The sequence below is a fragment of the Marmota flaviventris genome, chromosome 1, assembly GCF_047511675.1.
Source record: "Marmota flaviventris isolate mMarFla1 chromosome 1, mMarFla1.hap1, whole genome shotgun sequence".
NCBI classification, from domain to species: domain Eukaryota; kingdom Metazoa; phylum Chordata; class Mammalia; order Rodentia; family Sciuridae; genus Marmota; species Marmota flaviventris.
The window spans coordinates 147,688,366-147,931,085 of NC_092498.1; the positions used below are offsets into that span (position 1 = coordinate 147,688,366).

Here is a 242,720-nt window from a genome sequence, read left to right on the forward strand (position 1 = left end):
AGCTCAGCACAGCAGTGGTGTCCGATCCCTAGTTTAGTCTTTGCTGCCCCCTGTGTGGCCTGCAGGATATCACATTGACAGTATATATGATAGGTCTTCATACTGTCAGTCTCAAATGCTGTCTAGGTCCTTCTATTCATACATACATGGATACTGACACTGATTGGTCACTGTGAGGGTAGAACCACTGTGATCATCATTCCTTCTCATCCCTGAACTCCTCCCTGGGCAGAGTGTCTTCATCTTAGTCCATGACATCATTTGATAAATGCAACTGTGTGCTAAGATCTCACTTGTTCAGCATGTGGGGCTCTACACTGAACCAGGTATCCACCTGGGATCTGACCAGGACCAGCCAGAATCAGTAGGGAAGTTAAGAAGATAGCATTGTGTCCAAGCTTTTCACACACATTTCTTATGAGCTCTAGGTGGGATGTGCTTGACTTTGAGGGGAGCCATCTGGATCTTTTTTTTTTTTAAATTGGTTGTTCAAAACATTACAAAGGTCTTGACATATAATATTTCATACATTAGATTCAAGTTGGTTATGAACTCCCAATTTTACCCCAAATACAGATTGCAGAATCACATCGGTTACACATCCACATTTTTACATAATGCCATATTAGTAACTGTTGTATTCTGCTACCTTTCCTATCCTCTACTATCCCCCCTCCCCTCCCCTCTCATCTTCGCTCTCTACCCCATCTGTTGTAATTTAATTCTTTCTCTTGTTTTTTTTTTCCTTCCCCCTCAAATTCTCTTATATGTAATTTTGTATATCAATGAGGGTCTCCTTCCATTTCCATGCAATTTCCCTTTTCTCTCCCTTTCCTTCCCATCTCATGTCTCTGTTTAAAGTTGATCTTTTCCTCCTGCTCTTCCTCCCTGCTCTGTTCTTAGTTGTTCTCATTATATCAAAGAAGACATTTGGCATTTGTTTTTTAGGGATTGGCTAGCTTCGCTTAGCATAATCTGCTCTAATGCCATCCATTTCCCTGCAAATTCCATGATTTTGTCATTTTTTAGTGCTGCGTAATACTCCATTGTGTATAAATGCCACATTTTTTTTATCCATTCATCTATTGAAGGGCATCTGGGTTGGTTCCACAGTCTAGCTATTGTGAATTGTGCTGCTATGAACATCGTTGTGGCAGTATCCCTGTAGTATGCTCTTTTAAGGTCTTCAGGGAACAATCCGAGAAGGGCAATAGCTGGGTCAAATGGTGGTTCCATTCCCAGCTTTCCCAGGAATCTCCATACTGCTTTCCAAATTGGCCGCACCAATTTGCAGTCCCACCAGCAATGTACAAGAGTATCCTTTTCCCCACAACCTCTCCAGCACTTGTTGTTGTTTGCCTTCATAATGGCTGCTAATCTTACTGGAGTGAGATAGTATCTTAGGGTGGTTTTGATTTGCATTTCTCTGACTGCTAGAGATGGTGAGCATTTTTTCATGTACTTGTTGATTGACTATATGTCCTCCTCTGAGAAGTGTCTGTTCAGGTCTTTGGCCCATTTGTTGATTGGGTTATTTGTTATCTTATTGTTTAATTTTTTGAGTTCTTTGTATACTCTGGATATTAGGGCTCTATCTGAAGTGTGAGGAGTAAAAATTTGTTACCAGGATGTAGGCTCCCTATTTACCTCTCTTATTGTTTCTCTTGCTGAGAAAAAATCTTTTTAGTTTAAGTAAGTCCCATTTTTTGATCCTAGTTATTAACTCTGTGCTATGGGTGTCCTATTAAGGAATTTGGAGCCTGATCCCACAATATGTAGATCGTAACCAACGTTTTCTTCTATCAGGCGCAGAGTCTCTGATTTGATATCAAGCTCTTTGATCCATTTTGAGTTAACTTTTGTGCATGGCGAGAGAAAGGGATTCAGTTTCATTTTTTTGCATATGGATTTCCAGTTTTCCCAGCACCATTTGTTGAAGATGCTATCCTTCCTCCATTGCATGCTTTTAGCCCCTTTATCAAATATAAGAAAGTTGTAATTTTGTGGATTGGTCTCTGTGTCCTCTAATCTGTACCATTGGTCCACCCGCCTGTTTTGGTACCAGTACCATGCTGTTTTTGTTACTATTTCTCTGTAGTACACTTTGAAATCTGGTATCACTATACCTCCTGATTCACACTTCCTGCTTAGAATTGTTTTTCTATTCTGGGTCTTTTATTTTTGCATATGAATTTCATGATTGCTTTATCTATTTCTACAAGAAATGCCGTTGGGATTTTGATTGGCATTGCATTAAACCTATAGAGAACTTTGGGTAATATCGCCATTTTGATGATGTTAGTTCTTCCTATCCATGAACAGGGTATATTTTTCCATCATCTAAGGTCTTCTTCTATTTCTCTCTTTAGGGTTCTGTAGTTTTCATTGTATAAATCTTTCGCCTCTTTTGTTAGGTTGATTCCCAAGTATTTTATTTTTTTTGAGGATATTGTGAATGGGGTGGTTGTCCTCATTTCCATTTCAGAAGATTTGTCGCTGATATACAGGAATGCCTTTGATTAACGCGTGTTGATTTTATATCCTGCCACTTTGCTAAATTCACTTATTAGCTCTAGTAGTTTCTTTGTAGACCCTTTTTGGTCTGTTAGATATATTATCATATCATCCGCATATGGTGATAATTTAAGTTCTTCTTTTCCTATTTTTATGCCTTTAATTTCTTTGTCTGTCTAACTGCTCTGGCTAGTATTTCGAGGACTAAATTGAATAGAAGTGGTGAGAGAGGGCATCCCTGTCTTGTTCCAGATTTTAGAGGGAATGCCTTCAGTTTTTCTGCATTCAGAATGATGCTAGCCTGAGGCTTAGCATATATAGCTTTTACAATGTTGAGGTAAGTTCCTGTTATCCCTAGTTTTTCTAGTGTTTTGAACATAAAGGGATGCTGAACTTTGTCGAATGCTTTTTCTGCATCTATCGAGATGATCATGTGGTTCTTATGGTTAAATCTATTGATGATGTGAATGACATTTATTGATTTCTGTATATTGAACCAGCCTTGCATCCCGGGGATGAATCCTACTTGATCATGGTGCACAATTTTTTTGATATGCTTTTGTATTCGATTCACCAGGATTTTTTTGAGGATTTTTGCATCTAAGTTCATTAGAGATATTGGTCTGTAGTTTTCTTTCTTTGAAGTGTCTTTGTCTGGTTTTGGGATCAGGGTGATGTTGGCCTCATAGAATGAATTTGGAAGAGCTCCTTCTTTTTCTATTTCTTGAAATAACTTGAAAAGTATTGGTATTAATTCTTCTTTGAAGGTTTTGTAAAACTCTGCTGTATATCCATCCGGTCCAGGGCTTTTCTTGGTTGGTAGTCTTTTGATGGCTTCTTCAATTTCCTCCTTTGTTATTGGTCTGTTTAAATTGTGTGTATCTTCCTGACTCAATCTGGGCAAATCATATGACTTAAGAAATTTATCGATATCTTCGCTATCTTCTATTTTATTGGAATATAGGGTTTCAAAATAATTTCTAATTATCTTCTGTATTTCTGTAGTGTCCATTGTGATATTGCCTTTTTCATCCCATATGTTAGTAATTTGAGCTCTCTCTCTTCTTCTCTTCATTAGCATGGCTAAGGGTCTGTCGATCTTATTTATTTTTTCAAAGAACCAACTTTTTGTTTTATCAATTTTTTAATGGTTTTTTTTTGTTTCAATTTTTTTGATTTCCGCTCTGATTTTAATTATTTCTTGCCTTCTACTACATTTGCTGTTGTTTTGCTCTTCCTTTTCTAGGGCTTTGAGATGAAGTGTGAGCTCATTTATTTGTTGTTTTTTTTCATTTTTTGAGGAATGACCTCCAGGAAATGAATTTCCCTCTTAAAACTGCTTTCATTGTGTCCCATAGATTCCGATATGTTGTGTCTGTATTTTCATTCATCTCCAAGAATTTTTTGATTTCCTCCTTTATGTCTTTTGTAACCCATTGATCATTCAGTAACATATTGTTCATTTTCCATGAGATGTATGATTTTTCCTTCCTTCTTTTATCATTGATTTCCAGTTTCATTCCATTGTAATCAGATAAGTTGCATGGTATTATCTCCACACCTTTATATTTACTAATAGTTGTCCTATGGCATAATATATGGTCTATCTTTGAGAAGGATCCATGTGCTGCTGAGAAGAACGTGTATCCACTTGATGATGGTTGATATATTCTATATATGTCGGTTAAGTCTAGGCTATTGATTGTGTTATTGAGTTCTATAGTTTCTTTATTCAGCTTTTGTCTGGAGGATCTGTCCAACGGAGAGAGCGGTGTGTTGAAGTCACCCATAATTATTGTGTTGTGGTCTATTTGACTCTTGAACTTGAGGAGAGTTTGTTTTATGAATGTTGCAGCACCATTGTTTGGTGCATATATATTGATAATTGTTATGTCTTGTTGGTGGATGGTTCCTTTTAATAGTATGTAGTGTCCTTCTTTATCCCTTTTGATTAACTTAGGTTTGAAGTTGCTTTTATTCGATATGAGTATGGCCACTCCTGATTGCTTCGGGGGACCATGTGAGTGGTATGATTTTTCCCAACCTTTCACCTTCAGTCTGTGTATGTCTTTTCCTATCATATGAGTCCCCTGAAGGCAGCATATTGTTGGATTTGTTTTTTTAATCCAGGTTATTAGCCTATGTCTCTTAATTGGTGAATTTAAGCCAATAATGTTTAAGGTTACTATTGAAATATGGTTAGTACTACCCGACATGCTTGTTTATTTATTTATTTTAATATGGCTAGTTTTTCCTTTTTGGTTATTTTTTCCTTCTCTTTACTGAGTTACCTCCCACTGTTAGTTTGGGGTGCTGTTTTTCAATTCCTCTTCTTGTAGTGTTTTGCTCAAGATGCCATGCAGTGCTGGTTTTCTGGCTGTGAATTCTTTTAACTTTTGTTTATCATGAAATATTTTAATTTCATTGTCAAATCTGAAGCTTAATTTTGCTGGATACAGTATTCTTGGTTGGAATCCATTATTTTTTAGCGTTGGAAATACGTTGTTCCAGGATCTTCTCGCTTTCAACGTCTGTGATGAAAAATCAGCTGTTAACCTAATTGGTTTATCCCTGAATGTAATCTGCCTCCTTTCTCTCGTAGCTTTTAATATTCTCTCCTTGTTCTGTATGTTGGATATCTTCATAATTATGTGTCTTGGAGTTGGTCTATTACGGTTTTGAAAGTTTGGGGTCCTGTAGGCTTCCAGGAATTGGCAATCCATTCCATCTTTCATATCTGGGAAGTTTTCTAGGATTATTTCATTCAATAGATTGTTCATTCCTTTGGTTTGAACCTCTATGCCTTCTTCTATCCCAATGACTCTCAGGTTTGGTTTTTTTATGACATCCCATATCTCTTGGATAGATTGCTCGTGTCTTTTAAGCATCCTTTCTGTGTTGACTATATTCTTTTCAAGTTGATAAACTTTGTCTTCATTATCTGATGTTCTGGCTTCTACTTGATCTAGTCTATTTGTAATATTCTCGTTTGAGTTTTTAATTTGGTTTATGGTTTCCTGCATTTCTAGGATTACTGTTTGGTTTTTTTTTAAATCTCTATTTCCTGATAGAGCTTGTTCTTTGACATTTGAATTTGCTTATTTAATTCGTTTGCAAAATATACTTTCATTGTTTGAACTTGCTGTCTAAAGTCTTCTCTAAGATTCCGTTCCATCTGAATTAGGTATGCCTTGACTTCTTTCTCCGTCCATTTTTCTGGTGCCTCTAGGTTCTCCTTTGTATTTAAGTTGTCCTGCATTGTTTGTACTCCTTTTTTCCCTTGTTTTTTTCATGGTGCTCAAGTTACTTTCCAACTCTGTTTGACTGCTGTGTTTCTGTTTTCTCCTTTAAATTTGTTTTGGTTCCACTATCTCTCCTTTGTGTTAGGAGACAATGTTTAGAGATGTTGGATTTAATTGTGATTTAAGGTAAATTCATTGGTTTCATTAAAGGCCTTCAGATTTTGATGGCATATAGGGAACTGAGGTTTGGACTTAGGATTTTATGTTAAGGTCGGGTGATTTGATTGTATGGAGGTTAGTATATGTTAGCTTCTTTGGGGGGTTACTCAAATGCAGGCGGATATTAACAAGAAAATAGACAGGAGTACTTGGGGGTAGTTAAGGGCTTAGGCGGACTACAGACCTATTTGTAGTATTCATCTATTTGCATTTAGTAAGTTATATGTAGTCTGGTTGTTCATGCTGTTTTATTGTTGCAATCTGTCGGAACCTGGCGATGGTGACGTCAGCTCTCCAAGATGGTGGCTGCTGGCTTCCTTGGTGGACTTTCCGTTGTGGGGGATAGAACTGGACCGCTTCCTTCCCCCATCTCAAACCCCGAACTCAGCCCAGAGCTCAGTGAGGGCACAGCCGGCAGGACTCCACAGAATCCGTAGCGCCGTTTCTCTCTGCTTGCTGGTCGCTTCTCGGCGGCACCCCGCTGTCTGTAGCCGCGGGGCGGGCCACAGGGCGGGTGGCGGATCAGTCAGCCTGGATCTCCGGTCGCACAGTTGACTTGCGTTTGAGACTCAGTAACCGGTCCTCGGTGATGGAAATCCTTCCTCTAGGTTTCGGTGCACCCCAATTTTGCTGGATATTCCTAACAAGATAGCTTTTTGTCGTTCTAACTCGTTATTCACCTGGGCAGTGATGCGGTACATGGGGTGTGATGCACTCCTGGCCATCGAATTCCTTAATTATCACCTAATATAGACCTGTGACACAAATCCCCTAGAAAAGCTTGTGTCATTTGGTGAGAGTACATTTGCTATCTGTTCCCTTGATTTGCCCACATTCTCATTGGATATTCTGATGTCACCAAGTAAACAAAAGACTTGTGCACACAGGACAGAGCATGGCTTGATCTTCCTAGTGACTCCTTTTCTTTATTTACAGGAGGATTCAAGAGGACCCATAATTGGTATGTATCCTGGCCTCACTCTCTCCCTGTTGCAAAATGTAGATGATGCCAAGGGTCAGAGAGTCTTCCTTCCTTTTGAGTGCAGAGTCTCAGTGATTCCACTACCTCCTTGAGAATGAGAAGTCAGGGGTTTGTGGTCTAAATTGATTAAAAAAAAATCTATGCCCATTCTGCATATTTCCTTGAAGCACCTGTGTGAGTTGAGAAAAGTGGTTAGGTCAATGAGAGTTTTATACATGTGTCTCTGTGTGCATTCATGCAACATGATTCTGAGTGTGACTTTGTGTTCGTTTTTGCACATTTGTTTGTTTCTCTAGATATAAACATGCCAAGATGCCAATGTGCACATGTTTAAACAAGAAAAGCCATCTCCATTAGATCATGATTTTGTATATGTGTAAATAGATCAAACTGTAAACTTTCCATGTGTGCAGTTCATTCCACACCAATACCTCAATTAACATGCAAAACATATGCCATCGAAACCCAGAAAATTTTCACGAGACTCTATAAAGAAAAAGCTCCATTTCATTCCTGTCACTGCACCAGTAGCAACTTCATTTCATAGCAAACCTCACCTGTCAGTAAGTCCTGTATTTAATCAGTGCATGTGATTGTTCACAACACTTCACTCATGAAAAATTTTCACGTTCATATACATTTTTTGTGAGAGGTGTCAGAATTCATCTTCCAATCCCCATTCTAGGCACAAGTTTCTGGACAGGGCCAATCCTTAACAGTGACCCTCAGGTCCACCAATGCACTATGCTCACTTATGGTGGACATCTGAGACAGAGGAGATTCACAGGCCAGAGATTACTGTAGCTAAGGAAGGGCTTACTTTGCATGTTCTAACTGACACTGAAAGCTACCTTATTGGGTGTTTTTGTAGACACTACTTTGTAGAAACATGGTTTAACTGGATGGATTTTCATGGGGCCTGATCAGCACAATTGCAGCTCATCTAGTTACAGAGCAAAAGTTGGGCTCTAGTGAAGATCCAGCTCAGCACAGCAGTGGTGTTCGATCCCTAGTTTAGGTCTGTGCTGCCCCCCGTGTGGCCTGCAGGATATCACATTGACAGTATATATGATAGGTCTTCATACTGTCAGTCTCAAATGCTGTCTAGGTCCTTCTATTCATACATACATGGATACTGACACTGACTGGTCACTGTGAGGGTAGAACCACTGTGGTCATCATTCCTTCTCATCCCTGAACTCCTCCCTGCGCAGAGTGTCTTCATCTTAGTCCATGACATCATTTGATAAATGCAACTCTGTGCTTAGATCTCACTTGTTCAGCATTTGTGGCTGTACAATGAACCAGGTATCCACCTGGGATCTGACCAGGACCAGCCAGAATCAGTAGGGAAGTTAAGAAGATAGCATTGTGTCCAAGCTTTTCACACACACTTCTTATGAGCTCTAGGTGGGATGTGCTTGACTTTGAGGGGAGCCATCTGGATCTTAATGTTGACTTTGTTTATGTCAATTCCTCAGGCCCTCAGAGATTTCCTGGCACTTTTCACTTTTGCATGACACCACAGTCTACTTATAAATGAGGAGTTTGAGGAGTGAGAACATGCTAGCAAACTGACTCCACAGTCTACTTATAAATGAGGAGTATGAGGAGTGAGAACATGCTAGCAAACTGCTGTCCAAGGAAACCCAGGGGAAGGAAATTCTTGTCTGCTTCATCTTTGAACTCCTGGTCTTGGCCATCCAAAATAACATTTTTTTAAATTTTATTTTAATTTTAACACAAAACTTTCAAAGTGGCCAGTAGACCCATGTGCATAAAGCAGAGAACATTCCCATTCTCTTCTGGGCCGCTGCTCTGATGATGGCACAGTGAATGTTCTGTGAGTTTATATTCCTGAAACTGTTGGCATCACAGTTTGCATGTCAGCTTGGTCTGTTTCCACGAGGGATAATGTTCCAATGGAAGAAAGTAGTTAAAATTTGACTCCTTACAGCTCCACTCTCTCATTAGAAGGTTTGCAATTGTTTGCAGCATCCTGTTTGAGGCCTCTGACTCCCCAGAACTCAGAGAGGGTCTGAGAACCCAGAACAGAGATGAAGATGATCCTGACTATTAATATTAGTATCACTATATTTTTCTTTCCAATAACGAAACCCAGAAACTGAATAAATTATACAGGTGGGTGTGTTTAGCTTACAGTTCTGGAGATACAAGAGCATGGCACTGGCAAACACTTGGCTTTAGTGAATACCCTCTTAGCTGCATTGCATGATTGGTGGTGTCAGCAGGGATGCAGGTGCAGGAGAGAGACATCACATGGGGAGACACGAAGCCAGCAGGGATCAGTTGATTCATTTGCTCTTCTTATATAACAGGATCTAACAGGGGTTTGAGAAATCTATATTCTTACTTCTGACTCTCATACCATCAAATGTCCTCAACACCTCCAAGCAGACCCTTCCTCACACAGATTTCACAAATCTCATTGTGGCCATACTGAGGACCAAGCCTCAATCACACAATCCAGTGTGGGATAAAAAAACATCCAACCCTAGCAACCATCATAAGCTTAGTTGTGTAGAAGAAAGAATGAGTCAATCTTAAGTAACTCTGTTGATGGTGTCTGTGTCTCTAAAGGTTGGACATGGAACAAAGATTATGATTCAAGCTGTGACGAGGAAGAGCCTGCAGGTAGGAACAGCCCTTGGGGTATGACAAAATGGGAAAGGTTTCATGGTAAGATTTGAGTTCACCTACTCATGTGGGAAATGAGGAATGGGAATAAAATAGAAATAAACAGAAATATGTATTATTTTCATAAAAAGAAGAGTTAGTAGACCTTGTGACACCTGTTCATAAGAAGACAACTTTTGCTTTGCCAGGTAAACACAATCTTCCATGTTAAGTCCCATTCTGTCCTAAATTTGCCTCTAATAAACATCAAGTAGCTTGGCTTTCATTATTGATTATTTTTTGGCATTGTGCATGAAAGAAATAAGATCTGCACTTTAGGTTTGACCCACAATGGAAAGAATCTAGTGGGACATACTTTCTTAGAAGCACTTTGCAAACCTGTAATTGAAGCTCTCACTAGTGATAAGCAGTGAGTAAGAAGTCACAATTCCCCTCTGAATGTTCTCTTTTTAGAGCAGCACTTTCTCTTCTGTGTTTTGTCTATTTCTGGTTGAAAATAAACTCCCAAATGTGGGCAACTTAAAGAAAATTGTTTCTGTGCTCCCTGGACAGGCCACTGTGTTCTCCTGTAAAAGAATGGGGAGAAGTTCCTCCTTGAACATGTTTCTAACCTCCAGTCTTCGTCTAATTCCCAAGCCCTGGGACTAGGAGGAACATCTGAATGTGCTTGTATTTAAGAGGCCTAAGTCCAGAAAATCAGGGAGACTGTGGCTGCCTCTTGGAGGAACAGGATGACACAGAATCCCTACCAAGTACAATGGCAGAATGTGAACTGGAAAAGAGCTCTTGGGATGCTAGATCTGTTTCTCATTGCAGAGGTGAGGTGATGGAGGCCAGGAGACAGGAGTGCAGACAAGAGGAAGAATGGAGAGCTTTGACTTTGGCTCTAGAACACCAGGAGCAGGAGCAACGCAAGTTCCCACCTTGACTTTAACTCTGCCTTTCCTTTTTCTAAGGCCACATCATCACCATCAAGGCCCACAGAGAAGACATAGAAACTGATGCAGAGGAGGAGGAGGAGGAATAAAGGACCAGAAATCTGCAAGTAATTGATTTTCCATTGGTTTCTCTTAATTATTCTTTCTTATGTAAAGACTCTGTAGATTTTCCATGTTTCATCTTTCCTACATTTTATGACTTTTCTAAAGGTGCTTTCCTCATCCAGATCTTTGAGGTCCTTGGACCTTCAATGTCTGTTAAATCTCTCTGCACTAACATTCTTAGTCTTTCCCTACTTTTTTTTTTTACCACAGGCAACACCACTGAATCATGCTGAGCAATACTGCATACCCATACACTGAGTTTGAGTTGTAGGGAGCATCAGAAATACTGAGTTGTTGCCTGATACATGAGACACAAACAATCTGGTTCTGTTTTACTGACCACTGAATAGCTGGGTTCTCCTGCCTTTGCTGGCTCTGAGCATGCATGAATGTATCCTTCCTTTCCTAGGTCAAGATTACACAATTGGAATGTAGGTCCCCTAACATGAATTGTTTCCAGGGGCCTTCTCCTGATTTAATATGTGGGCTCAATGCAGCAAAGGCGATAAAGCAGTTTAGGAAGAGGAAATGTGAGTCTGGAAAGAATGGGAAGGAGAGCAGAGGTCAAATCAGTCCACATATTCTCCTTTGCTTTCTTAAGTTTCTTTGTTGCACTTTTTTGCAATCCACCAGAATCAATTAGAGCACTGAAGGTTCCATAGTTGCATGTGACCATGGCCATGCAAGGGAAGGTACAATTTGGTTAAAATCAGTGCAGGAAGCTCTCTGAGGAATGGCACTACAGAGGGTAGGGCTGGAGGAGCCAGGGTCCTTGTTCCACCCTGTGTCATCACAGATGCTGCTCTTCAGGGTCCCAGATGTATGCCACTCAGCCTTTACACCCAAATGTCCTAGAGAACCCTTCCCATTGCCTCATGTTCACTCTCTAGGGAAGCAGCCTCAGAAGGTTCTGAAGGTGAATGTCCTCCTGAGGACATTCATAGACACTCTTCCCACAGACAACACCCTCAGCTGAGGGCAGCATACCAGCCTCAGTGCTCCCTGCCCAGACCCCAGGAGAGATCAGGGCCAAGTTCATCTTGCATTTCCTGAGGACAATTGTGGTCCTGGCCACTCTCTGTGGCCAGCAACTCATCCCAAGTGACCTTTTTACCTTGTTCTGTTTTATAGACCCCATAAGACACCTGGGAGAGCAGAGATTTTGGCCCTGGGACACAGGAGAGATGATACCTGCAGTGCACAGCAGCTGAAATTAACCTGTAAGACTCTGAGCAGGAGCTTGTTTTTCGTTTCCAAAGACATAACTGTCTATATTGTATGGAATTTGCAGACTTATATGTTCTTTGTTTAATAATTTTAATATTAGTACCTCATGTTAAATTTTTATATTAAATTATATTTACTTGGTAACAGTTGCTTTTTAAATTCATTCTGTAAAATAAAACACACTTGGGAAGAGAGGTGGGAGGGAAAGTGAGGGAGAAGTGGAATTGCACGGAAGATGGAAGGAGACCCTCATCGTTATACAGAATACATGTATGACAATGTGAGGGGGGGAAAAAAGAAGTGTGTCACATTAGATTGGGTAGAGAGAACTGATGGGAGGGGAGGGGAGGGGAAGGAGGGAAAGGAAGGTCAACAGAATAAAATAGACATTAGTATTGCTGTATGTATATACATGACCAATGTGATTCTGCAACCTGTACACTCAGAAAAATGAGAAATTATACCCCATCTTATTCAAAAATATGATATGTCAAGATCATTGTACTGTCATGTTTAACTAATTAAAACAAATTTTAAAAACACACACACACTAAAAGAGGAATATGTTCTTGAGGCAGATCTTGATGAATTACAAAGATTTTACCTGGTAACTTCCATCACCATCACTCCTCTCCTCCAATACCCCTCAGTTTGCTTTTTTGGTTGTTTTTTAGATTGGTATTATAACATTCACTAAATTATTGATGTGGGTGAATGGATGCAATAAAGAAACAAATAATTAAATTACAAGCTAAGTTAAATCCCAACTAAATTTCATAAGTGTTTAAGTAATTTATCCATTCATTAGCTAAATGAATCTCAAGTCAAAACACCCAATATAAGAAAGGGCTGGGAAACAATTGGCAATATTCATTTATGAAAAATTGTGGTTTTACATTTTATATCCTTTTTTCAATTAAAAACAATATTTTTTGTAATATATCACATACATGGAAAACATACATTACAAACTTGTAACGATGGCTTTAAATACATTAACTGACATATTTCTCATTGGAAATAGGTTGCTTGCTGTATATATATAGTGCATGAAAACTACTGATATAATAAAGTCTAGATGAAATATTAATGTCTGCTCTATGGTAACATATGAGCATCACTCTAATCTAACCATGCTAAAAGTTACATAATACTGTAAAAAATGTCTTAAAAACTATACACTTTAATAAGAAATAAATTCAATAAAGAATGATAATACAGGGACTGGGGTTGTGGCTAAGTAGTAGAGTACTTACCTCACACATGTGAGGCCATGGGTTTGATCCTAAGCACCATGTTAGAGTCTGTAAACAAGTCAAAATAACACCTGGCATTTTGCCAGGGGAATGTTAGAGTTTGTAAACAAGTCTGGATGGTGCCTGGCAAAATGCCAGAGGGAGTGGTTTGAGAAGTAACAAAAGCTAACCATTAAGTGTGGAGATTCCTTATTGGTTGACTGATGTATCTAGTTTATGCTAATTAGATAAGCTGTGTGGAATGTATAAATACTGCTCCTGTCCTACAATAAACGGCTCCCACTCCTGCTGTATCAACATATACAAGTTGTTCATCACCCCCTGGTTATTTTGCTGCAGCCGGACTGCGGCAGATGGTGGCCCGTTACGGGGAGCCCCGGGACACTCGGGGGTAAGTGACAAAAAAAAGCTGCCCGTCCATAGATAGGACGGGAGCAAATCTGCTCGTCCCTAGGCAGATAGGGCGAGAGGAAAAATGGTCATCTCAAGAAAATGGAGAAGATTGATACAGTATGTTTGTGTCTTGTTTTGTCTCAGTGTATTGTATTGTCTTTGTGATGAAAATATGGAAGGGGTGAGAAGTAAATTACTAAGGGAAGAAGGCACCCCAGTGGAACCAAGAATAGTTAGGGCATGTGTTGATAAGAGCCCAGGAACTCTAGTCAGAAAGAAAAAGAAAGTTCAGAAGAAGAAGGATTATCAGGAAAAAAGTTGCAGCAAAAGGCTATTACTAAATACTTTTCGTTACCGGAGGGTGTGTGAAGCGGAGAGGCAGCTGCCGAGTGTGCAAGCCGGTCACAGGGCAGCAAGGATTTTCCAAGAGGCGGTGGCGACTGGCCCTTCCCCGCCTCCTGGCCGGGGAGCTGGCTCTTCCACTGCCCCGAGCCCAAATCTAGACCTGACCTGGAGGCACAGTCTCGCAGGCTCTTGCTCCCTGTGCCCAGTAGCAGTTTGAGTCGGGGACACTCCCCAGGGCCATCTGGGGCTGCCCAGGCATTACAGCCAGCAGAAGACACTACTGGTGTCCCTGATGTTTGGTCATTTTCAATGCCAATAACTAAGCTACAATGGTTCTCCCACACCTGGAAGCTGATGAGTAATGAGCACTATTAATGCTTATTTCAAATGCAAAAAAAAAAAAAAAAAAAAAAAACCTTGAGATAATGTACTAAATTGTTCAGAAGGTTGTTTTCTTAGTAGAATACTACAGGATTTTCTTTAGCCATCCGGAGTTCCTGCCTTCGTCCCAGTGCCAGTGAAGACGAAGGTGGAAGAATTTCCAGTGTTGCTGAGAACCGGACGAGATTTCGGCTGAGAAACGGATGAGACTTCGGATCAAGCTAGCTGCCTGCAGAACTTACCTGGACTGTGATTTAAGCTAGCTGCCTGCAGAACTTACCTGGACTGTGATTTAAGCTTAGCTGCCTGCAGAACTTACCTGGACTGTGATTTAAGCTAGCTGCCTGCAGAACTTACCTGGACTGTGAGTTAATCTATTGAGACACTGCTTTACCTGGACTGAGACAACAAACTGTAATCTATAATTGTAACTCGGTATCTTTGCTAACAGTGTCATTGCTGGTATAATTTTTCCAAGGGCTTCTTGCATGGAGCCATCAAGTGGCTTGGTATTGTGGCATTTTGTATCCTTCCCTTCTGTTTGTAGCAGGTTATTTATGGTGTTTCTGTAAAAACCACTATGGTCCTTATTTAAATTAAACAAAAGGGGGAAATGTTAGAGTCTGTAAACAAGTCAAAATAACACCTGGCATTTTGCCAGGGGAATGTTAGAGTTTGTAAACAAGTCTGGATGGTGCCTGGCAAAATGCCAGAGGGAGTGGTTTGAGAAGTAACAAAAGCTAACCATTAAGTGTGGAGATTCCTTATTGGTTGACTGATGTATCTAGTTTATGCTAATTAGATAAGCTGTGTGGAATGTATAAATACTGCTCCTGTCCTACAATAAACGGCTCCCACTCCTGCTGTATCAACATATACAAGTTGTTCATCACCCCCTGGTTATTTTGCTGCAGCCGGACTGCGGCAGAACCACACATAATAAACAAAATATGTAAAGGCATTGAGTCCATTTACAACTAAAAATATTTTTTTAAAAAAGAATGATGGTGTTGGGTTGTAGCTCAATGGTAGAGCACTCGCCTCGCATATGTGAGGCACTGGGTTTGATTCTCATCACCTCATATAAATAAATAAAGGTCCATTGATAATTTAAAATATATATATGAGAAAAAAGAATGATAATACTGAGAACCAAGGCATTCAGATTTCAAAATTCATGCTTCTTTTCAGGTGATCCAATATTTTGTCAACTAAGTTTTCAAAATTTGTTCAAAGCCAACATTACTCATATATGTTACACATCTATTATTTCATAAATTTACTTTCCTCATAAAAGACCTTTGATAAACATCCAAAATATTCAGGTTAATTATATTTGAAATGGAGCTGAAAGAAATACTGGTATCAAATAAATATATTTGAAATGGAGCTGAAAGAAATACTGGTATGGTTTTTCACTGTGACCTCAAGCATTTAAGTATTACAAGTTATTCAACCAACACAACAAAGCTAAAATCATAATGGCACAGCATGTATTGTAAATAAATCAAAACAACAGAATGTGTATCACAAAGACAGAGCAGTGGCACATTAAAGGAGAACTAGCTGAATACAAATAATTGACTACTGCAGAGCATAAAATTAAAACAATTCAAGTGAGACAAGGTGATGGAGAGGTCACCATGAAGGTGCCAACTGATGATTCTGCTGACCACTGTTGTCCAGAATGGAAATTAAAAAATCATATTTGTAAAAACTTTGATAGGTATACAATTATCTCCAGTATTAAAAAAATAAAGATTTCCAATGCATCTGCCTTCTCTGAATAGAATAAAGCTCTAAGTTTGTCTGTCAACTGGTGTTTCGATCACACATAATTTTTACCTCTGAATTTTTTGGGTTGACATTGATGACTGTAACAACCAAAATGAGTCCATGATGACATGTTTTTAAAAACTTTTTAAAAACTTACTACTCAGATATTAGAACAGTTATCAATTGTTTTACAGTATCAAATTTGTCAAATTTGCATTAAGGTCATGTGGCACACATCATGTAATTCAAAGCCACAACTCATTTGTCCCTGTGATATCTTCTTTCACACACACACACACACACACACACACACAAACACATTTCTTCATCAGCAGTCTTGTATAGTAAAAGTGTCTAGTTTTTTTTCATTTTTTAATGCAATACACTTCTATCTACAATTTCATTACATGCATACAGCAAAAAGGAAATTATGGGTTTTACATCCTTCATGATAATTTTATATACAGGGAGGTTTAAAACAGTACTTCAACAGTTTGCCTAGTAATGTGACACAGAATGATTGTATCTTGTTCTCAAAATTTTAATAAGGAGGTATAAAATACAGGTTCAATAATTTTAAATCAAGTATCCATCTTTTAAAAAATAGTGTTGCAGCATTGTTCTTTGCATTACTTTTAAAACTTTTTAAGTTTTTCTCTCATGGCACAATCTTCTAATACTTCATATATGAGAGGAAATTTTTTTAAAAATTGCAACTTCTGCCCTTGGAAGGGCTCTGTAGTGACTGAATGGTATATGAATTTTTTATTGATTTTATATATTTACATATACAACAGTGGAATGTATTCCAACTCTTATTACACATATAGAGCACAATTTTTCATATCTTTGTATATTAAGTATATTCACACTAATTCATGCCTTAACACAATTACTTTCTGGGGTTTTTTTGCATTACAATTCTTATCCCACATATATACCACAATTTTTTCATATCTCAGGTTGCATATAAAGTATGTTGACCCCCAATTCAAGTCTTCATACATGTACTTTGAATAATGATGCCCATCACATTCCACCATCCTTTCTAATCCCCTGCCCCTCCCTTTACCTCCCACTCCTCTTTCCTATCTAGAATTCATCTAATCATCCCATGCTCCCCCTCCCTACCCCACTATGAGTCAGCCTCCTTGTATCAGAGAAAACATTTGGCATTTTTTTTGTGGATTGGCTAATTTCACTTAGCATTATCTTCTCCAATGCCATTCATTTACCTGCAAATGCCATGATTTTATTCTCTCTTATTGCTGAATAAAATTCTATTGTGTATATGTGCCACATTTTAAAATCCATTCATCCACTGAAGGGCATCTAGGTTGGCTCCACTGTTTAGCTATTGTGAATTGTGCTGCTATAAACATTGATGTGGCTGTGTCCCTGTTGTATGCTGTTTTTAATTCCTTTGGGTATAGTCCAAGGAGAAGGGATACCTGAGTCAAATGGTGGTTCCATTCCCAGATTTCCAAAGAATCTCCATACTGCTTTCCATATTGGCTGCACCAATTTGCAGTCCAACCAGGAATGTATGAGTGTAGATTTTTCTCCACATCCTTGCCAACATTTTTGTTGTTTGTCTTCATAATAGCTGTCATTCTGACTGGAGTGACATAATAACTTAGAGTAGATTTTTAGAGAGAGGGAGAGAGAGAGAGAGAGAATGAATTTATATATATATATATATATATATATATATATATATATATATATATATATATATTTTTTTTTTTTTTTTTTTTTAGTTTTCAGTGGACACAACATCTTTGTTTGTGGTGCTGAGGATCGAACCCAGGCCGCACGCATGCCAGGCGAGCGTGCTACCGCTTGAGCCACATCCCCAGCCCAAACTTAAAGTAGTTTTGATTTGCATTTCTCTAATTGCTATAGATGATGAGCATTTTTAAAATATATTTGTTGATTGATTGTGTATCCTCGTCTGAGAAGTGTTTTTTCAAGTCCTTGGCCCATGTGTTGATTGGGTTATTTGAGTTTTTTTTGTTTTATTTTGTTTTTTATGCTTAGCTTTTTGAGTTCTTTATATATCCTAGAGATTAGTGCTCCATCTGATGTGTGAGGGGTAAAAATTTGCTCCCAGGATGTAAGCTCTCTGTTCACCTCACAGGTTGTTTCTTTTGCTTCAAGAAACTTTTTGGTTTGATTCTATCCTATATATTGATTCTTGCTTTTAATTTTTGTGCTATAGGAGTCTTATTAAGGAAGTTGGGCCTAATCCCACATGATGAAGATTAGGGCCTACTTTTTTATTCTATTAGGCACAGAGTTTCAGGTTTCATTCCTAGGTTCTTGAACCATTTTGAGTTTAGTCTTGTGCAGGTAAAAGATAAGGGTTTAATTTCATATTGTTGCATATGGGTTTCCAGTTTTCCTAGTACCATTTTTTGAAGATGCTCTCTTTTCTCCAGTGCATGTTTTTAGGACCTTTTTTAAATATAAGATAATTGTAATTTGGGGGGTTACTCTCTGTGTCCTCTATTCTCAAAACTGATTTGGTGTGAATAGCATGCTGTTTTTGATACTATTGCTCTGTAGTATAGTTTAAGGTCTGGTATAGTGATGCCACCTGCTTCACTTATCCTGCTAAGGATTGCTTTAGCTATTCTGAGTCTCTTATTTTTCCATATGAATTTCATGATTGCTTTTTCTATTTCTATGAGGAATGCCATTGGAATTTTGATGAGAAATGCATTAAACATGTATAGTGCTTTTGGTAGTATAGTCATTTTGATAATATTAATTCTGCCTAACCAAGAACAAGGTAGATCTTTCCATCTTCTAAGGTCTTCTTTGATTTCTCTCTTTAGGCTTCTGTAGTTTTTATTATACAGATCTTTCACCTCTTTTGTTAAGTTGATTCCCAATTATCTTATTTTTTAGGTTATTGTGAATGGGGTAGTTTTCCTCATTTCCTTCTCAGAGGATTTGTCACTGATATACAGAAATGCCTTTGATTTATGGGTTTTGATTTTATATACTGCTACTTTGATGAATTCAATTACTAGTTCTAGAAATTTTCTGGTGGAGTTTTGGGGGTCTTCTAGGTATAGAATCATATTGTCAGCAAATAGTGCTAATTTAAGTTCTTCTTTTCCTATGTGTATTCCTTTAATTTCTTTCATCTGTCTAATTGCTCTGGCCAATGTTTCAAGAACTATGTTGAATAGAAGTGGTGAGAGAGGGCATTCCTGTCTTGTTCCAGATTTTAGAGGGAATGCGTTCAATTTTTGTCTGTTTAGAATGATGTTGGCCTGAGGATTAGCATAGATAGCCTTTAAAACGTTGAGATATGCTCCTGTTATCCTTAGTTTTTCTAGTGTTTTGAACTTAACTGGATGTTGTATTTTGTCAAATGTTTTTTCTGTGTCTATTGTGGTGACCATATGATTTTTACCTTTAAGTCTATTGATGTGGTGAGTTATATTTTTTGATTTCTGTATGTTGAACCAAACTTGCATCCCTGGGATGAATCCCACTTGATCATGGTGCACAAATTTTTTGATATGTTTTTGTATTAGATTTGCCAGAATTTTATTGAGAAATTTGCATCTATGTTCATTAGACATATTGGTCTAAAGTTTTCTTTTTTGATGTGTCTTTGCCTGGTTTGGAGATCAGGGTGATATTGGCGTCATAAAATGAGTTTGGAATGACTGCCTATTTTACTATATCCTGAAATAAATTGAAGAGTGTTGGTATTAGTTCTTCTTTAAAGGACTTGTAGAACTCACCTGTGTAAACATCCGGTCCTGGGCTTTTCGTGGTTGGTAAGCCTCTGATGGCATCTTTTATTTTCTCACTTGATATTGGTCTGTTTAAATTGTTTATATCTTCCTGACTCATTCTGGGCAGATCATATGACTTAAGAAATCTGTCAATGCCTTCAATGCCTTCGATTTTATTGGAGTTTAAGATTTCAAAATAATTTCTAATGATCCTCTGTATTTCTGTAGTGTCAGTTGTGATATTACCTTTTTCATCACGTATGCTGGTAATTTGAGCTCTCTCTTCTCTTCATTAGCGTGGCTAAGGGTCTATCAATTTTATTTATTTTTTCAAAGAACCAACTGTTTGTTTTGTCAATTTTTTAATTGTTCCTTTTATTTTGATTTCATTGATTCCAGCTCTAATTTTAATTATTTCTTGTCTTCTTCTGCTTTTGCTACTGATTTGTTCTTCTTTTCCTAGGGCTTTGAGATGTAGGGTGAGGTCATATATTTTTTGACTTTTTTTAAAGAAATAAAGTCCATGCAATGAATTTTCCTTTTAGTATTGCTTTCATAGTGTCCCAGAGATTTTGATATGTTGTGTCTATGTTCTCATTTACTTCTAAGAATTTTTTAATCTCCTTGATGTCTTCTGGAACCCATTATTCATTAAGTAGCATATTGTTTAGGCTCCAAGTGATGGAGAAAATTTTGTTTTTTATTTTGTTGTTGATTTCCAATTTCATTCCATTATGATCCAATAAAATGCATGGTAGTATCTCTAACTTTTTGTATTTGCTAAGAGTTGCTTTGTGGCACATTATATGGTCTATTTTAGAGAAGGATCCATGTGCTGCTGAGAGGAAAGTGTATGCACTTGGTGCAGGTTGAAATATTCTATATATGTCAGATAAGTCTAAGTTATTGATTGTGTTATTGAGTTCTATAGTTTCTTTATTCAGCTTATGTTTGGAAGATCTATCCAGTGATGAGAGAGGTCTGTTAAAGTCAACCAAGATTATTGTGTTGTGGTCTATTTGACTCTTGAACTTGAAAAGAGTTTGTTTGATGATCATAGCTGCACCAAGGTTTGGGGCATATATATTTATGATTGCTATGGTTTATTGGTGTAGGGTTCCTTGAGCAGTATGTAATGTCAATCTTTATCCGTTTTGATTAGCTTTGACTTGAAGTCTACTTTATTTGATATGAGTATAGAAACCCCTGCTTCCTTACACAGTCCATGTGAGTGGTATGATTTTTCCAAACCTATTACTTTCAGTTTGTATATGTCTTGTATATGTCTTTTCATATCAGATGAGTTACCTTCAGGCAGCATATTGTTGGGTCTTTTATGTTGTTGTTGTTGTTGAGTATAAGCCATTAACATTTAGGGTTACTATTGAGACATGGTTTGTATTTCCAGCCATATTTGTTTATTTTTGTTATTTAACTTGACTTGGTTTTCCTCTTTAATTAGTTTTTTCCTTTACTGCATACCTCCCTCTGTTGATTTTCATTGCTGTTTTTCATTTCCTGTTCATGAAATATTTTGCCAAGGATGTTTTGTAGCACCAGTTGTCTAGTTATAAATACTTTTAACTTTTGTTTAGCATGGAAGGTTTCTATTTCATTTTCAAATCTGAAGCTTAATTTTGCTGGATACAAGATTCTTGATTGGCACCAATTATCTTACAGAGCTTGATATATGTTGTTCCAGGATCTTCTAGCTTTCAGGGTCTGGGTTGAAAAATCTGCCATTATCCCAATTGGTTTTCCCCTATATGTAATCTTATTCCTTTTTCTCGTGGCTTTTACAATTCTCTCCTTATTCTGTATGCTGGGCATTTTCATTATACTGTGCCTTGATGTGGATCTGTTGTGATGTTGTACATTTGGCATCCTGTAGGTTTCTTGAATTTGGATTTCCAATTTATTCCTCATGTTTGGAAAGATTTCTGGTATTATTTCATTGAATAGATTGTATATTCCTGTGATTTGGTCCTCTATGCCTTCTTCTATCCCAATAACTCTTAAATTTTAGCTCTTAAATAACTCTGAAATTTTAAAAAATCATTTTTTGGACTTTTGTTCTTTGCATTACTTTTAAAACATCTTCTTAAGTTTTTCTCTCATGGCATAATCTTCGTATACTTCAGATATGAGAGGAAATGTATTTTTAAAAATGCACCTTCTGCCCTTGGAGGGCACTGTAGTGACTGAACAGTACATGAAATTTGAATACTTTTCAAATCACTTCACCAATGACTTGCCTGACCAAGTTCATGAATGTTGCATCAGCACACAGTTCATTCAGAGAGAGTGTGACTTTGCTATGAGAAGAAAAGTTTCCTAGAAGTCTTTCACTGTTACTCCCTCTGTCACTGTGTAGTCAAGGGCCATATGTCTCCCATGGAAGCCTTCTTACCAGTCTCTTGGGGTAGACATTGAAAGATGATCAGTGCTTGGAATGATTTGGTCCCTAATACCTTACTATTATTCAGTACAGGTTCTAGAACCACTTTCATCCACACAGGGGTGGAGTTGGTGGACAAAAAGCTGAGCTGGAAGACAATGTTTTATTTGTATTTTGTTTGTCTAGATGGTAAGACAAATGAACAAACAAGTCCCTCATCTTGCTGCACTGAGCACAGGCAAGCAAAGGCAATGATCACTTAAGTGAAAAGCAGGCAGGCTGGTCAGGTCATTATTGGGCAAAGAGTTCAGAGATAGAAGTTCATAGGTTAGTTGACAGTGTCAGCTCCACCTTCGGTCACAATCCTTTGGAAAGGATGGACACACATATTGTGCCTTCAAACTTTAGTAGACACTGTACCTCATACACCATTCAGTTCAATAGGGTACTCCAGGACTGAAGTGGCTGATGCCAATGTGTAAGGTATTTGTAGGGTGTGTAGATCAACCCAGCCTCTGGCCCTGGAGGGACAATCACAGCAGTAGTGTGAGGAATTCCTTTTGGCATGACAGAGGTCTGTATTTGTCTGATCAAAGGCATTATGGTAGGGTCAGCTAGAGAAGAGTACTCAGGGTCACTGGTATGTGCAGCCCCAGTTATGATCCTTGGAGCAGCCAGGGCTGTTGCCACAAGAGAAAAGGCAAGGGCTGGTGATTTAATGTTGGCATCTCTGCAGGTGTCATTCAGAATCAGAAGCTCATAACTGCTGTCTTTAGTTTTACTTTGCTCTATTCTGAGCATCTCCTACAGTGATTAGTACATCTGAATCTTCATGTATATGCCCCCGATTCAGATTGTTCTATTTGCTCCTCCTTCGCTTTATCTCTTTCTGAGCCTTTGCCTCAGGCCATTGTTTTACATCCATTTTCTGTCTCAAGCTCTTTAGCTGTAAATCCTCTGGGGCCAAAGTTCCTACCAAGAAAATTAAAGTCTAGATATTTAAATTTTTTGAATTTTTTTTACACAAATAGAGCACAGCTTTTCATTTCTCTGGTTGCACATGATGCAGAGTCACTCCATTTGTTAAATCATACCATACAAAGGGTAGTAATGTCTTTCTCATTCCACCATCTCACCCCCACACACCCTCCCCTCAACCTGCTCTCCTCTGCTCAATCCAAAATTTCTCATTCTTTCCTTGACTCTCCCCCAGAATATTATGGACCTGATCCACTTATCAGAGAATATATTTGGAACTTATTTTGTTCCATGATAGTCTCCAACTCTGTCCATTTACCTGCCAATTTTATAATTTCATTCTTCTTTAAGGCTCAGTAATATTCCACTCTGCATATGTACCAGTTTGTTTATACATTCAACTGTTGAAGGGCAACTAGGTTGTTTCCATGGATTACCTACTGTGAATTCAGCTGCTATGATCACTGATGTCACTGCATTACTATGGTGTGCTGGTTTTAAGTCTTTTGCATATACACTTAGGAGTGGGAAAGCTGGGTCAAATGGTGGTTCCCTCAAAGTTTTCTAAGGAATCTCCAATCTGCTTTCCAAAGTGGTCACACCATTTTTTTAGTCACAAAAATTTGAATATTCTTTTACAGACACATTTAGTTTCTCTCATAACTGAATAATAGTTCCCACATGGAGGCTTGTACATGAACTACAGTGAAAGTTGAGGAATGTGCATATAGTACACTATAAGGAGATATAGTGACATATGCCACAGTGGTTCTGGTGGCTCAGCTGTATGGACAACCTTATCCCCTAGATGTATGCTAATAGAGGAATTGGTGATAGGAGACAAAATCTGCTGTTTAGGGCAAGCCCCACAGAAGAATCCTAATGTAGACCATGGGAGTTTGGGAACAGTCATGTCACCTTCTGTAGAGAATTACACACCTTTTGAATTACAGCTCATGCTGCAAAGCCTGTTGCTGGTAGGTACAAAACAACACCAGTCATCACTTGAACATGAGGCCATAACTGTGTGATTTGCCAGTCAGAAGGTCAAGGAGGCTCAGCATAGTGGATAATTTGCATCTGGGAAGGAGCAAGAGCAAGACTTCATCCCAATACTCTGCATGGGCACATGGTAAAGGCCCCATATCTCCAAGTTTCCAGTACCAGACACTCTCCCAGGAGTCCCATGTATGTCCCATGGGTGGAGATGAAGCTTTGGGTACAAGGTGAGTGTGACACTACTGCTACCTGAGGGCTCCAGTTCAACAATGTCTAATAATAATAGAGTGAACCCTGATTATGCAATGTCTCCTAACCACATTAAAATTAAAAAGACATGCATAATTATTTTAATAATGTTATATAACCCACTATATCAAAGAAGTATCATTTCCACAAAGATTGGATGAACAATATTTGTGATATAATTTACATTCTTTTTCTCATGTAGTTTCTTTGAAATATGTTACATGTTAATTTGGACAGTAAAATTTCCTCAGAAACGTCTGATTTGTTTTCTATTTTCTCATTTACATTTGTTAAGGTAGATTTACTTAACCAAATAACCAAAGCATGATTGGTAATTTTCTAACCACTGAGTTGTTAACAGAAATAACATTTACCCTTTGATATTTACAACCACATAATATAAATATGATTCATGATTTTTAGAATAAATTCAACTTTGAAGGAAAATGATGTTTGTTTTCAAAACTATCTTATGAAAGTCCATAATTTAAGTAATATACTAACACAACATTTCTAAATTTATATAGTATTTCTAAATCTATATAGTATAATTGCTTAAGTTTTTATTTCTTCTTTTTAGATATACATGATAGTAGAGTGGTTTGGGATATATATATATATATATATATATATATATATATATATACACACACACATATATGGAATATATTTTACCATTCTTATGGTTATACGTGATGCACAGTTACACTAGTTGTATATTCATATATAAAGATAGAAGTTATATAAATAATCTAATTTGGGGGTATAAAAAAGCAGTCTTTTCACTGTTCACTGTTACAAGCTCCTGCTGTGGTTATGTTTGTGTTCATAGAAATGCAATGTTGATTTTAAGTGACTTTTTTGATCATCATGCTTTTAGAGTAAAAAAAATAAACTCTTGTGTTTGCAATGTCAAAAACAGCATGAAGGTATTTTGGTGCCAGGTCAAATTCAACAAAGAGTGACCTGAGAAGGAAATGATCCTGATGATGAGGTGGATCTTAATTCAATTGGTGTATCTCAGGTGGCTTCCTTCCCTAGACATACATATGTTTTCCCAAGCAGCTCATGAACACAATGCCCATGCTTTCATGAAGAGAGATTATTCATGTGGTCATGAGAACATATCTCCACTCACAGAGGTGACCTGCCTATAGCCAGGAGGCAACAGCAGAATCCAACCCTGAGTTCTAATATGAGGTTATTTCCTATGGGAAGCAGCAGGTTCCTCAGAGCAGATTGATGACACTAGACCTTACATCATGGCAGACTGACATTAGTTCTCAGTGAAACATGCATTTACCCTTGAGGGAGCTTGTTTTCCTTGCCTGCAGTGCTTCTGCCAAAACTGTTATCCATGGACTTAGTGAACACCTTAACCACCATCGTGGTATTCAACATGGGGCTTCTGAGCACAATGCTTATGTCACAGCCAATAAAGGGCAGTGATCAAGCCACATTCCTGCCATTACTACTCTTACATTTCCCCAACATCCTAAAACACCAGGTCTGACAAAAAGGTTGACTGGCTTTTGAGGAGTCAAAGATGAATTTTGGTGACTGGTTTCACCCATATCCAATACATGATGATGTTTGTGGCATAGGCAGGATTCCTGGAGCTGGAATGAGGGCCTGGGACTTGGAGTTACTTCACACACTAGTGACTCACTAGCACAATGTTTGCTTCCCATTTCAGTAATTCAACCCTATATTGGTCTAGTGCAGAGGACTTAGTTCCAAATGGAGGACACAAGAATGACTGCTGTAACCTGTGTCCAAGCCTCCCTTTTTCTACTCATGACAAAGAATCACTAGACCGAGTTGGGGCTATTGGGACATGATTGGTTTGATAATCAGGGGAATTAGGTTGCTACTGCTGACTCAAAATAAGGAGGCAATGCATGGAAAGAAGCATGTCTCTATTCCTTCCTTAGACTGCAGTTAAGGACAGAAAACCAACACAATCCACTTCAGCAGGGCTATTGGTGCACCTATGTTGTCTGCAGTAATGGTTTGGGCCATTCCATCTGGCACTACTAGCTAGAGATCCACACTAGCCAAAGCACTTTTTGGTGGTCAAGGGACTTAGAAATGGGGAGTGAAGAAAGTATGAATGGTGAACACAGGAATTAGAATTCTATGGGAAAATATTTATTTTAATGTGAATGTATTTGAATATAATTTCCTTCCTCTGTCTGCTCCTAGTGTCATCTAACATAAGTGTGTTAAAAATAGGTAACTTTAGCCGAGCATGGTGACACATGCCTGTAATTCCAGCTGCTCAGGAGACTGAGGCAAGAGAATCATGAGATCAAAGCCAGCATGAACAAAAGCAAGGCATAAGCTATTCAGTGAGACCCCATTTTTAAATAAAATACAAGATAGTGCTGGGGACGTGGCTCAGTGCTCTAGGGATCCTGAGTTCAATCCCTGGTACCAAAAAGAAAAAAAAAAAGTTAACTTTATATTTCAATATTTAACTTACAGGATATCTAAATGGAGGGAAATGAACATACTTGAGGTCAAAAAGTATATTTTATTGTCTTATTGGAAAAAGATGAGCATTTTTTTGTTTTGGCGGTTTGTTGGATAATTTTATCTTAGTGGATGTGGTCTGGATATCATATGGATATAGGAATGAGTTTCTGGTTATCACAGGTGGGATATGGTGCCTTTTTGAGTTACAAATTTCAAAGCATCAGTTTATTTCTCAAAATTGATTATATGTATATTTCTGGTAGAAGGAGGAATGCTTTCTGTTATACTAGCCATGGAGGATAAAAGTGAAGCCCTGCAATCCTGTGACTTATGCCTGCATATGTGTATCTGTTGAGCCACTACATAGAGAGGAGAGCTCAGGTTGTTCACATGTCCTTGGATTCACCTCCAGCATGGTTCTTGATACTTCAATTCTTTCATAATCCACAGTAACTAGAACATCTGACTCCATGTTCATTTTACCTAATGTAAGGAATGAGTAGTACTAGATGGGGCATCTGTATATTTACCACAGAATTTAGCAGCATAGAGCAGCTTTCTGAGTATAGAATGGCCTTCCTGGTCCATGATTAGTTAGATATGTTGCTGATGTGATGAAAACCCAACAAGAACAATTTAGAGGAGGAATTTTCCCCCCTCGTGCTTTCAGAAGTGTCAGTCCATATAGGGCCATCTCCATTGCTCTGGCCCAAAGTGAGGTAGAATATCATGGCCAGATGACATGGAAAAGAAAAGCAACTTGAGTCATGACCATCAGAAAGCAGAGAGACCTCAGCTCACCAAGAACACAATATAAACCCCAATGTCCCATCCCCAGTGACAACCTCATTCAGCCATAGGCCACCTGCATATAGTTACCACCTATATCATTGGATTAACCATGGATTAATTTACACCTCACAACCTCTTCATTTTTCCTCTCAAGATTCTTGCATTGTCTCACACAGGAGCTTTTGTGGGACATCTATATCCAAACCATAAGAGTCCCTGAATGCCCATGTGGGAGATCTCTCTTCATTGATTTCTGTCCTCAAATGCACAGCACAGCTGGGAGACCTCTCTCATTCATCTATAGATTTTTGAGGTAAGTGTGTGTTTGGTCACCATGCAAATTATGAATCCTCTGGGCATAATACTAATAGGAAGACACTCGAATCAACTGTGGGGACCAAAGAAGATTCTGAGGAGTTGGAGGTTCAGCATTCAAACTTCTTCAGTCTTCTTTGGGCAAAGTACCACCCTTGACTTCCCTGAACAATGGTTATAATCACTTACCAGTTGGTGACACTTTTGCCACTCTTCCAATTCTTCTGAGCTGTTTTTTTTTTTTTTTTTTAATCTGGGTCTAGTTTAGATGGTCTGTTGCCCTTCCATGTTCCTGTCCATGGGCAGGGTAGCTCCCTACTGAGAGACCACTGATGACAAGTGACTCAGCATAAGGACACCATGGACCCTCACATTCCTCATAGTTCTCTCAGTAGCTCCCAGATGGACTTTAGTTTCCTCTTTGGCATTTCATTTAATGTTCCTCTTGTTGTTGACATGCTTTTATGCATTTCACATGTTATACATTGTTTACTTATTCAACGTATTCATTACTTTTTCATTTACTTATTCATTGTTTACTTATACGTTTATGGATTTACTACCAATTTTAGCCTCAAACATTGTTTTTGACACATCTCGTTCTGCAATGTACCATTAATAGCCATGTTTATTTTAATCATCCATGTTTTATGTGGCATGTCTAAAAGCACCAGAATTCAGCCCTGATGGACAAAACAACTTTAAGTCCCTTATTGTCTGTGAAATTCATCAGTGTCATAGTTTCTAGGGCTGAGATCTTAAAAATAATTTGTCAGGATTCCTCAAGCAGAGATGATCCTGCCTCTGAACCAAGGTGTATTCCAGGTTCAGGGCTATGAATTGAGGCTGGTGAGAGTCAGTGTCACTTTGAGAGTCTCCTCAAGGAGACAGTCCATACTCCATGCAGGGAGAAGTGAACAAGTGCCCCCTTTGCTCATGCAAGAACACATAGAAAATTATTCCTGAAGTAAGAATTTGGCTGGAGGTGGGAGGAAATTCCAGATAAGACACTGCAGGCATGTTTGGAAGACCCTAGGATAGAGAAGCCTTCCCAGGGATGACTTCTGGACAGTGGTAAATAGTTCCCTGAGATTAGCAGGAGGCCCATGCAGTCATGCTGGGAGAAGAAAATAGACCCTAGGAGCCCCATCTTCTCACACTGTTCTTCCATGCTTACACATACAATCAGCCTCCTTCAGTGCATTTCCCAGGTGAGGTCCTCTCTGTGCCTTGGCTCTTGCCTGTGTCCTGGGGATGACCCTGTGTTAGTCTGACCCTCAGAATGTGGTCACTGCAGCCCCAGATACAGTTTATACTCTCCTGATGCCCATTCAGGGACTGAAGTTGGACTCCTCCTTTTCACGCCCAGGGCTGACCTCACTCTTGAAATCTGCCTATGCAACCGCAGCTTCTCTCTTGGCTTCCTCTGAATGCCCTTCCACTGACACTTGCTGGTTAAGGATTAACAGACTAGCAGCCCCCCTCCAGAGGACCCCAGATCTTCTGTCACTGGAGAGCCTGTTGTCAGGATGCCCAGCCTCACTCTGTGCCAGTTGTGCCAAAACGTACCCTGTCCTATGTCTCAGATTACTGGCATACACAATGCACGGGAAGTCATGGCAGGTCAAGTTCCTGTTACCAGGGGCTTTCTTTCTGTTAGAAGAAACTCAAGCCTATCTCCCCACATGCAAGAGTTTAGAGAAATTTTGTCAAACCTTGTGCAGATGCTGGCTTCTTAGGTACTTTGAAACCAAAACTCATGTGTTCCATCTAATGTCATCCCAGATAATGACAGACTTCTGCCAATGTGCTGATGTCTACATGTGTTTTACCTTTCCTTAAGTTCCTTACTTATTCACTACCATCTCCCATCGTGATTGGTTTATTTTTCTCCATCATACCACTTTGGTTACCTTTCATATCCTTTTATCTACATTTTACATTTATTTTCATAGTGGTTTCTACATGCTTTACACCAACTACTTTACATCAATACCAACATAGTTTGCAAGGATGCTGCCTGAGTTCTACTACCATGTTCCCTCTCTTCCTACCTTCACCTATTCTTGCATATGATGCTGTTGTCACAAGTGTGATGTGCATACTGACATTCTTGTGCTCATTTCCATTCTTGATTCAAATCATGAACGTTTTTCTCCTGTCTTTTAATTCATATGGTAAAATGGTAATTATTTCAGATGTTTGTTAGAATGATGGAAAGCTAACACAACAAGAATGCAGAACCACAGTCTAATCCCTGCATGCCCCCTCCTGTAGCTGCCCCTGCAGCCTTCCACTGGATGCCAGGCCTCCTCCCTGCAGAAGAGTTTCAACTCTTTCTGGTCCTCAGTTCCCGGTTGGTCTCTGCTGCCCCCTATTGAACTCTCTCTGTCAGGGAGCATTCTAAGCAGTTGGATGGAGAGTTTGAAGTTAAAGAATTGAAATTGCCCTAAACACCACCATTGGGTATCAGGCTGACTCCATGCCAAGTATAAAATGCCTGGTTCTCTTAGGTCTCTGCCTTGTACTGGTCAAGTGCCCGGACACAGACTTACACAAACATGCTCTGTGTCTTAAGATGAGAAACCCTTCCTCTCTGTAACCCCACTAACTCATCAATACAAGAAACTAGAAGATCCTTGCCAGGATGGTAAGTCAGGTACCTGAGGGAGAGCTATGAAAGGGTCTACCCATATCGCCAAAGATCACCACAGGTGCCAGGGTTCTTAGGTTCTCAGAGGCCGCTCCAAGGGACTTGGATCTAGAGAGCTAGACCTGAGAATTGTGAGACTCAGAACCATTGTTATGCCCCCAGACAAATACTCAGTCATCCTCTGCCTCAGAATCCCCAATTCTCCACTCTTCAGTGGGACAATCACATGACATGAGAAGAACCATTGGGGATAAAATGGAGCAGGAAGCTGAAGACACCTGGGCCTAGGAAAGATGCATGTCCTATAGCCACAGGCAGAGTCTCTGAGGCCTGTGAGTAGAAATCAGGCAGCAGGAGGCTAGAGCAAGTCCTTCGGACAGGGGAGGAACTAGAATGGCATACCTATCCCTTTTTCCCAGGAGAGACAAGCCAGGCTTCACTGAGAAAAGGGCCAGCTAGACCAAGACTCCTCTGTCACTGCCAAAATTCAGCTCTCAGTGTATGTATGTCAGTCTGGAGCAGGGGAAGGCATGGGCATCTAGAGATGCACCTGCAACAGCTGGGGAGATCCCCTGCCAGTCCCCTGAGAATTTCCCAGGATCAAGCCAGACCTGGATTTCTGAATTTCTCAGTGTGGCCACCATGTGAGGATGTGGTCTATGGTGAGACATTTGCTGCAGGTGCAGGAGCTAGAGGTGGGGAGGGGACTTTTGGCTGGGTGATGGTATAGCTGGGGATGCTATGTTTAGGGACAGTCCCTTTTTTTTCTCCTGCCATGTTGGATCTCTAAGCAATGACAATTTGATATTTGCAAATCAGGACTATTTTCCTTGAATAAATTACTGCCTGTGCTCAGTGTTGAAATACTGAAATTCAGCAGTGGAGGTGTTTCTTTTCATGATGGGAGTTGCTAGTTGAAGAAGGATGCTCTGTGTTCACTGCTGGGAGTTTACAGTATGTTACTGAGGAAGGATGTTCTGCCTCATTGCAGGGATTTCAGCTAGGAGCTCAGTAAGAGAGTCTAGGAAGAATTACCTCCCCTCCTGGCCCTATCATTGTATAATATGCAACTAGACCATAATAGGAAAAAAATCATGATCTTTATTGTTGAGATCTAGAAATTGGAAAACATCATGACTTGAATATCATTATCCAGCCTTCCCTCTGCAGAACACCTGCCCATCTGGAAACACCCGTGAATCACTAACATAAGCCCCCTGAGATCAGCTTCCTAAGAGGTAGGGCTTTGGATACAGAATTCCCACTTTCTTCTCACTGAGCCACTTTTTAAATAAAATCACTTTCTTTTCCTCAACTACTTAGCTGTCAACTTGACTGGACAGTTGTGGGACAAACAGCTGGATCTTAACTCTGTTAACAATATAGAACTCTGAAATAATCTTGCCCCTGAAATCACATTTGTACAGGCAACTCAGAGCATCTCTCTTTCATTATTCCTGCATCTTCTAACATTGCCAAATCAGAAAACCTGGAATTGCTCACGCCCCAAAGAAGACAACTTCAAATCTGGCATTTGTGACTATTCTTCTTAAGCTAGCCTCCTACTTTCAAAAGAATACCATTTTCTCAGCCAGGTGCAGTGGCACTTGCCTGTAATCCCAGCAGTTACAGAGGCTGAGGCAGGAGGATCACAAGTTCAAAGCCAGCCTCAGCAATGGCAAAAAGCTTAGCAACTCAGTGATACCCTGTCTCTAACTAAAATACAAAGTAGAGCTGGGAATGTGGCTCACTGGTTCAATCCCTGGTACAAAAGAAAAGAATACCATTTATCATTTTCACTACATTAACCATAGCCATTGCTTAATAGAAGAATCTAAGATGCCAGGGGATACACACAGAGCTCAATCTCAGTGCACACAATATGCAGGCACAAGCACAGCCATAAAATTAGTATTTACTAGAGTCTTGACTTGACACACTCCTTCAGTACTGTCATCCTTCTCATGGGACTCAGTATCATATCTTTAGACAGGATCTCATCATTATACAGTCTTTATGCATTGCATCTATTAGACCTTTTATAGAAAGTTAAAAATACAGCTACACAAGCAAGAATAAATTTATATTAGAGAAAACGATGTTAGTGGTGGTGGGGGAGCCCCACCCAACCAACTTGGGTGTTACAATTCTGGGTCACAGACTTCTGAAAATACACTATTTCTAAATCATAATTAAATCAGTGACTTTTTCTTTTTGATATTAAATATTCAGGGACTGAACAGGGCAAGGGCTCGACCACTGAGCTACATTCCTGCCCTTTTTATTTTTAGGCAGGCTTCACCAAGTTGCCTCAACTGCCCTCAAATTTCTTATCCTCCTGCCTTAGCCTGTGTAGCTGGGATTATAGGTGCACACCATAACAACAGCTAAATCTAACTTTTAAAGATAGGGTTGTCTTCTACAGAGACTACATCAGTCAGCATTACTTGCCAGGTAGTACAGCTCAGCAAGATGTACAGGTGAACGGGGCATAAGCCTTTGGCAATTTTTCCATCTGCTTTGGCTGACTAAAGCACTCTGAGAACTTTTAAGAACACTTGCACTAATGGGGAAGGGCAAATCCTTACCCCTTTTTTAAATTTTCAGTTACAGATCTACACCCAACATTTCTTCTCAGTCTTTACCCCTAAGCTCATACTTCCTTTTTTCCAGGAAGAAAAGACATTTTTAAAACAAGTTGTCACAAACACCTTCTTACGCTTATGCTGCAATTCCCAAATGGCAAAGTGCCTTTCCTCCCAACCAAAAATAGTGATCCTGCTAGACCCTTCCACATCACTCATCAACAAGGACCTCACAAATGATAAACTGTCACAGGATTCTGGCACCAGGTGTTTCTTAAGCACCTGGGAAATTCAAGAGTTCTCACACCCCAAAGAAGACAACTTCAAATCTGACATTTGTGACTATTCTTCTTAAGCTAGCCTCCTAGTTTCAATTCTTAAGATACTGATGTAGGTATAGATGTCTTTTCCTTTAAGAGATTTGTAGTTATTTAGAAAAGCACCTGGGATTTACTTTGTGCCTGTCCTAGAACTTTCTCATGGTATGCAGTTCACTGATTTTGCAGTTTGCAACTCCATCAGAGCCTCTCATACCTCCAGCCCACCCAATCCAGCTTCTTCCAGGCTCCCCCATCCCAGAGGATGATGCCATCATCCACCCATTTTCTCTCCTTTTTCTGGCACCCATAAGATCCACACCATCCACAAGTCCTGCCCATTCCTATTCACCTCTTCAAGCCAGGACACCACCATTTACATGAGTCCCATTAACAACCTCCTCATTGGGTGCCTTACCTCCATTTTTATGTGGACACTGCCCACGCTTTGTACATATTGATAAAATAGTATTAAAAAACAGATCACTTGAACTTGGGATGTGGCTAGTGGTAGAGTGCTTGCTTAGCATGCTCAAGGACCCAGGTTCAATCCCAGGGCCACCACAAAATAAAACAAACCAAACAATAAAACTCCCCCCCAAAAAAGAAAAAAACAGATCACTTGATTCATCTACATAACACCACATGATCTCAGAAAAGTCCAATTTGTCCCAGGGAACAAAGTTCTATACGAGGTGTCCCCTGCCTCGCCCTCCAATAAGGGTGCAGCCCCTGCCTGCTCCTACACCTCCTGCCCTGTATTCACCTTACTTCTCTAGAGAACACACCAGCTGTTTGAGATAGGGACACACCAGGCCCATCCTGAAAAGTGTGTCTTTGTGCCTCCATCATCCCCATCATGCTCCTCTCGCTGATCTGCACACAGCTCACTCCTGACATGTATATTTCAGCTTCTCAGAAGTTTTCCTTGACCATGCAATCTAAAGAGCCATGAGAGAGTCCCCATAACTCAGAATACTATCAGAATAGATTCATCTTGTCTGCCTGCTGTGAGAACCCAAGTTCCTCATTCAGGAGACTCACTGTCCTAGCATGCACAGCCAAGATGCAACTGAGGCACTAACTGCTTTGTGGAGAAAGTACACAAGCACTGAAGGTGGCCCATATGCCAGGGTAACATTGTCACTGGGCCATTCCCTTTGTTGCCCATTAGAGTGCAGTGTATTTCCAATGGCTCCACATGGGTATATTTTGGGTTCTTATAAACAAATGAAGTTCTATTCCTTATCATCCATCTGCAACTTGTTTCTAGTTGCTCCAAGTGTCTGGCTTTCTTTAAATGATCATTTTTTCATTTGCCAAAACTAGAAAGTCAACCATGTCAACAGGCGCCCCCTGGTTTACTGAGCTAAGTTTACTTATTTCTTTGTGAACACTCAAATTTGGGATTGGGGAACCATTGAAATGTAAGCCTCAGCACATCACTGAAATCACATCAAATGTAATTCATCATTTTTACTCTTTTTGCACCAAGTACTACAGAGCTAACAATTCTAGACAAGTACATTTTTCTTTTCTTTTTTTAAAGAGAGAGAGAGAGAATTATTTAATATTTATTTATTTTGTAGTTTTTGGTGGACACAACATCTTTATTTTATTTTTATGTGGTACTGAGGATCAAACCCAGTGCCCCGTGCATGCCAGGCAAGCATGCTAATGTTTGAGCCACATCCCCATCCCAAGACAAGTAACATTTTTCTATCTAAAAAGTGACCATACTTTATTTTTATCCAATAGTCCATCTACATGTTGAAAACTATTCTAGCCACTTCTAAGGCTGACAGAGCGGCCCTGCTGGAGCTGTCTAATGATGCCACTTTGCCCCCTACATAGGCACTTGAACACATGGATAATAGATGAAGCAGCCTCAGTCCCCAAAGGGGACCATGTTCATACTGTATATCTAAGGTTCCTAAATAAGACTTCAGAGAATTTGATTCTACTAAGGTTAAAAATTCTAAGGTTCAAATATATTTTATAAATAAAATTTCCTACCTGCTGGTAGAGGTCCACAATGCTGGTTTGGCTGCCATGTGTTTTTTTAAATGTATCTCTGGGAGTCTGATCCCAGTTGACAGCATCCACCCTGTAGGTTCTGTTGTTGTATCTGTGGTGTAATCCCAACATAAGAGGGTATTCCTGACTTAGTCATTGCATACAAAAGTATTTTTAATCCTCCAAGTAATTGTAGGATCTATCGATACTCAATTCACATACTGTACAACTCACCCATTTAAGTGGATTAGCCAATGGATTTCATTGCATCTGCAGAGGTGTACAATCAACAATCTTAGTATATTTCTACCTCCCAAGAAAGAGCATCATAACCATAAGCAAGCAGTCATTTCTACCACAGTCTCCTAACCCTAAGTCAGCTAGACATCAACTTTCTACCTCCTAAGAGTTGCCTTCTCAAGGATCATGTGAATTGAACTATACATGTAATCTTTCCTGACTTTCACTTAGCTTTATGTTTTCAAGGTTAATTTGGGTGGTAGCAAGTGTTGGTAACTGATTCCTTTCTATTACCAAGTAATGTCCTATTGTAACCAGAAGCAATGGCCCATGTCTGTAATCCCAGAGACTAGAAAGACTGAGTCAGGAGGATGGCAAGTTCCAGGCCAGCCTGAGCAACTTAGCAAGACCCTGTCACAAAAGAAAACAAAGGACTGGGACCTTAGCTCAGTGTTAGAGCACTTGCCTAGCATGGGTGAGGCCCTGCGTTTTGTCTCTAATATCAAAATCTTCTATACCTACAATGCATATGTATACACACAAATACACACATATTTTATGTTGGGTGGATATATCACATTTGTTTATATACCAGTTGATGGACCTTAGGGTTATTTATACTTTTGGTTATTATGAATAACGTTATGGACCATTCAAGTATCAAATTTGGCAGACAAAAATTTCCATTACTTGGGGTGGGGCTGTGGCTCAGTGGTAGAGTACTTGCCTAGCATGTGTGAGGCAAAGGATATAAATAGATAAAATAAAGGTCTCTCAACTAATAAAAATATTTTTTTAAAAAATTTTTAGTTTTCAATTCTTTTAGGTATATAACTAAGAGTGGAATCTCTGGGTCATATGGTGTGCTAACTTTATTCTGACATTTCCTCAAATAATATTGTTCAAAAAACTATATTATTTTGTGTTTCTATTGCAATGTAGGAAGGTTGGTTCTACATTTCCCAAATTCTTACCAAGTTGTTAATATCTGGTTTTATTTTAGCTATCCTCGTGGATGTGAATAGTACCTTATTTTGAGTCTCACTGGCAGGTGATGTTGGGCATTTTTTTATGTGCTCACTGGCCAGAATATCTGCTTTGGAGGAAGGTCTCTAGAGAAAGGTCTACTCAGATGATGTGTCCATTTTTTGAACATTGGCTGTCTTTGTGTTGGGTTCTGTTCTTTATATATTCTGGATATATCTTCTTTTAAGACATGTTATTTGCACATATTTTGTCCTTGTCTGTCAGTTGTCTTTCCACTTTTTTGACAATATACTTTGAACAAAAGTTGTTAACTTGAAGTTCAATCTACACATATTGTTCTTTATCTCTGTGCTCTTGGTGTCCTATCCAAGAAGAGTTTGCCTAATATAGTCAAAATTTACTCCTATACCTTCAAAGAAAATTCCTCTTTTAGCTCTTACATACATATAGGTCTATTTTGAGTTAGTTCTTGATTTAAATTTGGGTAAACTTTGTGCATTATGTGAGGGGTCAGGTGGATATCCAGTCACCCCAGCATATAACTGAGAAGACGTTTCCCCCTTGTTGAATTGTCTTGACATTCCTGTCAAACTAAGTAACTGCAAAGATAAAGGCCAACTTCTGGACTCAGCTCTATTACAGTGGCCTGCAGGTCAATCTTTGTGCAGGTATTACCCTGCTCAATTATTGTCACTTTTTAATAAGGTTCACAGTTGGGAAATGTGAGTTCTCCAACTTTGTTCTTTGAAGATTGCTTTGGTAAAGTAATTGGTTATTCAAATCCACAGTCTTATCAAGTTAATACTACTTGTGTAGAATAAAAATTAAGATAAAATGTTCCAATAAAAAGTAGCCAATGCATTATACATAAGTTCTGATTTTAAAAATAACCTGTCATTCACCCAAAAAATAAAAAGAGAAAAGAAATGCAGAAAAAACATGCTGTTCTGGGCAAGATGACCCAATGAATGGGCATCAGGGACTGAGGGAGAGTACAGCCTAGAGCCCCTCTACCAGGCTGTTTACCAGGTGAGAAGAGCAGCAAATAGTTTTTATGATGTATAGTTCACACTATTTCTAGTCTTAAACTGCAACCTTCAGTGATTCAAGAAATACAGGAACATCTTTTCTTTGGGCAGAAGCAGTAATCAAATTGATGATTGCATAATTTTAAAAACAAAAAATTAGACTTACTTTGTAAAAAAATTTAACCCAACTAATTCTTTGTCTACTTTCTCTTTGGTATTTCTTGCATTTTTTTTTTCAAATATCTTCATTACAAAATCATAAGTAGTTTCCATTCAGAGTACTTCATAACTCAGGTTGGCACACAGAGTAAGGCTGTTTTCATACTGAAGACCTTCAAATAAAGATTACCTATAAGGAGCATATCACTTTGTTAACTGTCATTCCCAGACAGTCTTAATGCATCAGCCCTAATATATATACATATATGTAGATAGATAGATAGATAGATATAGATATAGATATATGTAGATATATACATATGTACATGTATTATATATTTTATATTATACATATATACACATATATGTACATATCAACAAATAATATAGATACATAAAATAAGTATAATTACTATTAAAATGTTTTTCAGAGAGAAAATTATTAATCAATTTTAATTGATTTAGGCTTCCTACATTGTTTATTCAATAACTGAATACTGGGGTCCATCCCTAATATCAAAATCTTATATAAATACAATGTATATGTATACACACATATCCATACATATTTTCTTTTGGATGGACATATCCCATTTGTTTATCGGTATACCATTTGATAGACAGAAGCTTAATTGCTTTACAAGCAAAGGAAAAACCCAGGGGATTCTTGTCCCAGAGGCTGTGATTCTGCACATCAGGGGCAACAGAGGGTTTTTAAAGATGTGATTTCAGGTGTGTCCAGTCCTACTTCACTTGTTAATCTGGGATATAATCAATTTTAAATCTTCTGGTGCCATCCCCAACTCTGAATTTCTTCACTCCTGTGGTGGGTGTGTGCTCAAGGACAGATAACTGAATGGGGACAAAAAGTATTCCTGTTTCCCCCCAGGTTAGGGACAGGGAAAGGGGGATTTAAAAAAAAAAAAAAAAAACATCAATCTTAAAATAAGCCTCAGTGGCAGAGCATCATGCTGGGGTTTTTCAGGTTAATTTTTTCAGTTTAATTTATACTTAACTGAACATTAGTTGTTCATGGTGGGTGGGTGGTATTATTTAAAAGGGCATCGCTTTTATACCAGTTCAAATAGAACAACTTTCTAAAAATAATATATTAAATCTGTAGAACACTATATATTTTCCACTTTATACAAGTTTAGAGTTGTTGAAATGACTTTGATTCCTGTCCCTGGGACCAATTTGTTTTGAATTCATCTGCTTCAGAGTTCTAGAAATTGTGGAATCAACTGAAAGAACTATTTGTCTCAGAGTTGGGGAATTGACCACCTGGCCGGATAAGGAGGTGTTCAGTGGTGGAAATGTGTGAGAGACACTCCTGAGTGAAGGAGCAGTCTGAGCCAAAGTCCAGAGGGGAATAAGCAGGGTCTGTGGGAACTGGCATGCCCAGGGCTGAAAGGTGTGTGATGGATGGGGAGAGAGATGGAGCTGGAAAGAGAAGCAGGATCACATAGCGGGGAGCTCCCATAGGACCTGATGATGCCCAAAAAACGTTTATTGAAGAAACAAAACAGAGATGGTAGGAGCCAAAGGGGGAGGTTTGGACCACATGGTTCTTCTGAGCCCTTTTGTTCCCTGACAACTAGGTAAGACACTTCTTGAGGGTAGGGCTGTCCAATGCTCACTGTCCTCCCTGCCCCACTCCCCACTGGAAAATAGCTCCCTAACAACTGAAAACACAAGTAGAACCTCCTGAGGGTGTAAGGACCCTTTCCTGGGGGCTGTCCTGTGAGTTTACCACACAAAGTTGGGTACAGACAATTCTATGGTGGACCAGTCTTTCATGGAAGACAACATGCTCATGAGATGTCACAAGATGGAGTCCCTTATTCCATCAACTGCCAACCACTCTACCAGCACCAGCCCTACAATTCCTGATTGCTCAGAACCTGGTGACTTCATCTTTAAAGAACAATGGGTCTGGGGCATTCTGGGGACTCCCATTGGTGGGCAGAGTAGTGGTGAGTTCACTCTTTTCAGAGCCATAGGCCTGGTAACCAGAGTGAACCTTATGGATTCTCAAAAGGAGGACCTGGGCCTTCCTGGCCGTAAGTACACCTAGTCCTTCGAGTGTGGGGGACAAACTTTCAGGGAAGATCCTCTGCATGGATGGGGTGGTGGCTGCCTGAATGGAGTGCTATGTAGTTAAGAGACAGGCTTCTCTAGGAAACTAAGGACTCCTCAAAGGCAGAGACCATGTTCTGCCCAAGCAGAAAAGATACAATTGAGGTCCTTGCTCTTAGTGAGGCTTCTCAGTCTGAATGACTGCATGGGCCCTGGACTAGTAGCCAGAAGGCCTGACTTGAGTCTGGGCAGGTCATGGCCCCTGTACACCTAGTGCTCCTTATCTGTAAAAGGCTAATGGGGGGGCTGGGGATATGACTCAAGCGGTAGCGCGCTCGCCTGGCATGCATGCGGCCCGGGTTCGATTCTCAGCACCACATGCAAACAAAGATGTTGTGTCAGCCAAAAACTGAAAAATAAATATTTAAAAATTCTCTCTCTCTCTCTCTCTCTCTCTCTCTCTCTCTCTCTCTCTCCTCTCCTCTCCTCTCCCCCTCTCTCCCTCTCTTAAAAAAAAAGGCTAATGGGGACTCTTATGTGCCCTGCAAATATACCTTTGACTGAATCAGGAAATTATTAGGCATGTCTTTGATAAGGGTGGGAAAGAATGAGAGGATGAATGAGCCAAATCCAGGAGAGGAATGAGAAACAGTTCAGGCCCCAAGCTACAGCTGTCAGTCAACTTGCCTCTTTTCTTTTTTTTAACTGCCTCAGCGTGGATCCCATGGTACTTCGGATTTTTGGGGCTGTGCAGTCTGATAACTGGTGGCTGCGTCCTCTTAATACATTGGAGGAAGAACCTGAGGAGGAGGGAGCGTGCCCAGCAGTGAGTGGAGGTGATGAGAGCTGCCACATTCAGTTACAGTCCCCTGCTATACTGGATCAACAAACGACGCAGATATGGCATGACTGCTGCGATCAGAATAGGCCCTACCAGGGCTGTTGCCAATACTGACATTCAACTCCAAATTCCGGATCTTCCATCAGAGCCGCACCCCCATGAAGACAGGCGTCATGCCTTCAGAGGCAGCAGCCCTGAGACAGAAGCCCCTGTTTCCCTCCAACCTGCTCTGGTGGTCCCACCGCAGCCCTCACCTAATGGGATACCAGAGCGCCAGACCCCATCCCCTTTCCCGATTGTCTTTCCAGAGATACCCTCTGCCCCACCCCTCCGCACCCTGAACTTTCCTCCCATGATGTCCCACTCTGCCTCCTACCCCTTTCTTGAGGGTCCTGAAAGGCAGGTCTTCTATTCCCTTCCCACACTGGCCCAAGGGGTGAACTGACCCAATGTGAATACTTTTACTTCAGGGTCATAGACTCCTCTCACTGAAAGTGAGAGATTCAGGGGCCAGGTATTAGGAGTTAACCTCAAGCATCTGATCATGACACAGAGGTCAGAGCCCATTTAGTGTTAATTAGTAAAATTTTTGAAAAGTCAGAGTCGTTTGCATCTCATTTGCCAGTAGGAAGGCAATGTCCTTCCCCGGTGTCATGGTGGCACAAGTCTCACCAATAAAATGAGAACTGGAGGCTGGCTCTGAGGAGACACATTGAGCCAATACTTGTGGATGAGCTCAATTCCCTCCATCAAGTATTCAATGTGTTCAAGACCCTGGGCTAGGTCCCCAAAGGCACTGCTCTTCTGCAGGATGGGAAGTAAAATTGCCACAAGAGTGACAGTTGCTGGGGGCACACAGCTATGCCAGTCCACAGTGACTATCCACCGGCCAAACAAGTCATCATGAGGTCAGTGAACCACACCACACTATGCGCTGACTGGGTGATACCTATGGTGTAGCCATACTTAGCTGGTTGTTTCTCTACATTATTTCTAACAGAACAACATTGCAAAATGGCTATTATGATTTTTCTTTTACTGATGAGAAGACAGGTTCCAAGGGCTTATGCCGTTTTCTTCTTTTTTGTTGTTATTTTCGCTGAGCCTCTTCTATTTACATATGCCTGGCAATACAGTTCCTGGTCTTTCCACCCATGGTACCCCTTCCCTAATCATGTCTTCTTAAAACATCCTTGGTGAACGAATGCTTCACTGTGTATAAGTGTCATCAGCTTGGTCTACAGATTTGCTTACTGGAAGGGCTGGTGGCAACTACCTAATATCATATGGAGTAACACCTCCAAAGCGTGTATCTTAAGATATCCATGGCTGCACAAAAGTTGAGTCCCCTGTCCTTCCACTACATGAGAATATTAATAATTTTTATACTTTCTGGATAAGGTCCAAAAAGGAGACACAAAGATAATTATGAGATATTTGGGTCAGTTTAAAGATAAGAAAGCCTGATTCTGTCACACAAATTTTTCCCATTTACTTTGAAAATGAGCAAACCCACTTACCATATTTCATCTAAACTTTAAATGTACACGGCCCTGAGAGAAGTGCCTGTTTTTGCCTATTTTGTGGTCTGTGGTGCATGTGATTGTGATTCTCAGAAGTTAGTAAACATGTAGCTAATTTTTTATTCCTTTTTTCCCCCTGTGTTTGGGCTGAAGGGCTTAGATCCAGCAACTGCAAAGAAAGCCTGAGTCCTATCTATGTGACCTCTAGCAATATATTTTAAGCCATTTTCTTTCTTTTTTTTTAAAGTTAAGGGGAACCATTTCTTCCTTGTGTAAACATGATCTTATATTGCATCTCAAAATACAAAACAGGACTAAGCAGATCTTCTCTAGGAGAACAGAGGCAGAGGTTCACGTCTCCCTCACCTTGGCCCCTCTTCACCTTGCCCCCTTCAACCCTGCAGAGACCTAAAGTCCATGACCAATAGTCTTCACTTCTTCACACCCAAGTCTCTGATCCTGAAGGTAGATTCTAGAACACTGATTTGTGCCAATAATTACGTAGCCCCTGCTTTCAAAGGAGGATAGAAGCCATAAACATAAATCAAAGAATATTTTCTTTCTCTTAACAACCAAGGGAGTGGGGGGAGGCTTTGTAAGACACAGTGAGAGAAAAACAAAATGTTTAATTCAGATAAGTTAAAATGGCTGTCACTGATATGAAATGAAGCTCAAACTGAGTTATAAAAACCTTGAATTCACCCCCTAAACTGAACCAAAATTGCTTATATGTTACCAAAATAGCTCCACTAGAACAAAAGTAGATTTGCATTACTTCATATGAGAATACAAGTTAGAGGTTGGGTTCGTATAACAAAAATTACATGCTCTATAAAATCTCTGGATACACAATTGTGTTCTGGTTTGGGTATGAAAGAAACCAAATCTGGTTGGTGTTGGTAAGCAAGGCAATGAGATGCACAGCAGACAAAAAGCTGTCAATAAAAACTACTAGACAGGCCATTGACTCCATGGGAGTCAAAATTCTCCACTGTGACCAGCAGCGCCAGCACAGGGGGTTGGAGGGGTTATGTGCAGCAGTGCAAAGAAAGGAAACTGCAGTAGAATGCAAAACAGCTAGCAGCAGAGGAAGGGTGTCCACTCCTCAGCTTTGTTGCTGCAGACCCATTCCTGGGTGCCAGGTACGTTGCAGCATCTTGAAGCCAGGCACTCTATTCCTCTGCGAATTCTACAGGACCTGTTGCCTCTCTGAATAATGGAGAGGCCCTTTAATGGGGCCAGGCATATATATATAAAAGGGTCAGGAAGCAGTGATTTGGGAAACTAAAGAAAGAAGCAGTAGGAGCTGCCATGCAGAATAGCTAAAGGTTTGCAAATGAAAGTCAAACTCAGATCACTACCCAATCTTTCCCATATCACTATTGAACCTTTCTCAGAGAGCTGAGGATGTGGCAGGTGAGGCTAGAGTATAGCTCAACCAAGGACTAGATTGGGTAAGTGAGGAACCCATACAGATATAAATCCCACATTAACAATAAGTAATTGGTTTCAGGGGCTTGTAAGCTCGTCTTCTTAACTATAACAAAGGAAGTTGAGATAATGACCTGTTTCTGTGAGACATGGTAGTTTCTCAGGCAGGATGACAGGGATCACAGGCCTGAGTGCAGAATGGGTGCATGTGGCAATGACCCAGTGATTTCATTCCTAGACATATATTGGGGGAAGAAAACATATCTACAAAACCCTGCACAATAATATTCACAGCAGTATTATTCCTAATAGTCCCAATGTGGAAACAATAACCAACATGTTAGTGGATAAATAAAATGGGCTGTGTCCATACAATGGAATATTACTCAATGAAGTACTGCTACATGCTACAACATGAACAGACCAGGACGACATTACACTCTTGTACAAGAAGCATACACAAGGCCACATATTATGATTTTGTTCATAGGAAACATCCCAAACCCAGCATCACACCTAAAAGACACTGCAGTCCCGTTAGTAATCACTCTCACTGTCTTCTACTCTCAGCCCCCAGTAACGACTAATCTACCTTTCATCTCTATGGATTTGCCTATTTTGAACAGTTCTTATAAATTATATATAAGACGTGACACTTTTTGTCTCAGTACAGGAACAAAATAGTGGCTCCATAAATATTTGCTGAACCAGTGGAGAAGCAGTATAGAAAGAATTTATGGTCTAGGAAAAGGTCACACAATTTTAGAGGTATGAGAAACTTTAAATGTCATCTAGTCCAAATATCTAATTTTCTCGATAAGGAAATCTAGATCCCCCAAAATCTTGGACTGACCCAGGGTTAGTCAGACATAGAGTGATAGAAGTGAGAATTAAAACACAAAAGTTTTGATTTACAATGTAGGAGTTTTTTTCCCTATATTTAAAGTTTTTGTAGACTGACTCCCCATAATAAAAGTTCCCTTTTTCTTTTACTTCATCTAATATGATGCAGTGATCAGTACCTCCTTAGGTGTAGGGCTTGCTTACTTGCTTGTGTCTAAACATGGCTGGGTCTCTTTCTGGTGTTTTAGGATGAACTTGTTTCAAGAAAAAGACCCAAATCATTTCTCAATATGACCAGGCCCCTTTCAATCTCTAGTCTTCTGTTGCTACCATTGTTTCTCCCTTTGAGCAGCTGTTTTGTGGAGATCTCCTACTAAAATACAAGCCCTGCTTAATTTTTTTTTGTGTTTTTTTTTTAAACACGAAGTTAATTTTTTAATCAGAGGGAGAAAAGGCCATATTTTAATACAAAACCAGATGTGACAATGCATACCAAAGAACTATAATAGTCTTTAAGATGAAGAAAGCACAATGACAGAAATCATGATACAGTACACCTCTAAGAAGCCTACAACAGACTAAGAAATAAACACACACACCTCCCCAGTACCCCCCCACACACATGTATGTACAGGCTATATGAGCAATGATTTTTAAAACACATTGGAAGAACAGGATGAACATACCCACGTGTGCAAATGTACACGTTTTCCTTAGAAACATAGCATGGTTTTCTTTCATTTTACTAAGCTTACAGAAATTCAATCTAGAACTATTTCATGCCTAACACATGTAAAGGAAAGGGTATAAAGTAAAATTTTGCATTTTCCTGGGAGTTGTTGATTGCATTTGGGGGGGGGGTTAAAATCTACATACAAATAGAGGTTGTTATGATGCTTGCCATTTACTTTTAATAGATTACCAAAACACTTTATACAGCACTATTTACATTACAGTAAATATGTTACACCCACAATGGTGGCCAGGGGATCAGTGCTTTCAAACTTCTCCAGTACCTACATGTGGAGATCTAAAGAGGACAATATATCCAGAAGATAAGGAATGGTTTGCTCCCCACTGACAAAGTGCTCCCTGACCAAAGAAAAGTCCCTATAGGCAGTATCTTCTGGTCAGCCACAGTCATTGTCAAGGAGTCCAAACCCTCGAGGCTCTTCACTGGACCTTGCAGGTCTCACTACTCCTGGGCTCAGGTGCAGCACCTGGGCTTGGGGCAGGACGGCCTCGCATGGCTCTCAGGCCCTCTCTGGGGTTGGCAGCCGAGCTTCTCTCAGGAAGATGATTGACAGAGATTTCGTGGTGGACTCTTGGAAGGCAGAGCCTGAACCACCTTGGCTCTGTTGAGCAACCTTGACCTTTTGTGATCTGCTGCTAAGCCCTGCTTAATTTTGAAAGCTCACAAGCTGACATCCCCAGGAAGTATGACTCTAGAGTTCACTCATTCTCAGAGAATAGCTTCTGATATGTATTGTATTGCCTTGTTCTGATGCATTATCTAAAGACTAGAAAGATATTTCACGACTATGGACTTTAGGAACAGAACTTTAAAATGACTTTTGCTTATATATTTGTTTGGATATTGGATCCACAAACATGTGAAACTCCACAGTGTATCCAAATTATACACTCCTGTTTGATGTTTTCTCCTTGACGAAGATTGATGATCTTCTTGAGAATAAAGATTTCTGTGATCCTTTGAGGAAAAAAAAATTGACTCCAGCCTTACCACTTGAACTCCACCTCAAACACTCTATTTTATAATCATGGCACAATTACTATTTTACCCCTCCAGTTTGTGAATCCAATACAAAGATTAACCAGCTGTTGCTTTTTTAATTGAGAAGTAAACCATCTTTCACCCTCCATTCCAAATGAAGCAAAACCCACAATCTATTGTTTGTCTAATGATTTCTTTTTTTTTAATACTAAGAAATTCCATACATTTTCACCAAATATCTAAAACCATAGTTTTTACAGGAAAATCTCCTATCAACTGAACAATATCCAACAGATGAATTCTGAATTTCAACTAGATGACCTTTTTTTTACATATATATGATATGAAGGATAGCTTTGCTCAAAGGAAGTGCACATCAGGAAAAGTGGGTTGAAAAGATTCATAAAGCTAGAGGGGAACTGATTTCCTTTACTATAAGTTCAACCCCTTCATTTTAAAGAAGAGGAAAGTGAACTTAGCAAAGGAAGGACAGACAGTCTTCTCAAGAAATAGTTGTAGAACAAGAGGTTGTCCCAGCCACAGAGAAAGGAAGGAAAGGGGGGAAGAAAAGAACCTCACCCTAAAACTCACACCAGGTACAAATATTAATTCAAACTGATCATGGATTAAAATGTAAAACATAAAGCCATAAAGAAAAGGAAAGCAAAGCTCAGCAACGGAACTTGGTTTGCCAAAGTTCATCCAGTGACTTAGACTTGTCACAGAGCTTAGCAAATTCCATTTGGCCCTAATAATTCTCTACTCAGGCTCAATCAGAGTAAATGGTTGCCACTCTGTTGACTGGATATTTGTTCATGCTCTTTTGGTCTTGAAAAATCTGATTCATGCTTCTTCAATTACTCATCAGCCTTCACTAGCCAAGTGCCCTGTGCCAGCCATCCTGCAGGGTTAGAAGCTTGAAGTCATGTTTCCCACCTCAAGGGACTCAGAGTTCATGGGGGAGAGAGTGGAGTCTCACTCTAATGAGATTTAAACCCCTTCAGGGGCAACAACCAGCTTTTCCTTCCTTTTCACCAGGTGAGCACAGCCAGTGGAGCGCTGGGCACACCTGGCACATTTTGGTGATTGGCCAGTCTTGAGGTCCAGGACACTGGATGCCCTGGTCTGTTGGGAGGACTGAAGTCTACAGAGATTAAGGGGCAAACCCTCCATAAGGTGAGAGAGGAGCGCAGGCTGTCCCACGGGACTGGGGGGCGCCACCTGGCTCATCTCTTGGCCTGCACCAGGCAGTGGTTACAGGGGAACCCACCAATGGCAGAGAGAACCTAGCAGGCCGAGGAAGACCCCCAAAGCTCCACATGCGAGCCTCCTCCCTGGGCACAGCCCTTGGCTGCCCGGCGCCTAATGATGGCTGCTGTGGGGTCCTCACCCAGGCCTGTCCCTGCAGCGCCTCCAAACAGAACCTTAAGCTGCTAGATGGCGGGATGCAGGGGTCCCACCGCGTTTCTATTTCCTTCTGGGTCTCCTTTCTGTAGTTTGGAATTTTTCCTGGTGGAAAGTCGCGGGGTCACCCACGGCCTCTCCTCTGTCGCCCCCTCAGCCCCGTGTTTCTGCTTCTCAGAAAATTTAGTGCCCTTGGGGAAAACTTTAAAATTAAACTTCAAATTTCAGGAAGAAGAAAATTTCAACATGAAGAGCTCTGGACTAACAGGGCCCAAGCGCCCTTTCTCTGGAGACAGGGCCTAGGACAGTGCTCACCTCAGCAGTCAAAGCCCCCCTCTCACCCATTGCCCGGTTCCCGGGCCTTTTCCAAACCGACCTCTCAGCTCCTGAATAATCAGCCCCGCCTTCCTGGGCGGGGCGACGCTTCCTCATGAATAATGTATTTTTGTCTCTGGGCTTTCAGGAACCAGAGGCGGAGATCAGTCTCATGAATATGCAAAGCAGAGGAGAGTGGCAGATAACGCTCTCCAGCCAGGCGGGGCCCCTCACAGCCTGCTCCAGCTCTCAGTACAGAGTCCTCCAGCAGCCATTGCCCCCTCTCTCCCGTCTTTCTGAGGGCTCGCGTCGCACTCCTGGGCTGGAGGGACCCGCACCAAGCTCCGGCCGCATAGGGAAGGTGGCGTCTGGGGCTGCCTGTAGGTAACCTGTAGGGCGACAACAGAGTCCTGGGATTTCCTGAGGCGGCACTGCCCTCTGAGGTGAGGCGACAGCTGGGCAGGTGAGGTCCCCGGGGACCTTGGGTCTCCTAGGACGGGCCACTGGGCTGGGGTCCCAGAGAGACCCTAGGCCAGCGCAGTGCGGCATGGGCCAGGGCTGACTAGACTCTGAAGGGACCTGGGGTCCAAGAGAAGGATAGTTAGGGATCCAAAGGGCGAAGCTCCTCAGTCTTCCAGGGCATCTCCCACCTCTTCCCCACGAGTGGCCCTCCATGTGTAATTATGAAAATGGAACAAACTGTACATGGAGTCCCCTTACCCTGCCCCTGAGCTGAGCCCCTTCTGCAGAGGTCGCCCCTGGCTGCAGCAGGACCAGGGAAATCAAGAGGAAGGGGATTACTGTATGTTTTCTAAATTTACCTGTAAGATCACCTCTGCAATCACATAGGGCAAGATGGTATTTTTAAAAAATGGTGTCGGAATAACACAAGCATGGAGAATAATCAACTCTTATCCTTCATCCAAGCTATACACAAAAATTTGTGTATTTAGATTTATTCTACATCTATATTCAAAATCGAAAACAAATTTTTTTTCTGATATTGGATTGTTGTAGGTAAGGATTGTTTATATTGCACTATGCGATGCATTAAACCAAAACAGAAAATTGATAAATCAGGCCTGATTAAAATCATAAACATTTCATTATCAAAAGATATCTTTAAGGCTGTAAATACATCAGCTATCAACTAATACAGAATCTGTACAGAGAATATACAAAGGAACCCTACAAATCAATAAGCAAAAGACATTTCAGTGTTAAAATGAGCAAAACACTTGAGCTAGCATTTCACAAAAGACATTCTAACAATCAACATAGATCCTAAGAGGTGCTCAGAATATGACCCAAGAAATGCAGATTAAAACCACAAACAGATGCTCAGCAAAATGGTTAATCAATTTCAATGGTCAATCAGGATTGCTGAGGATATGCAGTCACTGGAACTCTCATGCATGCAATTTATTAGTTCCTTATGAAACAAACATACACCTATTCTAGGACTCAGGACTACACCACATGCTCAAGAGAGATTAGTTCCCTGCCCATGAATGACTTCTACAAGAACATTCCTGGCAGCATTATTCCTGAGAGCCAAAAGTTGGACAAAATACAAACATCCATCAACAGAAAACAAAACATTTTTGATATAATCGTACAATGGACCATGATCAGCAATAATAAAAATATAAACTACTAGTACACAGAACACCACAGCTAAGTCTCCTAAACATTATGCTGAGAGGAAAAGCTATACATAGGGCTGGGTGTGGCTCACTATTGGAGCACATGCTTTGCATAAACAAGGCCCTGGCTCCAATCCCCGCAAAATACACACACACACACACACACACACACACTCACCCACACACTCACTCACACACACACATACACAGCACACAGGAAGCAGGTGGAGCCAGTGGGGAGCCCCTATGGGCTAGGTCCTGCACCAGGACCCCACATGGCCCATCATGGTGGTAACTCCCGCTGGGACCCAGCTCCAGGAGAAGGGAAGCTAGAAGCCTGTGGCCCAAGGCCTAGGCCACAGCAGCACAGCACCCACCTGGCCTCCTGAGTAGGTGTGGCCTTGAAGAATCTGCCCCATGATAGCACAAGACAACAAGTGCCACTCAGAATAGGCTCTGGGGCAAGGAAGGATGCAGAGAATGGGGCTCTGCTACTGCCACCGCAATGCCAAAGGCACAGGCAGAAGTTCCGAGGTCACTACCTGGCTGAGCACATTCATGAAACCTAGGCCTGGACCCTGCCAGGCAGCAGGGAGGGGCCTAGAGGAAGAGGTCAGCCAAGGTGGAACAGGAGGGGAAGGTAGCAAGCAAGCAGGAGGGGGACAATGACTCAGAGGAAAAGAGTGAGGCTGAGGAAGAGAGTGAGGGCAAGAACAACCAAGAGAGTGAGGAGGGCCCTGAGAAGGAAATGGAAGATGCACAAGAAAAGGAGGCAGAGGAAGACAACCAAGGAGAGTCTGAGGAGGGAGGAGATGCCACCAAGGCAGAAAGCCAATTTCACCCAGAAATAGAATAGGAAGCAGAGAGTGCCCCAGAGGAAGTGTCCAGACCAGGAGCTTGATTTGAGCCCTAATTGCTAGAAAGATAGGTAGCTCATCTGTTTCCTGTGTCCAGTCATTGAGGCTCACCAGGGCCACCAGCTCTCCACTCTAGGTGAAGCCTTCAAAGAACTAAGAGTAAGTATTGGGCATTGAGAGAACAGGCCTAGGGGTCAGAACAGCTGGGTTTCAATTCAGATTACCTAGCAGTGACTACATGACTTGTCCCTCAAAAGCTGGACTGTTCAACTGTTGGGAGCTGTTCTTATTCACAGCTTTTCTTTTTGGTTGAACAGCTTTGAGAATCCCATGAAGGTATGGACTTTAACCTGAGAAAAATTATAGTTTATCTATATAGTATATATCTAGTATATCATTTTATATATCTAGTATATCATTTTATATATCTAGTATATAATTTCTGAAATATCAGAAGCCTCTGGTCTCTGGATCCCAGGCAAAGCAATCCTTGAAAGTTTTTAACCCCACTTTGGGCAGTGTAAAAATCATCACCATTGTTAAAACTAGTGCCTTGACTGAGAGTTCTTGATAAGGGGATCTCTGCCTACTTAAAACAGGAAACCATGATTTTATCAAGTGAATCCAAGGGGTGATTCCTCCCTAGGGTAATGGTTTTCATAATGACTTGATGTGTGCCTTGGATTGCTGCTTTTAGGTTCTAGGTGTGTGAAACTTGGTAGGAGAGTAAGAAGGCCAAGGCCAAATGGGGGTGGAAATGAAAGTTCTCAGGTTCTCTCTCTGGCCTTTTACTTATCTTGGACCTTGCTGGTACCATGAAAACAGTGTTTGGCAAGCTTTAGAATTTGGTAAACATTTGTTGAAGGAATGAATTTGCAAATGTATTTGTATTATGGATTTTTACAATAAGAGAAACTGCTGTTGTTAATCAAGAAACTGCATTTAGTGATCAGCACATTAGTAAATGTCCTTTCATGATGGCTTTTGCTCCCTAAGCAACCATAGAGTTGCTGGCATTGGGATCCGAAAAATTGTTCTAGTACTGGGAATTGCACCCAGGGGAGCTTTAACACAGACACACACCCCAATTTCTTTGATTTTTTTATTTTGAGACAGAACCTTGCAAATTTGCTGAGGCAGGCCTCTAACTTGTCATCCTCCTGCCTCAGCCGAGTTTCTAGGATTGCAGTCATGTGTCATTGCACCTAGCTGGATAACAAATATTTTGATAATGAAGATCCCTTGTATTCCTATTATTATTTTAAAGTACACATTCAGAAAGTGTATAAAAACATGAACAGTAACAATTATAAAGCAAATAGTGATATAACCTTCACCCAGGGAAGAAGTAGAATACTAGCAATGTTGACACCACCCATGTCCTTTTCCAGTTACATTCATCTCATCTGAAAGGAAAGTGACCACAACACTCAGAGCAACCAAGAGATCTTCATTGCAGCAGTGCAACAGAGGAGAAAAGAGAGAAAGAGGAAAGAGAGAGAGAGAGAGACAGAGAGAGAGAGACAGAGAAAGCAAGAGAGATAGCAAGAGAGATAGAGAAAGCAAGAGAGATAGCAAGAGAGATAGAGAAAGCAAGAGAGAGAGGGGCCTGGCAGGAGGGAGTTTTTATAGCCCAAATCTAATGAGGTCTCTGGGTCTGCAAGCTGCCTTGTTGGCACACAAGGGGGTTACGTGTTTGGCCTTGAGCAGGGGGCTGAGTGTTCAGCCTTGAGCAGGGGCTTGGACATTTGGGCTTGAAGCAAACAGGTGATAAATAGCCAGACAGAGGGTTTGAGTGACCAGGTCACCCTGCAGCTAACTTTGTTTGGTATGCCCTGCAGACAGCTCACTCAGCCTGTCCTGCACCTAACATCATCCATTCTCCTGACTTTGGGGTAGTTTCCTTGCTGATCTTTATACTTCTACCACATATGTATGCCTTCCTAAATTTATTTTAACTTGACACTATTGGTCTTATTTTTTATTATGCATTGTTTTGAGTTTTGCTTCATTTTTTAAACGTTTGTGAGATTCCTCAAATGAGTTGTGGTTCATTTTCATTGCTGTATTGAAGTCCATTTTATGAATATTCCACAGTTACTTATTCAGTCACTGATGAAGATTTTTGGAGCTTTGAACTGTTAAAGTGTAGGTATAAACATTCTTGTTTATGAGTTCTGGTGTATGGTTACTTGTATTTTTAAAATGGTTGATGAATCTAGGAGTGAAATTGCTGAGTCACAGACCATTCCTATCTTCAGTAGTATTAGATGCTACCAACTCTTTTCCAAAGTGGTTGTACCAATTTGCACCATCATGAAGAGTATGAGTTCCTGTTGCTCTATATCTTCACCACCTCTTCCTATTGTAGAGTTTTTATTTTTGTCAATCTGAAGGGTATTTATTTAATGAATGGTATCTTATTGTGGTTTTCATTTGCATTTCTCTGGTTACTATTGTTAGAGTCTATAAACAATGCTGTATCAACGTACACAAGTTGCTCATCACCCCCCAGCTATTTTGCCCAGCCAGCCGGGCTGCGGCATACTATGATTTTGAGAATCTTTTGTATTTCCTCTTTTTGTGAAGTACTCAGTCAGGTCTTTTGCATATTTTCTATTAGATCATATATCTTTTTTTTCTCATTACTTTACAGGTGTTTTCCATGCATTTGTTGTTTTAATTCTTTGTGTTTTATATGGGTTTCAAATATCTTCTAATTTGTGTTTTTACTTTAAAAAAAAAAAGCTTGTTCTTTGAATGAAGATTTTAACATGCTAAAATTTATCAATACTTTTTGTTTATGGTTTATGCTTTTTTGATCTTATTCCACTTAATTTTTGTTTAGTGGAAGTAGAGGTCCATTTTATGTTTTGCTTCATATGGATAACCAGTTGCTCTAGCAGCATTTAAGAACACCTTTGGCCAGGTGTGGTGGTGCAATGACTTTCAAGGCTGAGGCAGGATATTTGTAAGTTCAAGGTGAGCCATTTAGTTGGATCTTGTTTCAAAAAAAAAAAAAAAAAAAAGGCCTGGGAATTTAACTCAGTGGTAGAGCGCCCAAGTATTCAGTCCCCAGTATTTCCCCCAACCTAAAAAATCGCTTTATATACTGATCTGCTGTGCCATGTGTGATATATCAAGCATTTGTGAACATGTTTCTTGGCTCTTCTTTTCTGTACTGTTGTAGTATATTTCTGTGTGAACAAGATGTTTTCCGAGCTTTTAAAATCTGGTAGAGCAGATCCTTCTACTTTGTTCTTCTACCAGAGTGTCTCAGTCAGCCTTATTCTTTACATTTTGTAGAACAGAACTATAAAACATTTTTTTAGAATTGTGATTTATTTTTTAATTATTTATTTGTTTATTTATTTATTTTTGCATTACAATTCTTATAAAACTTTTTTTTCAGGACATTTTGGGCATTTTTTAATATTGTATTGAATTTATAAACCAAATAGGGTGAATTAATACCATCACAATAAGAAGTCTTTTGATCAATTTCTTTAGATTTCACTGCTTCACAATAATATATTTTTTCCTGAAAGATCCTTTACATTGTGAAGTTTATTTTTAGATATTTCATAATTTTATACTATTATAAAATGTTTTTAATTTTTTTCTAATTATGTATAGAAATTTGATTAAATTTTATATTGGTTTTTATATTAAACTATCTGCTAAATTCTCCTACACATTCTAATAATTGTAGAATTATTCTACACACATGATCATAGTATCTGTGGATATGGGCAGTTTTTGTTTCTTTTCAATCATAATACGTTTTATTTGCTTTTTCTTGCTTCACAGTTCTGGACAGGATCTTCAGACAATGTTGAATAGATGTGATAGTAGATATTTTGGCTTTATTTCTTATCTAGGGGTAATTTAAATTTTACAAATAAGTGTGATATATTTTATAGTTTTTAATAGACATGTTTCATCAGATTAAGAAGGTTCCCTTTCAGTCCTAGTTTGCTAAGTGTTTCTTAGATATTGAATATCAAATGATTTTTCTGCATTTGTTGGGGTGATCATTGGATTTTACTCTCTTACTATGTTAATGTGATGAATTATATTAATTGACTTACTTTTTATGATTGATCTTAAAATCATAATATATTCACATATTCCTGAAGCCTCTGCCTCTTTGAAATAATGGATATTAAAGCTTCTGAAAATCTCAAAGGCTCATTCAACCCTAATATCTGGCATTTTTTCCTAATAATTCCTGTGTTTTTATTATGTGCCCAGAGGCAGGATAGCAGAATGTTTAAAGAGCACATTTTCTAGAACTCAGTTGTTTGAATGCTGTTCCTGGCCATGTCATTTATCAACTGAGTGACTTTGGTAAATTTCTTAATCTCTTTGCACTCAGCTGTAAAATGTGAATGTTGCTATATATACACCTCCTAGAAGAATTATACCTGTAACATTCTTAGAACCATGATAGGCCTTTGTAAGTGCAATGTGCTAACTTCTAAAGTTTTTATGTTTATGTCACTCACTTGAATGAAGAATTTGAAAGCTAGAAATATAGTTCATAGCTTAACAATTGAAACCAGAAATAGAAGCCATTTAGCAGAAATAATGGTTTATCTTTAAGGCTTAATAATTTACACAGATCCAAGATGAAATGAGATAGGACTAATTAGCATTATTTTAGCAGCCATTCACTGAGCAGTTTCTGTGCCCTTAGTCTTGAGTACTTCTAAAACATCCTTGGTAACTAACTCACAACAATGTGACTGTACTTAATACTATAGGACTGTAACTTTAAAATGGTTTAAATGGTAAAATTTATCTTTCGCATCATACAGTCTATTCTAATTCATCCTCTCAAAATGCCTATGAGGTAAGTATTATTTCTATTTTAAGTGAGAAAATAGAGTTAGAGGAATTTAATAACTTGCCCAAATTCCCCAGTTAGTGTGCTGCAGAGATCTGAAGGCACGTCTGAACACTTCTGCAGTATGCTCCTCAGAGGGAATACCCTGACTGCTGTGAGGCACTGTTAGAATGGATAAGGTGTCTAATGGTCACAGGACTATGTGGTAGATGTAATGAACTAAAATTGAGGGCTTGTTAGAAACTGTGAAGCCATTTATTTGTATGTAGAACTTCATTCCTTGATTTACGAACGTGACTATATTAATAAGGATGTATTTCACAAGCCCTAGACATACACAGTGATTTATCTTCCTTTGGAATTTTCTATTAGAGGTCAGTTAGGAGTTTTTGAATTTTGGTAATGAAGTATATTCATTTTTATACTTCCTACTACCATAAAAGTTAATATTCCAGATGTTACAGTTGACCTCTGAATTTTAGTTCTTCTGATTGCTGATTACAAGTGCTATACATATTTGGTTTTCATTTGGTGTTGAGAGCCACAGCTGAAGGGGCCCCAGCAAACTTCCAGCTGCCAGCAAACTTCCAGCTGCCAGCTGATGATTGGCTCACAGCAGCCCCAGCAAACTTGTAGCTGCCAACTGATTGGCTCCTCTGCGGTGATGATCATTGGGCTGTTTCCCCGCCCTTTCAGACCACGGAGCTGCTCATTGGGGGACTTTTTTTGGCTCTGCTCACCAGACCCAGCCAATAGTCCTCAAGAGCAGGAGGAGTAGGGGAGGTTGAGAGGCTTGTGGGAAGCCGGTGGTGGCAGTTGGGCTCTGAGGGTTTTTCCTGAGGAGCTGTGTGGTGTGGTGTGTGTGTTCTAAAAATAAAGTTCATTTCTTATGACAAGTGGCTCCTGAATTGTGCCCAGCCAGACTGCGGCAATTTGGCATTTTAATTAGTATCTCTTTTATTTTCTTTATTAATAAAAGAAGTGTCTAAAAATGCTTCTTTTTTCCCATTGCACTTTGGATATCATTTTAACTGGTTATCATTTTCATTGTATTGCTATACTTGAGGCAATACTCAGGAATAATCACAGAAATGGATATTTATCTCCTATTCTGCCAACATTCTGACAAAGGAATTTCTTGAACAGTTAAAATTATCTTCTGTGATGGATACTTTTTTTTTTCCTTTTGATACTGGGGATTGAACTCAGGGACACTCGACCACTGAGCCACATCCCCAGCCCTATTTTGTGTCTTACTTAGAGACAGAGTCTCACTGAGTTGCTTAGCACCTCACTTATGCAGAGGCTGGCTTTGAACTTGGGATCCTCCTGCTTCAGCCTCCAGAGACACTGTGATTATAGGTATGTATCTGCAGCCAGCCCTTTGTTAGTTTTAAAGTATTATTTCTTGAAAAATATGGCTGCTTTGGCCCTATTGTATTTACTTATTGGCACTGTCAGTTAACATTTTTTTTTAACCTCAATTTAGTCAACCTACCAATTACTGTGGCCTCACATCAACTTTCTATCCCCATTCTACCAACCTGCATCTTCATCAGTGCCGTAGCTCACCACTACCCTCTGTCCTCAGCTGTCATGCCTGCTAGCTGTGCCTCCATGTTCCTCAGCCTCCAACCTCATCATTCCACATTGTTATTCATTCAGCTGACTGATCTGTACCTCCATAACTCACCTCTCACTCTGCTGTGTCCTTAGTCACCACCCAGTGGTTTACTCTCTGCATAACTCCCAAGGCCTCTCATTCCTTAGATTCTTGTATCTAAGATTCTTGAATCTTAGATTCCTTAGATTCTGGGCCCTCTGACCTGTGCCTGTGTACAGCTCGTGATCCTCCTCACTGCCACCTCTCCAAGCACTATGCTCACTCCTGTAAACCACTAGGGGAAGGAGAGGAAGTTGTTACTCTCATTCTCACATGAGTGCACAGTACAGGTTACCAGAGGCTCAATTGTGATCATGCCATCTCTCTGGCCATGAATGGAATGTGTACTTGTATTTTCATGTATTTTAAAATGTTCTCAGTTTTCATTGCTAATGTGATAAATAGCAATAAAATGCACATAAACAAAATTTCTTTGAGATCCTCAATAATTTTAGGAATATATAAAAGGTTCATGAGATCAGAAAGTTTTAGAGTCACTGTTCCATATGTACAAGAAAAAGATTTTTTTAAAAAAGATAAAAATTTGAGCCAAAGACAGGCAAGTCATTTTTAAAAAATTTCTACAGATACACAATAAACATAACTAAAAAGTGTAGTTTTCTAATAAAGACGTGAAAATAAAAAGCAAGATACTATTTTGCTTATTTATCAAATTGATAATAAAAGTATAATAAATAGCTGGTTGAAAGGCATTTTAGCAGAATAGATCAGAAGCTTATGTTTCTTTTGACTCTTTTTGGAAATATGTTCTACAGAAATTATTGAATTATTGTGTCTGAAGAGTCAATGTATTTATCATGTTTTGTTTTTTGTATAATATTAAAAATTCAGAAATTTTCTAAAATCCGGATGATATTAAGAAGAAACTTCTAGCGGAAGAAAAGTACTTCTAAAGTGTTTCCTTTCTTTCTTAGCTGTTTTGGTGGCCACCTAATGCATAATTGTGTGGAACTATGATTAATACGAACCTGACTATCATTTCTTTACGTAGCATGTATAATAAATGTCAAATGATAAACAGTCAGATACAACACATGGAGTAATTTGTGGGTTTGTTTTTTCACCAGAAACATTTATTTTAGCTTTTAAAAACAATTTTGTACCACAGCAAGACAGAAGGGGAGATTGGCCTAGATGTTCCAGAGACTAGCACATGCCCAGTGTAGAGTTCATTTGGGGCACTTTGCCCAGGACACTTTCAATAAAACATACAGTTACTCTAGGGATTTTGAGGCTGTGGTTATATCAGGATTATATATTTATTCCTTTTTTATTTTATTCAAAACATCCATTTACTTACTGCAAGTGGTCAAAGTAGGAAAGGTAGTAATGTTTGTTTTGTGTGTGTGTGTGTGTGTTGTTTTTGTTGCTTGTTTTGGGTTTGTTTTTTTTTCAAATAGATGTGCTCATCTATCTGTAAGCTCCATTTACTTACTGCAAGTGGTCAAAGTAGGAAAGGTAGTAATGTTGTGTGTGTGTGTGTGTGTGTGTGTGTGTGTGTGTTTGCTGTTGTTGTTTGTTTTGGTTTTTTTTTCAATAGATGTGCTCATCTATCTGTAAGCTCCATTTTATGCATAGCACAAAGTGGGCTTAATATTTCTCTTCAGGTCATTCAGCACTATCATTTTTTAAGAAAACAAATACCTTAGAAACAAATCACAGTCTGCCTTAACAAAGTATAATCATGCTAATGAAAATTTAATCTTTTTGAGAGCTATGGCCAAAATCCAAACTGCAGGACAATCTTTAGGAAAATTGGAATGTAAAGCATTGAGTTCAATTTAAAATAGCATCAAAGTCTTCATCATCATCTCCAATGTCATGAAAATGAATTCATCATCTCCAGGACCGAATGTATCAGGTTCATTGATTTCAGCCTGCTCCGGAAGCTCGACGTAAACACCAGACTTCTAGCTTCAACTGCATTGTATTTTAAAATTACATCAGCTTTGTTATTCTGGTTGTCTTGGATTTCCGTTTTTCTCAATTTCCCTCTGATGTGACAAACCTCTTCACACCATTGAAATTCATGCTTCTAATGGTCCATTTCCCATCATTCTGATTCCCTGAGCGCACTCTTGCCTGTCCTCCTCCTCCTTTACCTTCATTCTTGGGCATGGCAGTGAAGGTGAACTCCCAGAATGTCCGATTTCCCTCCTATTGCATGGGGGCGCGGCGGAGGGCGCTCCTCAGAGCAGCTAGATGGGCCATACAAAGAGCACCCAGGACCACGCAGGCTCCTGGAGGCCGAGTTGTAGGACCAGAGAGTTTGCAGAGCTCTTCCAAGAGTCTGGGTTCTACCGATCTCCGCCCGCGCCCAAGGTCACCAGCAGCAAATGACTTTTGCCATGTTTATTCTTTAAAAGGAAAATTTGCAAGGTATGTGGCTATGACTTCATATTTTACAGCAGTTACTGTAATCCAGCCATGGAAATTTTCTGGGTGGGGGCTGAATTTTCCTTAGTATTCAAACTGACTTACTCAGGTAGGAAAAGTGTTTTGGACTTCCTTGCTCTAAAACATCATGTGTTCACCAGTTCTTTCAAAGTGAAAGTCAAATATTAAAAAATCTAAACTAGGAATTGAAGGATTATTTTTATGAGAAGAATTTTTAATCTTACTATTTTTAAGGCTTTTCTTTGTGTACTCAGGAAACATTCTGGTCTTTAAGAAAAAATAGATTTTAGAAATGCTGTAATCTATTTTGCTACCTTGTAAGTTAGAAATGCTGATTAGCCTTGAAAATTGGAAGGAAAGGGCTGAGGTTGTGGCTCAGGGGCAGAGCACTTGCCTAAGCACTTGCTTCACTTGTATGAAGCACTGAGTTGGATTCTCAGCACCACATAACAAATAAATAAAGGAATTGTGTCCATCTATAACTAATATAAATATTTTTTTAAAAAATTGGAAGGAAAAATACCAACATGGTAACAGAGCTAACATGAGTGATTTTTTCCCCCATTTTGCCCCCAAATTTCAATATTATGTTCATTACTTCATTATTTGTAATATTATTTATTAAGCCCCCCAAACAAAGTAGCTTTAAGAAGCACTGGGCATTAAAAAGGATAAGAAGATTCCCAAATAATTATTCTATGTACAGTAATATAGTAGCTTGCTTTTGTTTTGAAGGGATTTAAATACAGGTTCTTCCTATAGTGTTTTAATTGAGCTGTTAAACATTCCAAGTTTTCTAATAAAACTAAGTTATTATATGTTTGTTACACATGTGTTGGTGAGAAGAGAACAGTTTTCTAACACATCAAGGTACATATAATACTAATAGCTAGGTATATATAATACTTACCTACTAGTCTACTCATTTAATTACATATTATGTTTTTATAGTTAAAACAATGTCCGTAAACTTCGAAGCAAGTATACAGTTTTCAAAAAGAAGCATCAAATAATAGCTGAATTCAAAGCAGAATGTGGCCTGTTGCAGTGGACAGAAGAACTTCTTAAGCAACATCATGAAAATATCCAACATCTGCTGGTCATATGGTATTATATTGGGCTGCTGTAAATAAAAATGCCAGGTGGTTTATGGGTTACAGTTTTATATTGAGGTCATTGTTTTTACTGGGAAAAAAACATAAAAATTATTAGTTTTCTCTGATTAACTACAGAGATGTCATATAAATGAATTCATTTATTTTTAATGTAGCAGTAAGCACAACAGTACTACGTTAAAAATATGTGTTCTCACTTTAGGGTTACTAATAGAAGCTGAAGTCCAAATAGGTTTTTTTGTTTTGTTAACTAGTTAATATGGGAAGAGAATGACTGTAAAATATTTATTTATCATGGCCTCCTGGGTAGGAATTTCTAAGCATGTACTTCCAAGGAGCTTTGGAAAGAAATATTCAGGAAGGGTGCTCTGTGGAAGTTTACCTGGAGGCTTATCCCTTATGTGTTTGTGGTGTAATTATCAGAAAAAAAGTTAAACCCAGAGTAGTAATGAACAAAGCTCTTCCCGTGGATGCCAGTGCCTTTGAGTTTTCTTGGTTTGACTTTTTTCGCCACTCATGGGTAATCAGTTTCATTAGGATGCTGATCACATGCTAGCAATAGCTGGTAGAGGTAAATGGAATTTCAACCAGTTGTGGTTCCTTTTAGCTGACAAGATGAACTTTTCTGTTTCATGCTGATTAATAATTGTTTTCTTCTAGAAAATGTAAAAGTGAAAATTTACTGTTTATCAAACAGGTTCTAACAGCACTAACTTTAAAATTGATAGTAGCAACTGCATTGTGACTTCAAATTATTTTCTTATTTCCATTGTGTGTTTTTGTTGCTGTTGTTGTTATTGATTTACCTATAATTATTTCTTCAAATCCAACATTTGGAGATTTTCAAGTTACTATTCTGTTATGGGTGTCCAGCTCATTTCTACTGTAACCAGAGGACATACTTTATGATTTCAGTCCTTGGAAATTTGCTTATTCTTGCATTATGGCCCAGCACATGGTCTGCATTGGTAAGTATTCTATGTGCAATTGAAAAGAATGTATATTTTACAGTGGTTGGGAATCATATTCTATATATGTAAATTTAAACAAATGTGTTAACCCTCATACTCAAATTGTCCATACCCCTTTTGATTTTTTAGTCTGCTTCTTGCATCAGTATGGAGAGAAATTTCTTAAAAATTTTAACTGTGATTATTGCTTATCTATTTTGACTTTACGTTCTTGACACAACTTTTTTGTTTTATATTTTTTTCTTAAGTTGGGTTCCTTGGAAATAGAGCCAAGAAGGGAATTCCTATACAAGTGATTTTGTGAGGTAGTGCCTCCAGAAGGAAGGAAATGGATCAGCACAAAATAGCCACTAAGGACCAGGTCTCAGTTGGAGTCAAATTCATTCTGATCCCTGGAGGAAACTGAGCAAATTGCACCACAGAGTTGATTATACTTTGAGGCAAGGAGGTTGGCCATTCATAGCCCCGTGTCAGTCAGTCATCAGCTTTGATAGGGGAAAACTTCTTAAGTGAGGAAGTTCCCAGTTGGCTGAGGGCATGCTCTGCAGAAGTGGGCACTTGTGAACCATTAGCAGTCAGCACAACAGTTTGCAGGTGAGGTATGAGTGGAGAACAACATCCACTAAGTCCACCTCTTCCACTGTGGAAATCGGCTTATTTCTCACATTAAACTCATGGCACAAAATATACCTTCTACAAGATTCTGATTGGTCAAAATTTCTAGTAGGAAGATTAGTACACAAATTGAAATTTTCTTATTATATTTGTTCCTGAGGACATAATAGATAGTCAGCATCTCCTTCCTCTATTCCATGGCTGAATGTCCCCTCCAAAACTCAGGTTGACATTTAACTGCCAGAGCAACAGTGTCGAGAAGCAGAACCTTCATGAGGTGATTAGAGAATGCATGAGGTCTCTGCTCTCATGACTGGATTCATATTGTCATTACTGGTTCACTTAGGGAATTATGCTTCCCTTCCAGACAATGTTAAGCTCTGTGGGTTTAGATGTTCTGCTCCCCAGAGTAGGTATGCTTGTGTTATAAGGCTCTCAAAACTTAGTGCTCTAGGGCTTGGGATATAGCTTAGTTGGTAGAATGTTTGCCTTCTGTGCACAAATCCCCGGGTTCAATCCCCAGCACCACACATACTTACCAAAAAACCCCACAAAACTTAGTTCTCTGACTACCATCTGATTACTTGGGCTCTTCATGCCAACAATCCAGTAAAAAATGTTATATTGGCAGAATATTATAAAGTATATAAAGTGTATAAGGTGTTACACACATTGCTATATAATGGAGACAGAAATAAATCATTTGGTACTTAGGTAATTTGTTGAGACATCTTGCTACTGTCATGCAAAATTTTAACTGTAACTGGGCAAGTCCAGCAATCATGGCCTAATAAGGGTACAGTTTTTATAGTCTCCCACCTCCCAAGGTTGAAGGACTGGGTCATCCTACCAGTAATTCATCTTGATCAGAAGCAGTCATCTAGATGAGAGGCAGTTCTAGCTGAAGGTGAGGGAAGCCTTGAACACATGCCTTTATACATTTTCTACTTCTAGAACAGAATACCACTGACTGGTAAATCAGAAATATAGAAGTTTATTTGGCTCATATTTCTGAAGGCTGGGAAGTCCAAAGGCATGGATGGGTCTTGCATCTGTTAATGCCTTTGTGATGTGTCATAACACAGCAAAAAGGCAAGCAAATACAGAAAAGACAGGAAAATCAGGTCAAACTCATCCTTTTAATCAGTAACCCACTCCCACAGGAGCTCAGGATCGGTCTCTGTTGCTGGTACATCAGACACTGACAGTGGCTACATGAACACTGGTGAGGAAAGAGAGCCCAAGACTGTTTGGCCCTGACATAGTCTCCATCCCTGCCAACATAGTGATTCTGTTCAGGAGCCCATTAGCCAAGCTTTGAGTGGTCAGTGACAGAAACTGGTTGACATCCCTGGCCAAGTCATCCTTTCCTTCTGGTTGTTCAGTGTCTTTTCTGCAGTGGGCATTCCCTGGTGGACATGTGATGAAAAGGTGATCACACTAAGTGCCTACTCCCATAGGTCCATTCACATGCCTCTTCCCTACACCTTCCTGTCCTCAGACTTCCGGTATTGCTATCTTGCTTCTTCTAAACTCCTGACCAGCAATCTAGCTATTTGATGTTCCCCAGAGCATACAGGTTAAAATGGGATTGAAGCATCTCAAGTGAGTGTGTGGAGATACCCCATCCTGGAATCTCCACCTGTTCTCTTCTCCATCAAGACCCTGATTTTGGCATAGAATAGTTTCCTAGACTTATATAGCTCAGCTTTCTCTGAAAATTTGCCTGTCTTATAGTTAAGTACTGTGTCCAGTTTTCAGTTCCCTCTGCCCTTCAACAATAAGAAATGAGGGCTTATTTAAAACCCCCTAAGGAGGTTCTCTGACTTTGCTTTAATTTACTGATTAATGGATATGAACCTGTCATTTTATTTCTTCAACCATCATAGAACTTAGCAACATTCCATTGTCCGTAGTGTTACCGTTTCCCCTCAAAAGCTAGTTCACCCATCCTTGTATCAGTTCAAATCCTCTAAAAAGCACACACCAAAATAGGATTAGATGTTTATTGAGGGGAACACTTGTAAAGAATAAAGGGAAAGGAAGAGAAAGAGACCAGGAGAGCCTTCGGATTGTGATACAGTTTCAATACCTGTGTAGGGAGAGGGAGGAGGGAGAATTGGTAGGAGGAGCCTCATGTGCTATTTGATCCATTTTTTGAATTCTTATTGTCAGTTATGTTTCTCAGTTCTAGGTTTTCCATTTGGTCCTATTTCTACTTAGATTCCAGTCGTTCGTAATCTCCAACTTTTATTTTTTTAAGTACATTAATCACAACTATTTTAAAGTACCTATCAGATAAATTATTTCACTTGAGCATCTATTCCTATTGTCTTATATTTTTTCTTCTTGATTTTCAGTCATTTGACTCTGTTACTTTGCTTACATACAAAATTTAAGGCGTTAAATGTGATTGAAATTTCAAGGCCCAGCTGTATTTGTGTTTGGTTTTTGTTTTTGTTTTTGTTTTTTCCTGTGCTGGTGATTGAGCTCAGAGCCTTGCACATGCTAAACAAGTGCTTTATCACTTGAGCTACACCTCATCCTTTTGTCTTCCTTTAAAGAGAATGCAATGTTGTTGTTTTTTTCTGGAAGATCACTTTGATCTATTTGAGGGTGGTTTTTGTTAGAGTTGACATTTTTTTTAGTTGTAGCTTACTCCTAATCTGTGGCAGAAGCTTACTTAGACAGTGGTTTTGACTTGTAGAACCTAGCTCTTACCATACTTCTAAGGAAGTAGCTCTTCTGAGACTTCAGCTGATAGCCTAGGGTATTTAGCAAGGCCTCTACACCTTGACAAGGCTTGAATCCCTACCACCATTTCCCTAGCAGTGTGAAACTGTTGATATCCTTGCTCAGCTCTTTAACAATCATCTGCTGATTTCCGTTTGGTTTCTGAGAGTCCTACTCTGCTTGTGCACAGCTTAGGATTTTGGTAATGCCTAAAGGGGAAATCACACTAGAATTTTTGGCTAATTCTTTGTATTTCCCTCTACCTTCTTTTTATTTTTCCCTTCTATCCCTCTAAGTCCCAGGCTAAAATCCCAACTCTTCCTCCTTTATCTTTCTCACCTTTTGGTTCTTCCATTCTCTTGGGACCACCTTCAGAAAGGTTTCCAAACCAACCATTCCACTGCAATTTTTCTTGTCAGATCCCAAATACCTTTCCATTGCTAACTCCAATGATCAGTTCTTAGTTCTTTTCTTACTTGATCTTTTAGCAATATTTCATATTTGACCTAGTTGTTCACTACTTCTTCCCATAAATTTTTCTCCCTTGTCTTCTAGGGTGCTGTACTCTCTAGGTTTTTCTCCTAAACTATACCTCCTGTTTCTATTCCTTTGCTAGAGACTTACTCCCTCATTTCCTTCAGGACTTTGCTCAGATATCACTTCAGGAAAACCTTCTCTAATCATCTTATGATTTAAGATTTCAACCCCATTCTTACCTCACACAATCTGTATTTATTTATTTATTATTTATTTATTTGCATGTTGCTTAGTTTTCCCACTAGAAGTAGTAGGCTCAGTGGAGGGAAGGGATCCCCCCCCCCGCCCCCGCTTTCTTTGTGCACTGCTATCTTCTGGTGCCTAGAGCTGTGCTTGGCACAGTTAAACATACAGTAAATATCGGGTGAGTGAGCAAATGCAAGAACAACTTATCACCTGAGAATTCATTCATTCATCAAGTATTTATTGAGTATGACCCTGTTTCAGGTTCTGTACTAATATGTAGTGTTATTGTAAAGACAACAATTAGAAATATCACCTCTGCACCTGAGGGTACCATAGTGAAATCTAGTATAGGTTGGTAACATGGAGAGGCAGTAATTGAATGAAGTAATATTTAAAGTCATTAAGATTGTCCTTTAAAATTCTAAACAAACTTATTATTTATAATTTTTTTGTAAAATATGAAGTCTGCATACTTCATATGGGCTCCTGCAAAATATTGACACGCATTTTGTGTTGTTTTTTTTTTTTTGTATCTTACTTACAGCAAACTACTGAGGAGAAAAAGGTTATATCTGATATATTTACACCCAAGAAGAGCTACAAAGGGTATCAGCACTGAAGAGCGAAGTCGATGAAATGAAAGGATGAACCTCGGATGACACGTCTGAAATGGTGATTACACTTTCTTTTTTGTTTCTTTATTATCTTCTACTGCTGGAAAACAGATGTTTTTGTGTTTGTTTTATTTTCAGTGAAACATTCATATTTCTTCACAGTGTGTTTTATGTTCTTTCATCTGTTCCTAATAGTCTCTTTGGGGGGGGGGGAGATACTGAGGGTTGAACCCAGGGCTGTTTTACCATTGAGTCACATCCTGAGACCTTTATAATTTTTATTTTGAGACAGGGTCTTGCTATGCTCTGAGACTGGCCTTGAATTTGTCGGCCTCCTGCCTCACCTCCTGAGTCTCTGGGATGACAGGCATGTGCCACGGTGCCCAGCTTTATTTTTGTCAATCTCTTTTGAATTTTTTTATTTTAATAAGAATGTTCAACCTATAATAGTTTATGTATATTGTGACTTTTTAGATACATATATCTAACATTTAAAGATTTTTTTAAAAAAAGTATGTTTTCCCAAGTTATACCTCTGTACCTAATGGAATTATTTCCTTTTCATGTATGTCCTTGGTATTTCTGTATATTCACGGCTGCTGTTCAGCCAGAAAGCACTGGCACATTTTCATCAGGCATTGTAATATTAAAATTTTTTCTTATTGGTAAATAGCTGCTGCCTCAAACTCTCAGAGTAACTTTGTCTACATTGGACATTCCCCTAGAACATTCTGGATTTTACCAAAATCTACCTCAAAAAAAAAAACCAAAACTACCATTTACTACAGAAGCAATCTCCAGGACTCAGGACTCTGTTTGTCCCCTATAACTGGTATCTATTCTAACTGGTCATTAGTTGTGCTATTCAGATTATTACATATTTTTAATATCACTTCATTCATATTTATGAATATTTTATGTAACTTACATAACCATATATATTTAAATAGTACAACATGATTGTAGTCTACATAGGCAACTTTGGAATGTATTTTATTCATTCAATGTTAAGGTTTCATATGGTTTAAAAAACCAAAGATTTTTTTTTCCCCATTAAAGTCAGGTACAGATTAAGTGGAAGACACTCTTCCTAATGGCTTAGTGTTCTAAGTAGTGTTGGACACCTTGTAAACCAGGCAGTTTCTAGGAACTCCCAACCTTATTTACTCAGTGATAAAATGGGGATAATAATACTTATTTAGTGGATCACTGAAAGAATGAACTGGGTCAGGGCTGGGGTTGTGGCTCAGGGGTAAAGCACTCAGCTAGCATGTGTGAGACTCTGGGTTCAATCCTCAGCACCATGTAAAAATAAATAAAATAAAGGTATTTTTTTAAAAAAAGGAATGAGCTGCATTAAATAAATTATTTAGTAAGTGCCTTACATATGAAGATCATCCTACAAATGGTGACTCTCCTGATCCTGGATCCTTCCGTCAACACTTTCAACCCATTCTTGTTAACTTCACCCTAATTTCCTAGAATTTGAGTCACTGTGACAAAGGAATTTTTTAATTTATTTATTTATTCTTAAGGGGTGCTGAGGATTAAAGCCAGGGCCTTGCACATACGAGGCAAGTGCTCTACCACTGAGCCACAACCCCAGCCCACAATAAAGGATTTTGCACACTTAAGCATTGGATGCATGCTGGCAAATTGCCAATTCTACAGCCTTTTTCTTCCACTCCTCACAGTTGTGGGATGGAATGTGATTCTATACCCTCCGCTTTCTTAGATTCCAGTAGTCACTTAACAGACTCTAGTTTCTCAGTGGTCTACCTTGAGATGGTTTTTTTCTTATTGTTACTCTGTCTTAAAGAGTTTAGTGTCAGCTTGCTTTCGGGGTGGTTTGTATACTCCCCAATAATGGGAAAACAGGTATTATACAAATTTTTTTAAAAAAAACTTATGTTTTCATAGCCCGACTCTAAGCCAGTACATGTGGTACTGATGCTACTGACCATGACCACAAAGGTTGCCCAGCAGATGAATGGTAAGATGGGAGGAGCCCTCTGGAAGGTGGAGGTATTACCTTCTCTTTTATTTGTACAAGGTGAAGTTTAAGAGTCTACTTTTTTTAATCTAACCATTAACTTTTGTTAATATTCTGTTCTAAATGTACTACTTTTTTGAAAAAAGTTGGAAAAGACAAAGGCAAGTGCAGGATTTGTGGAGAGCACCAATGAGGAATTAGATAAGTGAGTAAGCTTTGGCAGACATTTAGTTGGTCACCATCTGTTCACCAAACAGAAGAGGTGGACCTGACTCATATTCATTGGGAGTTTAGACAAGTAGTTCTTAGACATGAGCTGTCCCAGTTTTCTGGCATAGTTATACTCCCTACTCCCAAAATATTTTGCATGAATTATTAATTCATTTTTTTCTAACAGAGCACAAAAGTAGCAGCTGACAATACCTGCTTTTGTGTAGATCTTTGGGTGAGACAGTTGGCACCACAGGGCTCTCAGGATATCATGAGATAGAGATTAAGTTGTTGGCCAAGCCACATTCTCATCTGGAGGCTTGTGGTCCTCTTCTAGGCTCTTGTGGGTGGGGCAGAAGTCATTTCCTTCTGGCGGTAGCACTGAGGTCCCAATGCCTTGCTGGCTATCAGCTCCAGGTCAATCTAGGCTCTTAGAGGTTGTCCACATTTCTTTGCACACCCCCTTACCTCCCATCTTCTGACCAGCCAGGGCACATCAAGTCCTTGCTGCTAGAGGCCTGTAAGTATAGAATCTTGACTTCTTCAGGCCTTTCTATGTAATGTACCCACTAATGGAGATGTGCATCTGTATTTCCACACTTCCCCTTTTCTCTTTGAACCATTTCCCCCTCATCCTTAGAGTAGAAAACATACAACACCTTAAAATGAGTGTGTAGCCCTTGTGTATTTGATATGTGGTCCTCATAGATTCCCCACTGTCACCACCACAATTGATGTCTGTGTTCTACTAGAGAATAATTCCAGAGTGTTCTTTAGGGAAAATCCATCTTCATTTGCACAGTTTACATCATTTTCCCCAGGCATTCTCCATTTCAACACAGTATTTTGCATGCGTTTTTCTTTGAAATTAGAAAATAATGTTGCAATAATAGGAAGACAGTGTCACCATGCACTGAGTGGACATTTGGAAGCATTTTCTAGGTCCAAATACTGGCAGTGCAGCAGAGAAAACAGAACCAAATGCCAATGGTAAATCACGGAGGTTAAATCCTGATAAGAGGCAGACACATAAGGATAGCACACAATGTCAGGTGGTCAGGTGTGCTCACTCTGAAGTGAACAGTAAAGGGATAGCAACTTGGGATATCTTATGATTTTAGTGGACATGCTGAAGTTGTCACAATAGCTGTCACTCTTGCAAAGCAAGTTGCTCCCGCAGATGATTATCTGGATGAGCCGTTGCTTAAGACACAGAGACCAAAGCAGGAATCTCTAGGAACTTGGTCACATTTCCCAGCAGATGAAACTACAGTAGTCATGCAGGTTGACAACATGAATAATTTGTAGTAATGTTAACAGTTCTTATTTATGTGTACTCAAAAGCCCTTCTAAGGTGATGAAGATATCAGAAGAGAGTGATACCTTGATCATTATAGATATGTGAAAGAATTGATACTTAATTGGATTCTTTGGCTACTGGTGTGTGTATGTATGTATGTATAATGGACATATACACACATATAGGTTTTGTCATATATTAATTCAGAATCGAAATGATTCTGAAATTTTAAGATTCCAGCTCATTTATTTTTTCATCAGACAGGTGGTACTCTCAATGTATCTTCTAGGAACCAGGAGAGGAGCTTGCGGATGGATTGATGAGCTGTTTGCAAATTCAGCCTGGGGTTCAGGTACCAACTCTACATCAGTAGTTTTCCACAAGTGGAGATAGTGCCCCCAGAGACCATTCATTCATAACTGAAAACATTTTTTGTTGCCACACTGGGATGGTGGTGTGCTGGCATGTAGTCCAGCAGGTAGAGATAAGAAATGCTGCAAAACACCCCACTGTGCATGACACAACCACACCCCCCGACATCACCAAGAGTTGTGTGTCTCAAATTTCAATAGTCCTGTTGTTGAGAACCATAGACTAAATACGTAAATAAATGAAAGAGACCCTGGACTATTCTGAAGTTGGAGGCTGTGATTGAAACTGTCTTGAAAGTTACAGTGTTGAAAGGTGAACCCTGACATTATCAAAAATAGCAAAGGCCAGTTTGTCTCAAGTGGAGGTTGATTTACATCCTTCTAGGTGCCTTGAGTTGCTGGTTTAGAAACATAACCACGTGTGCCACAATCTTTTGTGGTCTACTGAGATGGAGTGGAAGATGGACAGCTTCAGGCCTTGCTTGACCATGAAATACCCCAGCTCATGAGCTGCTTAGAAAATCAGTGCACACATAGGTTAGCACATAAACTGTCCAGTTCAGATGATGTAAGCTGTACTGAGAAAAATGTGTTCTCAGGGAGGGAAAAAAAAAAACAAAGTGACATGTGAAGAGATAGAAAGGGGCTTGATGCACACAGTGGGCTTCAGTGATTCACACTGAGTCAGGGTGCAGAGCACAGTGTTGTGGCAGCATCTTTCCCCTGTTTGTTTTTATGGAGCACTGTGTGGAGCACTCATCAGCCTTAGAGGTTCATAGATTTCTGTGAATAACAACATTTCTGTGGATTGCAGGTATCACTCCTTTGATCCCAGAATTTCTAAGTCTCTGTGCTCTGGGGCTCCCTCTCCCCTGTCTCCTCAACCTTATCTGTTTGTGGGGCCTGATGCCCAGCATAGTCAGCAGGAGTGGTCCTGAGGTTGAGAGGAAAGGCCCCTTCACCTAGGATAAGGGTGGCTCTGAAAAGAGTCCTCCTCCTTTGCTGCTCTGTTTGGTAACGTGCAACCAAGACTGTAAACTGGGCTTTTGGGAAGGTGGATACTGTCTAGAGGCTTTTAAACAGGTCCTAAGTGTGTGATGTTCTCTTGCCATGAATTATTTGGAGATGAGATTGAGTAAACATCCTAATTTTTCTTCAAGTATCAAGCTAACTTTCATTGTGGTGAAGATATGAATAAACACCAGGATTTTTGTTGAAAATGATAATGGACTTGGAAATCCATTTATAGGAACTGTGATCAACATGGTGTTAACCACAGAGCAATGGTAAGACAGTTTTGTTTTTAAATCTATGACCTTCTCAGTTCACCTTGGCCAAATCACTTAATCCCAGTAACTTCATCTTAGAAGCATTTTCTGATTCTTGACAACTGATTTGATCTATATATTTTTCACACTTAGCCAGAGACACTGCATTTTGATTTAGAAATTGTGACTGGTCTTGTGGTTAACATTCTTAATCAAGCTTTTGTGTCTGTGACAAAATAAAGGTTAACTTTATTGTGGCCCTAAAATGACTTCAGGTATGAATATGAACATAGCAAACAGGCTGAGGTTATAGCTCAGTGATAGAGCACTTGCCTAGCACACATGGGGCACTGGTTTGATCCTCAGCACCACATAAAAATGAATAAATAAAATAAAGGTATTGTGTCCATCTATAGGAGACAATATAGAAAAACAGTATCTCTTATGACATGGAGATGGACAATGATGCATTACAAGGTAATATTAATATTGGATAAGCTAAAAATACCGAGTTTTCTATTGTCATCTCTACTATCCATGAACATGTGCAAAAATTCAGATCAGTCATTTGTTGGCTTGATGTTCCAAGTGTTATCCCATGGTAACTGAACCATCATCAGCAGAGTTTTGTATCCATTGTTTATGTGAAGCCACATGCTTTCTCTGGAACCACACAGGTTGCTCTTTGCATTTAAGAGGATTCTTTGAATAGACCTAGGAAACAATGTAGGAGAACTATATTTTCTTGTACTCTTCTAAACAAAGTGGTATTTGGACAGGGGGCAGAGATTAGTTTCAAATATACCAGAGGGTATGCTAAGACATAATTTGCTTTAATTATTGATTTAAGTTTGCAATTTGTGCCTGTCTTACTAAAAATGACAAAGCATTTAAAATTTTTAAACAGGTAAAATCCATGGCCAACAGTGATGAATATACTATAGGAGCTAGGCCCATAATTAAACATGAGCCAAGGCAAATGTTCTTTTTTGAAGTTAGAATTTGGTTTATGTTAATTTTCTAGAAATATGAAAGGTTAATTTGGAAGGAAAGAATGGAACATTGTTATGAAACTTTCTGAATGCTCCCTATAAATGAAATGTGTACAAATGTCATTCTTGATGCTATTAAATTTAAAATGATGTAATTCAATAAAGGTAGTCATGTTTAAGTCATTGAATTGAGTACCTTAAAAATATATTTTATGATTAAATTATTGTTTTTCTACGATAAATGGAAATATTACTGAAATTAGGGCACTATCTCATTACATTAGCCTATTAATCTTTTATAAATTGGGTGAAAGCAAGTTGGGCATGGGTATTATACAATGATAGGACTGGGAGCAGCTGTGCTGCTCATGGAAGTCCCTGAAATGAAGAACATCCTTCCTCAGTTAGTTACATGCTGTAAACTCCCCAGCAGTAAAAACAGAGCCTCCTTCCTCATCTAGTGACCCCCACCATGACCAGAAACATTTCCACTGTTGAACTTCAGAATTTTCAACACTGAGGATAAGTAGTATTAAATTTTGGATTCAAGGAAAGTAGTCCTGACTTGCAAATATCTAATTAGCAACACTTCTTTTTTTTCCTTTGATCACACTAGAAATATTTAAATTTTCAGAAAGCAGAATGCACAAAGAGAACTTAAATGCTCATGTTTCAGGCTTGACACTGAATTTTTGTCTGTCTCATGAAGAACTTTGAAAGAAGTAAGAATCTTCCGACATGATGTATTGGTAATGTGAATTTTCAAGATTTTCATGTCAAGTAGGGCTAAGCCAGGAGCACAGGTGAGTGCCCTCTACCCCCCCAAGCTGGTAACAGAAGATTGTTAAACCTGGCTAGAGCTGGGTGGCAGTTGGGGCTTCAAGAGCCAGACTGGGATCCTTCAACCACTCCTTCCTCTGCCTCCCCAGGGCTCCCTGTCATATTTAAGCAGCCCACGCTTCCTGCCTGTAACTTAGGGCCACAAAAACTCAGAGCAGACTCCACTCTAAGCCATAAAAAAACAATAAGGCACAGTTAATGGTCCAAAATATGTTATTTCTGCATTCTGTCCCCAAGGGGTCCTCCTAAGTTATTACCTAGAAAGAAACATAAAATCGCACCTAAAGCTGTGTGTTTCATAGAAACAAAGAAATTGAGCTTTTTTTTTTCCCCCTGTACCTCCCTGTAATTTAAGGCAGTGGGTCTTCCTAGCTAGAAATGAGGTTGCTACTCACAGATCAGAGAGGCTGCCCCTCAGTAGCTTGTACCAGTGTGATGTGGACATTTGTATACAGGTGGCTGCAGAATTTGTGGGGCCTGGTGCAAAATGAGCATATGAAACCTCCTGCTAAATATCTTAGGAATTTCAAGACTACAACAGATGTGAATTAACCAAAGGTAGGGAACTTCTGAATAGTTTGCTGGGTGGCTGCAGAGATGGCATGTCTGTGGGGCCAGATCTGCACACGCAGGATGCTCTGAGGAGCAGAAGGACAAGGCCCCTGAGCAGACTCCTGCCTTTGCCTGGCCTCTTCAGACAATGGAGATTGTGAGAAGATGAGGAGAAATTGTGGGGTGGCTTCTGAGGGAAAAGGTGGGGTGGCCAAGGACAGAATCCTCCTTAGTGGTTCTCCTGGTCCTGATGTGCCTGGGGTTGGGTACTGGAGGGCCCAAGAATCAGAATTATTTAATTTATTTAATTATTGGGAGGAACAAAGACTCAAATGTGCAAGAGAATGCTGGTATTGAAGAAGGGATGGACACAAGGCACGGGTTCTAGGCAGGGAATTATCCTCATTGTAATTTCATTGAATCAACTGTGTGTGTGTGTATGTGTGTGTGTGTGTGTGTGTGTGTGTGTGTGTGTTGCATACATATGAATATATATACATATATTTTATTATTTTTAATGAAGTACAATGCACCAAATTTAGATAAATTATTTTTTTTCTCCTAACCTGCTTCTCCCTTTTCTCCACCTTGGTATTTTTTAATCACTGTCCTTCTCATTTATCAAGACAGAAACAGGGAGTCTTCTTTGACACCTCTCTAATATCCTATCACTTCTACTATCAGTGTCTCTCTTGAGCCTACATAGGCACTTTCCACTGATGTTACCATTTTTCCTGGCCATGACTGACCACAGCCTCTTCAATTCCTCCCTTTTACATTATGCAGCCAGGAATTTGAGTCCTTCTTTTGCCACATGTTAGCTGGGTGACTTCTCTGAACCTCAGTTGCCTCTTCTATAAAATAAGAATAATACTATTTGTCTTAAAGGGTTGTTGTTAGAACTTGAAATGAGAGTAGAGTTTTACCATCATCCCTTGATTTTGCATCCTCAGGCTGTAGTTTAAATATCACTTTTAAAGAAAATTCTTAATGAAAGAGAATTTAATGTTACCACTTGAATTTTGTGCCAAAAATATATTTGTAACCTACATGTATATTAGGACTTCATTTTTCATGTTTCCCTTTGTTTTGTCAGATAATTTTTGCCAACATTGGAAATGTTGGCCTTGTCCAAATCATTGTGTTGAATAGTTAAACAACCCACTTGAATCAAAGTGTGAAATATGATATATCAAGAACTATGTAATGTTTTGAACAACCAACAATAAAAATTAAAAAAAAAAGAATAAACAGATTTTCAGGTATGAGAATGACCTGGCTCTACACCAGACTGTGGAGGCTGACATCAATGGCCTGATAAAGGTGCTGGACAAGCTGACCCTGGCCAGAGTTGACCTGGAGATGCAGATTGAGAACCTGACTGAAGAGCTGGCCTATCTGAAGAAGAACTACAAGGAGGTCAGAAGTTGTTTTATTTCTTCTACACCAAAATTAAAGTTTCAGATTTGCAAATCTGGAGTTAAAACATGGCCTGTTAAAGGGGCCATTTGTTTTTGGATGTGCCTGTGTGTGTCCATTGCTGCTGCTGCTGTTAATAATGGTTTCTACGAAGGTGTAACAAATTAGAGGCACTTTCTGATTTTGTCACTTTCATTATTAGGTAATGAATTAGGTAATAAGAATTTTAATTATCTTGATTTGGTGATTTTGAAAAAATATATATGGTATTTCAAAAGTTAGAAAATAAACAAGTCTACCAGTAATATAAAATGCCATCTACACCACACATGGAACTCTGATGGGCCACGGTGTATAATAGGGGCTGCTGTAGAGAATGGACACTGGCAGGAAATTCATAAAGGAGGCCACTCACACCCTGCAGGCCTGGGCACTGCCTTCAGCCCTCAGGTTGGCAGCTGTAGTGAAATCCCCCAGCAACCTGCATCCCAGGCCTCTCCTTCCTGTACAGACTGTGGACTCTCCAGAAGGAGGGCCAGCTAATCCTTCTGACCCATATAGATTCTGCAGCATATAGATAGGGTCCACAGTCACTTAAAGGGCCAGTGAAAATATCTTAAAATTTTTTAGCATGCTTAAATACATTGCCTTTTTTTGGTTCTAATTAGTTATGTATGAAAGTAGAATGCATTTTGACGCTTAATACGTAAGTTCAGAATAACTTCTCATTTCTCTGATTGTACATGATATAAAGTTACACTGGTTGTGTAATCATATATGCACATGGGGTAATAATGTGTGATTTATTCTCCTACGCTACCTACCCCCATACCCCTCTCCTACTTTCATTGCCCTATGTCTAATCCAAAGTGTCCCTATTCTTCCCTGGACACCTTCCCTTATTGTGAATTAGAATCTACATATCAGAGACAGCATTTGACCTTTGGTTCTTTGGGGTTGGCTTATTTTACTTAGCATAATATTTTCCAGCTCTATATCTATTTACCAGCAAATTCCATCATTTCATTCTTTAAGGCCTAGTAATATTCCATTATGTATATATACCACTGTTCTAGTTGTAAGTTCTTGATGCACTTTGAGTTGAGTTTCTCACAGGGTGAGAAATACGAGTTTAATTTCATTTTGCTAAATATGGATTTCCAGTTTTCCCAGCACCATTGTTGAAGAGGCTATCTTTTTCTCCAATATATGTTTTTGGTGCCTTTGTCTAGTATGAGATAACTGTATTCATGTGGGTTTGTCTCTGTGTCTTTTAGTCTATACCATTGATCTACATGTATGTATTGGTGCCAATACCATGCTGGTTTTGCTTTTATTGCTCTGTAGTATAATGTAAGGTTTATTGATTTTCATATAAACATGACTTTTTTATTATTTTGGTACCAGGGATTGAACTCAGGGGCACTCAACCACTGAGCTACATCCCCAGCCCTATTTTGTATTTTATTTAGAGACAGGGTCTCACTGATTTGTTTAGTGCCTCATCGTTGCTGAGGCTGGCTTTGAACTCACCATCCTCTTGTCTCAGCCTCTGTAGCCTCTGAGATTACAGGTGTGTGCCACGGTGCCCAGCTAAACATCAGTTCTTTAGGGATCCCTTTCCTGCCTTGCTCACTGCTGGCTCCCACAGGGCCCCAGACTGCTCTGCAGCATTCATCACATGAACCTGTCTTCTGTTCTCACACCTGTCTTCTCCACAAGGACAAGTATTCTACCTTGTATCCCTGATGAGGTGCCTGACATGGAGATGGAGTTCCCACTGTTATATGACTGGTATCTTCACACATAGTCAAAGGTTCTTCCCAACTGTAAGTAAGTGAGCAGATGACCACATACATAAATGAATACTAAAGACACCATTCCAGAGAGTCCATTAACCATGCATGCAGGGGTGCTCACTTCATCAGAGCCAATCCCTTTTGTAAGAAACAAATCTTGGTCAGATAATGCCACTCCAGGCAGCCTGACAGAGCCAGGAAGCCAGGTCCCCAGGTCAACATAACAGACCACAAGAGGTATGGAGCACATGTATGGCACTGCTGGGGGCAGGAGGACACCCCAGGGGAAGGAATGAAAATGGTATTTGATGGTCATTGGCTCAGGGTCACCTGAGTGGCTTGTCCTCTGGCCCTGGCAGCTCCCTACCCAGTCTTCCCCATTAAGACAATCTGGGCAAGACATGAGTGATCCAGTGCCCTGTGAAGACCAACACAGGCCTAGGGTCGGAGTGGTTCCTTTTTGTGTGATCTTTGTGAAATAAAATATATATGCAAAATACATACAGTATATCTGTGGGGGCTGACGAATTGCACCATTAATGTGGCTGACACCCACTTCCCAATCAGGACCTGCAGCTTCCCCAGCACCATGGAATCACACACACATTCTTCCTGACCTGCTTGCTCCACCCCTAAGATGGCCTTGGCCCTGGCTTTTGTCATTACCTTGTCCTCACACCCCAAAGAGTAGTTGGTCTCTCCTGGCTTTGAAGGTGTCAAGGATGGGAACATACAGCACATTTTGCTCTTTCCACTCAGTATTTGTGAGTCGTCATCTGGTTGTGTGTAGCCTGTTTACTCACTGTGGCTGCATTAAGTCCTGTGCATTAATCTTCCTTTCTGGATGTGTATCATGATGGGGTCTTTTTTTCCCTGTTTATTCTTTAAGGTTTCCATACCTGTTATTTTTCTATTTATCTGGTTACCCACTTGCCTTAAAAGTAACTTAAAAAAAAAACCTTAAAAATAACTTTAAAGAAAACCCATTACCTTGCCATGTTACTGGTTTGCATTCCACTGCTCACTACTAACTGTTATCTAATACCCCTGCCAAGGTTGGAAACCCAAAATCATATGAGGGACAAGGGTGATTAAATCAAATCATTACCAGCGAAATGCTCTTGATTATGAGTTAAGGCCTATCCAGGGGGCCACAATATCTGATGTAGGAGAAACAGATTCTAATACCATCTTAGAGGCAAATGCCCTGTGAGAAAAACAAGAAGACACGACTATCACAATAAGATTGATACAACAGGAGACACAGCAATATTGGATACAATGAGTTGTATCCAGACACCAGCAATTTCCTCCACCAGAAAGTTCTAGAAAACCACCAACTAAAAAGTTGTCTCTGTGGCAAGGGTGGTGAGGACAGGGCACCTATTGGGAAACACAAATCTCTTTTTTTGTGGGGGCTGGGTACCAGGAACTGAACCCAGGGGCAGTTTACCACTGAGCAACATCCCCAACCATTTTTTATACTTTATTCAGAGACAAGGTCTTGCTGAGTTGCTTAGGGCCTTGATGGTTTGCTGAGGCTGGCTTTGTACTTGCAAAGTTGCCTGCCTCAGCCTCCCCAGCCACTGGGAGTACAGGCGTGTGTACAGTGGCCTCTCCTGCCACATATAGGGCAAGAAGTCTTTGGAAGCCTGCCATCAATTGGGTGATCTTTCTTCTAGTGCCTTCACTTTCTGTAATGATGACAGATGCCTTCAGAGGCTCAAAGGTCCTGTGGGGAGAAAAGGGGGTGGCCATTAAGAGCTGCAGTCAATAATTGAACTGGTCTCTTGTTCCTCTTTTCTTTTTTCATAGGTCTCTTAAAGTTTCCTCCTGGTTCAATCATAAAAGACCTGGATGGCTACCTTTAAGGGAATTCCCAGGGTCTGCTACCAATTTTGTAATTTATAATATCTGGAGCAAATTGGAGAATAAATTTGTCTTTTGAAATAAGTTGCCCTTCCAGAGATATAGGATCTAAGTTTGTATATTTTACTAATCTTTTCTTCAATCTTTCTACAAAAGCCATGGGATTTCACCTCAACTCCTTATCAATTGATGCCAATGGCATGGAGTAGGTTTCATCCTACTGTTTTTAAGTCCTCCCTTGAGACAAATGATCACATGATCCCTGTGCCACCTTCCAGGTGATTCATCATAATTCCAATGAGGATGCTCAATTGGAATGGCAGAAGGACCCACAGGTATACAGTGTTAGTCATATATTTACATAGATCATCTCCCAAACCTTAGCAGCTTCTGTCTCCTGATGACTCTCTCTGTTTTCTAGAGTTTGACTCAAAATTCCTGTTACATCTCTCTAGATTACTTCAAAAGCCTTGGTCAGATGTGGGAATCCCTCTATATATTCATTAGGGTCATCAGTATACCTTCCTAAATCCTGTTGGAATTGTTTTATATCTTGCATAGAAAAAGGTACCTGCATTCCTACCAGTCCAGATTCTCCATTTGTCTCTTGCAATGGGTGTAACCTGGCAATGGGCTGAATAGGGACAGGATTATGATGAGGGATACCAGTATGGCAGTGAGTGGGAGCAGTACATAATGGTGAGTTCAGAGGAGAGTGGGAGAATTCTATTTTGACATATATATAAAGTATACTGTTGAAAGGAAGGAAGGTGTGGTTTGGGGGGTACTCTAAGCCGGTAATGTTTTGACTCATCATTGCTAGAAAGGCATCATCAGTGCTGTACATAGCACATAAATCTTTTTGATCCCTCAGTAAAAAAGCCTGTATGTAGGGGACTTCTGGCCATTTTCCTTCCTCTCTGCAACATGAGTCTACTAAGGAAAGACTATTGTAGTTCAGACTTCCTAAACATAGTCTGTCAATACCCCAGGAGTCCCTCAGCAGTACTGACAGGCAAGAGAGATGAATGTATGAAGGCGTCCCTCCCATATATTCCATTTTAAACCCAGAACCAGGAGGCATCCCTGTGTGGTTCCTTAAAAATTCTGTGTGTAGAATGCCTGTCCAAATTATATATGTATGTAAGTGTGTATATTTACTTGTGCATCATTTGCTGAACCCTCTGTTGCTGAAGCTGGTAATCTTATTGAAGAAAGATGTTTAATAATGCCTTTATGCCAGCCAGTTGACTTAACTTGGAGAAGTGACTCTTAATCCTTTTGCAGAGAATTTTAAGAGTAAGATGGGCATGATTTTGAAAAGTGGGTGGTGGTGGGGGGGGTGCGGGGGTTATTGTGTCACTCTGTTGAAAACATAGTCCAAAAATAACAATAGGATAAGTGACATAGAAAAGGGCAAGGATCATTGCATTCCTTGGCTTTCCCTTGGAATAATAAATGTGAGGGGACATAGGGTTCATGCAAAAGTACCACAGAGAAAGAGCAATAACTACCATTTTGGTGAGGAAAAGACATCAGCTGAGAAAAGTTTTCCTAGCTGTGAGATATCTTAAACTAGTGCCCCATGAGGTGATTTGTACGTAGGTAAAGATGGGGAACTCATTGCCCTGCAGCTTCTGGGAATAGCCTCTAAAAGAAGGTGGTGTGATGCTCATTACTGAAGAGAGTCAGGGGGACACCATAAGGCAACAGCCACAACAGTGGAGCCTCAATGCTTCTCTGATGGCCTTGCTCAAAAGAATGCCACCAAAAAAAAAAAAAAAAAAAAAAACAAGAGAGAGTGTACATCTGCATGTCAGCAGGAAAAAAAAAGTTGTCACTACAGTTATTAACAGGAATAAAAGATGAACAGTGACAACAAAAATAACATCAAGCAAACAGAGCACGGGTGTGACATATGGAAGAGGTTTTGGCAGAGAAAAGGAGTACACAGAGAATCCCAAAGCAAAATGCAAGATATTAGAGGCTAAGTTAGTCATTATCTCAAACAGAGCTGGGAGAGGAACAGGGTGAAGTTCAAATGCCTGTCCTGTAGATGGCTGTCAGTCTGAGTGGAAGCACCAGGTTAGATGTCACAGGAGAGTGAGGAGTTGAAGCTTCAAATCTCACTTCTTGTGACCCAAAGAAAGAAAATTTGAAGTCAGACATGAAAAACCATGCAAGATGACTTTTCTTTTCATAAGTAAAAGTAAAGTAAGGCTCAAATAAAGAGCACTCTCAGGAGAGTACATCAGCTCCCAGCAGAGAACGACAAAGGAAACAGTGCTGTCTCCAAATTCATTGGTGTTTTATGGTTGCCCTGAGAACTGGGTCCACCTTCACCACTCTTTCAGTTGCCCCACTCCTTCATGTCAAGAGTAGAGTTTTTGACCTTAGTTGGTCCTCTCCAGAACTGTCATGGTGGCCATCCTATTAAGGGGGTCCTTCATTTACAAATAAATGCTATGTTAGTATGAGTATTGGGGTCAATGGCCAGACAGAATTTAACTTTTTTCTCCTGCAATACTGAGACGATTTCTCTTCTGATATAGATTGAGATACCTATGGCCATAAATTCTAGCTTTTCAATGACCCCAACAGATCCTGTCAAGAGTTAGTAAGGACTCCATTAATTTTTCTTGGTGTATTTCTTAATTGGCTTCCTCTGTTCTGATTATTTGTATACCATTATCTGTTTACCCACTTGCCTTAAATGTATTTAAAGAAAATCTTAAAAACCACATAAAGAAAACCCATGACATTGCCCTGTTATTGGTTTGCGTTTCAATGCTCACTATTAACTGCGATCTAATCTCTCTCATCTCCTTAGAGAACTGACAAAAATTATCTTCTTTGGTTTGGCAGATAGAGGTCAGAGGAGGGTCCCTTTGCCTTGGAGCTAGCAGGCTACATGACAAGTGAACAAAATTCCCCTGCCTTCCATAAAGACCACACAGGAAAGCAGGTAGAGAGTGGGAGTCAGCCACAGAGACAGCTTTGACAGGATGCCCCTCCTTACACAGTAGACCAGCCAGATTTCTTTAACTTGATGAAGTTCCTCACTGATCTTCATCAGCCCCAGGGGCATATTGGACACAAGTCCCCACAGATAAGAAATTAAAGCAGAGCACTAAGGGGGCTGGAATGCAGGTCCCACCACCCTGGGTCAGAGCTCCTATCTACTGAGTGACAAAGAGCCAGGCACATGTGGGCACTTGCTTGGGCAGGCACCAAGCTGTGGCTTCACCAGACTGAGATTCTGATGGAGTTGGTGTCTGGTACAAAACTTTAATTCAACTGTTAGAGTTAAAAACAGGAAAACATATGTCCTAATCAATAAATTGTTTGCTTTATTGACAATATTATGGTACAAAATTCTGATTTTTTTGAGATTTAAAAAAATGTAATGATATTAAATATTATTACAGCATAATATTTAAAATAACACAAAATCAAACATGGCATTCAGAGTTCTCACATTTTCTACCAGGCTAAAAATTTTTATTCATATATATTATTTGTATATCTTTATGGGGTATAGCATGGCAATTCAATATAGGTGTACAGGTTTTATCATGCAACATTAACGTTACTTCCAGGGAGTCACTGTAGTGTAACCTGCCTTTAGTGTTTTGTGATGAATGACTTTGCATAGAATTCATACTGTGGCACAGTCAGAGAGACTGTCTCTGCATGCCCTTCAAGAATGGGGACACTGTAGCATTCCAAGCAGGCATTGATGTAGGACAGATGAGGCTGGACACCTGAGGAATTTGCAGGAAGTAGGTTTAAGCTGAAGCAATCCAAAGGGGTTAATGCCAAACAATCTCTGGACTCCATGTCTGGAAATTCTCTGAGATTTCTACTCAGTGGGTGGCTACACAACACAATGGTTAACATAACAGTTACTTTTTGTTCCGTATTCTTAGAAAACAGAAACTTACACATCAACAAACTTGATTTGAGACCTAAATTTTTTTTTAAGTTATAGATGGGCACAGTACCTTTATTTTCTTGCTTTATTTTTACGTGGTGCTGAGAATCAAACCCCATGCCTCATGTGCTAAGCAGGTGCTCTACCATTGAGCCACAACCCCAGCCTTGCAGGCCTTTACAAGAAAGAAACCTGGCCTTCACAACAAAGAGGAGCTCAAAACACAATGAGCACTCTAGAAATACTGCTGACTTCTTAAAAATATATCCTTGACTAGAAGAGAGGCTTATGTGTTACAGTTAAAGTGGGGGATCTTTGGGGGACCACATCATTACCCCCTTGGATGCTCATTATTTAATCCTTTAAATCAAAGAGCATCATTATCTTCTTGCTTTAAAGCTTTGTCTAATGTCTATTGTAGTTGTTGTTTCTCTCTTTTTTTTAAACAGCTGCTTCTATAATAGACCCACTAGTTTTAACGTAAAGGGGAAACAAACATGGAAGCAATAAACAAGTTAACAGCATAATCCCTTCTATATCAATTAAGCTTTTGAATCTACTAAGAATAGGAAACCATCCTCCAAATAGTGAGCTTGGACCCCAACTATAATGCCCTTTCAGGTTTGAACTGGTAAATGGGTTAGTTTTCTCATATTGTTACCTACATGTTTGATTGTTATCTGTCCTAGAATCAATGCAAAAGAAAGGACTATTTATATGACAGAAGTAATGGGTGGCAATTAATCACACTGTAAGAGCCAACTTAGAGGATAAAACAGTCCATTTTCCTATTGGTTAGTTTATCTTCCACCTTGTGTTGATCAGCCAGCCCCCAGGTAGCTGAAGCAGGGCTGATGTTTCCTCAAGATTTGGACGTGTGCAGGCTAGTCAGCTTCCAGTGTGACTGGAGCAGGGCTGGTGTCCTTCTGAAAGCTTGTCTGCTGGTTCTTTATTCCTGATGCTCAGCTGAAGGAGTGCAAATTAAGGAGGGAAAGTTGCAGAAGAATGGATGTGAGAATGAGATTCTATTTTGGGGAGGTTCCAAAACAGGCCAAAAGGAACAAAATATTACATAATGTATACCTGCGTAGGTATATATACATGTATTCTGATAGTTGGTGACACTAAAGAAGAGTAAGGGGTTGTGGACAGTGCTCCATGTGTGTGTGGCAGAGGTGGGGGATATCCCAGGAGGCTTGAAATATATAGAGTTATCTCAATGTAACTTTAAACAAATTTGAAAATATAAATATATAAAATATAATATCATGATTCTGATCCAACATCTTATGTTTTGGCTTATGATCTTCCATATATTAATATTTCATCTAAAAACGTAAATTTCAACTCCCTGCCTCACAGGAATATTGCCTTCCAAAAGTCCATTTCTAAATGAGTTAACCTTAATCTCAGAATATATTTCTGCATGGAAATAATGCTGAATGCCAACCTGGCTCCCAAAGTTTAGATAGTTCTCAACAGCTTCATTTACCTCTGGCTTATCCTTCTCACCATATTTACTTTACCAGATGCAAACCCAAAGTTGTACCTAGTTCTGTACCCTGGTCAAGTTCACCCAGGTAAGAGGGATTTGAATCCAGCTCTACCCACTCTGAAGTCTTTGCCTCTCCTCACAGGACCCTTTAGCAAGACAAACTTTTTTTTTTTTTTTTCTTTTCTTGATAATCTCTTGGAAGAAGCCAATGTCAGGCTAAATTTGGTAGATCTAGGAGGTTATTTTCCAAAGAGGCTGCTTTGCCCCAAGTCCAGGTGGGTAGAGTCCAGTCACTCTGGCTGTCCTCAACCTGCTACAATGTATCTGGGTCTCACACCACTGCCCCAGAGACCCAGTGTCCAATGACCCTGTCTCCAAGAGCCAGAGTCCCCTCAGGGAGGAGTGGAAGATGGGAGAAGGAGACAGGGTGGGAAGCTCAGGAGAAAGAATCAGAAGGTGCTCCCAGGCCTGGACTCCCAGAGCCACCAGAGATCTCTCTCTAGCTTGCCCCACAGGGTCAGGTCCAAACCTGACCAACAGCCCCCAGGCTCTGCCCCCACCCCTCACCAGTGATCTGGACCTACCTAGCCCCGCCCACTGCCTGCTGTAAGGACTGCAACCTTTATTTAAAGTACTCACTTTTTATCCTTGAATGAGTTCCCTGAGTTAGCACCGCAACTCCTCAAGGGTCCTGAAGGACCAGTGGATGGTCCTGGGGACGAAAGGCAGGAAGCATGCAGTGGACTCTGGTGAGGTGACTGTGATGGAGAATGCCCAGGTTCCCAGCTCTTGTGGTCTTGGGCACAGCAGCAGCCTTGGGGTCAATTCACTGCAATGGTACCATCATGGAATGGTGGCGTCTGGTAGCAATAGCAGCTACATGCAGCTGCTTTGGGCATAGGGCATCAGGTGTCAGAGGTCAGGAGTTGAGTATTGGTGTGGGGTGGGGGTGTCTGTGGAGGTGTCAACATCCGGCTGCGATTTGGGAGTTCCCTTGCTTCCTACTTATGGTGGCAGTGACAATGGAAGAATCCAGAAAGAGTGGTGTCAACAACAGAGGCATCCAGCCTTAAGACTTTTTGTCCTGCCATAGTGAGAAGGGTCCAGCTGCACTTGCAATGAAGTTGGCCCCGGTGCTGAGTGTCACTGTCTGGTGTCCATGTTAAAGTCTGGTGGCAGCAGGGTAGAGCTCCAGAGTCTGGCAGGGGCAGCAGCAACACTCAGTTGCATCAGGGCTCCAGGCTCGGTATAGGGGTGGGGCATCAGGCATTGGGTGAATGGCAGTGACGGTGGGGCCTGGGTGGGCAGCGTCAGAGTCCAGCTGGGGTTTGGGAGTTCAGTTGCTGCACAGTGGCAGAGGCACCAGAAGAGTCCAGAAGCAGGGGAAGCAACAACAGAGGTGCACAGTAGTGAGCATCTTCATCCTGCAGCAGGAACAGGAGTCCAGCTGCAGGGCAATGAAGGTGGCATCCGGTGGCCACATGGGGAGTCCTAAGGCTGGAGCCAAGAGTGTCAGGGCTCGCAGCGGTGGCAAGGGTGTGGGGCAGTGGGTGTCAGAGTGAGATGCTGACCAGTAGCTGGGATGGCCTCTGTGGTGGCAGCTCCAAGCCTTTGTCTTGCTCCTGGCAGAGTGGCCTGCTCAGGAAGCAACATATGGGAGGTGGCGGTACCCAGGCAGGTGCCCAGGACCTTATGCTATCCCCATAGCCAGGCCTGTACTGGCCATGAGCCTAATGGGCGGCTGCTTGCCCCACCCCCGATATGGCCTCTGCAGGGGCACTAGGCCGTCTGCCAGGTTGGGCCGTGTGACAGGACCCCACCCTCCCCAGCTGCTGAGAGCCACAGCCGAGTCGGAATGACCCTGGCATTTTATAAATAGTATTGGTTGACAGGAGAGGCATTCTATCCGCCTTGGCCGCTACTTTGGAGTTCTCCTGGGGATTCCCGGGGATTCCTGGAGAGTTCCCATTGGTTAGGGAAGTGCAGGAGGAGGGATTTCTGGAGGATATTTCCTGCTGCTGCTTCCTGGACGAGCCGCGTGGCTATCGGGAGGAGTTCACGGGAGCATGTGTGGAGCGTGCTGGTGGAGTTCAGAAATAAAGTTTGTTCCTGCTTCAGTGGCTCGTGATTTGTGCCCAGCCAGACTGCAGCTTTTGGTGGCCCGTGGGGGGAATGCCTGAAGCTTGGGGGTAAGTGAATTGCTTGCCCCTAAGGGAAGGCGACAGAATGGGTGACCATTTCAAAAAACAATGTGTTCTTGTTTTGATTTGTTTTGTTTTTGTTTCAAGCTGCCTATCCCTAGAACTTTCTCAGGCAAACTGGGAAAAATGGTTGGCTCAAGGTTTGAAGTTGTTCGCCCATGAGGAAGAGATAGAAATAGACCACAAATGCACATGTCACACATGAGAAAACGACTCCGATAGAAAGACAGTGACATTTGTGCACATGCTTACTGTTCTCTGTGTTATGCCACACCTCTGTCACTTGAAGATGCTTTTTTCTTCTAACCTTCATGTCCATGTTGAAAACCCTTTAGGCTTTCACGTGCTCTCAGCCCAAAGGTCATCACCATTACCCAACAGACAGCAAAGACAGAATATCAGCAATTTTAGATAATATAGGCAGCTCTGGGGTCCCAGCTCTGGTACCGAGGCTTAACATGCTGGCCATGGCTGCAGGCACTGCTGTCCCAGGATTGGCCACCTGTTTATATAGCAGTGGGTTACAGATCAGCCTTGGGCAGTGAGGTGAGACAGTGAAGCTGGCTCCTAGGCATGGGAAACTTTAACCCTCTCCTCTGAAGCCAGGCTCTGAGATCCCTCTGAGATCCCTCTGAGATCCTGAGTCAGTTTGGCTCTGGGTAGCCTGTGAGCATGAGGGGTGAGGAGCCAGAAATGGGGAGAGACTTGGAAGGGGAGAATGGGGGGTCCACTGAGTGCAAAGGCAGTTGAGTCAATAGACTGAGTAAGGAAGACCCATCCTCCCCCAGTGAGGGCAGGCAAGGTGTAATCAGCCAAGATCCTCAATAGAACAAAAAGGAGGAGGGGGAGGAGGAGGAGGAGGAGGAGGAGGAGGAGGGGGAGGAGGAGGAGGAGGAGGAGGAGGAGGAGGAGGGGGAGGAGGAGGAGGAGGAGGGGGAGACATTCTATTTCCTGGAGCTAGGACACACTTCTGCCTTTGGACATTACTCTCCAGGTTCTTCAGTCTTTGGACTCTGGGACCTGCACCAGTGGCCCCACAGGTTCTCAGGTCTTTGGCCTCAGACTAAGAGGGACACCATCTGCCTCTCTGGTTCTGTGGCTTCAGACTTGGACTGAGCTACACTACTGGCTTCCCTGGCTCTACAGCTCACAGAGACTTTGCCAAGTTCCCCAATATATCCCCTCTCATACATCCACAGACAGTTGGTCCTCCGTATCTGCAGGTCCTGCTACAGCAGATTCAACCAACCACAGGTCCAAATATTCTAAAAAAATAAAATAAAATTGTGTCTGTACAGAATGTATACATATTTTTCTTGTCATTGTCTCTGCATCACATCGGGTATTTGAAGTAGGCTAGATTTAGAATAAACTAGATCCCTATCTCACCAATTACAAAGCTCAACCCAAAATGGATTCAAGGCTTAAATGTAAAACCCAAAACTATAAAACTATTAGAAAAAAACATGGAGAAAGACTGTGAGATGTTAGAATAGGCAAAGATTTGAAGGGGACCCCAAAAGCAACACAGGGAACAAAAGCAAAAACAGATGAATGATAATACATCGAACTACAATGCTACATAGAAAAGGAAACAATCAACGGAGTCTAGACACAACCTATGGAATGAGAAAATATTTGCAAAGTAGACATCTGATAAGGGTTGCATCCAGAATATATAAGGAACTCTAAAAGCTCAATAGCAAAAATATAAATTACCTGATTTTAAAATGGGCCATGGACCTAAACAGACTTTTCTCAAAAGAAAGCATACAAATAATAATTATATGAAAAAAATTCTCTACATCACTAATAATCAGGGAAACACAAATCAAAACTGCCATGAGACATCACTCACCCTAGCAAGAAAGGTCATTGCCAAAATGATCAACAAAAATGCATATTGGTGGAGATGTGGAGGAACTAGAACACTTGCACAGTGTTGATGGGAATGTAAATTAGTACAGCCACTATGGAAAACAGGATAGAGGTTCCTCAGAAAACCAGAAATAGAACTACCCCATGATCCAGAAATCCCACTATTGGGTCCAAAAGAAATGAAGCCAGTAGTTCAGAGAAGCATCTGAATTCCTATGTTCCTTGCTACTCACAATAGCCAAGAAATTGCAGCAACCCAGGTGTACATTCACTGATGAATGGATAAAGAAAACATGGTACATATACACCCAGCATGCAATTCAGTCACAAAAAAGAATGGAATCCTATCATTTGCAACAAGCATGAATGGAATCAGAGGTCATTGTTTTAGTGAAGTGAGCCAGAGAGACAGGCACAGAGAGACAGCATGGCGGGGCTATTGTGGAGCACTTCCTAGATCAGGTTGTAGCAGATATGGTGGTTTTTATCTTGGTTGCTTCGTGGCCCTCATTGGATGATCTCCATCTCTGAATCAGGAACTAGGAGGAACAGGACCTGGGAATCTGTACTTACCCAAGCCTTCTGGGTAATGGTGATTATTATCACAATTGCTATGTATTCAAGTTGGAGACCTGTTGGAATAGCTAGTCACATTATCCTCACAGCTTTCCTGTGATCAGAAGAGCAGTGCACTGCCTGGCATTTGAGGACTGTCAACTATGAGACCCAGAGTCAAGGTCAGGGCCAGTGGTATCTCTGACTCACCCATAACAATGGATTCATCCCAGTTTTTACAATTAACTCAATTTTTTCCTCATTGGGCCAGGCATCAGAATCATCTGTGGGGTTCCAGAAATGCAGGTGGCTAGCTTTACCTCATGCCAGTTAAGGCAGGAGCTCTGCAGAATGAGTACTGAGAAGGGGGGTGTGGAATAAATCCAAGGCCTAAACTCATGCTAGCTAAGTTAGCTAAGTGTTTTACCACTAAGCTGCACCCTTAGCTCCAGGAATTTGTATTTTTAAAGGCTACCAGGTGATGCCAATGTAGAGCCAGGGTCGAAAATCACTGGTGGCCATTATTTCAGAAGTTCTCATCCTTATGTTTAATAATGAGGGTTCTAATCAACATATTGCTGACACATGAGGGTCTCAGTTTCCTCTTCTTAAATACAAACACCATAGACAAGAGCCAGCCCTGACCAGTGCTCTTACCCTGAGTGTCCTCCACCTGGTCACCACTATGGTGAGTCCTAGGGATGTGGTGGAGGAATCTCTCTGCCCACAGATCAGGACAGTCACTTCTCACTAATGACTTTCAATACTTCACCTGGTGAGGAGGTGCGACAGGAAGCAGGGAATGGGAGAGAGTTGTGGGTGTACTTTTCTCAGGAAGGTCAGCCAAGGCTTATTCTTTGTAGCCTATTTGGTAGCAGGCCCTTCATTTCACCCAGGTTTCTCCATTAACTGGCAGACATGTACTAATTATCCTCTGATAATTTTTCCTTGGTGATCATTTCCTCGTTCTCTATTCAACTTTGTGGAATCTCCTTTTTGTCTTAATTAGGCTACCTGGTGGTTTAGTGACTACATTAGTTTCTTAAAGAAACATCACTTCATTTTATTTATTGCTTCCATGCATTTTCACCTTCGATTTTATTATTATTCTCCATTGGGTGGCTTTTATTAGGGTTATTTGGTATTTAAATATGTTTTCTAATTAGAAGTATAAATAAATTTTTGTGTGCATCTAGTTGACCTAGTTCTGATACATGCTTGAGTTGTATTTAGTCATCTGCCATTTGTTTCCATGTATTCATAATTTTTCCAGCTTAAATGACACTTTTGCTCCCACTGTTCTCTCCCCATTCATTTTTTTCCAGACAGAAGACTAAGAGCATTTTTTTTGGGGGGGTGTTAATTCATTCAGAAATAACAATAATCATAACTGCATGACATATGGGGATGTATATGAGAATTAAAATGTAGACTGCTTTCCTGTTCAATTCCATATTAAGTTTAATCATCCATCCATTTATTCTCTCTAAACATTAATGGAGTGTCTACTGCTTGCCAAAGACTGTGAGATGAGAGACCAGATTCCCTCCAAGGCGACCCTTGCATTCTATTGGTGAAAGACTATAATAAATAGATATAGAAATATGTGGTTCCCATGAATGACTCTGTACCATGACCTGAAATACCAGTGAGCAGCAAAACCGTACCACTTTTCTCAAAGACATTAAAGAAGGCCTATTGGTAAGTATCATAAGGAGGTAAGTACTTACTGAAAGAGGCAGACCAGTTGTGATTAATGCAGGTTCGGGCAACATGTACTGAGAACGGGCTCCATCTCTGCCCTGGGCTGGATACTGGGATGGATGCTGCACTGGATACCGTGATATCTGGGAGTGTCTCATCCAACCCAATGCACTAGCATTTTATCCTCTTCCCCTCCTCTTCTTTCCATTTTCTCCTTCCTGGCTTACTCTCCACCAGATGAATCAGAATCTTAAATTAGAACATTCAATGAGAAATGTCACTATGCAGCAGACTCCCAAGGCTGGTTTCCATGACTAACTCTCAGCAGCAACTTGACTCCATGGACAGCTTTCTTATAATCACTTCTGAGCACAGGGATTTTTCTGGAAAATCAGAGAGAGGACTCTGAAATGTAGAGGAACAAAACCAATGTCTAAATTCAATAAAGCCCCAAATTAAGAGGACACCATAACTGATTATACTTTGCAACCCAATGCAATAATTCTGAAGTCAATTTCAAGAAGAGTTAGGCTTTCCTAGTTTTTAGAATATTTTCAAGATATGATAAACAGAACAATGTGTTGTCGGCGTACTACGGACAGTACAGTGCATAGTTGACATCAGAATTAGACCTGTAGAAGTTTTCTATAGGACATTGGTGGAATCTCGAAGTAGTGGGTAATATAAAGATTACTTTATAAAATAACAAATGCTAAAGAGGACAAGAAGAAAAGAAAACTCATACTGCAGGAACATAAATTAGTACAGCCATTATGGAAAACAGTAGGTTGATTCTTTAGAAAACTAAAAATAGAACCACCATATGATCCAGCAACCCAACTACTAGGTATAGAGCCAAAGGAGAGGGACTCATTATACCAAAAAAAATACCTGAACTCCCATGTCTATTGGAGGACAATTGATAATAGCTAAAACATGGAACCTACCTGGATGCCCTCTAGTGGATGAATGGATAAAGAAAATTATACACACACACACACATACACACAATGAACCATTATTCAGCCATAAAAATCCTGTCATTTTCATTAACATGGATGGAACTAGAGATGATCATGTTAAGTAAAATAAGCCAGACACTGAAAGAGAAATGCCACAAGTTCTCAGTCATTTGTGGAAACTAATGAATCAGTCTCAAAAAGAACAAAAAGGGATAGTGGTACCAGAGACTGGGAAGGAAATGAGACAGGGGATGCAGAGAAATTCAAGTAGGGGTAACAAAACCTAGAGAGGAAGAATTAGTTCTGCTTCTTCTTTAGCAGAGTAAGTAACTGTAGGTTAAAACAATCTGGTATTTTCCAAGCACAGAAAAATTAATGGTTGAAGAGATCGTGTAGTACAACTGCTTCAATCTGAGGCAGGTTCAGGCAGCCTAAGATTCAGGCAGCCTAAGAAGGTACACGGAGCAGAAGGGCGATCTGACATGCTTTTATTTGATGGGTAGGTGGGAATCTATGAAGTGGAAAGTCCCATTTAGTTTATATACAGGATTAAAACGAAGCTAGCAGCTTGCCAAGTATGATATCAAGGGCTATATAAGAAAACACGTGCACCCTTGTTCTTGACTTTAATAAGACATCTTTACCATTGCTTCCTGGACATCAGGGTGAGGGAGCCTGACTCACGCCATTTTCCCTATAGATGGAAATGCTTATTACCTTGATTATTACACATTCTGTATATTTACTGAATTACCACATGTACCAATACAGATACAAAAAAAAAAAAAAAAAAACTGTCTCAATATAACATAAATAAAATGGTTGTATAATTAAAATGAGTATCTGATGTGTGTGTGTCAAGGATTTAAATGCACAACAATGCAACTGTAAAAATGTTAGAAGAAAGGATTGGTGATTAAAAAAATAATAATAAAGCAGCAAAGCCAAAGAATGACAGAAACCCGGAAACAACCAGTGAGGCTGATACTACAGATCTATTTTTAAGGGACACAAAATACTCAAAAAGCTTGCAGATCCACTCATAGGGATCAGTGCCCCGGAGTGGATTTGGGATATCTTCTTTGAATCCAAGGAGGTCGGAGCAGCTGCATTCAGTTGTGCTGGCCATTGCAGGGATCAGGTTAAAGCTCTTCAGTGCTAAGGGCTAAGTTTCTGGGGCCCACGTGCATATCGTTTTGTAAAGTGACCTGGCAGATAAATCCGGGGATGCTTAATAGGGGACACAAGGTGGGACAGGTAAGCGGGGAGAGCCATCCCCTCTCCCATCCACTAGACTCAGCACCTCCGAGTCCTCCAGGTGCAGCTCCCATGCGGGCTTCGTGTGGAGGCGGTTCCGGAAGAGGCCAGCCCCGCAGGGTTGAAATTGAAGCTGAGCGAGCGAGCAAGGGCCGGCGGCTGCCCTGCTGCGTGGGTCATCTCCCCGGGAGGCCAGGCAGGTCCTCCCATTTCCCCCACCACCGCCGCCGGCCATTTTTCTGACCGCTGCCTGGAACAGGGCTGACCCTGAACAGGCTGGGAGCCAAGTGTGCACCTCTCCTGGAGAGGAGCTTTGCGCCCCCCAATCGACCCACATCAGAGGTGCTCAGACGCTGCAGGTTCAGGCAAGGAAACCTGGGCAGGTTTGCATAGCGCACAGGTTGGACCTCTTCTGGCCCAGGTGAGTTTCAGGGTGAGGGCCAAAGGGCCAGGGGAGAGGATGCCTGGGTGCAGGGCCAACTCGGGGTGCAGCAGCTCAAGTGTATGTGTTGGGTACATTAGGGGTACAGAGGATGTTGTGCTATGCCAATGTGTGGTAAGTGGGAAGAACCGGTACTGACTTGTCCATTGGGATTGAACCCAGAGGCACTTGACCACTGAACCACATCCCTAGTCCTTTTTTTTTTTTTTTGAGACAGGGTATTGCTCAATTGCGTAGGGCCTCACTAAATTGCTGAGACTGGCTTTGAACTTGAGATTCTCCAGCCTCAGCCTCCCGAGTCACCAGGATTACAAACTGGGCCACCAAGCCAGGTTTGATTCTTCAATTTCCAGCAGTGTTTTAGCAGGTTCTCTGTCACTTCTCTGCCAACTCTGGAGCAATCCGTCTCATTGGTGTGATTGGAAAACGTGTGTAGTTAGTTACCCCGTGCCTCATTTTTTAACCTAATTAATCGCTTTTGTTTTTTGTTTTAAATTGCCAGGAGACTTTCCAATGATATCTGTTACAATCATGTTCTTTCAGGGCTTTTCTCCTTCAGGGTCAACGCCCTCAGGACCACAATGCCTGGCAGGGGCACAATGCCTGGCAGGGCCAGGAACACCATGCCTGGCAGAGCCAGGAGGAGGGCCGATCAGCCTATCCCCCAACGTGAGGCACCTGGAGCTGCTGCAATGAGTGCTGTAAAGTTAGTTGTTTCTTTTATGCTAGAGATCCCTGCTGGAGGTGAAAAGAATTTAAAAGCCCAGGTTCTACCACTATAGTCCAGTATAGAGTTCTTTTCTGTTAAGTGAGAACTGATAGATTTCTAAGAAAAGTCAGATTTCTTGGCTGAGGGGATGCAGAGCTCTCTGCTGTTTCCCTGCCTGGTTTTTACCACATGCAAATGGATTTTTCCTTTCAACCCAGAGTGATCACAAAGGTTTCTAAATTTCTTGACTTGAGCCCAGGACACCTCTTTGGAAACGACTTGGAAACAAGCATCTTCATTAAAGTCCTCAACCACCTGAACCAGATAGAATTTGCAGTCTTGTTTAACACTTGATATCCCTGCTATGTGGATATGTTCTGTGTTCTTTTAGTGCATATCAACTTTGCACTGGTGAAGGAGAACCCTATCCCTATTGATGGAGTCCAGCTTGGTGACCTCTAGTGGGACTGGGTACTGCTTGGCATTGGCAAGACACATCTGAACCTGCCCATTCTGTGTTATTCCTCTCCTCTTCTGCTGCCCTCAAGCCTCACCATCTCCTCTCTAGTCCTAATTTCAAGTCTTTGACATTGACTCCCAGGTCATTGAGACAGAGCATTGACCTCAATGTCAATGACCTCCTAACTTTGTCTCCTCAACCAGGAGCATCAAAACCCCTGGTCTCAGCCCCTGAGGCCCTAGGCACTAGCTTGGCTTTCATCGGGGATCCTTCAGCAGTCCTTGATCCCAGGAATCCCTCCGGCAACTCCCCTGTCAGCTACTCAAGGCAGCTGGGTATTGCTCATCTAAAGCATTTGCATTCAAATGAGATTCCTCCTGTTCAGCAGGTAATCTCCCCAACAGTCCCGCCTTCACCACCCACTTCCTGCTGCAGAACTGTCTCCGTTCTGACCCCCAGTTCTTCTCTTTTCTCTCTCTCCTCCTGCTGGGCTCTCCTCAGGGCTCTACTGAGACTGCTCTTAGGCTCCATGGTGCCCTCTGCCTCCCCTAATCCGCAGATTGTTTCTGTCCTGCCTGCACGTGCCCTCCTTGATGAACTCCCTCTAGCCACCATACACACCATTGTTCTCCTCCTCCAGCACTGCCACCCCTCTAAACTGTTCTTGGCTGGCTTCTCCTCCTTGCTCCCATGACATGCCCTGGGTCCTCTTCTCTCTTCCATTTAGACTCACTCCCTTGCGATATTAGCCAGTGTCACGGCTTGAAATGTCTGGTATGTGGACAGTCCTCATATCTAGATCTCCAGCCAGAACCTCTCCTGCACTGCCCGACGATCCTCACAGATGTTCATGGACACACCACACTCCCAATTTCCCCGACCAAACATGTCATTCCCACCTCATTCAAAGGCGTTCCGTTCATCCATTTGTGCAGGCCAACATCTTTGGGTTCATCCTAGACTCTATGGCAAACCTGTCCCATAGACCACCAGGGAATACTGTCTCTCACTCCCACCCAAAGCCAGGAATGGAAGCCTATCTAGTATCCACCAGCTTCTCAGCACCTGGATCCCTCCCTCTGGTCCCAGTTGTCCGCAACCCTCCCTGGACACTGCAGTGGCCTAACTGGTCTTCCTGCCTCTGCCCTTGTCTTCCACTTGATCTATTCCTAACAAGGAACCAGGCAAACCAGGTCCTGTAGCTCTTGTGCCCAACACCCTGGAAAGGCTCCCATTTTCAAGGTGAAAGGCAAGTTCCTTCAAATGGCCTCCCTTTTTTTTTTTAAATCCCACTGTCTTCTCATCCTGTGTCTCACCTTTCCAGCCACACTGGATCCTCGTTCTTCTTGAACATTTCTACCTGTGCACCCCAGAAATTTTGCCCTCCCGCCTCTATTTATGGCCGATGGGACTTGGCTCATTCACTCACCTTCTTCAAGTCTGATCCCATGTCAGTGTCCCCTGAGGTTCCTCATTGCTCCCCATGAGTTGGAGCAGACTTCCCCTCCCACCCAGCTTCCCAGAACCCCCATTCTGTTTTGCTCTGCATTTTTTCATTTTCTTAGCTGCAAGGTGCAACAGAAGTTATTTTTTCAAAATTTACTTTTTACTGGAATGTAAGCTTTTCCAAGGGAGAGGCTTTCTTTGGGTCCCGAGCATATATCATCTGGGCAACACTACTTTTTATTTCTATCTCCTAAAATCCTGCAGGCCCCTCAGGCTGCTGCGTGGCAGCGTGGCCCCTACCCACCACGAGAGGAGGTCCAAGCAGCTGCACATGGGCAGCCAAGAGGTGCAGAAGGAGGGGTCCAGGCTCCAGGTGAGATGAGGGAAGGAGAGTGTGTGAGGGGCAGGGGAGGATTGTCAGGGGAAGGTGCACACACCAACAGAAAGCTCCAGTATTCCCATGATGCTTGGCAGGATGGGGAGCATGGGCAGCTTATAACTATCTCCCTTCCTGCAGTGAATTATTTGACTGTCGGTGTTTTATTTGCCTCACATTTGAAAAGCTAATGAAAAAGAAGCAGAGAACATTATTCATGAGCCAATTCAATATTGTTCTCAAGGTTAGATAATATATTTATAGAGATAACCCTAAGTTAGCCAGGAGTTCTGGGAACATGATTCTTTTGTCTGTTTAGGACAATACACACATAAATGTACCAAAATAAAATTTTTTTAAAAAATAAAATAAATTGCTGTGTTGAGAAGGTTGAGCAGCTCTTTAACCACTGGGTGTTTTCCTGCCTTTCAGCATCCTTGCAGGTGACAGGTTTCATCATTATACAGGTGAGCCCTCAGGCTCAGCTGTCGTCATTTGCCAAGGGTGTGGCTAATGCAATCAAACTTCAGACCCCATTCTCTGCCTCGCTTCTTATAGCCAAATAACTTGTGATAGGCTAAACCTATGAACATTAAATAAGAAACAGAAAAATGTTTTAATATACAAAATCCAGAACCAAGAAAGTGAAGTTTGAATACATCACATTAAAACACACTTGTATCCCCCATCACAGTTCTGCAGGTGTGACTAAATATCATGTATAAAGTATGTGGTGTGTAGCAAATGCCAATAATTGATAACTCCTGTTTTCTTCCACTGAAAATGAATTTGATTGCTGGATGTGTCAGGAGCTAGTTCTAAATTCTATACATAAAATATAGTGAATAGTCATTCTCCTGTAGAAATACAGACTCTTAATACTGTGTAAGAGCACCATAAACTAAGAATAATAGTTTTCAGAAGTAACATTTCAGAAGTAAAACACTTTGGTCATCCAAACTATGGACTCTTGGCCATTCAAGGAAACAGGATTTACAGATATCTTTCACAATGCACTATTCACACTTTCATTCAAATCTTGCCTATGTGGAATATTTAAATAAATCCTAGAAGGTAATGAAATAGGCTGAGGTCCTTTCCAGTTTTTCTACATAGAAATGTCAGTTCCTCCATACTAAAAGGGAATTGCCTGGATGGATGGATGGATAGATATAATTTTTTTTTTCACTTCATTCATTCATTCATTCATTCGGCACTTTCTGCTGCCCACTAGAGGGCAGCACATAGTGCCAGGCGCTGAGCTATGAAGCTCTGCCACCAGAAATCAGGGTATTTTCCAAATCTTGTGAGGGTGAACAAATCGTGTAACAGGAATAAATCAAGTGCCAATAAAAGAGATTATTGGGAAACTTTCTTAGTAAACTTCTTGCAACCTGTCCATGAAATGACGTTTGGATCTTTCAGTGGCATCATTTTAAACCTTGATTGTTTTGCTTGATAGTTGGGGTTACATTGTTCTTTTCCCTTTTTGCTGTATAAATTTGCAGCCTTTGCATGTATTCATATGTAGGAGAACCTCAACTGGAAGCTGGACTGCAGGCATTATCTGTGAGGCCTAAGAGGCGTGCTGGAGTTTTTCAAGATCTTGTGGTGAATACCAGGCAGAACTTGGAGCATGTTAGACACTCAAAAACAGGTGTGTTGGCCTATGACCATTACATTTTATGGAGCTGTTCATTTTAAGCTCTTGATTACCAATAATGTGTGTTTAAGAGATTCTGCACAGCTTCACACCATCACTCTACGTAGACATATTTCACTCGGGCTGCCACTCGCCTTTGATTCAATTTTGCAGAAATGACCATTCATTGTAGAGTTTGGGTAGACTGCTTATCTTTCCTTAAAAGCCCATAAAATAGAATGACTCAGTTCTTTGGCTGTCCTGAGCTTTAAAAAATTACAACTGTTATCCATAGTGGCTTATTTTTCCTTTTGGTAGCTGTAGAGATTTAGTTTGGGGTTTGATTTATATAATATTTTAATCTTAAAGTTAAAACTCTCTAAATTTATATTTACATCAGTTCTCACCAAATTGACAGGCACTCTGGAGATCAGGTGTGTACAAATGTTTGTTTACTCTTTATCTCCGTGATTGACCTAAGTTTGTTTCCGAATATCATAGTGTCCAGACTATTTGGGGTCAAGTCAGTCACTTTGTCCCATTTTCGACATGTGCATTATTTTTTTCAGGTTCAGAAGGTAAAGCGGTAAAACTCGTAACAAACCATTTCCGATTGACATGTCCCCAGTGGATTGCATATAAGTACAACGTTGACTTCAAACCAGATGTAGACGATACAAATCTGCGTTCACAGTTACTTTTTCAACATGAAAGCGTTTTTGGAATAAGCCATATATTTGATGGAAACTCTTTATTGTTATCTCGAAGGCTAACAAATCAGGTTAAGTAATATCTGACGTTTTCTTTTCTTTTTCTTGCATTTACACTTTGCTATCACAAAACTGTTTCTGTACAAGAGCGTGTAGAGAAGTTTTGAGGATCTCTTGCCCACAGGACTTGTAACTAACCTGCGTGTCACATTTGATCAATATGAATGATCAATAATGCTTCTGATGTTAGTGCTTAAGGGGACTTTAAATGGAATTGAAGCACAATGTGGCTGGAAAATGCTGATTAAAAATTTTTTTTCATTTACTCTCAAACTTTAGCCAAAAAAAATGTTTGGATAAGGACATATTTTCCTTTTATGCATTTTCATTATCTTCTTTGAACTTCATCATCAATAAATTTTGATATTAGTTAACCAAATAAATTATTTATAGGAGCTTAAGTTAAAAATTCTAAAGCTTGGCTTTTGTGAACCGTGTTTTCTACACACAGGCATCATAGTGGAGTGTTGGATATCTAAGGGTCATGTTGGCTTGTTATTCAATGAAACTTTTCTTTCTTGAAAGAACGTCTGCAACATTTTTGTTTTGTACTCCTTAGGAGATGGAATTTGTCAGCTATACCCTAAGCCGTAGCATTGTGAAGATCACACTCCAGCTTTCCAAGGAACTGCTGCCCAACCACCCTGACTGCGTGCGCTATTACAACGTTCTCTTCAGAAGGTGTGTTGGCAAGATTGAGTTCCCATGAGCTGCGCTCATGGTTCACTTAGGCATCAGTGCTGGTGAACAGAGCTGTGTGCTTCTCACACTTTGTGAATTGACAGCCTCCATGTATTGAAATGGTGAGAAGTCTTGGGGAAGAAGTGACACTGGGGCAAGCTCTGTGGCTCATCTCCAACACTCATTCTCCCTGCCCACACCCATTTCCGGTGTTTGGTACCTGCCAGAGTTATCACATGCATAATGGGTGTTTTTATCTGGAGCACCTGCTTGCCCCTTCTGGAGTCACTATGTTGACCAGATGTTCAGAATTACAAACTATGTGTCCCAAGTTTTAAGAAGTTTAAGTTCAGTTCTGGGAATGAAGGACATTCTCCTGAGATTCATATAATTTATCTTTTAAAAAGAGCCAGAAAAATTTAAGTTACATGAGCCTTTATATCTTCCCTGGGAGCATTGGCACATGCAGCTCTGGAGGCTGAGGCAGGAGGACTGTGAGTTCAAAGCCAGCCTCAGCACTTTAGAGAGGCCCTGTCCCTAAATAAAATATTAAAAAGGGCTGGGGATGTGGTTCGGTGGCTAAGCACCCCTGGGTTCAATCCCTGCTATCAAAAATGTATAATATATAAATTTGGTGTGTGTGTGTGTGTGTGTGTGTGTGTGTGTGTATATATATATATATATATATATATATATATATATAACCAATATATATTTTTTGTATTTATATACACATATTTTTGAGATATATATGCATGTATGAGAATATGAATATATAATCTTCATGTAATTTATTATCGGGTGCTTTGTCTTAATTGATAATAGAACCAAAACCATTGGCAGACTGTTTTCCTAATGTATCTTACGTGTGACCAAATGCTTAGTAACATTCACTCTTTTCAATAAATTCTATTGTTTCAACTTCTAGAACTCTGAGGCAGATGAATTTGAAACAAATCGGCCGCCACTATTATGACTACAGGAAGAAATGTGTTATGTTGGGCCATGGGTTTGTATAAAGTAGAAAATACAATGTTCTATAGACTTAATATATTGTTTTTAGAAAGTTGCTCTATTTGAACTGGTATGATTTTTAAAGTGATATACCCTTTAAATTGTACCACCCACCATGATCAACTAAAGTTCAATTTAGTATAAATTAAAAAGAAAAATTAACCTTAAAAAACCCAGCATGATGCTCTGCCACTGAGGCTTATTTTAAAATGAACATTTTTTTTCTCTTCTCCCTCTCTACCTCCCTAACCTGGGGTCGGGGGGACAGGTTTACTCTTGGTCCCCATGCAGTTATCTGTCTGTCCTTAAGTGTATACCCACTACAGGAGTGAAGAATTTCAGACTTGGGGATGGCACCGGAAGAGCTAAGAAATGATTATCTCCCAAAATAACAAGTGAAGTAGGACCAGGAACACCTGGAATTGCCTCTGTCAAAACCCTCTGGTCCCTATGATGGGCAGAATCGGTCTCTGGGACAGGAGCCCCCTGTGTTTCTCCTTTCCTAGCAAAGCAATTAAACTTTTGGTTTTATTAGAAAAAAGTGGGGGGGTAGGAACCTAGTATGAAAAACATAAACCTAAAAGTATTCAGTTATTGTATAAACAATACAGGAAGCCTAAATCAATTAAAAATTGAGTGATAAATGTCTGAAATTTAGTAGCAATTATATATTATATGCATCTCTATTGTTGGGATATGTGTGTATATAAATTTATTTTAAAAGTTAGAGATGATGCATTAAGCCTGTATGTAGTAATAACAATTAACAAAGAGATGTGCTACTTATAAGTCATCTTTATTTGAAGGTCCTTGGAAAGATCAACTATTGCTAAAATTAAGGGATCAAAACCAGTTGACTTGTACCTATTTTAGACCCAGAGCTCAGGCCTTGAACACTTTGCTTCCTGCGCAGAGGCTGACCATCATACTCTCATGCGGTTTCTTGTGCCTGCAGGTTGGAAGTCTTGCCTGGTTATATTACTTCCATTCTTCCATATGAAAACAGCCTTACTCTGTGTGCTGACCTGAGCCATAAACTACTCTGATTGGAAACTGCTTATGATTTAATAATGAGACTAAAGGAGAACAATGAATTTGCCAAAATCAAAGAAGAATTAGTTGGGTCAATTGTTTTTACAAGGTAAGTCTACTTTTTAAACAAATTTATATAATCATCAATTTGATTACTCTCTTCACCCCACACACAAGATGTTCCTGTACTTCTTGAATCACTGAAGGTGGACATTTAGGACTAGAAATAGCATGAAAATCATAAGAACCATCTGCTGCACTTCCCATCTGGTTACAGCCTGGGAGAGAGTCTCTAGGCTCTTGTTGTCCCTCAGTCCCTGACGCCCATTCATTGGGTCTGCTTGCCCAGAGCAGCATGTTTTTTTCTGCATTTCTTCCCTTTTATTTTTTTGGGTGAATGATAAGCTATTTTAAAAATTAGCTCTTACATATAATCCATTGGCTACATTTTATTGGAAGGAAGTTTTTATCTTAATTTTCCTTCTACACAGAAGTATTAACTTGATAAGACAGTGGAAAGCAGTCTTAAAAAGAAAGCTAGAGAACTCGAATTTCCCAACTGCAACCTTATTAAAAAGTGACAACAATTGAGACAGGGTGATACTGGCACAAATATAGACCCGCAGACCACTGTTACAGAGCTGACTCCAGAAGCCGGCCCTCACCCTTGCAGTTTCTTATTTTTACAGGGATGTCAAGTTAATTCAACAAGAGGGAAAAGCCTTCTCAGTTATATGCTGGGGTGACTGGATATCCACCTGACCCCTCACACAATGCACAAAGTTTACCCAAATTTAATTCAAGAACTAACTCAAAATAGACCATGTGTACACGTATATAAGAGCTAGGAGTAAATTTTGAGTTTGGATTAGGCAAACTCTTCTTGGATAGGACATCAAGAGCACAGAGATAAAGAACATTATAGGTAGATTGGACTTCAAGTTAACAAATTTTATTCTAAGTACATTGTCAAAAAAGTGAAAGGACAACTGACGGACAAGGAGAAAATACATGCAAGTCACATGTATTAGAAGTAGTAGTATCTAGAATATATAAAGGACACAACCCAACAAGGAAGCCCACCAATTTTTTAAAAAATGGACACATCATCGGAGTAGACCTTTCTACGGAGACCTTTCTCCAAAGCAGATATTCTGGCCAGTGAGCACATGAGAGAATGTTCAACATCATAAGCCAGTGAGACTCAAAATAAGGTACTACTTCACATCCATGATGGTGGCTAATATGAAAGCAGATATCAACAACTTGGTAAGGATCTGGGAAATGTAGAACCAACTTTCTACATTGAGGTAGAAATGTAAAATAATATAATTTCTTTGTAAAATGTCATTTGAGGAAGTGTCAGACTAAAGATGGCATACCACATGACCCAGAAACCCCACTCCTAGTTATAAACCTAAGGGAACTGAAAACTTTTATCTGCCAAAATTCATACTTGCATGTTCATAACATAATTCATAATAACCCAACTATAAACAAACAACCCTAAGGTCCCTCAACTGGTGTATGAATAAACAAAATGTTTATCCATCCAGCTGAAAATGTGTGTATTTGTGCATATACATATGTATTGTGTGTGTGTGTATGTATGTGTATAAATATATATACTACAAAGATTTTGGAACCCAGGGCCTCACCCATGCTAGGCAAGTGCTCTAGCACTGAGCTACAGTCCCAGCCCTTTGTTTTCCTTTGTGACAGGGTCTTGCTAAGTTTCCCAGGCTGGCCTGGAACCTGCCATCCTCCTGACTCAGCCTTTCTAGTAACTGGGATTATAGGCACAGGCCACTGCTTCTGATTCCAGTAGAATATTATTTGGAAATTAAAAAAAAAAAAATCAATTACCAACACTTTCTACAGCCTAAATGAACCTTGAAAACATTAAGCTAAGTGAAAGCCAGGAAAGATTACATGCTGTACAGAGGCAGGAAGTTGATTTTTGGCTGCCTTAGGGCTGGGAGACTAGGGTGGAAATGAATGGTTGCTTATGGTTATGATGCTCTTTCTGGGGAGGTAGAAATATACTAAGATTGTTGATTGTACAACTCTGCAGATACAATGAAAACCATTGGCTCATTCACTTAAATGGGTGAGTTGTACAGTATGTGAATCAAATCTTGTTAGTATTGATATATCCTACAATTACTTGGAGGATTAAAAATACTTTCGTGTGCAATGACTAAGTCAGGAATACCCTCTTACGTTGTGGTTCCGCCACAGATACAACAACAGAACCTACAGGGTGGATGCTATCGATTGGAATCAGACTCCCAGAGATACATTTCCAAAATCAGATGGTGGCCAAATCACCTATGTGCAATACTACAAACAGGTAGGAAATCTTATTTTAAAAATTTTGAATCTTAAAATTTTTCAAACTTAATAGAATCAACTTCTCAGAAGTCTTACTTAGGAACCTTAGATATACAGTATGAATATACTCCCCTTTGGGGACTAGGGCTGCCTCATCTATTATCCATGTGTTCAAGTGCCTGTGTAGAGGGCAAAGTGGCATCATTAGACAGCTCTAGCAGGGCCACTCTGTCAGCCTTAGAAGTGGCTAGAGTAGTTTTCAACATGTAGATGGACTATTGGATAAAAATAAAATATGGTCAGTCTTCAGATAGAAAAATGTACTTGTCTAGAAGTCTCAACTCTGTAGTACTTGGTGCAAAAAGAATAAAAATGATCAATTACACTTGATGTGATGTCTCAGTGATGTGCTAAGGCACATCATGGGTTCCACAATTTCAAATGTGAGTGTTCACAAAGAAATAAGTAAACTTAGTAAACCAGGGAGCACCAGTTGATACAATCGACTTTCTAGTTTGGGAAGATGAAGAATGATCATTTAAAGAATGCCAGATACTTGTAGCAACTAGAAACAAGTTGCAGATGGATGATAAAGAAAAGCTTATATTTGTATATAAGAACCCAAAATGTAGCCACGTGGAGCCATTGATAATGACTGCACTCTGGTGGGTGTCCAAGGGAACAATAGTACCCTGGAGTGAATGCCACCCTCAGCCTTGTGTCTTCCATCCAGAAAGCAGTCAGTGCCTCAGTCGCCTCTTGGCTGTGCATGCTAGGACAGTGGAGCCTCCTGATCTTGAGGAACTTGGGTTCTCACAGCAGGCAGACAAGAAAAAACTATTCTGATCCTCTAACATAGATGGGGCCTCTCTTGTGGCTACGTAGATTGAGTGGACATGGAAGCTCCTGAGAAGCTGAAATGTGCATGTCATAAGGGAGTGAGCTGTGTGCAGATCAGGGAGAAGAAAAGGAAGGGGACAGCGAAGGCCCCTTTCTCACGGTGTTTCCCTATTTCGGAGCTGGTGTGTTCTCTGGAGAATTAAGGTGGTTCACAGAGGGAGCTGTGTCAACAGGGCTGGGGCTGCACCCTTATTGGAGGGTGAGGTAGGGGACGCCTTGTATAGAATTTTGAGCCCTGGGAAAACTTGAAGATTACTGTGATCAAATGGTAATATGTAGATGGATCAAGTGATCTGGGGTTGGTTTGTTTTTATTTTTATTTTTTGTTTTTTGGGGTTTTTTTTTTGGGGGGGGGGGCTTTTGGTATTTTGTTGTGGCCCTGGGATTGAACCTGGGTCCTTGAGCATGCTAAGCAAGCACTCTACCACGGAGCCCCATCCCCAGCTCAAGTGATCTGTTTTTAAATACTATTTCATCTATATATACAGAGAGAGCACAGGCAGGTAAAAATGGAGGCAAGGAATCCAGCGAGGAGTTTATTAAAGGGACTCAACATAAATGGTGGTGTGCTGGCTTGGAGAGGTGAATAGGAATGGGCAGGACTTGTGGATGGTGTGGATCTTATGGGTGCCAGAAAAAGGAGAGAAAAATGGGTGGATGATGGCATCATCCTCTGGGATGGGGGAGCCTGGAAGAAGCTGGCTTGGGTGGGCTGGAGGTATGAGAGGCTCTGATGGAGCGGCAAACTGCAAAATCAGTGAACTCCAAACCATGAGAAAGTTCTAGGACAGGGACACAGGTAAATCCCAGGTGCGTTTTAAATAACTACAGGCCTCTTTAAGGAAAAGACATCTCTCTTCTGTATCAATGTCTTAAGCTAGCCTCCTAGTTTCAATTCTTAAGAATAGTCACAAAAGCTGAATTTGAGGTTGTCTTCTTCGGAGTGTGGGAACTTTCTTGAAATTCCCAGGTGCTTGAGAAACACCTGATGCCAGAATCCATGTGACAGATTGTCATCAGCCAGGACCTTGCTGATAAGTGATGTGGAAGGCTCTAGCAGGATTGCTATTTTTTTTTTTTTTCAGGAGGAAAGGCACCACACTATTTGAGAATTGCAGCATCAGTGTAAGAAGTTGTTTGTGACATCTGGTTTTTAAAATGTCTTTTCCTCCTGGAAACAGGAACTATGAGCTTAGGGGAGAAGACTGAGAAGAAATGTTGGATGTAGAAATTTTTAAAAGGGGTCAGGATTTGCCCTTCCCCATTAGTGTGAGTCGTCTTAAAAGTTCTTGGTGTGCATTAGGAGTTTTCAAGGCAAGGTCAGTGATCACTGTATACTCCTAAGTCTCTCAGCCATCGCTGTGTATAAGGGCAGAGAAGAGAACAGTGACCTCAATGTGATGCTTTGTGGGAGCCCGACTCTCTCTGCCACGTCTGCTTATAGGAACCATAGCGACGTGGTCCCTGGGACATCAACATTAAGAAAACTTAAAAAGTCCTCTTCATGCTTTCTTAACAGCTAAGGGAAAAGTAATCACCAGCACACCTCCAGGCACCATGTGATCAAAAACACGTGCTTTTGTATCTCTTTATGTCAGGTTTTCTGTTTTTTTCTGATAGTCACACCCGTCTTCCTTGCTTCTCTTGAGCAGAAATACAATGAATATATCACTGACTTCAAACAGCCACTCTTGGTCAGCCAAGGAAGATGGAAAAAGGGCCGGAGGCTCATGCCACGTTCACCTATACGTCTGGTCCCTCAGCTGTGCTACCTGACAGGTAATGCTGACTGATGGAGTCTCTGTGGAAGACAACCCAAGTCTTTAAAAGTCAGATTCAGCTGGTGCCGTGGTGCGCACCTATGATCCCAGCAGCACAGGCCAAGGCAGGAGGGTGGCAAATCTGAGGCGTTGAGGCAACTTAGTGAAACCCTCCCTAAAAACAAAAAGGGTAGGGATGTAGCTCAGTGGTCGAGCACTTGCCCAGTTCAGTCTCTGAATTTTTAATACCAGAGAAAAAGTCACTGATTGAATTATGATGTAGAAATAGTCTTTTTGCAGAAGCCTATGACCCAGAATTGCAACCCCTAAGTTGGTCAGGTGTGGTTCCCTCTACCTCCACTACCTCGGTCTTCTCTAATATAAATTTATTCTTGCTTGTGTAGCTGTATTTTAATCTTTTTTAAAAGGTCTAACAGGTACCATACAAAGAGGATCTTCAATAATGAGAGAATTGTCTGCAAAAATGAGACCAGGTCCCATGAACAGGTCAAGAGTATTGAAGGAGTTCAGGGACTCTCTACAAGTGTAAGTGCTAATTTTCTGACTGTGCTTGTGCTTGAGTGTCGTGTGCACTGAGTTTGAGCTCTGTGTATATATCCCTTGACATCTCAGATTGTTCTATTAAAAAATGACTATTGCAGAAAAAAATGCTATTCTTTGGGGGAGAGGGGGAGCAATTCCAGTTTTTCTGATTGGGCAATGTTAGAGGACCAAGATACAGGAATAATGAAAGAGGCTCTAAATTGCCTATGGAAATGTGAGTCCAGGGGCAAGATTATTTCACAGTTCTATCTGCAATATTGTTAAGTTCCAGCTGCTTGCCCCTTGCTTGACCAATTAAGTTGACAGCTAAGGAGTTGAGGCAAGGCAAATGACTTTATTCAAAGAGTGGCTCAGTGAGAAGAAAGAGGGAATTCTCTGCCCAAAGCCCTTCCTCTTAGGAAGCTGATCTCGGGGGGCTTATCTTAGTGATTGACGGGTGTTCCCAGACAGTCAGGCATCCTGCAGCAGGAAGGCTGAATAATGGATATCCAAATCGTGATGTTTTCCAGTTTCTAAAATCTCAACAACTCCCACCATGAACAGAAACACCTCCACTGCTGAATTTCAATATTTCAACCCTGAGAACAGGCAGTAATGGATTCAAGGAAAATGGTCCTGATTTGCATATCTCTAATTGCCATTGCTTATTTTCCTTGATCTGATCACAATGGGAATATTTATATTTTCAGAGACCAGAATGCACAAAGAGAACTTAGTCGCTGGAGTTTTGTGCTTGACCCAGACTTTTTGTCTATCTCAGGAAGAACTTTGAAAGAAGAAAGAATCTTCCAACATAAAGATTCGGTAAGATGAATTGTCAGGATTTGCATGTCATGGTGGAGTCAAATAGAGTAATACACAAAGGAACCAATTCAGTCATGTTTATAGCTATGCCTGTTGCTCTTCTCAGTATACCTATTCTTTCAGTGAGATGACAGGCAAACACTGCATAAGGATATGTGTGAAGCACTTGGCTATAGTGAGCTCTTTCATCTCTTTATCTAAATCTGTGGACATTTGCTCCTGGCAGTTGGAAGACTGATCTTCCAAGTATATTCTTAAGGACCAGATACATAGAATCGGAATGATGCAGAGGAACCTGTAATAAAGGAAAAGACTGAAGTTTTAACAGTATTAGAGCAAAGAAGGATTAATGAATCCGGCAGCACTCGGAACCAGAAGAGGTTCAGAGTTTCATGGCAGCAGTGTGGGCAGTGAGCTGCCACAGGCTGATGTAGAAGTACAATGAAAACGATATATTTGACTGGAGTCGAAAGACCCTACATAGATGTTGGTTGGCAGTTTCTGGTTGGTAAATTTCCTAGTTTCATTTTACTTTTTACATTAGGTCTCCACGTACCTCTGAGGAAACTGAGATCCTGGAATCATCTTAGTCTAATGAACTCTCAACTAAAACTTCACGACACCCAAGATAGAATCCAAGTTCTGCTAATCTAGATCTTAAATATGTGATCCACACATTATTTAAGCTAAGAATTGAGAGATTTCAATAGAAATCGCACAGGTATACAATGGAAATGCCCTTGGATAATGTTGATGTCGAAAAAAAATGATTTATGTCTTATCATTCTTTTCTAGTTTGAGGCTGATCCACCAGCAGACTGGTTAAAAGGATCAAAAAGTACATCCTTACTTAGGATGTCACTGAAACATTGGGTGATACTTCATACTAGGAACTGTGTTTCTGAGGCCAAGATCTTAGAGGAGAATCTAAACTCGGTCACCCCTGCCATGGGCATTACATTAGAAAAAGCAAAAATGTAAGTAGAGTGGCAATTTCCAATTTAGAAATCGGTTGTTAACAATCTGAAAGTAGAGTCTCTGAGATATCAACTGGGAGGAATCATTTTCTTTATCAAAACTCTGAAACCCTATAAGTAAATGTTAATTTCTTATAGTCAACAAACACTAGAACAGACTTTTGTGACATGCTTTGTGGCTGTTAGGATACATGTTGAGGAAGACATGGGAATGAGCAACTTGGTGTGAATGGATGGGGAATACTTTTTAAATTTGTTTACTTATACATGACAGGAGAATGTATTTTGGCAGAATATACATACATAGAGTTTAACTTATTCTATTTAGGATCCTACTCTTGTGGTTGTACACGAGGTGAAGTTACACTGGTCATGTATACAAATACAAGGCTAGCAAAGTGAGGACTGATGAAATTGTACTGTCTTTCCCCACCCACCCCTTTGTTTGCTTTTGTCTAATCCAATGGGTTATTGTTATTCCCCTCCCCAGCCTCCTTTGTTTGGGCCACAAAGCAGAGAGAACATTCAGCTTTTGGTTTGGGGGATTGGCTTATTTCACTTAGCATGATAGTCTCCAGTTCTGGATGGGGACTGTTGAGAACTAGGTCCCACTGGATGCAGTGGCACCGCATGTAATCCTTGTGGTCAGGAAGCTGAGGCAGGAGACTCACAAGTTCAAAGTCGGCCTCAGAAACTTAGTGAGCCTCTGAGCAACTTAGCAAGATCCTGTCTCTAAATAAAATATAAAAAGGGCTGGGCCTGTGGCTCAGGGGTTTAATGCCCCTGGGTTCAATCCCCAGTACAAAAAAAAGAACAACAAGGGGCTGGGGTTGTGGTTCATTGTTAGTGCTTGTCTTGCATGTATGGGGCACTGGGTTTGATCCTCAGCACCACATAAAAATATATAGATGAAATAAAGGTATTGTATCCATCTACAACTTAAAGTTTTTAAAAAGAACCAAGGTCCCAATCATGTTTCTAAAAATTGAACTTATTTTTAAATGGTTTAATCTTTTTGTAGCAATTTTGGGTTCACAGAAAAATGGAGAATGTATGGAGACTTCCCATGTACTCCCTACCTCCTCCATTATCAATATCTCCCACTAAAGCAGTGCATTTAAAATAATTGAAACTATATTAATAAACCTATATTAATCCATTACAATTGCTCAATCTATAGTTTACATTGTACAAAATCAAGAATGAAATTCATTCTATGGATTTGGACAAATGTATGTGACATGTATCCACCATTACAATACCAAGCAGAGTAGTCTCAACTAATTTTTTTTCACTATGTCCATAGTTCTCACTTTTCCAGAATTTCATACAGTTGAAGCATATAGTATGTAAATTTTTCAGATTAGCTTCTTTCAGTTAGTAATAATGTACTTAAAGTTCTTCTTTTTATGGTTTGATAGCTCATGTCTTTTTAGTGCTAAATGTTATTATGTTGTCTAGATGTACCACAGTTTTTTTTCATTCCCCTACTGAAGGACATCTTGTTTTCTTCCAAGGTTTGACAATTATGCATAAAGCTGCTCTAAATATTTATGTGCCAGTTTTTGTGTGGACACAAGTGTTTAACAACTTTGGATAGATACCAGGAAACACAATTACTGGATCATATCATAAAAAAAGTGTTTTTAACAAAGCACCAACTGTTTTCCAAAGTGTCTGTACCTTTTGCATTCCCCTTGGCAATGATCAGAGTTCCTACTGCTCCAATTTCTCACCAGCATTTGATGTTACAGGTGTTCTGGGATCAGGTGATTCTAGGGTGACATTGACTCTAAGTTGTTTATATTTGCATTTTCTCAATAGCATAATATGGAGCATTTTTTCACATGCTTATTTGTTAGATCTTTCCATATTTATCTTCCTTGGTGAGGTCTTATATGTTTGGCTCATTTTAAAATCAGCTTGTTTTCTTATTGGTGAATTGTAAGAGTGCTTGGTATATTTGAGATAACAGCTCTTAGTTAGATGTCTTTTGCAAATATTTTGTTTTAATCTGTGGCTTGTCTTCTCATCTCTGACAGTTTCCTTCACAAGGCACAAGTTTTTAATTTTAATGAAGTCTTACTAATCTATTTCTTTTTTTTCATGAATTTTGCCCTTGATGTTGTATCAAGTTGTTGTCATAACCAAGGTCATGGAAATTTTCTCCTATAAAACTTTAGGAGTTTTTAATTTTGAGGTTGTACATTTAGGTCTGTGATCCATTTTTGCATTAGTTTTGGGAAGGGTGTAAGGTCTGTGTCTAGACTGATTTTCTTTCTGGCACATGGATGTCTATTTGTTCCAGGATCATCTGTTGAAAAGATTCCTTATTGTGTTGGTTTTGTTCCTCTGTCTGATTATTGACCTGAGTCTATTTCTGGCTATATAATTTCCATTGACCAATTTGTCTACGCCGTCCCCAGAACCACACACTGTCTTCATTACTGTAGGTTTCTATTAAGTCTTGATGTTGGATAGGTCATTCCTCCACCTTTGTTCTTTTTCAATATTGTATTGGTTAGCTGTGATGCTCCAATTTAAAAAAAAAATGTGGAAAGAGAAAAAAAATGTGTTGGTTATAGTGGGTCTTTTGCTTCTCATAAGTTTTAAAAATTAGTTTGCCAATATTCACAAAATTATTCACTGATTTTTGATTAGCATTGCATCAACTATAAGTTGAGTCTATGAACATGGAATACTGTTCCATTTTATTATTTATTTATTTATTTATTGGGATTTTAGTTTCCCTTACGTAGGTTTTAGGCATATTTTGTTAGATTTATACCTAAGTATTTCATTTTGAGGTGTGAATATTGTTTTTTCATTTAAAATTCTACTTTTGTTGCTGGTATTTTTTTTAAAAAAGCATTTAGCTCTTATATATTAAGCCTTGTATCCTGAAACCTTACTGTAACCTCTTATTCATTTCAGGATTTTGTTGATTCAGATTTTCTTCACAGATATCATCTACAAAAAGAGGTTTATTGCTTTGACTTTCTTCTATAATCACATTAGTAAGAAACTTTGAGTAAAATGTTAAAGGAGTTTTATGTTGGGGACACATCTGATTTTTAAGTTTTTTTTTAATCAATCCTTTTAGTTATGAAAAATTGTGCTCAATTTCTGATCTGAGAGTTTTGTCTGATGTTTGCTGTCTCTCTCTTGATTGTGCTTTTGCATTTTGGTGTGCCTTGTAATTTTTCCTTGATGGCTGGATATGATGCTTTGGGTCAGTGTGTGCTGTAAATGGTCATGTGGTAGTAAGTTAAAGGGAAACTAGACTCCTATAATGAGGTGTCATTCTGTGGTGAGGTTGAGCCTGTGGATTGTGAATTTCACAGGTGCTTAAGTTCTTCTCTCCTTGGTCAGGCAGGACCAGATGGCTAGAGTGTGCTAGAGTTGCTATTTCCCTTATCTCATGCAGATTAGCTGATAATTCCCCAAAAGATCAGGCTCTGGTAACTGGTTTTCCCTGCAGGCCAGCCTTGCTGGGAAGAAGAGTTTTCTAAAATATTTCAGAAGGATTCTTCTTCCCCTCCTCTTTTGGAATCACCAGGGGATTTTTCTGATATTTTAGAGAACCTGGTTGATCTCCTAGAAGTGAGTCTTCCAAATTACAGGGTCCTCCCTGGGCCTGGGTACACCTGCAGTTTTTTTAATTTTCCCCAGTTGTCCACACTGAGCATCCACCAATTTCAATAAATTGTCAATGACAATTTAGGTCTCTGCTTTGTCTTGGGCCTGTTTGCTCTGAGCCTCTCGGGCAAGCCCTGACTCTTGGGATCACCTGTGTTTTTTCCTTGGGGGCAGTCATTTGCCCTGTGTCCTCACCTCTCTTAGGGATCCTAGAATGATTTTTTTTTTTTCAGTCTATTTAGCTTTTTACTTCTGATGACCAAATGGTGACATCCCAGCTCATTACAAAGGAAACCAGACCTACAAATTAGTTTGAAAAACAACTAAAATGGAAATCTTGACATTTTTATCATGGCTTATTTTTATTCATTGCATGAAATATTTGTTGTGTTTCACTATTCATTTCCACTGGAGGATTGATGATATGTTTATTTTCTAGGAGAGAAGTACCTGGTAACACTATCTCTAGTTACATAGACATTTTAAAGACGCTTATCAAAGATGGCCCAGAAATGGTAAGTGTCTAGTTGGTGTGTGTTCTTTAGTTCTAAATCTGCATTTACATGTACTTTAACATTTAGAAGGCTGCCCATGTTCCCCTAAACTAACCAACAACTGCCAATGTATCTCTAGAGTGTAGCTGAATGTGCACTATCAGGGCTTAGCTATTCCTTTTGCTAATGTTCTCAGGCTTTTTTTTAATAGTCTTATACTTGGACATTTACATTTTTCTAGTTTTCAATTATTTTGTTAAAATATTTATTTTTTAGTTGTAGTTGGACACAATATCTTCATTTTATTTTTATGGGGTGCTGAAGATCAAACCCAGGGCCTTGCACGTGCTAGGCGAGCGCTCTACCGCTAAGCCACAATCCTAGCCCCTTCTCAGGCTTTTGAATTTGGAATTATTTTATAAAGTGATATGACATATAAATTTAATGTAAATGGGTTATAAAAATCATCATGATTTTCATCTCCAGTTATGATCTAAGTAAATGTTTATTTAGTATAGTATTTCTTCTAGCTCGAGTCCTTCCTCTTGTTCAATGTTTCTTCCATCCATTGTTTTAGACCAAGTTGTCATTACCTGGTGTCTGAGTTACTACAGAAATATCCCATCTTTCTCCCTTCCTTGAATTCTTTTCCTTAATTCATCTTGCATCCTCCTCCTTCCCTCAGGATGATCTTTGACCAGGGAGGCTTTCTTAATCATGAGGCCAGTATGTTTTTCTTCCTTTTATATGAAGCCTAGACTTTCTTTTTTTAATTGCTATAGGGAATCTTGGGAGGCAAACACCTTTTCTGAGCCAATATCCATTTTCAAATGAAATGTCTTAGCTCTTCAGAAAAAGAGGTAAATCAATAAATAGAGATATATATTTATTGGATACCACATGTTTTAAAGTATGTTTCCATTGTGGAATGGTTAATTCTAGCTAATTAACATGCATTACCTAATAGTTGTGTTGATGGTGAGAACACTTAATATCTACTCTCGTGACAGTTTTTTCAAGAATATTATATACACCATTAACTACAGTCAACGTGCTGCCTGCTAGATTTCTGGAACTCATTCCTTCTACCTAACTATAATTATGTGTTATTTGACCAACACCCCTACAGGCTCCCCATTCTTGGTAACCAACCCCACCTGTGGTAAACACTGTCCTACTTTCCACTTCTGAGATCAACATTTTTAGATTACACACACAAGTTAAGTTTATATGATGCTTTTTGTTTCTGTACCTGGCTTATTTCATTTAATATCCTCCAGGTTCATCCGTGGTATCACAAATGACCAGATTTCCCTCTTTATAGTGAGTAGCATTCACTATGTTTATATATACTACTTTCTTTGACCATTCATCTCTTGGACATGTTAGTTGATGCCATATCTTGGCTATTGTGAATAGTGCTGAGTAAGCATAGGAGCACAGATACTTCTTTCATGAACTTGTTTCCTTTACATATATACCTAGCATGGGATCATTGGACCAAAGGGCAGTTCTGCTTTTAGTTTTCATGGAACTTCCCCTCTGTCTCCAATGATAGACTGTACTAGTTGACATTCCCACTGGCAGAGTGCAAGGGTGCCCTACTCCACACCTTTGATCACAGTCATCCTCAATGGAGTGAGGTGATGCCTCATATGACTTTGATCTGCATTTCCCTGATGATTAGTCATGTTGAACACATACCAGGTACACCTGTGAAACATGCATAAATACATACACAAAATCTTATGCCTGCATTTTAGGATTTTAGTTGTAAGACAGAAAAATATTTGTCTAATCCACTGACTAATCCATTTGTCTAATCTCTCTCAATTTGGATTTGCTCATTTCCTCATAATTAGATTCAAGTCATGCATTCTTGCAAAATACCATAGATGTGGTAGTGGGTTTTTCTCAATCCATGATATCAGGAAGCACAGGATGTTGATTTAAATGAACTGGGACAAGTAGAGTACCTAGCAAGTACCCTATCTATAAAGATCATCCTGCAAATGGTGGCTTTCCTGATCCTGGTATCCTTCTGTGGACACTTTCAACCCATCCTTGTTAACTTCACCCTAAATTCTTGGAAATCGAGTCAATGGAACAAAGGATTTTTAAAGCTTAAGCATTGGATGCACACTTCCCAGTTTGCCAATTCTGCAGCCTTTTCCTTGTGATGTGATTCTACACTCTCTACTTCCTTAGACTTAGTCACTTAGTAGACTCTAGTTAGTGTTCTGCCTTGAAATGGCTTTCATTTCTCTTATCATTACTGTCTTAAAGAGTTTCATGTCTGCTTGCTTTTAAGGTGGTTTGCATATTGCCTGATGATAGGAAAAACAGGTATGATGAAATAAAAAAATACTTGTGTGTTAAATCTCCAATTCCAAGCCAGTGTGTGGTGGCACATACCCTGACTAAAACCTGGACATTAAAAACCATGGTCGTAAAGATTGCCCAGCAGATGAATTGCAAGATGGGAGGAGCCCTCTGGAAGGTGGAGACAGGAGTATGTAGGATTTCATTACCTTCTCTTTTATTTGTGAATAGTGAAATTTAAGAGTCTGTTTTTTAATCTAACCATTAAGTTTTGTTCATATTCTGTTCTAAATTTACTTTTTTTATTAAAAAAAAGTTGAAAAAGACAATGTTCGTCGGTATTGATTGTTTCCACGATATTGTAAGTCGTCAGAAGTCAATTGCAGGATTTGTGGCAAGCACCGATGAGGAATTAACCAAGTGAGTAAGCTTTGGTAGACATTTGATTGGTAGCTGTCTGTGCACCCAACCAAAGAGGCGACCTGACTCATACTTATTGGGAGTTCGGACGAGTAGTTCTTAGCCATGAGCTGTCCCAATTTTCTGGCAAAATTATGCTCCCAAAATATTTTGCATGAATGGTTGAGTTCGTGGGGGGTTTTTTTGTTTGTTTTTCATCTGACAGAGCAAAAAGTAGCAGATGACAATAACTGCTTATATTTAGTTCTTTGGGTGAGACTCTGAAATCATGAGATAGAAATTAAAATCTCAGCCGAGCCACATTCTCCTCTTCAGGCTCTCGTGGGTGTGGCAGAGGCCATTTCCTAGTGGTGCTAGCACAGAGGTCCCGATGCTTTGCTGGCTGTCAGTTGCAGGCCAGTCTAGCCTCTTAGAGATCGTGCACATTCCTTTCCACATGCGCCCCCCCCCCCCCCATCTTCCAACCAGAGGCCTGGAGGTATAGAATCTTGGCTTCTTCAGGCCTTTCTATGTAATGTACCCACAAAAGAAGATGTGCATCTGTATTTCCACAACACCCCTTTTCTTCTGGAGCCATTTCCCCCCCCCATCCTTAGAGTAGAAAACACACCACACCTTAAAATGAGTTTGTAGCCCTTGTGTATTACATGATATGTGGCCCTCAGATTACCCCTGCCCCCATGATTGATGTTTGTGGCCCACTAGAGGATGATTTCAGAGTGTTTTTTAGAGAAAATCCATCCTCATTTCCACAGATGACATCATTTCCCCCAGTGATTCTCTATTTCCACACAGTAACATTTTATACTGCTTTTTCTTTGAATTAGAAAATGTTGCGATAATGGGAAGACAGTGTCACTCAGTGGACATTCTGAAGTAATTTCTAGATTTAAATACTGGCAGTACAGCAGGGAAAACGGAGAACCAAATGCTGATGGTAACTCATGGAGGTTAATAAAGAGGCAGACAAATAAGTAGAGCACATAATGTCAGGTGGTCAGGTGAGCTCCTTCATGAAGTAAACAGTAAAGAGATAGCAACTTGAGACATTTTATGAATTTTTTTGTGGGTGGGTGGTAACAGGGGTTGATCACAGCCACTGAGTCGCATCCTCAGCCCTATTTTGTATTTTATTTAGAGACAGGGTCTCACTGAGTTACTTAGCACCTCGCTTTTGCTAAGATGGCTTTATACCCATGATCCTCCTACCTCAGCCTCCTGAGCCACTTGGATTACAGGTGTACACCACAGTGCCCAGCCATTTTGATTTTACTGGACATGTTGAAGTTGTCATAATAGCTGTCAGTCTTGCAAATCAAATTGCTTCCTCAGATTATTATTATGGGTGAGCCCTTTGCCTAAGACATTGACCCCCAAAGCAGAAATCTCCAGGAGAAGAGTTTTCACTTGGTCACATTCCCCAGCAGATGAAACTAGAGTAGTCATGTATGTGGACAACATGAGTAATGTTTTAAAATGATTTTTTAGTTGCAGATGGGCATAATACCTTTATTTTTAGGTGGTGCTGAGGATCAAACCCAGTGCCTCACAATTGCTGGGCAAGTGCTGTACAACTGAGCCACAACCTCAGCCCCAAAATGAGTAATTCATAATAATTTTAACAGTTCTTGTTTGTGTGTATTCAAAAACCCTTATAAGATGCCTAAGATATCAAAAGAGACTAATACTTGATCATTGTAGATATGTGAAGGGATTGATCCTTAATTGGATCCTTTGGCTACTGGGGTGTGTGTGTGTGTGTGAGCGCGCGCGCCCGCATATATACACATGTATATATTCTTGTCATAGTTTAACTCAGAATCCAAATGATGAAATTCTAAGATTCCAGTTAATTCTTTTTTTTTTCTGAAAATAGGTGGTACTCTCAATGTATCTTCCAGGCACCAGGAGAGGAGCTTGTGGATGGACTGAAGAACTGTTTGCAAGGTCAGCCTTGGGGTTGGTGTACCATCGTTCTACATCAGTAGTTCTTCACAAGTGGAGATAGTGCCCCCAGAGACCAGTCATTCATGACTGAAAACAGTTTTTTGTTGCCACACTGGGATGATGGTTTGCTGGCATGTAGTCCAGCAGGTAGAGACCAGAAATGCTGCAAAACACCCCATTGTGTATGACATGACCACCCACACCCATACCACTCAAATTTCAATGGTACTTGTTATTGAGAACCCCTGGACTATTCTGAAGTTGGAGTCTGTGAGCGAAACTGTCCTGAAAGCTACAGTGTTGAAAGGTGAACCCTGACATTGTCAAAAAGAGCAGAGGCCAGTTTGTCCCAAGTTGAGGTGTGCTTACATGTTTCTGGGTTCCTTTCAGGTGCCTTGAATTCCTGGCTTAGAAATGTACCATATGCACCAGAATCTATTGTGGTCTATCGGGATGGAGTGGGAGATGGTCAGCTTCAGGCCTTGCTTGACCATGAAATATCTGAGCTCGTGAGCTACTTAGAAAATGAGTGCCCATATAGGTGAGTACATAAATTGTCCAGTTCAGATAATGTAAGAAAAAGCTGTTCTCGGGAAGGAAAAAAAAAAATCTAAGGGACATGTGAAGAGGAAAAAAAGGGGCTTGATTCACACAGTGGGCTTCAGTGGCTGGGTGGGCAGTTAACAGCCCCAGCCCTTTGACTTTGTGGTTCACACGGAGTCAGGGTGCAGAGTGTGGTGGCAGCCTGTTTCCCTTCATGGAGCACTGTGTGGAGTGCTCATCTGCCTTACAGATTCACAGATGTCCATGAGCACTTGGTCCATGGCTCTCAGATGTCACTCCTTTGATCCTGGAGTTTTTAAGTCTCTGTGCTGGGGCTCCCTCCTAGCTGTGTCCGCAGCCTCTTCTGATTGGGGGGCCTGCTGCCCAGCAGAGACAGCAGGACTGGTTCTGAGGTTCAGAGGAAGGGTCCCTTCACCTAGGATGTGGGTGGCTCTAAAGAGACTCCTCCTCTTCTACTGCCCCACTTGGGTACATGCAACCAAGTGTTTAAACTGGGCTGTATGGAGGGGGGCTGCTGTCCACAGGCTTTTAAATAGGTCCTAAGCGTGTGAGGTTCTAGCACCCTGAATGCTTCTGAGATGAGATTGAGTAAACATCCTAATTTATCCTAATTTTTCAAGTATCAAGTTAACTTTCATTGTGGTGAAGAAACGAATAAACACCAGGTTTTTTCTTAAACACAATCGAAGACTTGGAAATCCAGCTCCAGGAACTGTTGTTGACATGATGGTAACCAGGGAGCAATGGTAAGAGGGTTTTCCTTTTATATCTGCATCTATAACGTTCTCAGTTCACCTTGGCAAAATCCCTTCATCCCAGTAACTTCACCTTAGAAGCATTTTCTCATGCTTGACAACTAATTTGATCTATATATTTTTTCACACTTGGCCAGGAACTCTTCATTTGGATTTAGAAATTGTGATTGGTCTTATGGTTGTTTCTTAAGTATTTTTTGTCTGTGGCAAAATAAAAGTAATTTTATTGTGGCCTAAAATGCCTTCATTTAAAGTCGTAAATGGGCTGGGGCTCAGTGGTAGAGCGCTTGCCTAGCATGCATGAGGCACTGGGTTTGAGCCTCAGCAGCACATAAAAATGAATAAATGAAATAAAGGTATTGTGTCCATCTACAACTAAAAAAATTTTTTTAAAGAATAGCAAATTGTGTTTGACAGCTGGGAGTTGTCACAAATCAAATATGAAATATGCCCTATGAGAATGTCTATTTAAGTAATAACCTGAAGAGGTTTTCAGCTTTTAAAAATGTCTTGATGCTTTTAAAGGGGGCAATATAAAAAAAAAGTTTCTCTTATGACACTTATCCTGTAAGAACATGGACAAATAATGCATTATAAAGTAATATTGGATAAGCCATAAAATAGTTTTATATTGTCAGCTCTATTATCCTTTTATATTGTCAGCTCTATTATCCATGAACATCTGCAATAAATCGGAGCAGTCACTTATGAATTCTTTTCATATAAGGAAGCAACCCACCATGAGGGAGAATCAGCAGACAAAATGACAACAGGATCAGACATCCAAAACTTTTAGACAATGAAATGATTGCAATAATTCCATAGTAAAGTATGCTTAAAAGGGAAGATGGAATGAAGTCATGGAATAAAAGTCATAAGAAAAGTAACTAAGAAATGTTGAATTAAAAGGTCAATTTGGACTTGGATAGTTAACAATGATAAACTTTACAAAAATAAAGAAATTGGAGGAAGTATCAAAGTGAAGTTTACCTGGAAAGAAAATGGTTAATTAGAAAATACATTAAGTATCCATGATGCAGTAGTGAGCCTTAAAATATGGAAGCTAAGAAAGAAATGCTCAGGAAATTGAGGCAAAATAAGACTTGCTGTATATCAAATAGAAGGTTCTACAGGAAAAACATGGGTAGAAGTAATAAGCAAAGACAGACTGAGATTCTGAATCTTCATGTTTGAAAATAATAAAATCTGAGCAACAATAAAAATGAGTCTCCATTTAGTTGAAATTTAAGAACAGCAAGAATAAGAAATTTTAAAAGCAGTCAGAAGAATACTATTATTTATATTTATAAACAATAATTATTCAGTACCAGTAATAGAAACAATAGTGATATTGTATCTTCAAACTGCCTCCAAAATATCAAACTAGAATTTGATAGCCCCCTAAGCTATCAACAAGCGTACCTAAAATACAAACATGCTTAGGTAAACATATGGTGTCCACATGAGCAGATCTACCCAGCCGCTGAAAGCCTTGACTTCATAAGTAATGAATAACTGCTAGGTATATTAAAACATCGTAGAGTTCCATTCTTATGGATGTCTGTGTGTGTTTTTTTAAATAGTAGATCTATAAAACTATAATCATATTTAATTAAAACATTTTAAGGTTCTCAGTTACTGGGGAAAACAAGAGCTTCTGGTTAACTTTAGATGTAGATGTTTCATTTCCATAATTGAGTTATATGAAATTGGAATGGGAAATAAAACATATGAATAGAGGGAAGAAATGAAATTACATTAAGGAAGGGCAGAAACATTGATCAATATAGTCTAATACAGGAAAGAACTAATTCAAAAGGCAAAAGTATAATAAAGCATTACATAGGACTGTACACATAAAAATAAAATTCAGTATTTACAACAAATGGAAATAGATTAACCTTGCCAGTTGTGTCATTTACAGAAGCCTGTATCCCCGGCCCAAGAAGCCTCATCTTTAAATTTCTGCATCTAATTACCTGTTGCCACCCAATGTGCCAATTCTGTTTCTTTTCCTGGGCATCAGTACCTATATTTCAAGTCTCCATCTCAGGAAAGTTATTATCTACCTGAACTTAATGGTCCTTTATGGACTTGCTTTATCAAATCATTGTTAGTTAGACAGGCTTCTAAATTGAAAGGAAACTCTGTCTATAGAACAGATTTCTGTAAATTAGTAAATGAAATATTTTCATCTGATACTAGGGTTATCATATTCTACTCTAAAATAAGCAGAGACCCCCGTGTTCTGTAATTGCAGGTATGACTTTTACATTGTAAGTCAATCTTCTACAGTTGGTACTGTGACTCCCACTCATTATAATGTTATCTATGACACCGTCTGCTTGGACCCGGATACAGTCCAGCGTTTAACTTACAAACTGTGCCACATGTACTACAATTTGCCAGTGAGTATTTTATTGTGATTTCCCTTCAAATCTGTAAAATGTGTTGTTTAAAACTGAGCAACTTTTCAACCTCTGAATTGATATCTATGACAATGTAAACTTAGAGATAGTAAATGTCCATTTGAGTGTAAAGTAAAAAAAATATTTTTTTTTCTTTCTACTAAAGGGCATCATCCGAGTTCCTGCTCCTTGCCACTATGCCCATAAACTGGCTTACCTTGTGGGCCAGAGTCTTCACGATCAGCCAAGTAGCTTACTAGCTAACTCTCTCTATTACCTTTGAGCTGCAGAAGATGTGATATTGAAAACCACAATTCGTACATTAAAAAAAATTTTTTTGAAGCTGGATATCTGAAATAGATTCATAGCTAAATTGTAATCATTTTTTATTGCACATGGGAGAATGTTGAACAGCATCAGAGATGGCAAAGAAGAAAACCAAACCAATATCTAGCAGAAAGAAATTTAGAAATATTAACTCTGGTATTTGGGATTGCTTATTAAACCACAAATTCCACAGGAGACAATTGAGAGAGAAGTTGAATTTATGTTGACAGATTGATGGGTCCAAATCGGTGGTGCTTTCTGCTTAAAATACTACCCCTGACTTGACCCAAGGCTGCCTTTCCAGCCTGCAAAGAACTGACAGAGGATTGTCTTGCAATTTCCCTTTCAAATGTTGCAAAGCTTAAGTAATTAAATGTGCCCAAACACTGTGCGTTCCAAGTGGTGTGCTGATAATTGAAAAGAAGGGGGCATTAGTCATCTATGGATTATATCTTTGAACAGATGTCTATTTGGAGAGGTAATAGAGAACCTGGTGATTTAAATTGGCAATTTGGGAACATGGACAGCTTTTGCCACTTCTACCACAAAGGATATTAACATCTCTTAGCCTTTCTTTTGCTTGCTGTCCCAGTGTGATGCCATATTAACTGCACCATCATCAGAGTTTTCAATCTGTTGTTTAACCTTACCTATGAGGGCACATGCTTTCTCGGGAACCACACAGGTTACTCTTTCCACTTAACAGGATTCTTTGAATAGACTCAGGAAAACAAATGTATGAGAACTTTATTTTCTCGTACTCCTTTAAACACAATGGTACTTGGGCAAGGCAGGGTGGGCAGAGATTAGTTTCAAATATAACAGAAGGTATGCTAGGAAATAACTTGCTTTAATTATATGGCAATTGATTTTGTTTTGCGATTTGTGCCTGTCTTATTAAAAATAATTATTTAAGAAAATTTTTTGTAATATAGGTGAAATTCTAGTGAGATACACAGCCAACCATGATAGAGGAGATAGGCCCATAATTAAACAAGGGCTAAGGCAAATGTTCTTTTTTTGAAGTTAGAATTTGGTTTATGTTGTTTCTAGAAATCTAAAAGATTAATTTGGAAAGAAAGAGTAGAACACTGCTATTAATTTATAGGAAAAAGTTTGCATATATACAAATGTCATTCCTAATGCTATTAAACTTAAAATGATATCAATAAAGCTATTCAGATTAAAGTCATTGAGTACCTTAATATGTTCTGATTAAATTGTTGCTTTTCTAAGATGAATGGAAATATTACTGAAACTGGGGCATATCTCATTTCACTAGCCTATTAGTCTTTTATAAAACTGTGTGAAATGCAAGTTGGGCATGCTGGTATATGCCCAGTTACTCTGGAGCCCAAGGAGGATTGCAAATTTGAGGCCAGCCTAGGAAATTTAATGAGATCTTGTCATAAAAATATAAAAGGGCTGGGGATGTAGCTCAATAGTAGAGCCCCTCTGACTTCAAATCCCTAGTATTGGCAGGGGGGAGCATTAGGTGAAGGAAGTTGGGTATTCAGTATGTGCAAAAAGGAAATCTTACCATTCCAAAGGCTTATAAAAATTTCTGTAAATGTGTCATACACATCAATGTCTGTTTTACATTGTTGAGAAGGGGCTGGAGAGTGCAAATTAAAGGCCTATCAGGAATGCATCCTGTGTAGCAATACAATAATAACTTAGGAGAAAATGCACTTCCTAATTCTGGCAATAGTGAATAACATACAGTTGGCACCCCAGATCTGAGTTCTGCATCTGTGGTTCAGACAACCTCAGACTGAAAATAAGTGGGGGGGGGGGGGGCGGGGAAGGCATCCTCTGTACAGAACATGAACAGACTTAAGAATTCTTTGTCAGTAGAACCAAAATAATCCAATATAATTGTTTATTTACACTGTATTTGGTATTTGTAATCTGGAGGTAAAATATACGAAGAAAAGGTTATATGCAAATTAACACTTTTATATAAGACTGAGCATCTGCAAATTTTTGTGTCCTGGGAGATCTTGGATCCAATCTCCCATAGATATTGAGGGGAAGCTGTATGTCAGCTATTTCCCTGAGCACTGATGAAAAAGCTGGACAAATCATATGTTCAAAGAGATAGCAAAGCAAACTGTACCAATATTTAGAAGGAAATCTGGAAAAATGGTATTTTTTATACCCAAAGTCCACAGTAGGCAATTGAAAAGTTGGATTTATTTTGATAGACGTGCGGGTATATGTTGCACGGAGAGTTGGTTATTGGTGACTTATACAATCTTTGGTTTAAAATACTGTGGCCTATACCCTAGGGGAATCGTGAAGTAGATAAGACCATCCAGGAACAGAAACCAGACTGCTAATACCCCACAGACATCCACCAGAGGCAAAGTCTCTCTGCAGGATAACATCTTTAACACCAGTCTCTTATATTTTCCATATATAATATGAAAAATAACTGGATATAAGAGGGAAATCAGAAACAATGTAAATGGAATTGTAGGGGCTAAAATGACACAAGTTATCAACCCAGAATAACACGAGAGGTAAAATTAAAAGGAATCTCAAGGAAATTGTGGAAAAGAACTTGCCAATTCTAAGACTAAAAAACAGTATCTAGAATAACTCAGAGGATGGCTGTAGCAGCACGTTTGACACAGCTTAAGAGAACTCATGAAATGGTAGGCGGATCAGAAGAAACTAAAGCCATGAAATGAAAAGATAGGAAATGTAGAATATAAAGAGGGAATCTCTCATTTTTTTTATTTCTAGAAATTTGCTGGACATAGTTGTTCCCACAAGGAGAATAGATGGGACAAAAGTGATGAGAAGTGGTATTAGCCTTATTATATTGTTGGCATTGCATGCAGGGAAGAACATGGAACAACAAATCAGTACGTACAATTGTAACGCACCAACAAAAAGGGGGGAAATAAAAATGGTAAGAGATTAACAAAAATTATATTTTAATAAAGGTTATACAAATGTAAAAAATACAGGACAGGCTGGAAATCATATTTTAAAAAACACATCATAGAGCTATGATTAAATCCATGCTTTGTATTTTTGGTAGAAATAGCGCAGAAGTGATGCCATATCTTCCTATCAGGAAGTACATGGTGTTGCTGTATCCCATTAGTCATGACAGCTTGGATCACTTTAAGTTTTCTGAAGTTACTATTTCCATTTGTAGTAAGTATCCTATAGGAAGATATTTTAAGCCCAAGTGTTCTGTTCCTTATACTCACTGGTGTGTCACCCACGGAGTATTCTTGCTTAAAACAATGATGGCAGTTACCAAGTCTTGTACACTGTTGAACAATGAAAAGGAAATACGTTTTTTATAATTAAACGTGTGGTTCACTATATTCTTTGTGCCTTTCACAGGTTGACAAGGTCCTTTTTAATTCTCAAAAGTTTTTTATCATGAGTAGATGCCAAAATTTTTGCCAAATGCTTTCTCTGCCTCTATTGAAATGACCATGATTTTACTTAAGTCTGTTTCTGTGATGGAGTGCTGTTTTATCAGAGTCCCATACCTGGTGTAACCATGCCTGCAAACCTGTCACCTTCAACTGGTGTCCATGTAGTATCTTACAAAGTTACAGGTCTGACACGGATCTGGAGGAGCTAAAGTCAAGGTGCTGGTGAGGCTGCATTCCTGGGGGCGCTACAAGAAAATCCGGGTCCTTGTCCTCTCCAGCTTCTCAGGGGCCTTGCTCTTCCTCAAAGCCAGCAAGGACCCACTGACCAGTCTCACATTCTGTCACCCTGACAGTGACTCTCCTTCTGCCTTCCACTTCCACTCACCGGTGTTCACATTCATGCCATTTGGATAATCCAGGACAGTGTCCCTATTTTAAGGGCAGGTGACTAGTTCCATCTGCAACCTTCCAAAGTTAGGCAACATTCTAACAGATTCCAAGGATTCGGACTCGGACATCTTTTCGTGAGTAGTTTGCTACCACAATTAAAGTTGGATTTTTTTTTTTTAATAAAAGGATATTTTTTTACTCAAGTAACTGAAAATAGGAAACCAGAGGGGGGAGTCCTAGGCTGGGACAAATCTCCCAGACAAGAACAATGGGGAAAGTGGCCCCTACAGCCTTTATGGACAATACCCTCTCCCTCTCCTCTGCTGGGGCTGGGCAGTAGGTACTCCAGCCTGCTGCACCCCAGCCTGCCTTCCCTAAGGAGAGGATGGACTGGTAGCAGCAGCAACTGATGAAACACTGAGCCAAACGACAACTGGTCAGAGGCAGTCTAGTCTGTGAGCAGAGGGACCTTGCCGGTTGGGGAGGGGTGGGAAAGGCAGGAGCGGGCAGAACTGGCCCTTGTCAGCACCCATCTGAGGAAGAAGGGAACAGCCTAGAGTGGAAGTGGGCAGGATGGGTGAGGGGTGAGGGGGCCCCTGGCCTGCCTTAGAGGGCTGCTCAGGGAACCTGGGCCTTACCTGGGAAGTAGGTGACTTCATCTCCACCACCGAAGGAGACACTCAGATCCCAGGGTGAAGGCCAGGTGTGCAGGACCTCCGACCAGGGGACAGGGGCTCCAACTCCAGCCTTCCTTCCTGTACCCAACCAAGTGCAAATCAGATGAAGCGAGGAGGCAAGAGACGTGGGTACGAGCCCCACCTGAGGAAGGAGTTTGGTTGGAGCAACCTGGGGGCTGAGCACTTCTCCTCCATTGGCCACTCCACCTACTTCCGGTCCAGCAGAGTGGGGCATATGGCAAAGGGAGACCAGGTTTGTGCCCTTTTTAAGGCCAGAGGAGCCCTCCTAGGCCTCTGTATGGGAAGCCATAGGGAACAGGAGAATAGCCCAGACAGCAATGTCCCCCACCAAGGGAATGGGGATGCAGCAGGCACAGGATGTGAGAGGGAGACAGACAGACAGACAGACATGGCTGGGAACAGAAGCTGGAGGAAAATCGCTCCCCACTGGATCCACAGAGGCCCTGGAGCAGCTGCTGGGCTGTGTCCCATGGTGGCGAGGGCACAGGTGTCTGGCCGGGGGCCATGTCTGTGCATCTGGGATAAGAGGTGGGCAGTACAAGAGGAGCCAAGCAGTCCAGTCCCAGAAGGAAACTGCTCCTGGAGAGAGGGGACGCTGCACGGTCCCTGCCCCTCCTGGAAGGACTCCTGCGTAGTGCCCTCTCGGGTCCATGGGTCTGCCCCTGGGCTTCCTTCCTCCCAGAACCGTGGTGGTTTTCCGGGCCTTGGCAGAGCCCCTGTTTTTCTTCCCTTTGGTTGGACCTGAGCTCTCTCTGAGATGAGCACTGAGCAAGGCTCCCTTGGAGGCTGCCTGCCCGGCCTCGCTTCTCAGTGCTCTTCGAGCTCAACATGCTCATCTCCCTTCTCCACGGGGCAGGTGAAAGGCAATGGCTGGGAGGTGTGAGCTCTCGGGCTTTGGGGGCAACAGTGCTGGACACCGAGGACCTGCCTGGCCCTGCCGCAGCCCCTGCCAGTAATGTGGCTGCCTTCTTGGAGCCCCGCCAGCCCCAGAAATAGTCCCCTTTGAGTCCCAATCAGAGGAACAGCCCTAGATCAAGGGGCACTTAACCACTGAGCCACATCCCAAGCCCTTTTTAAATATTTTTTTATTTGAAGACAGGGTCTTGCTGAGTTGCTTAGGCCTCGCTAAGTAGCTGAGGCTGGGTTTGAACTCATGATCCTCCTGCCTCAGGCTCCTGATGGATTCTTTTTGAATGGATGTTGAATAACTCTTGCATTTCTGGGATAAGTCCTAATTGCACTTCTAAATTTTGTTAGATTTGATTTTACTTATTTAGGATTTTTGTGCCTATGTTCATAAGGGTATGTCCATGTGGTCTGTTTTCATGTTTTGTTTTTTTCTGACTTTGCACTTGATTTGGGAAGTCTTCTGTTTTATGGAAGAGTTTGGTAGAATTAGTAGTGATCATTCCTTGAATGTTTGGTGTGATTCACAAAGCCAGCCAGATCTTCTTCCTCCCAGTGACAGATTTTTAAAAAAAATATTTAAAAGCAAAAATTCAACCTTTCCCCCAATAATCTCCCAAATAAACAGAAAACAATGTAGAGTGCATCCGAGGTAGGGTTTGACTCTGTGAGGTCTGGGGGGCCAAGATGGAGGGAGGGAGAAAGAATTAAGAAAAACAAAATTTAAAGACTACAACAAAGGAAAAAGCTTGGACTGTTGAGAAATAAGAGCCTAGGAGATTGCGGGACCCTCCCAATTCTACCACACCAGAAAATGAGAAAGAAATTTCATGGTGGGAGAAGAGATTAAAGATGGGAGAAGAGGACAAGTCAGGGGAAAATGGGGACCCTGGCAGCAGGAGGGTGGAGAGTCGAGTGCCAGTGTGAGAATCTGTCTCTCTCCGTCCCTCATGCCTTGGGCTCCAGCGTGGCATCTCCAACGTACGACTCTTCGCCTTGGTCAGCCACGATCCCCAGGCCTTCTCTACCCTGTCTGAACCTCTGCCCGCTCCTCTTCAAGGGAGGTGGCTGGCTCTAGGATCCTCAGACCTTTGTTCTTTGGGGATCACTTGAACTTTGAAGTTATTCATGGAGTTGTTGAGGTGAAGGGAAACGTGGAGCTGGGGGGAGGGGGACATGGCCACAGTAGTGTACAAAGAAGCAGGAACATCTATCTGAGTGACCGCGGGTTCTCAGCAACCCCCACCTCCACCCCAGCATCCTGGAGTCACTGGATCGTGGTACCAGACCTGGGGAACTGAGTGAAGTGTGTCCAGCTCAGTAAGGGAGGTGCCTCGTGGAGATCAGTCACCTCCAGCACCCACCTCAGGGCAACACCTGCCATCCCCAGGTCACTGGAGGCAGAATTGTATGTTTGTCTCTTATTCCGGTTTCCATGATCCAACTCACTCTGTCCATGGTAAGTCCACTGACCTTGGAGCAACGGAGGGCAGATGGGCTGGCCCAAAAGAGAGTAGTGCCCACCATCCTGTGCTGGACCCCGAGGTGGGGAGACTGTGTGAGAACAGGAAGGGACTGAGTCCTGTGCTGAGGCCGCTGAGGCTGATCAAGGAAAGGGTACTAGAGACTGGCTAGGAGGTATGACAGGGGTGCCACTCATTTGAGCGCTGGCCTGGGGGCTCCCGTCAGGATGATACAGGCCTCCAGGTGTCTGACCCCACTAGTCCATGCTGTGATATTTCCAGTGAGCCCAGTAGACCACGGTTCTGGAGGAGTCTAGGGTCCATTAGAGATGTTTGGCTCCATGACCAGCACGCCTGGTCCAGAGGGTGGTACTCTTGAGTATCTGAGCTCTGACATCTGTAAGGGACCACAGAGAGAGAGGGGAGACTGAGGCATCCTGGGGCTGCTCAAAGCAGGGAGGTCACAGAAACCCCACAGAACGGCTCACACCATTCTGCTGAGCTGGAGGACCCTGCTGGGCCACACGGGTACAGCCACTTCCCAGAGGCCTTCTTGCATAGACTGGCTCTCAGAGACCAGCATGGGTTGCTGGAAAGGCATCTGGACCACATATTGTGTCATCACCCACTAGGATGGACCTTAGGAAGAAGGTGCTGATGAATACAAACCACAAGCCTCATCTGCCTGCTCCCATGCTGCCCCTTGGGTTGCTGAGCAGGACTCACAATGTCATCCCCAATCACGCCGGGGTTAATCCACTCTAGGCCTCATGGGCCACTAAGCAGCTACCAGGATGGCCAAGGCAGCTCTTCCTCGCTTTGGGGGCAGTAGACTACTGAGCGAATGTGAGGAAGAGGTTGAAATTGCTGGTTGGGGTTAGGATACTATCCAGGGGGACAGCAAGAAACCCAGACCTGTTCAGGCAGGGGACTTCACGGACTGCAACAGGTGGTGCAAGGCGAGAGGCAGAAGAGGCAGAAGTGGGAGGAGCTTTCTTGCAGGAGCCACAATGAAGCTTGTCTGCTGAGGATGCTGGGAGATAGTAGGGGTTGGGACAGAGCCAAGGGTAAGTGGGTGGGCTGCTTCAATCGCACCTTGGTGGCTAAGGCTCACTTATCTAGGGAGGTTGCTGAGGCCATCTGCCTGTGAGATCATGAGATTATTCCAAGATGACTTACTGAGAGGCCTGGATGGAAAAACACGAGGGAGAAGGCACCAGATAGACTGGGCAGAGGCAACCAGGCTGCATGCTTCTGGGGCACCTGGTGCCACGCTGGCCTGGAGGTCATTCCTGCACTACCACCTTGACTGCTTACCAATGCTGTCACCTGGGTGAGGATAGAGATTCCACTGCAGCTTCTGGTGACAATGACAGAACCATCAGAGTCGATGCTGCTCCAAGGTGGTGGCTCCAGGGACCTGAGTTCCCGTGTCTACTGTGCTCCAGTGGCTGCTTGAGGTGCAGCTCAGCCCTTGCCTGATGTCATTTAGACACCAGTTCTGGCTACCTTCATTATCATCTCAGCCCACCCGGGTACCATCTTTCTTGAGAATGAATCTCTCCGCAGGTCTCTGTGTTCTTCTTCTCATCCTTTATATGTTCTGAGACCCTCTGATCAGGGATTTGTATGTTACTGGCTTTGTGGATGGGAACTGCTTTCCCAGTTTGGTCAACATCGTGGTCCATCCCCAAATAGGCAGTTTAATAGCATTCAGGGAGGTGAGGTCATCTGAGGGACTTCTCCACAATGGCAGGCTGCGCCCAACGCTTAGAGTTAGATCCACCCCTTCTCCAGACAAGATCATGACTGAATGTCCACTTCTGTTGTTTCCTGATGCAAACTGGTATCTCCACCCCCCCCCCCTTCTCAGTTTCTTCCTTACTTGGAGTCTTAGGTATAAACTTGTTTTTCCAGCAGTTTTTTTTTTTCTTTCTTCTGATTCTTGCACTGTTTTCAGGGTCTCTCTGAATAGTGTGACTGTCCAGATGTTCTTCAAAAGGATTCAGTCACCTCTATGGATTCCTGGATAAAGGCTTGGCCTCCCTGAGTCCAGTCCTGTGATGGCGTCCCCTGTAAGCAACACATCTCACTCATGGTGCTGGGTGCAGCTCGGTCCTGCCAGTCAGTGGGGGGCTCTTCTTGGCAGGAAATGGGGAGAAAAAAATGGCTTGACAGAGGGGAAGGAGAGGGAGTACCCGATCCAGAAAGATAAGGGGAGGACTGGGGGTGTAGCTCAGTTGGTAGAGCACTTGTCTAGAATGTGCAAAGCCCTGGGTTCAACTTCTAGTACTGCCTAAAAAGAACCAGAAAGAGAGAAGAGGGAAGAGGGGGAATCAGAAACAGCTGGGCCTTTATGGGCAAGATTTTAACTCCAAGTGTGAGTTTATATATATATATTTTTTTATTGACATGGTATTTGTACATATTTAAGAGGTGCAATGTGATGCTTTGATCATGTATGCATTGGGCAATGATCAATACAGAGCAATTACCATGCCCATCCCTAACTTTTATTAGGGATGCTTTTTTATTATTTAATGAGTATGTTCAAAATTTTTATATGGATTGAGCTTCTTACATGGATTGAGCTTTTTGATGGTTTTGGGTTACAAGGAACTTGACTGTTCATCTAAATCATCAAATTTAAGGATATAGTTGTTCCTCACATTTCCTTTTTAATTATTATTTTTTTTAGGGATGGAACCCAGGGCTCCACACATGCTGGACAAGTGCTCTATCACTGGGCTTCCTCCCCAGCCCTCTTAAATCTCTAGTAATAATCTTTCTCAATCAGCATAGCCAGAGGTCTGTCAATTTTTGTGATTCTTCTGAAAGTATCAGTAACTGGCTTCATTGATTCTCCTTTTACCATTTTCCTATTTCTTTATTTTTTTAAGTTATACATGACAGTACAATCTTTTGATAAAATTATACATGCATATTTATACCTTCTTCTAATTAGGACCCCATTCTTGTAGATGTACACAACGGTAGGATTCGTTTAGGTATTTTTATATATGGACATAGGAAATTATGTCAGGGTCATTCCACTGTCTTTCCTATTCCAACCCCACTCCCTTCCCTTCTTTCACTTTTGTCTAAAGTACTGAACTTCTCTTCTTCCCCTGACCCCTTATTGTGGTTTAGCTTCCACATATCAGCAAAAACGCTCAACCTTTGATCTTTTGAGATTGGTTCATTTCACTTAGCGGGATAGTCCAGGTCCATCCACTTACTAGCCAGCATGCTGCCCTGATGAAAATAGGAAACTAAGGAGGCTGCAATTTCATTGATTGATGCTTTTCTCTATCATTTCCTCCATCTGGTTTTCCTGGCTCCAATATGTTCTTGTTCTTCTTAGCACTTTCTTAAGGTTAAAACCTAGATGGTTGATTCAAAGAATTTAATATTAAAACTCCCCATACATACTGCTTTGGTTTCAATCTACAAACTTTGATATGTATTTAATATATATATATATTTAATCTGCAATATCATCCACATTTTCATGTGACTTTCTCTTTGATCCACGGGGTCTTAGCTGTTTCACCACTGTGACTAAAAGATCTGACCACAACAATTTTAGGGGAGGAAAAGTTTATTTGAGGGCTCATGGTTTCAGAGGTCTCAGTCCATATACATCTGGCTCCATTCCTTGGGGCTCAAGATGAGGCAGAATATCATGGCAGAAGAGTGTGATAGAGGGAAGCAGCTCACATGACAGTATAATATATATATATATATATATATATATATATATATATATATATATATACCCTGTAGCCACACCCACAATGAGCCACTTCTTCCAGCTACACCCCACCTGCCTCCAGTTACCACTCAGTTAATCCCATCAGGATTGATCTGCTGGTTGGATTAAGGCTATAACCCAATCATTTCTCCTCCAAACCTTCTTGCATTGTCTCACACGTGAGCTTGGAGGACACCATATCTAAACCATAACAACAGGTTGTTTCAAAGTGTGTCGGTTTCTTTTATTGTTTTCAAATATTTGGGAATTTTTCAGGTGTCTTTTCCTAATATATTTCTATTTTAAAATCACAGTGGTCAGAGAACATACCTTGTTTAATTTCACTTACGTTAAATGTGTTCATGTAAATTGTTCTGTATGTGGTATCCTGGTGCCCTGGTAAAGAAAGTGTGACCTCTGTTTCAAGTGTAGGATGCTCTAAGTGTGACGGAGGTCAAGCTGTTCTAGTTTGTTTGCATTTCTATATTCTAACTGATTTTCTACCTACTTTTTTCCTGTGATTACTGAAGGAGAAATATGGAAGTGTTCAGTTATTATCATTGACTTGGCTTTACTTTGCTTTTGAGTTTTTGCTATCAAAAAATCCTGTCTTGCATCTTAAAGCTGTGTTATTTGGTCCACATGCATTTAGAATTATGTCATATTGATGAATCAACCTGTGTATCATAGTGAGATGTCACTCCTCATAGGTCATGATATTTTTCTGAAATCTATTTTGTCTTGCACTGTAGTTTACATCTTAAAGATCCTTCCAAAGCTTCTGTGTTGGCAGGTTGATCCCAGCCCATGGCGCCTAATTGGAAGAGATGGAACTTTTAAGAGGTGGGGCCTAACAGGAGGTCTCAAGGTCATCAGTGGGCATGCCCACAAAGGAGATGGGGAGACTTCAGCCCTTCCTTTTTGCCTCTTTTTGGTTTCCTTACTATGGGGTGAGTGGTTTTGCTCTGCTCTATGCTTCCATCATAACATGCTGCCTCATCAAAGCCCAAAGCAATGTGAGCAACTGATCATGGATTGGAGTCTCCAAAACTGTAAGCCAAAATAAACCTCCTGTCTTTATAGGTTGATTATCTCAGGCATTTGTTACAGTACTAGAAAGCTGACAAACATCTTTCCACCAGCTCTTGCACATGCTGTATCATTTCTTTCATTCTTTAATTTTACATTGTCTATTAACCTAAAATGGAATCTTATAGTTCTTGGTTACTGTTGCTTTTTGATTAACTTGTGATTATTGTGCTCCCTAGATTCTAGGCTGTACCGGATGCCATATTTCACAATAGTCGAAATCTCTGTTAGTGGCCTCCCATGGTGTCTTTCTTGCTCAGGACCCAATCACCACTCTTAGAATCCATTATGAGCTTGCCCAGCCACGTGAGGCTTCTCTGGGGAGAATTTAATAGTATCTGACATTGATCTTTAGCCAACCATTCATCTTTGTGCCAAACCTAAAAGCCTTGATCAAGGCTTTCCTATTTTAAACAGGTCACAAGAATCAAAATATTCTTGACTTCCTGGGATACATATTAATATACAGACAGGATTGCAGGAGCACTGCTGCTTCATGGAAAGCCTTATCTTGTTTGCATGACTTCAATATCAGGAATAATCATGTTCAGCCATGGGCAATTATCACAAGAACCAAGTCTCACTCACTACCAGCCACAGATGCTCTCATGGTCCATGAAAATTCTGCTGCTCCTTCCCCATCTTTTCATCATACATGGGACTGCCTCAGGCACATGCAAAGATCCTTTCCTTGTGGTCACCTTCCCTCCCCCTCTTCTCTTCTGCAGGTTCCATACTCCATCCATGTGTGCCCCCAACCCTCTCATTCTTGAAACATCCTTGCCTCTGGAATCTCTCTTCACAGTGCTTTTGTAAGTGGCACAGTTATTACACAAAATCTATGTGGGAGACAATGTGCAGAGGGATGTGGTTTTTTAATTCTATGTACCTTCACATTGGATGAAGATTTGTGAGTATTTATTTATGGAGAACAAATGATCTCAAATGCTGCCAAAGCATCATCCATAGAACTGTGAAGTGATATAATCAAAAGTGACTTGGAGACACACAAATCTCACCCGAAAGAGATTAGTCTCCAGTACTCTCGGAATAGTTATACTGTAAAAGACCTTCTGGGGATTCCCTAGGGGGTTCACCTGCAGACACCAGATTCCTGGATTAGTTCCTCTGACTGTCCTTAGACGTGACACTTTTTCCTGATCCTGGTGACCCCTAATTCTCATCTAGGTGAATTTTTTTTGCTATAACCTCATCATGAAAGAAAACATACCTTTCCTAATCCATACTAGAAACAATTTATATGATTCACCACTCATTTCTGATTTTTTAAACTTAAAAAAATAAGAACAACAAAGTAGAGTGGTATGCCACATAACATTTCAGTCAACAACAGACTGCATATATAATAGTGGTCCCATAAAAACTGTATTACCTAGTGACATTGCAACTATCTTAGTTTGTGTAAATGATGATGTTGCCTAACCATATTCTCAGAACATGTTCCCATACTTAAGTGAGGTAACTGTGTGTGGATGTTTCCATACACTAGCAATGGATAGTCCAAAGTGAAGTTAAGAAAACAATTTAACTTACAGTAGCATCCAAAAGACTAAAACACTTAAGAATGAATTTAACCAAGAAGGTACAAGTCTGATACACTAGGTACATTGAAAATAAAGAAGACCTAAGTAATTGGAAAGATGTTGTATATTCATAGATTGGAAGACTTCCCAAAATGATCTATAGATTCAGTGACATTCCTCAGTACTGAGCCAGGGGTGTAGCTCAGTGGTAGAGTGCCTGCCTAGCATGCATGAGGCCATAGGTTCAATCCCCAGTGCACACACTAAAAATTCTGACACTATTTTTGCAATTTAAAAAGCTAATCCTGAAAATCATAGGGAATTATAAGAAATCCCAAATAGCCAAAACAATCTTGAAAAAGAGGAAGAAATTTGGATCTGGAATGCCCACCAAAGACCCAGGTGTTCAAGGGTCGACCTCAGCTTGGTGCTGTTGGGAGGAGGTGAAAACCTGTTATGGGAAGGAGCCTGTGGGAGGTCGTAGGTCACTGGGAGCATGCCCTTGCATGGGATTGCAGGACCACAGTCTCTTTCTCTTCCTCTCTTTTTATTCTTGACCATGATGAGGCAAATGAGCTTCCTTTGCCAAGCTTTCCCACCATGATGGTCTAAAAACATCAGCCACGGACTGAAACCTCTGAAATTGTGAGCCAGAAGAAACCTTTTTCTTTTTTATTGGCTCTTTTTAATTATATGTAACATTAGGATTCGTCTTGACATAATTATAAAAATATAGAATATAATTTGCTCTAATTCCGTCCCCAGCACTCCCCTACCCTCCTTTCCACTGTCCCATTCCCTTCCCTCCACTCACTGATCTGCTGCTATTTTACTCATACGGTTTTTAGTGCCTTGTGGATATACACAATGGTGAGATTCACTGTGGAGTCTCCATTATGTACATAGGAAAATTAAGTCAGATTCATTTCACTCTTCTTCCCTTATCCTGTCCCCCCTCCCCTTCCCCTAAATCCCCTACCTCTAGTCCACTGATCTTTCTTCTATCTTGATGGAACCTAGTCCCCCCCTAATTTCCGCCCCCCCCTACACACACACTCTCTCTTATTTTGGACTAGTTTCTTCATATCAGAGAAAATATTTGATCTTGGGCTTTCTGGATCTGGCTTATTTAACAGCAAATGCTGTGAGATTCCATTCTTTATGGGTGAATGATACTCCATTGGATAGACATACCATATTTTCTTTATCCATCCATCTATTGAAGAGCACCTTATGTTGATTCCATGGCTTGGGTATTGTTAATTGTGCTGCTATAAATGTTTATGTAGCTATATTCCTGTATTATGCAAATGTTAGATTAAAATTAGGAATGGAATCACCATATTTCCAGCTATCCCATTCCTTGGTATATATATCCAAAAGACCTAAAACCTTTTGTTCTTTTTATGCCTATTATCATGGGTATTTGTTAGCAGTAACAGAAAGCTGACTACACAAAGGTCCACATTTTCCCATTTCAATACTTAAATACAAAGGTGTAGTAATCAAAACAGTGTGATGCTATATTAAGAAAGATACATAAATAAGTATGTATCCTCTTGCCTCATAAATTATTGAGAGTCTAACAATAAATTTTCTATCTATGGTCAATTTACTTTCCAAAGGGTGCCAAGACTATGCATGGAGCAAAGAGTAGTCTTTTCATCTGGGTGTGGTGGTGCATGCTTGTCATCCCAGCAGCTCAGGAGGCTGAGGCAAGAGGATCTCGAGTTCAGATCCAGCCTCAGCAAAAGTGAGGCACTAAGCAACTCAGTGAGACCCTGTCTCTAAATAAAATACAAAATAGGGCTAGGGATGTGACTCAGTGGCCAAGTGCCTCTGAGTTCAATCCCCAGTGCCAAAAAAAAGAGAATAGTCTTTTCAGCAAATATTGCTAGGACTATTGGATATTCATGGACAACAAATTAGACCCATACTTCACACTACCTACAAAATTTAACTCTGAAAGCATTAAAAAAGTTAAATGTAATAGCTTAAACTGGGAAAAATTCTTAGAATATAGGAGTGAATTTTTATAACCTTGAATTTGTCGATGTGTCATTAGAAATGACATCAAAAGCATAAGCAACACTTTTAAGAAAAAACATTTATATCTGACTTAGAAAAAAATTTGAAACTTGGGAGCATCAAATAGCCACTATAAAGAACAACATACAAAATGGGAGAAAATATTTACAAGTCATATTATCTAATATGCAATTATAAACTTCTTTATCAAACAAAAACTTTGTCAACTATATCTTTACCACTCTGTGTTTGCTTGTTTTTACCAGCCACCAAATAGGCACTATGGGAGAAGAGTAAAGATGAAACAGGAATTAACTGGACGTGGAGATCATTTTATGTGGCTCTTTCTAAGAACTCCCATGTTTATGACAGGGAACGTGGGAATATGGATGGAAAGTTCCAATATAGGAGTAGAAACCTGGGGCTGGGTTGTGGCTCAGTGGTAGAGCACTTGCCTAGCACATGTGAGGCACTGGGTTCGATCCTCAGCACCACATAAAAATAAATAAATGTATGTGTCCATCTACAACTAAAAATTTTTTAAAAATTAAAAACCCTGAAATGTTTTCAACCATGTTTGCCCATAGGTTTGAGCAGGTAAATGTTCATAGTTTTTTCTTTCTTGTGTTCACTTTTTTGTTCAAATATACTTTTTGAACAACTACTAAATGTCATCACTCTCCAGGGGTTTAGTCCCATAATGAAGAAGCAAAAATCAAGATCATGGGCAACCTTGGGTTTTAGTCTGTGAGACACATTGAACTGCTTTCTACGAAATCACTCAGGTAGATATATGAAGCATTTTCAAAAACACATTATGCAGTTCTGAAACTAAACAGCTTGACTAGAAATACATGTAGAGATGTATAATCTATTTCATTCCATTAATGCCAATGTAACTATAATTATGGATTACGTCACCAGAAGAGAGAATTATATTCATAAAGTGAGCAATGCCTGATGCCTAGTGAGTGACACAGAAAGATCTGTATCACTGTCATGAAACAGAAGCATCTCCTGCAACTCAGTAGAGAAAACTCAATTTAAAAATGAACAAAGGACGGCTGGGGACGTAGCTCAGTTGGTCGAGTGCTGGCCTCACATGCACAAGGCCATGACTTCAATCCCAGCACACCACACACACACACACACACACACAATGAGCAAAGGACTTGAAAAGACATTTCTCCAAAAGTACCACCGTATCTATGAGAAGGTGCTCAACCTCACCGGTTATCAAGAGAATGCAGATCAAAACATCATGAGGTATCTCATACTTGTTCAAACGGCATCTTCTCAAAGAGGGAGAAGTGCTGGCAAGGTGTGGAGAAAAGGGAACACTTGTGTGCAGTTGGCTACAATATGAATTAGTAGAGCCATTACGGAAAACAGTATGGCGGTCCCTCAAAAAATAAAAACTCCCTCTTATGTTTTCACAATTCAGCACTCTCTACTCAGTATATATACAAAATAATTAAAACTAGTATGTCAAGAAGAAATCTGCAATTCCACGTTAATCTCATTATTCACAATTGCCAAGGTGTGGAAACAACCTATATGTCAATAGATGAATGGAATAAAGAAAATGGGATAGATTGCATTATATGTGCATTATATAGAGATATATATGATGGAATATTATTCACCCTTAATAAAGAATGAGATCCTGCTACTTGTAAGAACATGGATGAGCCTAGGGAACATTATACTAAGTAAGCCAGCCACAGAGGGACAAATAGTGCACGATGGTGCACACCTGTAATCCCAGCTACTTGGGAGGTTGAGGCAGGAGCATCAAAAGTTCAAGGCCAGCCTGAACAACTTAGCAAGACTCTCAGCAACTTAGCAAGACCCTGGCTCAAAGTAAAGGGCTGGGGGTGTAACTCAGTGGTAGAGTATGCTTGAGGCCCTGGGTTTGATCCCCAGCACAACTAACTAGGCTAACTAGGTAACTAAAACCATCGAAGACATAGAATCAATTAATACAATAGTAATTGCCAGTAGCTGGAAGGAGGAGGAAATGGGGAATTGTTCTTCAGTGGGTATAAAGTTTGTTAAGTGACATGAATTAAGCTCTAGAGTTCAACTGTACAACATTGTACCTGTAATGAACAGTACTGCACTGTACACCTTCAAAGGTTTTTTTGTGTTTTTTTTTTAAGTTTTGGAAAAACTTTGTTTTGGAAAACTAAAGCACTAAGACATTTTTGGACTTGATGGATATATTTGATATCTCAGTTATGGTGATAGAATTGCAAGCATATACACATGTTCAAACTCACCAATATGTTTACATTAAATTGTGTAATTTATGAAAAATTGTGAGGTATTAATTATACCTCAAGTAAGGTTTAAAATTGTAAGGTAAATGTAAAGGAATACATGTTCATAGAATTGAATATTTCTGTTTAGGTGCTATGCTCTACTAATCATTTTACAGATTCAAATTTCTATAAAAACTCCAGCCGCCTTTTTTGCAAAAAGTGATACAATCACAAAATTCATATGGAAATGCATGGGACCAGACACATAAAAATAACAAAGATGACATAATCACACTTTCCAATTTAAAACCTTACTGTAAAGTTCCCATATTCAAGGTCACAGGGTACTGTTGTAAGAATAGACATAAAGATCAAGGGAGTAGAATCCAGAGTCCAGAAATAAACCCTTCCATTTATGGTGAATTGATTTTTGGAAGAGGACACAAAGCACATTCAGTGGGGAAAGAACAGTCTTTTCAACAAATGTTGTGCGACAACTGGATATCTACATGCAAAGAATGAAGTTGGACCTCTACCTCACACCAAACACAGAAGTTAGAAATAGATCAGAGACTTAAATGTAACCTCTAAACTATCAAAATCTTAGACACAGAAATAAGAAGAGTAAAATCTTAAGTTATCTTGGGTTTGGCTATGACTTCTTAGATAGGATGTGTCTTTCCTTTTGTGGCACAATCCAGGAAAGCAAAAACAGATCCATTAGATTTCATTGAAAACACTTGTTTCCTTGTGCGTGAATGTTCACATCAGCCAAAGAGCCAAAATAACAGTCAAAAAAATGGAAACAACCCAACTATCCATCAACCAGTACATAGGGACGTGGTGTTACATCCATACAATGGAGATTATTCAGCTATGAAAAGGGTGAAGTATGGATACATTACAAAGGCTGGTGAATCTTGAAAAACCTTTGGCTTATTGAAGACACAAAAGACAGCACACGTCATGTAATTCAATTTATATAAAATGTCTAGGGGAGAAAAATCCATAGAACCAAAGTAGAACAGAGGTTTCCAGGACTGAGAGGTGGGTGGAGAGAAAAGTCTAACTGGTACTAAGTATAGGGTTTTCATTTCAGGGTGATGAAAGTTACTGGAACTGTGTAGTGATGATAATTGCAAAACCTGTATAGATTCTAAAAGAAAAAAAAGTCACTGAATTATACGCTTTTAAAAAATGAATTTTATGGAATGTGAGTTATATCTCAATTACAAAATATGGCATGACATTTTTATAGCTTGTCTCTAAATATGACGCACCAAATAAACTACAATTACTACTCTTGAGTCAGCTTCTTGACTGAATATTCCCACAGGGACTTTAATGGAGTGGGTTGCGTGGGATGGATACTTGAGTTTCAACCCTGTTATTTGCCAGTTGCTCATTTTGATGCTGCTGAACAACTCCTGGAGACACCACCCAGGATCAATCCCTGTGTGCAACTTTTATCTCAATGTATTATCTTTTTTTCTTCTTTTTTAATATTTGACAATATTTTAAAAAGGGAGAGCTGTTGACATCTTCCCGATAAAGGTATTATTAATAATTTAATCCCAAGTCAAACTTTAGACCTTCTTATCATTTAACTGGTATCCAGTTCAAAATAGGACTTGGCTAAGATAGATCTTGCATTCTTGTGTGCATTGAAAACAACCAAAGACTCTACAGGAAGTGACCAAGAGCATGGGTGCTGGTACCTGAGGCCCTGGAATCAAAGCCACATGGAGCTGGGACCGTTCCTTGGCTCCTGTTGCTGTTTCCTGTTCTGTGATGTCAGAAATGTTAATAGGATGTGCTTCATAGTTTTTAGGAGGCTGAAATAATACAGAAAAAACCTGAAGAAAAATCACTGGTGCTTCACAAGTTCACCTACACAAGTGTTCGATTATTACATGTCTGAAAGAACAAGCAGGATCTACAATCCTGGTGGGCTTCAGAGAGGGTACCTGGAGGGCAACAAGTCAGGGGAGTCCAGAGCCTTCCTCCCTTTCCCGCACTGGCATGGGTATGATGCTTTATGGCTCACAGAACAATCTCTTATCTCATGTGATGTAGGGTGGGCACAGTAGGAGCTTGTGGTCTATTTTATGGCTTAAGGCACTAAAGTTTTTGACATGTTAACTCGCCCAGTGTCACGTCTCTGAGGAGCAAATGAATCTAAGGCAGGGAATATAGTTGGTTTCCTGGGGAAACAACACCTGAGACCACCTGAGACCACCAGCTCATGCCCTGGACACTGAATCAAGGGCTCACCTCACTCTCTTTCCCAAATCCTCCTACCCCAATGTAGCTACAGGAAGATAACTTGGTGTCCTAGAGGAAGTGCTTGGCCCCAGAGAATGACCCAAATTCTGACTCAGTTCTTGGCTCTACCTTTCAATCTCTGACACAAAGGGCAAATAAATGCCTTTGCCTGTGATAAAGCCCTCTTGTAGGCTCAGGGTGGGGGTGTGGGGGGAAGAGGTGTCCAAATTTCCCCCTACCCCCAGGATTGGCTCCTCTCTGGTCATGTGACCACCCCAACCCCCAGTAGTCTGCCTGACTCCTAACTGACTAGGAACTCGGAACATTCCAAGCCAACTGCCCCCGTGACACTTGCAGAATAATCAGCTTTGCCCTAACTGACCACACCCAGGTGGTGAGCAGTTAGTTCAGACTGAGGGGCTGCTGGGCAGGTGGCCTGCTGGCGCAGGTGCTTAGTCGGTTCTGTCAAGGTCTCCAGGCTCCCAGGGTCTTATTGACAAGATCTGTCTCACCGGCTGAGAAAGGGCCGGGCTGGCCCTGCTCTGAGCGTGCACATTCCTGCCCGCGACCTTCGTCCAAACTCAGCCCCTGCTGTGCAGACTGCAGCCACCGCGGGGTCCCCTGTAGGGCCTCAGTGCAGAAGTCAGAGGGACGGTGCCTGCCGCTCCCTCGTTTGGCCAGATGCCCATTTCGATGCTGCAGAACCTCTGCGGGACACGGGCAGGGGGTCTCCATGACTTCGGTCCCTTATGTGCTATATTATGCATTTGAAAACTTTTTGTGATCTTCTCTGTCCCTTGAACCCTAATCCTAGAAAATGTGTTCAGGAGGGAGGGCTACTGACGCCCTGGTGGCAGAAGGCCATGGGAAAGGGTCAGCTTTTCCTGGGTTCCACTTCTGTTCTCCGGCTCCCCCGCTGTCTTGGGGTGGGGGCAGCTGTGGTGCCCCCTGGGCTGATGGGGGGCACAGCTCTACTGAGAGATGGCGGTACGGTGACCGAGCGCCCGTGCTGGGGCCAGTGGCTGAACTCAGATCCACTTAGAAGCTTGAGAACCCGGGAAAGGGTTCTCCGTCCTGGGAGGTCCCCTGCTCTGTTATAGGGGACTTCCACAGGGCCTGCCTATCAGATAGACGCAAATACAGAAATAAAATAAAACCTGAAGGAAAATGACCGGTGCTTCGTAAGCGTGCAGAGAATTCAGACAGTAACCGGAGGCCCAGGGCAGCCGCACACGGCGGCCTCCAGTGAGGAGACTCGGGTGGCTACAAGTCATGGAAGACGGGAAGTTCCTTTCCAGCCCTCACCTGGGGAGGCTGCTGTGGGGTGGGCGACTGTCCCCTACCTTCTCCTGCGACCCCCCGTCAGCCCCGTGGACGGCAGGGCAAGGCTCTGCCCCGCAGCTCTTGGTCAGGGAAGTGACTTGCCCAGAGTCCCACACTGAGGGTGATGGACCCGAGACAGGGAAATGTCGTTGGTTTCCTGGCGACAGAAATCCTGAACCCAAGTCAGCCGTGGTCTACATGCTCTGGACTCCTGAACCAAGGGCTTCCCTCACTTCATTCCCAATTCTCCTCACCCCAAGGTTGCTGCAGGCTGGCCCAGGGAGGCGCCCAGCCCAGGGAGGCCCCTGAGTCCAGGGGAGGCCCCTGACTTGAGCCCACGGGAGGCGCCCAGCCCAGGGGAGACCCCTGAGCCCAGGGAGGCACCTGAGTCCAGGGGAGGCCCCTGAGCCCAGGGAGGCCCCTGAGTCCAGGGAGGCACCTGAGTCCAGGGGAGGCCCCTGAGCCCAGGGAGGCCCCTGAGCCCAGGGGAGGCACCCAGCCCAGGGAGGCACCTGAGTCCAGGGGAGGCGCCTGCCTCCGGGTTTCCATCCCTGCCGCACGCTATGCCATTTTCCTGAAAGGAAGCCCCTGTCCCCTCCTCACACATCAGCTGCCCTCGGTGGCTCAGGACGGGGCCCTTCCTCCTGCCCATGTGGTGCTGCCACCTCGAGCTGGCCTGGTGTCCAGCAGCCCAGTCCTGGGGGAGCAGCCAGCAGGGGCACCGTGGCCGGCTGGGCTGGGGCTTCAGTGGCTTAGTGGAAGAGTCCAGCCTGCGTCCAGGTCTGCTGACCACTGATCTGAGCCACTGACTGAGCAGGAGGACAAAGGACCTGCTGAGAAGGGGACGTGTCTGCGGCACGACTCAGCATCTCCAACCCTGTCCTCCTGAGGGGCCCCTCCATGGCCACAGCCTGTGACCACACCCCACACCCTCCCCGAGGAGCATCCAGTCTCAGCGACCCTCTGTCACCAAATGTCCACCCCACTGACCCGATGGCACTGTCCCTCTCCCCCTCCACCCACAGCACCTGAAGGGCGGGATCCTGTCCTCACCAGCCCAGGGTCCCTGCCCTGAAATCCCAGGTCCTTTCCCTTCCTGTCTCTCATGTGGCCACTGCTTGGTGGCAGCCTCGGCAGCGCCTTCAGGAGCGTTTGGTCTGTAATCCCCTTTCCTGTCTGGTGGAGCCAGGGCTCTCCTAATGGTGCAGAGCTGTGCGGCCACCTGGGCTCCGCGGCGACCTCAGGAGGAGCGGCCAGGGGACGGCCTGATGCCGGCGAATTATTTGGTAGAATTCAGAGGAAGCTCCCTGGGCTTGAATTTGTTTATTTGTTTTTCAGAGAGAAAAAAACAAAACAAAACAAAACAAAAACCTGTATTCCTGGCTTTTAAGTTGATGCTAAGTTTTTAGTAAGGCTCAGTGAGCGCATTAGGAGATGTGGCTCCTCATGAGCATTCCGGTGGCCACCCCAGGCCAGCGTCCCCTGCTTACTCAAGCACCGCAGTCGCCTCCTAGGAGGATCAGGTAATGCCTGACTCAGTAGGTTAAAGAGTGACGTCAGTCACTAGTGTCCATTCCGAGCACAGTGATTACACAAAATTGGCACCTCGAGCCTGGCGGTGCCCTCCCGGGGGAGGAGCTGAGCGGGGACAGGCAGAGTCCAGGGATCTCTGCTAGAAGTCTGGGGCAGGCCATGAGGCTGAGGGGACTTCTCACTGGGGCAGGCCACGAGGCTGAGGGGACTTCTCACTGGGGCAGGCCACGAGGCTGAGGGGACTTCTCGGGGCGTGGAGCGTGGGCCCCAGGTCCCCTTTGTTTAGGCCACTTTTCCCCATGAGCTTTAGGTAAAGTTCAAAAAGAGGGGGGAGGGGCTAGCAGAAGGTCTAAGATGCAAACCTCCAGCACCGAGTAGGGAGCACATCTCTGAATCTGATCCGAGATCATACAATCCAAAATCAACTGCCTCTAGTTGTCACAAGGACAGGCCCCAGGGCAGTTCCTGTCCTTTGACCTCCTGTCTGACTGGAGCAGCTTCCCATTTCAGAACAATGTCTCCATTTCAAATTGAGCGCCCTCTTCAGACGTGGGAGAGGACGGCGGGAGGCAGCTTCTGTCCTTGGATGTCCTGTCTGATTCCAGCCTCCCTCCCGTCACTCAGCAAGCTGCAGCTCCTCTGGGTCCCGTGGCCACGGTCCATCCTCCCAGGTGTCCAAATGGGAATCTGTAACACAGACCCACCCTGGTGCAGGGTTGCGGGGGGATGGCATGGGTGGGAGTGGAGGAGGACAGCAGGGAGTAGTGAGAGGTGCTAGCTTGGGAGTATGCAGGACCAGAGGACTCCTCAGACCCTGCTGGTGACCTCAGACCCTGACCTCCCCAAGGTCTAGGTCAGAGAGCAGCGAGGTCTGTGTGCTGCCCTCTGCTGAGTGTGTCGTCTGTGGGCGGAGAGTCTGTGAATGTCTTCTAGGAGTAAATTCCCCTGGGCATCCCCCTGGGCAGCCTTAGAGGGGCCTGCTCCCCTGGACAGTGACCTGAGGCAGAGGGAAAGGGGGGGGTGCAAAGGATAACACAGCTGGGCCCCCTGAGAAGCAGGAGGCCTGAGGACCCAGGGTAGCCAGGACCCTGCCCTGCAGCCCTACCCTCAGCAGCATCCTCCTGAGACCCCCATTTTAAATATGGACAGCTTCCTGGAGCTTTCTTTTATCTGGAAATGATCATTCTTCTCTCCATCACTACCAAACCTTGCATATGCCTTTCAACCAAAAGAAGATCATTATGCTGTAGCAAATTTAAAAAATAAATTTTAGGGCGTAATGTAGTCCCGTGTTCTGTTTAAGTTGTAATAATTCAACTGTATTTCTTTTATCACTATGGAAAATAAAAGGGACAAGCAACTTGTAATCCTGACCTTAACATAGACCCAGTTAGCATGGCATCGAATTTCCTGTGTGTGTGTGTGTGTGTGTGTGCGTGTGTGCACGCGCATGCACGCACGCGCACGCTCTTTGAGTTTTACATATGAAAAGCGTATGGAAGGATAAATCCCATAGAAGCTCAACTTAAGGTACAGTGCCGTGAGGCCACCCTAGTTCTAAGGGTTCCCAGGGCTTGGGCAGATCCCAACCGGTCTTGGACCCTCTCATGTTTTCTACCAGATGCCAGGACCAGCCAAGCTGTGCCTGCAGGAGAAGGAGCCCGTGCTGCCCTTGTCCACCCCACCCTTCTCCCAGGAGGCCAGAAGAGAAGGTGGTCAAGACCAACCTACATTTTTCATCACACACACAGAGAGATGGAGGACTCTAGCACTAACTCTCCTCTTGAATGAAAGAAGTTTGGTGGCTTACAGTTGGGTCCTGCAGAGTGAGTCACTGAGTAAATCTGGGAGCACTCTTCACCCCCTGAAGTCATGCATGTGGTAGCCCTGCAGGCACCCATAAGCTCTGTCCTCCAGATAAGGAGCCGTGGAAGGTGATGGCAGAAGTTCCCACAAGTAGGTTTCCATTTCCTGGCAAATACTCTCCAGGCTCCCTTCAGTTGCCTGAATGGGTCTTCACTGCTCCTCTTATCTCCACTTGGGTGCTCACACACGCTGGTAGCCATGCCAGTCCTCTCATTGCTTTTGCTGGTTTTCCTCATGTGCCAAAAAGACAGTTAGGCCAGCAGTGGAGCACACGTGTCTCCCTGGGCCGCACCCTCCACACTCCACACTCGTTCTCCCTTCTTTTCATATCCATTGAAATCCTGGCTCCTCTCTGTGGACTCAAAATTAATTTCTTAATAGCTGGACGGCAGAAAATGACCATGTATGTCCAAAGCCACCCAGTGCAGAACTGCGTGGGGCACTCGGAGAACAATAGAATATATCTGGGGCCCCCAGCATCAGGGCCGGGGCCCAGCTTTTTGGCCATTAGCCCAGCTCCCTGCCTCGGCACCCACAGTTCAATGGTGCGGTCTGGGGACAGAAACCAGAGCCTTATTTAAAAAAGAGGAGAGCCAGAGAGAGGTTATATAGACAGTGAAAGGACCAGGGATCTCAGCTCCCTGGATGGGCCTACTAGGTCTTTCAGGATGAAGATCAGAAAAGGAAGTGGCAAGAGCTCAAAGCAGGTGCTCAGAAAGAAAAGATAAAAAGGAGATGAGAAGGGGGGATAAATGGCAGGTTGTCGCTCTCTCAGGCCTCGTCATTGGCAAAGTAGTCTTCTGAGTGTCTAGGAGCAGTCGTGGTGATGAGGGGTGGGTGGCCACGGGAAAGAAAGTGGGAGCAGAGTGGAGGTGAGGACGTGGGGCCTCCGGATCCATGGGGTCTGACCTCGGGGCCCTCTTGTGTCCTCATCTCTAGGGCCTGGGTGGCCCCGGCTCTGCAGTGAGGGAAGAAGGGGTCTCTGATCTACAGCCCTCCAATTCCAGTACGTGACAAGAAGGGAAGCCTCTGACATCCTGATCCTCCAGGAGGCAGCCACTGTCTCCAGAACGTTCTGTGCATGACTTGGTCTTCCCTCCCTGCTGCTCCCTTTACTACCTGTTTTCTTTCTCCCGAATAATGCCCATTGCCTATCCTCATGCCAATCTCTTCTGGTCATGTTTTGCTTCAGTCTAAGAACCTGAAGAAGTAAGTGGATGGATCCCTTTCTATGGTGGGAACACTTTGCCGTGGGCCTGGGGGCAGTGCGGGGTCCTGTGGCAGGTAATGACAAACCAATTTCATGTAGTAAGTGGCTGTTGGATGCCTGGGATGAGCTTAGGGGCTTGGAATATTGAATGTTGAATCAATATTCAATATTGAATCCTCACAGCAGCCCCAATGCATTTTTTGGGGTCCTTTAGAAACAGTGAACCCAAGTTGAAAGGTAATGTGACTTGTCCAAACCCCTTTAGTCTTCAAGTGAGGCAAGAAATTGGAGCCATGTAAATAAATGGGGACTATCAGGGTTAGCACCGAGCCATGGATGGACTGGGAAGGAAGGAACAGGGAACAGGCAGGGGCATGGCTGGAGTACAGGGACATTGTGGCCCTGTCCAGCTGGAACAGTGTCTGAAAGGAGCAGTGACCTCTGGCCCTGCTGCCCAGAGGCTCCATCCCGGGCCTGCTCAATCCTAGGAGACGAAGCCAGTGGGGCTGTGAGGGTGGGTGTGTAGCAAGCCCAGCAGCCACTTCCTGCCTGGCCATGGGGGGGGGGGCTCATGGGGCAGCTGGACAGAGTAGAGTCCTCACAAATAGCTGCAAATTGAAGCACTGGCCTTGGGCGAAGTGGAGAGACTGACATGAGCCAAGCTTAAGCCTCTCCTTCCCTTCTAGGATGCTGGTGCACAAGCAGTAATCCAAGAGGAAATACATGCTCCTTCACCCACCCACCCCTGGCAGTGCCCTGTGACCCAAGTCCCCACCTGCAAGTCCTGGGAGTGCAGAGGGGGAGGGCCGACTGCTCACCGCCGTGTGGCCCGTGCCAGAGGAACTTTATCTCCAGGCTCAGGCTTGGCCTGATAGAGTCCTGGGGCTTCCATTGTTGGCCAACATCTCTGGGGGACAGTTCCCAGGAGGTGCTACCAAACATGACCCAAGCCTGTGGCCAAGGCGGGAAAGACCTGGCCTTCCAGGAAAGAGCATCTTGAAAAAGCAGAGCCATCAAAGATGGTCACACACCCAGCACGCTCAGAGCCCAGAGGTCCCGGCCTCTTCCTCTTAGGCCACTGGGATATTTATTGTCCAAACGAGTCGGACACTTGCACACGTTTCCTTTTTCTTTCTGATTTCATACCCCCCTTCCTCGGATCTGCAGAGCAGCAGGTGTAACCTGACGGCCCCAGGCACCTGCGCCCACTGGCTCTGCTGGGAGTGTTGTAACCTACCCAGAGTCGTTGTCTTCATCGTGGAGTCATGCATGCTGTGCAGGAGCTCATCTTTAGAAATAGAAACATAAACTGCAAGTTGTTAAGACAGTGAGAGCTCCCATTCCTGCCTACACCAGTTGAGGTTATGTTGGCTCACACGTCACCCTGCCCCCTGCCCCCTTCCTCTGGGTTCTCACACCCTCCCTTTGTGCGGGGGGGGGGGTCAGAGGCCTCCAACAGTTGCGAATCTCTAAATGAGAGAGGAGTCGAAGAATTCACCTTTCAATTTTCACTTCCCCAGATCCCATTGGATCATTGCAGCTCTCAGCTCAGATCCCATCAACCTGAAATTTCAACTATGATGGATTTACTTTGTGTTAGATGAGTTCAATGAACAGACCCTGTGCCAGGCTCAGAAGGGTGGAGGCCCAAGACAGTGTTCTGTGCATGTTCTCTCTGCATTGTGAAATACGGTGTCCAGTGGCATATAACTCCATGGGGCAACTAGAAATGCGGCTCGTGTGACCAAAGGACTGGATGTCTCATTTTAATTAATGGGTTAGTGAAATACAGTAGTTGCAAACAGCAGCACATCTGGGTAGTGGAACTACCACAGAGGATAGCGGAGACCTAGAGTCCAAAGATGAGGAAAATCTGACACTCCTCCTGAGGGGGCTCCCTTGTAGAGGAATCTGCTGGCTGAATTGGATCACTCATTTATAGGGGCTCCCTGGGCACAAGCACCAGCATCCCGCACTCTGAGGCCCTAGGGACACTGAGATCAACCTCCAGGTGTAAATAGAGGTGATGAGCAAGGCCCTGAAAACCCTGCCTAGACACAAATCAGAGCAGTGGGAAGTGGCAGGACACAGTGCCATCTTCAGGGTCCCACCCTCTTGCCCCTGACCCTACATCAGAGCCTGGGAAGTTACCCACTCAGTGTGGGGTCCAACAGGCTGGACAAGTGAGGAAGGAACCTTTCCGCATCTGAGCAAGATCTCAGCACAGTGTGCATGTTTGTGGGGGGAATTCACCTAATGTTCATTGGGAATAAGATGGTCTGCCCAGGGATGAGGACACAGCCCTTTCCCTTGGCAGTGACCAGCCGGGGACAAGAGCCCTACTCTACCCACGAGTAGGAGAAAGGACTGAGCAAGATGATGCTAAGACCTGTTAGACAAGATGATGCCTTCCAGCCCCAGTCTAGAGCCCCCGCGGGTGGCTGTGCCGAGCTCACCCGGGTAGAGCCTGCACTTCGCTACCTTCTCTGCAATTGGAATGTTCTGCGACTTCCCTGGTTGAACGGTGTCAGACTGTTTTCACTTAAAATGTGTTTCTGGGCCAAACAGTCCTTGGTTAATGGTGTCTATATAAGGGCTATTGACAGGTGACTGTCAGGCTTGGGAACCTCTCTGTGTCTGGCCTAAGACTTGGCCTATCCCTGATGACCTATGTTCTTCTAGTCTGGGTCTGAGGACCAGAGACCCAACTCCTACTCTCTGCCTCTCACCAACTTCCACAAAGGGAAGTGCCTGACTTGCCACAGTAGTTGAAGAAGCAACAGAACAGGAAAGAGTCCCATCTCTGGACACCTCAGAAGACGTTCACATAGTGCGGGGCTCACTCCAGCCACAGCACCTACATCCTGCTCATTCCCACTTGGAAGGAGTGCAAAGCTCAATGTGTAGATGGCCATGTCTGGACTCAGCTGATGATCCTCAATGTCCTAATTTCCCTTGCCCCCTCCATATCTTCGCCCTCATAAGGTCCAGCCCCATGGACTTGAGCCCTGCTTTCAAACCCCATGGAACCCACTGGGCAGCTACCTCTGGATTCCCAGAGCCCCTGGTCTTGGTAGCTCTCCTTTTAAGGATCACAGATCTCGCATCACACAGCACTGGAAACTGCGTTCTAGAGATCAGGGATTTCTAGGGCGATCTCATGAGAAACTTGATTCCAAGAGGTAAAGGGACATCTTTCAATTGAGCAGTCCCATCTTTTGGTTTTGTGGGGGAAAATATTGACAACTCCGGGAAAATCCAATTCTATTAAAATACAACATGATTCACACAGTATTCATGATCCAAAAGGCTCGTCAAGATAGTGCTTGCCTCATTTTTGTTTACATAAAGAAATGTCTTGACGTGATTTTCCACAAAGGCCTTCAGAAGCAACCTAGAACATATCTCCACTGGTAGGTTTGACCAGGGACAAGAGTTGGGGATTCTCCGGCCCCAGGGCTGAGTTTCTCTCCCCCACCTTGAAATTCATGTTCCCAGAAAGGGAGCCATGTGCCCACTCTGGTCCTCAGTCTCTGAAGATGATCTCTTGCTTCTCTCTCCATTTGACATAGTAGTTGCTGTCCATCATACAGGGGGGGAAAAAATGGCTGGCGTAAATGATGGGACACAGATTTTTCCATGTGGGGGATGAAATTCCCTATTCTTAACATTATCTGAAGATAAATGTTAGACTTCCATGGAGAAAGTCATAGTGAAATTACCCCAGTTCTGCCTTCAAGCTCCTCCTTCTAATTCCTGCCACAACTGGGTGTGGCCTGAGGCTACACAGGGAGAGGGGGCTCGGGAGCTCACTACAGAAGGAGCCCTGCCCCAGCTCTCCTTGCTTTTAAGATGGGCTGAGGATTCATTTTGAAGCCTCTTGTAATAAAAAGGCTTTGGAAACATGGAGAGGGCCTGGAATGAAGCAGGAATGGAGAAAATATCCCTCGAAATGACAAAAGTACTGGAGGGAACAGGAACTCTGCTATTGCTGCAGACTGTGTCCCAACAAGCACCCAATGTAGAGAGAATCGATAATAAGGATTAAAACTATGATCGATGCCAAACTCATAGTAGAAGCTTAGAGTCTGTCCCCCAGGAAGTAGAGGCAGGAAGAAACCGCATAGGATTTGGTATCAGAGTTTCGCCTGCAAGGTCTGGTTTCTGGTGCCCTGGATGTTCAACTCTGCGTAATTCTTCCACAGTTTGAAGCCGTGAGTTCTTTATGTGATCAATCAACTTTCCATGTGAGGGATATAAAGGTCTACTCAGAAGGGAGGTAATATCATTAAATGAAGTTGTTAATAGGGATCCTGGCATATCATTTGTTCATTTAGAACCTTATGAACACTTTCCTGGGATGGGGGGGGTATCTTTTGCCCTTGTTTATGGAGGTCTACTTGACATAAAAGAAACTGCATAGATTTCAAGAAAGTGCTGCAGTATAACAAAGAGTATAACAAAGAATGTATCTGGAGCTTCAAAACCTCCTGGAATTTCCTGCCTAATAGGACTGTATTTGTAATATTAATGAGGTGGCTCCTTGCAGGGCTGAAGACAGCCTGTGGGTGAGAGTGAAAGACCAACCTCAGGATTAGAAGGCAGTAACTTTGGTCCAAAGTTGACCTTCAGGGAGGGGAGAAGGCTGGAGGCCAGGGCCTCAACCCAGCACACCTCATGATGAAATCTCAATAAAAACTCTGCACTTCAAACTTAGTGGAGACTCCTGGCTGGTGGGTGAGCAACTGGTGGGATGGGACTGTGATATCCTATGACCCGAGAAGTTCAGGACTCAGATCTCACCTGTGTGCATACTTTGACAAAATCGTAATTGCAAGGGAAGTGCCTTCCTTAGTGCTGTTGAATCATTTCTATTGAACTACTGAAACTGAGGGCGTGTGGGAACCCTCATGTGGGAACCTAGCCAGTCCACCTAGCATTTTGGGGGCTAAGGACTCCTGAATCGTAACTGGTGTCTGAGGGTAAGCATAGTCTCATGTGGGACTTTATCCTCAACTTGTGGCGTCTAGTGTCAGGACTGCACTGCAATAACTCCCAGCTGGGGGGGGGGGCGGGGGGATGAATCGTAGATGTGGAGTTCTCTGACCCAGAGAAGAGAAGAGTTGAAAAGTTCAAGTATCCTTCTGATTCCTGGGTAGCCATGAAGTCACCCGGGTTTGGAACAGCAGCTGTGTGGAAATCAATGACTAAAGTTTACAATTTACCAGGGAGAAGATTGAACTCTCTGGGAGCTGGTTCCCTGGATGCATTACAAAATGAAAAATAACAAAACATGAAACGTGTTATGCCTTGATTACTGTTATTTTTAGGAACTAAAATAAAATTATAAAAGAGAATACTGGGTCGGATCTTGATGCTAGACCAAGGTCAAATTTCAGTCCATCTGAGCTATGTCCACTAGCCTCAAGCTGTCCCCAAAAGGAAGGGGAGGGAGTCATGACCAGGGGAGGTAAAAACCAAAAAACTTTTGCAACTGGGTGTGTGTAAAATTGGTATCATCAACTTGCTGAAGAAGCAGCACTAAAATGGATTGTCAGGCTGACCAGTGGCAGTACCTTCTGGGTTTGAATGTGGCAGGGTGGGAGAACACGTTTGGGTGGATGCGGGACCCACGTTTCTCTATGGAATAATCACAGATACTACCTATACATGGTCCAGACACACAGCAGATCATTCTGGAGGGGACAGGGGCATGGCGGGCCGGATAAAAGCCACTGTAAAGTTCATCCTGAGAAGGAGGACTGCCCAACTGCCCCTGTACACGCCAGACCTTTGACGTGCTTCGTGGGCCAGCCCTGGTGGCCTGGCTTTATGTTGATCAATGATATTAATCCACTGAATTCACCCTTTTATCCAGAGCAGGGCCAATGCTGTGATTAAAGGCCCCAGTCTCAGGGGCACGCAACGGAACCTTACTACTACAAAACCAAGCCCCAGTCTGAAAGGACTCACTGAATTGTGTTGCTCAGCTCCCATGATGCGTCTTATAGATGTCAAAAATAGGCTGATTAACAACCCGAAGGGGAAAATGTGGAGAAAGGCAAAGGGGGAGAATCAAGGGGCTCACCCCAGCGGGATGGAAATCCTTACCTGATCTTTAAGGATTGAGATGAATGATCCTGATCCCAAGGCGCTGAAACAAAGATCTTAATGGAGCCCTGTGCAAGGTTGGGTGGGTCAATGGACCTCCTGGGGGCAATCGTCAAGCAGATTCATCAAAAACTAAAAGAGCCAGTGAATCTTGGGTTTCTCCCTTGGGAACCCGAAAACTTTTATGCACACGAGTGGGTCGAATAATCTGGACTCCTTAACAAGGGAAATCATCCCACAACTGTTGTACCAAAAGCTATTGTGAGGTCCTAACAGGATTGACAATTAAATTGAGAAAATACAGAAATGCAAAGGTCAATGTGATCGAGATGAAAAATTTAGACAAAAATTGAAATGTTTAAGCAGGATTTATGTGAAGTGGTTGTGTGTCTTTCACCTAGAGGCATTATGGTTTTGGATACTGATACTGTATCTGACTAGGGCATGGGAATGTACCTTTCAAGCAACGTTCATTGGACAGGTTAAATGGGAATCAGTAGAAACAGTTGAGGCCCACACAGTACAGAACAGAAGCTTGAATGTTGGTATGTACATAGCCTTGTATGCAGAGTGGACTAGAACTTACAACGAAATCCCCTGAACCACTCCCAGTACAACTGTGGGATTAACTACAAGAGAAATTTCCATTTAGGAAGCAATTATTAACTTTCTCTTAGACATAAATTAAAACTGACCCCAAATCTGAAATACCCATCATACCTTGGATGATATCAGAGAAAGACTTTAATAGGGAGGGAAGTACCCAGAAGAGTACATTTCCAAAATGGAAATGGTTTGTGCAGAACATGCTAGAAGGCAATGCCAACAGCTAAGGGCATTCGCCAGCTAGTGGACTCTTTCCCTAGAACTAACTTTGGAACCACCTGAGGAGCACCTGGCTTCTAGTTCACTTGAATGGTACCCTACAAATCATTCTTGATTGGCCAACAAAGAGCTGGACAACTTTTGAATGGCACTCGCAGGAACATGTTGTGGCTCTTCAGAAAGTTCATAAGGTGATTGAAACTGGTGAGCCGATATGCCAGTGAGCATGCTCGAGGTGGCCACGTGGGTCCACGCAATGAGGAACCTCGGGGCTGCAGCAAGGCAAAGATGGGCTGAATCTCCAAGTATTGCTTTTGCAACCTCTAAGGCCCAAAGTGCCTATCAGAAGTGTTCTGTCTGCCAACAAGAGGAGACTTCAGATGGCAGTAGGGAAGACTCCACACAGAGCCAGCAAGTGGGTGGTGTTGAACCAGTGTTGGAGCCCCAGCAGGCTACCTGTGGTTTTAGATAGTACATGTGGATTCTGGGCTGCACCGTGGATACCAGGAGCCACCTGTGAATGCTGAGATTGCAACAGAAAAGCAGAAGGCACTGCACCAATTCAGGCCACCAAACACATTTTGCTAGACCAATGGACACGTGTTCATCCTCCCAGTAGTGGTCAATGGCGCAGGCGTGGTCTGAAGCAGGAGATGCAGATGTCAATGGGCTTGCTCACCTGTCTCCACCTCTGTGTGCCCATGTGTCCCAAGAGGGGCACCAAGGGGGTGCCCCCACTAGGCAGATGCCTCTGCTTTTCTAGTGGGGGGCGGGGGCGGAGGGTGGAGAGGATGTGGACGTCTGTGGTTCTTCCCCTTGAGGGAAGAGGGGGAACAATATGCTTCTTTCTTTGTTCCCCAAGTCACCTCTACTTTCTGTTTCTTAACTGGTGCAGTGGTCCCAGGAGCAGGGCCCCAACTGCAACCATCAGAAGCAGGGATAATTATTCCACAAGAAACCATGACTATATTTTTTAACTTTTATGTCAGAGTCCCTGTGGGTGAGTGACCTGTGTTTCCACTCCAACCAGCCAAAATGATGGGATAAGGGTGAATGCAGGAAAGCCACCTGATGGTAAAAATGACCCATTTCTTTGACACAAATGGGACAAAAGAGGGTAAAGGCATGAGTAAGCAGACTATGAAACAAAGGAAATTCAACATTGTTCAAAAGAGGCTCAGAGCAAGAGACGATCAAGGTTTCATATCTTCACTAAATTGATAGACAAAGGCACAGACTTCTATCTCAGACAGAGACAGCTCATCTCAGCTGGGCATTCAACAGGCCCTTCATTTGCCCTGTCACTGGGAAGCTTGTCCAACAGGGGAGTGGCCAGCTCACTGGTGGTGGAGCTGTGCACTGCCCTAACCCAGTATTCAAGGGGATTGCAACATGTGTGTTGCACACCAAGAATAAACTGGTCCTTCGAGTTCATATTTGACACTGTTCCTAGGATGTCTAGCTCCCGGGATTTGAGCATTCCTAGGGCTCGTGGTGGTAGTGCTATCCAATACCACTCAAAACCTCCTCTGTTCTTATTTCTTTTGGATCAGACGCTAAAATAACCCCAGCACTGACAGAGGCGGAGCAAGTTGCCCCTCTTGTTACCTCCAAACTGTCAGGATCTATGAGCTACCGTACCCAGAAGCATCTGCCCTTTCTCTTGCTTTTGGGGGAAAGCCACCAGCATGGCTAGAATAAAGAAGGTAGAAAATGCCAAGTGTTGGTGAGGCTGTGAAGCAAGGGTCTCTCTTCTGCAGCTGGAGTGAGCATCTGACTTGCACCCCATTTGGAAAACTCTGCATCCCCTGAAGGTGAACAAAAGCATCCCTATATCCCAGTGATTCCTGTCTGGGAGAAATATACAGACATCAACGTGTGTGTCCCAGGTGGTCACTGGCAGGAAGGTCCTCGGCAGCATAATCCATCACCTCCCAAAGCTGTTAACTACCAACCCCTTGTTGGCAGTAGAACGTGTGAACAAATTCCAGCATATTTCAACAACTGCATGCTATATTTTCATGGGAAGAGTGATCCTTAAGTATATAAAAGAATGTAGGTGAGTTTCACTAAATGTAGAGGAAGCACATGCAGATACAAAAAGGAATCCAGGTTTGCAAGGGACTATGGTTAAACCCTGGGGGAGGGACCTGTAACCAGAAGGAGGCCTCAGAGAGCTCTGTGGGTGTGAGTTCCAGGCATATGTCTGGGCTTTGTTTCAACCTAGGTGATGACTACACAGCCTGTGAAAGTTCATTGAACTTTACAGTTAGGATATGAAAATGATAATATATAAATAATATTTCAATTAAAAGTGGTGAGGGGATAGATAGATGCACACAGAGTAGTTGAGTGATCTATTACAAACCTCAAAATCATTCAACTAAACCCAAGTGCTGGGGTTATATTAGGACTTTTACAGTGACCATTTTTACAGCATCAAAAAGCCCCGGGTGGCTGCAGGAGCCACCTGAAATGTATTCACATCTAACCACAGGATGGGGCCCCTCCCAGGGCAGCCCTGCCCAATACTAAGATGCTCAGGATCCTGAGGAGAGTCTCCTGTGCACACGTGGTATAAATCTGGGGAACACTTCTAAAAATGTACTTTCAATCTTATTTCTTTGTGCTGGAGAGCTCTTCTTACCCATCTACTAGAGTTTAGTTTTCAGTGATCATATCCACATTTGTGGAGTAGATTGCTGGCATGCATGCTGTACTTTCAAGGAATCCTCACATGGTCATAAATTGAGGACTCCCTAGTAGGGTGGAGATGGGTTCTCACTCCTTCTTTCTTTCCCCCTTCTTCTTTAATAAGAAGATCCTAATTTTAAATAAACAGAAATTCTACTAAATATCAAATCAAGAATGTCCCAGAGTGGCCTTCTGTGATTTAGGGTGAGCGCTCGGATGGCACGGACGTGTGCCCCTTCTCCCACCCCTCCCTTAGGGCCTCACTCAGTGCGAGGTACACAGGCAATATGCTCTCATCTAAAATAAAGGCTGGCAGAAGTCTACATTTATTGAGAGCTTTGATTGGCTTAGTCTGCTTATGATATCAAAACCAAATAATTTTTTGGCTTCTGAATATGTATATTTTGTCTTGAATATGTATATTCAAATGAGTGACATATGCTTTTACAAAGTGTATATTTGCAATTTCATCTTATTTCATAATGGAAATAAAAGAAAGAAAACAAGTATTGGAGCCAATTATATATAGGACTGAGGTTACTGGGGAAGATAGAACCCATGGATTTTCAAATCATTAGAAATTCTTCTATATTCAGGTACTACATTAGCCATCCAAGGGCTTAAGGTTCTATAATCGTCAGAATCATATGATGTTTTAAATATTTTAATAACATTATCACAGATTCTACTAAATATCAAATCAAAAACAGGGTCAAAGAATCAGTGGTAGAGTATGTGCTTAGCATGCAACACACACACACATATACACACATAGAAATGAAAAATACGGAAATTAAAACTGATAACTCATTTCATGAGTTAGACCAGAAAATCCATCCCTATGTTTCTGTGACCCAAGAAGGTCAAAGGTGGGAAGACCTACTTGGTTCAGTTTGGGTGGGTTGGCCCACTGCTTTGAGGGCCTGTGGTAGCTCATGATGGCAGGAAACGTGTGTGGAGCCAAGCTGCTCCCTGTGAGATGCTCAGGAAGCAAAGAGAGAGGAAGGGGCGGAGCCTGTCCAATGACCTGCCTTGCTCCCGCTAGGCCCCACCTCCCAAAGCTCCCAAAGCTTCCCCCCACCCCCAGTGTTACACACAGGCCAGAGTGAAAATAAAGAGGACTCTTCAGAGAAAGCCTGAGGGAGTTGAGGGAATGAAGGAAGGATCATCTCGGAATGAAAGATGACATGGGTAAATAAACAGAAATGAAATACTCCTCAAATAACAGTTTTCAAAGAGGTGGGTGAATAAAACATGTTAGAAGTAAATTATAAGACAAAAGTGACATAGGGTAAGAGGGATGGTGACAAGATTTGGTGTCTTCATTTAGTTTGAAGTGAGGTAGGCACATCCTTTTCCACTGTAAGTTAATTTGGGGTATCAAAATGGTACAAGTAGGAATAATAGCATAGAGTTTGAATTCCATAATAATTCAGTAGTAAGAATGTCCGAAATAATACTGATAGTCAATTCAAAAGAAGAGAAAACACAGGAAGGAGACATGGAACCATTAGGACACCCAGCTAAAAATTTAGTAGAAATAACTGCAAATGTACCGCTGCCCATGGTGAATTCCAGTGGTTCCAACACAAGAGCTAAATAATTAAGACTGGATAAATTATAGAGACATAACTAAAGATCAGTGCATGTTTCTGTTAAAATGCCAGAAATATGTGCGGGACAAACACCAGTGAGACAGAAGGATGAGGAAGCTTCATTAGAAAACAGCAGGGTAAATGTGATGAACTGGTTTGCCTTCAGAAGGTCAAGGACCATCAACCAACGGTTCAAAGAGAATTCCGATTCTCAGCTCCAGCACCAACTAGTTGTGCAAACTCAGAAAAAAATCTCTTCCCTTGGCTGGACCTTGTTTTCCAGGTGCCTCATTAAGGGTTAATAAGAGTGCTGACTGCTGGGGTGAGGGTGGGTCAAGAAGAATGTCCCAGAGTGGCCTTCTGTGATTTAGGGCGAGCGCTCGGATGGAACAAACATGTGTCCCTTCTCCCACCCCTTCCCTAGGGCCTCACTCAGTGCCAGGCACACAGTAGGGCCACAGACAGCTGAAGGAATGGAATCCCCGTTTGGGCTGCAGGCGCAGAGCCAGCGCAGGTGCCCGGAACGCCCCCCAGGCTGGCCACCCTCACGTGTTTTCCCGTCTCATTTCCTGGCTAGGTGGGGACAGAGCCGCAGCCGCTGTGGCCTTTTGTGCTGAGTTTGGTGGAGGCTGGTGGCAGCTGCTGCCCCAGGAGAGCCCAGGAGGCTGGGGAGGAAGGAAGGAGGAGAGGAGGGCTGAAGGGAGACCCCCGGAAGCCTCTCCAAAGTGAGCCCAGCGCCCAAGGGGACCAGCCACTCGGGAGAGCCACCCCCTGCCTGAGCCCCACAGAGGAGGCCGGAGAGTGGGGGCTGGGGGAGGGGGAGGGGAGGAGGCTTCACCCCGACAGGCCAAACGCTTTGATGGCTTTCTCACGACACCCCAAAAACGCCTGGAAAGCAGCAGCTCTGTCGTCTCCACTTTACACATAAGGAAACTGAGGGTCAGAGCAGTGAAGCCACTTGCTCCTTAAAGCACATGTTGGTGGGAGAAAGGGTGTCCCCCGCCCAGGCCTGTTCCCAGCCCGGGGGAGCATGACGCACTCTGTGTTTTGGGGGTTCAGCCTGCCTTCCCAACCCTGCAGAGGCGAGGGCCCCACTCACCCCCACTTCACCTCCGCTCAGATTGGCTGACACCTGCCCTGCCCGCGCTCAGCCCCAGGGGTAGCAGATGGGCATCAGGGAGAGAGCCGACTCCAGGCACCTGCAGGCTCCTGTCAGACCACCATCCTGGCTTTGCAGCCAGGCCCCAGGCCACTCACCAGTCCTCCTCCCTGGGACTCCCCGGGATGGCTCCAGGTTCCTGGCCTTGACCCAGAGCCTCAGTGGGTCCCATTGTGTGGCACTTCCTAGTATGGAGAAGAACTCGCTGCCTGGACCTCCTGGTGCCCTCCCCACTCCAAGAGGAGGGTCCCTTCTACAGGACCCATATGCCTGAAAAGTCCAGTTATAATCTCTCCACAGCCTCAGGGGATACGGGGAGGTGTCTCAGCCTCTGATTCCCCCGGGGGTACCAACCAGTCCCCCCCCGGAAGGTCTGGCCCAAAGAAAGCAGAATCCCCCACCAAAAAGATGACCGGCCTTGGGGACGCCCTCCCTCCATTGGGCCCACCAGACGCCACAGTACTGCCGCCCCAGGCCCTGTGACTGCTGGTGGTTTTCTGGCCACCTTTGGCCCTCGCTTTCCTCAACTCTGCTCTGAGTGAACGTTGACCTTCTACCCCTAAAACTCAAAGAGGAGCTTCATTTCTGTGGGAGGAGGTGTCCACCTTGGAATTATAATGACAACCTCTGGTCATGCAAACCCTGACCCCTTCCCTCAAGCCCCAATTTCGGAGCCCCCTGTGATTTTGCAGTATCCAATTGACGTAGACACCCTCCAGAGGGAGATGCGGCTGTTTGTGTTATTAGCATTTTACTGGTAATGAAAACTGAGATAATAATAAATGGATGAGAAGAGCAGAAACAGAGCTCACCCCCTCCTCAGGTCCATCAAGGATCCTTCCTTTCCTCCACTACTCTTAGGACTCCTTGGGGCACATCCCTAGTGGGCAGCTTAAGGCCATGACCCAAGGCTCTCAAACCCAAGGGAGAAAGGCCCTGTCTCCGAAATTTAGCAGTGACCCTGATTTGGGAGTGAGGTGAAGAAGTGAGGGGTTGCATGGGGGGAGTCAGAGAAGGAATGCTCCAGGTAGAGGGAGGAGATGGTGCAAAGGCCCTGAGGCAGGGGGAACACTGTGCTTCCGTAGACTCTAAGCAGACAGGGTAACCAGTGGACAGCCTGGCCCAGCAGAGGGTGTGGCACAGACCGTGCATCTAGAGTGTTCATGAATATTGATGACAGACTCAGACTGGCAGAAAGCTAAGCGGAGACACCACTTGAGGAAGCTGGTGTTAGAGTTTTAAAAGCTGTCGTGAACACTTATTGGTGGATGAACCACAGAGTCTGTGAACTGGAAAGGATGTTAGAGATCTTCTATGTCGCCACTTAAGAGACAGGAGCCTTTATGACTCATATATGTAAAAGGGTAATAGTGAACACACGAATGACAATATCAATTTACAAACTGCAGATGCATATTTTGCTGTCAAGATTTCATATAAGCAATACTGATTTATTAGTAACAGTGATTATGGATATAGTTGGATCAATGTTTACCATATTTAAAACTGTTTTCTATTCATTGTCCTTGTCCTTTTCTATTTCTTACACACACACACACACACACACACACACACGCACGCATATACACACGCTTAACTTTTTTTTTCTTTATTTATTTGTGTTCTCGGGTTTTAATTGAGCATTTTATGTGATTCCATTTTCTCTCTTCTTTTAGCATAAGAAAACTTTAAAAATGGCTTCACTTGTATTCACCTAAATATGCCAGTAAGCTAAATATGGCTCCACAGTGAGCACAGGTACCTTATAAGAATGAGCTCAGTTTGTCCTTCCCAATGCTTAGGAAATTGCCATTCTACATTTGGCTTGTCCCCAAGCGATCATTACCAAATGCATTGTTGTCATGGTGATTTTGAACAAAACTGTATCTGTTGATGAGAAGAGTAAGAATTAAACACCATTTTCCTTCGCTTGCATGCATAACTTCTCTAACACTCTTCCATTCTTTCTGTAGACCCAAACTTTTATCATTTGGCTCCTCTCTGAAGAACTTCTTTTAACATTTCTTGCAAGGTAGGTCTGCTGGCCACAGATTCTCTTTTTATTATAGAAAATTTTTATTGGTCCTTTACTTTTGAAGGATAAATTCAATGAATATAGAACTCTACGGGGGGGCGGGGGGGCGGTGAGATTCTTTACGACATTTACATACTGCTTTCCACAGTCTTCTCCCTTGTGTGGTTTCTACAGAAAAAGCCCAATTTTATTTGTATTTTCGTTCCTCTACAAATAAGATGATCTCTCCTCTTCTGGCCTCTTTCAAGGCTTGTGTTTTTGATCCTCTAACGTTTGAATAGGCTGCACCAAGCCTGGTGTTCTCGAAGATCCCTGGGTCTGGGGTTTGGTGGACCTTAATAAAAGGCTGTCCTTTATCATCACCGCAAACACCTCCTCTCTCACCTTCTGCTCAGGCCTTACGAAGATGGTACATCTTTTGTAATTGTCTCCTTCTTCTTTTACAGTACTTTTTGTTTTCTTCAGTCTGGTTTTCTCTCAAATTTTAGTTCAAGAAGATTCCATGGATATCTCCTGAAACTCACGGGTTCTTCCCTCCACCCTGACCTGTCTACTGAGGAGCCCACAGAAGGCATTCTCCATGTATATCAATGCTTTTCATTTCTAGCATTTCTTTGATTGTTCCTTAGAGTTCTGATCTCCCTGCTTACGCCTCTTATCAGTTCTGGCGTGCTGTCTATACATTTCCCATCCGATCCCTATCAGTATCCATCTTGGTAGTTGTAAATTCCTGGTCTCATGATCCCACTCTCTGCCGCATCAGCCTGGTTCTTCAGCTCGCTCTGTCTCTTCACGCTGTGCTTTCTCCTTGTGAATATTGCATGTTCCCCTCTTCTTTCATTAGAGCTCTTAGCCTATGAATCCTAGTTAATTTGATCCCCCATCTGCTAATTCCAAAATCTCTGTCCGCCATCTGAGTCTGGTTTGATGCTTGCCCTAACCCTTCAAACTGTCTTTTTCCCTTTTAGTATTCCTTAGAAATGTTTCTGTTGTCAAAAGCCCTCCGTGATGTCACAGGCAAAGACACCCAAGAGGAACAGTCCCTGAATGTGAGATGTACGTCTATCTGGCTGAGATGTCATGCTGTCTTTATTGTTTGTTGTCAGAGGGCAAAGACTTCCAGTGGCCCTGTGTCCCAGGGCTTTGACCATCACAAGTGCTTCTAAGCTTTTTTTTTTCTACCACTAAGATGAGAGAGTGACTGTTTCCCTTCTACCAGGTGGAAGTCTAGAGGTGGCTACATGTTTTCCTTTCCTTGGGCAGGTGCATTGTTACTAGACCCTAAGATGGACATGCTCTGGTAAACTAGTTTCCCTCAAGGGTGGGCTTTTGTGAAGGAGAACAGAATGCTCTTGGTGTGCTTCCAAAATGGCTAATTTCCCCCTCCTTCCTAGGAAAGCATGAGGGAATTGTTCTCTGATCCTCACCCTGAGAAAGTGGTGGGGTTCTTAGAGGTAAAACTTGATAAGACTGTGAAGTCTCGGAGCTCACCCACACCAGGCCTTCCTCTAATCAGTCACGGTTTGAATGTTCCTGCCTGGGCACTGCCTCCTGCTCTGCTCAGTGAAGCTCACTGCCCCCTCAGCCTCGCTCTCCGATGTTTAGAGCCAGGGTTTGCTCTGTGATCTCAATTCTCTGGCTGATGATCCATTTTTTCGGCTTCTTTCTTGTTGTGAGGGTAGCAGTGAATGGACTCCCAGCTCCGGGGGGCCGCTGGAGGTCTTAGCCTCTGACAGCAAGCTGGAAGTCTCTGAGCCCTTGATCCCCTTCCTTCTGATTTTTAGAAAAGGGGAAGAGATGTACTTAGAGCTTAAGCTTTTTCAAAGCAAGATGACACAGATCGGCCAAGAATGTTCCACTGTGTCATGAAGTTTTTCTTGGTTACAGAACAGAAGTGAGTTTTCTTTCCTTGTTCTTCCTGGCCCAGGAGCCTTGAGGCCAGGCCCACACTTTTCTGGGTGAGATGTTCATGTCGGTGATTAGCCCAAGACTCATTAAAAGCAAAAAAGTCAAAACAGAAATCACTACGTTAAGAAAGACTAAATGTAGTGAGTGTGGACACCTGGTGGATGGGGGGCGGGGGACGAAAATGCCCACTCCAGGTCAGACAGGCGGGTGTCTGCTCAACAGCAAAGGGGCATATCCATGTCTGTCACTCCCTTGGAGGCACTTGATCCAGGGCCACCATCCCTCAAACTCAAAGTACACTTTTGCTATGCAGGTGTCAGTCCTTGTAGCCACTGAGGGGTGCTACTGACCACAGCCCATTGGCAGGGCCACAGAAACTTTCAGCAACAGGTCTGACCTCAATGTCACCACACATACAAAGCGGTGCTTTCTCACTCTGGATCCAGAGAGCACAGACACTTGAGAACAAAATAGTAAGAACCAGGCTTTATTCTAAGATCCTCATAAGATACACAAGCGTTCTGAGAGGGAGGTGAAGGCGGGAGTCGAGTCTTGGTGGAAGGGGCTGTCTGCTTGCTCTAGGACTGGAGGGAAATGGGCCACAGTTCTCGGTTTTCTGACATGGGGACCCAGCCACTGGAATTAGATGGAACGTTAGCTTCGAATGACCCACGTTTGTGGACCAAGCCACACAGGAGTGGGTAGGAACGGAATACTGGGTCCCGGAGCCTCCAGTTTGCCTCAGGACCACAGAGCTCTGGTCTGGACCTGGAGGCCACGTCTAAGCATGGCTCACACAAGGTCCAGCGTGGGAGGAAGTAGATGTTGTCTCAGGTTGGCATTTGCCTCTTAGATCCCAAAGGAATGGGTCCCCAACCCAGACGAGGAAGACGTGGTCAAGGGCCCAGCACTTCTGTGTCCAACAGAGTCCTGGACAACGGACCAAGGGGCCCTAAGGGCCATGATGAGTGTCATTGCTTTACCCACCCCAGAAAAGCAGAATTGCCAGGTTTTGAGGCCTATGTGGACCTCAAAACCTTGAGGCAGGATTATTTTTGGAGGCGCTAGGCTCCTGAATAGAATTTAGGGGGCTCTGCTTGGGTGGGCTACCAGAGAAGAAACTAAAATTAGAGACAATAGTGCTGCCAAATACGGAACTATTTTGGGCGTTGGTCCCCTGGTGGTGGTCATGGGGATTTCTCTGGCTGTGGGGTGGGGGAGCCACGGCATCCAGGGCACCTTTTCATTCTGAAGAGATGCTTAGTGTCCCAAAGCAGATATCAGATCTGCAGCCGACTTTTTCCTTCCAAAGCCCATACGTGCTGCTGAAACTGCCAACCCCAAGGGGACTGGGCTTTGGTCTGCAAACACTGGGCAGCATTGCCAATGGCGGGGCCAAAATGGGTTGAAGTACTGGGCATGTGGGTGGCCAGCTACAGAACCAGAGGCAGTGCCCGTAACCGGAGCCGGGCTGGGAATATAGCTCAGGTGACAGCAAAGGCAGGCTGGGTGCTGGCACAGTGTCCAAGGTGGGATTTGTGGGTAAGGAATCACCAGGGGCTGGCTGCGTTGGGCTGCCCAGGCGTGTCCATGCTGCAGTCAAGTTTGGGGCCTGGAACCGAGCTGGAGCTGCCAGGTCTCAAGACAGCCATAAAGGTGAGGACTCTAGGCAGAGACTCCAGGGGTCAAGGGGAGATTTGAAGTTTGGGTGGGGCAGCAGGACTTCCTGCCAGGCAGGTTGGAGGCATCTGTGGCTGAAGCCATGCTGACACTGGGGGCAGCGGGGTGGAAGGAGCTAGGCAGGCGGGAGGAAGCTTGGCTGGATCCAGCCCATCTCAGGAGAAGAGCTGAGGCGGGGAGGTGGGTGGAGGAGGAGGGAGTGGCCCTAGAGTCAGACACTGTCTTTAGAGCCCAGCCTGCCCATGTGCTGACTGAGGGGCTGGAACTGATGGAAGAGGCCCCAATTGGCAGACTGGGGAAGAGGAGGACTCTAGGAGGCTTCATGGTGGGGGGTGCTGGGGATGGTGGGAAGCTCTGGCTGAAGCCCTGGGACACAAAGGGCCTGGCTCCTCCCCCCTCCCTCTGACAGGGGGCTTTGACCTGAAGTGGGGAAAGGCCTCCCGAGCTGAAGGAGGCAAGCAAGGCAGAATGTGGCCTTGTGATGTCACCCTTGACAGGGGCAGAAGAGGGAGCAAGCATCAGCAAAGTGACTGGGGGCTGTCACCAGGGAGCGGGAAGTGGAGCCTGAAAGGGCCTCTGAGGAAGAGGAGGTGACAGGGAGAGCCCCACTTCCTGCCAGACACAGGATGCACAGAAGCTGCCACTGTAGCCAATCCCGGGGCCCCTGCTCTCTCCCACACCTCCTGGGCTGTGCACGCCTGCCTTCCGGGTGCTGGAAGGACCCGCAGGAGGAGGAACAGCACCTGGGCAGGCAGAAGGAGAGCTGGAAGGCTGTGGGCGCTGCGGTTTCAGACGGCCTGGGCCTCGCCCCTCAGTGGTGATGCTCTGGAGCATGGCTTCCTTCTCCCGGACAAAATCCCAGCTCTGGAAGTGGCAGCACCATCAGAGGGTCCGGTCCCCTTGCCTGTGTGGCAGCAGACGAAACTTGCCTTTTCAAAGCCTAGAACTGTCAGGTTTGGGAGCACAAATCATTGAGGGTTACTGTCCACCCCACTGAGGCTGGACCTCTCCTCTGCAGTGATGGGGGACCTCGGGTGACGCTGTATGAGCTCTTGATGGCATTTCTTTGGAGCAAGAGATCACACAGGAGGTGTGGAGTTCCTTGGTTCTGGTTTCAGAGCTCTTGGCATGGAGGTTTCTCTGCAGAGACCCAGGCCTTAGCACTAAGGAAGAGAGGCCTTCATGGATCTCCAGGGGCCCAAACTGTGGGCCCCTAGTGCCATGGGGGCCCTTTCTCTGATGGTCCTGCTTCTCCATAACTGTAGGGTCTTCCCCCGGCCAGCCAGCTCTTTCCTACTCTCTCCCAGGTCTCTGAGCACAGTCATCCCTGTGCAGGGGTCTTGGGCACACCTGGTGTGCAAGGGGTGACTATCTGCTCCTGGACCAAAAATGGAGTTAATGCACACTGACTGATCTGTGGGACATCTTGGAATTGGCAGCAGACAGCACCGGCCTCTTCTGATGGAGGTACGGATCCCCTGAGAGGAGCACTGTGTCTGCAGAATCACAGAGTAGCGTCTTGGAGGTGCTTTGGCAAATTGCCAGTCAAAGTCACTGGATACTTGCAGCACGGCCTTCAAGTTGATGCTGGGTCAGGGGCGTCTGTATGACCTTACCAGCCAAGGGAACTGGGTTGGCCCCAGCGAGCAGGCTCCAGGAGCTGAGCCCTTCTGGCAGGTCCTTGCCCCCCAAGGTCACGGGCAGGGGTGATGAGGAAAGCAGATGGGCAAAGCTGGTTCCTTGGTTTAGAAAGCTGAGCTCTGAGCATTCTTCTTCAGCTGCCAACTCGGCATACAGGAAGTGGGGACTGTTTTGGCCTGTAGCTGGGACACATCTTTGGAACTTGTAAGCAAAGAACAGGCACGTGTACACAGAAAGCACTAATCTGCACACACATAACAGATATGTGCCTTTATCGTGCTCACAAGGCCCAGGCGCCATATATAAGATGTGGGAGGGAGAGAAACAAGGGAATGTCATGGGCCAAGGCTACAGATCCACCCCCTGGACCCTCCCAGGCATCTGATCTCCTGCTAAGAGTTGAGGGCTTTCAGCTTCAGAGCTTTGAGCTGGAGAGCAGGTCTGCCCCACAAACTGTCAGGAAGGACTGAGGACCGGGACCTGGCAGGCAGAGAGGGGCACCTCTTGGGGAGTAGGCTTCCTGGCTAAGCCTTCCTGTAAAAGGCAGCCGTTTTGTGCTCAGCACCTGTGGGTCCTGCCCTTGCCCTGGGAACATGGGAGGGGGGCAGCTGCTGAGAACAGAAGTGTGGGCACCTCCTGGAGCCTGCTGGAGGGTGGCAGGCAAAGTGGGATCAAGGTGGGCTGGGAGGGACATCTTCTTACCCTATGACCCTGCAATACCACGCCAAAGCATTTAACCAAGAGAAATAAAATCTCACAAGAGTCTGAATGTGAATGTTCTAGCTGCCTTGGTTTTCTAGATATTGGGATTACGGAAGTTGTCAAACTTTTCTCTAGTGAGTTTGCCCTAGGTTTACAGCTTTTGTTCTAGAATAAGTAAATGCTGCTTTTAGCAGATTCTACTTCTGGGTGGGTAAAGGGGAGCTTTATATTTGCATTTAGATCCTTCTGAACTATAAACAATACATCAAAACATCATTTTAAGATAAATGTCTCCCCCTAATAACCCGTGTAGGCTTCCCCTAAATCCCACCAGACCCCAAGGTGTCACGCATGGTCTGTAAATTTTCCAGTAAATTCCATTTCCATTTCATGTTTCCATTTAGGCTTAGACAGGAAAATCTAATCAAACTCTGGGATTTCTCTGGCCTCTTGGGTTTAAAGTCACATTCTGCAGTTGATCACCTGTCACCCTGAGCTCCAGGGCTACAACGGAGGGGGTTCCGTGGGATCCTGAGTCCTCCCACTGTGGCATGGGGTCTGCCCCAGAATGACCACTGGTGGTAGATCCATGCTGCCCTCGGCAGATGGTGCCTTTGCATGAACCCCTCGACTGAGACAGGGTGTTGCAAGGCAGGGGAATTCTTAGGTGACAGGGTCAGTCTGTTGTCACTGTGAGGTTGAATAAAAGGCACCTCTGTTGGCTCCACTCAGTAGCGCTGTCGTGCAGGAAGGCTGGCAACACCTCGCCCTCTGCAGGACCGGCTGTGTACTATGTCACACACTGCTATGGTTTGAAAGGGTCTCCAGAGTTCATGTGCTGGAAAATTAAGCCCCAAAGTGACAGTTGAGAAAGGGGATGTTTCAGAGGTGATTTGCTCATGAGGACTCTGCAGTCAGGATTAGTGCTGGTTTCTGGGGAGCTGGTTCTTGATTCTCAGCATGAGGTTGTTATAAAGGTGAACTCAGCCCTCAGCCACCAGAGGACGCAGCGGGGAGGGTTTCGGCAGATGCCAGCATCTTGACATTGGAACTCTCAGCCTGTAGAACTGAGAAATGAACGTATTTCCTTTGTTAAATTACCCAGTCTCTAGTATTCTGTTACAGTCACATAAAACAGGTTAGGAAAGAGAGTCAAGGCAAAGAGAAAACTCAAAAGTCCTCACGTAAAAACACATAAGAACAATGTGGTGACAGATACTCAATTAGGAACGTTTATCTTAAAACATTATAGTACATAATACAAGTGATAAGGGTGCATGAGGAGCAATGTAAATGTACACATCACAAATAACATTCTTGGACCGGGCGCGGTGGTATATACCTGTAATCCCAGCGGCTCCGGAGGCTGAGACAGGAGGATCATGAGTTCAAGGCCAGCCTCAGCAAAAGCGAGGTGCTAAGCAACTTAGCAAGACCCTGTCTGTAAATAAAATACAAAATAGGGCTGGGGATGTGCTTAGTGGTTGAGTGCACCTGGGTTCAATCCCCAGTACCCCCCAAAAAACAAACATTTTTGGTGGCATACTTTCTATAATACAAAAGTAAGAGTTCCTCAGTACCACATCTTGATAAATCATAAGACTTTTGCTTAAATTTATGTACATTTGTTAATTACATTAAGAAAATGTATACTTGGAGCAATTTTGTCTAATTGATGTAACTGAAAGTAGCATCAGTCCCTTGTAGCAACTGTGAGATCACAGACCTGCTCGGTCGTTTACAATGTGGAAGTGGATCTTTCTGTTGCTTCCGCCAGATGTGGAGTGGTTAAAAGGCTTTAACGGCAATGGATGGATTTCTGATCAGTTATTTCAAAATGTAAATTTTACTGTACATACAGCTGATGATTCTTGTGCCACAACTTTCCTAAAATAGATTCTCCAAATGATTTCATGAAAGTCTAGTTTTAATCAAAACTTTTTTCCATAAAGGTAAAATTCACAAGGAAAAATTGCATACTTAAAGAAGTGCACCGTGGTGTTTTGGTGCACAATACACACTGGTTGTCAGAATTGAGCTAACAGACACAGCCACCAACTCATGCTTACCTTCCATGTGTGTCCTGAGGAAACTAAGATCTACTCTCTGAACAAGTGCCCAGGACACAGGACAGTGTCCCTGCAGGAAGCTCTCCAAGCTTACGCATCCTGCAGCCAGGAAACATGGAGACCTGCAACCAACAGCTCCCTGTTTTCCCAAACTCCAGGCCCTGGGCAACTCCATTCTGCTCTGTGCACACAGATTTAGGTTCCACATCCAAAGGAGATGATTCCATTCTGCTTCTGCTTGTCTGACTCAGCATAATGTCCTCTAGTTTCGTGTATGTTGTTGTGAATCACGAGGCTTCTTTGTTCTCATCATAATATGGCTGTCATGCTTTTGTGCTTTTGCATGTGTTTATACATTTTGAAAATGTCAAGATAATTAAAAAGCTTTTTTTCTACAGAGGTTATTTTTTAACAGTGTCCTTATCTTTATTCTTCAAGATACTGCGACAGAGATAAGGCATCAAGGTGGGCCTATGGGTGAAAACAGAAACAAAAACATTTGCCCAGAGAGGTGTGGGCCAAGGTGGACACGAGCCAGCCTGGGCATGAATGGAAATATAAAGGGTCCAAAATAAATAAAAGCCACACCATGATTAAAAATACATCCCCAGGGCTCCAACCGAATCCCTCTGAATGAAGATGCAACTAGAAATAAAAGGAAAAATTCACAAACCCAAAATCAAATGACTCAAAAGGAAATATGCAAGACAAAGGATTTCTGAAACTGAAATAAGCCAGAAGTAAATGAAAGTCAATAATTGTAAGCTAAAAATAGTGATCCATAAAGAGAAGTTCAAATAATAATTAGGAAAAGAAATGATTTTTAGATATATAATGGACACAGAAAGCATACAGAAGATGGATAGCCACCTAAAGGGAATGACCACAGGTTTTGGTAATAGGGTAGCAGTTGTCCCCTTCCAAAGACATCATTACCAACAGGAACAACAGTAGGTGCGGGATCACAGGTCCGAGAGAGGTGGTTAGAGAGAGGAATCATTAAAGAAGTCCCAAGGCAGTGACTGGAGGAAAGGAAGTGGTATATTCACAAGCATTGCATAGAAGCATCAGAGAAAGCTCTGTTAGGTCAGAGAAGATTTGCTGAAAGGTGATGCTCATAAAAATGCACAAAAACAAATTTCATAGCACAATGAGCAACAGAAAAATACTGGCACCAATTCCATATAAAGGTACTGGAGGGGAAATAAATGAATAAGTACTGAGTCATGTCACTGGAAAACACAAAAGAACTCAGTCTTGATGAAGGAAAAATAGCAAAGGGCTGTGTCTTACAGAAACAAAGTCAAAAGAGGGAAATATTTGAAAAGAAATTAAGCATGAGATGGTAGGAGATTTGACTAAAGGCCCAAAGTCAAAGATAACCACAGGACACCTGAATACAAAAATGACTGAGGGGTCAGAAAGAGAAATACCCAAAGCACAAAGCCAACATGAAAAGCTGCAGTTGAATTTTTTCTGGAAATGTAACAATGCTTTGGAGTCATTCCTTCAAGAGAATTCTGAGCACTAACTTGGAATGAGGAAGACCAAGTGATATTCTAGTGAGACTTCAGAGAAAAAGAGAAATCTTTGAAGTGTCCAGGATGAAAGCGCAAATGACATACGAGAAAATGAAAAGCAGAATATCTTTACTCCTTCAGAGAGAACCCAGCTTTCCCTGAAGGCAACAGAGCAACGTATTGAAGATCTTCCAGGAAAGACATGGGGAGCCGTGAATGGGACAGCGGTCAAACTGACTGTTATCCCAATTCATCATGGAGACCCTGTGTTTCCCTTCCAGAGGAACACAAAGAATAAAATCCCCAGAGGGACACTGACACAGGGCTGCCGGGAAGTGCCAAGTCAGAAGTTACTGTGTTCGATAAAGACAAAGTGAGGGGGGGTAGAAAGGAGGGGGGAGGGACGGAAGGCGGGGACGGGTGGTGGCAGGCGTCCCTGGAGGGACTGCTTTGTAATTCACTACGGTCTACCACTAGGGTGTTTTCCTGGCATAGGTTTTATTTTACAGGAAAGGTCTTAAAAGCAACTGGTAGCAAGTGACTATTACTTAATACCAAGATATCTAACATTGAATAGAGGCTGATTCTATACGCTGTTTTACACATGGGAGAGGAGAAACAGCTAGGCAGCTCCTGCCCTGTGTCTTGGTGTCTGATTCCAGTTCTAGACACTGCAAGTTTCCTCCTCTGAGCCACAGAGCCACCTGTATTTCCAGGTGTCAGTATAGGAATCGACAAGGCAGCATCCCTTGGGGAGACAGAGAGGAGAAAGGAGGTCCATCCTGGGGAGGGTTACGGGACCAGAGGGCCTCTCAGGGCCTGCAAGGTTGCCTTGGGTACTGATCTGCCTAGGGGGTCTGATTAGGGGGCACGGAGGCCTGTCTGCTGCCCTCTGCTGAGTGTGTTGTCTGTGGGCAGAGAATGTCTATGAATGTCTTCCAGGAGAGAATTTCCCTGGGCATTCACCTGGACAGCCTTCCGGGGCTGCCCCTGGACAGTGAATCTGAGGCAGAGGAAAAGTGGGGGGGGTTCCCTAGGACCCAGAGCAGAAAGGCTGAGTCTCACACATCTGGGTCCCCTGAGGATCAGCAGGTCTGATGACACAGGGTGATGCCAGGACCCCTGTGCCTCGAGTCCTACTGTGTGGTAGGATCCATCCTCAAGTGACTTTCCAGTGGGTGTCCATTCCAGAGGCTTTGACAAATAACAAGAAGATCACTATGCTGTGATCAGAAAACTACATTTGAAGACTTTAGTCATTCTGGCCGGATGAGGTTACATACAGATGATCTGGCTTTTTAAAATGGAACTGAAACATTACCTACCTCCACTTTTATTAATTCTTAAAATTGGAAATTGAAAGAAATGCCAATAACTTGTAATTCTGCCCTCTGAACAGACTTAGAAATACTCTCTCCTTCAGGTTTGTGTTTTGTTCACATTGTTTTCACATACCAGGAACAACCCCTGGAGCCTCAGCTTCGGAAACGGGGCTATGAGATGCACTCCCCTTCAGGGCTCCACGCAGGCCCAGGGGCTCTCAGAAGTTGAACCACCTACTCCCGGCCAAGTTGGCTGGGTGAAGGATCCACTAGCTGATGACAGGGACTCTACGGCACTCCCAGGATGCCCAGCTGGGCCAACCCCGCTCCAAGGCCCTCATAAGGAGGAGTGCTGCTCTGCCTGCCTCCCCTTCACCCCTTCCCAGGTGACCTGAAATGGGATAGTCAGGTCTCACCCAAAGTCTCTGTCCACATCCATCCAGAGTACTCCCTGTTCCCCTTGGGAAGACTGGGAGTGCAGCATGGGGTCCTGCAAGACTGGAATGTTGACCCACTCCAAGGACACTTTGAACAAAGAACCTAATGTGCGCTACACCCAATGGGGTGAGCGGATGGTGGCCCTCCAGCCTCTCCTGGTTAAGGGGAGGAGCTGGCCTGGCAAGCGCAGAGAGAGATTCCCGAGATGTGTTTCCAGGGCCTCCTTCACTTGTCTACACTGATTTGAACCATGAACTTCTCAACCTCCCCTTGCACGGTCAGGGTCACATGCCACTTCAGTGCTGCCCTAGGTTCCGCTGGATTTCCTAAAGGGCAGCTAAGAAAGTTAAGGAAGCGATGGAGAATATGTGCACTTATTTGACTTCTCTTCTCCCTCCCACACTCACGTTTCCTCTTCTATTCTCCTTCGTTTCCTTTTACTTCCTTGATTCCTTCTTTTCAAATCAGGGCAGGATTTCTGGAAGCAGATGCCTGTTGGGAGAATTATTTTTAAGATTGTGTCCCCTTGACAGATGGAAGGGAAGACATCACTCGTGCCTGGTCAGGGCCACCCAGGGCAGGAGAACTGAAGGGTGGGGTGCTCTGAGCAGAGCCTGGCTTCTTGGGTCCCACTCAGCAAGGTGGGGCCCAGCTTTCCTGATCCCTACCATGGCTCCCTGCTTGGCCACCCAGGGTTGCCCGGCCACCTGGGGTCAAAACCAAGGGCAAGGCTAAGAAAGAGGGTGAGGAGGGTTACAGAGGGACAAACGGACACTGAAGATCAAAGGACCTCAGGTATCTGGATGAGATCAGCACTTTCAGGCAAAGGCCAAAAAAAAAAATGGGAAGAGGGAATGGGGAAAAGCTACAAAAAAGAGTTTGTAGGAAAGGAGACCGGAAGCGGAAATAAAACACATGCATATTGCTGGTTCCATTATCCTCATCCTTAGGATCTGTGAAACAGGCTTCTGCATGCACAAGGACAGTGATGGTGATGGTGTGGCCCTGGGGAGAGGAAGGACAGAGTTAAAGTCAAGGTGAGAAATCGGGCCCCTGCTGCTGCTGCTGGTGTGGAGCCCCAAGTCAGAACTCGGTTCTTCCTCATCTCTAGACTCCTATCTCCTGGCCTCGGTGCCCTCACCTCTGCATGGAGCAGTGGGTCTAGAATCTCCAGGTTTCTTTTGTAGCCCAAATTTTACCTGTATAAAGGAAGGGATGCCCACGCCCTCCTGTTCTTCCAGGAGGCAGCCACTGTGTTCATGACCTTCTGGGCATGACATTGACCTCCCTGTCCTCCTCATACCGCCTCTTTTCTCTCTCCTTGTTCTTTCCAGTTTCCTATTTTCATCCAATATGGGGACATCCGTGGAAAGTGCCACCCTCCCCTATTTTTGGATCCTCCTCGGTCAACCACTGAATCAACCACTCCGTCCAAACCCAGGGGCGTCTGTCTTGGACCCAAGGTTGGGTGGGCGTCTGTGGGAGGGAATGACAATCACCACATGTCAAGGGAGTTCCTTGGGCCTGGGAAGCATTTGATCTTCACAACAATTCCATAACTGATTAGGGAGAATCAGCCCAAGTTTAGAGGTAAAGTAACTTGTCCCGATTCCACTCATGTACAAGTGACAGCAGGAGGATTTACAGCTCTACTTAAAAAAAAAAAAAAAATACCAACAATGAGCATCATAGACTTCACCAACCTGTGGAGGAGTGGCCGGGGAGACGCCTGGCAGGCCTGAGGACAGGGAACCGGCTGGGGCCTGACTGAAGGGGAGGATCTGGGCATTACTGTCTGGCTGGACAAGTGGACAAGAGGGGAGCAGTGACATCCTGGTCCTGCTGCCCAGAAGGTCCAGGGCACATGGACAGCTGGGCTGTGCGCAGCCTGTCTCCACAGGTCCTCTGGCATTCCTGTCCAGCCTGGGAGGGGCTTGAGGGCCAGCTGGGCACAGATCTCTCAAATGGGAACAAATGCAGGTTTTCCTCCTAGTCGTGAGGACAGGAGAAGGAGAAGAGGAATAGAGTGAGAACAACAGGTGAGATGTCCCTGTCCCCGACGCTCTGTTCAGAAGGACCCATTAGTGTGTGCAGCAATGCTCTTGAACTCCCCCAAACCTGGGGGTGTCTCTTCAACCAGGAGTGGACAATGAGGACAGAAGAGACGGTGCTGCTCTGGGGCTGATGGTGCAGAGCAGAGCGCTGAGTCCTCACCCAGTTCCTGGCACCCACTTGAACTCTGTCTCTAGGTTCACATCGTCTCTCTGAGGGGGAGTGTTCTGCTAGATCACTTCCATTGCGTTTCAACACCAAAGCCCACAGGGAAATCTTTTGTGAACAAGTTTCAAGAGATTCCACTGACCAGTCAAAGCCAAGTGCTTTGATGTTTGGGAGACACAGAAGCAGGACAGAGAAGGTCTTATGGGGAAGACTATTCAACTAGCAAAGCAAAAAGAGGTCACAAACAGCCAGCCGACTTATGAGCTCCTAGCCCTGTCATTAAAATATGAAAAGAACACACATTTCCTACGCCTTTCTATTTCCATGCCTCAAACTCCAAGTAAACGGGTGGACTCCACTCTTCCCTGGACCCGTTCCCACGACGTGGCCCCCCAAGGGTGGCTCCCCACCTGCAGTCTTCGTCCTCACTGCTCGAATCATATCTTCTGCTGATAATCCAGTCTTTAGAGACACAAATGGCAGCAATGATGTTTTTTGAGTCTCCCCCCTTTGTTCTACACCAGTTGAGGTCATGGTAGATGCCATGATTTGGGTGTGGTTTGTCCTCCAAAGGTTTTGTGCGCCTGAGGCGTGGTCCTCCAGGTGACCATGTTGAGGTGTGAAACCTGTAAGAGGAAGGCTCTGGTGGAAGGTGTGGGCTCACTGACGGCAGCACCCTCAGAGGCGTTTGAGTGGTTTCTTCACACCCTGGTTAGATGCCTCCAGAGTGACGTGTTATGAAACACACACACACACACACACACACACACAGCAGGCCTCTGAATCCCCTTGACTTCCTGTCTCACTGCATGACCTCTCCCTCTTGCATGTGCACCCATCATGATGTCACCCATCATGTTTTGATGCAGCCAAGAAGGCCTCCTTCACCAAAGTCAAGCAGATGCCAGTGCCATGCTCTTGAATCTCCACGACCGAGAGCTGAACACACCTCTATAAATTCCCCAGCCTCGGGTGTTTTGTTATAGCAATAGAAAACAGACTGATACAGAAGGTCACACGGGATCAGCTTGATCTGTCCTCTGTGTTCTCAGATCCTCCCTGGGTTTTGTGGAATCAGAAAACTTCCACAGACGCCCCCATCAATTGCAAGCCTCGGAGTGAGAGAGATGAAGGACTCATCTTTCAAATTCTCACTTCCACTGGCCCATTATCATCCCCTCCTTCAAACGCATCAACCTGGGACTGCAGCTGTGATGCCCACACTTTGATGATCCCATGCTAGGGTCAGAGCAGGTGCAGAAACGTTCTCTCTGCGCCATGCACACAACGTATATGCACGTGTCTACTGGACGTCCAAATGAGCCTGGTGGGACGAGGCTCTGAACGTGTCGTTTTCTTTAATCTAAATATGGACGACACATCCAGGGTAGTGTCTGTCACATTGGATGACAAAGCCCTTAGTTCTAAAGATGAGGGCTTTAGACATGACCTCTCTTCCCTTGATTTTCCCTTGCGGTGTAGTTTGCTGCCCTGACCCCATCACTCCTAAGTAGTCCCTGAGCACATGCACAAGAGCCAGGCGCTCTGTGAGCCACTGGGGACACGAAACGAATGAGGTCAAGGTCGAGGCTCATTGGCTCCCTGAAGGGCCCAGCGTATCCTGTCTATGCCCAGCATAGAAGTGATGGGAACAGGAGAGGTGACGGGAAAGGGGGACACCATGCTGTCTTCCTGAGCCCACTCTCGTTCCCCTGACCCATGTGGGTACGTGGCTCAGTGTGGGGCACCACGGGGTGGACAAGTGGAGGAGGGAAGCTTTCTGAACCTGGGCTAATTCCTGCCCAGTGGGGTGTTCCTCAAAGGCTCACAGGTCCTGACACAGTCTTCCCAGGATTGGGTTCAGGGATGTGGAGGAAAGAGGACAGCACAGGCCCTGCACTCACAGTGACCAGCCAGGGCCAGAATCCCTCCATGAGCAGGAGGACATACATGGCATTTGCAACTGACAGGTGAAGACAAACCAGGGACACTGTCGAAGTGATGTCTTGTGGACCGTAGGAGGGCATCACGAGGACCACCTGTGAGGGATCAGCCCGCGTCCCCCCCTCCGCTGTGCTTGCCCTGCCCTGGAGCCACGCTCCCTGCTCCACACCTACACAGCAGCTGTGCTCAACAGGCCATGTGCAGAGTCCCTCTGATTTAAATGTGTTTCTGAGGCAGATGACCATTGGCCAGCCGGTCTACACAAAGACCCGTTGTCAGGCAGCTTCCAGAATCCAGTGAAACAGGAGTCCAGGGCACCTCTGCCTCGGCGCCAACCCTCAAGTCTGTCCTCCTGTCTCAGACTCCTACCAGAATGGGGTGTGGCATGTCGGTGGACCTGGGGATCATTGCAAGGACGGGCCCTGCCCGGCAGTCCCTGCTTAAGATGGGTTGTAAAAGATGAATTCTGAGACCTTTCAGAGAAAAGGCATGTGAGTGAGAAAAGAGTCAAGAGTGAAGCATCACAATCAATCGAGTGCCAGGAGCAAATACTGAGACCTGCTGACGGTGAAGTTCATTATGAAGTGAAGTGTTACGGGTCCACCAGTAGGGATCAGGAAGCACAGCTCTGTCCTTGTCCAGCCCTGTGAACATTGCGCTGGTCCAACCCTTTGAATATGGGTCCTGGGTTGTCATGGGGTATTTTTCCCATGTAAACTGAGGCATGCTTGGCATGCAACAAGTTGCACAGCTTGATCATGGATTTCCATACATCCAGAATCATGCGATTATGGTGATCTGTATCTAGAGAAACAAAGAAACGCACCCAAACTCACACACGGGCACACTCAGAACCACACCACATAGATGCACACAGAGACCCGCACCATCCCCATGTACCCAACCCTCCACCACCCAAAGGAAGGAGAGTTGCTTCCAAGAACTAGAGAATGGCCATTGTTGTTTACCTAGAAATCGAGATCTGCAACCACACACCCAATCCTCATCCACAGCTGGAAGCTTGCATCACTAGGGCTCCGGACACTAGTGATGCCAGAAGGACTGTCCCACCCTTCTCATCATCTAGATTATCCTGCAGCAAGTGAGTGAGTCCAGGACACATACCATTTTCAGTTTCTCTTGGGTCCACCTGTAACTATAGAAAAGGAGTCACTCTGAGGATCAGGCCATGCCCTGTCCCGGTGCACAGGCTTTTTGTTGGCCTGGAGACATTAGAAAATCAGATTGGAAACAGGGGTCAATTCAAAACCTTTCCCTGCCACAAGACACTCTGCTCTATTCTGGTTGGTAATTACAAAGTTCTTTTGCCGGGGGCAGGGGGGTGTGGGGGGAGAGTGCTGCTGAGGCCAGAGCTTGCTACTGTACAGTGTGTAGCCGATGCTGACGTTTGTCAGTGCTGCCTCCAGTGAGGTCCTAGCTGGCCCCCAACCCTCCCTGGAAATGCCCCCCCACCAAGGAAATTGTATATGGCCTCTCTAATACACATATATTCAGATTATTATCTCTTTGTGCAATGGAATGAGAAAGAAAGCAAAAAGCAACACTTCAATATGGGACGAACTCAAGCTGACTTGCCAGGGCATTTGATGGTTCCTCCTGATCCGTCTTGTCATGAATAAGTGACTCTACCAAGGTGTGGGAGGGAACTGGGGGGACACAGAGTGACTGTCGGTACACGGATGTTGCTGGTGAATGACTCGGGAACATTACTTGATGTGGACAAGGGGTGAGAATGTAAGGCAGAGGAGAGGAGCAGGAGAGAAATGAGAAGCAGAGCCTTTGGCTTTCCAGCTAAGAGCAAAGTATAGATGTGAAATAGTCATTCTAAAAAAAAAAAAAAGGCGTGGAGTCAACCCTCATGTACATGCTGTGCCTCAACGACACAGTCCGAGGTCTCCTCCTGCCCATTCAGTAACTGAACTCATCTGCCACTATCTTCTTGCTATCTTCCAAGACCATATCTTCCCCTGCATCTACATATGAGGCTATGCACATATTACCTCTTTTTTATAAGAGTTTGTATTTGATTTAAGTATTAGTCATTGGAAGACTGGATTCAATTCTAGGAAATATTCTAGATTTATTATATTACATAAATAGTCTGTTATTTATTATATTATCATATAATAGATATATAATACATTTATAATATTTATAAATATATCTAATCTTTCTTACAATAATTTGTACAGAAGGCTTGACTGTACTGGAATCCTACCATTGAAAAATAACCACTAGTAATCACATGACATTTTCCCTTCCTGTCTTCCTTTCTGTGCAACGTGTGTGTGTGTATGTGTGTGTGTGTGTGTGTGTATTAACACTGGCTATCCAGGCTCACACTACCCGTGACGATAGGAGAGTTGATAGGATTCAGCAGGCCTGCATGCTGACACTGTAATCCAGCTGCAGAAGAGATTTGCAACAAGTAGGGTAGACCTCGGGCAAACAACCCAGTTGTACTTTGAGTTCTTATTTTCATTTGTACTTTGGGTCTGTGTGCTAATGAATTCGAGCATCTCCAAGGCATGCAGTGATCATGTGATTAAATAGGATAAAATAACTCCCTGGCTCTTCTCTGCTATGAATGAGGGGTTCCAGAGAGACCCCAGCATTAGCAAATTGTTGCTCTTCGTGGTCCCACGTGGAGCCTCACAACTCTCAGAATATGTCACTTGACCAGTACCAGGTAGCCTATGTGTATTTCACACTCTGTACTCTGAGGGGGACTGTAGCCAACAGAAGTGACCACTAAAGCCACCAACGGACAGCGTTTGGAGTATCTATAACGTAAAATCCCACAGAGGTACCCAAATATTCTGGAACAACCTGGCGTGGCGATGCGTGGCTGAGTGATAAATACAGAGAGCTCTGCAGCCCAGAGCACCAACATCAGGACCCATTCCTAAACTCTTCTTGCCTCTTCCACTTAGAGTCAAGAGGCTGGATCATGCAACTCTGAACCATCTCCATCTAGACAGTGGGGTGGGGGCGGGTAGCCCCAACCTTCAGATATGGCTGTGATGACAGGTGAAGGAATCGATTTATGTAAAGTGTGCAATGAGTGGAGGGGTTTTTTTCCCTTCAGAAAAGTGACACTTGTACTGTGCATCTGAGAAAATGCACATACTCACACACGCGCGCAATCACTACACGTGGACTCCGAGATGCTCCCAGCCTTCCTCATGCATCGCCACACCACCAAAGCCACAGAGCTGCTCCAGGGACCATAGTAGATGGTCAGAATTCTTCACTGGATTATCAGTTTCCTTCACCACACCTCAGTCCCCGTTTCCGTCAGGCATCTGGAATCAGGAGGGCTTTCTAGACAAAAGGGGCCAGGAAAGCCCAGCCTTTCTCAGCACTTACACGTTCACTCGACAGGAGAGCGAGTGGAGGACACATACAGTTTTCACTTGCTGTGGAGTCCACCTGCGCCTACAGACAGGAAGACACTGGGAGGTCCTGTCAGGCCGAGTCCTGTGTGCACAGGTCTACTGTTCACTATGGGGACATTAGAAAACGGATGGGACTCAGTGATGGAGGCAATGGCCCCCACCCAAATAAAGCCTAGAGGACACTTGCCAAAAAGATGGGGGCTTCTCAATGGAGGTTGGGCAGGTCCATTTTGTTGGCACACACACAAAATTCTTGTTCAACCAGGAAAAAGTGCTACTGAGAAGAGGGCTCACTACCAAACAGCACTAACTGAGGCTGTCCCCACTGAAACCATCTTGAATTGGGCATCTTTGGGGAATAGACTTGCAGCTGAGGGAAACTGGACATGTCATCTAGAATGTGCGTGGTCAGATTTTCATGTAGGATATTGAATGAAAAGAAACAAAAAAATCAACCTTAATAGCTTAAAGAAGGGTTTTCTTACCTTGGCAATAGATGGGGTTTCACCCTCTGCTTGTCAAATGAGACAATCTCCATGAGGACTTGAGAGGAATGTAGGAGAACACGGTGTGACTCTCAGTACCTTGGTGCTGCTGAAGAATTACTCTGGGAACTTTCTTTGCGTGGATGTGTGGTGAGGGTGGGTGCTGGTGGTCGATGAACATGCATAGACTCAATGGCGGCTGTAACAGGCTTCTTAGCAGATTGTGGAGGGAGAAGGAAAGCACCAGGATAAATAAATGGGAAGACAATAAAAAAATAGGCTAATCCACTGGTAAGTGGAAGATTTCAACATCCCTGTCTAAGTACTTACAGATCCATCAGGAAGGAAAGAAGTAGGGATAGAGTTGAAGTCAAACAGCTCTGTCATGTGTCAAATTTTGTCCCACCAAATACATGTTAAAGCCCCGACCCCAGTCCCTCAGAACTTCCCCTTATTTGGAAATAGACTCAGTTCAGGAGGTGATTTGGAACAGAGGGGACTCCTTTTCCATGGGACTGCTGTTCTCATAAGAACAGGGAAAAGATCCAGGAGGGACACACACCCAGGATGATGGAGGCAGACTGTGAAGTGGGGTGGCTGCAGGCCAGGAAAGGAACAGATGGCCACAAACCTGCAGGAGCTAGGAACAGGTAGGGAAAGAGACTTCCCTAAGCTGTCAGAGGGAGCGCGGGCCCGCCTACACCTTCATGAGGGATTTCCAGCCTCCAGAACCCTGAGACAATGCACTTAGTATGTCAAGCCCACCAGTGTGGCCCTTGGCCATGGCAGCCCAGGAAGCTAACAAGCACTGCCAATCAACCAGGTCTCATCAGCATTGGTTCTCTAGTCCACTCAACAGTGAGAGAATACACTTTCTTCTCCAGGTCACTTGAGACATTCCTCAGGATAATTACATTGTGGGTCCTAAAACATACCTTGAATTTTTTAAAAGAATACAAATCATACAAAATATGCTCTCATGTCAATATGGAGTTGCATTACAATTCAATAACACACATCTGGAATACCACCAAATATTTGGAGATTAAACAACACCCTGGGGGGTGGGGGGCTGGAGTTGTGGCTCAGCGGTAGAGCACTCGTCTGGCACGTGCAAGGCCCTGGGTTCAATCCTCAGCACCACATAAAAAATAAAATAAAGGTATTGTGTCCAACTACAACTAAAATAAAATATTTTTAAAAACACCCTCTTTAAAACATATGGGTCCAAGAAGAAGCCTCCAGGGAATTCTTTACATATGAACAAAATGAACAAAATGAAAATACACCTTCTGAAATTTGTGGGATACAGTGAGAATAGTACTCAGTGGGAAATTTGTAGCATTGCATACAACATCATAGGAAATAAAAAGAACTGAATTCAAAAGAACTGAATTCAACAATCTAAGCTTCCACCTTAGGAAACTAGAGAAGAAAAAAACAAACAGTGGAATATAAGGGAGAGAGAAGAAGAAGAAAAGGGCAATTATTGCCGAAATCAATGTACATCCAGTCCCCTAGAGGGAAAGTTCCCAATTTTAGGCATACACATTAGCCCAAAATGGGAAATTGACAAACCCAAAATTCAGTTCTCTGAAATGCAAAATTGGTCATTCTATAGCCAGGCTGAGCACAAAGAAAAGGAGAAGACACAACCAATAATACAAATGAAAATAAATACTTTTAACAACTCTCTACCAGCAATTTGAAAGCTTAGAGGAAACTGACCAATTCCTTCAAAGGCAGAAAAAAACAAAACTTATCCAGGAAGAAAGATAATCTGAACAGGTCCATATTTAAAGAAATTAAATCAGTAATCAGTTAACTTCAAAAAAAAAAAAAAAGCACCAGACCAAAATGCTTCTACCTGTAATTCCTACCAAATTCTTAGAAAGGGAAACACAACTTACCATGCAAAATAATCCCAAGTGATCCCAATCCTAGGTATGGATCCAGTAAAACTAACAAGCCCTGCAAAGAATGTTTACTATGACAGTTTTATTCACAGCTGCCCAATCTGGAAGCAACCAAGATCTCCTACCACAGAGAACTATATGAACTTTAGAATGCATATCCAGTGGGATATTATTGAGTGATAAAAGTCATTGAAATATCAAGCAACATAAAGCCGTAAAAGAAATCTTAAATTTATACAGCTAAGAGCTGAGGTTGTGGCTCAGTGGTAGAGCGCTTGCCTAGCACATGTGAAGTGTTGTGTTTGATCCTCAGCACCACATAAAAATAAATAAAATAAAGGTATTGTGTCCAACTACAACTAAAAAAAAAATTTTTTTTTTAAATTTATACAGCTAAGTCAAGTTTCGAGGTAGGAGACCGAGCATGGGGAAGGGTGAGGAACCTGTAAGCTCTATCTGAAAAATCTGCCTCAGACTTCCTGTGAGGGGAAATTTGGATGATCTTGAGGTTAAAGGGAGGAAGCCAGACAACTTACAAGGGAAATACAGTCCCCTCAAGGGAAAGTCCCCAATTTTAGGCATGCACATTAGCCCAAGGGACTGACCTAAAGTCAACTTCTTGCCACTTAACATATTGTGGTTTGCTACTCCTCTGTCCAGGGGCGGGGGGGGGGGGGGGGAGAAACTTAGGCAGGGGCAGTAGAAAAAAAATTCATGTGAAGTTCAGCTGTCCATCAACCCCAAATCCACCCCCCAGAGGAGAAGGGGGTAGAACAGCACAATCCAATAGAAGCCAAGCTCAGCTGTGCAGACTGCGGCTCAGCCCACCCTTCCCTCTGGGAGTGTTTCCTTTCGCTTTCAATAAACCTCTACCTTGCCTGCCAACCTCTCATTTCTTCCTCAGTTCTTTGCTTGAGAGGCCAAGAACCTGGACCCGGAACCCCCTGGGGACCCCTGCCCTTGTGCCAGTCCAAAAAAAGCTGCATGCTCCATGGTGTTAACCACCTGAAATTCTGGGACAGAAAAACCATAGAGGGTAGTAGAAATGCCAGTTGTTTCCAGGTCTTGAGAAAACAGAAGGCAGACTTACAGATGAAGCAGAGGGAATATTAATGGACAGTGACTCTACTTGTAATGGTGATAAATGACATTAGGCCTTCATCAAAACCCACGGAACTGTGCAACATGGAGGTGAACCTCAAGGCAAACTCTGAACTGTGCTAATGGTAACATGTCAGCATTGGTTCAGCCTTTGCAACAAATGTACCACACTAAAAGAAGATGGTATTTTATTTCATTTTACTTTATTTTATGGAAAATGTTGTGGGTTTTTCCCACCTGTTTTTATCGGTGCATTACAGTTGTACATATTGATGAGATTTGTTGTTACAGAAGCATACATGCACACAATATAACAATATAATTTGGCCAATATCACTCCCCAGCTCTTTCCCCTCCCTCTCCATCTCCCACCCCTTTCCTCTACTGATCTCCCTTTGATTTTTAAGAGGTGCACCCCCCATCTTTGTTTCCCTTTTTCCTCTCTAGCTTGTGCGTAAGGGAGAAAACATGTGATCCTTGGCTTTTCTGAGTTTGACTTATTTCACTTAACATGATGATGTCTAGTTGCGAAGACAGTATTTTAAAAAGGAGTCTAGGGTAGAGGGTTGGATTTGAGAGCCTTCTCTCCTATCTGTTCAACTTTAGATTATTCTAATCTAAAGTTGTCCTAACTCATTTCCATGTATTATGAAATCTGGCATCGCTGTTCCAGAAGAAGGCCTTTCAGTTCACGGTCAACAATCCGCTGCATGTGTAAGCGTTCAGTTGAGAGGTTGCTCACTATGAACCGTGCACAAAACTCCACTTCTGGAGTTGTAGCAATGTTGTCTGACTTAATGAATCTAAATTTGTACATGTCCAATAGAAAAAGAATATGGTGTGGCACATTTAGGGCTTTCTCTAAACTACAGAACTCTGAATGAACCAGAATCATCATTGATGAATTTCACTCCACCTTCATCTGACTCCTCTATAGGGTACACACTATTGGGTGGCCAGAGACAGATTCCTCCAACCACAGCTTGTGGCAGGCAGTAGGATATCTTGACCATGGAGAACAATGTCAGGGAAGGAAGATCCTGAGAAATGGAATACAATAGGGACAGCTGCTGGCATCTTGCGGGCAGAAGACCATAGGATAATTAGTAATAATTGATTCACAGCTCAAACTTTTTAAATGGGCACATGATCATTTTACATATTTGGGGATTCAATGTGATGTTTCCATACATGTACATATTGTGCAATGATAGTATACCCAGCACCTTGAGTATTATTTGTTTGTGGTGAGAATAATTTTGACATTTGTGGATGGACCTGGAGGACATTAAGTAAATTGGGAACAGGAGGACAAATCCTGTATAATCTCTCACAGGTAGAATCTAAAAATTTGCTCTTCTAGAAGTTGAGAGTATTATAGCAGTTACCAGAGGTGACAGATGACGTTACAATTAGATGATAAGAAAATATTCTGGAATTTTTTTGCACCTCCCATGACTGTAGTTAACAATAAGGCAATGTTTGTTTCAATATAATTGCAGGAATTGGAATGTTTGGAGGTCAAACTTTTTTTTTTTTTCCCCACCACTGGGACAGCAAAGCACCTGAGTCAGAGTTGGTTTTCAAAGAGACTCTGGTGTGAATTTAAAATCAGACCATTGTGTGATAAAATGCCTTTACTGAGGTGAGATCATACAGAAAGGCAGAAGAGGGGCCAAGAGCACAGGGCTGGTGCCACATGGGCTGGGTTCAAATCCGGTGTAGAAGTTATGCACACCTGAGAAGGTGAAGCAGACCCCTCTGTGCTCAGTTCCCTGTGTGGAGATGTGGAAATGTCCATCTGGCCTATGTTATAAGATTAGCAGTGATGATTGACAGGCAAAGCCTTCAGAAGATAGATGCTTCAAAGGCGCCCAAAAGCGCTCGCTCATTAAAATGTCTGGGAGAATAAGCCAGACAGGATGACAGAGCAGGAGAGGATCGAAGTGTAATCTTCATCCTTCACATGGGGGTGAAACTTTGCAGCTCATGGAGAGAGATGAACAGAGCAGGGACTATGACCCCAAATTTACCATTAAGAGAATTGAAATTGGGAGATTTTTACGACAGTGATGGGTAATGGAACTGGGACAGGAATGGAGTTGTTTCCCTGGGGACAGAGATCCCTGAACACCTGAGTCCTCCAGATGAGGTCATAGAAGCTGAACCATGAGGTCTTCTCACTCTTTCTCAAAACTGTCCGGGAAGATTTGAATGAGCCAGGAGAAGGGCTGAGATTGTAGCCCAGTCTCCTGCCTCTAGATTTTAATCTCTTTCCAGTGATCATCCCTGAATGATCAATTAGTGTTCCTTATTGGGGCAAAGTGGCCTGCAAGGCTGGTGCTTTTGTGATTCTGCTTATGAAGTTGGCATGACCCTGTCTCTGCAGAATGCTGACCTGAGCCACTGTCGGAGCAGCTGGCCCACTGCCCGGCTGAGAACATGCCTGTCCCAGCTCATGTCTTCCTCATTCCTCCCTAGATCCTGCAGGGCGATGGGCAGAGATCCTGTCTGCCTTAGAGGGACCCAACCATAGTCACAGCCTGTGAATCCTCACTTTAGGACCCTCCCTGAGGACTGCCCAGGCTCTCATGCCCTTCACTTACCCTATGGCACTGTCCCTTGTCACCACTCTTCCAGCAGCCCCCACACAGGAGAGACCCTTTTATTTATCAACCACATGCACATTTCACCCGGAAATCCCAGGGTGTTTTATTTTTCCTTTTTCTAAAAATGTCTGGATTGGGACATGTCTAACATTGGTTTTGGGTTTTGACATCTACATTCAGAAATCTGGCCTCTAATTTTCTTCCATGGTGCCATATATAGTATCAAAAGTCACCTGGTCTGATGAAATCAGTGTGAGTATGCTCCCCTGAATCTATTCTTCTGAAGAGTGTGCAACTGACCTTAGCAAATATACTTTTTTTTTTTTTAAATTTCGTAAGATATTAAGGTAACCAGTTGGATGCAAGAATCAAAAACACAGATTCCTAAAAGAAAACCATAAAACACATTTAAAAATTAACAGAGAAAATGGGGTGGTGGGGAATGAGGAAAATAAGAAGAAAATATGTTTGGTAAGAATCAACAGGTCCATTTGGAGACACAACCTTCAGAAGCTCGATGGCGAGAGACCGACCACTGTAGCAGCAATTCAGGTTTCCCACCTCGGAAGATTCTAGGCAAGAACCTGGGAGCATCCCAACTGCTCTCGAATTTGAACCACTCAGCTCACAAGACTGACGGGATAGAGGGCAAGATGTGCATCCTCACATCGTCATGGCAACCGGTCTTTCTGGGATTTTGCATGAGCACATGTTATACCACAGGCTGAGGGTCTTCTGGTATCTAGACAAATACCACTTACAATGCCAGGGGTGTGGTGTAAGGGTGCACGTTCTGTTTGAAAAACTGAATCCCAGATGCACACATTTTGAAAATAAGTTAAATAAACAAAATTACACACACACATATTTTCATGAATCATAAGAGCCTATGATACAGGGGAGTCAAATTAATAAAGAGAGAGCACAAAGCGATTCTATTCCTGATTTGATATATCAACCCTACCCTTTTCCCACTATTCCTGAATCTTCAGAAATTTCTAGATGAAAAAAAGTAACTGTGTTACAGATTAGGCTTAAAAATACATAGAAAGATCATTTAACATGGGATACATTTTAAGGTCGTGGGAGCAGTAAGATAACATCCCTCATATTTGAAATTGATAAACACAATGTTTTCACAAATTCAGTACAAGTTAGTTCAGTTACTTGAATTAGCCTTGCCTCTCCCAGGACCCCTGCTGACAAAACAGTCCTTTTGCTCATGACCTGACTGAGTCATCTCAACCCATGAGGAGTCTTGGTTGAAAAGGACCAAAATTAATTCTTCACCAAGCATAGTGGCTCAGCCTGTAATCCCAGTGGCTTGGGAGGCTGAGGCAGGAGGATCACAAGTTCAAGGCCAGCCTTAGCAAAGGCAAGGCACTAAGAAATTTAGTGAAACTGTGTCTCTAAATAAAATACAAAATAGGGCTGGGGATGTGGCTCAGTGGTTCAGCATCCCTGAGTTCAATCCCTGGTGCAAAAAAAAAAAAAAAATCCAAGAGAGGAAATTCATTTAATAGGTGATCAACTGACGAGTGAGGATAACAGTAAGATTATATTCAAAGTACTTGAAATTGAAAAGCAAAGCTGTGAAGACCCCAGGACACAGAGGGGAGTAAGAGGAAAAGACTCTGGGTTGTTTCCAACAAAGAAATCACAACTCAGCTGACTGAGAACAATTTGTGTCTGATCCCAGGAGCAACCAGGGAAAATCCTCCCTGTCCTCTGGATTGGCTGATCCCCAGCACTCTGCAAAGTGCCTGGAATCCATTAGGAAGCTCCTTTTTCCAAATTTTTAAATGAATTTTCAAAAGTTTTCAACATCAGAGATAAACAAATACAAGTAAAAATGATCTAAAATGGCATCCATGGGATGCGCACATCTATGACTTTTGGTTCTGATATATATAAACTGATTACATTTTATAAAACTGCAGATGCAATAATATTGAAGAATCTAGTTTACTATTATAAACAAAGGCTTAACTGTATCCTGTATATCAAAAGATCTATCCCTACTTACAAATGATAGAGAAGTCTCCAAGTTGTGAAACTAGTATACTAGTTGAGTCTAATGTAATATAAAGCAAGCATAATTTTATCTCCCTATTAAAGAAAAATGGAGGCTGGCATTGTAGCTCAAGTGGTAGAGCACTTGCCTAGCATGTGTGAGGCACTGGGTTTGATCCTTAGCACCACATAAAAAAGTTATTTGCATCCATCTACAGCTAAAAATATGTTTTAAATGGACTCTCAGGACTAAGGATTTACTGCCAATACAATATCACCAACCAAAACCTCTTCTCTGCTATAATTAAGTGAACTCTAAGTAAGTTAAAGATGTATGGCAGGATTGTACTGTGGAGGGAAGAGGGAATCTCACCAATGAAAAGCCCTGGTATGTTCCTGAGTTGGCTGTGGAAACTCCTGGAGATTCTATCAGACAAGGTGAACCCATTCTTGTGGTCTTTTGGTTCTCGTTCTCAGATATTTAGAATTGGCAATTATAAGAGAAGGTGGGAAAAAGAATTTGGTAACTCATGAATTGAACAAGTGCTATCTGCCTGCTGACCCAGCGACTTATAATCAGCCATACTGGATCCCCCAACTAGACGCATTAGGCATCATCTTGGTGTTCAGTGGCAGGGCTGCAGACAGGATGAATCTCTCCTTTGTTTCAATCGGATCACCACCAGGGTCACTCTACGAGATGGTGCAATGAAACCACCTTCATGCTTCTCACATTGATGTTGTTGGATAATGTGCCCAGACACCTCCATCGGCACAGCCAGAGGGTGCCTAGAAGGGTGGACACTTCCTCCACTTCAGCACAAAGTACAATGACCATCTGTAACCTTCCTTCAAGAACTTCAAATCTCTGAAAACAGAGAGCATGTGAGCTAGCATTCGTACTCTTCCAATCTTGTTCTACTGATGACAATGTTATGACCCAATGGCCCTGAGCATGCAAAGGTTGTCACTTGTCACAGCAGTCATTCAACTTATGGAAACTCACTCCAGGGTACATTTTCCCCAGACAGTTGACATGGCAGAACTCTTACTAGAAGTAAGAGAATGTCCCATCTGCCCAGCCTGTTCTGCAAACCTAATGTACCTGAACCACAGGATGCATCTTATCCCACAAGTGCATCAATTCACTCCCACGGGGAGGCTTTGCAGGGCTACTTTTACCTTGTGGTCTCTCAGAAGAAGGACGCCAGGCCCCACCAGCAGCTGGCGAAGCTGATTGCCAAGATCAAGGAACTGGAACTGCAGCTGAGGGCTACTCTACAGATGAAACCAAGGATGGGACAGTCCAAAAAAAGGCATCTGCACACCCTGCCCATCCCCCTCCTGGAGAAGGCTCTTCTGCAGAACCTGTGTGACTGAGGCCTCCAGGTACATCTTCTCCTATGCCATCCCAGGGGATGTGAGGGGGTGTCTCAGCCTCTGATTTCCCCAAGGAGGACCAACTAGTCCCAAGGTCTGAATGGAAGGAGGCAGAATCTCTCCCTTTCTGCCCCTGGCTTTCTGGGATCCTGCCCCTTCTGGTTGATCACTACCCCTCAGATCCCTGAGGCCCCCTTCCTGCATTACCCTTGGGGATTCCCTGGGGAATATCGCTGGTAGACAGCTAAACACCACAATCCAAAGCTCTAAAGAGTGAGGTAAAGAAGTAGTCATTTCATGGGAGTCAGAGAAGGAATGTTCCAGGTGGAGGGAGGAGCTGGTGCAAAGGCCCTGAGGTGTGGCAAGCGCTCTGCTTCCACGGACTTAAGCGTGCAGGGCAGCAAGTGGAGAGCCTGGCCTGACAGGAAGCGGGGCATAGACCATGCAGAGCCCTGTAGGCCATTGTCAGGAGGCTGGACTTGATTGACCCTGAGGGTGCTGGGGTGTCATGGAGAGACTGTAAACCCCCTGGCTAGTGGTCAGCATTTCCCTCTAGAGCTGTGCTATCAAAAATCAACCAAAATTAAATTACAGTTCAGTCCCTTAGTCACACATTTCAGGGTCTCATTACCTCCGTGTGGCTGCCCTAGTGGACACAAAAAGACGGGACATTTCCATCATCACAGATGGTTCTATAGACGGTGCTGAGCACTCAAGGTGTGGGGTGTGAAATGTTTTGCAGTGAGGGTGAGTTCCAGGGATCCAGTGGGAGATGCCTATGTCCAGCAAGGTGCCTGGAACACAACAGTGTCCTCAGGAACAGAAGCCTGTCTCTCAGATGACCCCTGCAACCCACACCTGCAAATACACACTTACACAGTTGCCTTCCTCTCTGAATAAAGGCTGGCAGGTGTGGTCAGTGGACTATGGTAGAAGTAGCTGCAACTTTCAAGGTGAGGCCATAAGAGGCACTGCAGCTTCTCCCTGGGCCTCTGGAACTTGTTCTCCATACCGGAAGTTTAGATTACTGATTTCAGGTCTTTCTTCTTTTCTAATATGTAACGCTCAATGCTATGAATTTCTCTCTCAGCTCTGCCAACATCACATTCACACATCCTGACGTGTTGTGTGTATTCATTTAGTGGAAAATATCCTTAATTTCTCTTAAGGTTTCTTTTTGATCCATTTTTTAATGTGTCCTTTAAGCTTAAAATATTGGGCGTTTTTCAGGTCTTTGTTTCTCCTCTCTGAACTCCATTTTGACCTGAGAACATATTGTATATTTCTACTGTCTTAAACTTGCTGAGATGTGGTTGGTTTTTTTTCCCTTTTTCACCTTTTTACCCAGAATGTGATCTATCTTGGTGGATGGTCCATGTGGGCTTGAGAAGGATTTCAATATTTTTCATTAGCTGAATGCAGTATTCTAGAACTGTTAATCGGATCCAGGTGATCGGTGATCCTGTTCATGTCAACTGTATTCTTACTGCTTTTCTGCCTGCTGCATCTGTCAATCACAAGGGGTTAGCGTTGCGGTCTCTAATGCTCAGAGTGGATTTGTCTATTTCTCTTTGCAATTCCACCAATTTTTGCCCTCTTCTGTTTTGAAGCTCTATTGTTAGGTGCATATGTGTTGAAGATTGTTGTAACCTCTTAAGGGAACTGACTCCTTTAACCTTATGTGATGCTCATCTTAGCCCTGATAATTTTTCTTGTTCTGAAGTCTGCATTGTCGAAAATTAACATAGCTACTTCAGTTTTCTTTCAGTTTGTGTTAACAGGGCAAGTATATCTTCCTCCATCCCTTAACAATCCCTATTTTAAATGTAAAAACAATGTAAAAATTGTTTTTACATTTAAAATAGGGGTGTTTTGTACAAAACATATTATTGGGTCTTCTTTTTGTTTTTAAGATATTCTGGTAGTTTCTTTTAGTTGGTATATTAAGATATTCATAATTAAAGTGATGGGGGGGGAGGATTCCTCAGTCCTATATGATCCATGGATCAAGAATAAATAGCCATATCATTAGCCACAATTCTCTGTGTATATAGCATTGACAAGTGATGACAGGCTCAGTTACTTGAGGAAACTGGTTTGCAAGCTGAGTTTTGAAAGCTATCATGAACACTAACTGAAGGATGAACCACAGAGTCAAAGAACTGGAAAAGATCTTAGAGATCTTCTAAGCCCCCACTTTACCTCAAGGGACAGGTGGTCTTTATGACTCACACATGTAAAAAAGCAATAGTGACATGTAACAACAAAGACTTACAAATTGCAAATACATATTTTGCTGTCATGATTTCATAAGAACAAAAAAAGAATAAAAATATGGCATTCGAAGGTAAATGGATGGAATTGGAGAATATCATGCTAAGTAAGCCAATCCCAAAAAAACAAAGGCCAGATGTTCTCTCTGATAACTGAATGCTGATCCATAATGGGGAAAGGGGGAGGCAATGGAAAAATGAAGGAACTTTGATTGGACAAAGGGTAGGGAGGGTAAGGAGGGCGCTTGGGGGCAGGAAAGATGGTGGAATGAGATGGACATCATTACCCTAGGTACATTTATAACTGGTGTACTGCTAAATTGTGTACAACCATAAAAATTTAAAGTTGTGCTGCAATTATGTACAATGAATAAAAATGCATTCTGCTGTCATATATACCTAGTTAAAAATAAATTAATTGTAAATAAAAACAGCAAGACTGACTTATCAGGTAGGGCTTGTGAAGTCAACTTCTTGACTTCAGTTTGTCGTCACACCTCACAGAATTTATATCATAAATTCTTCCGGGGCCAGTTCTTTTCTAGTATGCTTGTTCAGTCTTAATTTATTTCTAGCTTTTCAGAGTCAGCCCACTTTAGGTCCAGGACTAACTCTAACCTGACTCTTCAATAAATCCCTTCTTGACCTGAGATGTTTGGAGCAGGTGCTTAAAAGAGCACAAGCTTGGCATTTTGCCAGACCTGTGACTGAGTCTCAGCCCTGCCACTTCCCAAGTTTCTGTGACATTGGGCATATCTTAACTCCTCCAAGGCTCTCTTCCCTTCTCTGTAAAATGAGATGGCCAGGAGATGAGTGTTTTTAATGGAGTTGATGCCAGTGTTGGCATCCACCCTCCCTGCTCACCATGAGGGATCCTCTTGAATAAAATTCCTTTCCCATTCCAAAAAGAAAGAAGTGAAGTGATAATTGATAGCACTTTTCTACTTATTCCCCTTGATCTTTTCTAGTTCATACACATTTTTTGCCTTTCACTGTTTAATTGAATATTTTATTTGATTCCATTTTCTCTCTTCTTTGAGCATATAAATTATACTTTAAAATATTTTTGAACATTTTCTCTAAAATTTATACCATAAACATACAAGTAACCTAAGTTCATTTGCAAGTACTATACTGCTCCATGTAACTGCAGGTGCCTGTAAGAGTGAGCTCGATTCGTCTCTCCCATCATCCTTATCCGTAAACCCTGTCACCAGATGTATTTTTGTTATGATTATCTTAAGCAAAATTGTATCTGTTAACAAGAAAAGTAAAAAGCCCTTTTTCTATGCCTCCATGAGCCTCTTCTCTCACAATCTTCCATTCTTTATGACTTTTTGTCATTTGGCTTCTCTCTGAAGAAATGTTAAATTTCTTGCAAGGCAGGTCTGCTGACCACAAATTCAATATTATTATTATTTTAATCTAAGAAAGTTTTTATTTGAAGGATAAGTTCTATGAATAAAGAACTCTAGGGTAGTGAGGTTCTTTTGCCTTTCCAACTCTACATATTTTCCTCCAATCCCTTCTTGCCTGGTTTCTGAAGAGAAACCCAATTTCATTTGTTGTTTAATTCCTCTGCAGATAAGATGACTTCTCCTCCTCTGGCCCCTTTCAAGGTTTTCTTTTTGTCTTTGGGGATGTCCTGTCTGAAAGAATGACCAGACAAGGCTCGTCGTCGGAGAAGTACCCATTTATTGAGGAACACCTTTGCACATTTTATAGAGCCAGGGGCGATTTAACAGTTGGCACAGGACACTTTCTGATTGTTGGGTACGGATCATGAGAGTCAGCAGGGCTCACCATTGGGCGGCTCTTCCCGCTGCTGTCTCAGGGGATGGGGAAGTTAGTACCAGAAGAGAAGCACAGTCAGCGTCATCTTTGGAGCCAGGCAACTCCCAACATTCCTCCCTCTTTGTTATTAAATGAGAGTGGGCATCGACTCATTCTGGCTGCTTCCTGCTGAGATGGGGCGACGTGGGAGAATGAGAGAGGAGGGAAGTAAGGAGCCCCCACAGGAGGGCAGAGAAGACTGGTATAACTTCAGGAACCAGATCAGATCGATGAAGGTTCCTTGCCACCACAGATCCGTGATGATGTCAGTCCATTCGGCATAGGTCTCGACTGGAGGTATAAGCCAGGCATCGCTAGCCAGAGCTTGTAAGTAGGTGTTCCAGGACTTATGAGGTGTTCTCTAGAAGATCTGGCTGGTTCATAATTCCTGAGGAGAAGCTGGTTAAAAGCTTGATTAGAAATTTTACCCTGAATGAACTTTATGATAAAGGGAAGGAACAGGCACATAAGGAGGACAACACACAACGGACCTCCTACTGGCCAGATACAAACAAGTAAGGAGGAGAAGGGGGTCTGGCTGGAGGGGGCCCTTAGGGTAGCCGCCAAGTCAGTGAATTTGACAATGTTTTCTTCCACAAGGCCTGATTAGGGAGGCCAGGGATTCAGCAGTGGATGTAAGTGCACCTTCAAGAGGGGTCAATCAGTGGTGGCTGCAAGGCAGGTTCACTTGCCTTGAATCTCCAGACATAAGGCGAAGAGAGGACCAAAGAGGGCCAGAAATGAGGGGGGGAGCATTAGGAGAACCCATTTATGGAACATACTGGGCTAAGAATGGAGACATGGGAGAGGTGGAGCTTGAGGGGATCTTGTGGGGAGCATTGACAAGAGTACTTAATAACAGGTGAGGATCGTTAGCTCTTCTGATGAAGGTGCTGGAGCACCAGGCTGAAGCCTGGATATGTGAATCCACAGAGTAAGTTGGTTATTAGATAGTTTGAGTTTGGCCACCAAGGGAGTGCACATAATCACCTGAGCAGGACCCCCCCCCCCAGTTTGGTTTTAAAGGGGGCTTTTTCCCCAGTGGGCAATAGTAAACAAGTTGACCAGGTGTTAAGGAGGTAGGGTTTTGGGAGAGACTGGGGTCAGGAAGGAGCCAGTCTTGATAGCACCAGAGTTCACAGCATAGATGGAAGAGGAGGGGCAGGGCATAGGTTTTGGAGATGGGTAGGGGTTCTGTAGGCAATCTGGGAGGAACGAGGGGAAGGCCATACATGACTTCGAAAGGTGAGAGATTAGAAGGCTTCTTTGGTAAGGCCCTAATGCACAATAAAGCCAAGGGGAGCACCTTTACCCAGTCCAGGCTTAATTCCATGGTGAGCTTGGTGAGGGTCTCTTTAAGGGACCCATTGGTCCTTTCAACCTTTCCAGAAGCCTGGGGGTGGTAAGGGCAATGGAAATGCCAAGGGAGAAATGGTGCATGAGCCAGTCCCTGAGTTACCTGCCAGGTGAATTCTGGGCCATTGTCTGATTGGATAGAAGTGGGCATCCCAAAACGGGGGATTATGTGAGTAAGCAACAGAGCAACTACCATAGAGGCCCACTTGTTAGAAGTGGGAAAGGCTTCAACTCTCCCGAAAAAGTATATGACCGTGGGCCTGATGAGAAGGGAAAGGTTTGGGTTTTAATGGAGTATTGGTGTTGGTTTTCTGGCAGATCTGACAAGCAGAAGTGATCTGTTGTAGGAGGGTCTTATCGCATGGGGAAAGGGTGAAAAAGGAGTGAAGGAAAGTAGTGAGACTCTGTGGACTAGAATGGAATAGAGAGTGAAGAAACTGGAAGAGTGTTGGGGATCTTTGGGCCGATCCCCGGTGGTAACGAGTAGCGGAGAGGAGGTGAAGCTCTGTAGGGCGGCTGATCGAGCCACTTGATCGGCCTTGGAATTCCCCATAGTAGTAAGGGAAGAGTCAGTTTGGGGCCTTGCAATGGATTATTCCCAGTTGGGAAGGCAGCCTGGAGGCCTGTAGTAGGCCAGAAATAAGTGTGGAATTAATGACTGCTGTCCCTCTGGTGTTCAATAGCCCCCTTTCTTTCCAAATGGCTGCGTGGGAGATCAGGATATGGAAGACGTATTTGGAATCTGTATATAGGGAGAGGATTTTTCCTCCACTAGCTCGCATGCCCTTGTGGCAGCTATGAGTTCAGCTTGTTGATTGGTGGTATTGGGTGGGAGAGGGAAATGACAGCATACCCCGCCACTTTAACCCCTTCATGTATAAAGGAACTACCATCTGAGAACCAGACAAGGTCCAAGGGCAGGAGTCCCTCAGAAATGGTGGTAGGGCAGGGTTGCCACAGTCCAGCTGGGCAAAGTAACCGAGAGGTGACAAGCAACTGTGAAGGTTGAAGCAGGAACTGCTTTATTGCAGAACAGCAGAGGTATATATATCTTACTGATTTACATAAAGCATGACTCAATCAGCATCATCCAATCATAGCATGGCTCTCCTACAGATACAGCAATCAGCCAATAAGGAGTCCCCACCATCTTGATGGCTCAGAGGCGTTGCCTCACAAACCACTCCTCCTGGCAAACTGCCAGGCGCCATCTTGACTTGGTCGCGGCCTCCAACATCTCCCCCTTTTTGTTTTATTAAACAACAAGTATGTGGTTTAGGGATCGTGCCTGTCTTAGGTAGTCCAATACTACATATGGTCCTTACCCCTCAAATTGTCAGCCTCCTGGCTTAGGTTGGTACCATTGTTATTGGAACTTACCTGTCTTTGACTACTGGCCCAACATATTTAGCCATACTTATGGATCTGTGTAATCTACACAAACACCATAAACAACCTGCCACAAGCAGAAGGAGGAGAATACAAAATGCCACAATTCCAAGCCATTGACGGCTCCAAGTGAGAAGCCCTTGGAAAAATTGTACCACCAATGACACCGTCACCAAAGATACCCTGGTTCTATTAAGAGTTACAATTTATTGTCTCAATAGATTAGTTAAATTTTGAAACTTTACATTCCATGTGTCATTAAGCATGACTCCTAGTTGTCTGGAAAGATTTGCTGCTCGAGAAATATTATCATAATGCATAGAAGTGATACACAGTCCAGGTAAGTTCTGTAAGCAGCTTAAAGCAGAGGAATCCATTAATATGTCTATTCCTTCTTGAAGTAAATTGACTCTTTGGTTGAGCATCAGAATTCCATTTCTAAGATGATCATTAATAATGTTTTATGTTTGTAAAGCTTGTGCTACTTGTTGAGTTACATTATTTATTGATGCAGCAGTTTTACAGTTTCTGTGATAGCTATCGCAGAAGCTGCAGCAGCAGCCGCAAAAACAGCAATAGCTGTGATGATGGTAGCTGTAATTCCAAAGTCTCGTTTGGTTTTCAGTAATACTGGAAATTCTTCTATTTTTGTCTTCACTAGCACTGGAATGAAGGTAGGAATTCTGGCAATGATGGCTAAAGAAAATTGTGTAACAGTCCAGCAGGCACTAAGAAAACAATTTTCTGAACAATTTAGTACATTATCCTGAACAGAATTATTAAATATAATGAAAAGGAAAGGTGAAAGTAAAAACAGGAGTAGGTTTGAAATCTATATATTTAGTCTTATTTATTTGTACATTGGTCTCAAACGTAGTACCTAGTATTATAATTGTAAGACCCATTAAACATTGATCCTCCTTTTATAAATCCTACAGGTGAAAATTTATCATGCAGGCTGGGTATTATTAATAACTGTGCTATTCTATCTCCTGGTGAAGTTACTGATATACCCCTTGGAGAACTGGCTATAATTTCTATTTCACCTTCATGATCGGGATCAATTACCCCAGAACTTATCATAAGTCCTTTTAGAGTAGAAGAACTGCGTCCTAATAATAAGCCTACTGTTCCTTGTGGAAGAGGTCCTTTTACCCCTGTGGGAATGATTTGAACTCCCATCTCTGGAGTTAGTACTGCTCCGGTGGAGGTGCAGATGTCCAGTCCTGCACTCCCTCTGGTTTGTCTGATAAGGGAGTTAACACATAATGTGTCCTGGGCACTACCCTGATGGTGTTTCTGGGTTCCTTCAATGCCCCATATATTTGTAGTTGTGGGCCCTGGGGCATTGGTCCCCCCTGTCCGTTTTTTGGCAATGGAGTACCCTCTACAGTAGTCTGAGAACAGCATTCACTAGCTGAACGTTTTCCTCTACGACATCGTGGGCAAACACCTGGTATTTTTCTTTTTTGATCATCCCCAGTTTTGTTACTTGTTTTAAGCCCTCCTCCTATGGGGCAACTCCTTTTAAAATGTCCTGCTTGACCACAATTATAACATGTTTTTGGCCTGGCACCTAAAGCCTGTTGTACTCCTTGGGTTACTGCAGCTGCCAAGACTTGCCCCTGTACCACTGATTCATTAATATCTCTACACAATTTAATGTATGCATTTAAATCTTTGTTTCCAAGGTCGAATAGCCTCCCTACACCATCTATTGGCTTGTTCATAAGCTAGTTGTTTTATTAATGGCATCGCTTGTTCTACATCCCCAAAGACTCTTCTTGCTGTTTGCATAAGCCTATCCACAAACTCAGCGTAAGGTTCATTGGCTCCTTGTATCACCTTAGATAGCTGACCTTGTAAACCCCCTTGTCCTTGTAGGGTTTTCCATGCCTTAACTGCGGCTGAAGCAATCTGTAAATATACAGCAGGATCATATCCAGCTTGTTGTTGTTGACCCTCATAAGGTCCTTCTCCTAGTAACATATCTAGATTTCTCTGAGGATAACCGGCTGCTGCATTTCGCTTAGCCGTCTCCACACACAATTCCTGATTAGTAACTTTCCATAACAGATATTGCCCTCCATTTAGCACAGCTTTGCACATGCTTGCCCAATCTGCTGGTGTCAAGTTTAAACTTGCAATGGATTCAACCATGCTTATGGTAAAAGGGGCTTGAGGACCATAGGCTGCTACAGCTTCTTTTAACTGCTTTACAGTTTTAAAATCCAAAGCCTGGTGATATTGCTGCCCTCCCGCATCCTCAAGTACAGGGCATGCTAATCTTCGAGGTCCTGTCTCAGGATCCCATCTATCAACTATGGGGGGTGGGGGCCACCCAGCATATGTTGTCCCCATATACATAGGTGGAGCTGTTGGTTGAATACTTACGCCCTCTGGTGATAGAAAGGGGTTAGTAGCAGCCTCCTGTTGTAACTCCTCCCCTGATAGCCCTTCCACCTCTGAACTTTCTTCCCCTTTCTGACTAGCTCAAGAGACTTCCTCTTTTACTTGATCTAAAATGTCTTCTCCTTCCTCTACCATAGTCTGAACTGAAGGCTTTGGACTAAGCAAACAAGATCGTATCAACGTCCATAATGGTAATGTGCCGACTGGCAGAGTTCCTGGGCTTTTCTTTTCTATCTTTTTTAAATCTTCACTATGATGGTCCCATTGTGGTATATTTAACAACCCTTCCCCTAAGAACCATTGGCTACATTTTTGTATTGTATCAACGTATGCCCTAACTGTTCTTGGTTTTACTGGGGTGCCTCCTTCCTTTAGCAATTTACTTAACACCCTTTCGGTTGGATTTTTACTAACTTCTGATCCCATATTTTCATAACAAAGACAACACAACACACTAAGATAAAACGAAACCAAAACGAAACAAAAACACACTATCAATTTTTTCTATTTTCTTGAAATGGCCATCTGTCCTCTCGCCCTATCTGCTCCTCAGGAGCAAGCAGCTTTCTTCCTGTCCTATTTATTTCTAGGGACAGGCAGCTTACCTTGTCACTTACCCCCGAGCGTCCCGGAGTTCCCCATGCGGGCCACCACTTGCCGCAGTCCAGCTGGGCAAAGTAACCGAGAGGTGACAAGCAACTTGAAGGTTGAAGCAGGAACTGCTTTATTGTGGAACAGCAGAGGTATATATATCTAACTGAAATTAAAATATTTAATTTAATATAAATCTATATTTAAATCTATGATCATCCAATCATAGCATGGTCCTCCTACAGATACAGCAATCAGCCAATAAGGAGTCCCCACCATCTTGATGGCTCGGTGGCATTGCCTCACAAACCACTCCTCCTGGCAAACTGCCAGGCACCATCTTGACTTGGTTATGGCCTCCAACACAGGGTAAAATCGTCTCTAATACCTCCAGGCACTTGTGGACGGGATCTTGTGAGGCAGAAGATGGGAGGAGGGAGGCAGGGTTTAATGGAGAGCAGGGCTGAAAAGAGATGGAGGGATTTCCAAGGAGAGACAAGGAGGGATAGAACCCTGGAGGCAGGAAGTGACTGTAGCCCCTTGTAAGTGAGGAAATCCTTTAGACGGTGAGGAGATGAGATGGTTAGTGGGGAGCCAAAGGTAAGCTTGTGTGCTTCTTTCTGGAGGTCTTGGGCTGCTGCTAGGGCTCTGGGGCATGGGGGCCAGCCCCTGACGGTGGGGTCGAGCTGTTTGGATAGGTAGGCCACTAGTGCAAATGTGGGGCCATATTCCTGACCCAGAATGCCCAGACTTTGTCCCTGTTTTTCACGTACATAGAGGGTGAAGGGTCGGGAGAGGTCAGGGAGATGCAGGGCGGGTGCCCGGAGGAAGGCCTTTTTAAGGACTGTAAAGGGCTTTCCTACCGCTGAAGGTAGGGGTTCATCTTGGGGACCCTTGGACAGATTATATAGCATCCTGGCAAGGAGGGAGAAATTAGGAATCCAGGCCTTGAAGTACCCAGCCAAACCCAAGAAGGAGAGTATGTCATCTTTGGTCTTTGGTGTAGGTATAGACACAATAAGTTGTTTTCTATCTGCTGTAATGGCCTTTTTCCCTTGAGAGATAGAGAACCCTAGATATGTGACCTCTTTACATGCTATTTGGGCCTTTTGTGGAGAGGCCCAATATCCCTTTAAGGCCAAGAAATTAAGTAGGAGAACTGTGTCATCTGTTGAGTGCCCTTTGGATGGGCTACAGAGGAGAAGATCATCAACATATTACAAGAGGGTGGACTTGGGGCACTGGGGGTGAAAAGATTGAAGGTTGGAGGCCAAGGTTTATCCAAAGAGGTATGGACTATCTCGAAATCCCTGAGGAAGTACAGTCCAGGTTAGTTGTCGAGAATGTCTGGTGGTGGGATCTGTCCAGGTAAAGGCAAAAAGATCTTGTGATTCGGGGGCAAGGGGAATGGAGAAGAAAGCATCCTTTAAATCTATGACCGAGAAGTGGGTGGCAGTGTGGGGGACCTGAGACAGCAGGGTGTATGGGTTGGGAACCAAAGGATGTATGGGCCTAATGGAGGTGTTGATGAGTCGTACGTCCTGAACTAAGCGATAGGACCCATTGGGCTTTTCTACAGCTAGTATGGGAGTATTGTAAGGGGAATGAGCAGGACGGAGGTACCCCTTGCTAAGAAGGTCCTGAATAATAGGTTGTAGGCCCAGAAGAGCTTTTGTGGACAGGGGGTACTGAGCCCGATTGGGGAAGGTGTTAGGATCTTTGAGATGAATGTTAACTGGTGGGCAGGAAATGGTGGAGGGGGTGTGGGTATCCCATACAATCGGGTCAACCAGGTTAGTATGGTATTTCATGTCAGCCTCACAAGTGGAGCAGAATGGCCAGTCTTCTGCCAAAAGGGCCAGAAAAGATGAACAGGCTGATTCTGGGGCCTGACTGATGCCAGGAGCCCAGATGTTGATTGTTGTATTGAATTTAGAGAGAATATCTCAGCCAAGCAAAGGAACTGGACATTGGGGCATAACTAGGAACATCTGAGAGAATGGGAAGTTGTATATGGAACAGAGTAATAGGGGAGTCTTTCTTGGATAGATGGTCTTTCCTCCTTCCCCGACAATTGGAGAGGTAGACGGCACTGTTTGCCCCCAGAATTCTTTCAGGACTGAGAAGGTAGCTCTGGTGTCAAGGAGAAAGTCAACCTTGTGCCCATCCACCTGAATCTGCACCCTGGGTTCCTGTCTATTGATTGTTACGACCGGGGATCCAAGGATCCATCAATCTTCAATTGCCATGCCCAGAAGGTCGGAGGGCTCCCTGGCCATAGGCCCCCTACGGGATCTAGGACAGTCAGAGCCCCAGTGACCTTGTTGTTTGACATTTAGAGCATGGGGTTCGCAGAGTGCTTGGTGCAGGGCATGCCCTAGGCCCAATGTCCCATGCCCTAGGCCCAATGTCCCTCCTTGCCACACTTGAAGCAGCACCCGGGGGGGGGGGGGGGGGGGTTTGACCTGAGGTGATGGGTGGCGACCCGAGGAAGCACCCTGCAGGGCCTGGGCGAGCATCTGAAATTTGTTGTGTGCTTGCAGCGCTCAATTTCCTCATGCCGGTTGTGAAAAACCTGAAAGGCTACCACCAAGATCTCAGTCTGGGGGGGTGGCAGGGCCCTGTTCTAGCTTTTTTTAGTTTGGCCTGGATGTCGGGATAGCTCTGCGAGAGGAAATATGTCATAAGGACATGACGGCCATCTGGGGTTTTGGGATCTAGGTTAGTATACTGCTAAAGGGCTTTTGTAAACCGATCCAGAAATTCCAATGGGATCTCCTCTCACTTTTGAAAAATCTCTTATAATTTTTGGAAATTGACAGACTTACGTGCCGCTTTTGTGAGCCCAGCAATAATTCATAGGGAGAATCGGTCCCTACTGTGTATGCCAGCTTGTGTATGATAATCCCAGTCGGGAGTTTGATCTGGGGCAGCAAGTGGCCCTGGAGGGTGATTGGGATTAAGTCGGTGAGTTTCATCTGCATGGGCTCTGATACATTCCTCAGGAAGGAGAGTATTAGCCAATTATATATATATATATATATATATATATATATATATATATATATATATATATATATATATTATCATGGTGAGTGAGGCTATAAGCCTGGAGGACCATTGAAACTCTCATGTAAGTGGTGGGATCTGTGGTGAAACGAGCCCAACCTTCGCTCGAGTTGCGTGAGGTCATTCATAGAGAACGGGACATGTACTGGGATAATGCCCTCAGGTCCAGCAACCTCTCTTAAGGGGGCCATGGTTTGTGGGACTAGGGAGTGGGACCTAGTTTGTGGGGGACTAAAGGTGTCGGCCGAGTCAGGGGGAGCACCTGAGGGGCTGGACGGAGCCAACGGGGGAGGTCGGTAGGGAAGGTAGTTCATCTGCTGGATCAAAAAAAGAGTCAGTAGGGTCGTTAGGGTAAGAGCATAGGTCGGGGTGAGAACGAAGAAGAGAAAAAGCCTCAACATAGGGGATCTCCTTGCACTTTTTCGAGCACTTGCAGAAGTTAAACAGATCTCTGAGAATTGCAGGATCTAGGGATCCTCCTGGGGGCCATTGACTTTGATTGTCCAATTGATAGTAAGGCCAATCTTGTGTGCAGAATTTAATGAGGGTCTTGGGTTTTATATCAGGAGTGAGGGATAGCCAGTCCAGATTAGCCAGGAGGCATTTTAAGGGGGAGTCTGCAGGGAGGGAAGAAGAGGCCCCCATAATGGTATAACCTTAAGAAGGAAGTGGGAAGGTGGGAAGGGTCCGGACCAGAACAGAATCGGATGAGCCTCCTCATAGGCGTCCCCTTAAGGAGAGCTCGACCAATATGACTCGGGAGAGTCGGGGCTGGGAGGACGGTGGAGTCGTCACCCGAGAGTCCAGCCGGCAGGCCCAGAAAGGCCAGAAGTCACGGATCACCTGGCACCAGGATTTTCAGGTTTTTGGTCAGGAGAGGGACAAGGGTGGTTAGAAAGAGAGAGAGAAGAAGAGAGAGAGAGAGAGGAGTGCCTGTTCTTCCACCCCTCAGTACCTCCTGCTCACAAACTGGGCTCCACAGAGTCCACCATGACCGTGAAGGTCGTGGTGGGGTGCATTCTCTCCTCCAGACTGGGTGTCAGAGGTTTGCCGGAAGATCATGGTCAAAGCCCCTGCGTAGCCCGTCTGAAGTTGGATCCTGATAGGGGAACTCACCTACTGAAGAGCCGGTGTTGTGTGAGTAGCAGCAGCACTCAAAAGAGTGTACGAGGACAGCAGGCCTTGAGAGAGGGGGCCCTCGAGCAGCGAGGCATTCCCCCTCCCCGGGTTTCGGCACCTATGAAAGAACGGCCGGACAAGACTCGACGTCGGAGAAAATGCCCATTTATTGAGGAACAGCTCTGCACATTTATAGCGTTTCAACAGAGCAGGGTGCTTTCTGATTGGTGGGTAAGGATCATGAGGCTCAGCAGGGCTTACCATTGGGTGGCTCTTCCCGCCACTGTCTCGGGGGATGGGGAAATTAGTCTAGGACTAGAGGGAAATGGGCCAAGGGTCTCTGTGTTCTGTCATGAGGACCCAGTTACTGGAATTAGACCAAAACATCCTCAAAGAATTGATCTTTGAGGACAAAGCAGCAATAAGTAGGTGGAATGGAGTGCTGTCTCTGAGCCTCCAGTTTTTCTCAGGATCTTAGAGGTCTAGGCAAGACTTCAGGTGCCCATCTAAAGGGAGCTCACACGAAGTCTAGCATGGGACGAAGTGGATGTTCTCTCAGGTCAGCATTTGCCTCTTAGACCCCAAAGTGATGGATACCCCCCCACCCCATCTGTGTGACAACAGAAGAATCTTGCTTTTTAGGAGCCTAGAACTTTTGGATGTGGGTGCTCAGATACTCAAGGGTGCTCTCTTCCCTGTTGTAGAGTCTGACACCTTTGTACACCAGGTCTTCCACTGAGAAACCTCAGAAGCCAAAGAGGGAGACCAAGAGCCCCAGTGACTAGTATTTTCTTGAAGACTTGAGGAGCAACCTGAAGAGGCTTGACCCCTCCCCTGCAGTGGTGGGAAACTTGGGTGTAGCTATATGGGTAGTTGATGGCATTTCATTGGGGTGGGAAGTCACGTATGAGGTGTGGAGTTCCTTGTTGGTTTTGGCTTCAGAGCTCTTGGCATGGAGGTTTCTCTGTAGAGACCCAGGTTTTAGCACTGAGGAAGAGAGGTTGCCATGGACCAGGGGCCCAAACCGTGGGCCTCTAGTGCCATGGGGGCCCTTTCTCTGATGGTCCTGCTTCTCCATAGTTATACTATGGGGTCTTCCCCCGGCCAGCCAGCTCTTTCCTACTCTCTCCCAGGTCTCTGAGCACAGTCATCCCTGTGCAGGGGTCTTGGGCACACCTGGTGTGCAAGGGGTGACTATCTGCTCCTGGACCAAAAATGGAGTTAATGCACACTAACCGATCTGTGGGACATCTTGGAATTGGCAGCAGACAGCACCGGCCTCTTCTGATGGAGGTAGGGATCCCCTGAGAGGAGCACTGTGTCTGCAGAAGTAGCTTCTTGGAGGTGCTTTGGCAAACTGCCAGGGCAAAGTCACTGGACACTTGCAGCATGGCCTTCAAGTTGATGCTGGGTCAGGGGCGTCTGTGCTACCACACAAGCCAAGGGAACAGAGTAGTGGGCCCAGTGAGCAGGCTCCAGGCAGCTGAGTCCTTCTGGCAGATCCTTGCCCCCTAGGGCCATGGGCACAGATGAGGGGCAAATTTTAGCCAGTAACTGCCCATAGAAGCAGTTGGGTAAAATTGGTTAGTTGGTTTGGAGAGCAGAGCTCTGAGTGTTCCTCTCCTTTAGCTGCCAGCTGGGCATAGGGAAGTGACTGTTTGGCCTGTGGCTGGGACGCATCTTTGGAATGCACAAGCAAAGAATGGGTACATGTGCGTAGAACACACTAACTGGCATGTGCAGAAAAAAATTTCTGAGGAACCGTCTGGTGTGCAAGGCTGGCACGCCCTGCAGAGACGCACCAGTAAGAGGCACCACAAAGAGCTGACTTGGGCCCAGGCTGCAGACCAGCCCTGACCCACCCAGGTGTTTGATCTCCTGCTGAGAACTGAGGGTGATTAGCTTCAGGGTGTTGAACTAGAGAGCAAGTCTGGCCCCCAGAGCTGCAGGGACATGACTCAGGACAGAAATCCTGAGGAGTAGAGGGGTGACTCCTGGCAAGTAAGTTTCCTGGATAAGTAGCTGCTGCATGAGGCAGCAGCTGTGGGACCCACACCTGTGTCCCGCCCTTACCTTGGAACACGTGAAGGGGCACCACCTGGGGCCTGTTAAGGTGGCAGGCCAGGAATGGAGCAGGGCAGGCTGGGAGGGCATCCTACCCTATGACCCTGCAATTCCATGCTTGGGCATTTAACCAAGAGAAATAAAATCTCATCTCACAAAAACCCGTTTGTGAATATTTTAGTGGCTTTAGTTTTATAGAGGACTTCTGAGCAGAGTTTCTCTAGTGAGCTTGCTTGTTAAGTGGTTGTTCTGGGAACAAGTAAATGCCACTCTTAGCAGAATCCGGGTGGGAAAAAAAAAGCTTCAAATTTTGTTACATAAGATAAAATACCCTTGGTGGGGTGAAGCAGGAGGATCCCGAGTTCAAAGCCAGCCTTAGCAAAAGCGAGGAGCAACTCAGTGAGACCCTTTTAAATAGGGCTGGGGATTTAAATAAAATAGGGCTGGGGATTTGGCCGGTGGTCAAGTGCCCTGGGTTCAATCCCTGTACCCCCACTCAAAAAGATAAAATACCCCCCACCCACCAGGCCTCCTGTCCTCCCACAATGGAGGTGTCTGGTTGACCAAGTGTCCTCCCCACTGCCGATGGGCCTGTCCGGGCATGACCACTGGTGATGGGTTGGCTGGGGCTATCCTTGACCCTTTGGCTAAGTTGAATGCTACATGGCAGGGCCCCTTCGGGTGGACTCTCAGCCTGAAGTTGGATAGAAACCGACCTGCTAGTTCCTTTCACTCATCCTCTCACCAGGGCTGTCACACCAGTGGTTTGACAAACCTCTGCCCCCCTTCAGGACTGGCTACGTTTTATGGCCTAGGCTGCTATGGTTGACAGGGTCCTTAGAGTTCATGTGTCGGCAACAAGATCCCCGGTGCCACATGGTGGTGAAGTGGGATGTTGCAGAGCCCATTCACTGGTAAAGTTTCCACCATGATTAATGCCATCACCTTGGGATGAAAACCTCTCTCACACACCCTCTTGTCCCCTCACCTTGTGCCACTAGATGAGGCAGCAGGAGGCCTCTGGTATTGCATTACAGTAGCTCAAGATTTAAGACATGAAAGAACCAAGGCAAAAAAATTCAGAAGCCCTTATGCAAAAAATTTGGTACTCAATTATAAATACCTTTTTCCCTTAAAATATTATTTATACAACATACCAGAAGTGACAAAGACACATGAGCAACATAAATTTACACATTACAAAAAGTGCACACACTTCTGTTCAGGTGTGGTCCCACTTTTATATAATACAACACTTCCTCAATATTTTATCTTGATAAATTGTAAGACTTTTGGCTTAATTTTTAATATTATATATTTTTATACCTTTAACAACTTTAATTCATACACTTGAAAGTGGCATCAGTCATTCCTGATAACTATATGATCATAAATAATCTCAATAACTTTGAAGAGGATCTTTTGTTGTTTCAACCATGAGTGCAGCTGTTAAGGGCATTTCTGATCAAGTATTTTTATTCAAATTATAAATTTTATTATACCTATAGCTGATCACACTTATGGAGTCAATTTTCTAAAATTATTAAATTCTCCAAACCCATAATTTCATGAAAGTTTAGCTTTAACTGAAATATTTTTCCATCTTTATTTAGATAAAATTGACAAATAAAAAATTGCATACAGTGTGGTGTTTTGATGAACATATACACTATGAAATGATTGCCATAGTTACACTAATTGACACATCCACCTATTCATGCATTTTACCTTCTATGTGTGTGTGCCTGGTGAGAGCGTTTAAGATCTGTACTCTCTACAATCATTACAATACAGTTTTATTAACTGTTGGAAACTTGCTACCTATGAACTCTCCAGAACTTACTTATCCTGCATCCATGAAATAATAGTTTCCCATCTTCCCAAACACCAAGCCCCCGGCCCCCACCATTCCACTCTGATTCCATATCCAAAGAAGATCATACTGTCTGTATCGGCTTATCTCACTTAGCATAATGTCTTCTAGTTTCATCAATATTGTTGTAAATAACAGGATTTCTTTATTTCTAAGGTGGAATGACATTCTTAGCATAATATGGCTAACATTTTTGGTACATACACATAATTTTTAAAAACTCAGTCAAGAAAATTAATAATTTTTTTCTACAGAGGTTATTTCAATAGAGTGGTTTTTTAGGATAATATGGGAAAGGCTTTAAGGACAATCCTTGGGCATGCTATGACATAGAAAAGGTATCAAGGTGGGCATGCTGCCTATGCCTGAAAACAGCAAAAGCCATTGGCCCAGAGAGATGTGGAACCAGCTGAGCACGAGCCAGCACAGGCATGTCGAGAAATCTAAAGGGTGAAAATTAAAAACCACACACTCACTGCAAATAAATTCCCAGAGCTCAAACCAAATCACTCTGGAAAGAATGAGAAAATTCATGACTCATTAATATCAAATGACTCAAAGGTAAATATCCAAGACAAATACTGTGACTATTTAAACCTGAAGAAACTGAAAAACAATAATTACAAGAATGAAATAATAATTTGGGAAGGAGGTAATTTGTTATATTTATAATGGACAATAACTAAATAAGGATTCAGAAAATGGGTAGCCACTTAAAGGGAATGACTACTGGTTTGGGTAATAGAGTAGCAGTTGTCTTCTTCCAATACAGGAACATCAAGCTCAAGATTAGATAAGGACAGTAACAAGGGCATTGATGAGGGAGAGTACTCACTAAAGGATGGGAAAAGCCAGAGTCAGCAAACGTAGAACTGGGGTGGCATATCTGTGAGCCTTGCATAGAAACCAGGGAGGAGAGAAGAAATAAACACTGGAAAGTAGGTTCCACAAGGAGATGTAAAGAAGCAGCAGCGCAGTGAAGGGCTGTGCCTCATGGGAAACAGAAGGTCAGAGAGAGAAAAATATTTCAAAAGAAATGAAGCAAGAGGTGGTAAAAAAAAAAAATGGGGGAGAAAAAAAATCACCTTAGGACATCTGATTATAGAAATGTTCAAGGTCTCAGAAAGAACACAAAGCAAAGATACAAGGCCAATATTAAAAATGTAATTCAATTTTTTTTCCTGAAATGAAACAATGCTTTGGAGTCATTTCTTCAAAAGAATTCTGATGAAAGCCAACGGATATCCTAGTAAAATCCTGGGCTTTACAGAAAAAGAAATCCCTTGGGGCTTCTAGGATGAAAGCGCAAAGATAATGAAAAGCAGAATAGCTTTACTCCTTCAGAGAGAAGTCAGCTTTCCCTAAAGGAAACAGAGCCACATGTTGAAGATCTTCCATGAAGGACATGGGTAGCCATGGATGAGACAGCCCTGACATCCCAGGTGTCATGGAAGACCTGGGGTGATCCTGTTCCCATTTTCCCTTCCAGAGGAACAAACAGAATTCAATGAACAAAATCCTAGAAGGACCCTGATACAAGGACAGCTAGGAAGTGCTACTTCAGAAGTTACTGTGTTCAATTAAGGAAAAATGAGGGGGACAGGAGGCAGGGAGTGATCATGGTGGTGGTCACTGGCGGGGGGCACTACCTCTCTTTAGAGTGTTTTCCTGTAATGTGTTTTCTTTTACAGAAAAGGTTTTAAAAGCAATGGGTACCAAGCAAATATTTAATACAAAAACATCCAGCATTAAATAGAGGACCAATATATGTACAAAGTAAACTTAAATGTGCACAATTGTATACACTATTTTACATGTGGGAGGGGAAAAGCAGCCAAGTGGCTCCTCCTCTGTGGCCTGGTTCTAGACACTGCCCAGTGCCCTCTTCTGAGCCCCAGAGCTCCAGGACCATAGATCACTGTCCTTCCAGGTGTCAGTGTAGGATTCTGCAACACAGACCCAGGTGTGCCATCCTGGGAAGACACCTAGACAGGGGAGGAAGTGCTCACTGGGGAGGGTGTGGAAAACCAGGAGGCTCCTTAGGCCCTCTTAGGTGACCTTGGTACCTGAGATCTTCAGAGCTCAGGTCAGCGGGTACTGAGACCTGCCTGCTGCCCTCTGCTGAGTGTGTTGTCTGTATGCTACTTAATCTCAGCTAGGTTTGCAGGGTGCAGTGTCCCCTTGCTGATGCCAAGGCTTCTGCAGAGCCCACTGGGATGCACTGTTTGCAGGAGGAAAAGCCCTGCCCCGACTGCCTCCTCTTCACCCTTTCCCCAGAGACCTGAAAAGAGAGTCAAGCCCACCCAATTCTCTAGTGTTTGTGAATGTCCTCCAGCACTGGATTCCCCTGGACATTCCCCTTAGCATCCCTTCAGGGGATATGTCCCTGGACAGTGAACGTGAGGCAGAAGAAAGGGGGTCTCTTGGATGCTGGGGTGGAAAGGCTGAGTCTCACACAGCTGGGTCCCCTGAGGATCAGCAGGTCTGATGAAACAGGGTGGTGCCAGGATCTTGCCCCTCTAGCCCTGCCCTCTGGAGGACCCATCCTTCAACTGCTTCTTGGATCAGATGACCATGCAGGAGACTTGAGTCCACTCTCCACACCAAAGAAAGAAGAAGAAAAAGAAAATCACTATGCTTGATCATAAAGCTATAAATTTGGGGATTTTCACAATTCTGACTGGATAAGGTCACAGACAATTTTGCTTTTTAAAACATCATGAAGCCAGTTCTGTTTTACAAAATTAGAAAATTTACAAAATTAGAAAATATAACACACATAAAACTTGTAATTACACCATCTAAACTGATTCTGGATAATTAAGTGTATTTCCTTTTGAGTTTGTGTGTTTTTCACCTTTGATATACATACCAAAAGCCATCCAAATAACCTGAGTTTGAGAAATGGTGCAATAAAGCACAAACCCTCACACAGCTCCTCAGAGACGGAGGGGCCCTGAGGAGTTGAGCTGTTTACTCCTAGCCAGGTTTATAGGGGGCAGTGCCAGGATCTCTCCAGTCCACAGGGATGCACTTCTGGACTAACTGAACTCCCCTGCTTGCCTGAGGGGTTCTGCTTACTTGTCTCCTCTTCACCTCATCCCCAGAGACCTGAAATGGGAGCATCAATTCCACAATATCCCACAACATCCATCCGTGAGTTGGGTGCTCCCCATATTCCTTGGAAGGATTGGGGATGCGGGCCTGGGTCCTGTAGGGATAGGATGATGACCCACTCCAAAGATACCTTCCACGAAGAAAACAAAGGGGCGAGCACATGGTGCCCTATGGACACCTACAACCTCTCCTAATTAACAGGCAGTGCAGGACTTGGCCTAAAAATCTTAAGGATTTCCAAGGAATGAATATCCATTCACTGAGATATGCTCTCAGGGCACCCTTCATTTGCCTGCACTGATTTTAACCATAAATTTATCTGCCCTTGTGTGGTCATGGTGACAGGCAGCAGTGGCACTGCAATGCTCTTATTAGCTCTGCTTGTTTTCCTAAGTGCAACAGAGAATCTTCAGGAAGCAATGCAGAATATGTGCATTTATTTGACTTTTGCTACCCCATCCATTCTCCACACTCACATTTCCTCTCTCTGTTCTTCTTCACCTTGTTTTACTTCCATGATCCCTTTTTTTTTTTTCAATCCAGAACAGGATTCCTGGAACCAGATTCCTGGCTGAAGTATTTAAATTTTTTTTTAAATTTTGACAGAGGGAAAGAAGACAACGATTGTGCATGTTTAGAGCCAACCAGGGCTAAAGAACCCAGGTGTGGGGTCCCCAGAGCAGAGCAGCTCTGTGCCTGGCCGTGCAGCATTTCTCATTACAGTGCAGAATCAGGGCAAGGCTAAGAAAGAGGGTGAGGAGGTCTAAAAAGGTTTAATGGGATTTTGGAATTAGATAGGAGTGGAGGTGAGGAAAATGGCCAAGGATGTAGTTCTCAACAATCTTCTACAGACAGACCCTTTCCAAGGATGTAGTTCTCAACAATCTTCTACAGACAGACCCAGAAGAATGTGAAGGAAGTCCAGAGGAAATATCCTTTAATTTCCCCATACCTGGGATTATCTTTTGAACAAGGAGTGGATAATAGGACAGAACAGAAAGTGATACTATAAGACCTGAAAGTGCAGAGGGGAGAGGTGATTTCTACCCACCATCTGGCACATACAAGAACTTTTATCCTGTTTCCTGTAGTACATCTGAGGGAGTGTATCCCATTAGATTTCTTCCATTGTGGTTCAACACTCAAAACCCAGAACAAAATCTCTTGTTCATAATTCCCAAGAGATGCTGACCAACTGCTTTCATGTCTGGGAGAGGCAGAGAATCAGGACAGAGCAGGTCTTATGGGGAAAATTGTTTAGCTGGTAGAGCAAAAAAGAGGTTGCAAACAGGATGCTTAAAGCAAATAGAATTACTAGCTCTTGCTCATGTCATTAAAATATGAAAAAAAAAAAAAAACATGCATCCCTGCTTCTTTCACCCTCTAGACCATGTATCTGTCTCCCAATATATAGGCAGACTCACTTCTCCCAGGGAAATTTTCCTACTGAGTCTTCAACTTCACTGCTCAAGTCATATCACCTGCTGATGATCCAATCTGTAGAGACACAAACATCAGCAACAACATCTTTTGAGAGAATAAATCACCCCTTTTTCTACATCAGTTGAGGTCAGTTTGTCCTCTGGGCATCAACCATTCCTACATTCACACTTGCCCCTTCCACTTACAAAGTCAAGAGATTGGATCATTTGACTCTGACATCTCCATGTAGGCAGTGTGAACAATAAATATTCAGCTACAGTGAGATTTGAAGTGTGAGATGTAAAGTGTACAGTAGTGTTGGATTTTTTTAAATAAAATTGACACTTGAGCTGTACATATAAGACAATATTTTTATACACATTTCCACAAACATTCACAATCACTACACATGGATTTACTCTGAGATACCTCCCAATGCTTATGCACACATATCCATACCACCAAAATAACAGGTGATTTAAGGACCATGATAGATGGGCAAAACTCTCCACTGGATTATCAGTTTCCTTCACCACCATACCCCACTCCTTTTTCCAACACTATTCTAGAATAAGGAGGGCTTTCTAGACATAAACAGATAAGAAACCCCAACTTATCCCAGTACTTAAGATTTTTTTCCTCTACATGGGTGGGAGTTGGGAAGATGTACAGTTTTCATTTGCTGCAGAATACATCTGCAATAACAGAAAGGGACAGACTATGAGAATCAGATCATGTCCAGTCCTATGTGCACAGGTCTGTTGTTCACTAAAGATATTAGAAAATTAGATGGGAAACAGTAATATGGTCAGTGGCTCCAAAGTAAAGCCCAGAGGGCACTTGCAGAAAAGACAGGAGCTTCTCATGGGAGGTTTTGCAATCCATTTTGGTCGGCACATGCAAAATGCTTTTTTCAACCAGGAAAGGTGCTACTGAGGAAATTGCTCAATGCTATTCAGTAAGCAACAGATGCTGTCTGCCATAAGTGATCATCACCTTGAATCAGGCATCAGTTATTAATAGAGTTGCTGTTGAATTAAATTTACAAGTCATCTATAATGTGCATGTCCAGATTTTCAAGTCTGAATTTGAATGAAAAGAAAGTAACCAATGAAACAGCATTTATATCTTAGACAAGGAAGGGATGCCTTACCTTGTGAATAGATGGGCCTCATCCTTTCCCTTGTCACACAGAATCGCCTCCATCAAGACCTCATGAGAATCTAGCAACAACAACAACAATAAAAAAAAAAAACATGTAAATCCCAGTACCTTGGTATTGCTGAAGAAATACTCAAGGGGATTTCTTGTGTGGACAAGGGTTAGAATGGATGAGGATTGTTGATTTACATGCAGTTGCTTCTAGAATATGCTCTTTAGTGGATAATAGAATGAGAAAGACTAGACAAGGAAAAAAGATGAAAAACAAACAAAAATGCATCATCTACTGTTATAGTGGAAGAAGTGAACACCCCTTTATAAGTACTTGACACATGTATCAGGAAGAGATGAGTATAGAGCCACACATCTCTGTTATGTGTCAAATTGCCAATAGGATATATGAGAATATGGTGACCTTCTTATTCAATAAGACTGTTGTTCTCATAGCATAGGAGAAAGATCCACAGGGCACAACAGCCATGTGATGATGGAGGCAGAAAATGAACTGCTGCCATTGCGAGCCAGGAAAATCAAGAATGGCAACCAAGCCAGCAGAAGCTAGGAAATTCCTGACAAGGAAAGATTTTTCCTTGAGATTTTTAGAGGGAGTATGGTACAAACTTCAGAATGCTGAAACAATGCAATTTTAGTATTACAAGCCAACCAATCTGATCCTTAGTCATGGTAATCCTAGGAAACTAATAAAATTGCTATCAATCAACTAGACTTAATTGACATTTGCACATAATTTCATGTAACAATGGGAGAATACACTTCTTTCACAATGTCAGTGAAACATTCACTAATATAGACCATAGAGGTAGAAGAATATTGCAGTTCAGAAGAATCAATAGTGCTAAACCAGCTCCCAAGAGTGAATTAAATAATCAGTTCTGCAGCAGCAAACTGAGAGGTGTTGGAGGTTGAATTAATACATGGACTACAGGAAACCTGTGTGGTAAAGCTGAGATAAACAGAAATAACCCCCACAGAAAAGGGGAAGATGAGTATATCTAAGAGCTCTAAAACAAGGAGACAGGCAAACAAGCCCCTCACTTACAATCCCTCCAAAAGGAATCCATAGATATCTAAGGGGTGAAATTACAGAGAAAGACTACAAAAAATTATTATTGAAATGATTAATGAGGGCTGGGGTTGTGGCTCAGCGGCAGAGAGCTCACCTCAAATGTGCAAGACCCTGGGTTTGATCCTCAGCACCACATAATAAATAAATAATGGTATTGTGTCCAACTACAACTAAAAATAAATATTAAAAAAATAAATGATTAATGGGCTTAAAGAAAATCCAAAAAATGGATTAAAGGAGCAAACACATGAGGTGAAAGACCATTTCAATAAAAAGAGATTCTGAAAACACACCAGTCAGAACTTTAAGAAATGAAAGACACAATCAATCAAATACAAAATTTACTTGAAAACATCACCAACATATTAAGCCATATAGGGGGAAAAAAAAACCTCAGGTCTTGAAGACAGGGCATACAAACTTGAACACTCAGTAAAGAAAAAAGAAGACAATGATCAGAATGTACAAGAAGTCTTGAGTCATTGGAACTGAAGGAGGCATGGAGATACAGGCTAATGGCATTAAGACCCTTTTGAATGAAATAATAACACACAATTTCCCAAATGTTAGAAATGAGATAGACATCCACATATAGGATGCATATAGAAGACCAAACAGACAAGAACTTCTCCCAAAGCACATTATAAACAAAATAATTGAATAAGAATAGAAAATTTGAAGCTGCAAGAAAAAAATCAGATCACATTTGAAAGAAAACCAATAAGCCTCACAACTGACTTCTCAATCAGAGTCTAAAATCCAGGAGGGCCTGGAATGAGATAAATCTAGTCTCTAAAAGAAAACAATTGCCAACCAAGTTTTCTATATCCAGCAAGGTCTTTCCCAATTGAAGTAGAAATAAAAACTTTCCAAGATGAGGTTGAACTATAAGAATTCATGACCACTAAGCAGGCACTATTGAAAATACTGAATTACAAATAGAAACCACAAAAACAAACCCCAGAACTTCCAAATTGATTACACTCACTAGAAGAGCTCCCTAAAAATTAAGATGGAATTAAAAATATGAACCAAGGGCTGGGATTGTGGGTCATGGTAGAGCACTTGCCTAGCATGTGTGAGGCCCTAGGTTTGATTCTCAGCACCACATAAAATAAATGAATAAAATAAAGGTCCATCGATGACTAAAAATAAATTTAAAAATATGAACCAAATCAAAATGGCAAGAAATAATAAACATATTTCCATAATAACTCAAAATGTAAACCACCTCAACCCTCCAAATAAAAGACTTTCAGGGTAGATTTAAAAACCAAGACCAACTATTTGCTATTTGCAAGAAATTCATCTTGTAGACAAAGACAGGTTGAAAGTGAAAGGATGAGAAAAGATATGCCATGCAAATGGAATTCAAAAACAAGCAGGAGCAGCTGTGCTCATGTAAAACAAAACAGATTTCAAGCAAAAAATTACATTTTTTAGTTGTAGTTGGACACAATGCCATTATTTTATTTATTTTTATGTGGTGCTGAGGATCAAACCCAGCGCCTCACACGTGCTAGGCGAGTGCTCTACCACTGAGCCACAACCCCAGGCCCGACAATACCCTTTTTAATAAGAAATGGATCATAGAACCAATAAAAGGAGAAATACAAAAATTCCTAGAATCAAACGAGACATAACATAGCAAAATCTCTGGGATACTGTAAAGGCAGTTCTAACAGAAAAGTTTATAGCACTATATGACTAAATAAAAAATCAGAAAGATCCCAAATAAACCATCTAATTACATCTCAAAGTCCTAGAGGAGAAAGAACAATTAATATCAACAATGTAATTCTGAAATCAGCCGTCAACAGGAAATAATTAAGTTCAGAGCTGAAACTAATGAAATAGAAAATAAAAATGCACCAAAGATTACAAAGAGGATCAATGCAACAAAGAGTTGGTTCTTTGAAAAGATAAGCAAGATTGATAAACCCTTAGCCAAACTAATCAAAATAGAGAGATGACCCAAATCAACAAAATTATAGTTGAGAAAAGAGATATCACAACAGGCATTTCTGAAATCCAGAGGATCATCAGGAAGAAATTTTTAAAATGTATATTCCAATAAATTAGAAAATCTAGAAGATAGCAATTTCTAGACACATGTGACCTTTCTAAATTAATCCAGGAAGATATAGAAAATCTATACAGACCAATAATAAGCAAAGAATTTAAAACAGTAATAAAAAAATCTTCCAACCAAGAAAAGCCCAGGACTAAATGATTCTTAGTTGAGTTCTACCAGACCTTTAAAGAACTAATGGCAATCTTCTCCATGAAAAATGGAAGGAACACTCCCAAATTAATTCTATGGAGCCACTATCTCTCTGATACCAAAACCAGATAAAGACAAATCATGTAAAAAAAAAAATCTACAGACCAATATCCCTAATGAACCTAAAGGCAAAATCCTTACTAACATATTAACAATCTCCATTTGAAAGTACACTAAGAAGATTGTACACCATGATCAAGTTGGTTTCATCCCAGGAATGCAAATTAATAAATGTAACTCATGACATAAATAGAATAAAGGGGGGAAAAAATCACATTTTCATCTCAATAGATGCAGGAAAAAACTAAATGCAACAGCCATGCATGTTAAAAACACTGAAGAACCTAGGGATATAAGGAACTTACTTTACCATTATAAAGTCTATAAATGATAAACCCAAAACTAACATCATAGTGAAAAGGAAAAAATCTCAAATTGTTTTCTCTACAATCAAGAACAAGATAAGGATGTCCATTTACATCGTTACATATTCAGTATAGTTCTTGAGACCCTAGCAAGAAAAATTAGGCAAAAGAAGGAAATTTAAAGGATATAAGTAGGAAAAAAGAAGTCAAATTATCTGTTTGCAGAAGACATGGTCCTATACTTAGAATATCAAAAAATTCCACCAGAAGACTTACAGAGCTGATTTTTAAAAACCTGGAATGTAGCAGGAAACAAGATCCATATACAAAACTCAAAGCTTTCTAATAATCCAACAATGAATCTGCTGAAAAGGAAATCAGGAAAACAATTCCATTCACAATCCTCAAAAAATAGGTAATAAAATACCTGTGGACAAACCTACCAAAGGGTGTGAAAAACCTTTGCACTAAAAACTAGAACACAGGGGGCTGGGGCTGGGGCTCAGCAGTAGCACTCTTGCCTGGCATGTGTGAGGCACTGTGTTCAATTCTCAGCACCACATATAAATAAAATAAAGGTCTATCAACAACTAAAAAATATATTTTTTTAAAAAAAGTCGAACATTGAAGCAAGATATTAAAAAATTTAAGATGGAAAGACCTCCCATGTTCTTGGATAGACATAAGTAATAGTGAAAATGGCCACACTACAAAAAAACAACGTATAGATTTACTGTAATCCTCATCAAAATACCAATGACATATTTCACAGAACTAGAAAAAAAAGTCCTAAAATCCATAAGGAAGATCTATAATAGCCAAAGCAAAACTGATCAATGAGAGCAATGCTAGAGGCATCACAATTCTGATATCAAATTATACTACAGAGCCACAGTAACAAAAATAGCATGGTACTGGAATAAAAACCAACATGAAGACCAACGGAGTAGAACAGAAGCCAGAGAGACAAGTCCACAGACATAGTCATCTGGTCCTTGACAAAAGTGCCAAAAACTCATGCTGAAGAAAAGAGAGCTGTTTTACAAATGGTGCTGGAATAAAGGGCAGGGGGCAGGGGGGACAGGTAGCCATATGTAGAAGAATAAACTAGATTCCTGTCTCAACTTACACAAAAATTCAAAGCGGATCAAAGACTAAGAATTAGATCAGAAACACTGTGATTGCTATAAGAGAACAGGTTAAATACTGTGACATATTGGCACAGGCACCAACTTCCTTAATAAGACCCCTGAAGTTCAGGAAGTAAAACCAAAAATCAATAAGTGGGACAGCATCAAATTAGACATTTCTGCCCCTGGTACCAAAAAACAAGTAATATGCAGGCAAGGGATTGTAAAAGTCAAATTTCCTTAAGGAGAACCAGTGGAAGAATCTGAGTTTGACAGCATGGTCAGTACTATAACTAGCAGACATAATGAAGAACCTCACAGAATAGCAAACACTCTACTCTAGACATTTGAGGTCAAATACAAATAATTTCTTGTATGCCCCTGCAGGCAGATGAAAACATTGAAAAGGGAAAGAAGAGAAAGGAAATAAAAAGCCAATACCATGCAAATTACTGCCTTATTTTTTAGTTTTTAAAGTGTTTAATACTTCAGGCTGATTTTGCTTTTTATTAGCTCTTATAGTTTGGTTAATAAACTACTGATTTAGTTTTATATTTAAGCTACTATTAATTGTTTTCTTTGATGATATTTGTTTCTCTGTTTTCCTTTTATACTCTCAATTTTTACATATTTAGTTAAATCTGTTCAGAGCTTTGTCCTCATGGCAAAATATATTCCCCTTTAAACACTGTAGATAAACATATGAGGGGGCACACTTTTAATCTTTACTAGTTGTTGTGCGATTGCTGAGTACACTAATAAACATATTTGTAAATGCATTGCTTGCAAGAAGAAAATTACTGAGTTACAGCCCAAAAGAGGCCTGCTGGACTTGTGTGGTAAGTATTATTTCATACAACATAGAGATGAAAAGACAGCAAAAATAACTTCATACTTCCTGACCTTATTGCTCCAAAACCCTTATCAGGGAAAACTTCACTCCACTCCCTCTTCTTCCCCCTCCCCTTCTCCCTTATTGTAATGTTCAGAGAGTGCTTGGGTTGTGGATCTGAATAGAGCAATGCTTTCAGGTAAGCAGCACACATACCTGTAACTTACACTGAAAAAATGGGAGGGAGTTGTAAAGTGCTATTATAACATGATACCATTGATAAGACCGAGGAGTGACCCTTTTGTTTCATTTTGACATGGTAGGTTTTGAAATAAATATTGATTCAATAGGGCAAAACAAAAAAAAAAAAAAAGGGTAGGGGGGAGACATCTAGGAAGCAATGGAGGATGTGCTCACTCATTCACTTCCGCTCCCCCTCCTGCTCTCTCCACACTCACACTTCCTCCTCTTCATCCCCTTTGAGTTCCTTGATCCTTTCTTTTCAATTCAGGATAGGATTCCTGGAACTAGATGCCTGTTGGGGAAGAATCATTTTTTAATTGCATAATCTTAACAGAGTCACCCAGGGCAGAAGAACTGAGGTATCGGGTGCCCAGAGCACAGCCACAGGTATCTCCAGGCCCCCTCCAGTAAGGAGGAACCTAGCTTCTCTACTACAACCCCAGCATCCTGCCTGGCTGTACAGGGTTGCTCAGTACAACCAGGTGAAGAAACCAGGGCACAGCTAAGAAGGAGATGAAGGAGCTCTACAGAGAAATGTAGCAGACACTGAAGACCCACAGACCTCAGGTATCTGATAAGACCAGCGCCTTCAGGAAAAGGCATAAAAAGTGGCAAAGAGGGAATTAGGAAGGGCAGAAAAGATGAGTTTATAGATAAGAAATAGACACAAAGAGGAAATAAATTACATGCAGATTGCTGGTGCCATTATCCTCATCCTCAGGATCTGTGAAACAGACTTCCCCATGCACAAGGGCAGCGATGATAATGGTGTGGCCTTGGAGAAAGGAAGGACAGAGTTAAAGTCAAGCCAAGAACCTGGGCCCCTGCTGCTCCTGGTGTTCTAGAACCCACAGTCACAGCTCCATTCTCCTCATTTCTGGACTCCTGTGTGCAGGTCTCAGTCACTTCACCACTGCAATGAGGTCTAGAAGCTCCGGCCCTGTTTTCCAGCCCAAGTTCACATCTCTAAGAGGCTGCCATTGTCTCCAGGATTTTCTGGGCATGTTCCTGACTTCCCTTCCCTGACATCCTCCCTCACACCACCTGTCTCTTTCCTCTTCCCTGGTTCTCTCCAGCTTCCTTTCCCTTTGTCATATTCCACTCTCATGTGTGTGTCCACTATGGGGTCATTGGTGGAAAGATTAAGGATACACTACCACCCTCCCTAATTAATCAATTGACCACTCCATCCAAGCCCAGGAGCACCTTTCTCAGGACCAAAACTGTGCTGGTATTATGGGAAAGAATGACAACCAACACACATGCCAAGTGAGTTTTCTGGGCCTGGGGTGACATTAGGGTTGTGGGAGGCATTTATCTTTCCCCAAAATTCCATAACTGATTACAGAAGATGAACCCAAGTTCATAAGAGTAACTTGTCCAAGTCCCCAAGTATACAAGTAGCAAGTACACAAGTGAAAACAGGTGTGTTGGTGGCAATATAAAAGAAATGGGATCTGCCAGCTGTGGGGGACTGAGAGGGAAGACGCCCAGTACACCTGAGAGCAGGGACCAGGCGGAGGCCCAGCTGAAGTGTAGGAATGGGGCACTGGTGTCCAGAAGGAGCGGTTGAGAGAAAGGAGCAGTGACATCCTGGATCTGAATGACGCTCCAGAGCAGTGACATCCCACAGGCTTCTTCCCGAGCCTGTCCAGTTCTAGGACAGGTAGCCAACAGGGTCATGAGGGCCCAGAGGGGCTTGAAAGACAGATGGACACAGGACTCTCAAATAAAAGCAAATTCAGGTTTTCACTCTAGTCCCAGGATGTAGAAATTAGCGAAGAAGAGGTGAGAAATGTGGTCAAGGATATATTTCTCAACCCTCTTCTCCAGAGGCACCAAGAAGCATGTGTGGGAAGCCCAAAGGAAACATTCCTGAACTCCCCAGAACCTGGGACAGCCTTTGAAACCAAGGAGTGGACAAGAGGACAGAAGAGAAAGTGATGGTATAGGGCCAAATGTGCAGAGAAGAAGGTCAACTCCTGACCACCACCTGGCTCAATTAAGAACTCTGTCTAGTTTCACGCAGTACCTCCGAGGAAGGGTGTCCTATCAGATGCCTTCCATTGTGGTTCAGTACCCAAAGCCTAGTTTCCAAGAGATTCTGACTAATTAAAGTCAAATACTGAGGTATTTGGAAAGGCAGAAGTAGGAGAAAGCAAATCTTATAAAGACTGAGTGTAACTAGCAAAGCAAAAAAAGAAAAAGCTATAAATAGTATGCTCAAAGCCAGGAGACAGACCTATGACCTCAAATTAGGAAAGCAACACACATTTCTTGTTTCCTTCTCTTTTATCTCCAAATAAACAAGCAGACTCAACTCCTCTGAGGTACCTACCTACAGATTTCATCCTCACTGCTCAAATCCTATCTTCTGCTGATGATCCAATCTTTAGAGACACAAACATCAGTAGCAATGTTAATTGAGAGAGCCTCACCCCTTTCTTCCACACCCCTTGGGTTCAAGGTGGGTGGCATGGTTGGATGTGTCTTGCCTGCCAAGTTCATGTGCTTAAGGCTTGGTCCTCAGTTTGGCCTGGTTGGGAGGTGTGAACCCTGTAAGAGGTGGGGACTGGTGGAGGGTCACAAAGGGCACCATCCTCAGAGAGACTCACAGAGTTTCCTCACACCCTGGTCAGTTCCCTCAAGGGACATGTGTCACAAAACACGCAAACCAGGTCTCTGAAACCCCGTGCTCCGGTCTCACAACGTGATACCTGCCTCTCACATGTGCACCCACCATCACGTCACCCATAATATTGGGATGCAGCCCAGTGGGCTTTTCATCATGCCAGGCAAATGCAAGGACCATGCTGTCAAATGTCCACACCTGGGAGTTAAGCACACCTCTACCTTATAATGCCCCCACCTGCAGGTGTTTTGTTCAGGAATAGAAAATAAACAAATACCCTAAATCACACAGGATCACCAGAATCTGTTCTGTGTTTTCAGACTCTCCCTGGGTTTGGTGGAGTCAGTCAACAAGGCACCGCAACCAGTCACCAGCCTTCAAGGGAAAGAGAGGAGTTGAAGGAATCACGGGCCCAAATTGCTCTCTTCTCCACACATATCAACCTGGAATTGCAACCGTGATGAACCCACGTGGAGAGTGGCTGTGTTTACGCTGGGAACTTCCTGTGTGATGGTATAGGTCAAGGTGATGCCAGCCAGAGGACGTTATGTGCAAAGGTGTGGAGCTTTATCTAGTCGGAAACTTGAGTTTAGGCACGAACACCCAGGTATAGAGAAATCTGAACATAACAATATAACCCTAATGTCTCCCCAGTCCTATGTCCTTCAGATTGCCTGCTCTGCAGAAACTTCCCACAAATAACCTTTTGATGAAACCTATATGATAAATGTGCTGTCCTGGCTCTGGGTCAGTCAGACTCCATCAGCTTTTTCTGGCCCCAGCTTTTTCTCTCTGTGTGTATATGTTTGTCTTTTCTTCATCTCCCATCACCCCTCACCAGTTTTCTGAATTAATGGCCAAGGCAAACACATTTTGTAGTTATGAACCCAGTGAACAGGCCCTGTGCCCAACTCAGAGCAGGTACCCATAAGATAAAGGGAATGTTCACTGTCCATTATGAATCCAATGCATGCACATATGTTAGCACTTGAAATATGGCTAGTGGGATAAGTTCTGAGTATTTAATTGTAGAGTCCAAAGAGGAGGAAGATATGGCCTCCCTTACCTAGTTTTTCCCTTGCAGAGGAGTTAGCTGGCCTAATATATTCACTCATTCACAAACAGTCCCTGGGCACATGCACAGGAGCCAGGAGTTCTGAAATGTCCTGGAAACACTCCATCAATGAAGTCAACCTTCAGGCCTACATGGCTCCCAACATGACCTGGGGTACCTTGTCTAGAGTGATGCGAAAACTGGGCAGAGTGGGGGACATAGCCACTGTCTTTGTAAGTCTGTTCTCGTGCCCCCATCCTGGGGTCAGAGCCTGTATGAGTACCTGGCTCAATGGGGGCACCATAGGCTGGACAAGCCAAGGAGGAATCCTTTCCACACTCGAGCATGATCTCGGCTCAAAGGGGGGATGCTCACGGGGACTTTAAAAAGCAGCCCAGGAATGAAGAGGACACAGGCCCTGCCCTCACTGGGAAAAGTCAAGACCAGGATCTGCTTACCCAAGAGTGGAAGGACCTGTATAGCATTTGTGGCTGACAATGAGGAGACATATCAGAGACAAGTCTCCAAGTGATGTCTTCCAGGACCACCTAGACTGTGGGATCAGTCCCCATCCATGCTGAATTCTCCCTGCTCTGTAGCTAGACATGCTGTGACCGTGCTGGCTATGTCCCTTAAGCTCCCTCCAATTTGTTTTTTTGTTTGGTTGGTTTGGGGTTTTTTGTTTTGTTTTTTTGTGGTGCTGTGGATTGAACCCAGGACCTTGTGCATGCAAGGTAGGTACTCTACCAACTGAGCTATATCCTCAGCCCTCCCTCCAATTTAAACATGTCTCTGGATCACACAACCTTCAGTTAACAGTGACCTGCTACTGGGGGCCACCCTGAACAGGAGTTGCTTTCCTATTTTGAGGTCATAGGAATAAGAGCTAGTCTGTCTACTGGCTTTGAGCATACTATTTATAGCTTTTTCTTTTTTGCTTTGGTAGCTAAACTCAGTCTTCCTCATGAAATTTTGCTTTCTCCTACTTCTGCCTCTTCCAAATACCTTAGTACTGAGCGAGGAGTTACTGGACTGGCATCACACGCATTGCAATGCATGTGGACCTGCCTCTGCTTGGATAGAAAGGTGCAGCTCTGGGAGTGGGTATCACCCGATGGGGTTGAATTACACCCACCTATTTGTTGCAATCCTACCCTTTTCCCCATTTTTGGATAGAATGTTCCCTGGATTAACTTCTCCCATTAATAAAACCCAGGTTCGAGGCCTGCTCCTTCTCTCTCTTACCTGCCTTGCCTCCTTTGTGGGAGCTGGGTCAGAGGGACCATCACACAACCCAAAGAAAAAGGTATTTCTCTGTCTGTGTGTCATTATTTCGTGCCAGCCCAGTTCACCAGGAGTGACCCTGCCTGGTTTAGTCATGTGTCACTACAACCTGCTGCCAGGCAGATTCCAGAGGCAGATGAAACCAAGAAACTGGCAAGTCTGAAGTCTGCTTTCCTGCCTCAGATTCTTTCCAGAACTGGGTGTGGCATGTAAGCAGACCTGGGGATCATTGCAAAGGAAGGGTCATGCCCAGCACTCTCTGCTAAAGATGGACTGTAGAAGATGAATTCTACCTTTCACAGAAAAGCTATGCGAGAATGAGGTTAAGTGTCAAGAGTGAAGCATCATGAACGACCCAGGAGCAATATAGCCACCTACTGACAGATGAAGTTCATTATTAAACGAAGTTAGTACTGGCCCATAAACAGGAATTAGGAAACACAACTCTGACCTTGTCAAGCCCTGGGTTCAGATGGGATACCTCCCCCCCCCATGTTAACTGATGTTTAATTGGCATGCAAAGACCTGCACACATGGGCTGGGGTTGTGGCTCACAGGTAAAGCGCTTGCCTAGCATGCAAGAAGCACTGGGTTCAATCCTTAGCACCACATAAAAATAAAGATATTATGTCCACCTATAACTAAAAAATAGACATTTTTTTTAAAAAAGACCTGCACATAAACAAATTTACACTTTAACTTACATGCATCCATAATCATGCTCTGTGGTGATGGCATTTTTGGATGAAAACATTGACATAGTGAGACTAGGGGAATATGTATCTAGAGAAATAAATAAAAACCCAAAAGCTCACCTACAGACCACTCTGGATTGTGCCACATGAATGCCCACATAGACATACGTTGCCCTCATGGACCCAACCCCACACCACCTAAAGGAAACACAGTTGCTTCTATGGACTACAAAGAATGGCCATGGTGCTTTCTCTGGAAAATCAAGTTCTACAACCATATGCCCAATCCTCAATCACAGCAGGAGGCTTTCATTACCAGGGCTCTGCGTACTAAAGCCAGCAAAACTGTCCCACCTTCTAATCATCTAGATCATCCTCAGCAAGTGAGCGAGGATCTACCTGAACTTAAAGAAAAATGAGTCACTATAAAGATCAGACCATACTCTGTCCTGTGTGCATAGACCTTTTTATTCACTTGGTAACATTAAAAAAACCAGAGGAAAGCCAGCAGTCAAGTCAAGGGAACTCAAAGGCAAGAACAGAGCCAGCCTACTCCTGTGGAAAGACACAGTTCTTCGTGGGGTGTGGATGCTTCAAGTCCATGTTGGCTGACAATTACAAATTTCTTTTGCCAGGAGGGAAAACTGTTGCTGAGGGAAAAGCATGCTACCATACAGGGTGGAGAAAGGCTGTCATTTTTCTTAATATTGTTTTAGTTGTAGATGGATGCAATACCTTTATTATTTATTTATTTATTTCTATGTGGTGCTGAGGATCAAACCCAGTGCCTCACACATGCAAGGCAAGCGCTCTGCCACTGAGCCCCAGCCCAAGCCCAAAGGCTGTCATTTTTAATTTTTTTTTTTTGAGAGAGAGAGAGAATTTTTTAATATTTATTTTTCAGTTTTCGGTGGACACAACATCCTTATTTTTTATTTTTATGTGGTGCTGAGGATCGAACCCAGCGCCCTGCGCATGCCAGGCAAGCGCGCTACCGCTTGAGCCACATCCTCAACCCCTCATTTTTAAATTTTGTCTTCAATGAAGTCTTGGTTGGCAACCAACTGTCCCTTGAAATTCCCAACAAAGGAAATTGTATATGCCAACCCTGATATACATATTCAGATGGTCATGACTTAATACAATAGAAGACAATCCAAATAAATAATACTTGTATTTCTCACATAAAGTAGTAAAACTTACCAGAGCATAAGATGGGTCCTCCTTATCCATCTCATGATGGGGAATCGAACTCTACCAAGTCCACTGATGGACCTGGGAGAACACAAGAGTGACTGGTAATACATGGATGGTGTTGCTCATGAATCATTCAGGAATATTACTTCATGTGGACATGGGTCAAGAGTGTAAGGCAAAGAAGAGGAGCAGGAGATAAATAGGAAGGAGGACCTTTGACTTTCCAGATAAAGGTAACTTGTCAGTGTGAAGCAGTCATTCTAAAAAAAAAGAAAGAAAAAGAGTAAACACTCAAGTATGTACTGTGCCTCAAGGACACAGTCCTTCCTGTTGTCCAAACATTATAACTTTTAGGAAGAGTGGTTAGTGGTCAGCATTCTTCACTGGATTATCAGTTTCCTTCACCACACCTCAGTCCCCGTTTCTGTCAGGCATCTGGAATCAGGAGGGCTTTCTAGACAAAAGAGGCCAGGAAAGCCCAGCCTTTCTCAGCACTTACACATTCACTCGACAGGAGAGCGAGTGGAGGACACATACAGTTTTCACTTGCTGTGGAGTCCACCTGCGCCTACAGACAGGAAGACACTGGGAGGTCCTGTCAGGCCGAGTCCTGTGTGCACAGGTCTACTGTTCACTATGGGGACATTAGAAAACGGATGGGACTCAGTGATGGAGGCAATGGCCCCCACCCAAATAAAGCCTAGAGGACACTTGGCTTCTCACTGGAGGTTGGCCTGGTCCATTTTGTTGGCACACACAAAATTATTGTTCAACCAGGAAAAAGTGCTTCTGAGGAGAAGGCTCACTACCAAACAGCACTAACTGAGGCTGTCCCCACTGCAACCATCTTGAATTGGGCATCTTTTGGGAATAGACTTGCAGCTGAGGGAAACTGGACATGTCATCTAGAGTGTGCGTGGTCATCGATTTCCATGTAGGGATTTAAGTAAAAATGAAGAAACCACAACATCGACATCTATGTCTTAGACACCAGGGCCACCTTACCTCAGCAACAGATGGGACCTGGTGCTCCCCCTTGTCAAACAGAATCACCTCCATCAGGACCTCTAGGGGATCTGGCAGAAAACTGTACATCTGCCAGGGCGTTGGTGCTGCTGAAGAATTACTCAGGGAGATTTCTTGGTGTGAACACGGGGCTGGGGTAAGTGAAGGTGGATGATTCCAGTGCTGCGGGAACGTATTTCTTAGTCCATGAGAGAAGGAAAAGGAGTGGGCCAGGCAAGAATGAAAAACACAAAAATGGATGGGACAACAATGATAAATAGGTTGATCCACTGCTGCAGTGGAGGAATTCAACACCCAGGTTTTAAAAATATCTTTTAGCTGTAGATGAACACAATTACCTTTATTTTATGTACTTATTTTTATGTGGTGCTGAGGATTGAACCCAGTGCCTCACCCATGCCAGGCAAGTGCCCTACCATTGACCGCAGCCCCAGGCCTCCACACCTATTTTTAAGAACTTGACAGATCATCAGGAAGAAAACAAGTAGGGACAGCGTTGAACACAACAGCTCTGTTAATACATGTTGAAGCCCTGACACCAGTAACCTCAGAACTTCCCCTTATTTGGAAATAGACTCAGTTAAGGTGATATCCTATTGGAACAGAGGGGACTCCTTTTCCGTGGGACTGCTGTTCTCATAAGAACAGGGAAAAGATCCAGGAGGGACACACACCCAGGATGATGGAGGCAGAGTGTGAAGTGGGGTGGCTGCAGGCCAGGAAAGGAACAGATGGCCACAAACCTGCAGGAGCTAGGAACAGGTAGGGAAAGAGACTTCCCTAAGCTGTCAGAGGGAGCGCGGGCCTGCCTACGCCTTCATGAGGGATTTCCAGCCTCCAGAACCCTGAGACAATGCACTTAGTATGTCAAGCCCACCAGTGTGGCCCTTGGCCATGGCAGCCCAGGAAGCTAACAAGCACTGCCAATCAACCAGGTCTCATTGGCATTTGTTCTCTACTCCACTCAACAGTGAGAAAATACACTTTCTTCTCCAGGTCACTTGAGACATTCCTCAGGATAATTACATTGTGGGTCCTAAAACATACCTTGAATTTTTTAAAAGAATACAAATCATACAAAATATGCTCTCATGTCAATATGGAATTAAACTACAAGTCAGCAACAGAAAAAGAGACCTGAAAAACTCCCAAATGTCTGGAGTTAAAACAATACATTCAACAAAACACACAGGTCAAAGAAGAAGCCTCCAGAGAAATTCTTTCTTTCTTTCTTTTTTTTTTTTTTTTTTTGTGCAGGTGGGGTCCTAGGAATTGAACTCAGGGGCACTCAATATCACCAGCGCTTTTTTTGTATTTTACTTAGAGACAGAGTCTCACTGAGTTGCTTGTGGCCTCACTAGTGTGTTGAAGCTGGCTTTGAACTCAAGATCCTCCTGCCTCAGGCTCCCCATGCACCACCACATCAGGCCTATTTCATATTTTGAACAAAGGGAAATTAAAATTCACCTTGTGAAATTTGTGAGACACAGTGAAAGCAATACTCAGAAGGAAGTTTGGAGCACTGAACACAACAGTATAGTGACGGGAGCTGCCCTGGGTGCAGATGACCTTCAAGTTCTGATGCATGAGGCTCTGACCAATCACTACATTTCTTAGTGACTTGGGCTTTGTCCCAGCTCCGATAGCAAGGCATGGTTCCAAGGTGTAGGGGTCACCTGCGGGGGTTGAGCTCCACTCACCTATTTCTTTGTAATCCTACCCCTTTGCCCTGTTTGGGATACAATGTTCCATGGAAACTCCCTTTGTATGTCCCCTTCTCTTGCTCTGCTCTTGATCCCCACACAGCACATGAGATGGGTGTGGCCTTCCTAGATGTCAACATCCGGCAGACTTCAGGAAGCTAGCCTCAACCCCCTGAAACCTGACCCCTTGCCTCATCAGAATGGCTTCTCCCCAGTAAAAGGGTTCAGCATGTGCTCCTCATTCTCTCTCTTTCCATGGACCCCTAACGTCAGAGGAGCTGTCACAAGACCCAAAGAAAATATTCTAAAAGGGATGGAGATGTGGCTCAGTGGTTAAGCACCCTGTCTCTGTGTGATTATTTTGTGCAGCCCAGTTCACCTGGAGCGACCTTGAGTGTTTAGTCGTGGAACGTGACAGTACAGAAAATAAAGAGAAATGAATTCAAAAATCTAAGCTTCCTCCTCAGGCAACTAGGGTGAAAAGAGAGATATAATGGAAAGCCCACAGGAAAAAAAATGAAAATGGCAATCATGACAGAAATCAATGTCATAAAAAAATGGGAAATCAACAGAGAATTAAACAATCCCAAAATCTAGTTCTCTCAAATAATCAGCGAATTGGACAGCTTCAAACCAAGTTAACCCCAAAGAAAAGAAGAGGACACAATGGACCAATAATATAATTCAAGAGAAATTATTACTGATTCCATGGACATTAAAAGATGATAAAGGAATACTCTGAACAATCCTCTATTGATGAGTCTGAGAGCATGAAGGAAATAGAACAATTCCTTCAAAGGCAGAAAGACTAAATTTTACCCCAGGAGAAAGATAATCTGAATAGGCCTACATTTATTAAAGAAACTGAATCAGTAATTAGTAACTTCAGGCCATGCGCAATGGCACATGCCTGTCATCCCAGCAGCTCGGGAGGCCGAGGCAGGAGGATCTTGAGTTCAAAGCCAGCCTCAGCAAAAATGAGTCACTAAGCAGTTCAGTGAGACCCTGTCTCTAAATAAAATACAAAACAGGGGTGAGGATGTGGCTCAATGGTCAATCCCTGACACCAAAAAAACAATTAGTAACTTTAGTTAGGCACAGTGGCACGTGCCTGAAATACCAGCGGTTCAGAGGCCAAGGCAAGAGAATTGCATGTTCAGAGCTAGCCTTAGCAACTTAGTGAGGCCCTGAGCAACTTAGTGAGATCCTGTCTCTAAATAAAATATTTAAAAAGGGATGGAGATGTGGCTCAGTGGTTAAGCACCCCTAGTTAAATCCCCAGTACCAAAAAAAAAAAAAAAAAATCAGTAACTTCAAAGAGGAAAGCACGAGCCCAAGATGCTCCCACCCATGATGTTGACCTATCTGTAATAGTGATAAATGACAATAGGCCTTTGTCAAAGCCCATAGAACTGTGCAACACTGGATGAACTTGAACTCTAGCTAATGTAACCTATCCATATTGGTTCAACCTTTGTAACAAATGTACCACACCCAAAACAACTGTATTTTTAAAAGGAAACAGGTGTTATGAAGTAAATTTGGGAACATTCTGCCCTATCTATTCAATTATTATTTTAATCTAAAATTGTTCTAAATAATTTCTATTCCTTTGGTTTTGAATTTGGAATCACTGTTGCAGAATGAGACCTATTTACTATGAAGAGTGTACAAAACTAAGTCATAAAACAAGATCTTTACTTCTGGAGTTTTAGGAATGCTGATCAACTTAATGAATTTAAATTTGTACACATCAAATAAAAAGAGAATATGGCATGGAACATTTAGTTTTCTCTGAGCTGTGGAATTCTGAATAAAGTAAAATCATTATTGATGATTGAATTCAAAGACTGAATCTCCAGCATACCTTCATCTGATTCCTCAGCAGGGTGAACAAAGTTGGGTGGTCAGAAGTGAATTCCTCTGGACTGTGGCTTGCAGTGGTCAGGAGGATATCTTGATCATGGAGTAACCAGGTCATTGAGGCAAGATCCTGGGAAATGTATTAAAATAGAGACAGCTGTTGACAGAAGACCATAGGGTAATTAGTAATCATTGATTCAATGTTCAAACCTTTTTTTAAAAAAAATTTAGTTGTAGATGGACACAATACCTTTACTTATTTGTCTTTTTAAATATTTTTAATTGTACACAATACTTTTGTTTTATTTATTTATTTTTATGTGGTGCTGAGGATCAAACCCAGGTCCTCACACATGCTAGGCGAGTGCTCTACCACTGAGCCACAAATCCAGTCCCCAACGTTAAAACTTTTTTAATCAACGTGATAATTTCATGCATTTGGGGGGACAACGTGAAGTTTCCCTACATATGAATATTATGCAATTATACCACAACCAGCTCCTCGATATTTCTATTTTGTGTGTGTGTGTGTGTGTGTGTGTGTGTGTGTGTGGTGAGAACAGTCCCATCATTTGCAACAGTGTGGATGGATCTAGAGGACATTTTGTTAAGTGAAATAAATCAGGAACACAAGGAAAAATACAGTACCATCTCACAGATGGAAAAAAAAATCAATCTCATAGAAGTTAAGAATAGAACAGTATCATCCTATGCTCTCTCTACAGTCAGTGACTAGAGTTAACAACAATGCAATGTATATTTCTATATAGTTAGAATAAAGGAATTTGAATGTTCTTAAGAGTTCAAACTTTCTTTCATGTTCTTTTACTTGTAGATGAACACAATGCCTTTGTTTTATTTATTTATTTTATGTGGTGCTGAGGATCAAACCCAGTGCCTCGCACGTGCTAGGCAAGTGCTCTACCACTGAGCTAAAACCCCAGGGGCTGGGATTGTGGCTCAGCAGTAGAGCGCTTGCCTAGCATGGGTGGGACCCGGGTTCAATCCTCAGCACCACATAAAAAAAAAAAAAATAAAGGCATTGTGTTGTGTCCATCTACACCTAAAAAAAAGCCCAGCCCCAGAGTTCAAACTTTTGATCTGACTTTTCACCACTGGGACAGCAAAGCACCTGAGTCAGAGCTGGACTTCAAAAAAAATCTCTACAGTTTGACTAAACAGACTGTTGTGTGAGAAAATGCCTTCAATGAGGTGAGATATACAGAAAGGCAGAGAGAACAGTGGCCAAGGGCACAGGGCTCGGGCCATATGGGCTGAGTTCGAATCCAGTGTGGAAGATGGGCGCACCTGAGAAGGCGAAACAAACCCGCCTGTGCCTTAGTTCCCTGTTTGGAGATGTGGAGATGTCCATCTGGCCTATGTTATGTTAAAAGGCTAACAATAATTAGGTACAGGCAAAGCTTTAAGAAAACAGGTGCTTCTGAAATGCAATAAAATACTCACTCATTAAATGTCTGGAAGAAGGGGCTGGGGTTGTGACTCAGCAGTAGAGCGCTCACCTAGCACAGGCAGAGCCCTGGGTTGAATCCCTGGCACCCCACATAAAAAAATAAATAAAATCAGGGTATTGTGTCCAACTACAACTAAAAAATAAATAAATAAGTAAAATGTCTGGATGATAAGCGAAATCTTTGATAGGGGTGGAACACAGACATGGCTACAGAGCAATGGAGGATTAAAGTCTGTTCTTCATCCTTCACACGGGAATAATCTTTGTAGCTTGTGGAGAGCACCTCTTATTGCCTATGACCCCATATTTTACCCAAGGGATAGGCAGAGCAGAGACTGTAACACAAAATTTACCATTTAGGGAATTGGAACTAGGAGATTTTAGGTGATTTTCCCAGATTCACCACACTGATGGGTGGTAGATTTGGGGCAGGAGTGGAAATGTTTCCCTCGGATGTTTTCCCTAGAGATCCCAGAACATCTGCATCCTCAAGCTGATGGCTTAAAACCATGAACCAAGAGCCCCTCTTACTCTCAAATCCTCCTACCCCAAGGTTTCCTAGTGAAGTCTGAAGCCCCGGAAGATCTGAGCTAAAAGAAGTTGAAATCATAACTGTCTTTAGATTTCATCCCTCACCTGAAATATGATCATTTCATCCAAATGAAGCCTCTCTGAAGGACAAGGGGGAGGTCCACACTTGTGACCATCCTGCCCCAGCATCTTCTCGCTGTTAACTGCCAATCAGTGAACCTTCCTGATGAGCAGTTGACAACCCCGGGGCTCCCAGCCTCACTCAGATCTCGCTACATTCCAAACCAACTGCCACTTCTTGATGGCTGTTTAGAGAATTAACTTGTTTCCTTGTAATCACTCCCAAATGAGCGGATAATGCTTATTAATGGGTCAAGGGGCCCCCTGGACTGGTTCAGAGTAAGAAGTTGGCATGTGCCATGTCTGGGGACTGTTGATCTAAGCCACTGTCTGAGCAGCTGGACAACTGCCTGGCTGAGAACTTGCCCGGTGGCACCAGCTCTCATAGGGCAGATTCCTGCTCATGTGCTTCCCCATCCCCCACCTGATCCTGCAGGGCCAGGGGACAGAGTCTTATCTACCTTAGAGTGGGCCAACCATAACCATAGTCTGTCAGTCCCACCCCACTACCCTCCCAGAGGACCTCCCAGTATTTGGGATTTTGACGTCTATGTTCAGAAGAGTTTGGCCTTTAATTCTCCTTTTGTAGGACATCTATTGCCAGATATAGCATCTAAAGTCTCCTGATCTGATAAAGCAGTTGGGTGTGAGTCCTGGCATTTCATTCTCTTAAAAAAATGTCTATGAAATTGACATTAGAAAATGTACATTTTTCTAAGGTAGGAAGCTATTTAAGGCAACCAGCTGATAGAAGAATGAAAAATCCAAATGGGGAATGATAATACAAAATCATAAAACACACTTCAAAATCAGTAGAGAAACCAGAGTGGGGGAATGAAAGCAATAGACTGAGTAGGAGCTAGCCGGCCCATTAGAAGAAACGGCCTTCAAAAGCTCAATGGTGGTATACCTCTGCATCAGCAGTTCAGGTTTCCCATCTTGGAGGACGCTGGGTAAGAACCTGACAACCGTCAAACTCCTCTCAAGTTTGAACCTCCTCAGATCACAGATTGACAGAATGGAAGGCAAGATATGCATCCCCAATTGCCAGAGCAACAGGTTCTCACAGGATTTTTAGAGTGAGCACACATCATGCTATCCAGGATGCTGCTCCTCTGCTATCTAGACAAGTATATTTTACAATGCCAGGTGTGTTGTGTAAGGCAGCATGTTCTGCTTAAAAACCTGAATCCCAGACCCACACATTTTATCCTCTACTGCCGCAGCCCGGCTGGCTGGGCAAAATAACCTGGGGGTGGGGGGGGGGTGACGAGCAACTTGTGTACATTGATACAGCAGGAGTGGAAGCGTTTATTGTAGGACAACAGAGGTGATACAGCAGTCAACCAATAAGAAATCGCCACACTTAATGGCTCTCTGGCGTTACTTCACAAACCACTCCCTCTGGCATTTTGCCAGGCGTCATCCAGACTTGTTTACAGACCTTAACATTAACCACTCCCCCTGGCAAAATACCAGGTGCCATCCTGACTTGTTTACAGACTCTAACACTCTATATATGAAAACAAGTGAGCAAATATTACTTCCCCGCCACAAATATTTTCCTGGATCATAAAAGCCCATGGTACAAGGGAGTCAAATCTAACATATTGAGAGCCAAAAGCAATTCCATTCCAGATTTGAAATACCAACCCTACACATTTCCCCCTATTCCTGAATCTCCAGAAATTTCTTGATGGAAAAAATGTAGACTTTTCTTTCTTTACAAACTGAGCTGAAAAACATGTAAATGTAGCTGAGGTTAAAGCTCAGTTGTAGAGTGCTTAACTAGCACAGGTGAGGCCCTGGGTTTAGTCCCCAGAATCTCAAAAAAAAAAAAAAAAAGGAAACTCATTTAATTCGAGATACATTTTACATCCCACATATTTGAAATTGGTAAACACAGCTTTTTTTAAAAGTTCAGTGCAAGTTAATACAATGACTTGAATGAGCCTTGCCTCTTCTATGACCCCTGCTGACAGATCAGTCCTTTTGATCAAGACCCAACTCTCTCTTGAGTCATCTCATCCCATGAGGAGACATGGTTGAAAAGGATCAAAATTAGGTCTTTCTTTTTTTATGAAACAGAGAAAATTCATTTAATTTGTGGTCAGTTGCAAAGAGGGGGGAAATAGTAAGATTATATTCAATCCCAGTATACAGAAGGGGATTAAAAGACTCCAGGGGCTGGGGCTGAAGCTCAGTGGCAGAGTGCTTGCCTTGCAAGTGTGGAGCACTGGGTTCAATCCTCTGCACCACATTAAAAAGAATAAATAAATGGGCTGGGGATGTGGCTCAAGCTGTAGCGCGCTTGCCTGGCATGCGTGCGGCCCAGGTTCGATCCTCAGCACCACATACAAACAAAGATGTTGTGTCTGCCAAATACTAAAAAATAAATATTAAAATTCTCTCTCTCTCTACCTCTCTCTCACTCTCACTCTCTCTTTAAAAAAAAAAAAAAAGAATAAATAAAGATATTGCGCCTGTTTAAAAAAAAAAGGAAATGACTCCAGGTTGATGTCAATGAAGAAAGCATAATGCACCATTTGCCCACACAAGCCTCTGAGAAAATGCTCCCCACCCTTTGACTCAGCTCATCCATGGCACCCTGTAAAGTACCTTAAACCCATTAGAAGAAGAATGGTCATTTTTTATTTTTCTCAGGAGTTCTCAAAATTTTCAGCATCAGAGATGAGCAAATAGAAGTAAATAATTTTTTACCTGAATTTATTCAATGGGATTCACACATCTGTGATCTTTGGTTTTGATATATGAGGAATTTATACCATTTTATAAAATTGCAGATGCAACCATATTGAATAATCTAGTTTAAGATTACAAACAAAGACATAATTGTATCCCATATATCAAAAGAGCCATCCTTTCTCACAAATGACAGGAGGATCTCTAAGAAAAACTCATGAAATCAGTATGGTAGATCTAATCTAATATAAAGTGATGGCAATTTAATGGTGTCTCCCTATTAAAGAAAAAGACACTGTAAGGATCTGACTTAAGTTGATGCAGTGGGAGAAATATCACCAAACAAAATCTCTTCTCTGCTATAATTAAGTCAAAGTCTGAGTAGGTGAAGGAGGGGTGACAGGACAAGACCAGGGAGAGAGGAGTGAAGTCAACCATGAGAGGCCCTGTTGTATCCCTGAGATAGGTCTTGAGCCCCTGTGGAAGCCCCGGAGGATGGTGCCCAGGAGATGACTCCACTCTGGTAGTAGAGTCTATTATGATCTTATTTCTTGGGTATCACTTGCAATGTCTTCTCCTTCATTTATAATTTTTATTTGAGTTTTCTCTCAGTCTAGCTAAAGTTTTTTCAATTTTGTTTACCATTTCCAAAAACCGGTTTATTGTTTCATTTTTTTTTTATCTTCTCTATAATCTTTCAAGTCTCTGTTTTATTTATTTTTGCTCTAATCATTACTTTTTTTCCTTCTATTACCTTTGGGCCCAGTTTGGTCCTGCTTTTCTAGTTCCTTGAACACTGCAGACAGGTTGATAGGTTGCTTATTTCCCTTTTTCTGAATCTTAGAACTGCTACTACTGATTCCCTAAATTGTTGCTGGGACTGGAGATTGAACTCTTGGGCGCTTTACCACTGAGCTAAGAGAGGCTTTGTCAGTTATCATCAACTGGAGTCCCCGACCCCGCCTCTGCATTACTCAGCACGGCCAGAGGCGGCGCCAGGTGGCAGAGTAGTGCCTAGAGTGGGCGCTACTTCTCGCGAGGGGGCGCGGCCGCTCAGCTGTCTGGCCCTGATTGGCTTAGGCAGGCTTGGGGGCGGGGCCCAGCGGGGCCGACGACTTCCACGCCTATGTCTTTCGCTGGCTGCGGTGCTGGGGCAGGAACCTGGGCTCTCCCGCCTGCTGGGCACGCGCTCCACACTGAGCTGCTTCCCTAGCCCTGCGCGCGTGTCTTTCTCAAGTGGTCTCTCCCAGGAGGCGGCGAGGGGCTCCTCAGCAGGGACTTCTGTGCGGTGGAGTCGCCCGACACTTTTCAACGTGGTGAGCGGGGCTGTCTATCGCTGGGGGTGTTCACAGGACGCATCGTCGTGTGCGCGGAGGAATGAAGACTCCCTTTCCCCAAGTCTCTGTCTAATGATGCCTGATGGACTGGAGAGAAAGTGTCAGGGCCCAAGTAGGAGAAGGCGGAGGTTTGTCCGCCCTGGACTCGGCCTCCCAGGGCGGCCCCTGCGGATCCCAGTTCAGGTCTTAGGGCGGGTGCGTGACTCCCGGAGCCCAAGGATTCCACGTGTCTGCTAATCATTTGATCTGAGAATCTGAAAAGGATGAACTCACATTCGAGTCGGACAAATAGTGCTCCCTTTCAACAGGTGAATGTTTTCTTCATAAAGAAATTTGTGCAGTTATTAAAATTCGAGAAACTGCAGACACTGTTTCATATTTTATGAGTGACTGATGTTAGGATACGTGGTCACAGAAAATGACAGTTTTGCATTCAAGTGTGCATGTAATTTCTGCTAGTTTTTGAGATGGCTACAAACCATAAAAATAGTTGTTTAAAAGAGTGTAGAGGGGCTGGGGTTGTGGCTCAGAGGTAGAGTGTTCGCCTAGCATGCGTGAGGCACTGGGTTCAATTCTGAGCACCACATAAAATAAAATAAAGATTTTGTGACTACCTATAACTAAAAAATAAATATAAAGAAGGGTGTAGAAAAAAGCAGGACAATATTATATGTTCCATTTCTATGAGATACAACTTTTATAGAGGCAAAAAGTAGAACAGAGGTCCCTGGGGGCTGGGGACAGAAGACATGGGGACTTACTGTCCAACAGCTATGAAGTTTCTGTTTGGGATGATGAAAACGTTCTGGAAATGAGGTGGTGATCACACAATGTTGTGAGTGTACTTAATGCCATTGAAGTGTACATTTACAAATACTTAAAATGGTAAAATTTATATTAAGGACATTTTACCACAATAATAAAAGAAAAATTATCTGGTCAACATAATTTTGAGATTATATAAGAGATAAACTTTTTAAAAGGCTCAGAAAGGTTAAAAAAAAAAAGGGGGGGATGTTGTAGCTGGGCACAGTGGCATGCACCTGTCATCCCAGCTACTTGGGGCAAGAGGAGGACAAGAGGATCCCTTGAACCCAGGAATTAGAGACCATCCTCAGCAATATAGTAAGATCCCCACCTCAAAAAAACAAAGAAAGAATAAATAAAGAGATGCAAAACTGTGGAATAAGCAGATACAAGCCAAACTGTAGCTGGTGTAGTTGTAGGAATGTCAAATAGCTCAGTGAGTAGAGTGCTTGCCTTGCCTGCACCAGGCTCTGGGTTCAATCCCCCTGCACCACAAAAAAAAAAAAAAAAAAAAAAAGGAATAACAACCATTAATAAAAACAAAAGCAGAACAATAATCCCCCTTATCTATAGAGAATATTTCCCCCAGTGGATGCCATAAACCTCAGATACTGTTGAACCTTATGTATACTATGACTTTTCCTAGTATACATACCTAAATTAGGTTTAATTTAAAAATGAGGCATAGTAAGAAATTAACCATAATAACTTACCTAAGAAACCCCAGAATATGATTTTTTTTTTCTTTCCTTGTTGAGAACTTTCACCTTTTAACTTAAAGAAGCACTTTGTGACTTCTCTTTGGTATGTCCAAATTGTCAGCATCCTTACTCTTGTGCTTACGGGCCATTATTAAGTAAAATAAGGGTTACTTGAACACAAGCACTGAGATGCCTCCATAGTTCATCTGATAATTGAGATGGCTACTTGGTAGGTGGTATAATAAACAGTGTAGATTCATGTCCTTTTCAAAGGAATGATTTATGTCCTGGTCAAGGCAGAGCAAGATGGCATAAGATTTTATCACATTCTCAAAACAGCATTTATTTCTGGAATTTGGTACATAATATTTTTAGACCCTGGTTGCGCTCAGGCAATTGAAATCTTGGAAAGCAAAAACCAAGAATAAAATGAGACTACTGTAATGTATCTTCATTAAAGAATTTTAGAATGAAAATAAGTATAAAGAATAAGAATGAAAAAGTATAAGAAATCTCTGAATAAAGACAAACACTGTTAACATGTTCACAAGTATTTTTTGAATATTTTCCTTTTTTGTTTCCCTAGTAGGAAATAACTATTTTTTGTATTCCAGTACCAAGTTAATAATGTATGATAATGATAGAGAAATTTGGACAATGTTGAAGAGTAAAAAAGAAGAAATAGAAACCAGCCTGATATCTAGAGATAATCTTATTATTTCAGATATATTCTTCCAGATGTTTTGATACACACAGAAAAATACAAATTTTGTATAATATAAGTGGGATCATGTGAAGAAGATGTGGAGAACAAGGAACACTTTTATACTGTTAGTAGGACTTTAAATTCATGCACCACTATGGAAATTGGTATGGAGGCTCATCAAAAGACCAGGGATGAAACCACCATATGACCCAACTATACCACTTAGTTCTAAAGAATTAAAGTCATCAGGGCTGGGGTTGTGGCTCAGCGGTAGAGCGTTGGCCTAGCACATGCAAGGACCTGGGTTCGATCCTCAGCACCACATAAAAATAAATAAATAAAATAAAGGTATTGTGTCCAACTACAACTAAAAAATAAATTAAAAAAAAGAATTAAAGTCATCATACTACACTGATACACGCATATTCATGTTTATAGCAGCACAATTCACAATAGCCAAATTATGGAACCAGCCTAGATGTCCAACAATGAAAGATGGATTAAGAAAATGTCATATATATATATATATATACACACACACACACACATATATATATATATGCACATGTATATATACACACATATGTATATAGGCACATATATATATACACACACACACATGTACACACAAAGGAGTTTTACTCAGCCATAAAGAAGAATGAAATTACATCATTTGCAGAAAAATGGGTGGAATTGACAGCATTATGTTACATTAAATAAGCCAAACTCAGAAAGTCAAGGGTTATATTTTCTCTCATATGTGAAAGCCAGAGAGAAAAAAAGGAAAAGAAAGGTAGACAGCAATCTTATGAAAATTAAAGAGAGATCGGTAGAGTAGGGGGGAAGGACCTGGAGGAAGGAGGAAGAGAGGGAAAGGGGGAATACTGGGGAGTGATATTGGCCAGATTATATTGTTATATTGTGTGCATGGTGACTATGTAACAACAAACCCCAATAACTGTACCATTATGTACAATTGTAATGCACTAATAAAAAAGATGGAAAAAAATAAATTAGGGGCTGGGGTTGTGGCTCAGCAGTAGAGCGCTCACCTCGCACATGCTGGGCCCTAGGTTCCATCCTCAGCACCACGTAAAAAATAAACAAACAAAATAGAGGTATTGTGTCCAACAACAACTAAAAAATAAATGTTTTTTTAATTAATTAAATAGGATCCTATTTCAGTGCAATAGAGCAGGCATAGAAAAACACCACATGATCTCACTTATAAATGAAATCTAAAAAAATCAGACTTATAAGAGTAAAATGGTAATTACTGGTGGAGAAGATGTTGGTAAAAGACAAAACTTTAATTAGGAGGAATAGTTTGCCACTGATCATTGCCTTGATATTAGAGTAGAGAAAGAATTCAAAATTTGAAAGGACAGTAACTGGAGAGCCTGTTGCTTGAGTAAATACCAGCAGTGACTTACCGATCTTAGTACTCAACCCCTAGCTAGTACTCAACCCCTAGCACCCAGATTTGTGTCTGAGGTCACAGAAGACAAACCAGGGTTCAAAGCCCGACTGGGTCTAACTGACTCCTTTTCCCAGAAGGAGAAATAGGAACCCTGGTACTTGAGCCAAAGGACTGAGTGAGACAGAGAGAGGTGAACCCCACAACCACACCATAACCCTGACCTCCCTCCTGCCATGTCCAGGCCACTCCAGTAAGCTGTATCTCTCTTTCAATTGGCTTTACCAAATTTTTAGACTCAAAGGAGTGTGAAGCCCAGCACTGTTGACACAGAACAGAAGACACCCTTAGTCTCTGTTAGTATGTACAAACTAATACACGTTGTCACAGATGCATAACCTTACTCCAAACCTCTGGTTCTCAGCAGAGGATGTGCATAGTTAACCCAGCAGTGAGTTTCTGGCGGGGCAACATTTATACCAGGCATGAGTATCATCTCATTTATCCCTTACAGCATCCTTCCCAAGCAGGATCTGTGATTATATCCATTTTAAAGAAAAGAATACCAAGTCCCAGAGAAGTCAAGTCACCTTGTCAGAAAGTAACAGGGTAAGTTCACTTTCTAACATCTTGGCTCTGGATTCCATGTTTATAACCACTTCGTTCTAAATTTTGCTTAGGGCAGTGTAGGGTAGAGAAAGAGGAAAATACTTTCCAATAGGAAAATTTGAAGCATGTAGTAATGAAATTGATGGTGTCTGGCAGCTTTCCAGACCCTGGAATAGATACAGAAAAACTGTAACTTCAAGACACATAATCCAGCCGGTGATCATTTGCTTGCCAATTCCTGATGCATTTCAAATGTCTCATTTAACTCTTCAAGTCTGGGATTTAATGTATCCTTTAGTCACTCATTCAGTGAAGGAGTCAACTCTATTCATCATGATCTTGAAGCAAAGACAGTACCTGACACATCCTCTAAGGAAATTCTGAATGCCCAGCAGGAGCAAAAATCAGGGTAATTTTTGATGTGTTCCAAGTAGCTGTGCTCAAGTGACTAAGGACAAAAGTTGCTGAGCTGATGGTTTTAAAATTAGGATGTTGATGTAACTAAATTCGACCCTGTTACAGACCAAAAGAGCATAAATGTGGTTCTTTCTGAGGGGAAAAAAAATGGAAAAAGACAATCTTAGTTACCAATTAAGGAGGCAAATGGTTCAGAAAAGTATAGCTGCTTCCCTGCTGTTAATGTAGGTGAAAATACGCAGCTTGCAGCTATAATTTAAATATAGAACATCTTTAAAAGCCAGTCTCTTCTCATCCTCTGACACTCTGTTTCCAGGGTTTTAACATTCATAAAATATAAAGACAAGTACCTGATGCATCCTCTAAGGAACTACTCAACACCCAGCAACATCAGAAATCAGGGTAATTTCTTCAAATACCGTTGCCCTTGACCAGCCATCTCCATGGACATGAGCCTTTTCACACAAAGGACACGAGGGCTGTATGGAATTCTGCTTCATGTCAGCATGGTGGTACAAGGAATACCTAAATGCAGTATGGAAAACTAAGGACGTG

At 42.6% G+C, this 242,720-nt stretch overlaps 1 protein-coding gene and 4 pseudogenes across 1 annotated transcript; 2 read left to right on the forward strand and 3 right to left on the reverse strand.

The window, feature by feature from the left end:
• Window positions 1–22,613: 22,613 nt before the first annotated feature.
• Window positions 22,614–25,804, reverse strand: LOC114081784 (KH domain-containing RNA-binding protein QKI-like; annotated as a pseudogene).
• A 14,904-nt stretch (window positions 25,805–40,708) lies between these two features.
• Window positions 40,709–41,510, forward strand: LOC114081841 (testis-expressed protein 38-like; annotated as a pseudogene).
• A 301-nt stretch (window positions 41,511–41,811) lies between these two features.
• Window positions 41,812–121,721, forward strand: LOC139706026 (piwi-like protein 3). The gene is given in 23 exon segments (XM_071613303.1): window positions 41,812–41,816; window positions 42,836–42,896; window positions 75,180–75,308; window positions 79,255–79,311; window positions 79,619–79,675; window positions 87,435–87,654; window positions 97,927–98,052; window positions 98,607–98,818; window positions 99,367–99,488; window positions 100,417–100,497; window positions 101,458–101,643; window positions 103,776–103,887; window positions 106,421–106,547; window positions 107,853–107,896; window positions 108,692–108,873; window positions 112,952–113,027; window positions 115,318–115,518; window positions 115,645–115,748; window positions 117,625–117,695; window positions 118,086–118,236; window positions 118,880–119,005; window positions 121,275–121,422; window positions 121,589–121,721. Coding segments are annotated over 23 exon segments (2,715 nt in total). The 3' UTR covers window positions 121,706–121,721.
• A 6,450-nt stretch (window positions 121,722–128,171) lies between these two features.
• On the reverse strand, window positions 128,172–129,344 carry LOC139701330 (R3H domain-containing protein 2 pseudogene; annotated as a pseudogene).
• A 52-nt stretch (window positions 129,345–129,396) lies between these two features.
• LOC114079368 (R3H domain-containing protein 2 pseudogene) lies at window positions 129,397–131,859 on the reverse strand (annotated as a pseudogene).
• Window positions 131,860–242,720: the final 110,861 nt, after the last annotated feature.